Source organism: Rhopalosiphum padi, chromosome 2 (assembly GCF_020882245.1).
Source record: "Rhopalosiphum padi isolate XX-2018 chromosome 2, ASM2088224v1, whole genome shotgun sequence".
Lineage (NCBI taxonomy): Eukaryota > Metazoa > Arthropoda > Insecta > Hemiptera > Aphididae > Rhopalosiphum > Rhopalosiphum padi.
This window is the reverse complement of record NC_083598.1, coordinates 44,564,320-44,805,816: the sequence shown is the minus strand read 5'-3', so window position 1 is coordinate 44,805,816 and position 241,497 is coordinate 44,564,320. Positions and strand designations below refer to the sequence as shown.

General features: G+C 28.0%; 12 protein-coding genes across 24 annotated transcripts; 2 read left to right on the top strand and 10 right to left on the bottom strand.

Moving 5' to 3' along the window:
* Positions 1-940: 940 nt before the first annotated feature.
* On the bottom strand, positions 941-6,320 carry LOC132921959 (microspherule protein 1). Its single transcript, XM_060985231.1, has 10 exons — positions 6,094-6,320; positions 5,894-6,027; positions 4,993-5,270; positions 4,696-4,914; positions 4,496-4,634; positions 3,508-3,591; positions 3,285-3,408; positions 2,310-2,466; positions 2,031-2,246; positions 941-1,498 (listed from the first exon to the last, which is right to left on the bottom strand). The coding sequence occupies exons 1-10, from the start codon at positions 6,159-6,161 to the stop codon at positions 1,118-1,120; spliced, it is 1,800 nt and encodes a 599-aa protein (XP_060841214.1). The 5' UTR covers positions 6,162-6,320; the 3' UTR covers positions 941-1,117.
* A 25,829-nt stretch (positions 6,321-32,149) lies between these two features.
* Positions 32,150-49,397, bottom strand: LOC132922991 (putative uncharacterized protein DDB_G0282133). The gene is given in 3 exon segments (XM_060986758.1): positions 32,150-39,112; positions 39,114-41,576; positions 48,892-49,397. Coding segments are annotated over 2 exon segments (9,321 nt in total). The 5' UTR covers positions 41,550-41,576; positions 48,892-49,397; the 3' UTR covers positions 32,150-32,227.
* A 2,218-nt stretch (positions 49,398-51,615) lies between these two features.
* On the bottom strand, positions 51,616-54,557 carry LOC132922699 (DNA-directed RNA polymerase II subunit RPB11). Its single transcript, XM_060986348.1, has 4 exons — positions 54,323-54,557; positions 54,128-54,217; positions 53,871-54,045; positions 51,616-51,813 (listed from the first exon to the last, which is right to left on the bottom strand). The coding sequence occupies exons 1-4, from the start codon at positions 54,373-54,375 to the stop codon at positions 51,778-51,780; spliced, it is 354 nt and encodes a 117-aa protein (XP_060842331.1). The 5' UTR covers positions 54,376-54,557; the 3' UTR covers positions 51,616-51,777.
* A 4,448-nt stretch (positions 54,558-59,005) lies between these two features.
* Positions 59,006-83,006, bottom strand: LOC132921012 (G1/S-specific cyclin-E). 3 transcript variants are annotated; one of them, XM_060983808.1, is made up of 10 exons: positions 82,643-83,006; positions 63,074-63,156; positions 62,229-62,560; positions 61,967-62,164; positions 61,683-61,896; positions 61,480-61,591; positions 61,269-61,399; positions 60,941-61,196; positions 60,694-60,857; positions 59,006-60,464 (listed from the first exon to the last, which is right to left on the bottom strand). In XM_060983808.1, the coding sequence occupies exons 2-10, from the start codon at positions 63,125-63,127 to the stop codon at positions 60,318-60,320; spliced, it is 1,608 nt and encodes a 535-aa protein (XP_060839791.1). In that variant the 5' UTR covers positions 63,128-63,156; positions 82,643-83,006; the 3' UTR covers positions 59,006-60,317. The 3 variants fall into 3 exon arrangements, with proteins under 3 accessions (XP_060839791.1, XP_060839792.1, XP_060839793.1); XM_060983809.1 differs by lacking the exon at positions 82,643-83,006 and adding an exon at positions 64,648-64,958; XM_060983810.1 differs by lacking the exon at positions 82,643-83,006 and adding an exon at positions 63,804-64,224.
* An 8,212-nt stretch (positions 83,007-91,218) lies between these two features.
* LOC132920005 (uncharacterized) lies at positions 91,219-149,914 on the bottom strand. Of its 6 annotated transcripts, none has more exons than XM_060981995.1 (17): positions 149,600-149,914; positions 134,004-134,098; positions 129,385-129,446; positions 112,806-112,857; positions 100,569-100,946; positions 97,899-98,147; positions 97,296-97,517; positions 95,275-95,603; positions 95,038-95,203; positions 94,436-94,687; positions 94,182-94,370; positions 93,784-94,112; positions 93,506-93,720; positions 93,225-93,441; positions 92,871-93,155; positions 91,901-92,003; positions 91,219-91,828 (listed from the first exon to the last, which is right to left on the bottom strand). In XM_060981995.1, exons 5-17 carry the CDS (start codon positions 100,827-100,829, stop codon positions 91,676-91,678), a joined length of 2,970 nt encoding a protein of 989 aa, XP_060837978.1. In that variant the 5' UTR covers positions 100,830-100,946; positions 112,806-112,857; positions 129,385-129,446; positions 134,004-134,098; positions 149,600-149,914; the 3' UTR covers positions 91,219-91,675. The 6 variants fall into 6 exon arrangements, 5 of the variants coding, with proteins under 5 accessions (XP_060837978.1, XP_060837979.1, XP_060837976.1 ...); XR_009660684.1 differs by lacking the exon at positions 134,004-134,098 and adding an exon at positions 92,074-92,149 and having other exon boundaries at positions 91,794-91,828; positions 149,600-149,913; XM_060981996.1 differs by lacking the exons at positions 129,385-129,446; positions 134,004-134,098 and adding an exon at positions 137,852-138,017.
* A 12,523-nt stretch (positions 149,915-162,437) lies between these two features.
* On the bottom strand, positions 162,438-164,651 carry LOC132921557 (UDP-N-acetylglucosamine transporter). Its single transcript, XM_060984634.1, has one exon. It carries the CDS (start codon positions 164,204-164,206, stop codon positions 163,160-163,162), a length of 1,047 nt encoding a protein of 348 aa, XP_060840617.1. The 5' UTR covers positions 164,207-164,651; the 3' UTR covers positions 162,438-163,159.
* A 120-nt stretch (positions 164,652-164,771) lies between these two features.
* Positions 164,772-167,787, top strand: LOC132921558 (uncharacterized). Its single transcript, XM_060984635.1, has 5 exons — positions 164,772-164,923; positions 165,032-165,118; positions 166,103-166,157; positions 167,300-167,424; positions 167,595-167,787. Exons 2-5 carry the CDS (start codon positions 165,086-165,088, stop codon positions 167,610-167,612), a joined length of 231 nt encoding a protein of 76 aa, XP_060840618.1. The 5' UTR covers positions 164,772-164,923; positions 165,032-165,085; the 3' UTR covers positions 167,613-167,787.
* Positions 167,788-168,959: 1,172 nt separating this feature from the next.
* LOC132920501 (spermatogenesis-associated protein 6) lies at positions 168,960-179,181 on the bottom strand. The gene is made up of 11 exons (XM_060982939.1): positions 179,066-179,181; positions 178,804-178,941; positions 178,520-178,729; positions 177,378-177,562; positions 177,233-177,308; positions 174,203-174,257; positions 174,086-174,134; positions 173,106-173,272; positions 172,998-173,028; positions 172,739-172,903; positions 168,960-169,800 (listed from the first exon to the last, which is right to left on the bottom strand). The coding sequence occupies exons 1-11, from the start codon at positions 179,111-179,113 to the stop codon at positions 169,662-169,664; spliced, it is 1,263 nt and encodes a 420-aa protein (XP_060838922.1). The 5' UTR covers positions 179,114-179,181; the 3' UTR covers positions 168,960-169,661.
* Positions 179,182-181,569: 2,388 nt separating this feature from the next.
* LOC132920499 (protein borderless) lies at positions 181,570-207,252 on the top strand. 2 transcript variants are annotated; one of them, XM_060982934.1, is made up of 9 exons: positions 181,570-182,047; positions 184,053-184,374; positions 188,325-188,603; positions 189,397-189,587; positions 190,019-190,234; positions 191,145-191,398; positions 192,158-192,333; positions 194,265-194,502; positions 206,261-207,252. In XM_060982934.1, the coding sequence occupies exons 1-9, from the start codon at positions 181,841-181,843 to the stop codon at positions 206,481-206,483; spliced, it is 2,106 nt and encodes a 701-aa protein (XP_060838917.1). In that variant the 5' UTR covers positions 181,570-181,840; the 3' UTR covers positions 206,484-207,252. The 2 variants fall into 2 exon arrangements, with proteins under 2 accessions (XP_060838917.1, XP_060838916.1); XM_060982933.1 differs by having other exon boundaries at positions 181,571-182,047; positions 194,265-194,498.
* LOC132920500 (double-stranded RNA-specific editase Adar-like) lies at positions 197,025-202,908 on the bottom strand. Of its 3 annotated transcripts, none has more exons than XM_060982936.1 (5): positions 202,743-202,908; positions 200,492-200,544; positions 198,809-199,687; positions 198,110-198,735; positions 197,025-198,048 (listed from the first exon to the last, which is right to left on the bottom strand). In XM_060982936.1, exons 3-5 carry the CDS (start codon positions 199,628-199,630, stop codon positions 197,625-197,627), a joined length of 1,872 nt encoding a protein of 623 aa, XP_060838919.1. In that variant the 5' UTR covers positions 199,631-199,687; positions 200,492-200,544; positions 202,743-202,908; the 3' UTR covers positions 197,025-197,624. The 3 variants fall into 3 exon arrangements, with proteins under 3 accessions (XP_060838919.1, XP_060838921.1, XP_060838920.1); XM_060982938.1 differs by having other exon boundaries at positions 200,525-200,544; XM_060982937.1 differs by lacking the exon at positions 200,492-200,544.
* A 99-nt stretch (positions 207,253-207,351) lies between the features above and the next one.
* On the bottom strand, positions 207,352-230,076 carry LOC132920497 (protein PFC0760c-like). 2 transcript variants are annotated; one of them, XM_060982931.1, is made up of 11 exons: positions 229,889-230,076; positions 228,751-228,774; positions 226,641-226,664; positions 225,378-225,433; positions 225,291-225,310; positions 225,167-225,201; positions 224,371-224,646; positions 224,083-224,196; positions 209,940-223,190; positions 209,668-209,832; positions 207,352-207,902 (listed from the first exon to the last, which is right to left on the bottom strand). In XM_060982931.1, exons 1-10 carry the CDS (start codon positions 229,937-229,939, stop codon positions 209,758-209,760), a joined length of 13,926 nt encoding a protein of 4,641 aa, XP_060838914.1. In that variant the 5' UTR covers positions 229,940-230,076; the 3' UTR covers positions 207,352-207,902; positions 209,668-209,757. The 2 variants fall into 2 exon arrangements, with proteins under 2 accessions (XP_060838914.1, XP_060838915.1); XM_060982932.1 differs by having other exon boundaries at positions 225,167-225,199; positions 225,290-225,310; positions 225,383-225,433.
* Positions 230,077-236,670: 6,594 nt separating this feature from the next.
* LOC132921625 (serine/arginine-rich splicing factor 7-like) lies at positions 236,671-240,648 on the bottom strand. Of its 2 annotated transcripts, none has more exons than XM_060984753.1 (5): positions 240,278-240,646; positions 239,078-239,312; positions 238,800-238,979; positions 236,941-237,097; positions 236,671-236,858 (listed from the first exon to the last, which is right to left on the bottom strand). In XM_060984753.1, the coding sequence occupies exons 2-4, from the start codon at positions 239,296-239,298 to the stop codon at positions 236,953-236,955; spliced, it is 546 nt and encodes a 181-aa protein (XP_060840736.1). In that variant the 5' UTR covers positions 239,299-239,312; positions 240,278-240,646; the 3' UTR covers positions 236,671-236,858; positions 236,941-236,952. The 2 variants fall into 2 exon arrangements, 1 of the variants encoding a protein (XP_060840736.1); XR_009660919.1 differs by lacking the exon at positions 236,671-236,858 and adding an exon at positions 238,280-238,622 and having other exon boundaries at positions 236,958-237,097; positions 240,278-240,648.
* Positions 240,649-241,497: the final 849 nt, after the last annotated feature.

Genomic DNA, 241,497 nt, shown 5'->3' with positions numbered 1-241,497 from the left:
AAGTTTTATTCAAAATATTATTCGCAAAAAAATAATAATTATTATTTGTTTATCATCTTTTAAATTCTATTATTCAAAAAAAAAAATACAGTCGTTATCGAAAAGACATAACTATATGCTCTCTCTCATAAACACGCACAACACAATTTATATATAGACATATAAAACTACATAGTTTATTAAACTTAACATTTTAACATTACTGGATTACTGTTAATTGACCTATTAATTATTATCAAGCATAAAGGTAAAAACATTATGTGTTTTTTCGTTGGTTTTGTACAATATTATAATGTTTAACAACTTACACGTTCATTCTTGCTTAGAAATTAAAATATCGTAAAAAACCAACGATAGAACACAAATATTGTTTTTTACTTTACAGTTTGATAGTGAGTAAAATATTTACTCTAATATTTAATTGATTTCAATTTTTTTTATTTAAAACAAAATTGGAACTACTAAATGTATGTTTTGATAGGAGACACCAACCATATGCAATGACTGTTTCATAACAGTAAAAATCTATTGAGTATAAACTGTCTCGCGAAAAACGAAAGAAAAGTACCGTCTCTTGATAAAAAACGGATATTCTTGCACACCCCCACACTATACTCGGTGCCCAATTACCCATAATTCATTCGCTCGTTACCGGTTTATAGCTCAGTCAACATGGGTAATACAATAACTTTCTTTCATGAGAGAAACTATATAAACAAGTTTGTTCAGAAACTCAATAGACATAAGTACTAAGAGTTTTCATTCCTGAAAATCCAATTTGATTTACTACAAGATCAGAAAAAAAATCAACTACAGGGTTTGTAAAATTAATATGATTCATCAACTGATAACAATAATTTAAAGAATGATTTGTTGGTATCTAATACTAATTAGAATAAATGAGAAAGAATACCTATCTAATACAAAAATTTGTTTCAAGTATATCAAATGTTGTTTAATCAACTAGTTTAACATAAAATCAAAATATAAAAAAGTAAATATTGTCCCATGTACAGTAATATACGTCACAGAAGTTGCATATCTAATATTAAATTATACAAAAAAATATTCTACTTAATAAATATAAAATATATAAATATTAACTTAATCAAAAAATTTACAACAAATTTTGTTGACGTTGATTGTGCTCTTCTTCTTCTGCTTCCAACAATTTCAGTTGTTGTTCTAATTCATCTTGTTGCTGCTGCATAATTTTTTGTCTCTGCTCTTCTAACAACATTTTTTCATGATCTTCCAATTTCTGTTTTTGCTGTTCTTCAAATAGTTTTTTCTGTTGCTGTTGCTGTTCAATGGTCTGCACAGGTTTTTCAGCTTTTGTAACAGTAGTTTTCTGAGACTTTTGATTGGTATTCTGTTTCTGCGGTGTTTGATTAACTATTTGTACTGGTAACTGGACCTGATTTTGTGTGCAGGCTTCTTGTTTAAATGTGTTGATCAATTGATGATTTATAAGGAAAAGAAATCTCAATCCGGCAATCTAATAGACAGATATATCAAATACAAATTTGTTACTATTACTATTATAAGAGGATATAATATACATTTTTAAATTCATATTCTTTAACAAAATATAATGAAATGTTTCAATACACAAAATTGAAATTTTGACAAGTAGTTTGTGAATTAAAGGTATTTAAAGTTTAGGTGAACAAAGTGGAGAGGTACAAGAATACCCCACAAAATATTGGTCGACCACTTTGCTTACCATTTAATTAAAATACTTATTTCATAAATAACTTGTCCAAATTTCGATTTTAATATATCGAAATACTGCAGAAAATATTTTGCTTTGGAATATGAAATTAAAAATGTATGTTGACATTCAAAAAAGTAAAAAATTATAACATAAACATTTTTTTTTCTTCAAAAAATGTTGTTTTATTACAACTGGAAATTATATAAAAAATGTATTCAAAAACATTAAAGATTTTGAAATACTAAGTGTTCTTTAATAAAATTAGATCTTAAAAAATAAATATCCATTCATTATTTTCAAATTGTTTACAAACCTCCAAGACAGAATTATGATTGAGACGGCAGCGACTTCCAGCTGCCAAAGGTTTCCCATCAACATATAAACACTTTTTACCTTCACATGCAATTAAAAAGTCCCCAGTATTACGCAAACGTATTGTTGCTTGTCGTCTAGATATTTTCCAAGCAGGTCCTTCAAGCTTTAGGTCTACATCAACTTGTTGATATTTTGATGAACGACCAATGGTTATCTGAAAACATGTAAAACTTTGGTCAACTCATGCTCCTATCAAACATTTATGAAATTAACTTACCTCCCTCGACCTCATCAAATATCTGACCAATCTGCCACGTAACACAGCTAATGTTTGAGGTTCAAACTCCACGGGATTGATACCAGTCATTGGAAATACTAGTACTTGTGCTCTAGGTAATTCGTCTTCTAAAACTTTTATTTCCTTTTTTATTTTTCTGTAAAAATAACCAAATAAATTAAAATTCATACAAATAAGTATAAAGTAATATTTATTGGTATTTTGACAATAAGAAAACTTAAAAGGTTTCACAAGTTTAGATATTTGAATTGATTTAATATCAAAAACTGAAATTTATTGTATGCTTGATATAAAACAATAAACTAAAATTACACACCATAAACTATGAGTTTTGAATCATAAAAATGAAAGAAATTAAATTTAAATTGTGTTTGCAAATAAATAAATTTAAATAACAAAATTGTTAGTAATCCTCCATAGAAAGGAATTTACCAGAAACTATATTCTGCATTTTATATAAGGATTATAAAAGTTACTTTAATTAGTTTTTCGAAACATAATTTGATTACTGTAATAAAACATATATATTTATTTTGTTTCTATTGCAGAACAATAGGCAAAGAAGTATTGAATATGTAAATGTAGTATAAATTATCATGTTTTAAGTAAAGAATATTCAAATAATTTATATACATATATATATTAATGGAACTTCATCCCTACTACAAAAGTAACAACAGTGAAGTTTTGAAATATTGTTCTCTAGAAAAAATAAATGATCAAGTTATTAAAGAAACAAACAGAATTATACTGTTTTAATTTCAGTAGTATTGTTTTAGATTATTTTGTTGATTTGTTTTGAAACAAAACTGAATATGAATTATTTTAAATTAGTATTATATAACCAAAGAATAATTCATAATTTTTGTGATTGTGGATAATATTGTATACATAAAAATTTTAAGCTGCAGTAGCAATTTCACATAATATTTTTACTAAGATTTAGTTTATTACTTGTTTGTTAGTGCGAGATGTCTCTCAAGTACAGGATCTGGCCTTTCCATCAATAAATGTTGATCATTTAATAAGTCTTCACATTCAGCAAATGTAGGAATATGTTCTGAAGTTAATGTGGTTACTTAAAAATAAAATAATTGTACAATTATTAACAAATTGTAATATTATATACAATTATTGTATTTATAATAATAAATTATACATTAGGTATATATTATACCTTCTTGTTCATTGTTAAGAATATGAATATTTCTATCTTCAAGTGCACTCATCAATGGTATGGGTATAGGATTTTCTAAAGCACCTATAATATAACAATTCAATTTTCTCCATTTATTAGTAGTTAATGATAAAAAAAATTAAATTCTATACAACATAAAACAAAATTAGATTTTACAATTCATCTCTCAATGCATCACAATGCATTTCTGCAGAACTCAAACATTACATTAAAATGTCTGATGTATTACTTATTGCTAGATTGGATTTTTATGATTTTACATATTTGTTTCTAATGTTTCTATACTCTATTCAAAATGTGATCATTACTCATTGGCAACTAGTTTTTGTAGAGCGGGGGTCAGACAACACCCGTTTGTCGACCCCACCTAGTCAACTATGTGCACGACTGCTGTGTAATAAAGCCATGCCCATGCACACAAGTTGGCCACCAAGTCACAATCTCATTTTGAATAGAGTATAGTGTATGCAGTTAAATAATAGTACGATATATTAATGATTTGTGTAACATAGAATTTATAGAAAAATGTTATTTTGTTTAAAAAGCATATTTTATGGCTTAGACTGTGTAGAGAATATTCAATATGTTAAAATAAATAACAATATTTTTATTTTTGCAAATATTTATCAAAAAAAAAAATAATTTAATAATTAAATTACTTATTATTTTTATGCACCAATTAATAGTTATTGTCAACAAAATAAAATAAATTTAAACTGAATAATTTTAATAATTTTTTTCTCCCAAAAGTTGTATTTCTAAAGTTTTTAATAATATAAACTATTATTTTTAAGACTAATTTAGACACATACACCAAAATAAATTTTAAATTCATTTTTTACTCTATTTTTAAATATAAATAAAAATGAATATTTTCCATCAATTTTAAACATCATGTTGAGTAATAATGTGTATTTGATACAGCAAATTCAAAATAAATAAATATATTTTTTTAATGATTACTTACTACACTGATCTGATAACAAAGAATATCGTTTCATCTGTTGCCAATGACACATAAGAATTTTAGCTGTGCGTCTTCGATGGAATATATTTGGATTTTCGGTAAGCAAGTCTTGAAATGTTTCAATAGTGGGTTGTGAGTTCTATAATATGATTTATTATAAATCATTAAACTATTTATTAAAAAAAAAATACTGAACATACTGATTGTATAGTAGCCAAAAGTTCTTCTTCAGCAACAGAAAATAGAGCTTTAGATTCTATATTAGCAACACTTTCTGGATGTAAATTACGCATTGCTGATACGGCAAGTCTAGAAATTGTTGGATCATACAACAAGGCATACCATCTCTGTGCAATTTCTTTAAGTGTAAATCTACAACTAAATTTAACACCTCTATGGACAATTGGTAAATTATTGGTCTATAAAGTGATACAAAATAATATATGTTAACGTTGGAAATGACAGAATAATTTATTTATCCATTAAATTAATGTTACCTGCAAAACACTTTGTATTAACATTAAATCATCTGTTGGTTTCCAACGTCCCAAATCTTTATTCAAATTCTTCTGTTTTCTTGATCTATTTCGATTTGATGATGATGAAACTGTTGAAGTAGATGGTACATTAGCAAAAGTATTTAATGTAGTGGTACTTGTAGGAGTTCTGTTTGATGGAACTTTCCGTGGCTGAGTAGTAGATGTAGATGGGGTAGTATTTGCAATAATCACTGCATCAGGAATACTATGAACTGGTGACATGGCGTTATCCATTTCTATTAAAAAAGAAACATAGGTATTTAATGTTAGTTAATAGTATTTTGTATAATTTATAATTTTTACTTATAATACATAATAAATGTAAAACAACAGGTATAGTCTGCTTGAGATATAATCTAGACCAGTGTTTCTCAACCGGTGTTCCGTGGCACATAAGTATGCCGCGAGTCGCGGCCATGTTACACGTGTATAGTATTATTAGGTGTTAAAAATAGAAATTTTCCAGTACTTAATCTTAGTGCTCCATCAAAATGTATTGTTATAAAAAATGTGCCGTAAGCATAAAAAGGTTGAGAACTACTGATCTAGACTTTAAAGTACTTATGTATTATATAAATTATTAGTTAAATATCTAAGAAAGTAAAATAATAAAATTAAAAGAGCAATGAACATGGAAACCACCTTTAATTAGACCAGTTACATTAACACTGTATTATGTCATGTATTTAGATTTATAAGTGTATAACACAAAACCGTGATATATTACCTATAAGCTGAATACATCTCAATTTGAATGATACAATTAAGTGTAGAGGCATAAAAATACAATTAATTCAACAGTACAAAACAATTTATGTTGATTTATAATAAATGATGTAAATATCAAAGGTTAACATACCTAAACTCGTAGATGTCATGTTTAATGACTGAGTTCGAGTGCGCTGCGTTTTCGGTAAAGGTGATCCGAATCCTGCGCCTAAACTCGATTCAACTAGTTCATCATCAAACTTTCTTCTCTTTATAGAACGTGAGCTAGAAAAAAATACATTATTTTAATTACATTGAATACAGGACAAAATCATATCGCCATGAACTTACCTCCGCCGCTTAGAGCTGTCATCCATAGCCGCAGCGATACTGTCGTTCATATTTAGATTCGAAGCCATTCTTCCGTACGTGTACAATAGTAAAATATGAAAGAACAACCAGTTGATCACTTGACCTATAGGAAATCTCGCATAAAACCAATTATTTAAATACTGAAACAATTAATTTCAGTCGGCGGTCGGTACTCGGTTTGTCCAAACAACAATAACAGAACACAATAATGATTATAGCTCCGTTAACAATCGCTTGGACAACATTGTGATACCAGCCGTTGATAACATCGCAGTGTGTCCAATAAACACATATTTACCGTGCAGCTAGCACAGTAATTTATACAGGCACATATTTTGTCTGGCCGATATTATGCACATAATTTTGACATAATTATTATTGTGTATCGTGTATGATTTATGAATCGTGATTTCAAATAATATTTTATTTAATATTATAATTTATAAATCCTGGTGGTGAACCGACGAATTTATTGGCACAGAATAAATTAATGGTAATTAATGGTTTTTCGTGTCCGTCATCGCCTTTTAAAGCAATAAAAATGCTTTTTTTGTACAATCTTTAGCGTGGTTTATGGTACCAATAATTTAGATAATAAATTGGATCTTTAGTACTGAGTAATTTTTAGTGCTGACTACTAGTTATTTAGTTAGTAATAATAAATAATAATATAGATAATTTTTTTTTTACTAATTGATATTATTATGTATTTATGGACGATGGACCTATACTGTCTATTATATATTATACATAAAACATTTATAATACGACAATATTTATTGAAGTACAGTAACAGTTTTATCGGCTGTCAGTACCTAGAAAACCATCAGATAACTTATAACAATCTACAGGTAAGATATAAAATTAACATACTATTTTACATATTATATACATAATAATAAAAATCGTATCTATCATTTAATTCGTTCATATTCATGGACCTATTTGTGATTTATTAATTACCACTCTACAATTTATTTATATATATTTAAAATATTTATTATTAACCAAACGTATTATAAGTACCTTATATCTGTCTACTTTAAACTTTTGATCTCGTAAAAGTGTATAAGTTTAAATAATATAATATAATATTGAAAGTTATACATCTTGACCGTAAACATGGATTGTTCTCGCCGATATATTTAAATTTAAATGTACAAGTAAAAAATACATACTAATATAATAATAGTCAATAAGTGAAAATTATTTTTATAAATCATACTCGTAGGCCGTAGCCATAACTATTAATTATTTCCAAAATGTCTACCTATTATGATCGTATCGTGAGCATTTTTTAATAATAAATAATTATATTATATTGTATAAGTTGTAATCTTCACAATAGTACATATATTATTATTAGTTAAAAACAAAAAGCGTATCCGAATGAAACCATTATGTGGTAGAATATATACTGCAATATACGTTTCTTTTATTCTTCACAAAATAGTTTGAATTAAAAATATTTTCATTTTTATTTTCATACTACACTTTTAACAACTGTATCTAACATATTACACGTAACGTGTATTGTAAATGTACATATTGTACGTGTACGATGTGTTTTTAATCTTCCTACATAAATGTGGATCTAGGTATATGCGGCCATGCCTGAGTGAGTTCGTATAATAAAATATAATATTATTACTTTTCAGGAAGTTGTCGGTTCGTTTTTAAATCAATACGCCAATAATACGGCATGCAAAAATTAAATTTAGACTAAAAACCCGATGGGAAAAAATGAATATTCAAATTTAATAATAATGACTTGATTATCAATACCGGAATTCACTTCATATTTTTTATTCTAAATTGAAGAGTGTATGTTTTATTTTCAAACTGATGTCGATTAATAATAAAAAAAAAAAAATGATTTTGATGGCTAACATAATAGCACAACATAATAGCGAACTACTGCTACCACATATATGCACATATACATATAACAATGTATATATTATATACTGATGCCACTACAGGTACACAAGTAGGTCGCAAACCGGCGTGTTAATATATAATATATAGTAGGTATATTACAATACGCCTACATTATAAATTATAATAGTAAAATAATACCTATACACGCAACTATTTACGATTGTGTATGGGCACCGAAAATCGGGTGTATCTATATATTGAGTTGAACACACTGCAAGCCGAGTATCTATAATAATATATATTATAAGTTATAACATATACCTACATAATATATCAAACGAAATAAAATCGCACTCGTAAGCAAAAATTGCGATTTTGCTAAATAGCACAGTTTATAATTATTCGTTATAGAAATGTAATCATAGTCCATATTACCTATTATATTATAATACCATCATGGTATAATTCCAAAATGTTTCAAAAACTCATCTACGGTAGTTACATACAATTTTTCAGTAAATATTCATTATTTTTTTTTTCGTATTATTATAATTACTGAATAATATATATTATAGATTTACAATGTACTACTGTACTATGATATAAGACATAAGTACAATTACAATAGGTGCATATATAATGTATTATTGTTAAAAATATATAAAAAGATTGTTCTTATAGTATTATATTATTAAAAAAAAAAGCTTATATCAAACCTGCTCATTCATATGTAATTTAGATTAACTGTTTTTGCTCGATTAACTATTATTTCAAAATGTTAAACATTTTTTTTTTTATATAATAATATAATCTGTTATAAAGTATAATACCGCGGTAAAAGATCAAAATTCAATATTTTTCAGGAAATCAAAAAAAATATCTCATTTCTGTACTGATTTTTCATTCAGGCTTCACATTTAATTTAAGACAAGAAATAATATATTAATAATTTATGATTATCTCATAAAACTGATATTGTAAGAACTTATATTCTAATTATAATTTTAATAATTTTGAGCATTTAATAATCAAAATATCGCCTAAATTGACTTATTTGTTTTTATCAGAATTACCGTATTCTGAGTATTATATATTTATATATATCACTATATCAGTAACTATACATTCACATTAAACCTGATATAATATAAGGGTTTTAAATAAAATTAAGAAGAAGAAAGTAGTAAGCGAAGTGAGTATGTATATATTTATATTTATGTATCTAATAATATATTAACCAACCCTGTTCCTCCAAAAAAAACCGATTACCTGATTTACAAATATAGCTATTTTCCACGAAAAATATACGATTACAGTTTCCTCCAAAATGTATTTTTTTGAAAAAGCATTTCCGTCAAATATATTAGCGAACGGGAATATTTGTATCTAAGTTAGATTTTAAACTAAGTGGTCATACTTTATTTTTAATATATATTATGTAAGGGGCTAGTATAATATGAGTATAGTATTCGAGAACAACAAATCTAACCTAAATCTTAACATTTTTTAAATATATACTTTTTAACATTGTAGTCAATTGTCGTGATTTAATATTTATTGTAAAGATTTTAAATTTCTTGCTTAAGATTGTTCAACCAAACAAACATTTGAATAATAACTTAATTTTACATATTTTGGGTTTACTGGAACTGTGACACTTTGGTCTTTTTGTCAACGCCTCTAGTCTCCACACTGATTATGACAAATGTTAGACATTCAGACAACTGAGCATTTAGTGTCGCCACTGAAACCGTTGTAAATCTAGATAACACCATATAAGCCTAATAATAGAGTCAGAATATTGTTGTACCTGCATGTTATAGTTTCAACCAATAGAATAATTACGTTAGAAAATTGAAATATAGCGCAGTGGATTAACTGTATTTTTAAAAAAAAAAGTAAAGACTAACTGCATGAAGGCACTATATAATTATAATAAACACAAATAAAAATAATAATAATGATCTCATTACGTCTACACTAATATACTTGTAAAATCATCATTCCTAAATTGGCTAAATTGAATATCACACATTTAAGTTAACGTCCTTAATTTTTGAGCTGCATATTTCTTATTGCTTATAATATGATATCGATCATGGTTCATTATTTATCAAAGAAAACCATGAATATTAAACATTTAATTAACAATCAAGTACGAGAATTATAAGGACATATTTTGTAGATTAAACACGGTATCGAGTATTTTATACTAAGTATTATACAAATACAATTAGTAAATGGGTAATGGGTATATACTATATATATGTAATACAATATTTATGTACAGGTTGTCAAGTTAAGTAGATTATACACATACTAAATGCCGATGTCATAACATAAGAACACTAACAATAGGTAGTATGATTTTAATTGCAAACTATGTGGTTGCTGCGGAAACGTAAAGTATATACTATTATAGTACCTATACTAAGTGATTCTTTTATCAAATAATACTCATTATTTCAAAATCTATTAAACTTTTTGAAAAAAATTGTTTACATGAATTATAGTCAAAATAAAACAACAGTTTTTTTTATGTTTTTTGTCGTTTTTTTTTTTTTACATTTTACATTTTAAATGACAACATACATTTTAAATTTCATATTATAAAGAAGAATATTTTTCAGGATATTTCGATACATACAAATTTAAATTCGGACGAGTAGTTTATTAGTTATTATAACTAATGTCTAATAACTTAAAATACTTATAGCTTATAAACTACTCGTTCAAATTTTGTAATTAAATGAATGCAATTAAAAATTATGTTGTCATTCAAAATAGTAAAAAGTTACAAAAATCTAAAACGATAAAAAAAATATTGTTTTATTTCAACTGGAAATTATATAAATAAATATTTTCAAAAACTTTAACAGATTTCGAATTATTGAGTGTTATTTGATAAAAGAACCACCCTGTATACATAAATACATAATCAGTAATCTTTATACTTTATTATTACTAATACACTAAGTTATTACTATACTGTTATAAACGTACATCATCTATAAGCCTATAGCACTTTCATAATATTATTATGTATGACATACAAATTGATGAATTTCAGTGTGTTTTTGGTTTCTACCTAATAGTCTAAAAATGGTTAAATCAGCGATAAATATTTGAATTGTAGAACATTATATTGCATATAATTATTATATTATATTATTATGTACAACACAATACGTTTCTATACAATAATTTTCACAAACACGAACGCATTATTTCGGTATAGATACCTAATTTTTAGCGTACGAACTTCTGGGCCCTAATTTATATTCATAACACCGAGTATATTATAATATAGAGGTAAGTGTCGATACAAAATCCAACGTTGATAGTTATTTATTATTATTGCATTATGTGATTTCGCGACAATAAAACATTGGTGATTGTATCTTTAGACATTCTCTCACCGGAAGCAATCCTCTTGGAACACAACATACATAAATATACAATGATCCTCCTATAACAATAATAATAGAATTGGTGTTTATACAGATTATAGATATGATTCGAACAAAACGCCGCAGAAAACAGAAGGCATATTGTTTCTGATAGTAATAATATCACGGGTATTAGGTATTAACATATTTCCACCAAATGAGTGTACCTTTGAACTTTTCTGTTTTCCACTAAATGAGATATTGACCAATACTCGTTTCCACACAAAACATTTCTACACCACTAACCATATTGTTATACTTTTTTTTTATCTACCAATATGAATATACTAATCCGTGTGTTATGAACTATTTGTAGATTTTGAGAAAATTTGAACTTCAGTCAATAAAAAAAATGATAGTTAACTATTTTTTTTTAAATACTTACAGCATATAATTACAATGTTAAAAGTATTCGATAAAAAAAATAATACTAAAAAAAGTCGTTTGGGCAAATGTGTGCCGTTCTGCGATACGTTAATTGTCCAGTGGGTCACTGATTGTAATGGATGTATGACAGGATATTTAATGATATTTTTTTCTTAATTTGTTTTTTTTTCCCCACTATTAAGAAAAGTAATTGTTACTTATAACCTACCCTCCTCTCAAGGTAGCAAATAGATCTAATTTACTACCATAAACCACCCCAAAGTTGAAAATTGAAGCATTAATTATACTACCTCAAAAGGTGACGACACGCGAAAAAACACACTATAATTATAAAATCAATACATTCATTATTTCGTTCAATATCTAAAATATAGGTGCATAATAGATATTATACTATACCCAATATTAGAAAAATTATTAATATTGTGATGATTGGATATCTTAGAGAAGTGTACTAATCAATGATTTCGCACAATTCTATTTTTTTAATAACAAAAAAATATAAATTGACCTTTTAACTTGGCAACCCTAAGAGATTTTTTGCCTCTCGTAGCAGTAGTTTTTATGGTAATTAATACTATTGTGCATTTTTATATGTAATATATATAAATAGGTATATTTATTTTTAATAGATAATATTAAAATTTAATTAAATAGTCCATTTCCGACAAAAACAAATATATCATCAAATTTAATAAATAAATAATTAATTACGGTCTGTCGCTGTAAAGCTCTTTGTGAAGCAATTGCCGATACAGTCCAAAGTGCCCAATCGCCCCAATCTGACTCTAATTATACATTTATACTTATCTATCGAAAGGAATACATTATATTTGTATAGATAATAAATAATAATATAATATGTCATACCTGCATATCATATAGTAATATCATTGATTTTATAAAATCAATGGTAATATATATATATATATGCTGCACGAGCGCTTATGATTAGACCTGTTCTGCTCAGAGGTGGATTTTATTATTTGAACATCGCGACATGAGTGGCGATTACAGCACTGCAACAGGCAATGCAGTAATACCTTAATTTTATTATTTATTTTTTTAATATACCTACATATATATATTTTTTGTATAATAATATACGATATAGCTACAACGAAAACATCAGTAACATCAATTGTACGATTAATACAATACTGTCTAATAATATTAATTAATCGTAACAAATAACGATGATAGCGTTATAATGTATCCATATAAATTATCGTGCATATGACTGGTTATATTATATCGCTTGCGCAAATATATAATAAAACTTTTGTCGCTTATTATATTACGTAACTATATAATATGATATTCGACGCAGATAATAATTTTTATAACGTTATGGTTTACTTTGATGCGTTCGTATACGCATTATTGGCAATCGATACAACAACGTTGTTCGGATATAATATGTTATATACATATCTACCACTGTCGCCTGTCAGCGATCAAAGAGGTTGTACAGATAGGTAGTTATAAATGTTATAATATTATGTAATATATTATGGTGTATACCGTATATAGATGTAAGGTACATATGCGCGTGTTCGTAACTTTGTCGTTTCTCATAATTGTTATAATAATAGAAACACTGTCAGAAAGATGCTTTTTAAAAAAAAAAGAACGTAAGCGCACGTGAGTTTTCTACGAGTTACGACACGCACACTCATGCTTACATGGATATATTAAAATATATTTTAAATCAATGCTTTAGGTATTATGTACATTGTACATCTGTTGCGATCGCATCGAAGGATTCGTTTGTTCTCTCGAAAAAAAACAGTACAAAAATATAACCACAAGTTGCATATAATGTATGTACTTACGCGAAGATAATAATATCTAGAATAGCAGCAACCAGTATAAATGATAATAGCTAGGTATGTTATTATATTGCACTTTTATACTTTTCCTATTATATTATATACTTGTATGCCGTCAGTCGTCTGCAGTGTGCCGTATGTATATATTATATATGTATATATTACTTGTGACTCGGTGCAGCAGGTATCTATACAATTATTATTACTATGCATACATTTAGCTGCACTATTAGCGGCGTTCGGGTGCATAATATATTTATGTGCATAAGCGTCACATTGTACCTACCGTTATATTATTATGTAGATTCAACGGCGGCGAACTTACATAATAGAATATCGTATATTATAATAAATTAAATCCTGTATATAATGTACGTTGTTTGATGTGTGATAAAACAAACAATATAATAATATATAGTTAGGTGTGAATTCTATTTCGAGATAGAATACTAGATGATGTGCTCACAGATGATGACAATAACGTGTGGCGCCGACTGGGCCGAGAGATTTATTATATTATTTTATGTATACTGTATACGCGCTGCCCTCATCCGTCTACCAAGTACCAACCCGTTCGATTTAACCAGTGAATGATTTATTTTTTATTGACATTTTTACACATTTCCCGTATTGATCTTTTGGGTATTCAAATACTCTTCTGCAAATCTGCAGTATACGTTGTGTTGACAATTATTGTAAATCTGTCGATATGATAATCAATATTATTATTAAAATAATAAATACCGTATAATTTATTACCATTTTGCTACAACCGAAAAACAGCGTGGATATTGCATAACAGACTATTTCGTTTTAAATAAATACAAGTGACAACCCATACTTATATTTCGACAAATCACAACTATATGAAAATGATTTATTAGGGTGGATAATTATTAATTTATAAACACTTTATTGTAAGTAAACAATAATATAATATATGCATTAATGAATGATACTGGGTGATAGACGTTTCCGGTTTCCGCCAATTATGTCCTTACTCTTTTCCACTAAAACGGTTATTTCTATACCACTAATACATACATGACATTATGAATATTAGTCTTAAAATATAATAACATATTGGTTCTCGATAAAAATAACTCATCATCATAAGGTACCACTGTACCAATAGGAATTTCCTATGGAACAAACATGTAATAACTAATAAAGCTAAGATTTGTCTGTTATTTGATGACTGTAATTTTTTATTAAAAATATGGGCAGGATTTATATAGAATTATTTTTCAACCATAATTGAAATTGATTAAGTTAATTAAAACATATAATTTTATTAATGAAATAAAAGTGTTCATCGGAACCAATTCGTGTGTTAGGTACTTGTAACAGTTGTAACTGCATGTAAGCCACTCGGGAACGAAATAACCAATTCATATGTATATTACACTCGAGAACCAACTATTCGTCCATGTAAACCATATAACAACCCGATATCAATTTGCAGAACGGTCTATGCGATTACATATCAAAAAAATATTATAATAATATTATGTGTATCAGAAGTATCTATTTTTATATTATGTATATGACTATATATACCGATAAGAAGTGTAATATATAGCTTAACTTTGTTATTCATGTATATATATATATATATATATATATATATATATATATTTAATGGATATGATAATAATGTAAATATATATATAATATTATTTGCCATACTTATTATATTATATTATTCATATCGTAAACAAATTAAACTATATTATATTAAATGGTGTACATAATATGTAAAACTACCATACTGGAAATGAAATAATAAAATGGCGGTGCATAAAATTCGTTTATGATGGATATTAATATTTTATCAATTTATGAAACGCTCCACTTGTTTTACGACGGTTGACTCGATAATATATTAGGTAAACCTAATATAGGTGGTATATACCTACGTGTAATATATAATGTAACATACTAACGTCCATTATATAGTTCATTAATCTCCCTAATAACTCTTTGACAAACAACGAAAATTCAAAATCGTGAATATAGATAGAAATAATGAAAACGACTTCACTATGACTATACACAATATATATATACATATATATGATATAACATGAATACATTATCAAGATGTACACAACAAATGAATCGCGAATAATTTAGGTACTAATAATCGATTTTACTCATTTTTGACCGAGCAAACGAACTCGTTGAATATTGAAGTATAACAATATTATCGTGACCCTATAATAGGTATATAAATATAAATATATTATTATGATTATACTTAATACGAGGAACATTCTCAAAAGTGGTCAAGTGGAAGACATTATAATTAATATATAATGCCTATTTTGTACATAACAACTGAAAATGTCGTGAAAATGCCGCACAATGATATGTTTATATAATAATACAATTATGTATATTATTATTAATTATTATAATATTAGGTACACTGTAGATTTCGATGGAAACGTATTATATTTATAATAGGTGATGATTGGATTGGATGAGGTACCTATTGCTATAATGAGGGGACGAGAAGAAGGTTAACAATTTTATTAATTCCCTTTTAGGATTATTTTAATGGGCGAATGTAAGTTCCTACACGAGACCTAGCAGGTAAACAAGATACATATGTTAGTTCCTACACGATAAAATAAGGTACATGTGTAAGTTCCTACACAGTAAAAAGCAGGTACATGTGTAAGTTCCTACACGGTAAAAAAAGGTACGCGTGCAAGTTCCTACACAAAGTATGTTATAAGTTATCAATCTAATATTAGTTATATCATATTCTAATACTGTCATACATTTTAACCCTTTATTCTATATAATATATAATTCTTTATAATATTTAATAATTTACCTTATAAATATTATCAATTTAATAATTTTAAAAATAATAATTGTAATAATATAATAATAATTCGTCATTTATTGTAAAAAAAAATATACAAATAAGGCATTCTATATAATATTTAATAATTTTAAGTATTTTATAGACGTAGACTGATAACTTATAATATTTCTAGTGTAGGAACTTACACATGTACCTTTTTTTATCGTGTAGGAACTTACACAAGTACCTGTCTTCCGCCGTGTAGGAACTAACATACGTACCTTTTTTTTTTCGTGTAGGAACTTACACATCACATATGTAGGAATTAACGTATGTAATTGTCTACCTGTTACTCTTGTGTAGGAACTTACGATTCCCCATTTTAATACAATAATAATATTATTATATATGTATATATCCACACATATTTTTTTAAGGGCCTTTAAAATTCTGTGCAATAAAATTTGTATTCAATGTACACAAAAACTTTTTTTTATTACCACTATTTTTATCATAATTCTAAAGACTCTACTGTAGTGTTATATAAGTAGGTATATATAATGTTAAGTTAACAAATACGAGTTATTATAGGTGAGATTTTGAAAAGTCTATGGTATTTATTTTATTTTCCCATACATATAAAACAACAGATCAAACTTCAAACATACATAACAATCATAACATATTACGTAATATAAGTCTTTCACAGTTTAGTACAGAAAAAATATTTACTAAATTATTTTATTTCTAGATACATTTATCATGTTATTAAAGTTATCAATTGATTAATATTATTGTCATTTATTTATATATCAACTATAATTAATAATAATAGTACGACGTTTGCAATACTTATACGCTGTATTATAAAATGAGATAAAATGTTTAAAAAAAAACTTAATAAAAATCTATTAAAAAGTGTAGATGACGCTTAAACTTAAATTGTACTATAGTATTGCAAATTTTTACCCCGCTTATAAATTATTTTGTGTTTTAAGCTGAGCGATGAATGTATTGGTTTGTTATAGACTTCTACACTAGATGTTCTACACTCCTACTAGATATTTATATTAGTATTTTCTAGACAAAATAAAATTGTTTAGATACTTGAACCTTATTGATTCTATTTACAGATATTTTAAATTTTCTTTAGTCCAGAAAAACAAAAAATATAGTTAGAAATATTAGAATAGGCTTTTATTTTTGTAATAAAGCGTTCGCACAGTTTGGCAGCTATACTTCGCTTCAACATAAAACTGCCACATTTAAAATTTTTAGTGGAGGTTGAGCCGATGCATCAATATAGGGTTCGGCATTAGTGCACTACTGTCTACACTCATATATAAATACGACAATAACAATATAACATACATTTGTATTCTTATTTACTAATATAACACGTGCAATAATACCTTTGGTATTTTTGTCAGGCCTATAACGACGGCTTTCGCACAGCCCTGGAGCGTTTTAATGTCAAACAATGAACAAATTGTTTTATTTCGAATCACTTATTATAACGCATATATATATTATATAATATAAGTAAGAATATAATTTAAAATTCGAAACGTAGGTAAATACATTACCCTACCAAACCTGAATGTCTTTCGGTTTTCAAATCAACCTTTATTGTAGATACCTATTACCTATATTGGTTTTATGTAGTACTAGTACCTATAAATATATGTTATGTCGTAGGTAGTCATCGTATATTGAAAAACAAAATCGAAAACCACTCTCCGCGACAGAAACGTCTTATCAGTGAGTTGTACACACGGGTCGAAAGGAGGGAGGGTCTTTTGTGTGTTCAACCCTTCTCGTCCCATCGCTGGAAATAAATTGCCGTGTTGGCCACTGCGTCTCATATATAATAATAATAATAATAATACTGTGCACACGACAATCGTTTCATACGCGGCGCGCAAAATATACGGTTATTATTCTTTTGATGTTTGCGATTCACCGGTACCTATTATATGCATAATATAATATAACATATTAATCATATTATATTGTAAAATGTCTGGCCTAGAATACTACAACGATATAGTACAATCTTTGAATATAATGTATGTTTACAAAACGCGCAAATATATACTACGGTATAATATGTAGAGCACTGCTGTACCTACTCGTGTGTGTTTATGACAATAATATGAGTTTGGCACGCAACTGGCAGACTACACACGCGTCGTATACTGCGTGCCTATTATATATTGTATTGTATCGATTGGCCGTTGGATCGATAAGTTCCGCAAGTTTTTAGGTGGAATATTGGGAAAGTGAAAACAGCGAAAATTCGCCACATTATCAACGGGTACGGCCTATAAAATAAGTATATAAGTAATTGTATAGGTATATGCATTGTATTGTACATGCATATTAATTGTATACTAATTGTAAATTCATTATGACATAATAAACAGAAATAATTATATAATTTATTTATAAACACCATGATCGGATGGACGATCCTCGTGTCCTGATTATTCCGGATCCCTCTGACCAACTCCTAGAGCTGTATCAAATAATTTATGTATATTCATTTAATCAATAATATAATATGGATATAACTATATAAGTAATCATCTAATGACGATACGATAGTTTCACAGTACGATAACATAACTATGGAGAACATTTCGTAACGTTTACCACATCAAACTAAGTATGGACCGCTCCCTTCCCTTGAAATTCATCTGCTGGTTGCGCCCATAGATTTTATAATTGGTTACACCACTGATCAACATTCAACATGTTATTCGGTCAATAGCTTTTGTACGCGAAAAAGGTATAGGTATATAGAATGTATACGTTGTATCATTGACTCCATAAAAATAACTGCAGTTAGTTAGTTTTTTTTGGAGGGGGGAGGGCAAAATTGTTCCTGTTATTATATTCATATCATATAATTTTGTAAACACAATACTTAGGTCTTAGGATTTGATTTTAGGCTTTACATACATAATATTACTATTAAGGCGAGAGGCCAGGTCCCTCGCTTCCCGCCTCCTTGAATCCGCCACTAGTAGTATAAATTGATGACGTAAGCCTTTTGGTTTTTAAATAATAATATTGAATCACGACATTATAGACAGCATGTAACAAAAAAATTTGCAGATGAATAATATATAATAACAAATACCAATTAGTATATATTACAGAGAACCTATAGTGGTAAAGGTACATAGGAGAAAGACAATCGAGACGTTTAGAACGATAAAATTAAAAACTGAAAGAAACCGCGTAGTTGAACTACGAAAGGACAACTGTATAATACACAACTATAAGTATATGCCGCGGGTATCATTGACAGGGATGTCGTTAAAATCGAAGAACAAGAAGTGTTCAGGAAATTATAGGAAGATAAGGGCGGTTGAAAAGTATACTTGGTGGTCGCAAATAATGATGATGACATTGTCACGATATTCAAATAGTACCTACACGAAGCCAACACGAACGAGACACGTATAGGTACATTATTGGTATATCGTTTATTATAATACATTAATACCTATTAAGTATTAATACATAACGGTAACGAGTTACGACATTATAATATACGTATAGAGATATTAGATAGCAATATAATATACACATAAATAGCATTTCGATAATAGTTACCTCAATTATTACCGTTATTGTCTGCGAAAAAATTAAGAAAATCAATCTAATCGGAAAAGGGTCGTTTTGACCGGAAATGAGCTATCCGACCGTTATTATGCAGATATCTATATAATGCTATATATAATGTTTATTATATTATATTTATATAGTATATACTTACCAACCCACCGCCAACAGTTTATATACTGTACACTGGAGACCTGTTGATTGCACTATAAAACGACGTAATTAGGATATTTGCCGTGAATGACGGCATTGACCGCAATTTATTTAGCTAAGTACCTAGACATATACCATACAAATACAATAGTTTATTATATATAGGTATAGCTACAACCTACAACCCCTGTGCATTACATGTTGGACAACGGAGGGTATTTATTTAATTTAATTAATTAATATTATATTGTGTATTTAATTTAATATGAACTATACGTCTGTACAACGCTATGCAAAAAGAATGATGGTTTCTGAACATGAAACTTGGTCTGATCATAATATTATTGTTGTTATCATATTATGCACTTGGATCTAAATCTAAAACGTGTCACGGAACAATACGAGTGTGAAAAATATTTGAAACCGCCCATATTCACCTATACAGAATACACCTCATGAATTTAAATTGTTGATAGTAAAAGTAAGTTTCTACTGATACGGAATGACGAAAATCTGTACAGGGATTCGTCTATATGTACGGTAACCTGATCGGTCGCCTGACCATCACTCTTTTAACCGTTGGTCTGTTATCCGTCATGGTAAAAAAAAAGGTGATTACGGAATATTTTCGATCAAACGAGCCTCGAAAAAATAGAAGATGATAACGGATTATTAAGTATAGTTGGTATGTATTAATATATATTTGTACGAGTATGTAAACAAAATACATACGTTTATTTTAGCCTACTTTTGTGACTATCATATAGTATTATATACATATTATACTTTGTAAAATATATGCCTACGTTTATTGTGAAATTTCTGTACAAGTATCCAGGATCCTACTTATTCTTCTTGTCGTACTGTAACGATAAATTAACGGTTTGCATAGTTTTTCACTACTAAGACAACATACCTATTATGATTATAGAATTCCAGTGAAATAACAAAATAATAATATTGTTTTCGATTTTATGGTTGTTGGTTAGATAGTATAACCATATAGGTAGAAGCTATATTATGTATAGTTATGTATGCTATATTATATTATGTAGTGCAGCATTGCCACTATAGACCGACTATGGTGTATAATATCAAACAATTTTTCCTAAGTTTTCGTCACGAATATTTGTAGACTTGTAGTTATATTATTTCTTTACTATACATAATTTTTAATATTTATATGCATTTGTCTACTCATTTTAAGTCGATACAATGTATAGCACAGCTGTTAATATCGAATTTTATATGAGTAAATAAATTTTTATTTTTTAGAAACCTTCGTTTACACAAGGAGAATCGAACAATTATTGTTATGATAAAATTAAATTTTTTAATATAAATATCATGTAAGATAAAACAAAATTGATGTTTCGTAATCGTAAGTAACCTATATTGTTATTTATATTATACCTAAAGCTCGATGTATGTATGAAATTATATGCAAACATAAACATGTATTTGAAACCGATTATTATTAAATATATGAGATCATCAATGTAACCCACTTTAAATGTCAGGAGACCAATTGAAATAGAGAGTTAAAGAAACAACGCCGAATGATAAAATTATTACATTTTTACCGATTTTGAACAGTTCAGATAAATTAATCAGCGCAGGTTAGAGATATGTTGTTAAAAAAAGATTAAATAGTTCGTTCTATCATTTTCTACAAATAGTCATATAGAAATTCATATAACTACATATACTATTAATATATTACTCAATTAATGATATCAGGACAATATCAATAAAAATTAGTATAAATAAATTGAATGGATAAAAAAATCTTAACTATAAGGCAACAGTGTAATACCAGAGTAAAATTATTATTATTATAGGTATATATAGAAAGAAAACCACCAAATACATAAAAATAACTTAATTGAGTTTATTTTTTTTTAATTACTTTTTAAACAAAATATAAATACAAATTTATAATATAGTCATTAAACGACAACTATTAATTACCATTAAATGGGCGCTTGTTACTTTTATTATAATTTAATAACCTATATAAACTTAACAGCACATTTAAATTCACACCATATTATATAATTTTTAATCAACTTTAATACATGGCTATTAAATAGTCAATTTGTTTTGCATAAAACCAATATAATTTTATTTTGACGTGTATATTAGAGAATGAGAGATATTGTTAATAAAACACGTGTATAACAAAATCTCTCTTTAGCGGTCTTTATAAGCACATTAAAATCTATCGGCTATAAGAAGGGTTATTTTCCCACGTTTATATAATAAATATAAATATAATTTATGCCAAGGAATTTAGAAGTATTTTGAGAGTTTGTCCAGTATTTAATTAAAGGGTGTTTGTGAATAGAGGTATCTCTGGGTGCATGACGCATGTCCATACGATATATATTATATAATACAATCCATATTTTTTCGTGCAGTAACAAATGACAAATAGACGAAATAAAGTTTGCTTACCAGTTACAACCCTTAAAAGTGGTTTGTCTAGATATATGCTAAGAAAAAAAAATGGTAAAGTGTGTAGTAAACTAGTAACAAAATTTACAAAAATAGGGACTGATGTAATATCATAAAAATAATATAACACATCACACAAAAGTTAAACATTACCTAATAAATTATACAATGACTCATTTAAGTAGTATAAAATTAATTTAATATAAATGATTCAATAACAAAAAATAGACTTTACGTTCGAGAATGATGGAATATTACGGTGATATTGAATTGGGTCCTTGCTACTTTTATGTGTTTGAATTGAGTCCCGCTTATTATCTTAATATCTTTAAATTGAGTCCGTATAGATAAAATGTCATTTTTTTTTTAGTAAAATTCACTCAAAATTAAATGCTTTTTTTCTTTCGGGACAGAAAAGTAAAAAGACCATGTAAAGAAACATTAGAAAAAGGAAAACTTTTACGGGAGCAGATACAAATAAATATATACATAAACAAATTTGGAGAATTGACTTTTTAAAATCTGTATCATTTGAATTTTTACCAGCTACTATTTAATTATTAACACTAATAACATTATTATATTACACATAATCATTATTATTATTATTATTAAAAACAATGTAAGCAATCAATATATATATATCAATAATAGGCTCGAACAACCTAACAATATTGGTCGGACTCAACTCCGATAACCCAAAGTGTTTGCGAGACGACTCAATTCAATGTCAGCCGAATATTATAGGAAAAATTAGGTACATGATATTAAACATTACCTTTATAGTGATATCAATATATTTATACGCATATAAGTACGATCATATGGCTATACACACAATATAGATACCCCTAACCAACCTGCAGGTCACTGCAGTCAACAATAATAATATTCGACACTTATATTTCGTTAACAGTGCATATATATATATAGGTTGTTACCTATCCAGTATCCAATATTATATGCACACGCGATATTATAATAATATTATAATATATACCAACGTACAACCTACTTACACGTGGGCATGGATGGGGATTTCGATTTCCAAGTGCCTCGAACGCCGCACCACCGCCGCGCGCCGTTCACTGGTCACAGACGATTTGCATTTTTTCTCGGCGCGCGCGATATAGACAAGCAGGCACGTATTATACATTGTTGTATTTATCGTAATTAAAAAACACCGGCGGTGAATCAAAACGCCATTGTGTTCAAAAACGTATGGGTATATGTAAGCAGGAAGGTACTAATAAGGCACTTGTTTACTTCAGGTTGGTATACCATACTACCACAATATTATATATTAATACGACGAATCGGTGACCGTACCTATTGTGTATGTTCGAAACACATACCGCCGCGTGTATAGATGAGGTTATAATAAATTATATAGTACATAATAGCTAATATTATTTATGGCAAATTCGAAATCTTTAAACGGAATATTATACGAGATACGAGTATCGAGTATGTAACATTGTTGTTATTACTATTTTTTACTAGCCCCAGTGCATTTTGTTGTAAGTGTACTTCGTTTTGTCCGGAATACCTACCATTGGTCGGGATTACACCTGAGCCAGAACTTCTAGACGACATGTATGTGAAAATGTCCTGTTTTCCCGACGGAGTATGGTAAACTCCTACAGGCCATATAATGGTAGGTAATCTACCACATTGACAATGTTAGCTTTTACACAAAATATAGAGTTAACCCATATAATATACAAGCGCTTATTAAATGAAAGAAAATATAAAAAATTATCGTTTCCTTAAGACAAACAAAACACATTCTTTTTTTAAATATCAGTCTTTTAATATTATTATAATACAAAATTATACACCTATTCTAAAACTAATAAATTAAAGTCAACGTTGAATGAAATAAATTGACTCACGAAGTCGCACGAAAAACTATCATTTTTTTTTTATTTGTATATTATTGCCATTGGTAACGGAAAATTAAATAATTATCGTGATTAGATATAATGTTATAGACCTGTATTTTATATTCGGTAAAAACACCTCCCAATAACTGTGCAGTTAAAAATATGAGCAGTTTATAATAATAGAGGTAAATCCACGTATACACCGTGCTATAGATCATAAAATATACTTAGTAGGTAACATAACGAATATTCGATTTTCGTGTGCGTTGATTTTTCATATTGGATTAAAATATAACACGTTCATTACAGTAATTTACTCAATCGCATAATATACACTTAACATCTACTGCATACAGCAGAGCGATTATGTACTTTTTTATACAATATATTTATTTTATTTGTTATATTATTATCTTAGATATGTAGGACATTTTTTTGATTTGTAACCTTATATGTTTAATATCAATAGTATATAGATACCTAATTATAAAATTTACGATAATTTTTATATGGTTATCTGCACGTCAATCATTCACACCACAAAATTGTTGTACAATTTTATTTTTTGTTTAATTTAATTTAGTTTTATCATTCGTTGTGTTCGTTTTATCATGTATGTATTATGAAATTCGAAATTATTTTATTATCTACTTCGGCTCTCTCTAATGTATCATATTATAGGTGTGGTACGTTATACAACGGTAAATTAGTTTTTAACTTTATTTTTAATGCTTATTTGATTATTCGCATCCCTCGGTCCCAATTTGTTGCGGATAATCGACGCTCTACTGAGTCTACTGTATATTTTTATTCTAAGTTATTAATTATTTTAGTTCTAATAATATAATTAAAAGTACCTAATTAATATTTTATCACAATGATTTTTACATTTAATTTATTTTATATTTTATACTGTTACATAAAAATATTCAAAACAATTTTCTAATCAAATATTATATATTTATATTAATAAGGAGTTGACAATTTTTCATTTTTATAAAAAAAGAAAATAGTCTAAAGGAGAGGGGAGAAAGAGAGCCATTGCACTCTTTCCGTTTTTTTTTTTTTTTTTGTTACTTACTATATTGCAGTATGTCTGTAATTTATATCACGCGTATAGTATACCATATGCCCATCATATATAGTAAATAGTTTATAACATATCACTGAAATAAAACATTTTTAAGCTTATCAGTTATCACTTTGTCAGTACCTATACGATAAAAAATATTTTGACATTGTCCCGAGTTGAATTTTATTCTGCGGGCTTGTTTGTTGGTATACATATTATTATGATAATTTTATGTTCTACTCAAGTCTAAACACTCGATAATGCATTTGCATTTGATAAAATATAGTGTTGTGGTGCCTACCACGTTCATCCATAGATAACACATTCTTCATTAGGGTCCGGAAGTACAGAATACGATATGTTACGCACAAATAGATAAATAGAACATATTATATTTTATACATAATACTATTATATGCTTGTTGCCAGACTTCCAGAGATGATTTTACGCAGAAATGTAGAAGCTGTTGACTGTAGTGTTTATTAGCCACTAATTGTGATTGTTGTGAACATATTTTTTATCACATCGCCAACGCGTATAAACCATACAATTAGGACTTTTTGTACATTGCACAAAGTAAGTAATTTAACATTTAACATAATGTTTATTTAAAAAACCGATAAATTATTATCTTGACAGTTTACAAACATATTTTTATTAGATGTTATCAGGTAACAAATCAGAGTATTTGGCATCCATCGACTACGCGTCACAATAATTATAAATATCCAATTAAAAAAATATGATATAAGACATTAATGCCTCCTACATCATATTATTTTTTTTATTATACACTCAATAATTTATATTTATAACTTAAATTCATGTAAATAATTATTATTTTATGGGACAACATAATATTGTACTCTTACACGACTACAGACATAAATAAAAGTAAAATAACTATATGTTGATGTTTCTAAGTGTTAAATTACTGAACAGCATATTAAATAATAATTTGACGAAAAAAAATTTACAATAAGTCCAAATCGTACACGATTAACGCGTGGCCGAGTGATAACATTTAAAACGGTTCGATAATAGATTAATGCCGATTTGTGTAAATAGTTTTGTATTTATGTAGTTTGACGCGACATTTGACAGATGACATTTTACCAGTCCCGGATACGAGAATGATGCGCATAAATTAATATTATGATTTATGACGAACAATATTTTTGATTCGTGATCGAATAAACAATGACATAATATAAGCCAAATGTCTAATATATTATTTACAACGGTAGCGCAGTGCTTTTAAAAATCGGCAATCGTATGCAATTTTTTGTTTTACTAATAACACCTCGAAACGCTGCGATGTACACATTTTATAGGTTGCCGTCGGAATAACTGACAATTTCTCGTCTAGACCAACATGTTGACTACGGTGTTTGGTAGTTATATAACCACACAATTGTCAAAATCAATTTGGTTTTGTCTATGTGTGGTTATGCCAATTGCCAATACAATCCAACGTTTTTTCCGCTTTCCTCGAAATTCGAAAAATGTTATGCAAACCTGAATATCATAAAATTAATGTATCATCATTCATCATCATTATGTATCACAGCGTCTCATATTATATAAACACTTTACTTTCTTACCTTTTTTTATGTATCAAGCTGAGAGTAGCGTAAATTTATTTTAAGATTTGAATATTGAATACTTTACACGTACCTATAGTTGGTTTAAACCATAATTCGATGTACCTAGGTAAATGAAATTTTTTTTTTTGAAACGATGTTTTTTTTATTATTTTTCAATTTTAGATACTACAGGCGTTGGTCTGTATAATAATATATTATGTTATAATATATCGTGCTACAGTCGTTTAACACCGGCGCAATGACGGAGTGTCAAAACAGGCACGCACAAACTACCGCCTCCAGGTTTATACTCTTATTAATTGTTCACATCTATACAGTCTATCTCATGAAAAAAAAAAACTTTAATCCCTCCTCCGGTCCGGACGATTGTCGTGTTACACCACTGACCAACACTTGTGCGAAAGTATAATTATTAACGATATACAAATAAATATATATTATATACATAGTACCCACATAATACCCGTGGTATTGGTGTTCGCAAAATCTGCATATAGGTATACGGTATACCCGAGAAGTGGCGGCGGCGGAATGTGTAATATTAGTAGTGATAGTACATACGAGCATATTACACAATACACGCTGCATTTCGGTCGTCGTGTTCGGCCATTGCTCATTATAATATATTAATTATCATCGTCATTATTGTTACGTCAAATAAGTCAATCGAAGTGCGCATCGATTTAACAACCAGCGATGTACGCATAATAATAATAATATAATATCGTGTGTCATAGATATATTTACAACACGCGCTGTGGTCGCTCGTTAATATATTCAAATGTAATTCCCGATTCGGTGGTTGACCGGGACTATCCAAGGGTCACGGACGATATTTCTTTTCCATTCCGTATAATATACGATAAAGGTGTCCGGCGTTATAAAGTTACCACCCGGTTGACTCTTCGACGCGGCAGAGACAATAGCACGCGGTGTTTAAAAACGCGTACATTATGTTTTGTCGCAAACCGCTTAGGTAGATATCAACCATCGTTACACTACGCAACGGCGTGCGTTCAACGTGCCTATTCCGTAGATATAGGAACGATTTTTATTCGACATGGAAAATCCGTTGAAAAACAAGGAAAACAAAAAAATTACACACAACAAATTATACACATACCCTGTATATTTCACAACACTTTGCAAATCAAAACAATAGTGTATTCATATAAATACCAACGAAAAAAAAAACATAATAATATATAGGTAGGTACCAAAACTAAATAACAGTGTAAGCTACTCGTCTGTGATTTAAAAAACACCAATATCGATATACAATTATATAATAATATAATATTATACAAAACAACTCAAAATTTAAAATTTAAAAACAAAAAAAAACAATAAAATATTTTAGTGGGTTGTTTTTTGCAAGTTTTGTTTCTTTTCCCTTAAAGTACGATAGTTATACATATATATCTATTATACATATATATATAAAATCTTTTCGTGTAAAATACTAAGCAATACAATAATGCATTTTATATAAATATATTAAAAAAAAAAATACAATGACATTATAATGAGGTGTTTGTATAATATAAAATCCAAGTCCGTACCTACGAATAATTATAATAATACGATTACGACGATATAATATAGGTAATATGTATATGCAATATGCATATAACTAAACCACATGTTTTTGTGTGCGTTTAAATTCGATCTCACGCGGAATAGTGTACAAAACGGTGAAAATCAACCAGTGTTGAAATCATAATCGCATAATACTACATCGCTAGCAATAATTACATTGCTATTAATATTCTTTTAAACGCTTAAAATCGGAACTACCCATACATAACGACGACATAATGACGTTTCGTGTTCTAAATTATAATGATAAGTACAGGAATCGCGCTTTTTTAATTACTTGACACGATCAAATGCGGTTCTCAGCCCACGGTAGTATAATACAGGCTACATATTATATTATAATATGGCCATATTGGTGTAGATATACATATAGAGGCGCGTGTTTATTATTTATCAAAGCCAGTTTTTTATTGATTTTTTTTTTTGTTTATAAGCAATGATGAAATTTATCAATATACTTTATATAAAATTAGAAATTAGAAGTATGCATACCAAATTTTGGCAGTATATACGCCAACTAAAATTTCGATGAACAAGAGGCGAGCTAGTCAGACAAAAATTCATCTGTAAGGGAAAATGTTGGCATACATAACGCGATAAATTAAAGTGATGAATTCCAGGGTTATCGTCGTTTCAAGACACTTGGTTTTCACGCTACGCTTTAAACAAACAGTTGGTTTAGTTATATTAAACATTAAAATATCCATATACCTATAATATTATATTATATTCTATAATATTATGTATTTTATTTTACTTCCATATTTTTATACAATTCATTATTACTGAGATCTCAATGAGTTTATATAACATAATATAATTTTAATGTGATCAGTCTTAAAAACAATATAATAGTTGACCTGCTTCAATTAACACCTACAGTTGAATTAATTTTTTTTTCGTCGACTTAAATTCAAACTCTTAAACTAAGTAGGTACGTAACTTAACAATAAATTGTGATTGAGATAATTTGTTTTCAATTCAAAATTTATACAATTATGGTTCCTTAAAATCTAAGTGAATACAATATATTTGGTCCGTTATTATTTAAAAATAAGTAAATAATATATTTTATGTACCAATGTTTAGATAAATACAAAAAATATAGTAATTCTGATAAAGGCGTGTTTATTAAAATAAAAATATTTAGTGACAAATACACCAAATAGACAAACATAATAAATTGTTTACCTAACAATTTATTAGAGATTTTTATATCACACGAATATGCAGTGCAAAATAATCGAAATTCACTAAAATAGAATGAATAAATATTGTACAATAATTTTGATAGTTATACATTTAGTTTAACAAAACAATCATATGCACGCGTTAAAAATCGAATCAAGCAAGAATAATTTAAATTTTTTTAATATTTTTTCTCTTCAACATTTTAAGCAAACACGTTTTTAAAATATACTTGACTAGGCATTTAAATTTGAAATTTAAAAAAAATGATCAGTTCAATATAAATTTAAAAAAAATCATTGAATAGATATTTAATTGAATTTAAAAATAATAATAATGTTTACTAACATTTAACCCTTAGTGTCCTTTAACTATGTAAAATAAACCACCAAACCGTTAAATTAAACGTGAAAAGTGTGTATCAACCATAACAAATATTATTTTAAATAAAACATAAATATATTCCATTTTAGAATATTTTCAGAAAATAATGTTTAAATTTACTATGATCAAAAATCACGTTGCGATAATTTAGAATATTAATCATTTACAAAAATTTAAAGCTCGAGATAAGTTATTTTATAAATAAATTAGAAATATTATAATCATTTTTCGTCAAAAATACCTTTGGGATTTAGCTCATTAAATCACAGCCAGTTAAATCAAAACCGAAATCATTTGGGTTTATTTTTTGTTATGTTTTGTGTTAATATAGTATTTAAAATGGTAATTAACTTTTAATATTATCAAAGAAAGTAAAGAAAGATTAAATAAAACCGATTAATGATTTTTTTTTGTTTTTTAAGTAAAAAACAAATAAAATATACTGACTAGGAACACACTAAAATAATTAGCAGTAAACAGACTCGGGTAATATTGGTGATTGAGAAATATTTTTGTGTCTAAATTACCGTTAGAGGCCGAACGAAAGTTATTAGTAGTCACGGACGAAACGAATTAAACAATTTGCGAATTTAATCGTTCTTAATTACCATTGAGTATTGCTTTAAAGCAAACAATTCATTTTAATAGACATTTTCATATAATTATATTTGTACTAGTTAGTAATTATATGTTATAAATTGTATAGAAAGCAAGTGCATAAAACAATATTTGACTTGATAGTTTTATTTTCATTATTATTGAATAGCAAACGTATCACCCGACAGAAAAATAGCGGCGAAAAAATTTGTTATTTTTAAAAGAAAACCCTTAACAAATTGAGAGGTAATTAAAATTTGAATAAAAGCTCATGTGGTTTATTAAAGCAAAAGCAAAATGAATAGATAAACATGTTAATTATAAAATATAGTACGCTAAATAGTAATTTTGATTACTGTTGGACCAACATTAGGTATGTATTGTTCCAAAAAGACATCAAGAAACAAGATATAATGATCTTGAGTGTAAGGAGAGTTAACTTATTCCTATCACAGTGATAAAATATAAATTTTTAACAAGACAAATTATAAAATGATTCTAGTTTAAAATAAAAGGGTTATAATTTACAGTCAATTGTTTCTATTAAAATACGAATTAATCTAACAATGTTTTAATCTTTGGTTTTTAACAATTCTTTTTTTCCGACAGTCAAAAATAATAAAAATCAACAATTTAAATTAAAATAAAACAACTAAAGTACAACCTCACACAAATAACAATATAACTTATGATCACCAACAAAAAAATTATACCTATTTCAAATAAAATATTAAAAATCAACAAAAAAAATAAAAATAAAAATATAATATAATAACTACAATAGGATCATCCATATTTTCTAGTATAGTACACAATGTAGATTATTGATAAAACAATAACATCATTTTATCGAAAACCAAAATCGTAAAAATATAATTTAAATTAAAAACAACAACTGAAGAGAAAAATCGTGATAAAGTTTTCAAGGTTGTAATAATTATTATTGGTAACATAATATTCAACTGTCCAGTTTATATAAAAAATGCATGTTTTTTATTTAATCTTCCTGAAATAAAAAGTTATGATTAATATAACCATGTAGCGAATATTACAGGAAAATGATTATGCCTATATTAAAAACTTAAAACTCACCTATTAGTTGGTGGTGGTAACATAAGGTGGTGTTGACTGATGATAGTGGTAATAGTTATGGTGGTATTAACTGAAATCTACGAGTATCGAACCCTTTTAGCACAGTGCATGTCCACCTCCACTGATGCTTCTATTTCAGATTCGGATATAGGAACAAGATGTTTAAGGTGTAGAGTAGTGACTCCTTCGACGGCCATTGCATCCAGCTTTCGGTCTCTGACCAACCGAACCATCAACTGAGGAACGCCGCCACCGCTGTCATTTTTGTCGCCGCTGCCATCGTCTTCGTCGCCTCCGCCACTCTCGAACCCACTACTGCTCACGTAACTGGTATAGTTATTGTCTTGACCGTTTCTTCGGATAACAATTTTTGGCAATTTCCTGGAGAGTTCGTGCGAACGATTATCGTATGTATCATGACCGTCATCCTCATGGCGGTGGTTGTGGAAGTGGTCATCAACGTCGCTATTGTTTGTGACAGGACTAGTTGCCCTCTGCAGTACTAACCGTCTGACGATCACCACCGATTTGGGAGAAGTCATTGGCTGACAAGCTGCCACCTGCCATTCACCCGGCGTTCGGCTTAATCGCACTTCTACTTTAGCAGGGCCCAGCTCGATTTTGGTATCCTTGGTCTTATTCCGGTTTCCTTTCGGCCCGTTCATGTTAAATATCCGACCCCAGGGCAACTGAACCTTGATCTTGTACATCGGATTTGTCGATACTTTGGAGGCCACGACAACAGGCTTGACAGGGTCTTCGACGCGGCCAACGATTACTACCGCCGCCTTATCGGCCAATAATAGCTGTCGCTGTCGCTGTCGCCACTCCCGTTTTTTCCGTTTCGTTTTGTTCACCCGACGAGCAAGTAGTCGACTGTTAAACTTATCTCTGACGTTAACCCGAAATTTCGCAAATTTTGATATCGTCTTATGCAGTACGCTTTTGTACTCATCTTCCAGTGACTTGTCCCAATACACTTCGCCACTGCAGTGTTCTGGTGTTGGGTTTTCCGATTGAAAGTCGTCAAATGGCGATGGGATTGGGGTGTTGAAAGGCCCGTTATATTCATCATCAATCACATCATTTTTGATCCCAACAAAGGTATTTAAAACTTCATTATTTCGTTCACCATCATGATCGTACATCCGATCTAGTAACTTATTATCACATTTTTCTCCTTCGTCCGGGGTTTGAACGACTTGTGCAATATTATCCGGACGAATAATTGGTGGGATATCCGTCTTTTCGATCGACTCTTTTAGATTATTATCATTCGGTTCAAAGTTCAATTCTTTTTTATACATATTTTGCCACGATGTACACTGTTTATAGGAATTATTTCGTTTTTTGAAAATATGACGAGTCATAAGGTTTTCATCTTTCACTACTTTCATTTTTTTGTACGGCACATCCGGTTCTTCATCAAATATATTTGTTTTTAACATATTTCTACTATGACGTTTTAATATAAATTTAACTTTTGGTAATTTTATGTCATCGACAACGCTTTTCGAATCTGTACATGCATCACAATTCGTTTTATGAATATTCTGTTCAAATATCACAGATTTTTTTAAACTGGGTGGCTCTACAAACATATCTTGGCTTATCAATTCATTGTGTTTCAATAAACTTCCAACAGAACCAATTAAATCTTTATCTTCAACGATTTTATTCAAATTGTGTTCACTTCTATATTCTTCGTGGTTTATTGAACTATGTCTTGATATGGTCAAATCTACAGCCTCATCAGTTTCATTTGAATTATAATGAAATTCTAATTCATCTTGATTTAATGATCTACGTTCAGATCTTATCAAATTTTCAGAATCATAAATTGCATATGAATTTTGTTGAAATTCTAATTCGACCTGATTTAACGAACTATGGGTAGATGTACTCAAGTCTTCAGCCTTGTCGGTTTCATTTAAATTCTGTTGAAATTCTAATTCATATTGATTTATTGAACTAGGCCTAGAACTAGTTGAATCTTCAGAATCGTATATTTCATTTGCATTTTGTTGAAAGTATAATTTATCTTGATTTATTAAACCAGATTCCGAACTTATCAAATCTTCCGACTCGTCAATTACATTTGAATTCTTAGTTAATTCTAATTCATCTTGATTTATTAAACTAGGCCTAGAACTAGTCGATTCTCCATTCCCATTAATTTCATTTAAATGTTGATGGTATTTTAATTCATTTTGTTTTATTGAACTACGTATACATTTAGTCAAATCTTCAGCCTTATATATTTCATTCGCATTTTGTTGAAAGACTAATTTTTCTTGAATTACTGGATAAGATTCAGAATTTATCAAATCTTTGGGCTCGTTGATAGTATTTGAATTCTTTAATAGTTCTAATTCATCTTGACTTATTGAACTAGGCCTAGAACTAGTTGAATCTTCAGAACCATTAATTTCATTTGAATTATGTTGTAATTTTAGTTCATCTTGATTTATTGAACTAGACTCAGAACTAGCTAAATCTTCAGAATCGCTTATTGAATTTAAATTATGTTGTAATTTTAGTTCATCTTGATTTATTGAACTAGAACTAGAACTTGCTGAATCTTCAGAATCATTTATTGCATTTAAATTATGTTGTAATTCTAGTTCATCTTGATTTATTGAACAAGATTCAGAACTTATCAAATCTTCGGGCTTGTCGATTAAATTTGAATTTTTTAGTAATTCTAATTCATCTTGACTTATTGAACTAAGCCTAGAACTAGTTGAATCTTCAGAATCGTTACACGCGTTTGAATTATGTTGTAATTCTGATTCATCTTGATTAATTGAACAAGATTCAGAACTTTTCAAATCTTCGGACTCATCAATTACATTTGAATTCTTTAGTAATTCTAATTCATCTTGATTTATTGAACTAGGTCCAGAACTAGTTGAATCTTCATTCTCACTAATTTCGTTTAAATTATGATGGCATTTTAATTCATTCTGTATTATTGAAATAGGTCTATTTCTAGTCAAATCTTCAGCATTGTACATTTTATTTGCATTTTGTTGAGAGTCTAATTGATCTTGATTTATTGAACAAACTTCAGAACTTTTAAAATTTTCAGACTTGTAAACTGCATTTGGATTCTTTAGTAATTCTAATTCATCTTGATTTATTGAACTAGGTCCAGAACTAGCTGAATCTTCATTCTCACTAATTTCATTTAAATTATGATGGTATTTTAATTTATTCTGTTTTATTGAACCAGGTTTATTTCTAGTCAAATCTTCAGCCTGATATATAACATTTGCACCTTGTTGAAATTCTAATTTATCTTGATTTATGGAATAAGATCCAGAACTAATCGAATCTTTGAGCTCGTAAATGACGTTTGAATTATTTTGTAATTCTAATTCATCTTGATTTATTGAACAAGGCTCTGAATTAGTTGAATCTTTATTCTTATTAATTTGATTTAAATGTTGGTGGTATTGCAATATATTGTTTTTTAATGAATTATTTGAGTTTTCAACCTCGACCACCATTTTATTGCAATATTGTTGACATTTTAATTCGTTATGGTTTAATAAGCTACATTCGCAATTAACTGAATCGTCTACTCCGTCAATTGTATTTGTATTTTGTTTATTTATTAATTCAGTATTACTTAATGAACTAAGTCCAGTACTAATAGAATCTTTGATCTCACCAATTTCATCTGGATACTGTTGGGATGTTGATTCATCATGGTTTAATGAAAGAAGTTTAGGACTTGTTGAATTTTCAACAATAAACATCTTTATCGGTTTTTGCATCATTAGTTCCTGGTGATTTAATGAACTAGGTCCAGAACTAGTTAGATCAACGGCTTCAATAGTTTCCACTGAACGTTGTTGGGATATTGATTCATCGTGGTTTAATAAACTCGGTTCATAATTCATTTCATCTTTATTCTCAATTATTCGATTAGAATTAGTCATTTCAACATGACTTAATAAACAAGGTCCAGAATTAGTAGAATCTTCAACTTCGTATATTTTATTGGGATTCTGTTGTGATTTTAATTCAAAAGCATGATGTTTTTCTTCAGCATTTAATAAATCAGATTTTAAGTTTTCAAATATTGCTAATGTAGCATCACCTTTAACTATATTGACCGTCAAGTTTTTTATAGGTTGCCTATTTGTTTCAATATTTGATTCAGTTCCACCTTCTTTAATGCTTTCGGTAAATTCTTCTACAGATATAGCTTGATTTTCATTTGTACTATATTCTAAAATCGTTGGTTTGCTTTCAACATCGTTTATCGATTCATTGTGTGGCACTGAAACAGTCATCAGACGACCAGCAGAATTATTTACAAGTTCTTGTAGTAAAACATTATTAGTTTCTTCAGATGCATTATGGAACACATCCATATTTGGTTCGTCACAAATTTCATCAACATCCTCTGAGTTTTTATTTTTTAAATTTAGATTTTTAGTAATATCTAAACATTTAGAAGCGTCACATTTTGTATCTTCTTGACAGAAATTTTCCAAAATGTTAGTATCATTTTTGACAGAGTTCAAAGTCGATAAATTATCATATATATTTTCAAAAATATTCTCAACTTCCAAGTTATTACCTCTTTTAGAATTTCTACTAGTATTACAGTTATTTAAATTACATTTTTCTGTATTTTGATTTTGAATATCAAAATCAGTTTGTGTTTCAGGGTTTTCGAGGTTTAGTTTTTCTTGGATATTGTTAACAATACAGCCAATTTCAAAAATACGGTCCACTTTATTTTCACGATTAATATTTTCAGTTTCAATTACATTATGACATTGAGTATCATTATTATAATTTAAGTTAGACGTTTCTTCAATTTGTAGCTTTTCTTGAATACCTAGAGTGTTTTTGTAATTTGTTTCTAATTTTACTTTGTTTTTATCATCGTTTATTTCAAATCCACAATCAGTTTTTATTTGACTTTTATTTGTAAATATTTCGTTTGAACTTGTTGATTTTTCAATATTAACAGAAGAACATTCAATTTCTAAATTTTGAATAATTCTTGTATTAAAATCAAATTCATCCATTTTTTCTAAATGATGTATATCAATGTTATTATTATCCACTTCAAAAATATTTTTTTTATTAATATTGCGTTCAATTTGTTCTATATTATTAGAATTATACTTTGATTCAAAACTATTCGTGTGGTTACCTATTTTATTGTTTTTATTAGCTTCATTTGGACTTACAATACTTGTAGATTTTGGATTTGATCCAAAAATAGTTGATTCAATATTATTCAGCTCAAAATCAACATTTGAATTTTTTCGAACATGAAATAATTTGTTAGTGTTTAAATCATTCTGTTTTACTTTGCTAATAATATTAGCTTCAATAGAACTATTAATTTCACATTTTCCCTTAGAAATTATGGATTCAAGAATACTTTTTTTATTATTATCAAACTTTAAATTGCGATCTTCAATATTTAAATAATCAAAACTATTTTTTTTTATACTTGATATTTTACTAATATTATTTGTGTTTTCGTGTTTACTCTCGCGGGATTCGACTTCATTAATAAAATTTGAATTATTGTTTTCATTAACATTTTGAATTTTTCCAACATCGCTATTCATGTTAAACTTAGAATTTTTTTCAGAATTTATGACTGTATGAATATTTTCATTGTTTTGCAATTCGTATTCTTGTACATTTTGGCCGTGATATTTAAAAACTGTTGTATCTGATTTATCATGGTAACTGGTTTGTTGATCTAAGACAACTGTTTTATTTTTGTTTTCATCAAAATAATTTTTAATTAAATAACTTGATTGAAAATCACACTGGAAAGGCAACTGAGTATTGTTTGATGATGTTGTATTACTGTTTGAAGTATTAGTTGATTCAACTGTATTTATGTTCCTATCTCCAATTTGATCTTTAATCCTTTCTTCGAGACATTTATCGACAATATCTTCATGGAAAGATTTGTTAGATTCAGTATTACAATGTATATCAAATCCAAATGACGTTTCAAATTCATCAAAAGTATCTCGATATTTCTGGTCATCTGTTTTTGTGCTCTCCAAACAGTTAAGAAAATCATTCGAGTTAATTTTATCAGCAGTTAAATTGCAATTTGTATTATCTGGCAATATCATAGTTTTGTCCTGATAATTTTCACTCGTATTTGATTTCGATAATGAATTGCGATTTTCGGGGTTACTCTTAAATTGTGTAATTTCTACATCACATTGAACAACTGCGCTAGACGGACTATTTGAGTTTCCTTTTAATACAAACTTTTCAGACCAAACATCAAATTGATTTAATTGCACACAATTATACTTAGATTTTAAGTCCGTTACGTTAAATGAGTTTATTAGATGTTCTTTTGAATTGTTTTCAGTTTTATTAGTTAGTACACTATCATTTTCAACACATGGATTATCATATTTTAACTTCTGTTTTATGACTGTATACATTTGACTAGGGTCTCGTAAAGTAGGTTTAACAATATTAAGTTTTGAAGGTGCAGATACAGGTGCTAATGGCTCTTTTTCTTTAAAACTCGGGAGACCAATAAAATCTAGTTTATTTTGATCATTCTTATAATTTAATGTTTCATTTAGAGTTGTAATGCACTTAGGTTCATTTAGATGTTCAAAAATCGATCCATCCGCCCGATGTTCATTATCATCCTTTTTAAATTGCAAATAATCGTGTGATTCATTTATAACTGGTAATTCAAACCCATCACTGAAGTCAGGTATCCTATTATTTAAATTAAAAACGTCTCGCGATTGTCGATTAGTAGGTGATAAATCATTCGATTTTGAAAATGGCGGCATATCTTTTACTGCAACCAATGTATCATCAGTATTTTCACTAGAATTATTATTATTTTTTGTCGATTCTTCTAAAGAAGTTATTTGGTTCGGAAACAACGAGTGGTGGGAATTATCATTAGAAGACATATTCATAATTTTTTTTATTAGAATGATTTTCATAGTTTTCAATAAAGCTCCAGCCATCAAAAAATGAATCGTGATGAAGATTAGTTTTACAATTAACTGTCAAGTCTACACACGGTACATTATCCTTCCACCGAGTAGAAACATTTTTATCTGAGTTTATACTATCTAAAATATTGTAATTATTTCTGTCATATAAACAAGATGGTTCCATAACTATGTTCGTGTTTTTCATAATCTTATCGAGATCATTTGATAAGTTCCAATTTATGCTTTCAAAATCAGTTTGTGATGATACTTTATCGTGTTTATTTTTATCGCAACCAGTCCTCTGTATGACACTTTCATGAAATCCGTTATATTCTTGTCTATGTGGCGAGACTATAACCGGAAAATGTCTATTACTCGTATCTATTTGTTGTATTGAATGTTGGTTATTAGAAACTGTAGAGTTATAACTATTATTTTCATTGAATACTTTATTGCATTGATTATTGATGCTGTCATTTGGTTTGATATCATTTGACGTAATTTTTTCGAACACAAAAGGATTACCTTTAGTTTCATCGGTAAGTGAAGAAAAGTCAAGAGGTTTCATAATAACACTGTGGTCATACAAAGACGTATTTAAATGTTGTTCTTGAACACTTTGGTCTAAATGCCATGGTGTAGTATCTTCATTGGTAACATTTAAACATCTTTTAGTTATATTTTCCACGATACACGATGAATTCGCGTTATTTGATTTAATAGTTGATGATTTGTTACTTTCATTTAAAACAAAAGAATTAACTCTAGGAATTGAATCCTTGTTACAACTAATTTTATTCATTAAAGGAGGTTCAATACATTTATCTACATGATGTTGTAAATCAAACATTTGTGGATTTTGAATATATTTTGTAGTATTTTTGTCGGTACTTTCAATGGATCGATTAGTTTGAGTTATTTGTCCTGTATAGGCTGCTGTTCCAAATGATACGCCTTCATTTTCTTGTGATTTACTTAGGTTAAAAATCCTGTCAGCTAATCTTTCAATGAGATCTGTAGATGAAATGTCTGTATTTTTTTTACCGTACCAAGCAACCATTCCATCAAAATTAACGCTATAACTTTTTTCAGGCTGGGTAGTTAATTCGGATGATGTTTTCTTTTCAGTGATAAACGGTTTAATGATACCAGTTTCCCGTTTAGTGTAATCTAGGGGTTCAAAATTAGATTTTGAATGTAATTTGGGTTTATTGTTAAAAGAATTGATTTCATTTGGTTCTGTAGTTATAACTAATGGGTTTTGATTTTCCTTAAGTACTTTTTCCAAATTTTCATAGGAAACTACATTTAGTTTTTCTTGAATTTTAGTCAATGCATCTCCATCAAGTGTCATGCAATCGAGTACCACTATGGGCTCTGTTGTTTCAGAAGATTTTTCACCGATTTCTTCTTCTCCTTCGTCCCAATTAGCTAAAAACTCACGTACGTTTAAATTACTCTTTGAGTTATTTTTTGGCTCGATTTGAGGTGGTTTAAATGATTCACTATTTGGTATTTGTACATCTGAATAAGGCACTGGTTGAGTGTTATAGTACTGTTGTAATGAAGGTGGATTTTGAATATTTTGAGATGAAATCGGCAATCTAGAACTGTGATCGTGCGATACATACTCAGTCGTATTGTTTTTTAATGTATTATGATAGATTGAAGGTCGATAGTCGTGTACATCAGGTATAGGTGGAATGTAATTATAAGGTATATGATGTGTAGCACTTGTAGGTTTTAAATAAGGGTTACTTTGATAGTTTGGTAATCTTTGATAATTTTTTTCCCTACTAAAATCATGCGACACCACACCGGTATGACGGCCAATTGGACGTAACCTATCGGTAGACCAGTTAGGATTGGCCGCTGGTGGAATCCACAAGTTATTAGCTGGAGGGCAATAATTTGTGTTGTTTAAATATGAACTATTATATTTTTGTTGATAACAATTTTGGGTATCGTATTTAACTGGTAAATCATTTGGAATGTATGGTAGGAACTGTTCGGAGCACGGAGTTTTCAAAGTCTTTTTTGATTTATAAGATCGATTCAATTGTTGCACTGGTCTTGGGTTATATAACACTTGTGGTGGAGATGCTTTTGGTATGTTTTGAGACCTGAGCCGACAACACGGTTGACAGCATTGCGGCAAATTCTGTCCGTACACATTTGCAGGTACATATTGATTAGTAGCTGGCGGGTATGGAGTAGGAAAGTCGAGATTATAATATCTGGAATGAAAGCCATATAAATGTTCAAGCCGATGGTTTGCATTCCACTGATAGACAGGTGTAGTGGGTTCGGTCGATATAAGAGAATTTTGATGTATTGGGGCGACGACATTATGAGGTGGAACATGGGCAGATTGGCAATTTGTAGTTCCATAATTTATTTGACCATCTCTCAGGCTGTTTAACATAACTCCTCAAAAAATCTACATAAGCTGCTAAAAAAAATAAATAAAATGAAACATAATATTAATATAATATATTTAAGTAATACTGAATATCTGAATTATACTGAAATGTAATAAATTTAAAGGTAATATGTACTCAGGTAGATTAATATGTACATAATTATCCTAAAAATGTTCGGTGAATAAACCCTTATTGTATTCTTGGTATTCTTAAAATTATTATAGCCATGAGAGGTCTGCTTGGAAAAATATGATCATTGATACCCTATAACCATTGATTATAAATAATTATAATACCTTACTATAACTATAAGCTGTAAGTCTGTAAGTGTATATTTTAAATATAACAAATAGTTTACAATAAATTTATTATAATTATATGAAACAATAACTGTTTTCTTCAGTTTAAAATTTAATTGTTTTCTATACAAAATCAAGTTAAAATAATTTATTGTTTTTTTTTTTAATTAACTATGCATTACTATTTAATTATATACTCGTAAACCTATGTTCAATTATAATTGTTAACTTTTTTTAAAACATTCTTAAGTTTAAACATTTGTACATAAACTATATTACAAAATTACACAATTCTCTTTATTTTATGTATAGTTATTGGACATTTACATGAAAAATATAAATAAACATGTATATAGAATATTTTTATGTTGTACATTTTTTGCAATAGGCACATTGGTTATTACGACGAAAATATTTTCAATAAATTATCTACGTTTCCGTTTCTATGGAATAATCGATAAACATAATAACATAACCCCTCGAACTCTTCAGAATACGAATTTAATGACAAATCCAATTTATTATTGTTATTAATTAAATAAGAAAATGTAATATTATTTTACCAACGCATAATTAGTATTATTATTTAATGAATATGATTGAATGCATATAAAATAATTACGGATATCGAATATAAATTAAAAATGTATTATTTTATTACATACCTATGTGTGTTGTAACTATTTGCATAGTTCGAAAAACAACAAACTATTACCCCAAACTTTATACAAGCCTAGTATTCGATACATAATTATTTATAAATTAGCATACCTAATCGTCATTTACCTACCTACTTCAACATCGTAATAAATATTTAGCAAAAGTTTAGTATAATATGTAGGTACATATATGGAATTTAATACACTACCTATGTGTTTTCATCTGTTAAATAAACCAGATCAATACGCCTATATTCACAGTTAAGCAAACAGTATAAATGTAAATGTTTACTGCCAACTGTGGCTATATAATTGCTAGCGTGAATAAAATTTTAAAATTCAGATGTGTATAAAATATGTTTTGCGTAGAATATAATAACTACATATTATAACGTATTATAGTGCTGTATGGGTGTAAATTATTTTAAATTTCCAACAATTTTTAAATAACCGTCGTTGTTTAGTTTTTTTTAAAACGTGTATTCGTAATGGTAAAGTATATTAATAATATAGGATACTATATATATTAATATATAATATAAAATAGCGTCAACAAATTATATTTTAAACTATTTAGTATATATATATTAATTATGATACATTTTAATTTAACGCGTTTTAAAAATTATTTATTTTTATATAAATATGAAAAATCAGTCACTCACAATATCATTTCTTGAACAAATATTATAATATTCAAGTTATCTGAAGAGCATACAAATGGAATATTTACAAGACCTAGAAAAATTACAAAGAACTAAATATCTTTTTATCTTTTTTTATATATATATGTAATATAGTTAATAGAATTGGTTAAAAATATTTCCTTTATAGCTCTTTCAGAATGTTTGTTAATACTTGTTTTCATTCAAATTTCGATCAGAATTATACCTAAAAAATGTAAGTAATTAATCAATGTATTGCAATTATGTAAGGGATTATATACATTAAAATTGTATTTCATTCAAAGGTACGACCTACTAAAAACCTAATCTATTTCACGATAAATCATTATAAAAACAAACGAAAAAATATACAGATGCCTATTATATATTAATTACACATACATTTTATATTTTATACACATAAGTTAACTTACGTACAACTAATAATGTTAGTTATAAAATACCAATAATAAACTTATGATTATTGTGTAATTATGTAGGTACACACAATTATTTGATCAAGTCATCAGCCATCCTCAAAATGAATTATTAATATATTTTTATTATTATTAAATTAAAAAACAATAATGTAATGATTATTGTACTATTTTTATATAAATAGGTGTTACGTAATACGATTGCCGTCGCGCATTGATACGTATTGATTTAGATAGCTGCATTATCTCTAACGTACAGTTATAGGTATACGCTATAATATTATTATTATATAATATTATACACCCACCTATTAGTATATTATCCGAACATGATCATCATTTTTTCGTTGAAACAACTGCCAAATATATACAAATACAACTAGGTTTAGAAACCGAGATAAAGCTCGTTTTCTATAACGTATAAACATAATAATACCGTCATTATACGATACGTATTTTGTGAATGTTAGTTGGCTTCATTAGTATAGTATATTATACCCAGTATACACATATTATAACATACCTACTAATAAGTTATAACTATATTAGAGCAAAGAAAAACAACAGAGCCTTTACGAAAAGAAAAAAATATTGATTTTTTGAGAAGGCTATTTAAGTTGAATTACACATTTTACAAACCTATTATAACTAGAAAAATACCTAACTATAACGTTGATTAATTTGGAAAATGTTTTTAACGTGGTTCTGTATAGTTTACAAATGACTATTCGATCATTATTTAATGAGTTATTTGCTGCTATAATATTTTGATAAGTATCAATTGAAATTATTTTTAAGTTGTTTTTGTTGTTCTAGAAATCATCAAATGGCAAAAACACAATTTTCAATTTTTAATTTACGGTTTCTTAAAACAAAACAAATATAAAATAATAATGATATTAATTAGTGATTTCAAACATTTTTCACTTTTAAAATAAACAAATTAATTTAAATGAGTGAACAATAAATATATATCAATAATTTGTAAATGAAAACGAAATAAGTATTTAAATTTTACATTATTCAAATCATAAATAAAATATAAACACGTTTAGTTTAAGCTACTTGTGCTGTATTGCGTTACCACAAGTAAAAATGTTTAGTAAAAACTATTCAAATCTCGATTAAAAAAAAAAAGATGGGTGACCCTTTTAGTCATTTTATTTTTTCAATCTCGACTAGTAAAATATATAAACTAGATACATTTTACTTGCTATATATTTATTATAGTATAAAATATTATGTATTACGTGTTTAATATTGCATAACCTTTTTTTTCCCTACTCATCGTGTACCTATTATATAACATAGGCGCATGTATTTTTTTTCAATATATATATTCCAAAGCAAATTTAAAGTATTAAAAATTAACAGTAGTAGATAAAGAAAACATGACCTGATAAAGTATTTCTAAAATGGTCGAAGACACTTTATAATAATACATTAATTGAACAGTAAGATGACATGTTTTTTCCAAATTTCTGATTAATAAATAGTGAAGTCAACAATATTTTTAGTTGTAAAACTCTTTAAAAAAAGTGTAAAAGTGCTCAAAACGGAAATTTAGTAGCGAAAATAGTAGTGTATAATAATTTAATGGATTAATAAAATTTTTAGTATTAATACGATGTACTAGCAGAAAATATCACAAGTGAACAGCAAAATAAATCGCAGCGATATTGATATTAGATTCAGCTTGACAAGCGAAAATGTATTGGATTGCAATAATTGTATAATAAGTTTATGATGTTTTTATGATTTTTCTCAAACAGAAGAACTACACATATTTTGGGTAGTAGAAATCGAAAAACTATAATTAATAATTTATGTAGAAGAGCGGCTGCAGAAAATAAATTCAATGAATGTTGTACTTACAAGAAACAAATTCAGTTTGGTACCCATAATCATTATTCAATTATTTTCCTTCATAAGTGTGTACTAAATTTTAAAAAATGTTCACTATTTTTTACATTGAATATTAAACTTAAATAAAATGTTTTCAAAAACCGTGTTAGTCACAATTCATTTTTAAAAAACTGAATAGTGAACATTTTCACTATGGTGAAATAATAAAATATTGATCATCGTACTTAGTATGTTAACTAAAAAAAAGGAGGTCGATTAATTTTTCAATTGTTAAAATTATATTCAATGTAAAAAACGTACTTACTAATTACAAAAAATAAAATAAAAAAAATTAAGTTTTGAAACTTTTAACAAGAATACTACAATTTTTGAAGAAAATCACTAATTTTGATTATTTTTTTTTATATATCAATAATAAGATAAACATATGTAATATATTTTAGACTTTTAGAGAACACCAACTTTTGGGAAGTAAAAGCTTTCAAGAACACTTTAATTTTCTATACTGAAATTTGAACGCAAATATAGTACCTAAGTGGTGTCATTCATCAAACCATTCGTTTTCTAATGAAAATACTACGATGAAGAAAAATGTAAACAAGCACCTCAGCGATTTATAGATAAATCAAACTTCACAAACATAATAAATTGCCTTAATACTTTGCCCTCGTATTTGTCAGTTTATAGTTAGTAAGTTAGGTACTTACTAATTAATATTGTAAACAATGAATCAATCATTTTCCAAGCCCAATAAACCCGATAAATGGTCGACGACATTATGTACACTTTTAATCCACTATCTAGTTAATAATATAAAAACAAAAAGTTTTTGTCTATCTACCATGAACATTGCGCGATTTCACAGGAAGCTGCATATTTCTCGACCTCAGTTAGTAGCGCTTGATTAACATATGGGCTCCCAGAATAAGAGTTTTGAACTGTTGACTAAACATCTTTTTTTTCATATCAATTAAAAGCAAGCGCATTCAACTCGAAGTCATGAGTCGATAATGTTATTTTTCACCACGTTACTATAAAATGTATTTTGTAAAATCGTTGGCACACGACGATGTAATATGCATCAGCTGTTTTAGACGACAGTTGATCATTTTATTCTTCCGCAGTTCCACGGGGGTAAACTATAAAATGTTTAACGAGCAATCGTTTTATTTAAATGCCACGTATAATGTAGTTAAAATAGTTATGTCTTATATGTATACTTCTTCAATTTATTGGCCAACCATCGTTATATTACTAATATTTTATTATATTTTTATGCACAAGGCGCAAGGCTATCAGCTAAAGATGTACACGTAAAAGCTAATTAATCATAACTCGAACAAATATTTAACTTTAAATATTTTATAGGATTACATTAAGGTACCTATTGAAGTATCAACATTAAAATTTATATTTTGTTAAAACCTATATTAGTGTATCTAATTAAATATTCTCAAATTCACTTATCAACAAAATATATGCATTTTGTGTTATCCACCTAATAGATCAATCAAAGTAGTCATTTAATTTATCATTTATACTTACAAGTTACCAGTTATAAAAATATTAAACAAAAAAATTATGTGAATTAATTTTATTCCTAAAAAAAAAAGAAACTAACATATTCAAGTATAACATTTTATTCTGAAAACAAAAAATTATTTGTTTACAAGACTGAGTTGTTTTTATTTGTTTAGTTCCATAAGTTTCTATATTAGAAATGTTTCAACAGTTTAATAATAGTATAACCCCTAGTAAAAGTAGAAAACAATTAAAAGTTTTTTTTTTATTAAATTAATTTTTGTTTTATTGAATATATTAAAAGACTATTAATAGTTATGTTACTATTTAAACAAATACTTTAACAAATACCTATATCATTTTAACAGTTGCTGTGGTTCACTGATAGTTAGTGGCTACGTTCTACCCGCACTATACACAATGGATATTGAAAATATATTTTAATGTTGACATTTTTATAAATATTATTGCATCTTATCATCTAAGTATTACATTAAATTAATGAATTATCACGTTGTTTTTATGTTTTTAGATAAAAATTATTTTTTAGTTAACTACAGACAGAACTATTGACAAAATTAATTTTTGATAAATAGGTAAACTATGACGTTGAACATAAAAAAAAAAATAATTTGAAGATTTCTTCGATAAGTACATATTACACACAGGTTCTATGCAATAAATTATTTACCTAATAGCTAATACTAATTCAGCATATTATACATTTTTTATTTATCAGGGTATTTATCTTATGTAATTATCTACTCAAAACAGTTATTTAAATTCGTCTCAAGAGTCAGATTCTATTTAGCTAAAAATTAATGTTGTTCATAAAATTGTATGATAAATTAAATCATATAAAAATAAACATAGTTAAATCATCACTAAAATATGTTGTGAAGAATGGGATGGTAGAATTAAGCAAACACAATAGATACCTATATGGAGATTCAGAATTTTTTGATTTTTATGTGCATAAATAATTGGGTTACTAAACATGTAGATTAACTTTATGAATCCTCCATTAAAATATAAGGTATGATTTTAATTCAGAAATACTTCGAACAATATGTTTTAAAAAATTGTCATTAAAAGGTCAATGTTAGAAAAATATTTTAACAAAGTACCAATATCACAATATATATAATTTAGTAATGTGTCCTATCGTTCAATAATGAATAATATTATTGACTTGTAACATAATAAATTGTGCATAACTCACTGCATTGTAAAACAATAAAGAAAATTAATATAATCTGGTAAGTACAACAATTGACTTTAAGTTTTTACACAACTTTTACATAATAATATAATTTTAGAACCACCAACTGATTTTTACCAGTTTTTTTTAATCTCTATGTACGTAACAGTTTAAAGAAAATGTAAGCTACATTATGTTGTTTATGCAATGATAAAATAATAACAGTTGTTGACAGTAATTATAACTTGGCATTGAAGTGCAAATGTATACAACTGAAACTAACGTTGTGCACTTGTATAGTAGGTAGTTATAGCATAATATTGTTAGAATCGATAAATATTATAATACAGATTAAGGAATAGGTACAAAATAAAAATTAGATAAAACATATTATCTGTACAGACTTCAATTCTATACTAAATGAGATGAGTGCCTATATTAATTATTGAAAGGTAATCACATAACAGTATGGTAATAGATTATATTATCCAAGCAGAACTCAACATTACAAAACTAACAAAAAGTAGGCATTGCAGTGGGCCTGAGTGAAAGACCTTGTCATTAAAACAAACATATGGCAGTGATCATAAACAGTTACTGAGGTGGACTTGGAGGAGCTAAGTATCCAGTACAGAATTGACTGAAAGAATATCGAGTATTTGGGCCTATTGGGTAAGAAACACTGACATGACTTACCTTCAGCTTCTATGTGGTCATTCCGAGATTGGCGGTGGCGAGTCCTGATGGCGTGGAAAAAAAACACCAAGCGGACAGCGATGACAAATTTATTGTCGACGAGGAGGGCTGGTGAACCGGCGGGCAAACGACGACAACGATACCATATTTCGTGCAGCGCTAATTTCTCGAAAGACAGGAAGAGTGGAAAAAAAGATTTGCGTAACAAACACCAATAGGTACCTAGTACGGTCTATGTAAAACGATGGACGACCACTGCGGTGGCGGTGTGCGACGTGTCTCTGTAAATTCGGCGGCGGTCGTATTATTTTCGTTATTATAATATTATTATTATCGTCGTTTTTATTTTTCTCTCCGCTCGCACGAAATATTTTGTCACACGCACACGCACACACACACACGGGCGTGCACACACACTACACTGCGGGGCCGCCAATGATAAGAAACGGTTGAGGCCATGACGGTTCATTGACGAGAGAGACAGACCGATAGTGCCGAAAAAATTATAAAAAAATAACAACAAACAATAACAACACGTACGGAAGAATTCCCCCACCGACAAACTATCGCCACAGCAGCACCATCTGGCGGACGATAAGGGCGATTAACCGTTTGCCGTAGTGCATATTTAAAATTTAAATATATTTTATTATTTTTACAATATTGTAGTACGATTGAAGTTGAAGATAATATTAAATTAAATTTTGATTTGATTGTAATAAAAATAAAATGATACATATTATTACCATTTACCTTGAGTGTTGAATAGAGTAGAAAACTATTATACTATTGTTCATGGTACTATAATACTATATAATGGTATACTACTATAAAGTACTATGTAGTATATAGTATACCACACTACCATAGTAGCCTATAGGCGATCAATTCATGCAAAAAATCTATAAAAAATGTTTGCAAAAAGCTAAAAGTTACTACCAAATCCCTAAAACTCAGCGTTCGATAGGCCAAACATTCGAGAAAATCTCGAAGGGCCAGTAATAAGTGTTTGATCGTAATTATAGTCTTATAGGTGTAACTAGTCCTTTAAGTTAAGAGGGGCTAAATTCCTAAAAATGTTTTATAACAAATTTTTTTTAATTTGATTATTATATTTTATTGTTTCTATTGAACATTGGTGTTTACAATTGATTTGAATGATTATTCGTTTATATGGAACATTATATTTGTTTATATTGTAGACAAAAATAAAGTAAATATTGATATGTTTATAAGCACATAAATTTTACCCAAAAATTCTGGGGAGGGGCTGATTCATTTCAAAAATTTGCAAATTATTTCGTAGATAAAAATGTTCAATTTTTAAAACTAATTAAACTAAGGGTTTAAAATTGAATACCTAGGTTTCTCTAAAATAATTTTTACTGAAACCAAAAAAATGTAACAAATAAAATTAATTGAATTCCAAATTTTTATGAGATTAAATTGAAAGAACTGTAATTAGCAATTTTACTATATTCAACAATATTTTCAAAATATTTAGATTATTTTTAAAGTATAATTTATGCTGCTGACTCTGCTTGACATTGATGGGACAATTTTACCTGTCTTAAATTCTATTGAATGTAATAGGTAAACTACTCAAATTTTTAACATGATGATAATATATATAATACTGGTCAAAAAAATGAAATCCAGTCCATAATGATTATTATCTAATTAAAGGTGTAGTGGGCACTGCACCTCTACTATACACGATAGCTGCCACTGACAATAGTCTACTTGATGACAAGATACATGCGCTTAGTACATACACTTAACTCTTAATAGATTTTTTTTTTCCATAAGGTTTAGCGATAAAAATAGTAGTAAAATAAAATTCCAATACCCTTTAATTATTCAAAATAACATAAAAAAAATTTTAAATGAGTAGGGAAATTAGTTACCACACATGTTGAAGGTTAATTCAATTTTATAATAATTTTTCAATAGCTATAAACTCTTATTATACTTGCTATTTATATATTAATGAGAATAAAAATATATGATTCTAAATTTCTAAATTATATAAAATATTTTAGTAGTATTTATTATTTATTTTATAATACTTCATAATAATTTTTAAATTAGTGAAAATTAATTTTATACTGTAGCATTAGTATATTATACTTTTTAGTCTATATATAAGTTATATTTACTGGCTTAAATAAATACCTTCAAAAATATATCAACAAAAGCATATTAATATTATTACACAACCAACGTTCCTCATGTTTTACAAATTAATTTTATATCCCTTAATATTGAATCTAATAAATATTTAAAACATTTGCACCTATACGTCCTATACCTAAAGTTTATGTTTAATATTTGCACAGTTATAACTTATAAGTTTATAACCTAAAAATCTATATTATAAATTATAATACACTAACCAAACATTTTACTGTAATAAATTGTCAATTGATTAATGAATTATTATTGAAAACAAATAAAATATCTATGCTATTAGACTAATCTTAGATAAATAAAGTATGATAAATATATTCTTAAATTCTAAGTTATATATTGTATAAAATATTATTAAAAATAAAAAATTTATAAATCAATCAAAACTTTTAATTTTATATTGTTTAATTTTACAATAATAATTATTTAATAATACCTTTTTTTATATAGTACCTTTCTAAGCATCATTACCAAATACCATTGAAATAAAATTTTTACAAATATTCAATATTAATGAGTAAGATAAAATCAATATACAACCAAAAGTGATATATTTAATTTTACAAAGCAATTTATGATTCACTTATTAGTTTAAATTAATTAATATTCATGAATTACAACATAAAACATACAATATTACCTTAAAAACACATAAAAATATTACTTATTATTACTTCATTAAATCATGCAATCATATTAATCAAGTCCTTCTTTTTTCTCTCTTAGAGCTTCCTAAAAAATAAAAATACAATATTTATGTTAGTTGTACTAAATTATTATATAATACCTAAAAATGTATGTTCAATATAATATACAAGGTGATTCTTTTATCATAAAACACTCATTAGTCATTATATCAAAAAGTATTCATGTTTTTGAAAACATTTTTTTTACATAGTTTCAAGTTGTTAAAAAAATCACGTGTTTATTAAAAAATTATATTTTTAAATATTTTTTATGCTTATATTTTTATTAAGTTTTTTACTTTTTTGAATGACAACATATAGTTATAATTTCATATTCTAAAGCAGAATAATTTTCTGAGTATTTTGATACATAAAAATCGAATTTAGGGCGAGTAGTTTATGAGTTACACGTATTTAAAGTTTAGACAAGCGGAGTAGTGGGCAAACATTTTGCAGGGTTACCTCATACCACTCTGCTGCGCACTTCTAAACTTTAAATACTTATAAGTTATAACTCAAAAACTACTAGCCCTAAATTCGATTTTTATGTACCAAAATACTCAAAAAATTATTCTGCTTTGGAATATGAAATTAAAACTCTATGTTGTCATTCAAAAAAGTAAAAAACTTAAAAATATATAAGAATAAAAAATATTTAAAAATATAATTTTTTAATAAAAACATTGTATTTTTAACAACTTGAAACTATGTAAAAAAATGTTTTCAAAAACATGAATACTTTTTGAATTAATGTGTGTACAATGATAAAAAAATCACCTTGTATAATTTATATTTAGGAAGATAATTGGATATTTGAAATTATATCTGAAAAATAATGTAATGTAATTTGTCAAAATATTGTAAATGGTGTGATCTTCAATTTAACATATTGTTCTGTGAAGATTTAGATTTCCAACTAAGGCATGATATTTTAGAACTGTATTTATTATATATACTTATTGAGATAACTATTTATTAATACCCATAAAATAGCTACCAAAGCTAAGTCAAGAGAAAAATACAATTATTTTAAACTGTTAAAATGTTGTTGAGTACAACTAATACAAGGCACCTAATATTCTATTTATGAACAAAATATAATAATATAATAGGATAGGTAATAAGAAAAAGTAGAAAAAATTCAATAAAAGAAAAATATCTTGTCGTTTTAAAATCGTAATTGGGGCCCTAAAATTGAAGTCCTATAGCTTATATATGGGTCCATATTTTAACTAATGTTACTAGAATAAAAATGGTATATTCTAAAATATGTGGTAAAAAAAATTATGTTTCGGGATAAAAAAATAATACATTGTAAAATATTTTAAATTTGCATGGTAAAACTTATTATGATTATAACAGCTAGATGTTGGTACGCGGACAATTGATCCCCGTCATAATTTTATACTCAGACAACTAGTCCCCAGTGTAAAAGTAAAATGGTAAATACAAAGTATTTTTTTACCAATCAATAAACGTTCTTAAAGATGTTTTTTCAATAATATAATACTTTTAAAATATAATAGTTATTTGTTTAAAAAATAAATAAAAATGAACATAATAAATAATAGATATCGTTGAAACCTGTAAGCAATAGTTTTTATAATAACTTTTCAAAAGACGATCTTTTAAATTATTTGTTTAGGCTTTCCAGATTTACATAATTTTTAATTAAATTTTGAATTTAACTTTTTACTTTTACGCCGGGGACTAATTGTTCGAATATAAAATTATGACGGGAACCAATTGTCCGCATACGAAATTTTTTTGCGGGGACCAATTGTCCTAGATCCCTAGATGTTATTGACTACAAAAGTAAAAATAATAAATAAATATTGCAATTATCTTGAAAATAGATTTTAGATCCAACTATCTAATGAAAGATTATATAATTTGGTTCTAGTAATACCGCTGATTAATATGTGATATAATGTAAGTAATGTTTATTCGTGCATTATATAATTTATTAAAATATGTACATGTATTGTTAAAGAGGGCCTGAATTGAGAAAAGGGCTCGAAAAAAATTACAGGCACCCCCTGAAATTCAGGTCTGCGCACGCCTATAATATGATTTATGGAAAAAATTATGTTAATATAGTACCTTGAAACGTTCTTCAAACAAAGAAAGTTCAGCCAAGAGATCAGTTATAGAATTAGTTAGTGCATCTTGAGGTGTATAATCAGATGTTGTTTGTATGCGAAGTTCAAATTTATGTTCCAGTGGATGAGGTTGTTTATAACCAGCAAAAAGTACATTGGGATCTTTAAGTAATTGGCTAAATTAATAAAACAATAAATATTATAACCAAAACAATGATAATCATTAATCAGTAACTATGATAATTATTAAGTATTCACTTCCTGATCATGTTTCCCAAAGTATGATCTTCTTTATTGACTGTAAAAATTGCTGCATTTGTCACTTTAGTATCTACTTCTTTGACTATTCTAAAATTATAAAAAGTAATTTTAGTTGATTGGAAATCACCAATACAAATACGACAAATACTAAATAGGTACATAATTAATACAATAATACATAATACAACTCACTTTTTTTCTCCGTCGTACAGTAAAAACGATTCGAATGTTGGAGGAGCATTCATTTTGAAGTGTCGTTAAAACACTCAACAGTTAGTAATAACTAATAATCTAGAAACAGAATATAAATGTAAGTAATGTGACACATAAAGTTTAACACTAGTAAATCATAACAAATCAAAGAAGTCTATAGACTTATAGACTATTAGACTGATGCCGCGCGAAGTTCGATAATTGTTAAGCCAAAACATAAGCAAACAAGCCTTATCAAACATTTTATCACTTATGTATAGTCTTTATAATACTCTTTGGAATCTACTAAAATAAACTTTTGTCTGGTAATATTACCATTTACCACATAATGAATGAAATGGCTGAAGTATCCACAGATACAGGGCCCGATCTAGCGTATTTTTACCCGTAGCAAAGCATAAAATTAATCTAATATCCACTAGTTATACTTGATAATTTGGCGCCCCAAATATACTCGTATATTAAAACAATGTTTTATTATGTACTCTGTATTCCATGGAGTTATCCTAGTTCCTGGTCCGTTTGTTATGCAATCATTTCCGTTCTCTTAAATTGTTTCCTTTTTATATCTAAGATTTTAAAATATAATACGAAATTCCTCATTAGTTTTTTTACCTGTAATACCTATAAAAATAAATAATTTACAGAAAAGTAAATATACTAGTAAGTATACTTAACAACGATTTTTATTTTATGTGATCATTCAAAAACCAATAACTCAAATTGACATTTTCACCAAATATTTTAATAATTTTTATAGGTAAGATAAGTTTTAGACTTTTTCCTATAAATATCAATAAAAAATATTCGTTCGATAAAAATTCTTGAAAATGTTATAAAATATCCCACATAATGTGTTCTTATATCAATACAAAATTATTAAAAATATATATCTACGACCTACGTAAAATTTTTTATTGATATGTATTTAAACTTTAAAGTTCAACTTTTTACAAAATTTGTCATAATCGACATAATCTCAAAAATTACAAACCACAAGTAATATCTGTAAAATATCGATTAATTGTTTAGTTAAGGTTTGATAACTTATTACAATGTATATTTCTTTCTTGAATAATTCATAGGTACTTACTGAAACTAAAAAAATCTGAATAAATATACTTATAAAATCATAATTATTTTTTATAAATAATTTAGATTTAAATTTTTACAATATTTCATATTTTATAAAGATGAATAACGTGAATTATGTGTTAATAAATTTATTATAATTCAAAAGCATTATTTTTTGGAACTTTAACTTTTTCGGATAGGTATTATGTATTTGACTACTATTTGCATATGATATTTTCAAAATATGTAAATTAATTTTAAATATTATCTATATATTTTATGTTTATGAACACATTGTTTTACAGCAGCAATATATATAATTAATTCAATAGTTAATATGGTATGCTAATATGCATACGCGTGTCCAGAACTTTTTCGCAGGGGGTGCAATATTAACCATTAGAGTTCATACCCTGACCCCCCTCTCGTGGATACGCCTATGTTAATATGACAATATGGTATAAATATATATTATTATAATACATGTATAATAAATGCAATATTTTCAGAAAAAATAAAAGTAAAAAATTAACTAATATATACACCAAAAAAACATAATTATCATAAAATATACTTATATACTAACTAAAATTTAACATATCCATTACAGTGACCCATACAATAGTTTTTGAACAACAGCTAGGTACCTATCACTCGCACACATTTTTTTTGTAGTATAATATATTTATAAAAACATGTACCCAACGTAAGATTTCACTTGGACAGTGGCATCGAACACGTACTTCGCGTCAATTTTGATCAATGTGCAAATCTGCACAAAACAGTTTCTTAAGTTTTAAAAAATGTGATCATTAAAAAAACTAAATTTATTATTTTCTATATTACTTGGTAAACTGTTCTACACTTCTACTTCAAATGATATATTCATCTATAGAAATTATGCTTGAAAAAATTGTAGGGTATTAGTAGGGATGGGTGAGTCAATCTAATTATTTGAACTGCCAGTTTCAATTTCATTCGATGCCACTGCACTTGGGTAGGTCACTAACAAAAACATGCTTTACAACCCGTAAGATATAATATACATTTTTATCGTTTAGAAATTTTGGTTTGACTATTGTTTTAACACTGTTTTGAAATATGCCATGGTCCATCTACATTCTCCAGTATTAATAATAGAATTATGAAATCAATTATAATCAGAGCTAGCTCTAATATTGTCTACGTACAAGGTTTTTACGTGGCTACCAGTTTTTGTCCTGGCCTAAACCTAAAATACCTATTGTACAGGCGTACATCTATAAAAAAAATATATAATATAATTATAATATCAATATATATTTAGTTTCAATATTTATATTGTAATGATATATACATTATGATATATTTTTATATATTATTAATATTTAGAGTACTTTCCCATACAATAACTTTACTTCTTATTTTTAACTCGATACATATTTCAATATTTGGGTACAATCGTATAGAATTTAATTGAGTTGCAATAGTCTCATAGTAATTTTATAAAAATGTTGACTACTTGATTATAGTTAAGTCAGGACTCGGCAACTCGCGTGCATTTTCTGTAGGTATATTTAAATTGACGCCAGAGATAAGACATTCGAATGTTTGTAAATTGTAACACATGTAAGTTGTACCAAAGTGGCAAAGTATCGAAAACCTAACTAACCTAAGTAATAAGTATATTGATTGCAAATTGGTAATGGCCTTGAACACAACGTGAAATACACGCCGCGATAAGATATTTTCATCGTTATGATAACGCTAGCCTTGCAACGGAGTAGAGCCGGTAGAAGTGGATAACAGTCAATAGGTAAAAAATTAAACACTGCAGTGGCGTGTATTTGCTGTTGTGTAATGTATAATTATTAATTTGTATTCTTGTTGATACTCTTCTAGGGATAATCAGAATAGTGAATACATATATAAAAATAAGTGGACAGTCCAACAGCTGTAATATAACAAAATTATAGTGCTCCTCCCTTCAACTCCATGTCATTGAGTAGCCAGGCTCTGTGATAGGTGCATTATGCATAGGCGCCAGGCGGCACTACACATTTTTATTAGACTGGATCACTCATTTAATTTTGCACCTACCATAGGGCCATAGAAAAGGGTGGAGGGCGATAGGGAATACCTATGTTTTTTATTACAATACAAATGTATAACATAAGTAATTATTAATGTTATAAATCTAAAACTGTATCACTTTTAATTTAAACTTAAATTTTACATTTGAAATACAGATACTAAATATAATTTTAAGCATTTAAACTATTCTATTTATTGCGTACAATTAATTTCTCAATTTTTTTTTCGCATTTATACCTAATTTATTTTATTACATTTAAAATACTAATACTATGTTCTTAGAAAATGTATACATAAAACGGAGCAGATTAGCCTGGGCCATGACCCATGGCCCAGTTTGCCCAAGCTGTAGTTTCGCCCATGGATGTGTTATACAAGATGATCCTTTTATCGAACACTATTTCAAAATATATTAATTTATAATTTTTCCATAATTTCAAGTAGAAATAAAACAAATGATTTTTAAAATTATATTTTTTATCGTGATAATTTTTTTTTTTTTTTTAATAAAGGTAACATACGTGTTTAATTAAATTATTCTAAAACAGAATATTTTTCTAAGTATATTGATATATAAAAAACAAAATTTGAAGGAATAGTTTATAAGTTTTGGAGAATATAGATACCGACGAGTACTCGCAAAATGTTCGTATATTACTCTGCTTACTTAAACTTTGAATATTTATAATTATAACTAATAAAACTCATAAGTCATAACTATACTCGTCTGTATTTCGATTTTTATGTACCTATCGAACGTTTACATATCAAATTTTGAATTTAAGATATCTATTAAATAAAAAATGTGCATAATATATTATATTCTTGAAATTTTTATATTTTTTTAAAAACAGCTTGTGAGGAAACTTGTATTAAATTGTCTAGCCTTAGATATATATATAAATTAAAATTGAAAATATTTTACCATTTTTAATTAAACAGTAATTTACTCAGTTTAAAAAAAATACTAATATATATTTTGTGAAATTTTCAAATGAGTATAATTATTTTTGTTTTTTCCTGATGATTTTACGAGAATTTATTCTTTTACTTTTACCCCTTCATGAAAATTATCAACTAGATACAATTTTCTCCCAGAAACAATCCTTAAAATTGAAGAACCAAGCTTTTTTTCTTTTATAAATAGTGACTATACAAAACACTTTTTTTTTTTAAAAAACACACATCATGATAAAACTAATAAAATGGAAAAAATAATTTTTACAGTAGCAAATTATCAAGTATAAAAATTTGAATTTATAAACTCTATGTCTTATATTCCTACTCACAATTTCATTATAACATCTGTTATAAGACTATAGTTCTAATCCATAAGAAAAAAATATTAATTCAAAATAACAAACAAATAACGAAATATGTATGTGTGGATGTGGTTCAATATTTTTCAAAAGAAACATACTAGTCACAAACAATAATCAACAACTATAGTTTATGATTCAAAAACTATAACAAGGAAACAGAACACTTAAAATTATACAATAAGACAACAAAAGATTTTAATAATAATTATAATCATAATTTATTATAAGCCAGTTTAAGTTACATTATACACATGTACATAAAAAATATATATATATTTATATATTATGTTTATAGAGATTTATAACTGTGAATAAAATAATTTTAACTATAAAACAAAAATGTTTAACTGCTAATAATATAACAAAGAATTTTTATTATCCCAATAAAATATATATTCCCATTGATAAGAATTAAATTTAAATGCATACCAACTAAAGAAATATACAAATTCTTCTCCCCAACCTGATTATTTCTAATTTATTAATGGCCTAGTTATAATTTTTTTTTATGTAAGTAATGATTACTATAACGAGAATAAAAATATGTTAAAGTTAGATAATGAAATTCACATAATTATTGTAAAAAAATTGGAAACATTTTTTATATATATTTCTATGTTCTATAATATATTTTAATACAAATTCAATGTTGAATGGAGATCACTTTATACAAATTTTTCAAAAATTCTGGTCATTGCATTACATAAAAAGAAACTGGCACATTAGAAAATCGTTGATTTCAATATTACACATATACAAATATATAACTAGCGCATGGAGTTAGTACAAAACCATGAATATGCGCATCTTAACATAAGGAAATAATAATTTAAAGTTTCAAAAAAAAAAAAAAAATTGTACATAATAAAACATGCTATGAGACTACACAAAATAATTTTATCATTATCAGCTAAATAAGACTAGAATACAAAAGGATAATGTAATTTGATATAAAAAGTCAAAATTATAAGATTGTGTAATATGAAGGAATGGCTTGTAAAAAAATTTATAATAATAACCCTAATATAATTACTCGTGAGTCTATTAAGTATTTAGTATAATCATATAATAATATACAAAGTAATTGTTACATAAAATTATAATCGACATGAGGGCCAAATATATTTTTTTGGTTTTTTTTCATTGTTTAGCAATTTGACATAACTTTAAATGAGGAACCACCAGTTCAATCAACAATGTTGACCTTAATTTTACACTTTTAAGGAGAGAAATCAGCTATTAACTTGAAAGAAAAAAATTTTCAGTATGATTACTGATTTCCAAATTGTATGTATAATTATAATTAACTACCAACAGTACTAATTTAAAAAAATAGATTATTATTGCACATTTAAATAATCTAGGTCGTCAAGACAGAATCTATCAATTAAAATAAAATATTATTTAACACAAAGAAAACTAGAATACAATAACCTATTGCAAGGGTAAAATGTACATGTTTTAATAAAAAAATCTTACTGTTGGTGTTGTCAGTATTTAATTTATTATTTGTAGCTACATGAGGGTTTGCACTCTTCAGCTGTTACAGGATATTTTTTACCACTCCATGGCGGTGTTAATAAGTTTGAAGGAGTTACTGGGCCTTTGACTCGGGATAATTGAATTAGTTCAAATCTACTCTGTGCTAAATCCTAAAATTACAAATAAATTTAGTAAAGGCAATTGAATTTACTACACAAGGCTATTAACATTAATAATTTATATATTTTTATAAAATACAATTCTACTACACATAAAAATATATTAAAAAGACATGTACCTTTTTTACATCTGAGTGCAAAATTAACAGATAAATAGGAATGAGAAAATATTTAAAATGAGTTGATGATACCATAATAAAAATATATAAATGATACTTACATACATATCCATACTGACTAAGTGTTGTTGTTTAACATGGGTGCCATCTACTTGTTCTGAATCATTTTCAAAATCAATTTCTTCATACTGGTATTCTTCAAGAATTACACTCCAATATACAGACATCCATTCAACACAATTACATACATTTCCTTCTGATAATCCTAAATAATAATAATAATAATTTAAAATATTGTTTAGTTACAACTCAAATATAAACTTGGTTTTTTTTTTTATAATAACTTACCGGAAATGGTTAAAGCAATTTTTTTATTTAGCACTATAGTCAGAGCGGATGCTGCTAATTCACTATACGAGTAACGTAAACTAGTTGAATCTAGACTGGCTAAATCTAAAAGATGAGCCACCTGATTGAATAAATTTTGAGGAAATTGTGGAGTAATCAAACTGTCTTCAGCTGTACTATCATCCACACAAATGAATTGCAACATCAGTTCTACCCAGTAGTTTATAGAAACAGGTGTTAAACGGAAACGCAAATGCTAAAATACACATGAAAAATTAGTTAATTCTTTGTAGTCAGTTTAATTATTATTATATTTATGTTTAATTACCATCAATAATATTTTCTCCATATCTAACAGATCTTCATCAGTACATGCACCATCAGTGACATAAGCAAATTCAGTTAGTTTAGGAGGGTAAATCTCTTCCATTTTGGCAGCCATAAACAGACAAGTAATTCCTATGTACAAAAAATAAGTTAACCCTAAATTAACTTGTCTTTGTATGGCTTAAAAATTAAGGCTGGAAAAGTTTAATTACCAATGAGTTGTAATTTTTGTTTAGGAATAGAATCACTGTTTGATAAATATCTGTCTAAATAATCCATGGCTAAATAATAAGTTTCTCGATGTAACTTATAAACAGAAGACACCTAAAATCAAAAGTATACATTATAATTCATAATATGTATATATAAATAATTTTAAATATGATAACATGAATAATTTATCATTAAATAATACCTCAATTAGCCAATCTAAAAGAATAGCTCTCATTCGAGGTGTTATATGTTCATGGCAATCTTGGTAATCAGGATTCCTGTAAGTTAATGTTGCAGAATCTCTATTACATATCATCTGCCAAAAAGCTGCACGTTTACCCCAAGGAATTTCAGGTAATGGACATGGTCTTTCATTTAATGCAATTGGCTTATGGTTAATGGCCATGTCACGAAATCTAAAACAATAATAAAATAACAAATTTAATTATGTTGTTTATTTTATTATTTAAATAATTTATAACTTACTTGCTCCAAGTAGTAACTACAGTACTTCCAACATTATCTTGAATGTTTGAATAACGTGGAGTTGGCACATATGTAGGTGGATCATTTTCAATATTTTTCTTTGGTTCAGAACTATCAATACAATCTGGGCTTAGTTCATTGTCAGATAATAATGGGGCAGGTTCACTGAGAGCAGGACTACTAGCTTCCGATTCCGACCTAAATATAGCAAATAAATAAGTAACATTTTCACAGTTATAGGTTTTTTTTATGTACCACATACCTATCATCTGAATAAATTGAATGAGAGTCAGGCGACAGAACTTGTAACTCAGATAATGGTCGCCGCTCTACACTTCCATTATTACCAACAGTTAATTGTTGGAAGGAATCATTGTTCTCAGAATTAATTTGAAATGGATCAGAGTCAGCTCTTACTCTGGAGTTTCTTTGTAAATTTGTAAAATATTGATGCTCACTATCATCTGATAGTGATGACTGTGATGAACCATGTAATTTAGATCTAGATAAAATACTTGGGAGATCAATAGGACTGTGGTCAATTTTCATCCGCTTGCCTGACACAGTACCATTATGTAAATAGCCTTCAGAGTTCTAAAAGATAACAATAATTTACATAGTCAATTAAAACAAATTGTAAAACTGGATTATATAAAATAAATATTTTTATTATATGACTATTATTAAGTAACTTTTATCATTTTAATTTTGATACCTTTAAAAATATTTAAATTACTATGAGCAATACATGTAGTACTATATTTGTATTCAAGCTATCTACAGAATAAAAGGTATGTATATAAATTTAATAATAAATGCTAGATTATAAGTAACATGTTTTTTAAATATAAAAAGCAAGTAATTTCTATGAATATGAAAAAATATTTCTCTTAGTATCCTTAGTACTAGTAGTACTTTCAAAAATTATCATTACTATAATATGACTATCAAAAAAAAAAAAATTAATATCTTAATTGTATAGATACCAAACGGTAACAGTTAAGATTATTGTCCAATCATTTCATATTTTATTTTTCTAGTTAAAATTATTTGGGAAAAAAAAAGAAAATAACATTTAAAACAGCACAACAATAAAAATAGCCTTACATGTCTTTTCCTTTTCAAAACACCATCAATGTTAGATGAACTAGCGTCATTCATTGTAGTTGACTTTGAGGAATGTATATTGCCTGAAACATAAAAATAAAAATCAAGAATTATATTTATGATTTGTCCTTTTTTACAAAATATAATTATGTAAAAATAAAAACTTTAAAATATTTGTATGGCAGTACACAAATAACATATAACAGGTAAAAATAGTATATACTTATAAAATGGAAAATACGTGTATGTAATTTGTATTATATAAACTCTATAAGATCTTAAAAATAAACAGGTTAATATATTATATTTATAACTATGATATATAAAGAAGTTATCTAGCCATTATGATAAAATTATATTTGAAGATCAAATGTATGCATATAATAGATATTTGACATTTATAATAAATAATTGAATTAAAAGTAATTTTACACCATCGGTAGTAGATATTAATATATACATGTAAATGTTAGGGTAAGAAACCAGTCACCCTAACAATTAGGATAGAAATTATTAATGAATTAAATGAACATCAGATAAAAAAAAATAATAATATCATATGATGGCTGAATTAAAATACAATACCTACATATAATACAATTTACCTAATTGAACTAAAATTGAATATTTTTAACTGAACGAATTTTTATGCTTTAATGGTAACCGTATAAATAAAGCTTATAACATTATTTTTAATGAATTAAAGAACTAATATAATAAGTATAGGTACCTAATATAAAATAAATACGTATTCAGCAGTCTTCATGAGGACTTTTAATTGTAATAAATTCAAAAAAAATAATAATAAAAACTGGTAATTGCACGTGTATTATTACGCATTGGACTACTTTAAGGAAAAATAATATAATACACCAAGATAATAAAAACTATTTTTTCATAACTATGCGAGTATACAAATCGAAAACCACTCGGTAATCGGCGTGTGCGTCATAATATTTTTTTAGTAGAATACAATTGAAAATTATTTCAGGCGATGAGTCGTTAATAACGTACGATAAACAGACACGATGGGTAAAAATAAAAATCGAAATGTTTCATCCGTGGAAAACAAATGGAAAACTATACAAAAAAAAAAAAACTAAAGGTGACGCGTGGACCGAACAACGACATTGGGCGGGCTTTTGGCTTCGGGCGGTGACGCTGTGGTGGCGGGAAACGCGCGCGCCGCAAGAGTACGTGGATGACGCGAGGAAACGGGCGCCAAAAGCGTTTTCCCTATTGTCCGCCTATTGCGCGCGAGTTCCACGCTCCTCAACCAGGGGGTCCGCCGCCGCCGACCGGCAGAGGTCACCGGAATCGCAATCGTTTTCCGCGCGCGCAAAAACCGATGCCAATCGTCCGCCGTGGTGAGATCACTAATTTTCGAGTGTGACCAAAAAAAAGTGGCATCGAATTTGCCAACAAAAACAGCCGCGCAGACATTATTATGTCGTGTGTACCATCGACGGAAAAATTTTCAAATTTACAAAATGTAGCGTATGCGACGAAACACCAATTATTAAAACGTCCAACATAAGACTTCGCGACGATAAAAATATGCAATGTAAACTTACGAGTGTATTGGTCGTCGAATCGTCCCTTCCGGTCGGAGAGACCGCACGGGGGAGGGACGCGGATATTACGCGAATCGGCACGTTGCACCTCGGGCCCAGCGTAGTTGAACGAACAGACAGATGTAGATCGTAAATTTAATCAATACCGTTGTTACGAAATTTGGTCGAAACAACGAGCGGGAAAAATCGGTTTTATAAAAAAATAAAATTATTCGACGAGAGAGGAAGCGAGTACTTCGGCGGCAACGGTAGCAGGCAGAGCGCACAACACGTTTCAGGGTTCACGGTTAACGAGCGACTGGTCGACGGTAACGAAGAGACAATGATCCCGACTGTGGCCGCCTACGGCAGACGGAACCGGTTTAGGGGCGGAGGGGCGCGCAGCTCACAGGAATGCAGGCCCCCTTTGCGCGCGCGCGGGCGCTTTGTTGACAATACGGATCAGCTGATCGGGCCGGCAACAGCTGACCGTCTGGCGCCGACGTCTGCCGAGCGATAGATCCCGCCTAAAAACAACATAGAACACAAACTCGCGCGAGCGGTCCGCCTCCGTGGCCGCACGTTTGCCGCCAAAACAAAGTTGTCCGCGGCGATAACGCCGGTGGCACGTCGTACGCTGCCTGCAGTTCACGATGCGATTACGTAATACTATTATTGTAACAATAATAATTAATTATTATTATTATTGTTGTTTTTATTTACCTTTCACGCCGTCCGACGTTTGGAAAAAACAATTTGTTTTTTTATAATTATTGATCCGCGATATTATTGTTTTCGTCAAATATGTATAATATTATATCACTGGAGCGACAACGAAAATAAATTAAAACCTATTATTTATTATTATGCTATATGCTTCATTCTTCCAACAAATTTATATTTTTCTTTTATAATAATATCGATGGTAGTGGTACGCCGATAACGTGATTGTAAGGTCGTTCGATTAGTTTCCCTTAATGGGACGTTGAGACGCAAAATAATATTTAACGATGAGAATAAATTAAAAATTTAATCTACAACCGATAAACCGATGTAACAGATAATATATTTCATTAGTAGAAAAGTCTGTGATCTGACAAAAATGTATAACGATCTTTAACAATATAGTCAACTTGTATTGTATAATATAATGAATTGATTTTTTAAATTAAAATTTTCTTCACTCGAGAGTACCTACAGCTGTACCGCATAATATGTAAGCACGAAAATGCTTACTAAAGTAGGTACAGTACTCAATAGAATACACGATTAATGGTACAAGTATAAATGTATAACGAACAAATTTTACCTTAAAACTAACTGCTTTTTTATCGTTATGCTCGGATAAAAAGAAACACTAGGCATAATGTATAAGCATTATTAAGCACTACTATGTTCTCGTATTATCTTAGTTTATAAATAATAAGAAGTCGTTTACTGTCAACAATGAATTATAGTCGTAACTACTTGTGTATCAAATAAATAAGAACCCACGTTCTACACAATTATTGAAACACGGAAAGAAATGTTCTTCTGGGTTTCTTATTATTACAAAAAAAAAAAATAGTTTTTGGAGGGATTCTTTATTATAATATTATGAAGTTTACATAAACGTTCATTTCAAACCAAAACGAAAAATGTTTACCAACAAATTATTAGTTTGGCTACCCAGATATTTCTTGTGAAAGGTTATCGTGAAATCGAATACATAAAAAACATTATTTCTGAAAGATACTCCATTCCGGTCAGAAATATGTCTATTTAAATATCTAAATATAGTAACATGTGTTTTATGCAATTAGAAGTAACAGACTTCATTACCAAATTAATACCATTATTTCTACGCACTATATAAATACCCTCACTTATTTTATGATTATGAGCATAAACTATTATACAATGCTTAAAATTAAATAATACCAATTATTTATTACGTTAAATAATATATTATTAATAAATAAATAAAACTTACTAGTTTTTATGAATTGATAATGACCAATAAGTACTACAATTAGTTATTGCGGTAGAAATAATAATTTACTTATACGTTATAAATGTAATATGTTTTTATTTGACAAATTTCAACTCGGCAGATACAATCACATACATTAAAAGCATATGGGGCAAGGCACAATGTATTTTTAATTCAATTGTTGGTTGTTACATTCATACTATGAAATATCGTTATTGTATGATAATATGCTGCCTATCCTATTATAATGCACGATACATTAAATATTATACTATCGATAAAATTATCATCTGGCAACTTCGATTCGAAACGGGCTGTTATCAACAATATTCACGGTTGTATTTTGAAAGGAGTTATACATCGACACTTTACTCTAGAGTTTTGTACAAAAATTTTTCCCAATGCATGTCATCGTATAACGACAGAACGAGAACCCCCGGAGTGCAATCATAAATAAATTCGGAGTATTATACATGTACACTTGCCTACGTCCACCATAAAAAAAGTAATAATAATAATAATAATAATAATGCCCACCGCGATGATCAATGAGTATCAAATTTGGATTCACCTGCAGCAGTAGTTGTAGGACGATATTATTTTGTTTCCTCTGCCGCGCAAAAGAGGACCAACCAAAACGTACAAAACCCCGATGGTCCGTAGTTGTGGGTAGTGTTCGAAATCTATATAAGTATAGTATTATTTTATACAATAAATAAGACTGCCACCAGCAGCATTCCATTTACGTTGTTTTGGTTGGCGCCAATTGGTCTTTGTGGGTACAAAAGGGATTATATATCATTACAAGGCCGACGCGGTTCAGGAACCATATAGGTATAACATACGTATAGGTCGTCCTCGGACAGTGGCGGCTAAACGGAGTACCCCTTTTGTCCTTAATGGCAGCATAAGAAACTCAGTGTATTATTACGATAATGCCGTCCGGTCCTGCGGGATATATTGACGCAAACTCACTGTTATATTATTATTATTATATCATACGTGTTTTAATGTAGTGTAATATCATCACTGTCTGACTAAAAATATATATAATATTATACTGTAATCGTAACTAATCATTACTTTACATATATATATACAAATATACATGAAAAACCAAAAGGACGTCCGTTCGGCAGTTACTGTACCATGACGTTTACTATTATAATATTAGGATATTATAATGTAATATAATGTCGTCTCAGAATCAGTAAAATTAAAAATAATTACGCCACAGTGGCCTGTATAGTGACAGGTGTTGAAATAACTTGACCGTGGAACTAAATCGCGATTCTAAAAACATGATGAAGTGTGGACCCGTAGAAGGCTATTATATTATTAAACCGCTATATATTTTTGGTCATTTTTTTCTGAATTTTCAATATAACAATTTAATTTTTATATTCACTATAATTACTGTTGTAAGTATCTACTGAACAACACATTACATACTGCATATAGACCTTAACAAATTTGATACGATCTGTATGATAACAATAATTAGAAAATTGGTTATGAGTTTATGACTTATGACAAAATAATAATCACAATAAGTCATGTTATGATTTAGTTCAATTATCGTTTACTAAGATTAAATAGATATTGGGTTTTCAATCGATAAAATAATAAAGAATTAGCAATAAACAGCCAAGGAATTTTTTTCTTATTAATAAATAATTATTTTAATTTATTTTTAATTGAATTGATAAATACACAATGAATATTATTACTAGTTTTATTAATTCCAAAGTAAATTTATTTGCAATATGACTAAAGCATCGATATATTGGAGCTGTTTTCGAACGATTTTTAAAAGGATAATACCACAATAATACTTTAATGCATCGTCAACACGAATTTGTTTACAATGGAAACGAAATATCTTTGCAACAAAAATATGAAAAACTACATACATTTATTATTCATTTGGACACGGTTTGTAGGTGTATTAAAAATAAAAAATAAAATACAATATGATGTAGACTAGCTATAGTCACTGTTGAATGATTTCTAGTTCTCTCACGTGGTCTTTAGAGGTAAATATATAGAATACTCTAAACGAACACATGTTACATCCAAAAACGAGTAAAGATTCGCGTGACTTAGCAACGTGGGAGATGTAAGTTTAGAGCGGGTAGGCCCCTGCTTAGGAAAATATATATTAGTAATTGATATAGCTTAAATTAATCAATAGTAAGTATTATACATTTTGATAAATTTAAGTAAATTAGGTATAAAGCAAACATGTATTTCAGTAAAATATTAAGCAATCAAGCAACATCTACGCTGTGTAATTAACGAAACAAGTAGTAAATCATAAACGAATACAATTGAGAATTTTAATTTCTTAAAACATGAAAAGATTTTAATAATATCAACAATGTTGTACACCCAAATTTATAAAATCCAAAATGCAGCATACATTATTTTTATGTATTAAATTTATTTAGTTACGTTATTACACTACCTAATTTACAACATAATAGCATTAAATTAATTATAAATTCGATTTACTTAAATCTAAAAATCGAATAATAAAGTGATATAAGAATATTAATTTCCCGTTTATATACGTGATAAATTTAAATAAATCATTTTCTAGTAAGACGCGAACAGTATTATGGAGGGAAAACGACCTCACGTCAGAATGCAAATCTGCTAAATCACCTACGCATTATCCAAGTATTACCACCAGCATAACAGTCTCGTATTACACATTTTCGGTATAATATGATATTACACGTGACACGTCCCTTGTCGGGGATATAAAAGAACCAACAATTAAAAGGAAAATATGTATGATATACGATAACTGCGTTGATAGTGCAAGTAATAATCGATGAGTGCTAAATATTTATTCATACATCGATACATCAAAGTATAATGTTTGCTAAAAACTCATCAAACGAACACGGTGGCGATGGCAGATAACTTTTTTTTACTGTCACGTCATCTATATAAATTATAAATGGAAGGTCAGGAAATATTAAGGTCAAACTTATAAAATGGGGCCCCACAAGATTTTTTTAGTATTATAATTTTTTTTTTTTGTTAAACAAATGACACAGGCAAGACATTAAACGTGTTAACTATGTGTGTCACACAGATAAGGCGTTGGTTTACGTGAAATTCCGATAAAATATACTCAAAGAAAACTTATAATATGGATTATTAAGATTAATCGTTTTTGTCAAAGTACTACACTATTTAACTAGCTTATTATATATATTTTGAGTTTACATTTAAAATTAAATTAATGTAGATAATACATAATTTACAAAAGCAATTAAGTGAGTCAAAACATATAATTTAATAGTGAAACACTAATGAAAATAAAACGAATAATACCTATTACTTTAATTATAAACTACTATTGAAAACCTACACATTATCTCACTTTAAACAAAGTAAAAAAGAAATATTTATTAGTAATTTCTTTTAGTCTAACTGAGGACTAAACACATTAATAAAGTACATAGTTTCTACAATATTTTATATCAAAGTAAAATACACTTTACGTTAAGTTAATATTCAAAATTTAAAAATTAATTTTCGATATGTAATATAACTGATTGTATTCAAAGAAAAATTCAGACTAAAAATGTACTGATGATCATAAGTTATACAAGGTTGCAATGATATTATATCATTTATCAGTACCACATACGTATTACATTAAATATTTCATATTTTTATATCACAAAAGTATATAACAGTTCATAGAGTAAATTTATATTTTGTTATATCAATACATTTTACACGTTTACTTTTAATACTTTAAGAATAATATGCAGGACAAATAAAATTGTTTGTGTTATTATTACTTAGAATTGCGCACGAATGACGGATATTTTGCATGTTCTCTATATAACATATTATAATAATAAATATATATGCACATTACATACAACGCATATGTAATACACTATAGGAATATATAAACCATAGCAGAATATTTGCTTTGAACACTATACTGTTAATTAAATTTAAATAGATACTTTCTAGTTTCTATATACCTATATATTTATATACATTAAATAATACACCCAACAGCCAACTAGATAAAAGTCAAGAACGTTTTAAGTTATAGAGAACGTTCATGGTCCTATAGTATACGTTTTAAAGAATTGGCCAATGATCGGATCCTCGATCGATCCGTGTACCTTACACTCGTCATTGGAGCATAATATACAAAATACATAATATACATCACATAGACCAGATGTCCGTGACACTAAACAATGTGTTTTTGATACGTTTCCTGCATAAGAAATCGAACAACATAATAGCTCGAAGATTGCGCGCATACTGCACATAACATGTATTTGTATTCATATATATATATATATATATATAGAATACTCTCAGCTCCCAAAAATAACATAAAATGACGCTTTTGACCCTCCCTAAACATCAAGTATAAACTCAGAGTAGGATTTTTCGTTCGCGTCTAAAAATACTATATTGCAATTTACCACCTGCGGGAGTCAACGCAATGTCTTTGGTGGGCAGCTTAATTGTCAGGGGTCGCGTGCCCCAATCGTCATTATACGCGCTCAACGTGAAGTGTTTCCCCGCGCGAATTCACGCTTTCGGGCGCATGCAGCTGTCCATGAGTACATATTATACATACACAAACCGGTGTACATACGCAGTAGTATATATATATATACCAATAGCGAATAATAGTGAATAATATATTATATAGTAATAATAATAATAATAAAAAAATACCTCAACCAAAACGAGCACTAGGCGAACTACTCGCGGTGGCATGCACATTGTACTGCAGAGTAACTCAATAGTATTTATAATAACTATACATGACGTTTTTTTTTTGAAACGAAAGGGGTAAGTGGATAAAATATTAAATGTTGATATATATATGTATACATTATAAATAGAATTCAAAAAGCCGCACGGAGGAGGACATTCAACTTGGTTTGAAAACTATAGACCGGTTTAAATACAACTCGTAAAAAGAGATGAAAATATTATGTCGAATAAATGTTCAGGTGTTATCTTTAAAAATACATAGATAGCATAGAAGTAAACAAAAGTGTTTGTAAACATAATAACAAATTAATACCACCCGTTTATATTTTATTTATTTGGAAATTAACTATAATCTATAAATAATTACTTACATAATAAGATCAAAATGATTTTATTTAATGTTAATAGGCATCTATACAATATTATAGATATATAATATATATACACACATCATGAAAAATAACCTTTAGTACGATCATTGAGTTAATAATGTATAACCGTTTACCGTTTACTAAATCGATTTCATTCAATTATGTAATAATATTGTCACTGAATCATTGAAAATATTGTTTAATTTAACTTACCAACTTTCATCATATAAAATCATACTTTAAAACTTCTAATTAAATAATGTTTCGACTGTTTCGAGTAGGAATGGGTACACGATATAAATATCAAAATATACTGAATAAAACTAGTCATGCCTTTAAAAAAATATATTCAGGGGTCATTTAATTTATACGCCGTAGGTACATAACTATATGTATATAATGCTTGATCAAAATCTTCCAGGTGTAACGTAGGATAATAATAAAAAAGGGGTTGTACATATTGTGGCAGAGCCGACAGATGGATGCTTTCAATTCCGGTTCGACTTTTATCGGAACCACGACAAAAGACGGTCTACGACACTAGCCACATGTGGATGTGTCTAACTATACACAGTGCTAAATAGCCACTAGCTCTTTTTATTGTTTAGTTTGTACACCGCCTTTCATGGTTCACCGTTTGAATTTGCATAAATTAAATAAAAGTTAGGTACTGGCACGTGTCAAATTTAAAATGCTTAGCAGTTTTTGCTATAAGAATACTTTGTACTACTATTTATTCATTATTCATTACTACACGTGTATAACTGTTGTTTACTTGTTTGAAAGTATTCGTATAAAATATAAAAATGTGAAAAACAAGAATGTTAAATGATTTTATTATATTTTATATATTTTGTATATTTGTATAAATTTTATCAAATTTATAAAAAAGTTCATATGAATAACCATGTCACGTTTGAGAATACAAGATTGTAGGGTATATAATCAAAAATAATTTAGTGTACCTAATAGTTTTAACTTAGTAATAATAAGCAGCAGACATGTCAATTTATATAATACATTGTTAATAACTATTACGATTCAAATAATATATCCTATCGCCAATTTCTATATAATATAATTTATATTGATTAGCATAATATAGTATAATTATTATTTATATTACTAATTTATAGTCAGTCTAAACTCTAAAGCAGTTAATTAAAATATTAAATTTAAAGAAAACAAAATGAATAACGGAAATGTTAATGAGATCCTTATTTATGAATACAAACTGGTTTAGTTATTTGTAAATTGGATACAGTCCCTTCGGTAATCAAGAAATGTTTCAATGGAAATCACATGTGTTAGAACTAGTAAAATCGGTTCCGTTGATATGTACGATTTTAAGAATCAAAAATTCTTTAAACAAGTACTTAAACAACATATAAAATAAAAATCATTGTATTTGTAATTTTAGGCAACCAAACATCAACCTTTTTATGTATTTTTAGCGTAAATGAATAAGTAAAAGCTGAAACTAACACAACCGGTTTAATACACTAATAAGGTTTACTATGTTATGGCAGATTATGCATAAAGAGATTATAAAAAAATGTACGTACACGTACATTTTAGAGGGTTATCGATCGAGGGTTTTGGTCAGCCAAAGCGAGATATAGGTCTTTACACCTGGTTCATATACCCTGGGTTTAAACGCGAAGGGGATAATTTGGCGCGCTTTTCATTTTAAAATTATTTATAATAAACAATTTTATTAAAATCATGTATACTTTTCTAAAATAACCTTTTATATGTAATTAGTACTTATCAAAAAATATGTAAGTAATCTTTATTTTATACAGAATCATATTTTCTATACACATAAATTAATTTCAATGCAAAAAAGAAAAATAATAAAATATGTTGGATTTATCATAGAAAAAAATTATGATATACCTATTACAAGTATATGCTACTGATATATATGCTTATTTTTTTAGAATTTATTTTCAACACGCTTTACTATAAAATTGGTTGAACAAATTTAATAATATTTTAAAGTTCATTAAAGTATACAGTATATAATATTATATACTATATAACATAGTAACAGTTATTAGATAATCAATAAACTAATTATTATTTTGTGATTTCAAACACATAATATTACTATTACGATTGTGTTAAAAGGCCGTCTATACTTTATGTGTTGCTTTTATCTTAAACATGATAAATTTACATTCAGCAAAATCCATTTTGTGTTGTTATCTTTAAAATAAAAATGAATAAACCTATTATTAAACTTAAAGTTTAGAACATTATCTGTATAAAACTTAAGTTTTTATTATACACTCAAAACTCGTTTAAAAATAGAAGTATTATAAAAAGCCAACGTACAAACTACAAATATAAATACTGTTATTACATGAAAGTTTGATAAAAGGTTAATTAAGTTAAAATTTACAGTTTTAAAATACTCAACATTTGCTTCAAAACTAAAATAAAAAAACAAACAGAGCTTTAAATTTAATACAGCGAATTTACTCTAATATTCAAAATTACGGAGTAAAATGGATTCTATTGAATGTAAAACTTTCCTTGTTTATGCATTAGTACAGGGATCACCAATTAATATTTTTAAAGGGCCACATTAGGAATCTGAAAATTTTTTGTGGGCTATCAAAATTCTAGGTACATATTTACATTATTTAAAAACCAATAATATTTAACAAAAATAATAATTTACAACAATAACATATATATATATATATAATGTTGTTGTAATATGTGTTATTAATTCTTTGTCTGCCATTTGGTGACCCATGCATTAGTATACAGAGGCAACATTTGTATGCAGAACATCCTCTAAAAAAAATTGAAAATATTGTGGTTTCTCATTAATTTTTCGGTATTTTTATTTAAAAATGAGATGAATAAACCTACTTATAAGTTATAACTAATAAAAATATTTCAATTATTGTATATGTATTAATATATAAATGAGTCTTACAAAAGAACATAATATAGTATTTATATCTTAAAATTTAATCATTTGTTAATTAACTTAAAATTAAAATTAAACTATTTTTCAATATGTAATATATAAGAAATACGTTATTCCGTTCTTAGATTAGGTTAGGCAAGACAAATTCATTAATATTTCGTCGTATTAAAAATAAGTAAAATACTCAAATTAGATTGAAAGTTGAAAACAAATTCGTTTTTTCAATACTAGGTGATTATATAGATGATTAGTATTTCAAAAGATATCCTGAGGTAAATGTTTCTACCTCCTTTCATGGGTCAGAAAGGTACGACCGAAGATTTACACCCGTCGTGACCGTTATTTTTCAAATGAGTTTCCTTTTGTATTCTGGGGGAGACTAAAACCGATACCGACTGGCTTTACCGGAACAAAAGGGGGAAGACGAACGTTTCCTTCCCGTCGGTTTAGGAGACCCTCGTAGACACGAATAAGACCCTACGTACCGCCAATATTTTCCCCATTTTTCTGTTCAATGCAATGGTGAGTTCAAAACATTTTTACATACGTATATGTTATATATATGATAACTTAATTTTACAACGCAAACGATTTATAACCGATTTTTATATGATATAAATAGCAAAGTTTTTAATTATCACTGCGAAATACTTGATTAGCTGTCAATAAATAACTTCAAATTTGTAATGTTTTATAAAATACCAAACTTAATATAATTACCTACGTAAAATTGTATTACTATAGTCGCCTACAATAATAATACAAATAAGTAAATAAAAAATAATTACTTATAGGTGTTTATACTATTGCATACCTTATAGTATTATATTATTAATTTATAAATTTGTTCATAATTGTAAAGACTTTTAACGATATATAAGACCTGTCTTACCATCGAGTTCAGTGCTTTTTACTTCACAATAAAATCACTAACCAATAACCATCAATATTATACTTGCGAGTGCAATTTTTATTGTGAATGGGGCAGCGAGGGCGTTTTATACATAGTATGGCAAATAATTGAAACGAATACAAGGAAACAGACAGGTATAGAAAGAGCCTACATAAAGAGTTGATATAATATAATAAATATATATACAGGGCGCTTAAGTAACAACAATGTAGCGGATCGATCGATTTTTCATTCTACAAGTGCGACGGAATGTCCGCTGAGCACGTCCAAAAAAAAAAAACCACCGCACCAATTGTGGCCCTAATAAAATCGTTGGGTCACCGCATGAACGAAACTGTAAAATTCAAGGTATAATATGTAACCTGTACGAGTGTAGATTTTGTTGTTTTCTTTCTCTCTCTCGTTTTCTCTAAGGCTGAATCCCACGAGTGTTGTAATACCTGATTTGTCCATCGAACCGGCTTCGATACCTTCGTTTTCTTGGTAGAGGTGAATAACACACACATAAATGAATATATACACACACTAATACATGTCAGTATATGTATATGTGAGTATTGAGAGGGACAGGAAGCTGGACCACGTAGGTCTCACACGAAGAACATAACAGCTGTGCACAAGGTTATATATTATATTATATTTTTTTTTGTGACGCTTAAAACACGCGCGAATCTACCGGACGGGGATCTGCCTAGTATATGATCTTTACCAAGGTCGAGAGGTACATACAGTAGTATTAAAACTATTATATACAAACCGCGTGAATGCAAAAGTGATAATTATTCTTTTATAATATATTTAAATAAGACCAAGCGGGACCAGAAATTTTAATAATCACCATTAAATCGATGATATCTCTCTATTTTGTTTTTTTAATATGCATTGGATTCATTTTAATAATAAACAATGAATGAAAATAATATGTTTATACTTGATAATGTATGTATCGTAAGAAAATATAATATGATTCATAAGATGAAAACATTTAAGTTAAAGACTATAAACATTACATTGTAGAATATATGTACTCATACATTATACTATATACAACTCACTTATGTATTTTATTGTACCTATATTAATTTAACGCTCACAAATATTAATGATATTGATACATTATACTTAGTAAAGTAAATTTAATCCGAGCTAATTATTGAAAAGTTGTACATCTTTAGACAAACTCAAATTAAATTAATCTGGTTCTTATAATATTTTGAAGAATATAGTTATGAATACATGTTTTTAAGAATAAAATTACTAAGAAATGAATCGACTTTTTGGCAATGTACATTTTTAAATATAATTTTTAGAAAAAATAGAAATAGGTATGTAAAATACTATATAGGTTTTTAATTAAAATTTTAAATTATAATAAGTTTTGCCATTTTGGGAGACCGACCCAAACTACTAAAAGAAAATGCCATTCACCCTAAACGAAGAGTTATCATTTATTAATTATTATATTTGATTCTGTGGATCTATTCTCCCGCTCCCACCACCAACATCAAACATAGCTGGAACCGGGACTACCTCTTGATTAATACAGATAAAAAAATGGTAACTTAAGAATGCCGCTTTACGGATCTTTTCATTCCTATATTGAAGGTTGACAACGAGAGAGGTGAAGAGACGTATATACACAATGAAAAAAAATTAATAAATATAAATGGCCAAGAGGGGTCTAATAGAGAACAAAGAAATGCGAGGAAGAAAAAAGAGAGAAAACCAAACCAGACCACCAGACACAGTTTATCACCATTGTCAGCTGATGTCCTATGCGTCTTATTGTGCGTTTATGTCTATGTGTCTGACGTCACTACAGCTGTGACAGTATACACTATATAATAGAAAATTAAGTGAAATTGGCAAAAATGAAATAGATAGTTTCCCAATAATGACAAAAAAAAAAAAAAAAATTGATTATTTAAAAAAAAAATGTACTAATGTACTATGTACAAATGTAAAAAAATATGTACGTTATACATAATTAAACAATAATATACAAGGTAATAAGTAATAAGTAATACTTTAAACAGTAAGAAGTTATTGTTGTGTAAAAACTTTAAAACACTTCTCAGTTCAAGAAATAATGAATTTTCACTGTCACTAGAGAAAAAATTAACACAGGCGGTATAAACTAAGGCGTTTACCAAAAAACATGTAAAGTACTGGGTACAAATGTTACCGCCTCCTATATATTGTATAGAAACCAGGTGAAATAATCTAGGTAAATTAAAATATTCCATTAATAACTATAGAAATGTAATTTCCATGAGAACAAACTAAACCGGAAACTTTTTACAGTATCGGTGACATACCAAATTTCGAAGGCGTGTGAACACGGATGCTGTATATAATCAGGAGACCTTGGATTATTTCTGTGCTCGAAGCATTTTGATAAAAATTATACAATACCCACGATAATAATAATTATACCTGCATTCTAACAGGGTAGTAAAATGCACTGTTCTCTATTATTCTATACTGCTTAGACGAAATAAACAGAAGGGTGCATATTATAATTCTAAATGTCAATCAATGTTTAGTGTTAATTCATAATTGACGAATGCTGTCAATAAAAAATATTTTATTCAATATTATTTTATTTTTTCTAATAAATATTATACTTGTAGATCGCAGTTATTTAACTAAAAATGTAATGATGGCTGTGATACTCATTATTAGGCATGGAGATGGCATAAATACACAATAATACAATATTAATTGACAATTAAAGTAATAGATTGAATAATTTTAGAAATATAAATAAAAATTTAGAATACAGAGCAAGAAAGGGGTAAATACTCGTCCCGTTTCGATCATCTCGATTCTCGATGGGATATAAATTAAATTTAAAAAAAAAAACATTTGTCAGAATTGTTAAAAAAAAATATTTTAGGTTAATAAGTTTACCCTTTATAATTTAAAGTCATGAATTAGATTTTCGAAGTTAAGTAATAAATTGTTATTTATGTGGCATTTAAGCATTTTTCATAACTTGTAATCATATATTACAATCTAACAATAAATAATAAAAACACATGGTAAATTAACCTATATTGGCTATTTGATACTGATGTTATCACTTATCAACTTTTTTATGCAATTACTTCATAGAGTAATGAATACTCTATGAATTACTTCTATAGTTCCATAATAATTATTTATAAACAATATAATTAATTTTTAGATATTTAAATTATAAATAAATCAATAAGATAAACAAGTGATAATTGAATACTAAAAATTACATGTCCCGTTGACACTTACTTTTTAGTGGTTTATACTAGGACATAAAATTGACAATAAACTTGTACACTATTATATGTTTAGTGTACAGTATTAGTTAGCATATTCTTACATTAGTTATAAATTTAATATTTCTTTAAGAAATATTGCGTTACTATAACACCTAGTCACTATAACATCTTACCTATCATGTAGAGTACTAGGGTAATGGCTTTTAACCCTTATTCATAATACAATTTCATCAAGAAATTGAAGAAGTAGATTAATGATAAGTTGGTTTTCACAAATTAAAATTTTTATACACTTTGTAGGTATCAATAAAAAAAAAATAGTAAAAGAATATACTGAAAAATAAGCAAGGAATGTGTAATTTTTATTATCATAACTTTATGTGAATATAGAATTATTTTTAAGTTTTAACAAAATAAAATATTTAAATGTTGGATATTATACAAATAAAATAATTTTTACTTTTCAGATGTAATATTTTTTTTATTGCCCAATCATATTATAAAATTAAAATTAATTTTTTTGTGTTTCATATACATTCTTTTTTAATTGTATGTTGGAACAATTTTAATTTTGGGAATATTTAACTATCAAATGTTAGTTGCTATATAGCTTTATATAAATGTTACACATATTTAAATGAGAGACAATCTACATAAATAATACACAACTATACTATTATCATAATTTACTTTGTTTAACAAACTATATACTAATTATTTAACATTTTTAAATCATTTAATAATTTCTATCATAATATTGAGGGTGATTTATTTATTTAACTATAGTCATAATATTAGTACCCTAGGACCTAAGCCATGTACATATACATAATATAATTATATAAATAACATATTTTATGTATAATTAAATACAATAAAAGTACCAAATAATTATTTAATTAATTTGAATTTAGCATTAAGAAAGTATTATTCACAATGTTTTAAAAAAAGTATTAAGAAATTAATCTAAAATTAAGTTATTATAAGATATTACGGATTATTAAGCTAAAATTATTATAATTATTACATGTATTACCAGCAAATTTAAGGTAAGAAAAGTGTAATAAGTCATTAATAAAAATAAAAAATATTTTATAATATTTGTTTCTTTTTTTGATAGGAGGGATCTATACATTACTACTTAGATTTTAATAATTTATTCGCAACACCTTCATAACATAGCCTCTGATACAAACACTGTAGTCAGTGCGACAATAATGGTAAGCACATTACCACCATGTTTAAAATTATGTCCATTTAGTTTTTATAAGCTACAAATAGGTATTAAACAATTTAAATAGCAATTACTTTTTATTTTTATTCAAATATATACTATTCAAACATGTTTTTATAATAATTTTTTTTTTTTTTTTTATTTATTAATATTTTTGTTTCAACAAATGCTTTGTTTTTACAAGGTTTTAACAATAAATAATAATTTTGAAATTTTGTTTTATTTTCAATTCCTACCTTTAAGTTTTTTCATTACTTTGTTAAAACTTGATATTTAATAGTTTATTTTCTATTTAATAAACTCTATTATAATTCAAAATTTAAGCTATTATATAATAAATACCTAATAACAAATTGTTATAATTATATTATAATTTCACAAAAATAATTAAATTTTTTAGTTTATTATAAATTAAGTCCATTTAATGATATTATTTATCTGATAGTCTTTACACATTTTATGGATAAATATTATGAATGAATTAATGCATAATTTGATTTATTATAGTTATTTTGTCAATTATATATTGTAGTAATGTACCTAAATGTTGTATAAATGAATATATAAAAGATATTTAACAATAATAATAATTATTATTAAGTTGTGTACTAATACAATTGCTTAGCCCTAGAAGTTTATTTTGAATTTAAAAATTAAAATTTGTGTGGATAAATATATAATTAATTATCATAATATTTTTTTATATATACTAAATTATTGATGACCTGTATTCTATAACAAAAATTCTAAATCAACACATAGTTTTAAATTTATATATTATCTAGTATGAGGGGGTAGTGGATAAATCATTGTTTGAATACTTTGCTTAGAGTTTAAATATGCTTGCCACACCACTGACTACATTGTGCTATGTGCTTTAGGAATTACATTAGTGAAATTGTATTTGTAATTAAAAGCAAATAAATATTATTTATATTTAATTATTTAAAATTAGAGGTATTTAAAAATACTAGGTACATAGAGTTACTAATACATTCATTATTCAATCACACACATAACAATTTTAAATTTAATTTTACTTTTTAAAATAGAATAATTAAAACATAAAGATAACTTAAATAAAATAAATAGAGCTTCAAAGTAAATTACTTAATACATAATCGCTAAACCTTAAGCACTTATCGTTCTCTACTTTTAACATTCTAATATCACCTAGTAAGTATTTTAAAGTATAAAGCATTAAACAAGACTTGGATGAGGCATAAAGAAAACTAAAATTGATATTAAAGCTTAAATATTAAAATATACCACCCTATGAATAAACATATACAATTCAAGAAAAAACTAATAGCATAAAATTCTAGACTTCTTTAAACTTCAATTTGTCCCCAATGCTATATATTTTATGTTTTTTTTAACTGTGACTTCTCAAAAAGTTTATACTGCTCGGGAGTTTGAAGCAAAATAAAAAAAACATTTCTGAAATTAGAAGTTTATAAATTTCATTAATTCTCAGGGGGTACTAATTTAGAGTTTAGTAATATTAACCATTAGACTCCCCTAATTGATATAATGTATATTAAGTTAAAAAGAAGTCAAATAGTGAAAAGAACTTCTCATTTTTAATTAAAAATTCATCTATGCAAATATATTTTTTATATAAATTTAACCTAAATATCATCTATCTAAAAATCTATTTAAATACAATAAATGTAAGACATTTATTTTGTATATATTTTATTATATTATAAATACAGGGACTATATCTATAATTTATCAATAGAATATATTAAATGAGATGTTAAATTAATTGGACACATAATAAATTGAGATAACTATATACATAAATAATAATGATATATATACCTATTGTACCTATACAATATATAGGTAGTGAATAATACTATTGTCACTTAATTATCGTGTCAAATGTTTTTAATTATAAATCACTAAAAATCTAATAAAAAATATACATACAACATTATCCATATATAGGTACTTGAATTACATGCAGTAACACAAGTCTTACTAAAAAGACAGAACAATTTTTATCAAACAATACAAATGAGAAATGAAATGAAAAACCATTATTAAGAATATAATATATAATATATATATTTTAGTCATTAGGTATGGAAATTCTTAACAATATTTCCATCTGTACCTACTTAAAATGTATATCTCAGATCCCATAGCTAAGAAGGTTGATTTGGTACTTACGGCTTATTGTACTAGTAACAAATAAAAAATGGTTTTTAACGGCTATAAGCAAAACAGCCCCCAAAAAGCACTGATCAATGACATAGGTCGATAACCTTTAGTTATAGGAGTTAAGAACATGTTATACTTGTAAAATGTTCGACGATTATTACAATAGGTAGGAATCACGCTACCCCACGTGCGAAATCAACCCTAAAACAAACCTTCCCCTAACTTGGTGACGACTACGCGACTATTACTAATAAGTAATAACAACATATTATTATAATAATATAAAATCAAATATGTAACCAACAACCACGTTTACAATTAATGCTTTTTCACTACACAAAATAATATTAAAATATTGTGTATATACTCACAGCAGACTTGACAGACGGCACAGGGACTCGTGCTAAAATAATGGCGTTGATCGAGACGTGGCCGTTGTCAAAGGTCTTTTATTTTAGCACGCGCCAATGAAGATATTATGACCTGTTAGTCGTGCCTGCGTCACAATCGGAAAATACCGCCGCCGTTGCCGACCTCCAGCTCGCAGAACGAATCGTGCTTGTTGTCGTTTCGGTGGTCTTTTTCTTTTTTTTCTCTCTCGCTCTCTCTCCCTTTTCCTTTCTATACCAAAACGGTTGTCGCACTCGTCTGCGCGGCAAATCAGCTGTGTCTGTGTGCCGCCGTCCAAAATATATATATACAATAATATATTAATATCACGATATTACGTGATACGCGCCAGCCGAAAACGCGGGAACCAGACACTAGTTGTGCGCGGCTAGAGAGGCGCCGACGTTCAGCGATGATAACATTGCTTGTTATTATTATTATCCATTTGTGCCACAGAACCGCGTAATGTACCGCGTTTGCGTTGGACGCGCATGGAGAGGAGAATATTATCGCACGGGAGAACACTGTTGTTTGGTCGGCGTTGTCGTTGAGCGCGGGAAAACCCATAGACTGTACCCTCCAAAAACCGCGGTATCCGGACCGGGCCGTATGCACCCTCGTCAGGGAACGGGGACTGTCGCCGGTCTCCTCGATCTGCAGATGGCAATGCACCCCCATATTCGATATACTGTACAATACATGTATAATGTAATACATTATATATATATATATATAGTTGGCACATAATTACTTACAACCTACATGTATACATGTATATATACGCCATCAATCGTCATAATAGTGTATTATAATAGTATGTAGAGAGTGTTTCTGTGATGCGAACACGATCCCTCCGCGTTGTTAAAATTCAAAAGAATATCCTGTCCCGCGCAAACTGGCACATTAAATTGCAGGCGTTCCGTAAAGGTAATTACAGACCACAGTAGACATAGCTACGCAGGCGTGTTTACGCCACTTTCATAGCAAAGGCCAACCCTGAACGCTTAACAAACTGATTTTTAGAACTTCTATTTTATGCAGTAGGTAGGTTTATTGATTTCATACATTTCAATAAATTTTTTACTTTCTAAAATATTACTCCTGGCCAAATTACTCTAAATCAGCTCCTATTTTTTAGTGAACCCCCGACACGGTTTGTAGTCCGAAATTGTTATAGTGTGCAGTGTGCACTATGCCTATGCACTACGGATCGAGAAGTAAACCTATACTAAACACTAATAAATAAGACTACTGGGCACTGGCTAGATAGTGATATCCAATGTATAGGCTGTAATAGGTTATATGAAAATCTATGAGATTAATATTAATTATTAATTCGAATAATATATTTTGTCCCACAAATGTTGATAACTTTTTTTTAAACACCCAAAATATAATATATACTGACTACTGTGTTAGTCGTTATAATACTATCAAACTACACGCCTTTTTATTGGTATATATTAAAATACAGAATAACAAATTTGTTATTGCTCACAAATTTTAATTTTTAGTATCTACTACACTACAATGTGTACCGTGTACCTACGCTTCAACATAGAAAAGTTAAAATAAGTACATTATCCTATTGTACCTGCGCAATATATTTTATCGGGTGTAGATCAATTTTTTTTTCGAAATATTCTAGTTATGACATCCCGTCCCAAGGGTACAAATACGATAAGCGTCTTTAAATGTAAATTTACATTACGAATAACCTGTAGTCTGATATGCATAGGTATATTGATAGACATAAATGATGATGTATAATAACTAATAAGTAATACGTATTATACTAATGCATAATGCATTTATACTGTTGTAATGGCCGATTTACTGAAGAATACGATGATAGATGTATTATAATTTATAACAATTCGCCGATGAAAATATATTCATATACCTATCTAACACATATATATAAGTAAATGGTAATGAAATTGTATAAGCATTGCAGAATGCTGATCGAGGAATATCATATTTTACGAGTGATAAATAAAGTGATATTCAATAAGAGTATGTCAATAACAGATTGTTTAGTATTTTAGATGTGTATTGTAATTTTTCAGTATTTATTCTTTTGACATTTGTGTAACTGCTGCAGACGAAATATGGGGCCGTAGAGGTGCTAAAATTATATAAATATCAGATAGACGTTTTCTATTTCAAATACCTATCATATGTATTATAAGTACTTCATAGTAATTAATGTAGGAAATAGTTAAATAGATTAAAAGAAAAATATAATAAGAAAATATATCAAAATAGGAAAGTCGCTCTACTAATACAGTTGGTGTATTTTCAAGTGTACTGTGTACTCTGTGCATACTTCATCATTAAGAAGGTTACTGTAATCTGTAATGGATGTGTTAAAACTTTAATTTGAATTTTATATCATCTTTGTACAAGAACTGCAATGATTCTGAGCTGAGATGGGTATTTTATTATTTATTTATATTTGTATTATTAATTTATTTTTGTAATAGTAATGTAGTAATTCAGTGACGGTCAAACGGTGGATGGGGAATAGATCTTCCCCATGATTTTTCTTCTTTAATACTTATAACAATTGAATTTTGTTTAAAACATTTTACGCTACTTCGACAAAATCATTTGACCACCACTGTAGTAGGTTGAAATATGTTTTGCCAATAACAAAATTTTATATAAATCATATAATATTACTATAGTATAGCTATGTAATTATTATAGTATTAATATTAGCTTATTCCTTGTATTACCTATATTAATCAATACAAACCACATCATACGCATACCTACCGTACGTCCGTATAACTGTGTGTTGGTAAGAATAGATTGTGATTTGCGGTAATGTGGTATAGCCATAAACCTATAAATAGGTAGGTTAAAAATTAAAATATTTTGAAAATGTTATTGTGTATGTTTATAGTAAACAAGGAATACTTGGGTTAGTTGGCTACAAGTGCTACAACCTACAGAAGTAAGTTGACACCAGACACATACCATCATTGATGATTTAAGTTATAAAATGTATATATATAGCATAATGAAACACCACTTAGCCACTTAGGTATGCGTTAATCGCGATTATCCATCATTCGGAATAAAACCTGAATTACCTATGAAATTTAAAAATTTCCTTAACTTGTTATTGAAGTAATACATTTATTTGTATGTTTAAAGTAATTTTTCAGGTGATTAAAACAAATCTATTTTCTTATACAGTATTACGACTCTTATAACAAATTTAGCTTCCTGTTCCTATACTCTTATAGTATAGGCTATAAACCTATGTATTATTGTAAGTATTTATATCTAGATATATTTAATATTAGAAATTATCAGATCTAAACAATGATAACAGACAACCCAATATAATAATATAATAATAATTTTACAATTATTCGTTAATAACAATTAACAATATATGATAGAATATGTGATGTAATATAGGCTGACTGACGGTCTCCGCTCAAAATCGTTTTTCTTATGCAATTATTTATCATTAAATTAAAATTTAACTCATAAGTGACTTAATCTATAACGTGGTACACCCGACACCTACTAATTACTATAGAGTATAGGTACTAAAGATTTTTAATTTTGATGTAGGTACTGGGCTTTTATAATGATGTTAGTCCAATATGATAGTACTCCTAACACTGCAACATTAATTAAAGGATGCAATTTTGGATTAATAATATTAATGTAAATTATTTCAAATTGATTTGAATAAAAATTTTTGTTTTGTGATGTTGAGCTGATAGAGCTATTATTGTGATACAGATTAGTGTTCCAGATTATTTTATCAATTGAACTATAAAACTATTGTACATTTGTACAATAGAAACAAAATTAATCCATATTTTTTAAATCTATCATAATAAATTCTGTTATATTTTTGGTCTTTTTTTTTGATTTTGACCTCCCAAGAGTACTATCTAGATTTACTTTCCTACTAGAAAAGATATTGAAATTGAAGATTATCTCAACTACTATTGTAGATTAGCTATTTAGCAATATTTAGTTAGTAATGTATTACATATATAAATATAATAATATATTATTGTATACATGTATAATGATTAATGGATTTAATAATGATAATAAAAAATTTAAATGTAAAAAATGATAGTATAATTATTATACTATAATACCATAATATAATATTATAGTACCGTCTACTGTAAAACTCGTAAGACTAAGAACGTGGCAATAATTTATCAATACCCGATAAGCGAATATAGGCAATATACCTACTTCGATGCAACACTACGTGGTATACATAATACATGTGTTGGGAATAATCGCGGAAAACAAATTGTTTGGGAATTACTCATGTCTCATGTGTATGTATCTATAGACTATAATACTGTGTTAATACAACTTATTGGCTTAAATTTAGATGGAAGATGTTAAAATATATTATACACGAATGTTATGGTAATATGGTCCATATTTTTAACAAAACAACTGCAATAACTATAGGTGAATAACCTATAGATATTGCAGTTGTTTTGAATGTTTTTGCCACAATTTTAGTATTCAATTTAGATTATACAATATAATATTATATAGGTATTAGGTATAATGTTATCAGTGATCATTAGCGCAACGAATGACATTTCAAAGAAAAAGAACTATAATATTATTGAAACCAAATCCACGACATCAAAATGCGAATAACAACATTATAATTTATAATAAGTAATAACAATATTTTGATGGACATTATGGCTTGATATAATATAGTCTCCGTTTAAAATCATTGACATTTTATCGTATAAACGTCCAACTATAAAATTTATCAAAATCTTTAGTTTACCTATATTACGATTTTATAGACAGAAAAATACAAAATAGCATTTTAGAAAAAGTCTAGGATAACTTGTACACAAGCACAATATTTTATAATATTAAATACAAATTAAGGAAAATAGTACGATATCCCGATACCTAAAGGTATACTGTTTAATATGGTTTATAGTCATAGTTTTGTACGCGTCAGTAAGTAGGCACCTAGTTTAGTATACACACTTGTACCAATATGGCAATATACATATTATACAACAATCTACATAGTATTACTATTTACTGCAGTAATAGACGTATATGTCGCCTTTAGATTGCGCGTTTGTGTAATTTCATTTTTGGCCTTCATGCATACAATTATGTGCATAAAATAGTTGGTAGGTACTATTTTTTTTTCTATCTACGCATCAGCTTATAAGATATGTACCAACTACATATTATAATATTATCTAATATACCTAATTGACATCTGCATTTTGATAGTTCCAATAATATTTAAGGTTAGACTACGCGAAGAAGCGCGAAACGAAAGTGTATACACTAAGGTTATGAAATACGCCTATATAAATATAATACAATATATTCCATGAAAAAAATTAAAACCGCGGGATTGTTTTGATCAATATAATTTCTTTGAAAGTTTAGTAAATAACTATGCGTAATATACGTAGACTTATTAAATTTACGCATATATAATCGAATAATACATAATATGTATATGATTAAGTGGAGTAGGTATACACCATCATATCGGTACCTACCTGAAGATTACAAGGCTGTAGTGTAGTCGTAAGCAATTTTTACATATACTTACTTTTAAGATGTAAATATGTAATCCTAGGTGCTCTACACTTTTAATGGTTTTAGATGAATTATTAGAAGGTTAGTTTATGAACTTATCAATGTCCGATTACTGTTTTGGGCGTATGTTTGGATTTATTAGCTTCTTTTAGTTTTAAGTTATGCATGAAAAATATACTTGACTAATTTCATTTAACAAGTTTTTTAAGTCAATTTTTTTGTTTTTAAAATAATTTAAAATACGAAATTATTATTTTCTATTCTATATTTATATATTAAGTTGTAAAGATTAATGAAGACAAATCTTTTGATAAAATTTAAATCGGACCACTGGTAGTATCAACAATTGTTCTCTTTTAATAGTTTCCACTAGTACCTAAGTTAATTAATGTCCATAAATATTCCATACATAATAAATTGCCATTATTACAAATTGTCTGCTCTAACAGCTTTAAAATATACATATTATCAAATATATGTGAGGCTAGCATGTTAATAATGTAATAATTTAAGAAAATGTATTTATATTTTATACCCATATAATGCTAATAGTCTAGTTGTCAAAGCTGGAATTTAGTATTCAAAAATCAATAAAAAAAATAAACATATTTTCTTACTTTATTTACATTTATTATATTCCTATATACATGTTTGAGTTTTCACTAAGTTGAAGGTCGAAGTCTGTCAATTATGTAATACTGTAATGTCTATAATAGTTAAAAATATCAGATACATACGTGTTTGACCTAATATCAGTAATATCACTAATATCCATTAATTATTATGCTACCTACGTTATGGTATCATATTATACCTATGTAATAATAAATGTCGATAATTCGGTTTGACTAGATTTAATACAACTGCAAATTGCAATACCTAAACGTGTCGATAAACAAACACACCAACAATATATAGGTACATACTTTTAAAATTTGTATTGCTTTTGCAGCATATAATATAGGTACCTAACCTATGAATATTATACAAAATCGTCTGATCGATATTTCTTATTTGTACCATTTATTTAATTTGTAAATATAAATAAATATTAATTAAATAACATGGTAATGATTGGTAACGTAATAACGTATGTACGAAACTTGCTATAGTCAATAATGTACTAATTTTTAATGAAACACCGAAGTTTCAAATTATAATTAATTATTAATAGGACTGTTCCCAAAACTCAAGAGTTCAGCAATAATGAAAAACGAAGTGTTTTTAATGCTAATAGGTACCATAATAATAATAATTATTACAAAATAGTAATAATAGTATTATGATAATAGCTATTCATAACCAGGACTAGCAAATATGCGTTCGTATAATAAGACTTTGTAGAAATAAATAAGTTAAGTCAAAATTTGTTTAATATTACGATTAAGTATAACACTTATTATACTTAAATTATTTTCGAATATTAGAGTTTTTCTACTTGTAAGTGTATTTTTTTTTCAAATATTCGTATTAAAGCAATAAGCATATTTTTTCTATTTTAATAAGTAATAATTTAGATTTATTTTATACAATTTATCAGTTATGAATGTTATGATTACTGATAAAGTGATAAATAGGCATTAGGCACATACGTATATAGTACAAATACAAATTAATTTTATTATTTGCGACTGTTGGCTGTCAAGTGTTGACTCCAATACAAATTTAATTTATATTAAATAAGACAAATTATTTTTATATTACTAATGCCAATGAATAAAATTAATTCCAATTCAAAATTTTGCACACTGAATACTGATGTTTAATATTGATTATAATTTTGCACTACTACATAATGTAAAAAAAAATTACGAATTTTTTACCAAAAGGGCCAAAAGATTGAAAATAATTTTACAATTTTTAAGTTTTAGGACTAATTTTGAAAACAATTTTAAATTCTCATATACTAATCAAATTTTTATTAATTTAAAGATCATTTTTTTAGAAAAATTTGTTAAACATTTAAATATTTTTTTAGTATTTAATGGTAAAAATTCCGAAGTAGAATTTCTCAAAAAGCTAATTAATATTTAAACTATAAATATCAATTTAATGATAATGAATGAAAGACCTAACCTATTTTATACACTTAAAAAAAATAGTACTTCTCTGTTAAATGAGATTAATTTGTTTTTTTGAAATACCTAATATATGATATCTAAGACTACCAATATTTGCCTACTTTTTCTATTTTGACAGACTACCTTATTTTTATTCATATTAACCAATCATAATTAAATTCTTTGTGCATTTACTCGTATTTATGTATTTAGAAATCAGATTTTGATTGTTTTAAAAATTTTGGTAAATTTACATTCCCTTACGTTCTGTTGTCACGCGAATTCAGCTAAATATGATTTTAAATGATAACGCAATGTTTTTTGTTCTACCATCTTGTTGATCCCCAGAGCCTTTCTATATTTCGAGTATGTGCTCTACTTAGAGGATCTACAAAGTTTTTGCTGTGGTTTACACTGTTTACAGTCAAGTGCTTAAAACCTGCTTTTTCAAGTTCCCTAAAGTTATATGCCCTCCAATAATCTGTTGTTCTCTTTTTTATACTTAACAATATTGCATTGAGGAGAGTAGACATGGTCCAATCAAGGACCTCGGCTAAAAAAACATTCTTTAGTTTCACAACATAGTCCTCCAAAAATCTATTGTTTTCAAAGTATTCAGCTTGCATTATTTTTGGGCTTAGAAACAAGGTTTTCTTCTCTCTCAACATACTCACAGCATATAATATAATATTCTAAATGTAAATAATTCTTTAATATTTAAATGATTCTGTTCTATAGACCACATATAAGTAATAAGTGACTAATAACTCAGGTATTGTTTACTTACATACTTTATACTTTATGAATTGTCTCATGTAAGCAAGGGTAAAGTATAATACAAGTAGGTAATTATAGTCTAAATACATTATTCAACAATAATTAATTATAAATATAAAATACAATTATTAGGTAAAGTATTTAAACAATTTTATTATGGCAATCAACATGGAGTAGGTATTTTAATTTTATAACATCTAAATTGAATAAAAAGTGATAATTTTAACAATAATAACACGTGTGAATCATTTATATATGTTGTACATTTTCATTATTAACTTAATAAAATAAGATAACAATTATTGAAATATATATGTTAACTTGAAATAATATAAATAACACTTAAAGTGAAAAACAAAATATTTGGATTAACTAAACTATATAATTTATTTGACATACAAAATATAACTACTAAATATTATTATTTACATGATTAACTAGGTTAATCATAAATTCAAAACTAGGTTTATATTTATATAAAAATTAGCTAATTACTTCTAGTAAAATTAGTCAAGTAAATGACTTATTTTAAATAAAATAACAATACATTACAAATTAAGTAAATAATAATATTATAAAAATCTACATCAATGGTTGAGCAAATTTGTTCTTGTTTATCGGATTGAAAACAATAGGTTTGTACATTGAATTTTTATTTTTCATAAATGGTTGTAGAGAATTTACACCGACTATAGAACTAGCCGGAATCTTTTCATTGGTAACTTCATTTAATTCCTGAAAAAAATAAAAATTCACTAATTATATTTAATACCTACGCATAAAAAGGTTTTTTCTAAAGATATTTACTGTTTCATTATTTTGTTTTTGCTTTAAGTTTTTTATAATATGTATATAATCAAGATTTATTCCAATGTCGTTGTTTTCTCGATCAGATATTGGACTGGCTGATCTAAATGGTGCAAAATAAAAACACAATTATCCTACAATTTAGAATGAACCAAGCAACATTTACTACCAACCTATATTGGTGAAATGGTGACTTGAATATTTGTTGACTAGAATACACTTAATCCCGAGCTCCATACTTGCTAAAACCTATGTTAGAATTGTTAACCAAAGCATGATAGTAGTTAGTATTTTCATTTATAATGTATTTATTGTTAAATTTATTGAAACTCTGTGAGAAGTTGTTGAATTTGTTAGGTTTTTTGTTTGTCAGAAGTAGGTAGTTAATAAAGTATGTAAACACTAAACATTTTAAAAAATAAAGAATAATCACTGAAATTTGTTTTTAATTTGAAAAGTAGTGTTTATAATTTTTTTTTTTTAATTTATAACGGATTATTATAGTATGATTGTTTTGTTTATATGTAATAGCTAATATTCTTTATTTAAAAAAAATCTATTATGTCTAATCTCTACCCCAAAATCCAATATTTTTAACACTTATCCTAATGGTCATAAATTAAATAATTTTAAATTATAAGTTATACAAGTTATATCTAATATGCGTTGGTTAAAGTAAACTAATTTGTTAAAACATGTTCAAAACTTAATGTTGTCATAAAAATTAAAATGTTCAACATTTTTAAGTCAATACCTATTAGTTTGGTTAATATTTTGTATTATTATTGTGTTTTAATTAAGTATTAAATATAGGTATTTGAATTAAATAGTCATGCGTTTCAAATTCACTAAGTAGTAATATGTTTTTTTTATTAGGTAAAATATACGTAATATAATTGTTAACTTTAGTCATTTATTAACTATGGTTTATGGTAATGGTATAACTGGTATAAGTTAATGATTTATCTACCTGCTTCTGTGCTTTGAACGTGAAGTTGGTCGAGTAATCGACACAGATACTTCTGAGTCCGAACTTGCCACAGAATGTGGGAGGGCCCCTTGAGCAAAGTCTCTTCTGTAATTTCCGGATGTTGGTGTTGATGATCCCTTTTCAGTTCCATTACATTGTTTACGAACAGTATTTGGTGTCACATATACTGGAGTACTTTTAGGCATTTGGTATACAACTTTTGGATGCACAGTTGTAGATTTTTTCACTGGAGTTTCTGAACGATTAATAGGTTCGTGTTCAACTCTAAAATGGACAGTTTAGTTAAATATAATTATTTGTTGGTAAATATTTTTAGTATAAAATAATTTTTACCTGGAAGAGTTAAAATCTTTATAGTCACGTCTTGACTCTCTGAATTCAGAGAGTACTTGAGTACCAGATGGAAGAGGTTGTGCTGGTTCTCTATCACCTTGTGTTAACGTATACAGTCTCAACTGTTGTCGAATATCTGCCTTTTCTCTTTCTCGTTTTCGCTGAAATTCTTCTTCCACTCGACGCATTGCCTCCATTTCACTAAGTCTCTGACGTTCTGAAATCAATCATATAAAATAAGAATCATTTTTTTAAATACATGAAAGTGCATCTTTTACTACCTTTGTACTCTGCTTCTTTTGATAATTTTTCAGCAATTTTCTTTCGTTCAATTTGTCGTATTGTACTTTGAAATGCAAACTTTTTATTTGATGATTTTTGTTGCTTTGTTCTTTCATTCATGACTGGTAACTCATCATCCTCCAGATCGTCTCTTGTGAGGTCCTCACATGACTTTGATACAATGGCTTTATTTTGAGGCACGTTTGTTATATCCCTATGAATTAGATTATTATTTAAAAATAGTTTTATCAACAGTTATTTAGATATTTAAATTTACTTTTGATATAAATAATTTAATGATTTATATTCTGGTAAATACATAGCTCGCCTGCCTGCAGCTAAATATGAAAATTTTGGTAAAGATGACATAGCTAATTCTTCATCAGAAGGTTCTTCTCCATTTTGACATTCTAGTTGATTCCAATTTTGCGATGGAAAATTGCCAACTAAACCTGATTGATGCAATGAATCTGGCACGCTTCTACTTAACACCCAGTTTTCATCCAATTGTGATTTGTTTTTATCTGTGGATGCTTTTCCTCTGTTTAACTTAGATTTGAAGTAACCATGAGATTTGGGTGGATTCATCGGTGAAAAATCTTCATTCTTTACAGAACAAAATACATTTTATTGTTTTAATAAATACGAAATATTACTTTTATTAATACAACTCACTAATTGTCCATATCTTTTATCAATTCCTGCACTTTCATCTCTAGGTAGGGATAGACAGAAACTTGGTTTAGCAATTGTACGAGTTCTTGAAAATTGTGTGGTATCCAAACTTTGAGGTGAAACTGGTGCCGAATCCAATCCACCATCTGAACTTGTTTCTTCCAAGTCTTGCTGTGGAGTCCAAGCAACCTAAAAGTTATAATATAATAATTTATGATAAATTAATATTTTTTAACATGTTTTTTATGTATTACCTGTGAATTATGGGCTGAATTAGGACTAGCATCTCCAGAAATACCACTATCTCCGGATTTATCACCAGAAATATGAGGTTGATCTATAATTGGTATTAAGTCTTCCTCTCCGCCACTACAGTTGGGACTAACTGGTGAAGGACTTTCTAAAGCAGTGAGTAAGCGCCAAGCAGCTGTTGGACTAAATCTAGGGATGTCAAACTGTTTTCTTGGTAATGTAGGTCTTAGTTGAAGAGATATGTCACCACCGCTCTAAAATATATATTTAAAATAAATAAATAATATACTTTTAAGTTTTAGTTATAGTATCATAGTGAAATAAATATAAAATATTATTCTTAACCTATACCCAAAATTTAAATATGCAAGGGAAACATTTAATTGCTTTTATTATATATAAATAAACAGATATACATATTAACAAAAATATTATATTATACTAATCAAATTTAATTAAAATAAAAAAAAACCCGGTTTAATAAAAAAATTAGTTAATAAAATGTTGAGCTCATATAATGTATGAAATTGAATTTTGCGAAAATTAAAAGTATATTTCATGTTTCAATAATGATTATTCAAAACAGATAGTCTTTGATTTATACCTCGTCTGTGGGGTCACTGCTAGTAATACTATCAGAAGGGGAAGCGTTCGTTTTATTAAAGCTCTCAGCGAATCGATCAACGTCTTCTGAAGTTCTACTAATCTTTGTTGTATCGTTGAATTCGTTCATACCGAAATAGAAAGTTTTCGGTTTAATATCTGGCGCGCTAAACAACGAAAAATACATTAAATGCTTGTATTATTGTAATAATCGATTGCTATCTTTTATAGGACATACCTCGTTTTTGGCTTGTCTTTCTTGTCGTGGCTCTTGTTCTCGTCGTTGGAACCTGTGGCTGACGAACCCTCGCCCGTGCATCGGATATCGTCGTCTTCTGGTAATTTTGTAGCAAGATTCGGTATCGACCTGGACATCCGTTTAGCTCGATCGGCCATTAACCGTTGTCTGTTTGAGTTCACTGGGCTCTCGCGATGTTTGTCACTGTCAGTGACCACAACCGTACGTTCTTCGGAAGCAGGATTGGACGAGCTCTCCGAAGCGCGACCTACGGGCGGATGACGGAATTCCTTTTCTCTCAGCCTTTCAGTCACACGTTTCAATTCAGCCTGAAAAATTAAAATTAGTAAAGTTAGTATTTAAAGTTATCATTAAAAACCCCTTTGGATTTAGTAGAGTAAAAACTTTTCAGAGAAAAATATTTAAAAAAAAAATGAATTTCATTTTATTTAAATGGTAGAGCAGCGTATTATATAATAATGAATAGTGGTTATACCTATTTAATTTTTTTTATAATTTCATAGACGAATGCGATTTTTTTTGCTGCGTAAAAAATCCAATAGGGTGATAATTCCAAAGACTATTAATAATGCTTGCCTAGATATCTAACCGGTATGGTCAATTTGACGCGTGCCAGAAGATTTCCTATTATACTTACATCCAAGCTAGCTGCTCTATTGCGTAAATACTAAATACTAACTGGTCCACACAACAAAGGATGCCCCCGTCGAAAATCAGCAGCTGCGACATTGTTATACATATGGAACAGTGGTTCGTTGTTATAGGAATAATGTATAATTTATGCGAAGGGGTCAAATTAATATGCTGGACGCTAACATTTTGTTTAGGGGCAGAGAAGATTTAATGGTGTTAAAAAATATGTGAGCCGTGAGGAATGTTTTTGTTAAAGCGAAAAACCTTACCTTATTATTATAGTACGCGCCAGTTAGATTGATTTATATTTACATACAATATTTTTAAGTTTAAATTTTAATATTATATTATGGAGTGAACTTTTAATTAAATACTTCGCAGTTGGAAATTAATAAAAAAAATTTCTTTTTATATGCAAGTCTTAAAATTTTAACAAAAGATTATTTATACTGAAACCATAAAATCTAATAAATGTATAAAAGCAATTTTTTTTATAGACATTTTAAGTAAAGTGTGAATGAAATTACTATTTTAAACAATAAATAACGATGTTAATTATTTTGTTATAATTTAAAAACTTTATTCGTGGAACCCTAATGCAATATTTTCGGAAAAAAAATTATAACCTACTTGACATATTAAAAGAAAAATAATAGCTATTATATTAAAAAACATATCACGAAATACAGTTGGTAATATAAGTTGTCAGACCGTCTCTGCTCAGTCATTTTTCGTACATTGAATTCAAATTTAATACACCCATAATAGTGACCATCTCGACACCTAATGTGGAGCAAAGTAGGTACTTCTTGCCTACCTTTTATTTATTTATTAAATATACAGCTGCAGCAGCAATAACCACTTGAGAACTATATATATTTATATTTTATATACCTAAGTATATATTTAAGGATAATATTTCATAAATTCATAGTCAATAATATCACTATATGTTTATTATAAATTAAAAATTACAATATATGTATTTTTTAATAAAGAATACTTTTTTTCTTAACTCTAGTATAAGTGTACAAAGAAATATAATTTAACCTTTTTGTTTATTATTATACCAGAAAGCTAAATATGACGCTATATAATATTACCGATTTAATATCGTAAATCGTAATCGTATAGAATTATTTTTATAATACCTACCCTAACTACCTACCCTAATTTACGTTGTAAATATTTTATATATTTTATATTATTTTAATTTCAGTACCTACATACTAGTATCATAATTCATACTATATAATTATAACAAATTTTTCTTATACATTAAATTAAATACGATATGAACTAGTAATTAAATAGAATCTTTTAAAAACTACACCATTCGTTAAAAATTCAATATAAGTCAAACTCACTTGAAATTGTGGGGAAGACATGCTTCGATGTAGATTGCTAGGTTGTGGTTTAACTTCAGGCTGAAACTCTGCATTTTTTAATTCGTCTCTGCTGATCTTACGTTTTGTTTCAGCTCTAGTCTTAAATAACCTCAATCTCGGCATACCATTATTTTGACTAGATCTACTATTATCCCTATGATTTTCCCAATGTTGATACGAGTCCGGCGAAGAGCTGTCCATCTATGAAATGTAAAAAACATATAATTTATGTAAAGACACCAATTTTTTGTCTAATATAATATAAATAGGTAAACTAAGACATATAGTCATTTAATGACACGGAGGAAATCTCATTTAGGTGATGCGTATAACGTATTTTAATATAGGCAGTATGCTAAATATTTAAATCCTCTAATCACTTATATATATAATACATAATAATATACAATTCATTTATATATATTTCAAGTAATATTTTAGTTGTGGTAAAATTAAAAAAAAAATACAAATACATTATATTTAACGTAATTACATTATAATCATAATAACTGGTTTCATTATATAAACGTCTTAAAATATGTATAATATTTTCTAAAATCAAAACATAATATATGTACTCACTCCGTTATGATGCGACGAAGATGGTGGTACTTGAGGAGCTCTGTATTTTTTTTTAGATCGGGACATTCTGCCTTTGACAGCACCATTGTCTCCGTGATTGTGATGATGTTGGTAACTCATTGGTGGCAGTTGACGGGAGTCTGAAAATCGTAAGTCTGGTTCGCTGGTATACATATTGTACCCCATACGATCTCGTCTTCCATCTCTAGGAACGTGTCTTTGAATCTCATATCCATATCCATGTTGAATCTAAAGAAAATTTTATTTAAATATTTAAATGAAATTTAAAAAAAAATTTTTAATTCTCTTATTAATATACCTACCTATAATACTATAATAATGTGAGCTGAGTGTATAAATATATTTTTGTGTAAACATTTTTAAATTTAAAATAATTAAATTTTTAATATATTAGTTTTTTCAGTGTGAAATATTTCATTTCATATTATTAATTTCTTAAATTTCAGCAACATTTTATTTTAATTAATTTTTGTTAACAATTTTTATAATTAAGATAGAGGAATACTTCAAATTATTAGTCAAATTGTGAAGTACATTTTAGATTATTATTGTAGCAGTTGTCGGCTATAACAATTTAATTAAATGGTTATGAATAGTTATAATGTTTAACAAACATAAACAATTTTGTTTTACATAACTTTTAAAAAGTGGTTTTGTATTTCAATGAATGGTTTGAAAAACAACTTAATATATACTATATATAATAATATATATAACCAATTATTGTATTTTGCATCAGTTATTTATAAAAGGGAGTTTTAGATAGGCAAACGTGGTACACGTATGTTTAGGTACAGTGTGGAAAGTATCAAAACTCTATTTTTTAGTTATCATTATAATATACCATATTTTAAATTTTATTATAACATGGTATATATATATTCCCTAGTATATTTCAAGGATTTATATTATTTTTACGGTTTTATTTTTAATTAACGGGTTCATGGTCAGAATTATTTATGGAATTATTATAAGTGAAAGATTGATAGATATTATTTTTTTCTTCAGCATGACATACATTTTATTTTATTTTACTGTTAGGTAAAAATAAATAATAAAATATACAATTAAATAAAATTATTTTTGTATTGATATACTTTTCATAAAAAAAGAAGAGGGTAAACTGTATAGGAATTATAATATTTTTCAATAATCCCGTAATAACAATGGGGAAAATATTGTACCATACTTAAAGGCAATAATTTATAACATAGGTCATTGATATTCAATAAAATACTCATATTAATTGCAATGCATTTATTATTTCAAAAAAGTAAATACCATTAAGTGACTTGTTTCAATGGATAAGTAAAGTACTTCTAATTTAGCTTTTTCTAAGACCACCGTATATATTTTAAGCTTTAAAGCTAAACACGGTTCTAAATCGGTAATTATTCTAAAATAAAACGTAAGTAAGTATAAAGATCAATGTAATGAATTGTAAATATTTATTTATTTACTAGAGTAACCACGAACCGGCAATAACAATTTTAATAAAATGTTTAAAATAGATACGCCAGCACATAGTGTGATATTATTACGCACTACATGGGATGAGATTAGTTTTGAGCGTACATTTTTGTCAGTAATATGAAAATTGTAAAAGTTTTAGTCAATTACAATTTTTTTTCTGTATTTTCTGCACATTTAATGTTAGTTATACCTGTACATAACTATATTTATGGATATTTCGACAAAATTTGATAGTTAAGAGGACGTCACATCCGAATATGTTGTCTTACTAATAACGTACATTATAACAAATTTGCGTTCAGAAAAACATATTTTGTGTAGAGTAAATTTAGCTATTATCAAATTTACTCTAATATTAAAAATAATATCACAAAATGTGTTTTTTTGAACGTAAATTGGTTATGATTTACGTTAGTAAGACAGAGACAACACATGCGAGTATGGCATCGTCTTGAGCTAAATTAAATTGTATAGCAAGGGTGGCGAACCTTTTTGGGGTCAAGTGACAAATTTTCCCAGTCAAGGTTTTCGAGATTTTATCACGATCCCAAAGGAAATTATATTTTCTAAGGATAAAAATAAATTTACTAGATTTATTATGTATTATTTTATTAAGTAAATATATAATTAAAATTATAATTTGTAAAATGTATATAATTTGTTTCTTTGAATTTCTTATAACAGTTATAATCAAAACTTTATAAATAGCATAATTTTTAATAATTTCATTTTTTTCTCGTGCCATTGAAATTTGATCAACGTGCCACCTTTGGCACGCGTGCCATAGGTTTGCCACCCCTGTTATATACCTACTACTTTTAAGACCTAATAAAGGTGTAAAATAATATTTCATCATCATTGTGTAGGATTTAGGTTAGTGGTTGAAAATTGTTTACAAATCAATCGTTTTCGGTTGACACATTAATATCAATTTTAATATAATCAATTTTTTTTAATAGGAGTGAAATTTATTGTTTTTAATATATTGTTCGGTAATTTCATCAAAAAATAATTTATTTTGTATAGAATATCGAATTAAGTTATTACATTTAGTCTTCCATATTTTCAATTTTTCACTGCATATTATAATATATGGCCAAACGTGATATGTTTAGATAACAAACACGATGATATTTGGAAAAAAGATAATAGCGTACATGCAAACATTATACTCACGTCGTCCCGGTGCAGATATTCGTATGGCCGTTTACCGTTTATGGTGCCGGCCGTATGCAGCATGGACCCGTTTTCGGTGGGCCTAAGCCGTGCTCGTTGTTGGCCGGGCGCGTGCGCTGGCAGAACTTTGGGCCCGGAGGTCGGCGGCCTGAAATACTGCGATCGCGGGAACGAGTAGGCCCACGAGTGTGGTGGTATCGAACGCGCGTCGCCGCCGGTCGCGTACGACGTGCTGCTGCCGTGACTGTTCGAGTTGCCCATCGCTGCAGCGCGTGGCTGTCGGTCTGTGTGGCAGCGTTGTGATGGAACAGAGCACGACGACGCGTATTAGCCTCGCTATTTGTGCGCAGCGAGTTACACCGACGATTGGGTCTTCATCTATGGGAAACAAACGACGAAATAAAATTAAGTAATAGTCGACGGTATGGGGTGTAGTCGATCCATATAAAGGTACCTATTATTGAGCATTTAAATCAACATAATTATTATTGTGTATTTTGTATAGGTATTTTTGTTCTTCAGATTTTTTGGTGATGAGGGTACGTTTAAAATGTATATAAATACATTCAATACATGCGTTTGAGATGGTTTTTTTAAAAAATCAATATTAATTTAGTAATATGAGATTTATTATCCTATTATTACCATTGTATAGATGAATTATGCTATATTATTTTATAATTTGATGTGTGATGTACATTGTAGGTATATAATATGTATGTAAGAATTCGAATGGAAAAATCTGCCAGAATTCTACACCTTTGTTTTTAAAAATGATTTTTATCGCATCCCCTTTTTTCGTAGTTTCAGTTTTTAAAAATATCAACCACGCATTTATTGTAAAATTGGCAACGTAGGTACTAAAACTACTAAACATAGTCCTTTATCTAATCGTACATTCTATCTGGAGTTCAATCACAGTTCTTAAACTGTACTCTACTATTCTCCCCTACTAAAAAGTGGCGAGACTGCATTAGACTTCATCAATTAATAATATTAAGAAGACTTTAAGAGAACAGTCTCCATCACTAGAATAAGTTTAAAACACCTTTTTCTTCTCTCGGTCTAAATTTTTCAAATCTTAATGCTCTCTATAATAATGCTATCGCCTATCCATTTATTATAATAAAAGCTATCCTTAATTATATTCTCCACATTGGTTTCAACATTTAAAATATGCAATCTTTGCGTTTATCTGTTTTATTATTTTTACTATTATTATAGTCATGTTTTAATGGTCGAAGTATAATAATTTACGCTTAAATTTCATTAAAAAAATTTCATACAGGAATACGTGTTGAATTTAATGAAACTGGTGATTAAAATAGTTTTTATGTACAGGTAATGTGGACCTCTAACTTTACGAATTTATAATTTCAAATTTACAGTTGAACGCTATTCATGATAATTATAATTGATCAATAATAGTTATTATTATATTATCGGTGAAATTAAAATTTGCTTCGAGTAAATAGAAATTAAAAACAAATATGATTAATATGAAACATACTTAATTAGGTAATGGGAAATAAAATCGCATTCGTCGAGTTCCGGTAATACTTACGACACGTGTATAATAACATTATAATTATTGTTACGTTGTGTATAATTTAACTAGTAAATTATATTACTATCGTACGATGATGAATGGTGTATTTTAAGCCGGATGGTAATTACGATATTAATGTATTTGTCGCAATCAAAATATATATTGGCTCGATAACAAATAATGTAGATAATGTAGATAATATCGAATATATAGAAATATAGTCCGCATAATTTATTGTGGAGTGTGTCTGATTGAGACATTGTATACATAAGGTTTGAAAGAAGATCAATATTTAATAGCCTTGTATAAGTCTATATAATATTTATTATAAAATAAGTATAAGGAATTATTTTAAATGTAGAATAATAACCGTGTTATACAAAATTTGATCAGTAAGGAACGTGTTAAAAATATCCCGCCAATTGTGTTTCTATAACACTAATAACATAATAATGATTATATTCATCTTTATATTATATTATGATGTGCATATTAGTATCGATTTCACTACATGGAGTATTATAATTATTAATTAATATATAATACATACCGTTATTAACATGGTTTATAAAAGTAAGTTTCTATATAGTATTGATGATTTAGTATTTTAGACATTTGTATATATATTTTATGAATGGAATACTGCATATTTTGTAACAATATATTACCTATGTATGGCAATAAATCTGTCTGATTTGAAGGAATCTTTTAATTCAAAATATAAAGTACATTTCACTTAAAATACTAATTAATTGAAATTAAATTAAAGTATTTATACATTTTAGTTTATACTATTGCTTAAACACTCTTTTTGTACGTAAGTTTTATCTGCACGTAATCGAACCTGCGTTGTATATTGTTGCTATGTGTATTATAAATGAAAAATATTTTTTGATTTTACTTCAATGTTTGAAAGTACAATACGAGTAGATAGGTTATGCCTAATCCTAATGCACATCGTGTATTTTAAATGACGAACATTTATAAACTTTGCCTATAACATAATATTAAGTTATTTTCATTCAGTCTTTCAGGTATACGATTGGAGTAAACCTCAATATTATTGCCAGTATTTTGGACAAAAGTATCTAATATTATTAATTGGGTCTAAAAACGATATTAAAAAGTAATATATAATAATTAATTTTATTTATTATTTCAATAATATTATGGTTCAATTTTTCTGATATTTGGTACATTTGTATTTTTAGTTATTAAAGAAAATCACGGTAAAAACCAATAGGTTTTTCATAAATATAAATATAAAAAGAGTTCCGACCCTAATGATTTGAAGAATATTCAATGTTTATAACTCGTGCACTCGAAAAATTATTGATCATAAATACTATTAATAGTATATACTATATTATATTGGCATAGTTTTCGAATCGATTTAATGGACTCGGTGCTCGGTTATGTCCACGGACGTAATATACCGTAAATTAATCGTCGAAAAACAAATAATACAAGAATACCTCGACATTTTCCGATGTATCCTCCTGAAATCCATCGTCTTAAAAGCAATAATCAATAATGGTTCTCTCGCCACCGTCGTAAAAAAGCGCTTTCAAGACCAACCGACGAAACACGTTCACGGAACACACTTCGAGTATATCACACGAACGGCGTTCGGGTATTTTCTCAGCGCGGCACTCGGGACGGTTTTCGCAGACAAAATCCGAGGGAGCGGAAAAAGAAAATCTCGATTTCCAGACAAACACGCGCCCAGCCGCACACGAACTTTGCGCGATGTACGGGTGATATCGCACACGCGCTCGCGAATAAGGAACAACACGACCGCGGCGGAAACGAGACACGTGATGACCGCCGATAGCGCGGCGCAGTCGTTGTTTGTTTCGGAAGGAACGCCGCGAGTACTGTACAACACACGGCGAGACGCGTGTTGCGTGTGTGTTCCGTTACCGGGTCGGTTCCGGCGAGAGACCGTTATTGTACGACTGAGAATAAGTGAGAGACCGAGAGAGTGATCGACTAAGAGAGAGAGAGAGAGTAAGTGAGAGCGATAGCGATGGAGTGCGAGAGACGCGCGCTATTGCACCGTCGAGCCGCGCTCCCCGCCATACACACTAGCGGTGACGGAAATGAACGTCGCCGCCGTTGCAATCGCTCGACTCGCCAGCGTTAGCCGCCGTCGCGTCTCGGCTCACCGCGCGATCGCAATAAATAACGACAAGTATTCGAAACACATAATATTATATTATAATAAATAATAAAATTGTCGTTGGCGGGTATTTCAATTTTTTTTTTTTTAATTCTTTCTCTTTTCCACCGCGACTTGTCCGCAAGCCCACACACGAAAAAATTTCACTCGTTCTTCCTGTGCCTGTGTAGTGTCTTTTAAACGACGTTCCACACACCCTATCCGTAAGACTGTTGTTATGATTATTTTCACAACGACTTTTGTTGCAAATTTGGCTACACTTGACGAAATACATGATACGCCAATAATTATACCAATTACATTATTACGTATTATACCTATCTATGGATAGATAATATATATATTATTGAAATTCATTAAATACTGCAACGTTCTACCTTTTTTTTGGGTTGGCTGGTCGATACATTTATAGTATACTTAAACCTTAGTGCAGTAAAAAAGGCGAAAGTTGTATATTTTCTCGATTTCGTACGTTTAGGTCGTATGTAAAATATATAAGTATATAACGCATCATGTGTGTCGTATATCGAAACAAGGAATTTTTCAAAATAAATAAGATGACATATAGGTAAAGTACATTTTACCTTTACGAGGCACCCAGCGCAAAATCCCGGAAAAACTGACACAGAAAGCTTAACTGGGCGGTTAAGACTGATAAATATATTTGATAATATTAGACGAAAATACGCAGTTATGCATGGCTTGTCGCAAATATATTGTTTACAATTATATTATGGTATGATGGTCACCTATAAATCGAGTTTACAAGTTGCCTGCATAATAAAAAGAATCTTGGCTTACGAACTTCATTATACATATATAATTGTTATTTGTCACTCGAGATCAAGTGAGATTTTAAACTTGCCTGGCCAAAATGTGATAAGTACACAGATCATCTATATCGACGTTTGCTCACATCTTCGACCGTTATTTAGGAATTTATTGTATTTACCAAGATAATATAAACTTTCAAAAACATAGCCTCTTTAAGTATACTTAAAAATTCTAAAAATCAAAATCTCAATAAATGCATGGGTAGTTAAAGCATAAAATGTAGGTAAGCATGTTAGGCAAATCACTCTGTATATATATATTTTTGTGAGCAGAAGGTACACGATTAGCAATTATACAGTCAGCTTCCGCTCTATGCAAATTATATTCTCCTGCTGCTACCTTTATAATATAGCTACTTAAAACTGTTCTCGTTGGAAACACTGTTCGTGCGCGTTTTTCCGGAACCACGAAAAATACAACCATCTAGGTTGCTGAAGATAGCGGTGCGTGTGTCTTAACCTCTGCGCAAATTCGTCAGAAAATTCAATGCTCGTCGCACGGACAAGGAGACGACGACCTAAACATACTGCTGCGAAATAATAACAATTATAATAGGTATTCCGTCTTTTATGCATCAGCCTTAATAAAAAATATATTTATGGACCGTGGCTACTGGTTAGACATAATACATTAATAATGATATACATACTATTATTATGAACGCTGTATTATATAGGTAGTCACTTTATTTTATAAGTACGCAATAATTATAGTATAATAATTTCATTTTGAAAGATTACAAAATTATTTTTTGTTTGTATAATTGTATAGTATATATTATAGGTACTATGTACCTATAGGCACACTAAGGGAACACTTAAACACCATGTTTTATGCGACGATCGGCCGGGACGAAACATGCGTTTTGGTTTTGTGCTTATTCAATAAAACATCGAATGACTAATACACACACACTTTCTTAAATTATTTTCGCGGTGGTATATGACGTACACTTATAAGCAATGTAAATTTGTCCTAATATGCTAATATTTATTTCGTTAAGTACGAGGGCGCGTGTTCTGTATTAATTTTCACTACTTGGTTTGTGTAATAAAAAAAAAATGGGTTGTAAAGAAACCGTATACTGTCATACAATAATTACTGTGGTAGAAGCACTGCCTTAACTGAGGTAAATAATAGTAACTCAAAACGTTTTATCAGACAAGCTGAGATGTTAAATAATTGCCATAGATATTATAAGTTACGTTACTTATTACTACAGCCGGCTCTGCCCTCATATATTTTGTGTAATACTGCAATCTGACCGGTATCACGGACAATTTCCTTATCTAACCCGTATCAATGCGATAAAACAGTTCGAACAGAATTTTTCACGATAAATGCACAGAATGTGGTTTATGTGTAACATCGTCATTAACGAGGAGGTTGGTTTTGAGAAAATGTATACACACAACAATAAGTGTACACTGACATAATAGTATTACGTATTGTTTAAAAAATATTGTTTAATCATAAATACGCGATATCTCAGTATCCGGTATACTATTAATATTTTTAATTTATTAAAAATTACATTAAATTAAAATATTATATAGGTACTCAACATTCAGATCAATACAATAAACTTATCACCTAGTTGAGTAAAACTTGATAAAATAATTTTTATAAAAGAGTTTATATTGTGCCATTGCGCTTATACAAAAATGAAATTTTTCTTACTTAATTGACATTGTTCATATTATTACATATTCATAACTTTATATTTATTTTAAAAACATAAATTATTGGTTTAATTTTAATTATTATTTTCTATCGGCATAGGTTATTTTTCATAAGAAAATTTATTTTATATACCTACAATTAAGTAGAGGTACCTACTTAAAGTTAAAACTATATAGATTAATAAAGATTAACGAGGAAAATTATGCGATACATATTCTTCTTAGTAGCTGGAATCGCTATACAGAGCATACTTTTAGACACATAATAATATATCTATAGATCGTTATAAGTAATAGTTGACAGTTTTATTATACTAGCTTGAATAATTCATAAAATATTTGTCAATTTTAGTATAGACACTATAATATAATGTTTGTTTGATAGTTAGATTTTTTTTATTAACATTTATTCATTCTGTAATAGGTTATTTTTCTTATAAAAATTGCTGACAATAATTTCACCGTGGCATATTTTTGCAGTTAAATTGCAATGTATACTATTGGCAGCAATTTAGTCATGTGACTCATGTGACCAACATTTCTACGTACCTACACTGATTTATGGATGAGCACAGTAAACTGGTTATTTTCTTACGGCAATTTTATATATTGTACTAGCACTACTAGTCATTCAAATGTATATTATTTTAATTTTTCAACTATTACCTAGTAAGTAAATATAATAGTAAAGCTAACATTTTATATTTTTTGGAATCGTGTTTAATATAATGTTTTAATTTTAACTATGTGAATTTAAACTAATCCCATATAATAAAAAGTTGGAATAACGTTCGTCGACATTCATAGCAAGTTATATTGTCAACTATGGGAAGGAAGACCAACTATATTTATTATAATAGGTATATAAATCGAAATAAAACAAATTTTCAAATGATAAAAAGCCGCGATTTGTATACACTATATAGTTACCACTGATATGTCGTTTACTCTACAACAGGTAGTCTACGGTTATAAAATGCCAAAAACAGGATCGCTACAAGCGATCAACAATTTTTTTTATTTTAAAGTGTTTCTTTACAAAATATATAAAAAATACAAATTAAAATTAACTCTTGATATGCCAAGTATTATATATTTTATTATGGAAAATTAATTTGTAATGTTTAGTATTATAACCTAATCGAGTGCGCTATATGTGATGCGTCACCATCGTTTCGCGATTATCCGCCGCCGTCGATATAACACGCTGCACGTTATCGTCTTATCCGTGGTGCTGAGGAAGATGGGAGCGAGAGAAAGTAATACGTAATAATTAATAATATAAATGACAATCGTTGCGGATAATCATAACTTGTACACTAATTTGATCGACGTTCAGGTGAAATGTGAAGGTTGATGGCCCGTGCGCGATTCGTCAGCGGACCAGTCATGGGCATTTCAGGTGATGGAAAAAAAAAAACAAAAAACAACGAGTATGTATATACGAAATGAAAAATATTTCGATACGTCGTTCGTAAACAGGAAGAGAGTGAAAGGGGTGCCGCTGCTGCGGGCACCGATCGCGTAATTTAACGGTAATTTCACCGACGGTCCACTCCGGCCTGGGGTCCTACGCACTATTACTACATTAAACGCGCTGAGCTCTCATGTGCACACACACACGATAATAATATGCAATATATGTAATGTACCTGACGATCGGCCCCGAGGTGTACGCATATCATTTCCGACGAAAGCCTCATGTCGAATGGAAATCGAGATAGCCTCGGGCATATATAGGTACTTTGCGCCGCAATAGAAACCCATATATACGCCTCGGGATCTATTATATTATATCGTATTCCGATATATTATAAATAATATAATCCGGCCCTATGTGGTGTGCATAACACACGTAACTCGTTGGCAAAAGTGAAAACCCATCACGTCGTAAAATATTATTGGGTATTATATTGTGTTATTACGATGTATCGTCGTTGTCAACCCCTTTCTCCGCGTGCCATGAGTCTGCTGCAGGGGCGTCGTTTCAAACTTTCGTTACATTGCTAGACGATGACAAACGTCTGCCCGAATTCCGATTAGAATTTGCAGTACGGTTATGCATGCAGGTTTACGCCACGACTTAATAATATTGTAAAAGTAATAATATTGTAAAGTATTATAATTATTATGTAAATAACGGTGTGTATAAAATAATATACAAACAATTACATATTATAATATAAAAAAATGCATATAGTTAAAATAAATGTAATATTGGCATAACTGCTTCTCTGGCATACCAAAACCAGACGGATTTATAATTTGATCTGAGTGTTATTCAAAATGTTATGTGTACGAATAAATAATAATGATCAATCATAATAACAAGTAAAAGATATATCCATTGTAGCCATGTATTCCATTTACACACACATATTAATGCATGATGATAATCATGAATGAATTAAATGATTGGAATGATGACGAGTTGACAACTTTTTTTTGTGAGAGAGATGATGAGGCGTGTGTTATATTTAACATTTACCTACTTTTTATATCGAAGGTATTTGATGTAAATTGTAGAAACCTGGCGACTATATGCCATTTATTAAACGCATTCATGCTAAAATATTATAGCGTAGGTACACGAAAGTTTTGTTGGTCATTTCGTTTGCCATTTAATTCGCTAAATCTTTCAGCTCACATATCAGTATACCACGATAAATCGAGTCTATTTCAATATTATAGTACCTACTATATTATTTAGAATCCGCAGCTGCGGGGTGTGTATAATACAGTGCAGTATTACCGAAAGAAATTCCCACTCCAAGGAAAATTTTAAACTCACGTGCGAGAAAAAAAGTTTTTACACGATGATAATATGATCAATATAATATTATACGTGTACAATATACATAATACATATTACACCGAGTATTGACACATCGGCAAACATTTGGTTGTTTACGCATATATTGCAGTCTCTAGCCGTATATACTACTACGTATAGACACATTATAACGGTTGTAGAACACTGTGGTGCATATATAATTCAAAACATTGTCGTGAAAATATATTATATATTAGTTATTATATCGTTCAGCAATGAGAATCGTGATAACCAGCGGTAATATTGTTTTGATAGACACGGAAACCTAATACTCCTGCCAGTTTCTAATATTATGTGTATAGGTACATTACATTCTTGAAACAATCACGTTTCTTATTATTGTGGAGAAAAATATGAAATAATAGGTAACAAAACAAAATATAGTAAATGTTATTATTTTTTATACTATGTCGTGAAAAACGTTAGGGTTTCATATTGAAGTCGCGGAGCTTATGTCATTATAAAGACAATATTATTAATATTCTATTGTCCGTTATATTAAAAAATCAATGCCGTAGCAGGTTGCGGAGCAAAAACTTATTAATATAATTATATAGCCTAGACTAACCCTAGGTGTAAACAGATATTATGAATTTATGTTATGCAGGTGATTGCTGCAGGGGAGTGAAGAGGAGCTTAGCCATCTTGTTTTATTTTTTACTGTTCCATCTTATATAATTATATGGATAGATATATTCATAATAGATCGTCAGATTATTATAAGTTATTTTTAAATAGACTATTTTAAAATAAAATAATTATGATATAGACATTTTTACACAAAACTTGAAATACTATTAAATAATAATATTATGTTTATTATTATTTTTTTTATTTATTATATTATAATAAAATATTTAAATACCAAGTGTTATCACTTTTTCTTCTATTTTTTTTTTAATTTTAAAAACTTTTATAATAATTAATGGTTATTATTTTACGTTAATTTATAATTAATTTAAAATGTTGCAAATATGCATTGTTTATACTTTATTTTTAACAACTTAGAAAGCTATCTAGTTTAAATTGTATTATAATTTTTATGAAAAAAATGGATTTGTTTTAATTTGATTCTCACACACAGAAAAACCTATTAAAATAACAAAAATTGTCTGTTGTTACATTAAAATACGTAATATTTTTGTAATAGGTATGAACAACAACAATTATATGTGAAATCTCTAAAGAGTTTTCAAATTTATTAAAATAATTTGATAATTATTAATAGTAGTTTTTACGTAATGTAAAAAATATATGATAGGTATGTGTAATGTGCTTATAATATAATGTATACATAATAATATTTACAAGAATACATGTTATGTTTATATTATGGTATTTAGTGTGGGAGTAGTAATTTTTCAATGGTAATTTATAATAAGCATGTATTGATAAATAGAAGCTGTCAAGGACGACAAACGCAGTATTTTTTCAAACGTTTGATTTTCACCTTTTACCCTCAACAAGTATTGCCGCCAGGTCATAATCGGTAGATCTTAAATTGCAAAAACCAAAAACAGTTTATAAAAAATTATAGAGAAAATCGTGACCTAATGTTATTACAATTAACATTATAACGTGCTATATTGTGTTTTCATGAGCCTGAGGTTCAAGTATCCTGAGGCCGACCAATAGAACCACATAAAACATTACCACAAACCTCGCTCTGCAATAGTTTTATCAACAATGGTTTTATGGATTTTTTTCATAAATCTTAAAAAGTTATTATAATTTAGTATAAATTCAATAGAAATTAAATTATTATTTATTTATTTACTCTAGAAATATATTGTAGCAATGTAGCTAAAATATACTATGAAGAATAAGAACGTTTAAAAATATTTTACTCATTTGATGTGAACGTTCGTTTAAAAACTCTTCGTATTAAATCTAAATATTCAATTTCACAAAAAAAAAATTCATCACTAAAATTATATAAATGAAAACTATATAGATAATATTAATTTTTTTATGTAAATGCTTATTTGTCGAAAACACGATATCGAATATTTCGATAAAATACATATATTTAATCTTAAAAATATTAATTATAGTTTTATTTTACTTTTTTATTGAAAAAAAATAAATGATTCTATAAAATTAAATTAAAATATGTAATTTTACATGAAATAGTTCAAGATATTCACAATACATTTTAATTTTTATAAAAGTATTATTTAGTTAAAATTACTAATAACATTTTTTTCAATCTAAACAATTATTTCGACATTAAGTCACCTATATAACTTCAGCTACAATAGTAGTTTAATACTGTAATAGTATAATGTAATATAAAATGTTGAAATATATATATATACAGTGTACAGTGTGTATGATCTGAATTTAAGTATAAAATTGTCATATTTTTACGATACACCATGTATAATGTACATATATATATATATAAAATTATATTTTAATAAGTTTACTCCTATGTGCATACTGTCGTAATATTTTGGTAGTGGAAAACGTTTAATTTTACAACTATTACTTCATTGGAATTGGCCAATAGCATATCATATTATCACGATCATTAAAAACAAGACACTTTTTTGTTTTGTTATCGATCATTTATATTATTATTTTTTTTTTATCAACCAGCATAAATCAGTTTTCGTGAAGGCCCGCGGGGGGTTAAAAATATAAAAACTGGCAGTTTGTTTTAAAAAAATATTTATTAAAGCATTAATTAGATATACCAAGTTGTTTGTGCTAACTATACGACCTAGCATAATTTAGTTTTTTGTTATTTAATTTTATATTTTATTGATTACATTATATTATTCTAAAATATATTATGTACCTACTTTATAACCTATACGCGTCATATAATATGTCGAATTTCTGCATATATATATATATTTTATAAATTGTTTATATTAGTTTTTTGCAGAGTATGAAGACTGCGAGGAGTCAATATGTATAGCCTGCATAGGTACTGAAATAAGTGAATTAGTGAATACGAAAGTTTTTTGAACATTTTACATACATTACTTACTTAAGTATTACATACTTTATTCAGGTATACAATAATATACAATACAAATATCAATAACATCAAACGGTCAATATACCGTTTGGTCAATAAAACATCAATGAACGTGTACCTATCATACAACGATGTCTATATGGTTTTTATCCTTATTGAGTTACTTACCCTATGTGATGATGCGTTTGTATTTTATTAAATTCGTATCTTTAAAATTGTTCTGTAAAAAAAAAAAAATACATCATTGATTAGTTAAGTAATGCAACATAAATAATAAATATGTTATAAATACATTACAGATATATGTGTGAATGGCAAAAATACATTTCGAATAAAAAACGATTAAGTGATTAAAGAAGTAAAAACAATGAGTTTCTGTTAAATTAAACATTTTTATCCACTTTCTCTCGATTCCTTATCGAGTGACACGAGCTAATCTTAAATACGGATGACACAGTATATATAGAAAAAATCCTGTTGAAGGTAAACGACCCCGCTTGAGTTGGTTAGCCTACATTTAAACTTTTGCGGAAAATGTTTTCATTATAAATATCCACGGGTGATGTATAAATACAACACAACGCTACAGGTACAGGTTTATTAGACTATATTTTATTATATGTTATATTTATTTTTATGTTTTGATAAAAATCGCAATGTACCATAAGAAGCATTTTCAAACAAAATAAATGATATTATTTCAATATTCAAGATAACTACATTATAACTCATATTACATATATATATATATAGACACCACAATTTATCTGCGAAATCATTATACTCTGCATAGAAAGAGGGAAAAAAATAATTATCTTTTGTCATTCAATACTTTCAAACCTTTTGTTTTATCGTTTGCCACATAGAATATAAACCAATATAATATACGTATTTAACAGCCGGTTATTATAATCAGTAATCACTGATCAGCAATCAGCATTCACAATTAAATTATTATCTAAATGAGTATTTTTATTAATTCATTTGACGAGACATCAATGCTCATTACAAAAGAGTAAATTAATTTCCGATTTCTATTATACGATTAAAATCAATTTTCAAATAGAAGAATTTCGTTTTTCTCTCGTCTTGCATCTATAGGATTGCTGATACCTCTCTCTCATTCTTTCTCTTACAAACACTGCACTCTTACAAATTTCATGGAATTGCTTATTTCTCACGCGGATTTCAATCATCGTTATTATCATACATCTAAAACCACACACGGTACTAATGCAATCCAAACCGTTAATGCACTTATATGTATATAGGTAAATACAACATATAAATGTAATACTTGACTCTGCGTGTACTTGATAGATATGAAGTAATATTGACAATGAGAAAAAGTGAATCTTTCCAGTGACGTTTCAACTATGTATATACAATATGCATATGCACGTTCAATTGAATTAAAATCATTGCCAAATGTAGTTCGACCATTTTTTTTTTTTTTATTATAAACCATTCACTTTCACTCGATATTACTAAGTATGTATCTCAAATAAAATTATATACAACAAATTCGATATATACGAGTACTAACTAGTAACTACGAGTATATAAGTACAATAATAGTACTTTATAGCGGTAGATTTAGTTATATAGATATACCACATTACCACCTAATCATTTCACAAACGAAAAATTGTCGAATTGCAAACATTGAAGAACACGCGAACCGTTTGATATTATGGTCTAGTTTATGAATAGTCAGCAACGGTTTCTCGTCAATTTTCTCATTGTATACGTCCTTTGGGTTAATTTTCTTCTTTTTTTCAATACTGTACGAATTTAGTATACGATTCTCATGATTTATCGAACATTTATTGTATAAACAATTCGCTGAAGTTGTTATACAACATCGTTGTTGACCGATAAAAAACCAACAGTAAGTATATCGTTGTAAGCATTTTTTTCTCATCGCTAGTAGCCCGTAGGCCGATACGGATCGCCGGACAACACAGTTCTCCTCCAGTCGACAGGAAAAAAAACTTCTTGTAATGATTATCGTTTTTCCATTGCTGTCTTTATGCACCGGAAGAGTAAATTAACAAGGTCAATGGTTCGGAGACGAAGCAATTTAAACCCAAATGACTGCAGTAGCAGTAGTGTAATATATATTTCTTACGTATTGATGCGGTTTAAAATCAGTTGGGAGATGATTTTTGATGGGCAAACAACAAGTAGTTTTTAAAATAAAACTATTTGGTTCCGTGTAAAATGTGATACTTGACATCTGTCAAAAAAACTTAAGTATAAAGCGAATGATATAATTCGCAAAAGTATTGTATTTTTTTACTAGGAAAAAGGAGTTAGAAAAAAAACACAAATATTATATTATATTCACATTTATCTACTATTCTTTTGAATTTGATAAGTTGATTGTATTTTTTTTATGTCACAATAAAAGTGTCTTCAGAGAAAATGCATTGAAACAATAATACTTTAAATCAATAATATTAATTTAACACCGTTATACACATTTTTATTGTACAATAATTTCAATTACTCCATTTTTTCATATATCAGGAAACAATAATTCTATTCTATTGTATTGGTTGTATGTGTTGACAATACACATTATGTATACCTATACTTTATAGAATAAATAGTAATTATTAATTTTAGTTTTAGAAAGTCAATTAGTTTTTCAAACCTTAGTTAACTTCACATTAGTCATTACCACACAAATAAAAAATCTAAAATAAGAATATTTATGCACTTAAAAGTCATATTTTAATATCTTTTAATTTGACACTTACACTTCAATTTTGTATATTATATAAGTCATAATTTATAACCTTAAACTTATGCCGATACAAACAATTGTTATAACACTTATAACTATTATAAATGAAAAAATACAATCAGACTTTTTCTTTATGCTTATAAGACGCTTTCTTCGACCGTATATATTTAAATTTAGTTTCTAGTTTTTTATATTGAACAATTTTAATGCGTCATGTGCAATCATAGAAACGTGGTCGCAAACATAAAAATGACTACATAAAAAAATGCATACGAAAATAATGTCAATAGATAATACGTTTAGCTTTACGAATATTTTATGTTTACACGAAAACAACTGTGAGCCAAAATTAAATTCTCATCAACGTCTGTCCTTGGAAGGTCGTACAGCATAATGGTGCGTGTACCAAAAACTCGTGTGCTTATATAGGTACCGCTGTAAACTGTATACGTACGAATATTTAATACACCTCTATTATACTACTACTAATGTGTTGTGTACAATATGGTTTTCATAAGTATGCAAAACTACGATCTCCGATTTATAGAATTTTACATAAAACAACACGCGCGATGATCGTACCTGTATAATATAAGCTGAGGGGTCCCCCATTGTTCGCGTACAGTTCACGACGGTCAATTAAACAACGGCGTCAATTTCACAACACCCGAAACAATACGCCATGTAATATTTCAATACCGAAATAATACTGGGTCGGTCTATTGTTTTCCTGGACCACGATGGTATCGTGTACCACGAGTCCACGACCCGACCGGGAATGAACGTTGAGAAATTTTAATTGTTATGAGTTATGCTATAAACTGCCAACAACGACGACGACGCGTAAATACGATGAAATACATTTCAATTGTTTGAGGATATCATATTATTTGTAAAAAAAAATAAAAATGACAAAACGAAATCTTTAACACGATTAGGCAGCAACTACGACTTTAATAGGCCAACCGAAAACGATAACTAGTCTCAAATCTACAACGGTGTTTACACTAGAAAGACTGGTTTGAAATTAGAAAATAAACATTGGCGATCAATAATAATAATTATTGTAATCTCACGTGAGAAATATATGTAATTTTAGGCACATATATAGATATAAACTTATTATACTCGCTTCATCAAAACATTGCCTAAATATAATGCTTTTAATATTCATATGCGATATTTGAAACTCTTATTTATTTTTAATTTGACTTGTAATTTTTTAACATGTTATTTAGGTGATGGAAAAATAGTTTTGAAAATATTTTCTGTTCGGTTAATAATAAATTAACCAAAACATAAAATAGCTGCAGCTATGCGCTGAAAAGCCTCTTCTAAACGCGAATGATATAGCATAGCGTAGATTATAGCAATATAGTGTGTAATCCACTACGTATTATCACATAATTATTATTTTGGACTAAAATAAATATAAGTCATAAGTAAACAACAGTAGTTGTAATCGTGTATTATAATGACGCCAATATTGGTTATGTAAATTGCGTAGATTGAATAAATCCGTTATGGTGGAAAGTTTGATTAAAAACGAAAGTTTAAAATGGATTATCTATTTCCATAAGAAATTTGAGAATGTTAAGGCGCTAGTGTATAAGTTACATGAACCGTAAGTTGTGTTATTTTTCACTTATATACGTACGGTGTAAAACAAATGGTTCCCACGGTATCCTGGTTAGTTTTGCAACTGCGTATAAAATCTTGCAGAACAAGGTTCGCTACGATGGCGTTTGCCTCGTAATACATCAATAGCCGTGTGTGTGTGTGTGGGTCATTATGCGATCTCGAGACGATTAATCATTCGACCCGGGGTCCTATATACATATCCGTAGTATGAATGCGTATCTATATTATCTATACATGTACACGCGTCGTAAATATACGATCTAGAAATTGGCGGCAAAGGCTTCTTTAGATTTCCGATCTAACTAGAGCGTGACAAAGACATATGATTGCATTGGTTATTACGTTTTTAAAAAAAATTATAATTTACAATGGCATGTGAAATAAATTAATAATAATAAAATGGAAAAATAGTTATTAAATTGATTCGCTTCAACGTGACAGCCGCGTTTAAAATGGCTTAAGATAATGTCACAGCGAGGTACAAAAATCACAATATATTATATTACATTTCTCACATTAAATAAATTTTCATTCATATATTGTCATGAATTCATGATATACTATTTTTTTTAAACTTTCACAATAAATATAGGTATAGGTACAGTTTAATATGTTGGAATGTAACATGTATAAATAACAACGTATTGGGATAAAGTTGTTTGCATAATTGTATTATTATTCTATTATTCAAAAACCATGCATAATATTAACTCGACGTTAAATAATGAATCATATTGTAAAACACGTACAATTTATATTTTTGTAGCTTAGCTAGATTTAGAATTCAGTTGAAAACACGTCGTAACAACAAGCGTATCTATATATATATATATACATTATTCCTGCACAAAAAACGAATTCAAAATAAATGTTGAAATGCCATGGTGATTGAGATGTACGAAGCTTCGTTACACATTGCACACAATTCGTAAATTCGAGATTTAACAATACGTACACATTTCAAACGTTCTTCTTCGGGTGTAGCAATATAACATAGACTGACTAGACTACCAAAAAAAAACCAAAACTAATAACATATTACAGTGGATATTATTATACATCATGTGCCATCAGGGTTCACGATGACGTGCTATACAATATAATATATAATATCAAACGACGAGATGTAAAAAGCGGTCGGCTCGACGATGACCCAAATGCACTCGCACATAAACACAATATACACACGCAGAAATACACAATAACAACACACCTAACGACGGATGAGATTAAATTCTATTATAATAAATATAATATAAACTCGTCGAGAGGCGTTCCTAACAACAGGCGCTTTTGTCCCTCGCTGCTCGCTTCCATAAGCCCTCTTGCGGGTTTGTCGTCGTCAGCTATAGGATACCTGGCTAGCATGTGACCTTGAACGGAACACTCCAGTGGCAACAACGACAACAACAATAAATGGGTTCGCAGCTGCAGCAAATCTACCTCCACCTATACAATAAATGTTAATAATATACAGGGTGTCTTGCCGTGTTTTTTCTTTCATAATATATATTATGTTCGTTCGCATAATATTATAAATAGCACATAGGTGGTAAACATTCCCTATCTAACCTCCATCCAGCTAAAATGTAATAATCACAATATTTATATTTGAATTTTGAATACTTATATTGGTCATACGAGTAATATTGTACTTTTGAAATATTTAATAAGATATACGTCTCATACTATTTAATACCTATAAAACGCCATCAATTCATCAATTCGCTGAGTTCGTTGAAGTGAATCAAGTACTGTGCTGTGGATTATATAAAGTATAATAAAACTGTGGCTTCCCAATTCAATTTAATGATGACCAAAGTGTATAAACTGGTAAACAGTTATCGATTTTAACGAGGCAGCCCAGTTGCGTAATCGGGGTGTTATACCATTGGGGTCCTACGTTGTATTTATTTAAGAAAAATATTAGTAAATAAACAAAAAAATCGATTATCAAAATCGACAAAATCAAATTTTAAACACGATGATAGTAAGTTATCACCGCGAACCGTAATTGTTATAACAATATTACTATATGCAAAATATGTATAACCGTAATTAGGTTGTGACATTTTGTCAATATTCTGTTGAAAATATTTAAAACAAAAATCGTGTCAGCCCTTGTATACACATTTTCATATCAGAGGAATGAGGCCGCTGAGGACAGCAGAAGAGCGGATTGAATATCCGTTATAAGAAAAAAAATTGTTAACCAAATTACACTACTGAGACATCCTATACAAACACATGTGCTCGCATAACACAGGTATCACGGGTGTGGGTATAGACAACATATCATTGTGTCCGCACGCAAAGACGCATAATATTACGACCCGCGAAATGAGTCGGAATGCTTCCAAGGCAAACGGGTTGCGATCCTCGACGACGACGCTGCAGCAGTACCGCTCGCTCTATAGTGATTTACCCCGCCGCCTCGTTATCACCCTGTAGTGTTCGTATTTGTTTTGTTTATTTTCCAGCCCCCCTCCACAACTCAAACGTAGGACGCGAGAGCTGTATAATAATATGCTAATGTTTATAAACTAAACAGTAAATATATTACAATATTATCGTAAAACGTAAATACCGCAAGTACGCACGACTTATTTGTAACAACTTTAATAATAATATTTCTTAAGAGGACGCCATACCCGCATGTGTTGTCTGTCTTACTAACGTACATCATAACAAATTTTCGTTCAGTAGAATACATTTTGTGACGTTAGCTTTAATATTAGGGTAAATTTACCTATTATAAAATTCAAAGGTAAAAATATTATCTAGAAAATGATATATGCTTTTAATGATATTATTTTAATGTGAGTTAAAGCTATGTAAAATATAGCAACTTTAAAATGTTCATAACTCACTTTAAAATGATAATATCATTAAAAGCATATTTCATTGTCTATATAATATTCTTACCTTTAAATTTTGTAATAGGTAAATTTACTCTAATATTAAAGCTAACGTCACAAAATGTATTCCACTGAACGAAAATTTGTTATGATGTAAGTTTACTACATAATTGTCTTACTAGACAGAGACAACACATGCGGGTATGGCGTCCTCTTAAAAGGACACAACACAGCAAATTATTTTCGGTGGATAGTAAAAACATTTTTAAACAAGTGATTTTTTTCATGTATTCGACGTATTACCTAATCGAAAACACTGCGAAGTAAATATACCGTGTTTTAATATATATTATGTTAATTAAAAGAACGAATTAAAAAAAATAAGACAATTTAATTCTTCCAACAGAACTATTGTGTTGTTGTTATTATTAAAAACAACGTTGCCATTCGTTGCATAATATTTTGCACTACCTATCGATTCGATTTTATCATAAGTATAAAACGCATTATAAAATAATAATTACATTGAATTATTGTATATAAACATTTCAAAACCACTAAAAGTGTCTTTTTACGCGCAGTTTGCACTTGATTTTCGGCAGTCGTTTCCTGGTTGTACACGCCTATACGGAGGCAAAAATGATATTTTTTCACTTACACATATTGTTATGACTAATTAGTAATCACACAAACGCGATTTGAAACGCTGCGTAGGTCATAATCATATATATATATATATATATATTGTGTCATAAATATTTAGTATTCAAAAAACGATTGTAACTGTAGTGACTGACGGTAATTTTCACGGTAATTCCTATAGAAGTGCCATTTTTTTTTATTAACGAAAACGATAACCGCGCAAACACACATGGCGATAATATTTGCACTGTTACACTATGCGTGCTGCAGTGCCCTGGGTCCTACCATTAGTAGTATTCAATATTTCATTAACCTACTCTGTCATCACATTATTCACATTCAATAGATGTTCGAATAAAAAGTGCAAATAGTGCAATACAAATAAAAAAAAAAAAATTCTTTGACCTCATAAACTGACTTTTAAAGGCTATAATTGTTGATAGGACTAATAGGCACATGTACATTATTATGCTATCAATTAAACGTACTCTACACAAATAATGTATATTGTATCATACAATATATTATAAACCCGTTAAATTAATTTAATATCATAATTACTCATTTGACCATAGGTAAATTATATACAAATATATAATTCAATAAGTCTGAAAACGGACATTAAACTAATAGGAATTGATAAAAAATAATATGATATATAATTAATGAGGCCATTAAATATTTTGCATTATAAAAATGTATAGCAGTGTTATCTGTCATTGATCCATGTAGCTATTAAAATATGCTCACAGTAATTATGAGATTACAAACTTATTGAACACCTGTTATATTTATATATATAATTATATTCTAATATTTTATCGTATTTTATTTATAAGATTATACAATATGAAAAAAATCAGAAATATCTTTGACCTGCAACATTGTTCGATTTTGATGCCAAAAAACCAGATGTACACTGAATTTTTAAAATTGATACATCAATACATGGATGTTTTTTTAAAAATATTCAGACGGCATATATAATAAGATGTGTATACCTAAAATATATATTATGATATACGACGATTTCGATTTATGGAATATAAATCGTGGTTGGCTAATCTCGCGGAGCACGTAGGCATTCAGGTCACGAACATTATGAGCGAACATAATTTCCTTCTTTTGTATAAGGCGAAAAAATAATCTTTAGAGCACGTTTGAGTTTGTTTTTGCATATTCGATATGAATTAAAAACAACGACAACCTTTTGTAGTGTCGTGGGCGTTTGACTACAGTGATGCCTCAGCAAGGATGAATGATTTTTGAAATCGTCGTCGAATACCATTGTGTTGAGTATGCGAATTTATTATTTAAATTTATTCGTCAATGTAATATTAATTCATTGTACGAATAAAAACGAAAATCGTGTATATAAACAGGTGGGAATCTATAATACGTGCGCCATACACATACGTGGTTTCGGATAAGCCAATTTAATTGGTTAAAATCGTTACTGATTATAAAAACAATAATAAAATAAAAAATATTTCAAAATATTTTGTTTTATTAAATATAACAACTTCATTTCATTAAAAAACTTTTCAATTTCTTATATGGTATTAGTTAAGATGGTAGTTAGTAAATTATTTACAATTATTTCATATTTCTATCTTCTATCATACTAGGTACTTTAGTTTGAACTAGAGAAACTATATTATTACATTTTACAATTAAACAGCATTAGGAACTCTCAAAAGGTTAGAAATTACATTTAACGGTATGTCTATATATCAGGTAATGTAATCAAAAATAATGATAGTTTCATTAAATATTTTTTAGCGAACACAAAATGTTTCTCATAGTGCTTACTTATGTTAAGCATATGCGTTCTTATTTTTATACACTATTAATTTATGACACATTTATTGCATTTGTAATTCATGTGTATACTATAAATTCTTATATTAAAGACGGTATTAGTGGACAAACATAACATATTTTATTACTACACAAACTTAAACAAACGGAGGTACAGATGGTAAGCTTATATGCTTACAAGTTAGAATTGGCCATAATAAAAAGTGAAAGGAATAAATGAAAAACTATAATGGGTGCATATACACTATATATATATAACTATTATGTATTACATTCGTGTAAGTATATCTCATGTGATTACACCACTTTGTAGTTCGTATACCTAGTAGATCGTATTACAGCGGTGTCTTGAAACGAAATCTAGAAAATTGAAATTATATTCTAAGAGAGATCTATTATTTTGAAATCGTAGGTATTAGCGCAATTTAGATTATTATTAATTATTAGTAATATGATTATTGTTATTATTATTATTACTAGGTTGGTGAAACGAAATCGACTATCAAAAGTATAGATTAGGTATAAATTTAAATTTTATATTATGTAAGATTTCTCTTTGCCAAATGATAGTATTATGTTTCATTGAAAACGAAAATCCGTAACGTTTAATTAAAAGGTTCTATATAATTAAAATTTAAAATACATCTAACCATAACTGGTGCGGTCCGTAGCGTGAAATTTCATCCTGCAAACATCGACATCATACGATAATAATATGAATAATAATGACCCATTACACAAGACGTATTATTTCTTCTATCTACACCGTGGATATAATGTTCTTATCACCACACATGTGTTTCGTGTAAGGTTTCAGTACCGTGCCAGCTGCTAAGTTTGTAAAAATATCAATAAAAATTTGAGAATTAAAGAAGTTTCAACTTTTTTAAATGAAAATAATTTATAAAATGTAAACAAAAATTAAAAACAATTGTCGAATTTAAAAATACCTTACTGAATATAGAAATTGATAACGATTTAAGTTAAAATCATTTTGTGGTTAATAATTTTGTATAACCATGATATGAAAACCATAAAAAAAATACAAAGTGAATTTATGTAATATAATAATATATTGTCGTTGTCGTAGCTCGTAGATGCCTAATTTTTTCGACCTCTCTCGCATTCGCGCACACGTACAATAATTCTATTTCCATAATTTATATTTTATAAAATCAAATTACAAATTGTCGAAAACGTTTTCAATTCATGAATTAACTAATGAATTAGTCACACTACATAGATGCATAAGCTATAATAGTGGTGTTCGTAATGCATTGTGGAAATATAATTTACTATATATACGTGTAAACATTATATAGCCGTGAACTTGACGATGAAATGTGTGACGCAGTTTAGTCTGCGGAAGAGTCGAAAATAAGCAGTCGGGTACCGCACCGACGCCCCTGGTTTCTGGCAAATCGTTGTGGTAAGAGGGGATGAGGAGGAGCATACCGAATCATTCCGCTCGAGTTGTCCGTCGTCGCTGGTGAACCTTATCGCGTGCGCGAGCAGGTGTCACTGCCGATAACGCCATGTCCAACTGTAGGCAACGGCGACGTCCGTCTTCGGTATCTTTGAAATTTTTTTTTATCATTCTATTAAAGTCCACCCCATGCACATACACACACACACGATGGCAAGTATGATGATAGTTAAACATAACGTTTTCAATTTTTTTTTATGTTAGATATGTTCTATAAGATGCCCATCAGCAGGATGTCGACAAAAATCTAAGTATACGAGTAAAAATCCGAATTTTGGCCGATGAATATTATTATATACTATATGTTGGTATACACATAATATTATAATATAATGATTAGGTACGCTGAAGACATTGTCTAGAAAAAAAATGCAATCTCTATTATAATGCGATATTTTGTTTTTCTTTTAAACTGTTTTACTAATAATGACCAACAATTTCTTCTTAAAATTATAACATAATGACATTATTACTAATAATACGCAAACATGATGTTATTCCGGTATCTATAGCATTATTATAAAGTGTAAAGGTATACCTAAACCGCAACACTAAAATAATGGAAACCGGAAACTATAAATATCAAAATCTTATCCTCAATCAGCTGAAAATATATATTATATTATTTATCGTGTGAAATTCAATTTTTTTCGTTTGTTCCGTTTTGAAGACGCGCGCTAGACCGGGGCTCATCGGAACGAGCGGATATTAAAACACTTCCGAACTATTATAATACATTCATTGTTGTTATAGACGATGAGAGTGAAAGTAAATGTTTACAATTAATAATAATGAAAAACAGTTAATATTCTTGTTGGAGAACGTTCATTAAAACGCTGATGAGCTCGGAAGAAGAACGCATGACGTTACTCATCGAAAATTTACAGAAACAATGATATACAAAAATATATGCGTAGTGTACAAATATATCGTATTACTTACGTAATTTAAAAGAAACTATTTGAATTGCATGCAAGTTATATTTGTTTAAAATAATCACTATTTTTAGCTATAACACTGTACAAGTTAATCTTGATTTTTTTTTTTTTGGAGGTTTGTAACAGTTAAGTGTGATCGACATCTTGAATCGGCCACTGCTGGTTAGTAGACTATATATTGAAAATAAAATTGTTTTCTGGATAGTATTGAAATTTGATTTCGTGGAGACTTTGATAGTCGCACACAAATTGATATTATGTAGTTTTGTTAATTTTCTTCGAGATCTCTACAGTAGTATTTGTTTTTTATATGTTTAATAACTTATGAAAATGAGCTTAATATGTTTATGTCTTATGTAGGTATAATATAATATAAATATGGAGTTTAAATGATTAACATTGTTTACTGTTAAGCACACTTAAGATGATCAAGATAATACGCGTGATGATGCCGTGGTAACTGTATATACGCGACATCGCTGCTGCGGACGTTCAACTCTCCGTAAATTGCGAAAAAAACTTGTGTCAATAAAATACGAGAAGACAATTGTTTTGTTTGCTCGGAATAATAAATAAAACAAAATTATCAAATTTCAAGAGTATAGTTTCCCAATGTTACAACTTGTAATTAATATATCATATTATTTTACGGTAGCCGGGTGTTACTGTACGTGTCTGTACGTAAATAAGTATACAACTAATATGACGTGTGTAGTTTATAGTTTAGGCGTAGATAGGTAGGTGCATTTGAATTCCTATTGACGTTTTTAAAATTTAAAAAATTTAATATAATCATTTTTTTATTAACCTTCTGTTGACCAGTAAATTTTGAAACACACAAATAATATAGGTAGTCATATAATACCCACGTAAATCAAGGAAACAGAATTTGTACATCGTAGAACTAGTCACGCGATTAAAATAATATATTGACGTCTCCAAAAATGTAGTTGGCACATTTTAATTTTAATGATTTCTAAAACTTTTGTTTTCCTGACCTCACACGAATTTACTATAATATAGGCTATGAATCATATATATATAACATTAAAATATTTTTCCATACGCCCATTATCATAATTTATTATCTCGTTTTGAAACGAAATCAATTGTTTTTTAGTTCTTGCAGAAGAAATTGTTCATCATATTTTCGCGACACATTATAATATATCAGGTCAGTCATCCACCGGTGTATTATATATATATACACTAGGTATATACACTTCAAAATTGAATAGACGACACATTCCAACGCGTGTCAGGGAGAGGGGGTAACCTTACTATAAACTGTGATGGGCGTGCAGATAGCATAATAATGTTAATAATAATAACAAACAATAACAACCACGACGACAATAACAATGATAATAATTTATAACGTTGAACACACGACAGAGTGTACATTATACACACGACCGACCGACGTCGGTTTCGATTCTCCGACCTAATTACGCGCGCAAAATATAAGTATAACGTGTAAAGGTACCTCTTCCATACATAATATTTTAATATAGAGATATAACATATATGTATAGCATTATAGCTCGCACGGCCGATCGCGTGTGACAGTGACCGCCGCGAGACAGTGTTATAATATTATATAGTCGCATATTCGCCACCGTTGTGGTCGATCTCGAAAACTCCATGCAAGTATACAATAGATGGACGCCATCGCATAGGTATACGCCGTTTACGAGCTCGATGAGCGTGTAGTACTTATACTATTATTATCATTAGGTATTTTTTTTTATTTTATTATAAACGTTGCGCGGTGCACACGTAAGTGCCCATTAATCTAAGTATATATGCGAACAAAATCCCGATAGAAAGCACACTTTTTTGATAACCACAAATCACAATATACATCAGCTAATATAGGTTCACACAAATTTGTACCGAATCGCGGTTTTCATTTTTTTTTCTTTTTTTTGGGGTAAAATTATAATGTCTGTGCACGTGAAAACCATGACCTACTACCTGTACGTGGCCATAAGAGTTGTCACTCTTTTTTTTCCCGTTTTTCTTTTATTGTACGGCGTGAAAATAAATAGTCTTGATTTTAGATCCATAAAATTCTATAACTATCGCATATATATATTGTAATATTAATTGTAACGTATAGTAAAATAATTATCAAGCTGGTAAAAATATATGTTGATGACATAGGTATACGTTCGACGATTTTCAAAAAATGTACACATAGTATAACTAGTACAGGTAAAAAAACACGATAGACAATTATTTTAATGCCACCTTTATATCTAGGTGCGTAATAAATCTTGTGTTTTGGCATGTGTAAATCATATAGTATCTTTCAATAGGCATTACTAAAAATCTTTTAATATTATAGATATATGTGTTAACTGATTCAATTATTTAAGTGTTTATATAAGGTGTTTCATCGTCCATGCTCATTCTAATTTTTGTATTAATATAATTACCTAATTTATTAAAATTAAATTTTTGGAATTTTCAAGTTTACTTAGATTATATTATCAATTATTCAGATTTTTTATACCATTTTAGTGGTGTCTCGTGACGATACAAAATTATTTTTTTTTCAAACGAGCGAACTTCTTTAGCAATAAGGTATTTAGCAGATGGTTTATTTGAAAATGCTAAAGTATCTGAATCAAAATGTTACTGAATAGTTTCTGGGTTATTAAAATATATAGACCCACTAAGAATGATAGTCTTTAAAAGTTACAAAAATATAAAATATAATATGTAATGTTAGATTTAGTATTTACTATTTTCGGCAAATGTTTACATATTACAAAATGTTGATAGGTTAATAATTAATATATTACTAAAAATGTTCAAATCATCATAGTCCCTATACATTTTCCAACCACATTACCCAGAACCTTTTATCCTTAGTACACAGTTATATAACTCAATAACTACTCGTTTAAATTTCGTTTGGATAAATACAATTTTTTTGAAAGTCATCTGGTTAAAAATATATGAGGGAAAATGGTGATTCTCATTTAAACAAAAGGTAATTTCCTTAAATTATGTAAAAATCTAATTATTTAGAAATATAGTTTTTAATTATATTTAAAAGTTTCAAAAGAAAAAAATGAGAAATTCTTGGTGAATAATTCAATCACTCTGTATACCGACACGTACATTTCGATAAATCTTTATAGTCTTTATAATATATACAAATACAGTATAAAGATTTAAAAGCAGGTGTCCATTTATATGTGGTACACTGCGGGGTGCAATTTTGATATACGTCCCTCATATCCCCGACAACAGCAAAGCACTAACCATTCCTATAAATGCCTCACCCGGTTAAAAGTAATAATCGTTTTATTTATCACAAATTCCAAAATATGTGTAAATACGATGTGGTGTCGTATAGTTGTCTAAACGTTAAATATATATTTATGTTGTCGAGAAAAACTATTTCAGCCTTAAACCAATTTATAATTATCATAAAAATAAAAATAATATAGTATAAGGCTGATAATAACATAAAAAATGTTTTTAACTTTTTTTGTAATTTATTCCTGGAATTGTTGAAAACGATATAAAGACAAACTATATGACGTTAGTGACTAGTGTTAAAAGTAATAAAATAATACTTAAGTTATAAGTAACAACTAATAATTTATTGAGCGAATCACACGGGTGATGTATACTATATTTATTATTTATTGTAAACCGCAATGTAAACATTATTACTTAATACATGATACTATAATATTATCTGTTGCAGAACCTCACGTCCAAACATTATACAAGGCATGATGTATTTTTAACTGTTAATTTTGAAATCAATTAGACATACTTTAGTTTGTTAATCATTTTATAAACGGCGTCAACAATAACGTCCATGATGCGAATAAAATATATCCTTGAGTTATATAATATGAGGCTTACTGCCGCTTACTCATAAATCTCGTTAAACCAACTTCCGCATGGCTTCATCGATAATCAACAGCACTTAAAAGTAATCGTTATAAAATGACGAATTTACAAAGGTTGGTTAGGAATTAATATTGTATGTTCGTAGTGTTCGTACAAATGTTTATTTGATTAACTGATTGTGAACTATACATTTGACGTGAACCAACAATTTTCTTGATACTTAGCTGGAGATAAAAATATGATTTCTTATCGAATACTTATTCTGCTTATTCTTAAAGACTATTGACATAAAAACTAAATTCTAATGGGAACAATAATCGACAAGTCGACAATCGACATTTTTTATTTTGAATTATAAAAATGAGGCAAGTAAGTCAACGATTTCGCGTATGTAAAATCAGTTTCCGGCTATGACTAATTTGTAAAACTACAACGTACTATTAATGTATATTTTGGACTGATTGAAATTATAGATACAGATTTCTAATCGTCTTTGAAAATACTAATATTTAATCATAAAAATAGGCTTTATTGCGGTTCGAAATAGTAAATCATATTTTCAGGTGAAAAAAATGACGGAACAAACATCACTAAACAAGTTAAAAAAAAGTATTTCCAATTTCCATAAAATTAGTGTAGTTTTTTCGCCTGCATATAGTTCCATGGCCTTATTAGATATTAATATTTAAACACGATCACTGTATTATAGATAGGCACATTGCATTCTTACTATCTGTTATCTGCACGCATAGTATTATTGCTCTCCCGTTGATTCGAGGACTGGTCCTGTACCTGCAAACACAGCGAAAGGACTATGTTACTATACATAAACATATACGCGCTGCGCCTCTTTGCATTTTAAAAAGTCAATAGAAGTCCGCCGCGACAAAGGTGCGGCTCCTATAAACGAGTCGTGTTTTCTAGCAGGACATTTTCTCTTTGTTCAATTTCAACCATGAACAAACGTATATTTTAATGGCCCATCAGATGCTGTAGCAATCGGCATAAAAGCGTGTAACATACTATTATAGATATAGGCTCGTATTATTATATATTATGAGTTGTACCACCTATAACTATTGCCTACCTATAATATATTTACATTTTACCGATGATATTTTAAAATAGAATAATGAAACGAGTTTAATGCACAACGTACCATGATAATGCACATTCTTATTGATGTAAATTTACATGATGGTTCGATCAATATAATGCACGCATATAACATATGTATATATATAAACATATAAATCTATTTAATATTGTACACTGTATATATGTAATGTATTTTGGTTAAAAGGTTTTGAAAGCACGTTATAATGAGTTCGCTCACATGGTCATTACTCAAAAAATAACTTACCATTACGTGTTACCGATTTTAGTTAATTTTCGAAAGTTACATACGGCAATCTAACAGTTTGAAAATGAAACGGTTTAAGATTACGAATTAAATAATGTGTATTATCTCACAGAGACGAATAAGGAACATAATTATCACGACAAACGTTAACTAGGTATTCGTTTATGAATTAGGACGAATCCCGTTCCATATTATCATATATATATATACATTTTAAAACGGTTGATGAAAGGTTGACAACAAATTATTATTTTCTCGTTTATATATCAATTAGGTAGTAATTTATGATTTAACATATCACAATAACGACTGTCTATATATAGACCACTTTTATATCGGTTTGTTTTAAAAAATTTTCTTTCTATACATTTTGAAAACATATCATAATAATGTGTTTTAAAATAATATACGAGTATAACACTCGTGCGGAAATATAATTATGTAATAATAATATAATATTATTTTTATTTATCAGCATAATATTAGCAAATTAAACGGCTTTGGCGGCACGTATGTGAACGTCATACTATACTGTAAACATTAAATTTTCGATTTTCGTTAATTAATCACACGCTGCAGGTATTTAAATGTGTATCGGTGGCGGTGTTTTCACTTTCTCACGAATTCCTCTTGTTGTAACTGCAAGTGCGTACCTATAATACAACCCTCAGGGCGAACCAGATCGTGTGGGTCGCCGAACCACTTTCGCATTCATCCGGTCATCGTACCATTATTATTACGGTATTATCGCGTATATATAATATGTATCGCTGTATGAATAATATTATGTATACCGAGCAAGAAATATTATGATATTATCTAAATGAGCCGGTTATCGTAATTTTTTTATTATACACGAAGATCGATTAACGGTAGTTGTCCGAGAAGTTCAAAATCATACAGTAGTGGCACGAAAAGATATAAATTAGTGAAAATAATTCGATTTGACGTATTCGTATATAGTGTAAACTAGTATAAGTTTCTATACTAAATACTAATTGATTTTTTTTTCTTTATGTAACACTTTACTAACAGGTCTTATGAAGAAAAATTGAAATTTTAAATTTTAAATAAATTTTAACATAACAAGATAGAAGACAAATATACTTATTTAAATTATATAAGTTAATAAATAGAAAACAAAAATAAAAAATATAGCATGGAATTTAATAATCTGGTTTTTAAATGTATTAATTTATCATTTGATATTATTGATCAATGTATTGTACTTAGAATAAGAATTAGTATCTTTAGTATTAATTGTAACATCTGTAATATTTATTATTGTTTGTCACTAAAATTGCGTTTATTATTTAAAATAGATAAGATTAATATATTAATTCTCGTCGAACTACATCAATGAATACGTAAAATCATCGGTGCGTATTCAGTTTTGTCAGCTAGGACGTTCAAATTGAAATATTTTTGTTTAATATTGTGCTCAATTTTTATTTTTTATTTTATTACTAAAATAGATATATGTGTTAAGGGTAATCAAATCATATTATTTTCCTATCATGTATATTATCAATTATTAGTGTACAATGTAACAAATAAATTTTGAGCTTACATTTTTGTGACGGTTTTTAATATAATGTATATGTATATGTACGAAAGTAATTACAAATCAAGCAAACCGATAATGTTGAGTCAAATTTGTAAATTTACTTCACATTTGATGTTTATCTATACATAAAAATATTAGCACAATATTTTAAAACATAGTGTTAGGAAAATAGGAACCTATTTGAATTTTAAATTAATAAAAGAGTGACAATTTTTTTCAAAAAGTAAATAAAAATAAAATACTATTTATTAATTAGTAATTCGATATGTTCATAATGTAACTAATAATTTTTATCACACCTAAATAAACTGTATTTTGCATGTTTAATCAAATATCCACTTTATAATTCCGCGAATTTATCGCTATATTACTATCGTGCTTTATCTCTCTCTAGTCTCTCATAGTATTTATTAAAAAAAACAGTTTCCAATAAATTTTAAAATCAATAAATTCCTCCACTGTGTAAATATCAAAATATTCTGATATGGTATACATGTTTGTTTAGTTGCAAACATACATTCTGTCTGAAACAGTGAAAGTTCTGTGCCAGGACCTACCGATTGTTTCGTGTCTTCGACCGGTAATGAACTCGACGTAGGTTTCGAATGCCCTTGTTTAGAACGGAAACATCGAGAAAGCTGGGTACTACCATCGTTCGATTATCCTCCCAAAATCACCCAAAAAGCAAAAGTATGATATCACTATGATCATAGATAAATTTAATTTTACAATAATATCGCACTCGCCGTCAGTTTATTGCACTGCTTTATTCAAACGGCAATTAAATTAAAAGTCGAAAACAATAAAACGTTATGATAAATAAATGATATTATTGAACTTGAAATAGCTATAGTAGTTAATATAACAATAACAGATGCACAATTTTTTAATAATTTGTTAGATAATATTATATTAATATCGTTTTTTTCCGATAATATTTCCTATGTATTCCGTTTAAAAAAAATAATTCGTTCAAAGTAATAATAAAATTACAATCGGAAAGTAGATAATATAAGGTATACTTAAGTTGACATAAATGACAAACTGCCTGCAGAAAAATTTTTGAAGAAAAAAAGAAAGAAAATAATACCACGCGTAGAAAATTAATCACAATGATAATTGATAAGTATAAAATGCTATCTATATAATGAAATCATTAAACATGACTACAATATATTTTATATACATACATATTGGTTTCAAGGTTAGAAAATGATTTCTTTTTTTACCCCGCCGGTGTCCATATATGTGTCGTCTGTAAATACGACATATTTTGAAGCAATAATGCATACAGCAATAAGTACCCATTAAATCGTCTTACCTACTCGTAACTATTATCGTGTGTTTTAATAAATTAAGTCGTACGCAGACGTTTACGATCGGATGTAGCGATAATGATTATAATATGACACCGCACGAGCCGTGGGATGTACATATTGTAATATGTGTATACAATAATAAATCGATAAACGATATCATAATAATAAAAAAGCGAGCGAATAACTATATTTTATTCTGTACGATATACATAATATTTAGGCTTTAGTAATATATATAATATTATATGAATTTGACGATTTCGAACGAGCATAGAAATACGATTTTCAGCGTTTTATCGAAACCATATAATAATATATGTATATGTAGCCACACTATATGATTTCTCGGAGGAAATGCGTTTTCTAAACAATTTAATGAACGGTTGCAGACACACGCGTAACTGCGTAAGTGCAATATATGAAACATTATAATAACAATATATATTATATTCACGTAAATAACAATAATAATAATGCGTTATCGGACGAAAAAGATAACGATGTGAACTCGTATTGTATTGTACCGCGGAGCACGGAGAAAATCAATTTACGCGCAAAAACGTTATATTTTCTCTACCCGCAGTACCCCCTTAAACCCCCTCCACTGGTCTCGCTAAACGAACAATATTTTTGTATCTTCATAAATTCATAATATTTAAATTATTATCACGTGCGGTTCAAGTAATCATCTACTACATTGTCGCAGACGAATAATTTTTAACGTTACCCCTTCGAGGGCGGTATAGAACTATCGAACTTGTAATATTATACAATATGATATGATATGAGTTACACTATTGCGTTTTCCGATATCAATACCTATGTATATGGAATACACGATCTTCAAAGTTGTTGCTTTTGCTCGGTCTGAATTATTATATTATCTTAGTAAATCGTTTCGTTCGATGTTTTTTTCTTACAATGTACGTATTATACAGTCGCTGTAGACCTTGTCTTAATTATTGGCATAAATATCATTATCGCATTAATCTTATGAAACGGCTAACATTGTTGACTGAATCGATTTATAAGATTGTAGTGTTTAAAAAAATCGACCTTGGCGATTAACCACATTGGAAAACGACAATATCCGTGCTTACGTGTAATGTAATGACATTCATTCGACTTCCATTGAGATCTCACTGCCGGTGGAAATATTGTTTTTCACTGATTAGAGGTGCGGCTCGAGAAATACCTATAAAATAATATATTCACGACGGTTATGCATACACAAATGCGGAGTATACATGTAATACGCGTACCCGCGATTTTCGAACATTTTATCTAGTGCACAGCTGGGCAAATAGACAGAATTATTGGGAAAGGAGGTGTTTGCTCTCCTAATATATTGTAATAGTTTTTAAGTTATAAGTTACAACTTATAACTATATCAGAAGAACACAACACTGAAGGAGAACGTCAAGAAGTGATATGCATGCGTATCAACTATAATTACAAAAAAAAAAATATCCCCTAGCCTATTGCAGGTGTCCATATATACGTATATTAAACCGAACGAAATCGTTCCCGCCAAAAAGTTCAAAATCGTTTTGATTAAATCATATTCAATTGGTTACGTATATAATTTACCAACACATAACGCACACACGTCTATTGACCCATCGGATGTATTTCGCCGAAACGATTCGTACACGCGTAGTATATTATATATTTGTGTGGCTTTAAAAATCCGTAATGCACATGAATTTAAAACGGTACCTATAATATATGATTGTGATAAGTCGTATTATCGTGTTGTTTTTGCGAGCAACTATAATATAAAATATTGTAATTTATACAATCCAAGCTGAAGGTTTATAAGTACTTACAAAGTAATATTCGTATCATCGTTATTATTATAATTTATAATGTACCTACTACCTATGTATATTTACAGACGTATATAATATAGGTCACGAATTACCCAGAGCCCCGGCGCACCACGTGATACATCTCGCAGTCGAGATGTGTGCAGTTTTATATAGTAGTCTATTATATTATATTGTACCTAAATACATGTATATATATTATTATTTATTACATACACAGTACACACGTCTTGTAATATAATATACGTTTTACTCGCCGGTCGATGCCGACGATCGTCGTTTCCGATTTGCGTCGATCGGAAGGACGCGAAACCCGTTACGTCCGTTGCGGTGTATTATTATCGTTATTCATATTATATATTGTTATTGCACTAATAATGGCGTGGTATTATCATATTATGCGTTATTACGCGTTTGGCCTGCAACCGTTTTCGTTCGGCAGTTTTTAAGCGGTTCGAAAACGGAGGATTATACTGATCGCCACTTTAATAACAAGCACAGTCACCGACGTAGACTATACATTATAATCGTACACACTTACATCGATATTACACTAATACAAATACGTAAATACCTATACACTTAGTACTTGTGCGAAAATACTCGGCGATGAGATTATAGGTTACTGGACTAACCAGTTTGTCGCATGGGCGTGCCGTCCATATAGGTACAGTATAGGAACACGCGTTTTGCAGTTGTACGACCATCAAAATACTCGCATCATGAAAATTAACGCAGATTTTAGACTTGATAACATGGTGTAGGGGAGGAACCATTATTCGTGAGGAAAAGACACCAAGCGCAATATATAATAATATGCACGTTTATAAATATACTGGTTTCTTAGTTTTCTAGTTAAAACATCATATTATATTTTAAGTCTCGAAAATAATAATTTAAATTATGATGATGCGTACCTATACCTACTTGCAAATTATACTCTTATACTTAGGATATACTCGTATATTAGATTTTATAGTATTTAAAAACGCAATAGGTACCTGTGTAATTTCATCTAGTTCAAATGTAATACATATATATGTTTAAAATTTTAAATCCGTAAAAGCAGGAGCGACTTAGGCGGCAGTCGTTTAGATATTGATTATTCATTTATTGCAGTATTTGAGTATAAAACATTATTTGTTGGATGTTAATTCATCCTCTCCCTCTCTACTCGCCACATTACCGATTGACAAAAATCAATCACAGCTAAAAAGTACATCAATGTAATACTTGGTCTGAAGATTATTATACTATAGTAGTAAGGTTAATCCGAGCTGATCCTTCAATAGCCTGTTTCCAATCATCTACGCAGCTTGAAAAGTGTCTGAAGACCTTTTTATTACCATTCGTATAGAAGAATGCATAAAAACCAACGCACGGGGTATTTTCTGGGGTGCGGGCGGCCTTTATACAATAGCCGCCTTCATTTCGGTGCCTCTATAATACAGACCGTATTCACTGTGCGTGATTTGCAAAAAAATACATAATAATCTGGACACGCCTATATAATATTGGGCAGCGTTCGAATGTGTATTACTGTCGATTCTCATAAAATTGATCATCTTGACGGCAAGTACCTATATATAATATCAGACCTACCTATTATAACTATAATATACGCGGGTAAACGTCTCCGTCGAGCTGCTCGCGCATTTCAATATTTTACTTATTTTTCCATTTTTTTTCATGTATAATACCTGTATAATATAATATATATGTAACGTATCATTTTCGAATGACTTTCACGTTTTATATCTCGACGATGATTGCGATTGGAAATTCGGACGTGAAATGTGCCGCGACTGACGTCCGCTGTTTTTTTTTCTTTACACTTACATATAAAGGAAATATACTTATTAAATGTGCTACATAGTATGCTGGTAATGTATAATATATACGCCGACATGACGCGTGGCGTTTTAAAACAAGCTCGGCATTGTGGTTTTTATCGTTTTAGAAACATTGGGCAGTTTAACAACGCGTATACATAATAACATATCGTAACTACAGCCACCTTGAAATATAAACAAATATATGCGTATATTTATCACATTAGATGAAAGTGCGTGTGAGGAGGAGGTTGCTACTCTTTCCGAAAACGTATAGACACAAAATTATTGCCGTTAATGCGGTGGCAATGCGATATGAAAGTGATAATCCAATTAAACAACACAAACAACAAGAGGCCGCAAGTTCTGCCGTGTAAAAGATATTGCCCGCGGTTTTTGTGCGCGATAAATCAAAACGTTGCTCAAGATTTTATATATATATATACTTTTATCTTAATTTACACCAGACAGTTCAGTCATACGAAAACGAACCTGATCGTCTCGACTGAAAACGTTTTTACGACACTTCACAAACTCGTTACAAATTCTTTTAAATGTCACTAGAACGACGTATCATAAAAATACACGAAAGCGGGGGTAATTTTTTTTATATCTTCAATGGCATTAGATTATCGGTTCAAATGGTTTTTAATATAGCTGTACAACAAATTACATTTTAATTTATACCTAAAGTCATTACAGCAATTTAATTTTTCTTCTCAACTATAAACTTGCACATTATACGCATGCACTTACATTTTATTTTTTGTATAGAATATAATATATTTTTAATATTTTATTAACTTTATAATAGATTTAACGAAACTGTTGTTCAAAATCCAATTAAATATATAAAATATATAATGACTGTCAAATATAACTATAATATATTAAGATTCAAATTGTTCCTATCAAGAACGTAAATTTATGACTAAAAATATTATATTCAATACATAGATTGCACGTTTAACTGTTAAAGTTACTTACTAAGTTGATAAAGTATGTATCATACAAATAAATTGCGCATGGACTCACAAAACCAATTCCCAAAATCAATTTTATTTTTATTTAGAAATATTATTTAATTTTCTAAACGACATTAAATATTTTTAAACCATGTATACTATACAGTTCAAAGATGTAGGTATATATCTATATAATATATTGGTGTTGATGTAATAGTTTGTGAACATTTATGTGCTATTACGCTGTTATCAGCAGAAGAATTCCAATCGGTCACGGCCGTGTCCGAGAAACATAGTAAACATCTAAAAAATGAGTATATACCAAACAAAAGATCACTCCATGCAGTCTCATCATCTGCTCTTGGAAAAGAGGGGATTGATATAGTTTCCTCCGATCGACATTCTTCTACGGATTTTGACCCAAAAAACAAATAGTTCACGATTCTTGTTTATAGATACATCAAATTATTGCGTTTTGCGGCAGATTACTGAAATATTATTACATTACCCAAATTATAGTAATTGGTTAAAAATAAAATAAATCGACTAAAACGTCTTATTGTTATGGGTTAAAATAAATAAATTACAGTGATTAAGGTTAAACATTCATAAACTATGTTTAACTGCATGAGCATCGAATGTTAATCCAATAAACTATAAATTGATAAATTGTTATGTTTCAAATACCTGTACGCTGTACACAATTTTATAAATTTTGATACGGGCTATACATTATATTCACGAATTATAATAGAAATTTCAATGTTTTCTATTATAGTCTATTAATTTTACATTCATAGAATCGTTGTTCAGATTATTTTTTGGGTACTTATATATATACAACAAGACTTCTAGTTTTTTCCCATTTTGTTCCTCGCGATTTTTCACATTATACTATGACTCTCGACGCGAACAAACCAAAAATCCCACGTATACATAATACTGCAGTAGTGTAAAAAAAATGTAACCGTTACAACTCTTTTACACCGGAAATAGGATTAACAAAAAAAAATCAACCCATTTCCAGTGAAAGCCCTCAGGTGAGTTCATTTTAAGCAATTATTTCTCAAGTTAGTTCACATAGGTCCACTCATTTATATAAAGTGCACATATTTTAAGAGTTCTATATTATGTGTAATACACATACATACATTTATTTGTATTCAGTGCTTAAATTATGTTTTCTTCAAAGTTCGTCTTATTAATAAAATGATTATTAAATAATTTTACGTAACAATTAAAAAAGAAGAATACATTTTATAATAATAATTAATTTCAAGTTGATGTAAATCATGCTTTCACCAGGTCACGTAATGTCGTCGCTCTGATTACGACACGCACTACCTGTACTACCACTGCTGTGTTTTGTCTCATCACAATAATCCTTTTTTGTGTTATAATTTTTATCCGTTTACGTATTTTTATTACAATATAATATTATACAACTAATACAGGTATCGTTGGCACATTCAAATAGAACAATAAATTTATTTTATTCAACTTGAAAATAATAATTTACGTGTTCTCGCAATATCCCATTTATTTTAATGCCCTCCTTGTATAATGTAGAGAATCTCTACTTGGAGATTGTATTACCTATAAAATTATTTATTTTATGTCAAGAAAAAAATGTGTCACCGCTGGATGGATTCTTTTAATCAGTTAATTCATTTAAAAAAAAAAATACTATCCACTTATATGATTATTTAAAAAAAAAGATAATTTACATTTATATATTTCTTATTAAAAAATATTTTTAATGTTGTTTTATATAATATGCACTTTATTTAATATAGTACAATATTAAACAGACACCGATATATGCATACGATGAGTACACTATATGAAGTGAAATATATTTATACATATATACAGCGGCGGAAACTTGGAGTACATTTATGATGGAACAAGACATTATAAATGTTTTTATCAATTCCGTCCAAAAACATAGTGATGAGTGATGATAATGATGATATGACACCCTTCTATCCCTCAAATAATTTACCAATAATAATTACATATTTATTTATAATATGTAAACACTGCAGTAAATAGCAGTCTTTAAATTTTTATAGAATTATAAAGTAAGTAAAAATATATCAAGTTTGTATCATGTTATTATACATAATATAATGTTTAGAGTAAAACGAAATCTATAGGTACCCCCCTATATAGTTACGGGAGCGGCAACTGCCCCTTGACCCTCCTCTTGATTACGCCCATATACATATTATATTATTATAATTTATAATGTATGTGTCAACGCTGAATACAGAATAATATCAACATTTTAAGTACAGCACATTTAGATCTACGATAAAATAAATTGGTTTGTATAGGTATATTTTGTAATTATCTTTAGAAAATCCAATAAAATATTTACAACTATTATAGTAATATGTATGTTTAGACTTTAAAACGTATAACGTGTACCTACTAATCACTGTAAATTGTAATCGTTTAGGATTAAAAAAACAAGTGTGGATACAGTGAATTAAGATAATATCTTAGTTCATGGATATATCTACTAGGTTTGCCCTATAAAAATAAGTATAGGTACTTATGGGTCACCACGACACCACGTATAGTTTCTATGTATAATAATATACTATGTATATAGTATTTACGTAATTTCTTAATACCGTGCGTTTATTTTACACTATAAATATAATATTTGTTATGAGAAAAAATGTTTATGAACAGTTGGATATTAAAACTAAAACGCGTAAATGAGTTCATGAGTTCTATACTAGATACAAAAGTGTTATTATATGAGTTATTGTTAAAATATTGTTCGAAACAATAATAAATGAATTATCATAGAGGACATTATAAATTATAATGCACGCAAATATTATAATATGCTATATTGCAGTAAATGTAAATTCCAAGGCTTTTCGTGTAAGATATCCGTGAAATATGACGGAATCGTCTATATTTCTCATATACCTTTACTCACGATTACACGCTCAGGTGTGCACGGACGGACTAATTTAACCTTCCCGTTTTGTTGAAGTCAAACACAACAAGACTTACATTTTTCTACGCCAGTATTATACATGCACGCACGTCTGTATCGTTCGAATTCTGGAAATGTAAAAAATAACACTATTTTTTAATATACGTAGTTTTACGACATTATATCATCGTTATACAATAAATAGTTAGGTGACGTTACCAGATACATTCAAAACAGTGCAGAGAACATCTCGCACTTTGATGACCGATAAAATATTCAGTTTTATTAGTATAGATACCTATAATCCATTCCATACACATAATATATCTATACTGCCTCGCAGCCGGGTAAACGTGCCTAGAGTCTTTAACATATTAAATTATTGGACGGAAGTATAAAAATATTGAAAATAAAAAAAATAGTTAAAAAATGTACGAACGATGTATACAATATACCGGTAAACATATTATTATTTCACGTACTACATAGATTTATATACATTATTGAACTATATATTGTACTTGCCATTTCAAATATTGCAGTTTTTATATAATAGTATTGCAGTGGATGACGTTGTACGAACTTAATAATACATTATTATCCTTATCGTCGTTCGACTCGAGATCTTTTAGAGTTATTTAATATACCTCAATGTTTAATCGAACACATGCAAGTATACTGAAATTATTATAATACTGCAGCGAATTTTACTGTCGATGTTATCGTTTGAATGTGTAATAAGACCACTGCAACACTTTAGGCATAGGTATACACGGTGCACACGGCCAACCGTTAAGAGATACTCACAATGTAATAATTATGCTTTCGTTTGCGACGTTATTATTATTATTATTATAATACAATACTTATACACATAATATATATATATATATAATATATATAATATGTTACAAAACAACGAAACTGTTCTCATGGTAAACTATATAATATATATGCTGTGCAAATGTGCAATAGACGCTGTAATCTGACCAGACCAATACGCTGTAATATTGCGATAATATATATATATTATATATATAGTAGCGTGTGTATTAAAAATGTTTATTAAACAGTCGATCAAACTGTACTAATAAAACGCACGAGTTTCTGTAGGTATACGTACACACTATATACACACGCATAATATTTATAATAAATATATATTATATAGCGTGGTGCATTAGTATACTGTGATGGTTTTATATTATGAAGTAAAAAGACATACGAGAACCCGTTCAAAATAATATGATACAATATATAATAATTTGTTTCATGTACAAGCGCGAGTTATTGTCAGAGATACTTCTTATTTTGGACAATTCGTGCCGACGGGTATTTTTTCCTGTCCGTGGAGAAATACCTGCATAGGTACATCTAAATACTTAATACAATGATATTACATACATAATATATACATGTTGGCAACTAGCTACTCTTGCGTTTTAAAAAAATCGATGTAAGTTGGGAATAATGTTGTTATTATGAAATGGCAAAGCGATCACGTCTACAACAGGATTTCAGAGCGATATCCGATGGAATCGCAATCAACAGAAAGACATAATGATGATAATTAAATAAATCGGGGTAATAAACTAATAACATTCTACAGCTACCTTCTTGTTGTTAGTCACACACATCGCAATACCAATAATACCATCTCATACGAAGCAGTTGAGTCATTGTTAAATCGTTAAATGTCAAAAGAATAATTTCATACTTTAAAATAAAAATCGCCACATTTACCCCTTCCATAAAACCACCCCTGAAATAATGATATTTTTACAACAAAATCACTGATCTTTTAAAATTAAAATTAAGATTGTGATATATCTAGCCTTATTCACCAATTTAATTTAAAAATATTATTAAACGTACATTTTTCTGTCTTTGTTGTTAAAAATACATTATACTAAAAATGTACAAAATAAAAAAAATAAATTATTTGTATCGATATGCGGCGATTTGTGAACATTACTAATCAAATTTCTAGAGGACGGTGCAAAAAAAAAACATTCCAACACATATAAATCCTAGCCCTAATGATAAATAATAATAATAATAATAATAATAACAGTCTCTACCGCCGTCGGACCCGTGGGATCCGATGCCGGAGGCGCGATAAAATTTAATATTATATGTGAAGCGTTTCTGCCGGGCCGGCAGTCCGACGGAGTACATATACCTATATATATATATATGTATATAGGCAGGTATACGCATTATCATTTTATGGCCAAGGAGCAAATGGCATCGGTTCGTAAGGTTCGTTTATATATAAATGTTATTATTATATTATATATAGCGGGCGGGTCAGGAGAAGAAACACTAAAAAAAAACAACTACGCCGCTGCTGCACCCGTCGTCATAGTCGACATGACCTTGAACGCCAATCGCGGTGTGTAGGTACACTTCGTACGTACCTCGGGTGTTGTCTGGGCTGGGCTCCGGGGTAAGAAGACGTGCCTGAGTAACAACGAAAACGCGCTCCTATGGCGGACTTTTTCGTTTTTATTTCTGATGATTGATGTGCGTCAGCCCCCACAACGCACCCGCCCGTCCGGCAATAGTGTTGATTGATGACTTTTCCCCTATGGGCAGAAGTAAATCGAATAAAACGAGGGGTCAACGGCGGCGGCGGTGGTGGCGAAGATCCGAGACGCAGATACGGGTATAGAGATAGTAGACCTCGCGATAGATAATAAATGTTACATAGAGACATATACGCCTCGTATTTTACGAAATAGTTGGTAAGTACACCCAAGTCGTTCCGAACACAACAATTTGTAATTATACCAACGACGGACTCCGCCGCGTTAGATGTCGGGCGATTTTTAATTGTTTTTTTATCCGAAGGTCACGTGTCGTTGTTGTGATTTATAATAATAATAATATGGTTATAAATTAAAATAACTTATGTAATATAATATACATAGTGAACGGAAAGCATACACGTATTACACGCCTCGTTGATATCAGCCAAAAGAGCTCTTTTGAGAACGCGACATCCTTTTAATTCGATTTCAATATTGGTCCAAGCAATGTGTGATATTTGTTTATATACTTCCGTTATGGGCTTTAATCCATACTTTAACCACGATTGTTTGTGGTTGAAACTCCCGAGAGATCTATATATCAGAGATGCAGTACTTGAAATTGTGCTATATATCAAAGGGTATTTTTCTGCGATACTCTGACTTCTGAGTGTCTGCTATAATGGCGAATGTTTAGTAAATATCTCTCAATTATACAACATAGCTAGTCGGAATATCTTATTAAAGAATAAAATAAAACTGATAATATAAACGCGCACAACAATCCAATAGCTAGGTAATTAAACTGTCATGGACTGTAAATACAATTTTGTATATCGAATGTATACCACTTACAACGATGGCTTCTAAAATATTATGTTAGTTTTTATAAACGTACTGTTTTACCTATAGAACATCGCTCAGAGCACTTTGTGTTTCAATAATTGTTATTCAGTAGGTAATAAATCGCATTAACTTTAAAATGATATGCTTAAACGGTATATCATTAGCCATTAGATGCAAGATGAACGTTTTGTTAAAATGCAAACCATATCCTGAATGGCTGAATAAAATAAATCATACACATAGATAATTAGTTAAAATATATCTTCATTTTTAATGGCAAACGAGTATATGCATTATTGTAATTGATTACAATTAACATTTCGTTAAAATCCGGTTTTCATAAAATATCTTAAAACCATTTAAATATACACCATATTACCATAATATAAAATATGTAACTAACCTAACCTACCAATGTTTTTTTTTTAAATTATTGAATAATTTATAGGAATTGTTTTGTTTTCTTATTCATAATTCATTACTATACTAATAATAGTCGAAAAAAATATATTTTATAACAAATAATAATCTACTATTAGTATTGTCCTAAATTCTTATAAAATTATCATTTATCGCTCTATACGGTACTGGTTTGATTTTTTACTGGATACAAATATTTTTTTTTTACTATTACTATTCAGTATAATAATTACTTTCTAAGGCCAACTTGTAGTTAATACGTACCTATATAAGCTATAACATATTTCCTAAACCTCCGCATCACACCTGAGACACACCAACAGAGCTATATAAAGATCTGCTGTCGTCTCTCGTCAAAGTTCAAAGTAACCACTAACCTGCATAATATAATGGTATGTCAATTTATAATAACATGTTTAAGATGTATATGAGTATATGTAACTATGTATAATATATATATGATAAATAATTATTATACTATGGGTACAATTTCGTTAATTCATTGAATGTTTATTGAAACCTGAAATTATATTAAAGAGTCCAACATTATTTATATAACACAACCGCAGTAACGAAAAATGAACTTGAGATATTAAAAAATATATCAAACGTAAAAAATCGTGATGCTTAGAACTAGTTGTCATAAGACAGAAATAATAGTCCAAGGTGAACAGGTATCAAAATAATTAACATTAATCAACTTCGAATAAATTATATTAAAGAGCAAAATATAGTAGGTATATGATGTGCACATTGTATTAATCATATAATTTTAATGGTTTATGGATGGGTTATTCTCCCTGTCAAGTTTAAAAGTTTTGTAAGACTATAATGTCAGGCAATTACGATTGGATATATCATCAATTTATAATATCATGTATACTTCTTTATTTTTTTTTTTATAATTTTATTTTATCAAAAGCTTTAACGACAGTGGTCATTAGCTATTATATACAATCATTGATCTATTATTTCATCTTAATGTCTCTATGTATTCAATAAGTTCTGTTTGTAGTGGACAATTTTCTATTTGGTCTGTCGATTCAATTTGAATCCCGAGATTTAATATAATAATCGGTAGGGTTTATTGTATTTTCATTTCCTGAAAATATCGAATAACGACAATACATATTTACAAATTATTCTAGGTAAATATGTTCGTGTATAGATTATAAATTTTAATAATATATGTATATTATGGCATTATTAAATTTAAATAAAAACCTTATTAAAATCGTTAATTTGAATTATTCAGTTATTTTTAATCTTTGAAAACATGTTTTATAAAAATCAAAGAAAATTTAGTAATGGTAGTTTTTACTTATTAATGAAATCTTCGATAAATTAATAAATATCACGTATATTATATATGTATTTAAATTATTGTGTTTTTTTTACTACTTAAAGAGTGTCTGTTATTTAAATGAAAGCCCCCCTCCTCTAACTGTAAACTATTTAGTGAAAATTATTTTAAAATATGTTATGTAGATCTTAATTCAACATTTGAACGAGTATAGTTTCACAATTACTAAGAATATTAGTCCTTAAAAATGGTTTTACAAAATTATAAAATATATTATTTGATTCAATCTTCATTATGCGTGGGTCATTGTTACAAATCATAAATATTGATAGGTTAATATCAATACTAAATTTTTCAAATAACTATTATCTTCATATTTCTTCCACATAACAAAATCTCAAGAATTTCAAAATATTGAGGAAAATATGATATTTAAGTATATTTAAAATTTCCAAAAATCTAATTTTGAATAACTGTATTATTGAAGAAAAAATGGGTGAGCATGCTTGGCAAATCAAGCTGTATATAGCAATGTTATTTTTTATTTAAAATGTAAAATACACTAATTTATTCTTTGTATTGAAGTTACGAGCGTTTTCATTGTATTGTAAAAGAAAATCCAGGAGTACCTATCGAAAAAAAATCACGATTTATAATTGATCGAAGTAAACCATTGTTATTGCTTAGTTTATTCATATAGACCCACATTTTAATTTTTACTCATGAACAAATACAAATTACAATTAAAGTTAACAGAACGGATCACAAAATGTTATTTCCCAAAGTCATTTAGTATTTACTATTTAGTTGTTTTAAAGATTTTTTTTAATTTTTTATTCAAACATTACAATATTAAAAATAACATAATATAGCCAATAGTAAAGTTCCAATGGAAAACGAATAAGAAATGACCAAATTCGGTATAGACCAAAATAGGAAATGTAGGATTGGCTCGCGTTATGGAATAATGACTCCGTTGTATTACTATTATTCCGTTTTCCCGAGGCGCTTAATGTGAATGGATGAAAATAATATATTATGTATATATGATGGGCTAACTACTGCAAACAATACATGGGACCTGTATATGTGGGTCGTTTTCAATCAGCTTCATTCATGCGTTCAATAGTTTTAACAATACATCTTTGGTTTCATATGTTAAAAAATAATCCAACATTAAAAAAAAAAAAAAAAAAAAAACAAATAGTAGACAGCAGCTGAAAACCACCAAAAAGTGACCCACCCGTGAGTACACACACCTAATATTTAACTATATGCATCAAATTGTATTTGGAATGTTGTTTTTATTTTCACCGTTAATGTTTTCGATATAATTAGCTATGGTAATAAATAATAATTGTATAAATTAAGACTTTTCAGTTTTATTAATGGCCAACAAATTATCTAAGTATCTAATTATCTTAATATGGCATTAGAACCCGTACAATTTGATTTCAAATCCATTTCAATTATTGTAATGCATTCGCGGGCGATCACACACTCTTTTAAAAAACACCATTTTTTTCATTTTTTGAAATAAAATTACCGACAGCGCACTTATGTTTTAATGGAGAGTATGATGGGTGGTTCTAAGAGCACGGCGATGCTGCTAACATGTCCTATGGGCGAGTCAAGTCACGCGTTCAATATGTACTTACGTGTTATACATATATTTTTTTCATAACGAAAATATGGGAGTAAAATATTAATTTATTTTCATATTTGTGATTTTAAAATTATATGTTTGTCAAATAATAATCATAGTAATTCAAAAATACAAGAAATAACAATGCATTTCCAGACATTTGTAGCATAAAATAAGCCTTTAATCATTAGTATGTTAGGTACATTATAATTTAAAATCTTACTAGTATGAGTCGCAGGCCATAGAATAAGCTAGTGAAGAATATTTTCCTATGTCAAATGTGTTATTTAAACAATAAATAATAATAGGATGTCATCTAAATATTAAAAAAATAGATAAAATTCATCGTAGTTATCATCTGTGGCCTTATGGGTATAGTTTATTCGTTATAGTAAACATAATAAGTCTTTATTCATTTTCATTCGATTTAAAAACGTTCAAAATAGGTATTATTGAATTAAATTGAATAGATACACTATTTAAAGAATAAAATATAGGTATTGAATCCCAAAATACAATATGAAATATGAATGATGTAAAGGATTAAAATTATTTTATATGTTGGCATAAATTTACAACAATAATACCTATGTATGGATAGGTCATTAATACTCATTACTCAGTAGAGTGATCAAGATTTCACTTTCTGCAGACGATTTTTCCATTGTCTTTTTTTAATTCATTTTTGCATTAAATATGTAGATACTATGTGCATTATTGTATTCAATGAATTTGGTTTGTGTTAATTTATGATGTTTTTTTTTTAAATAAATACATCAGCCATGCGAGCGTGTATTAAATAAACTGATATAGGCATTGAAAAACTGATAGGTAGAAAACTAAAACATCCAAAATGTTTAACATTTTCTACAATATTATCAAATCTTGATTTATGTATTATAATTTATGATTATTGTGTTTAAATAATAGATTTAATAGATAATTAGATAATAAGTATTATATTATAAGCATTATTATCGGTTATTGCAATGATTATAAATTATTTAATTAATGGTTTAAGAGACAATTTTAGACAATTTTAAAAGATAATAAAACTATATAATATTAAACTGTGTATTATGTAAAATTTAAAATAAAATGCAACCGACATTCAAAAACAAAGTACTACAAATAATAGTTATTTTCGGTTTATTGAATGAAAACAAAAAATGGTTTCTGAGAACTGCTACGTAATTATAACAAAAAATATCGAATAAAAATGATTACTAATTACATAATTATACGATAAAAAAATAAGATTTGTTTATTTAACTGACTCGTTGCATTCGTATGTTTACATTGATGTACATGATCAAATCAATCAAATACGTTTTTTTGTTAAGCTGTATAAAAAATATTTTTAAATGGATTGGATACACCTACCTAGGGCCCAACGTTATGCATATCTATTTCCTTTATTCAATCATTTGTTTAATCGACAAAACGTAAAAACTAAACAGTAAATATTGACGATAATGATATACAAATGTATATAAACTGCTCCCAACGTGTACACAACAAGCGTATCTCTAATAATTATATAAATAAATATAGGATTATAGGAATGCTAAATTACGTCAATACCTACCTACTACCTAATTATTACAACGTACGTTTGTCGACAAAATATACCTATTCCATAAAGAATACTGAAATGGGTAGGGTTTACTGATAAATCCATATTTTTAGTTTTGAACAAAAGCAATTGGACATAATTACTTGAAATGATAAATGTCAACACATATTTTCGCCGTAAGGACATAATTGTACGCATGCGCAGTTTTTTTCAATTTACCGGCTAACCTAAATATTACTTGGAATATAAATATTTCGATATTCATAACGTTAATATCAGTTAAACGCGGATAACGCACAAAAACGACGATGGTATTTGGTTGCGTTTAATGTTTATAAAACATAATAAACAATAATACAAACTTGCAATAACCGCCATAATACACTCTACATGTAGGTAGTAGGTGAGGCGCGGACAAAATATTTGATCGCGATGGCGTCGTCGCCGGTCAACAGAGTTGTTTTCGGGAATGTTTGCGGCGTAATAGTACAACATTATATAGAAATAACCGGGAGTTCTCCCTGGAGATCGTAAGACAGCTGCGGCCTGCAGGGGTGACGCGTCTGCACGTAGTCAATAATTTTAAAGCTAATTCTCGGTAACCACCTAAACCTTGATAGGTAATACTTCGAAATCCACGAAGAAAAAATCATCATCTAAACGCCATTGTTATGCTTAAATATTGATTTTTTTATATCTCAAATTTTGTTTGGCCTATCAAACTTGCGGAATTATCGTAATTCAACAGTATTATTATTCATGTTATTGATAACTAATAATATTTACTTACGTTCAGCGGCTATTCAGCCAGTGGACAGTTCTTGATGGACGCCGTGCGGAGTACAGGTACACAGCAGATTCGTCGCAATATCGTCCGACGGAGTCGGTGATAACAAGACCATAAGCCGTAGGCCCAAAATGGAGAAAAATCACAACGATTCGCGTACTCGGATCGCCGCCAAGACGCGGGTTACCAGTAGTAAACACAACAACGCACGTACACACACGAGCACGACCGTAGTACCGCTAACCGGTGCCGCGAAATGACTGACGACGATATAATATGCGTGCCACGAGGTCTTCGTCGGAGACTGAACCTGAGCGAGTAGGAATCCGAGCGAACAGGTGTCTTCTCATAACCGTAAAAACCTTCCTTGCCTCCTCGCCGCCACCTCACCGAACAAGCGGCCAGGTATACGCAGACGCGATTGCTCCTCCTCTCAGCCATCCCCACCCGAGAGCCATTCCGTAGCGTAATCGTAGTCGTCTCGTCGTGTGTTCAATTTGCGCATTAAATTATATTATTATTTATTATTATTATTATTATTACGACGGTTTTCGTGTGTAGTTTACAAGTATATTCTTATTATTGTGTATATTAAAATATTACAATAAAAAAATAAAATACCCGAAATACTCGGATAAGATATAGTCGCTTACAAAGATTTTTTTGTTTTCGAACATGGATTGGCGCGAAAATTATCTCATAACGGTTACGATGACTGATGAAGAATATTCTCCGACTCTCCGAGTACATAAACACACATTGCACATTTTATATTATACTTTTTTTAGACAATAATAATTAATAGCGAATAGTGATGATAATTGATAATATATATTTTGTGCATAAAATCAAAAATAATATATGTCAACATAAATATAAAACAAATCAACGACAACTACAACATTAATATTGGTTACCTGTCCTAATATTATAGGTTTTATATAATTATAAAATATTTCGTTTATATCTACGATTCCGTGGGGACCGGTTGTCCGGTTATAGATAAACTTTGACTCGTTCATTCATATGATCGACGATGTCGCCGTTGTAGAATGCATTGCACATGAAACTGACCTACTGACGATAACATACGTATTACATCATCAATTCTTTTTTTTCTATATTAAATCTTTCGTCTTTCGTACTGTAACTATAATCTTACATTTTGGATTGCTAAATTGTTTTGATTTCAGTATTTAAATTGTTGACTCCCGTCTCCCATACCCACTATCATTAGCAAAGCTAAATAATATGCTTATATAAAAAAATAATAAAGTCAATTATTTGGCTATAAACTCCTATAACTAAACAAAAAAAAAAAAAAACTAAAATATTATCTTTATAATATGGTTTTACTATCAATTGATTCGATTCTGATCCCATAAACTACAATGATCGCTGCCTAATAATATATTTATTGAACAGACAAATTAATATTATAAGAACCTATTATATTATAATTTATATGGTAATGACGCCAGACGATATAGACATATAGTAATTAGTGTTATCACTGTTATCATAATAATTCAGTAACTATTACAGTCACGCGGGCTAAGGTCTAAAATACTGTGTCCCCTCAAAATCAAAGTGAGTCTCCTGAATAACAAATGTGTGTCCCATTTTTTGAGCCCAGGGATCATACGTCATGACTTTTGCTATTTTGTAGTCATAATATTATTACAAATTAATAATGGTAAAATTAATTTTTATAACGATCGACTTGTTGGCGACCCCTATTATGTACGATATCAAGCATGATGTAAAATATTCCATATTAAAAGCCGAATATCATAAAACGTATGTTTAAACAATTATTTTTGTTTAGTGTTTTAAAATTATAACATAATAAAATTATTAACATCGTCATCCGACGTTAAAATACATAATTTTATATTATCCTTACTTATATTTAAATAATTAATTTTGTCCAAATTTATGTTTATAAAAAAAATGATTTTCTTTTTACATTTATTTTATTTTATGGTTTCAGTTTAACTGCTTATTATGAATTTTATATAGGATTTTCAAAACTTAAACAAATAAAAAAAAATTGTTATGAATTTCTATCTACAAAATAGTTTGCAGTTGTTTATAATTCTGACGAATTTCATCACAATATCGATAATATTATAAATTATAATATTATTATCGATATTATATTTTATAATACTATAATTGTTGAATGTATATAGCCATTAGGTATAGGATAAACCCTTATGTTTAATTCTTATTGATAGGCAAAGTTTTCAGTAAAATTTTGTATTTCTAAAGTTATAGGTCAAATATCAGTATTTACTATATTTATATAATTTCACTTCGAACAAAACGCGTTTAATTGAAAATAATAGTAGTTTATATATTTCTTAGAATAGTTCTAATTAAATAAAAAACATGTTTTTATTAACTTATAATACAGAAGAAATAGATTTCACTTATGTATTGAAATCCTTTTATAATTTCTTTAATCTAATCTTAAATATATATAAATAATATATTAGTATACATTAATTTTGTATGCTCTAAAATCAATGTACAATTATTGTAAACCAATTAATACAAGTAATATTTTTTTTTTATAAAAATATATAAATAAATATAAATTATACGTATAATGTATATTGTAGTATTGTACTTATTAATATTGAAATTATACATTATTAAACCATAAAGTTAAAACATTATCTGTTATGTAAATTGGTTTTTTACGATAGTTCAATTTGTATGAGTATAGAAAGTAGTAAAATTATTTCAAAATATTCATAACTGATTAAACAATTTAAATAAAAAATAAAAACAACATTTAAACATTTCAAACACAGATAATACCATTCAATTTGATAATATTGTTGGTAAATTTTACTCTAATAGGTATAGCTAATCACTTAACATTTGAACTGCATTTAAATTGTTTTAGGTATATTCAAGAATTTTGGACAAAGCTTTGAATTTTAAAATTATGTGTATTTTTTCTGTTTATCATCAGTTTTTGGGACAATAAAAATGCCTTGATTTTTGGCGATGTTTCTGGTAGTAAATTGGATCTATAATAGTTGTAAGTATTTTAGAGATCTAAGCTAAAAACTGTCCAATACATTTATTAATCATCAAGAGCTTGACGGTTCATCGAGGATCTACGCTACCACTAATAGTACTCTACGTTTTATTTATTCAAAGTAAATTCTAGTTTTGCATTTGCATTTACCAATTTCATATCATTTTCTACAGTATTTATCCAACTGACTCTTAGTTTACCAATAAACTAATTTTTTTTGTTTATTTTTCCTAATATGACATGGTTTAATACATCCCTCATTTGCCCTGCATACTTTTCTAATTATCAGGGGAAAAATGGAAATGGCGTAAAGGGATTATCGGTCTAAATGGTATAACTCGAAAACGAATAACCACTTAAAGACTTGACATTTTCACCAATTGTTTATAATAGCATTTTTTATGCATGATAACATTTTCTAAATATTTTGACTCCTTTTGAGACATGTATAAACATTTGACATTTTCTATTTTTAAAATGTTTTTTTTCTATTCACGTATAGCTATATAATTCTATAGGTACCTCTGAAGTATATAGTTTATAATATGATATACTATAACCCAAAAGTCTAAAAATATATAAGCACAACAATATTTTCTAATGCAGTTCGGCATAAATTATTTTAAACTACTGTATAACAAATAGTAAAATTAATTACTTTTAATAAGAATATAAATACATTATATAATACTGTATAATAGACTTAGTATAATAATAATATAGACTGATAGACCATCTTCACTCAGAATCGTTTTTCGTTTGCAATTTTTTATCATGAACTCAAATTTAACACATCTGTTTTAGTAACCTAATCATTCAATGTACACTCGGCACCTATCTACTGTATATCAGAAAAGCTACCCATTTTCTTTTTTTTTTTTTGTTATATATTGTGAGATTGAGACAGCTTACACATGAGCGTATATATAATAATTATGTCGTTATTTTAATAGTGATATAAACGGCAATTTCCATAATTATCACTTACATTCTTATGAAATCTAACCATTCTAAAAATAAATTCAGAATATACAAGTATTACGTTGACTTTTAAATAATATACATTAAGATTCGTTAAGTATGATAATAATTTACAGTAATGAAGCGGGAAAAGATAGATTAATAAATTACAAAACGATGTAATGGACCATTCGTGTCATTACACAGCTAATGGTGGTTATAAAATTATGATACCTAAGGAAACTCGGTAACTCAATCTTGATAGTGAAAAATAGGAAATACTAAAAATAAAAAACTAGCAGTAACTAATCAAATTATAAAATGTAGACAAGAATCATCAATATTTACTGTTTGGTAAGAAACTGTAGAATATTTGACACCTAATTACATTTACCACAAGTGGCAAGTAGATATTTATTAACAACAATATTATAATATAATTAATATATTTATGTTATATCATATTTATACGTATTACGTTTACATGTTTATACATACGTGTATTGCAAACAGTGGAATAACGATTTTAACAAATATTAAAGTAAAAAATGTAAAGTAGGTAAATTTTTACATGACTATATAAAATAGGTATAAATACTATGAATATTAATTCAATAATAATAGGTTATTTGTTTATTCATAAATATTTACTAAAAAAGAGAAAAGGAGCTAACCAATGAGCTGTACAATAGGATTTGAGAGTAACTCGTCATCGAATAGACACTATAGGTACTGCAAAACAATTATTTTAGTGATAATATTAAAAATTTTACCGATTAATTTTTTTCCTAATTATATTTTAAAAAGTAATACGTTTTTTTTTAAATTTTGACCTCCCAAAAGTATAAAATTATAATAATGGAACATAAAAATATTAATTAGTAATTATCTACTATTAATATTATTTTTTATGGACCTATTATTTATTAGTATAATGTTTCTGTTCCTTTTTTTGTGCTACTAATAAAGTACCGACATTTATTCTATTGTATAGTACAGATTATTCTTTACTGATATTATTTTTGTTCATACACCGTGTATGCAATATAAAATCTTAATTTTTATTGCAGACTGCAGTCATTATTGTATCGTAACTATATAACTAGTTAGTAAATAATAGGTACTACCTTACTAGTATTATTTAGTAAATAATAAATTCTATGGAATGATATTATTGTAATAATGTACTAATATTAATTATTAAAACCAAAATATATAACAAATAATTTAGTGCAAAACTCAAAAGTTTAATGCTAATTAATAAATACCATCGGGAACAAATGTTCAATATTTATTCAAATTAAATTTTTCGTTTGGTAATAATAATGATTTTTTTTTTTTGGTGGGAGGTCTAAAATATAAGTAAGCTTATAATTATAATATTATAAAAAATACAACATATGAGTTATGAATTAATAATTTTATTATTTCATGATTATTAAGTATACAAATTAAGAGTTATTTATAGTAAAAAAGGTAAACGTCTTTTTTTTGTCAGTTTATCAATAATTTCCTTCAGGTAGGTATTTAAGAAATTTTTTTTCTTCTGTGGGGGTTACAGTGTTACACCCCCTCCCGAAAATACACCATTGTGCAATAGGAACAATAACATAGCATCACCCGATCAGGCCACTGATGCTACCACAAATTTGCTAATAGTGCTAACTAGTAACTGCTAATACTGACCTAGCACAAACACACTGTCGTCAAATTATATTATAACGTCAATTATCTAAATTATATAAATGGCATTTCAAAACGTTTACTGCGCATTCAATAGGTTTACGTTGTTCATCTGTTTAAATAGAAAATAAGTATCCATAGTTAAAATTATATTACTATTTATAATATTTATATTATATAATTCGATATTTATTTGCCATTTAAGTATAACGTATAACTACCTACGTAACTACCTCACGTCCTTGTACGTATTTATTCAATTTTATAATTTTAACTATGGTTATTGAACGCGCATCTTGTGATATTAAATCTATAGACATTATATTATAATATATAATTACCTACGGATACAAATATATAAATAGGACTAAGAAGAAATGTACACAAATGCCTACTTATTTTAATTAATTTAAACATGAAATATTATTAGTATTTTTTTAATATTGATTAAAAATAGTTCTTTATAATTCTTATGTATAACGTTATATACTTGTTAAAAAAATGTGTTATGACTCAAGCTAAGGGATGTGTGAAGTAACTTTACACATAATAGATACTATTTATTGTATAGTATACCTACTTCCTATGGTCTGCACATGTTAATTAGTCACCATGTATGATCACAATTAAAAGCTTCTCTAAACTGACTAAACTATATTATTGTAAGTTCTAGTAGTTCTATAAAAGAAACACGTTATTTAGTTAACCGACCTCACGTTCACATAAAACAACAATTTCGTTCATAATTATACTTCTACACACGATCACACCTGATTACCTGAACTGTATTTTAGGTTAAGACGAGCTAGGTTTATAGAAGTATTACGAACAAATATTTATGTATGAAATGAATGACTTTAGTATTGTATAATTCTTTAAAAATCGTTCATAATAAAAAGTAAATAAAACGAATCGAGAGGAACGTGTCGCTTTCGTAGTCAACCGGGTAACTGCCGTTCTACTCCCGCGCGTACCCGTCCCGCGCAGATGTATGGCTATCTATAATTTATGAATAGCGTTTGTTGAAAGTCCATAAAACAAAATTACCACACTATTTACTACTATATTACTATAATTACTATTATCATTATTATTTTTATAATTAGATATATAAATATTTTGTTATTAATTTAATTAATGCAGTTAACTATTATTATCTAATATACTGAGTAATTTTTTTATCAAACAACACTCATTATTTTAACATTAATTTAACTATAAACGTTTTTGAAAATATTTTTTTTATATAGTATAACACCATTAAACAACGTTTTTCTAAAAATTTAAAGTTTCGATGGACGGTGCGGAGTGGCAGAGGAGTACGGGTACCCCACAAAATATTGATCCACTACACCACTCATTTAAACTTTAAATGTCTATAACTCAAAAACTACTCGTCCAAATTTCAATTTGTATGCATCGGAGTACATTGAAAAATAGTTTGCTTAGGAATACGCTATACGCTATTAAAAGTTTGTGTTGTCATTAAAAAAGTAAAAAAGTAAAAATTATAAAAATAAAAAATAGTAAAATGTATAAATAATTTTAGAAATACGTTGTTTTTGTATTGATTTCAAACCATGTAAGAAAAATTATAGTTTTTGAAATTATAACTGTTGTTTGATAAAAGAATCTTACAGTATATATATATTATCCATAATCTAGACTAAATTAGTCATTCCCAGAAAGTTCAGCGTCAACTCCTCTCTACTTTTGCTTATAATTTACTACAAGTAAAACGCGTGTTGTATCACTAGTGAAGCCGTGTAGCAACTAGCATTGGCGTATTTCGAACATTATACTGGTTGGTGTACTTTTGGTTATCTGCCTGACGCCGTTTTCTTTAGTGTCAGTAAGGCTCAATCAGATGTTTCGTCCTTCCAATTCAAGGAACTAAAAAGTGAAATTAAACGTTTGGCATTGCAACTTGCAAGTTATCGAACTGAAGACTGAAAATTTCAAATTGCGTAATGAAGTTGACACCTCAAATATAATATTGCAAATATTCTATTCCTCTAGACCTTCATCTTCAGAATTTATATCTCAAGTTCTACTAAAAACTTTTCTGAGGGAAAAGTGTTGTTTAAACGTTTTGGCTTGTGATCTATACCTGAATCTTTATTAGTTATTAATATCTACCATTCAGCATATTTCTGATAATTTGTAGAAATGTTTATATTATTGCGTGTTACACCACCTAACTACCTAAGTGTTAAAAGTTTCTCCGACTGCTCCGACTAAGTAAAACGAAGCTCAACGCCTCTCGTTCGCTGAAAATTATATTCAGCAATAAAAAGGAAACTTCTAGTCTATTTAGCATTTACAATGACTTAAAACAGAATGGTAGCACCTTACCTAATGGGTTTCATATAGTCAAAGACAAAACGGTGGCAATGAAATTAGTGAAAAAGACTTGTGTATCCGATTTGTCAATGGTCATCCCAAGTTATCTCAGTCTAATCAAGAAACGACGATTCCCGTCGAAATAGTATTGTACAAGGATTTATCATAACAGCCAATTGTATTCATTACCTATAAATGTATAAATATGGTAAATTAGAATATAAATATATATTAAGTATTTGTGATGTTTAGTTAGGTATAATCATCAATCGGTATCAGTTTTACTAAACTATAATTTATTCACATATACTTACTAAAAATTTATTTTCTTTAAACTGATTTGTTTTTATTTCTTCACCTACTCATTTAATTAGAAATATGATTATAGGTATAAAATATATTTATTACAAACTACAGTTTGCTACAGCAAATACCTACAGCTGACCTAACTCACCAAACATTGTGTAATGGTTGGTACTTTAAAAATAAATATAATACATAAAAAAAATGATATTCGTTTATAATAATATTAAATTTAACATTTTAATGCAATCATAAAATAAACTAAAACATGTAGTTACCAAGTTAGAATATTTTTTTTAGGTGCTTAGTGGGTAGGTAACAAAATATTTGATGAATTATGAAAAACAAAATCAATACAACAAAATACCAAAATTATGTGATAGATCAAAGAAAAGTACAATTTATTATAAAAATAAAGATAGTATACCCTCTTAAAATATCGATTATTATTGTTACGCAGTTTTAATTAAAAACAAAAGTCTTGTCATTACTCATTTGAGTCTACTGTATAAGAAATAATTTACAATGGTTATATAATAATCTGTTTATGTATATATATATAATATATTACTATATAAAAATTATTTGTATAGTAAATAAACAATCGTGCGTCTTACTTACAAATTTAGAACATGACAAACTCTCAAAAGTTAACCGAACGATAAAAAAGTACCTATGTATTATATGGAAATATACTGAAACAGATCTATTCATTATCGGCAACAAAAAACGACAAATCTAGGCCGATTATATTCGGTACGTTTAGAAATTTAGAATATCTATTGACGTTGAAAACTTAAAACCGTTGATATTTTCATGACTGGTTTTATTTAATGTTTATAATATAGTATAGTATAGTATTATACATATTATATTATGTTCTTTTTATTTCGGGAAAAAAAACTAAAGAATAAACCAATAACGGTGATTCGGTGACTGCTCTGACTGTATTATAAATTATTATAATACGTACTGAATATGGCATGTGAGTTGTGACTCTATGAAGCTTAAGTATTATACTGGATTTTTATATAGGTAGACTACCATTTTATCCTTTATTCTTTAATGTTGTACATTTAAAATCATCATAACACCTATATATTTTAAGCCTGTTACCATGAACATAATATTTTTAGAGTACTGTAGAGTTTAAAAACTATAATTCTAATTACTATTTTGAATTTCAAATTTATTATTGATACGTATAACAAAATGTTCAAGAAAATCATCTGTTGAAAAAGATAAGAACACATACCAGTAAAAAAGACACGTATGAAAAAAAATTAATATCGTATCGCTGCATAGAATATACTTACTCCATATAAGTGGTTTAAATTTATAAATATAATTTACAAATCTTAAAAATTAAAATTCGTACAAATGTATAATTAAAGTAAAAAAAAAGTGGCGAGCGTGCTTTAGAAATACTCGTATTGTGATTTGTGATTAAATTTAATTTTGAAAGAATAAACCTACATTGTTATATTTTTTTTTACAAAATCATAAATTAATACGAGTTTTGAATTTCTTTTTTCATTTGATCTATAGTTTGTGAGTGAAAATTGCATATTATTTACTAATTTTAAATACAACCACACAAGTAGTTAAGTAAAGTATAAATTATTAAATTTTAATATGAAAATCAAAAGTATCAATTTTTGACGAAAAAATTACAAATATTCATTAATCGCTATTGATGGTTTAAGTTGAATTATATTCAAGAAGATTGAAGAAAACGTTGATCCACATGACAAAATAAATAATTTATCACTTACAGTGTATAAATTAAAAGTTTAACTCAAATCAGAAACGATTTAGCCTCAGGGCATCTTTAGGATAAATTATTTATTTAATTTTAATATCACAATTTACAATATAATAATCTAATATTAATAAAGAATAGTAGTTATTAACATTTTATAAGCGCTTTATGTATTATTATAATTTAATTTCGATCGATCTTTAAAACTTTCTTCGTCAATGGAAATAACATAAATTAGAATTAGAGAATATAAATGTGCCGTGCGGTTGCGGTATTTTACGTACTTTATGTACCTATAGTCTATAGAGTATAGGCACTCAATACACCATCAACGTATATACAATATACATCCAAAAATTGCATAATGTGTACAAATGTAAATTATTATGTAGTATTTTATATACAATATACGTCATAATTAAGGCTAGGATTTCTATGCATTTGCATGTTTTTTCCTTAAGTACAAATTAATTGGTTGTCAGATATGTCCACAATTTGGCTTATTCTTGATAAAATTTTTTTTTGCATATATTTGCATATTTTGAACATAATGCATATAATTGCATATATATAAATTATTGAGAATCTTGTTAATTTTAAATAGTATTTATCTGATAAACGTCTATAATTATTGGTTTATTTGTTGAATTACCGTAAATATACTACATATTTTAACTAAAATTAACTTAATACTAAAGAAGAATAAGGGATTCAAAACATTTCTAAAAATGTTTAACATTGTATAAACTGTGATTATAAAACGGAAAAAAAGATGTTAATATTACTTTAAATCCGGGACAAATCACGTCATTTAAATATGCTCCAACAACATCGTGTGATGTGGTAAGCACTAAGCAGTTTCAGCCAATATAAATCTTTGATTTAATCACCTCGTTCACATTTGAAAATTTAAAAAACATAATTTAATAATAAAATGTAATAATAGTAATACTTAAAAAAATTGGTTTTTGCACATTTTTGTAAATAAAATGCATATTTTACAATTTTTTACTGCATAGAAATCCTAGCTCTAGTGACTAGTCATAATACATTAATACAGTCGAGTCGTGATAACTAGAAAAACTTGACAATATTTTTTTTATTCCCCTTGAAATATATATTATATATTATTTAATATAAATTCGAGTTAGATATCTCTAAGCGAATGTTTATTTCCCTTCAACTTCATGTTATCGCGACACGACTATAATATTATAATATACTATTTAGTATTTGTAAAGCCGTACAGGTAAAACGTAGTCTATTCAACACTATTATTATTTAACTTAATTTAAATTTATAATAATTTTTGATTTGTATACGATGCTAATATTGTGTCATTAGTGTTTGATAATACGTACTTGACAGAGTTCAATCAACAAAGTATTGGAAATTATATTATTTTAACACGATTACAAAATATCGTCGTTCATATAAAATGTTTAACCGTCGTGTGTTTTTATTGCAATGGAGTTTGATAGAAAGATAATTCTTGTATTTAAACCTATAATAACACTATATGCGCCTTGATTGCCAGAAATAAGTGAAATCGTCGTCATAAAATACTAAATAGATAGCTGATTAAATAATTATCGATAGCCGAAATATTGTCGAAGTGACCGTAAGTCCGCAATATTACAGTTACATTCACGAATCTAAGACCGTGGTCACGACTATCTTTTGGAAAGGAAAAACATTTTGTGTCGCGCTATCTAGCGGTTAAATTCACCGACAGATGAGGTGAATTCATCGTGCGTAAGTGGTAAACGCGACGGTAGATTGTGCTACTGTTATCGCCTAGAGATTTGATCGAGCGCAATAATTATTATTTGTGAAAAAACGTTTCAAATATTTCTATGATTTTTCATGCATATACAGCAGTCAGCAGAATTGACAATGACATCAACTCCTAAGAAATCTACCTAATTTCAATTTTTTACGGTTTTTAGTCCATTCGACTTTGTAAGTCAACTAATTATTAAGAAAATTCGAAACGGGCTGTTTTTCGTGATTAAAATATTAACATATCCATTTCGATTCCAACGTACCTAATACGAATATCTACTGATCATAGTTGCGTTACTTAAATTTTGAAAACAGATTTTTCGTCTTCTTTAAATCGTATTGATAACATTTTAACAATTGTATAGACTTTTGAGATATATTAAAAATATTAAAAAGTTAGTACCTACGCCCATAGATTATTACTAGTATATTTATTATTTAATTGATGTCCTTAGTGGCTTAGTATTCAATGTAAACACAATAATACAATATCGAGGCGAGGTGTACAAATGTTAAAATGTACAATAGAGCCATCACAATGATATGAAGGAATGACAATTGTACATTTTAGCAGTGAAATAATTTTCGATTATAGTTTATAAGCGACATGCTAAATTAATGACTTAATGATGTTCACGTGCGTAATTTTCATTCCGCAATAATTCTACGAACACTAATGAATCATTGTTAACGTTCATATTTAATTCCACGAATTCGAATTATGTATTCATTTTTTTTTATTGCCAGAATTCTTTACGACACACCGTTTAAAATCCTAAAAGCCACTGTTTTAAAAATTGTTCTATTACTCAAACCTATCATATTTTAAGTAAAATAAATTTGCAAATTATTCAACTGGTGCAGTTAGATTCATTGTGTTTTGCTTTTATAAAAGAATTAAAATATTTAACCGTTAAGAGGTTATTCAATTAACATATACAACATACAAATATAATAATATTTAGTTATATTATGAAGTTGATGATCATAAATTTAATGTTGACATTTCCAAAAAAAGTATGAAAGATTAAAACATTCCGAAGAAAATAAACAGTTATACATATTTGATGTAAAGATTACATTCATAAATCATAACATAACAATAACTTAAGTAGATGAGTTTATTATTTACTTATATGTCTATAATATAATATAATAATCTTATTATTATCAGTAGGTTGTCAATTATTAATATTAAAAGTTTAGTAAATATAGGTAAAAATATATGAAAACTAATATTTGAAAATAATACAATATACAAACATTACAAACATAAGATTATTGCGCCATTAATTGTAGATAAATAAATAAAAAATATTATATAAACATATATTTTTCAAAAATTGTATAAGATTTTTATTTGATATTATTATAGTTTCTTAGTTAAAGTAACATTAGATATATATATAAACAAAAATATAAATAAATAAATATAATATAATTTTTAAGTTAAATTATTTTTTGACTAAAGTAAAAAAAAAACAATTTATAATAATACAACTATATCATTTTAAACAAAATATTTCAAGTAAAAACTTTATTAAATTTAATAAAAAAACCGTTGATGTTTATTTTATAATATACACAAACACATTATTATAAAAAATTAATTTTTTCACATTTTTAAGTTACTTGCACAAAAAACACACTATCATAATTTTAATATATAGCTTTATGCTCTTTGCGTGGTATTTAGATTTGGTGATTTTTTTTGCTTGGTATAACTATATAAAAATATTGAACACATTACAAGCATTGTACCTACAACAAACTGAATACTAATTGTGAAATCAAAGAAGTACATTGAGAAAACACACGCTACAACAATTGCTAAAGAAGTAGCAAATCCTTTTAATATATTATCAGCATATTTTACAACCATAGCTACAATAAGTCCTCCAGCTGCTTGTAAGCTTATCAAATAGGCTATGTAAAGGTCATAACCGAAAAAAAAGCCTTTGTCATTGATGTTGTTCCAGTCTGTAATAAAGCACATTACAAAACCCAATGGAATAGAAACAAAACTCAATTGGATATTTCGCATCCATATTGATATTTCAGCTCCTTTTAGTATTTTTTCAAAATAAACTCCGGCAAATCCAGATAAGCAACATGCGATGAGCGCTGCAACTAATCCAACTATTCGATTTTGATTAGGGTAAGTTTTTTGAGATTTGTCGGTTGAATTATTCAATTGAACAAGAACAACACCTAGAATCAAAATTATTAACGCAATCCATTGGTGTCTTAATAGTTTACGTTTCAAAATCAACACTGAAAAAACGGCTGTTGTAAATATTTTAAGTTGATATGTGACTTGATAAGTAGCTGCGTCCAAGTTTGAAGTGGAAACATACAGTAAATTGTTTTGTATCAGATATACTAAAGATGGTATACAAACTTTCAGTGTGTCCATTGGTTGTTTAATAATTGTATTGTTTAGTAACGATATAAAATGTTTCCAGGAGATAGACTCTGTGTGATATACTAGTACCAAACAAACAGAGAGCTTGAACACCTCAGCCATGACGACAGCCGTCGACGATATGAACATATCTCCAGGCCGAGTTCGCGCATAGCGCATGCTGAGTGCAACCATGGCATTTTGAAGGGTGAGCGTCACCAAAGTGATCACTTTCAGGCTAGATTTGCGACTGTGACTGGTCTGCATAGTCTCTACTTGTATTTCTAGATCAACTTCTTCTTTTTGTTCGGTCATTAAATATGTACTTGACTCACAGTATTTTTAGGTTACTGAAGTCCGACTATAGATCTCTCTTGGACCATTCGTCGAAACTCGAAATACCGACAATTCTGTGGAGGAGACATCGTCCGGCACAAGGGGAAAGTCAGACGAAAAAATTCAAAATACAAACGTTATCTCTTTAAATTTCACGAACTGATCGGTAAAAACGAATATAAAACCGTATATTGTGTATGTAAACGCCGGCACAGCTCGTAATTCGTAAAAAACTCACAAAAGTGAATGTGGCAATTGGCAATGGTCGGTATTCGGTACTCGGTTGGCACTTAAGAGTTGGCGGTTGCCGACTACGCGAATGTTTACGTTGATAAACGATAATGCGTATCTCTGTGGCCACCACGTAATTTTTCTATAAGATAAAAGTTCTATCTACAACCGTGGTTGTTAGTTTACTACCATGATTTAAAATATTATTCATATACATATATGTGACATCCGCGGAGTTTTAGCAGCTGATTAGCGACGGAACATGTGTGTCTGTTATCAAAATATATCAACAGAGATTTAGTATTTAATATTTATTATTTATTTAGTATTCTGATTTCTGAGTTTTTATTGTTTCTAACATTCTGAATATTCTGATATTCTGCATTAGACATTTAGACGTTACTACGTCAGTACGTAGACTGTGGAGTGTAGACTGTAGTTGTGTAGTTGGCAGTGTCAAGTATAGTAAGTTATAGATTACTGCTTTTTGACATTTTTTTAAAATTCTTTTCATCGCACAAATTGTTGTTTTAATTTTGTCTTGTTAGTGATATTTTTTATACATTTTTGAAGGTACAGAACGCGTTTTGATTCCAAACTCCTGCTGATACATAAACTTGGTCAGTCATGAACACTAAAATAATTGTACGATTTTATCAAGTAAGTTTCAATAAACTTTTTTAAAATTTTTGATGAGAATGTTCAGTACAATGTTATTGGCAGGGATAGGAACAATTCATTGAAATTTGTAAAACATACTTATGTAGTTATGATCCCATTATTAAGTGACCGAAATATAAAAACATGAACTACCTAAACTGATTTTTATTCTGTTATCTTTTTTGGTACCTTTAGTTAAATTTTCAAGTAGGTACCTGTAAATAAGTTTAAAAAAATTATAATCAAATCACGTTAGTCGAAACAATGTTGTTAGATTGGTAAATGCTCAATTTTTCACTGTTACTGTTTTTGGTTTTGTATTACATGTTCCCTACAAATAAGTTTTTTGATGTGTACATTCCCCCTATTTTTTTATTATTTAATATGAAATAATTTTTTTTGGCGTGTCTAATTTTTTCTAGACAGAAATCCAAATATTTCCTTAAATATAATGAATTATAGATGTATATTTTTGGTCATTGTTTATTTTTATTATTTTTTTTTAATAAAATATATATTTACAATCTATCATTTATACAATGAGCAAATGTGATAAGTAGCAGAGGCTAACATAATTTAAATATGACATGATTTACATGAGGAGGGAGACTATCCATTGACAGAACCCTTTGAATTTGTTTATTTAAAATAATAAAAAGTTAATATATGTATATGGTATATCAACTATATAATTAAATATTTATTTAAATGTGGGTATTTTAAAAAATTTTTGATTTGATTTATCATACAATTTTGGGGCTTACATAACTATTTTAAAACAAATTTATTTCTAACAGGATTTTGTTGCCTTAGTAATATTATAATATAAAAGCATTATATTACATACTTATATAATGTGTCACTTGTTGTTTTTTGCAAATAAAATAAAAAAAAAAAATTATTATTATTATTATATATCCAGTCATGTTATAGCTAGATATTATTAGATTCTAATATTAAAACTGTCTTTTATATTTTTTTTAGACAGTAAAACCTCACCAGCCATTAATACAGTTTCGACATGGTGTCCCAGAGATAAGTATGTACAGTTTTTTTATGACATAATAATAATTGTGATTGGTAAGCAATTTAAAAGTATCTACATCAATTTGATGTATTACTATTGGCCCATTGAGTATTGGGGTTGTTTTGGATTAACTTGGGTGAAAACACTTTTAGCCTTTTTTTCTTTTACCACCAAATCGTGATGTTTTATAATATTACATTAATACATTAATCAAATAAATATTTTTCTGGAAATTAAAAGTGTACAGTAATATAAGTCAATTTTAATTGTGACAATATAAACTTTCAGTTACCTAATTATTATTCTATACGCAATTAGGTATATTTTAATTTATATTGTTTTTATATTTTTAATTGTTAATATTCTGTGATATTTAAACTAGCACTATTAAATATAACATAGATTGATTGAGTGACAATTTAATTTAATTGGCGACACTATTTTAGTGATTGAATCTTTGTCTGTAAATTTAGATTTCAAAACAATGCTGATGTGAGTGTTTAATCAATATACATTAACTATCAATGATAGTATCTATTTTAACCTATTATAATAATATTATATAGTTATATTTTAATGTGTATTATATGTGTTGTGTTTTATTTATTAATATATAGTGATAATTGTAAAATAAATAAAACCAAAAATCATTACATATTTTGCCAAAAAATGCTCAACTTACTTTTAATTGTTTAGTTGTTGTGTATTAATGTTCAGCTCTTTAATTTCCAAGACAATGCAAATGTGATTATTATTTTTTTAATTTTCTTTTAGAATATTCTTGACTATATTTTAGTTTTCATTTGGCAAATCTTCAATGATTGTTGGCTTTAATTCAACTGTATCTATTACTAGTATTACTTATTAGTTATATTGGCCCGATTAAAATTTCACTACAAAATCCAATCTGAAACTATTTTCTCTTTATGATAATATTGGTCATTGAAATATAAACTGGTTTTGAATTTTTTATGTTATTCACAGTTATGGCGTTAGGAAATAAAAAATTTATGTTTGTAATAAAAGTAATTGATAGTATTCAGCCTATTGTAATTTTGGTTTAATTTCATCTAATCCAGAATTATAACATATAATTGGCATATTGATAGAAGATCATTGAATTATGAAATGTTTATCTAATCTTTATGTTGCAGATAAATCCAAGTCAACTCCGTCATCTTTTGAAACTGCAGGTGCAGTTCAAACAATGGAAGACTATCAACTACCTACAAAATTTAAAAGAGTAATGATGGAGGATGCTGAAATAAATGCTATTAACGTATGTAAATTAAAACAAATTATAATATAGTAGAAATCAGTTAATCATAAATCAGATAAATATTTTCATTTCAGTTTTTAGTTTTTAGTCATCATAAAATATGATTTATACTGTATGTTATTTTAAATAAAAATTGTAATCCTAAGTTATAATAATTTTTTTATTTTCAGAGTGGTGGAGCTGAATGAAGTTTTAACTCATATTTAGATTAAATATTTAGTAATAAAATTTATAAAAGCATAAAGATTCAATATATTTACACAGTATTAAGGTGCCTATTTATTTATTAATAATTATAATGTTTGTATAATATATAAATAATTGTTTATTTTGACTTAATATTAATAAAATTATTGATTTGAATTATTTTTTTGTTTTTAATAATATCCCATCATTAACCTTACTCATATTTGATGTGCATTCCTATTTTGAACAATTATTTATTATTATATTTTTTTTCACTTCCTTAGCTTTAGTTATATTTATCTCATATTATTAAAAAATCCTAGACTTCTTTTCAAAGAGTAGTTTACTTTGAATATTTCTAAACTTTATGTATTTTATTGTCTAAGAATAAAAATTGTACAAATATTTATTTTTAGAATTATTTTTATTTTGAATTGATCGATGTAAAAAGTATCAATTACCCAGGTTATGACTAAACAAATAAGGTAATAAATATTTCATTATATTATTAGAATTAAATACTTTACTTAGCATTTCATACTTTTACTCTTTTTTATGAGCTTAATATGTACTTAACAGCAATTTATTAATTTACAAAGAATTATACAGGTAATAAGTAATAACTAAAGTACAAATTTCTGTGCAATTGCATATATTTTTCTTTTCAAATTTTTGTTTTTTGTTAAAAATAATTATTCATTTTAATAATTAAAATACAACTTTAAAAATATATTAATTTATTCAAAAAATTCTCTAAAAAAATTAGTTTTTTTTTCATTAAGGATAATAGTACCTTATTAATTATTATAAGTTGTTAAATTTACAAATTGTATAAAAATTGTGCATTTTTTTAACCATAATTTATTTTTTAAAAATGTTCTTGTATATTTTCATGACTGACTGTTTATTATATAATATATGTCATATTTTAATACCTATTTTTAGCATAGAAATCTGTGCTTTAGTAATAATTAATTGATTCTTATAGGTACCTCGTACCTGTTAAAATAAATAAACTATTTTAGATTTAATTAATTATTAATAAATATGAAAATGGGTTGTTTATTTCAAACATATTTTAGTAAGAATTATGATTAAATCTGTTGTGAAGTAATGATTTCATAGATACATGCATTATGAAATAGATATGGGTACTAATTTAAAATGAGCACTAAGATAAACTTATCTTGATTCATGGTTATAAAGTAATTTTATTATGATACATATTACATAAAAGATCAATATAACAATACAAAGGTAATATTACATAAAAGATCAATATAACAATACAAAGGTAATATTACATAAAAGATCAATATAACAATACAAAGGTAATATTACATAAAAGATCAATAAAACAATACAAAGGTAATGTCTTCTTAATCACTTTATATTTGGAGTAAGGTTTTATACACATTATATGTTTTTACTATTTTGATTAAAAAACTAGGTAGCTTATTTAGTACTTAATTAGTTTTAAACTTAAACTTAAATTAGGTATTTTATTTTTTTCTATCATAACCAACTGTTACTGAAAAAAATCTTTAGTTACTGATTTATTTGATGTTACCCTCAAAAATATCCTCCATCACAAATGCATCATATTTTCAATTCTCTAATCATTTATTATAAAATTAACAGTAGAAAGGTACCTATTATACAAAGTATGTAGTTGATACGTTTCAGATTATAATTATTTATATCTTAAAATTGTTGTGTTATAATACAAAAAAGAAAATATGAAAAATTATAAACTACCTACCTATGTGTCTAGTCTATATTGTATAGGTATTGTATAATTATAAAGTAAATTGATGTATTAAATATACAGTATCATATTATGATGTACTACACAATGTTTGGTCATATGTATGCCAAATAAAAATATAGAACTTATGATTTCAAGAACATCAATAGTATCTATATAAGTAATTTTTTTCAGAACTATTATTAATTATTTTAGTATTCTTTACCCAATAAAACATTACAATATTACATATTAAATTCATAAAATAATTTTTTTAAGTTAAAAATTATGGAGAATTAGAGAATCAGAGTAGTTGGAGATTTCTGCCAAGTTGATTTGTGGTCTCTTCGTAAAGCCTCTTATAGTAATTTCTCAAAGATATTTGATATTTAATTGCATCTCCTACTGTGTCTTTCTTGTTTACTTCATTGCATATATTCCTCCTATGTTTACCAAAAGTTATACACAGATTTATTTTTAATATTACTCGTACTTACTAATTAGTTATGTCATTTAAGCATATTATGACTATTTCATATATTTTTATCATATTAACCATAAATACTTGGCTAGAATTGGTGCAATTATGAGAGGGTGCATTATAATAAAATTAGAATCTGTAATAATAATAACAGTAAATAGATTGCATATATATTGTATAGAATATAGATATAGATGATAATTAATGGTGTATTGGTGTAGCCGTATCGTATAGAACTATAGATCATGACGTAAAAAATAAAGGGATAAAGAGGAGAGTATGGGTTTTATTCTTTGATTATAGCATAATGATAACGGAACTAACAAGATAAAGGAGCGTAAAAGACTCTATTTTGTCTGAAGTGAGATTTAAGAGGACAGATTGATTTTGATTTCCAAATCTCTGGAATTTTAATTGACAGCGACCATTCCAGTATTCCAACAGGTGCAGCGATTGTACTGGAGGATAGCCGTTTTCTTATGCTACGTCATTTATGGTACTACCTATGTTAATAAATGTAGGCAGTGATAGCGATTAGGTAGTGACTCATTAGGTAGTTGTTGGTCGCGATTATTGGCGCTCGTCAGCATCCTTAGTACAACTCGCGTCTACTTTCGATGGACTTTTATATATCAGTAGGGGTAATATGGGTCGATTTCGTGGACAATTCCACGGTGGTTTCAATGTCTGTAGTTTGTTTATCTCTGCAATCTTGTGTCAATCTTGTGGTATAACAATCTCCAACGAATCGGACGCGGTTGATGTTGATGTTATTGCAGTAATTCTCGTTCGCTTGTATTTATTTTGTTTTGCGGACATTTTTACAGGCATAGGTACAGCAGACTGTTTCAACGATTGTGATGTCTAACAAATGGATTGTTTTTATTGGTGTTATTAAGTAAGTACCTACTAAGTAGTTGGTTTTCAGGTCTCTAGACATTTACACCCGTGGTCGGAATTATAATGGCTTTTTAATTTATCATTCATATTCGACATTCATTATGAAGATTTGACGTCATGATTACATCTGAATTGACTAAACTAATTTCATTTAATGTTTGACGTAGTCTCCAATAAGTTCTCCGAGGCGTTATAACATAATACTAGCCTGCTAGTATCGATCAAATACATAAGGTTTTAGAGCCCAATTTTTTTCTAAACAGCATTGATTAGTTATTATAATATATTTTAACAAGAATTTATTTCATTTTTAGATTTGTATAGTAGTTTAGTAATACTTGGATTTTAATTGCGTTATAAATAGTATTTATTTGTTTTTTATCTTTGAGGAACATATTTGTTTAAACTATAATATTTTACTTAAGTATTTAAATAACTGTTGGCATATTTTAACATAACAAAGTTTTTTCTAACATACGTACCAACGAGCTAATAACATACATATTATTATGTTAGATATTATATATTTTGCGCGCGGCTATACATTTTTCATACAGTTTTTATAACTGTTATTTGTTTATTATTATTTTTATATAGATTATCGTAGAACCATTTTTTTAAATTTAAACTAATAGTTTATATTTATAACTTTATAGTTTATATCATTGGCAAGTGATAGTGAAATTTCAAATTTGTAACGTTAACCCTTTTTAAATATACTGCCATATTGTGTTAATAAATGGAATTTCGATATATTATTATTTATTATCAAATACCGCTATTATAAATTAAGTTATTATATTTAAATAGATTATCATTTAAAATATCCATAATATCCCGCGGAATAGTTCAAATATTTCACACGAAAAAAATGGAATGTTTAAGATTTTTAAAAAAACTTAAACCTGTTATTTTGTGTTCTACTATTCTTAATATACGTATTATACTATATAGTATAAATTATTGGTAATGCACTTATGTTCTGTCTGTTGGTATTTTGTTGTAACTGGAAAAAAAACAGTAGGATTCTCAACAATACATCTTGCAGTAAAAATTCAGTTTTTATACGAGAAATGTATAAGCTCGGTTTATTCATAATATTTTTACTATCTGAAAAAAAAACTTTATTTTCCTTCCATTTTACACAGACTTCAATAGCAAATTATGACTATCAGTAGATTAAAAATATTGATTTTTGTCGTTATTATGCAATTAGAAATAAGTAAAGTGAAAATGTGTAGGTTTAAATAATAGGAGTGTGCAATATAATAATTAAAATAAAAAATAATAAAGAAGTTATAAATATAAAATTAAAAAATTAAAAAAACTTCGAAGAAACTTGAATGTATGGAAAACCTAATCTTTTTTTTGTATTCTTGACTCTAAACGCGTTTGAATTTTCCTCCATCAACTTTGATCTACATGAAATCTAGTATCTACATCCTTTCATTTGAAATTTTGAACTGATGGCCACACGATTAATTATGATGAGTGAATTGTTTTTTAAATATCGGAAAATATTATTTTAAGTGAAAAATTGATATTATTTTTTAGAAATTCAGATTTAAGATGTGTGTATCTTTTAGTATTATAAGTATCTACATTTTTACCAGTAAATAAAAAAAAATACTATTGGTATGTAATTATTATTTTTCAAAACAATTTTGGGAAACATTTAAAAGTTCCACAAATATTGAATCAACTTCACTTAAAAATTTAAAAACCCAGACGCAATTCGTGTACTCACTTGTCAAATTTTTTATTTCGGGACGCAATTCGTGTGTAGCTTAATTTTAGCACCCCTCTTTATAAGCATACAAATAATATCATTAAACATTAAGTAAGGTAATATATTATGTTTATATGTCTTAAAAGTATCCATTTAAAATTAATTTTCGACGAGAATAATTCTGTTTAATGTTTTTTAATTTTTATTAGGTAGTAGATATATTAACTATTAATATTGATAAACGCAAAATATTGAAATATTATGATTTTACCAGCTAGGGCTTAACATACAGCCAGGCATTCCGCATTTGCAGCTATACACATCCAAATGTAAGCGAGCTTTAATCTTTGGGTTTATTTTCTTTGGTTCTTCGCCTGATTTCTCAAGTATTATAGGGATTTTTATGTTTTTTTCTTCATATGTAGAATCTTCATCACTAATAAATATTTATATCAACAATTAAAAATATGAATAAATGCAGATAGCTCTGATAGCTTAAACATTTATCTATGAAAATACCTTATAATTACCTTGTTTTTATTGATTCATTTGTACTGCTGCCTTTTAGATAAACAATTTTTTAAATGTCTAAAAGGATTAAAATTATAATGTTAAACTAAAAATTAAATTTTACATACTATTATTTAACTTTGATTTACAGCACTTATAGTGATGTGCTCCAACGTTGAATGTCGCTTTTATATTTTTACGAAATTTATTCGATGTAATTCCCGTATTTTTGCATTCATCATTATCCAAAGATTGATGTTTCAAATTTAAAGACTCCTTAATGATTTTACGATCACTAAAATAGGTAGACGCACGTGAGTTTTAATAGTTTTGTTTTATTTATATTTTTTCTAGATAAAACAACAGATAAGACTCCAGTTCAACTACCTAAAAAAACTATAAACCTAGGTAAGTAGCCCTAGATATAAGATACTATACATAATATAGACACAGCTGGGCAATTTAATAATTTATTTTAGTTAAATTTAAAGTTATTGTAAAAAATAAATTAATTTTAATGGGTAACTAATTTAGAATAAAATAAATAATTATTATAAATGTGAAGTTATTTTTTTTAACTACAAGAATCATCGATTACATTTTAATAATAAAGTTTATTCAAAGTTTAGTCAGTTATTAGATCCTTTTCTTGTGTTTATTAATTGAGAACTTTTAATATACAATCTCAAACTATACGTGAGCACTTTATACCTAAGTACCGTGGATACCTATTGTACATAAATGTTTTTTAAGCTGATTATATAATAGATTTCTGATTTCATATATTTAATGAAAATAATATTAATATTTTAATAGATTTTCACAATTAATTTCAGTTATAGAAAATAACTAAGTAAAGTTAAAAATTGTTTAACCAAAAGCCACTAAGTTGATAGTTTACCTACCTTGATATTTTTTTAAACAATGTAAACTTTTTTAAATAGTAAGTTAAAAGTTATTGAAAAAAGTAATTTTATTTTTAACTTTTTAACTAGTTAGTAGGTAGGTACATTATAGCTTTATAGTTTTATACATTGGTAGTATATACTTACCTAAATAGGTATATACCTATAATTATTTTAATAAAAATTATGTTTTATTGTTATACCTGGTTTCTTTTATATGCTCGTTTATTTTGGCTCCATTCACATCTTCGCCTATATTGTTAAAGTATATAATGTTATAAATATGACAAAACGTTAAATAAATATACATTTTAACTTACAGTGTTTGCAAGATTTTTTTGAACGACTCTCCCAATCCGTTATGTTATTATTAGTCTAATAAATAATAGGTAATTATTATATAGGTTAGGAATGTAAGTATATAAAATATTATGAATGAACAGGGGTCGAAATAATTTTTAAAAGAAGTGTGATGGATGCATTGTATTTTGTATACTTTTTAAACTAATGTTGTTCAACAGAGTAGGTACCTACATCAAGTAAAATTGATATTTTGATATTTTTCAGTAAAAAGTTTAATATTCATAAATAATAAATTAGTAATTTGATAAATGGTTGTAAACAGTGTAACCTGAAGTATCTCTTTATTTTGAAGTATATTTCTATTATGGTATAAGAATTATTGGATATGGGAACATATAGGTAATATATAAAAGTATAATGCTTGAATTTTACTTAACCCATAAGCATAACAACATGTTGTGTTCATAGATCATATAATTAATATTTGTAGTAAATAGATAATTACTATATTATTATAAATCACGTAATGTACTAGCATTTTATTAAGAAAATAATTTAAAATTAGTAATTATATAATAAAGCATATTACATATCATTCTAAAATTAGATAATATTCAGATCATTAGTCTTAAAGTACAATGGTCAAATGTTCAAACATCACGGTCTAATTATTGACATATTTTCTGTCATAAATATTGTACTGGGTGATTCTTTTATGAAACAGTAATTTTTTTCGAGAATTATAAATGTTTTTGAAAATATGTTTCTTTTATAGTTAGAGTCAATAAAAAACGACTATTTTTTACTATTTTTTATCATTATTATTTTTTTAAGTTTTTTACTTTTTTAATTACAATATGCATTTTTAATAGCATATTCCTAAGCAGAATATTTTTCAGGGTACTTTGATGCATACAATTTAAATTTGGACGAGTAGATTTTAAGTTATAGGTATTTAACGTTTTGATGAGTGGTGTAGAGTGGCAGAGGGGTATCTACCCCGCAAAATGTTGGTCCACTTCTCCGCTTATAAATATGGCAATATAGGTAAATTAAATTTTTTTATAATAATTAATGAAGTATAGTATTTTGATTTTTGAAACAAAATAGGATACATATACCTAGTATAAATTAAATATGTCTATGAAAAATGATAATATGATATTATATCGTTTATACGTATCCATCCTACTTCGACCACTGTTAGATTTATTAGTATATTAGTATATTATATATATGCTTATTAGTAAGGCTGGGATTAATATGTTATAAAAAACCATAAATATTTACATATATATGTAGTTAAAATGGCCAAAATGTGTAGTCTAAAAAAACAATATGTAACAAGAAAAATTTTAAATTATGTTAACGTGTAAAATTAAAATAAAATTCTAAATATTTTTTGAATAATATACAATTAATTGTTTTTAATTTCTAATCAATTTAATTGAAAATATATAAAATATAAAGATATTTTCACAACCACGCGAACGCAAGTACTGACACTGTTTAAAATTCGTAAATATATTTTGTCTAATAATTGTTGAATATAAAGTATAATATAAGATCGAACAGAAACAAATAAGATAAACTATAATCAAGTTATTAATATTTAACTAATACTTTCATATACTTATTTCCTATATGCATTATACACTTATAATTTTTACGAGTATTATTATCGAAGTATAAATGTATATAATACTACTAAACCGCCGAAATTATCAAAATTTACGAAATATGTAAACAAAAAGCAGAAATTTTACAAATAATGTTAAAATATCTATTTATGACGAAATATGTAAAAACATGTAAAATAAAATATGTTTTATTTTATTGCAAATCACGTGAAGTGAATTGAATTTCCAATACTTAATTTATCATGTTTTAGTAAAAATATGTATTTACATACAAATCCCAGCCCTACTTATTAGTATATACGTATACTTACCATTGTAGGTACTATTAAACTATATATACAAGAAACATCGATTATAGGTTTAAATAAAAGTACAATATACATTAAGTACTCCGTAATTGTTAATGTCCTTTAATATAATATAACTAACATTACCAAAATAGACTAAAAAGTCAATTTTTAATCAGTTTGAGGATTATGATGATATAAAATATTAACTTTTCTTTTAAAGTTTTGAAATATTAAGGCTATGAACCAATTACAAATAAATCAAATGAAGTACATTAGAATCATTAGATATATTTTTTAAGTTTTTATAAAATTGAAAATCTTTCCGAAATTGTTATACCTATACAAAAATAATATCAAGATTTATTTTGAAGCACTATGACTATGTATTATCTTTAAAATTAAAGGTAATCCACTATCTACCATTAAGTATTAAAACAATAATTATTCTTTAATATATTATAATTTATATGTTATAAATCCAGCCAATTCAGGGACTGGAACTGGTTCATAATGAAATATTTTAAAATAATTAACAGGAACCCATATTTTTTAATGAAAAATATCGGTTTTAAAATGATTAATAAATAATTTTGTATTTACTTCTGTTATTATTTTTTCGGGTGTATCTAAGGATAATTAAGCTTTGATAAGCTAATATTATTGTTGTCTATAGTCGTTTATTGCTTATAAAGTCTTGAAATTTAAATGGATATTTTATTTTTATAAAAAATATAATATACATCATATATTACTTAATTATTACTTTATGTAAGTACTTATATAGACAATTAAACCGATTTTAAAGAATATATTTAAAATAAATATTTGGAACTATTGAATAATAGCAACTATAATATAACCTTACTTTAATCCTTAAAATTATTTTTCAAAAAGTGAAATAAGAACCAGAACTTTTTACAAAAAAAAAATTAGCTAGGTAAATACTGGAACCAGAACCAGAGTCGAAATCAAAAAAACATAATGTACCTATAGGTACCAGTTCATGCAGTTTAATTGTCAACTTTGCTGGTAGTTTAATTTAAGTGAATAAATTAATACATTTTATTAAGAATAAACTAATACTTAACTAAGTAATATAAATTTAAATTGATGTTACCTTTATTGTTCTTAAGCAATATAGTTGACTGTCTGTGTCTGTATCTGAATTATTATTTCCATCGTCGTTAGTTGTCCTATATTGAAATAATATCGATAAGAAATTAAATAAAAGAGTATTGGTATATTTGCGTATGTTATACAACCTATTTTCTGTTTTTTGTGAGCACGGTGAATTTATGAATTTAGAGTGATGAACTCTTTTCATTCTGTTTGGCTGATTTTGCATTTCTAAATATTGTGGTAAGGAATGATTTGCACATGAAATTACGTTTATTTGTTCTGTCACACAGGTCTTGGTGACCAGAGTAATTTTTGGTGAAATGGTTCCCTATGATTAACCATTGTTATTATTATTACTATAGTTGAATATCATCATGTATTATGCACGTTGTTCATTATACCAATTATGATGTAAACAATGGTTTCAACTTTTTAATTATTTAAAAATCAGTAGATATATATTATAATAATTAATATAGTTAAAAATAACTAATTTTTAAGCTAAACAAAAAGAACGAACAATTTAAATTATGCAAATTTCATAGACAATGGTTTTCATAGAAATTTGATGCTTTTTTTATTTGGTAAGTAATATATATTACACTACGAATTTGTCCAATAGATTCGATAAATATTCAAAAATTGACTTAAAAAATGTTGATTTGCAAATTCTTAAACTAACTTGCAAAATAATGGCATATTTGTCGAATTAATCAAACAGTTTTGGGGGTGGGGGTGAACTTCATAGGTTAGACCGCGTATGTAGTTTCCTTCTTATAAACGCATAATAACACATTAACTATTAAGTCTAATGTTAAAAGTAATAATTATTTATTTTACTTTGTATTTTTGAGTGCATTTGCTAGTGACAGTGACCAATGTTCAATTTAAAGGTAAAAATCAACTCGTAGTTTTCTTTTAAATTTTAAAACAAGTTAAGAGCATTTTAAAATTATAAATTTATTAAATATTAAATATATTATTCAATATACAACGTTTGTTATCATACGCACTACATTTTAACGGGATATTTTTTTTTGACGTTGATCATTCAATAGGTAATTTTCATTGTACATACGTTAATTTTGAAAGTATTTCAATTTACTAGATTACAAGAGAAATTAATTAAATATACATTGTTTACATTAGGCAATGATCATAAATCATAATAATATAATATGAATGTTTTTTACTTTAAACAATACTTATTTACATTTATCTTTACAATTATTTAAATATTATTAATATTTATTATATTCATTATAGTCATTATACCTATACTAACCGGAAATAAAGGTTCATTTTTCATGAGCAATGCCAATTCTCCATTTTTACTCAATCGGCTACGTTCAGGGTATAATACTTCATCGACATAGGAGCTGTATGTGGCTAAAGTGACTTGTTTCTTTTTGTAGGCTTGCACTAATGCTATTTTCATGCATTTTTCTTCTAAAACTTTCTGAATGTCTCTCAAGTTTGAGAGTTCTGCAAAGGTCTATAACATTAAATAAACAAATAAAAAAAAAATTAGATAAAAATAATTGAAGTATAGAATTAGTCATATTTTACTTTGTGGAAGTTAAATTTTTCGTTGAAAGCTAAAGGAAATTTGGGTTCTACATATGATGTACTATTGTTACACCCAAATAACCAAATATCGAGATATATCATTCCTTTGGGACATATCCAAACACCAGGACACGTGACCTATAGTTAAATATAAGTATTTGATATTATTGATTAACTTTATTGAATTTCTCATCAAAGCCATTATAAAATAGTAAATAATAATATCAGTGTTTTAGTGTTATAACTGATTAATGATACTCACGTCTAAAATATCTAAAACTACACTTATACTAAACGATTTACACGACATGATCGGCAACAATTTACGTATGAGTATTTTAGTGTGCCAGTACGCGAGAATGTGAACGAATAACAGTCGAACATTCCTACATAGCACTGAATACAGGACGTTATACTTGCGTGTTAAGAGCTTTTACCGGTGTATCCAGGGCAACGTGCTTTTAGGTAGATACAACACTAAGACTTTAAACGTAAGAATCGTAAGATGGTTCAATAATAACTCTATATTATTTTACTTGTATAGTTATTTCGGAATAAAACACTGTAAACGTGAGTTCGTCGTCCTATCAAATCTCGTCCGAGGACTTCTGGTCGCAATTTATTTTTGTTGATCATATAACAAAATTGATGTATATAATATACAAGGAAATAGATATCTACTATGGAAACGGCATCGAAAAAATAAAACTTACATTTCTCTAACGGAAAAAAAATACCTATAGTTTAATAATAAATTATCTGTAATATTTACGTCAGTTATCTATTTTTCGTAATTATTTTGTGAATAGTGGATACTAGGCATAGGCGTATAGCCACATAGGTATAAGGTACCTACTGGACTGCGATAATGTATCGACGACAATGAATAAAAATTTTAATTTCTAGTCATAGTCATATATTTTTAAGTAAATAAAATGTTATTAAGGACATTGAATATACTATATAGTAATAATAATAACGTAACGACGATCGATCAACTAAATTTTTACAACTACACAACAGGATTATAATTAATAAAATTTTTAAAAATTCAATAAAAAATATGTAATATTATTGATCTATAAAAGATAACTTAAGTTTATAATACATAAATATTACACACCCACTATGTATTTACTTATTCATCAATGATAACATTCTTCACTAAAGAAAATTAATTCAAGATTTTTATTTTCATGAAATCGTTTTTTGGGAATACTGATCCTGCATGCAGGAAAATGTCCACCATGTATCAAAAGTGTCTTATAAAAACGTTTTGATTTCATCATAATAAAATATTATATGCGTATTACCTAAAGATATAACTAAAATGCATATTCAATCAATTCATTATATTTTTTAATGTTCAATGTCAAACGCAATTGGAAAAGAATACATCCAATATAAACTAAATAATAATATACATTATAAATTATCAGTTATTACGAAGTGGAATTTTATTATAATAGTTACATTTATGATGATAGAACTATATGTAATAACTATAATGATAGTAACGTGCACCCGGCTATTGCGGTGTATTATAGACATGAATATTATAATAATATATTATCGAGTATAATTCTCTAATTCTCGTAAGAGTATTTTGAACAATTGAAAAAAATTAACATATATATAGGTACGATGAGGCAAATATAATTAATCGATTGCTCAATACACGCGACGGATGTTCGTATGCAGTCTTTGTTTTCAGTTGGCATAACCTCGGTAGATTACGATCGCGTGTTTGTTACCGCGGAGGGCAGGAAAGTTGCATCCTGCACGAAAGCGTGTGTTTCACATCTTAATCGTTGTAAAAATGTAGAAAAAAAAATCGCTCGATTAGAATATTCTGCCGCTCCGTATTCGTCATTATCACTATCACAGTATCAACATGTTTGGAAATTAGGGTACGGTTAATTTAGTAGTTATTACTATTTTTGGTATGAAAATATTCTATGGACGTTTAGGATAACATTGTAGGTAATATAAGAAATTTGTATAATAATACATTCACCAATCGCGTTTGCACGCACTTAAATTGGACGTCAAAAACAAAAAATCGTACTTGAATATTACATACGTTGGACATAATTATAATTATTACATTATTATAAAATTTATATTACCGTATCTATTTAGGATTTCTAAAAAAAATCAAACTCTTAATCGTTTTTCCCGTACACGTGCATCAAAACATTTAAAACCGTCATTTTTGAGTTAAATTTTAATTACATTTTTTTTAAGCAAATGAATTATAAAGTATTTTCTTATTTTAAAAATTGACTGATTGAAACTAAATTAAAGTTTTAATTAATTATATTCGCATGTGGGCACAAATAAATTTATGCCATTGTATTGCAGGAATTTGTAAAATAGCAGGTAGACTATTAAAAAGTGCAATATAAGTTTTTAAGATCGAAAAAATTAGGTTAAAGTTAATGAAATTAATTTAATTCAAATTTAAACTTAAAGAAAGAAGTGTAATTCGATTTTTCTGTGCGTGTTTGAAAAAACAATTGGGTAAACATTTGAATTTTTTAGAAATTGTGTTGTAACTAACTACTCATAAATACAAATTTGTTACCCCGTTGAATTTTCAAAAATGTTCTACTAAAGACAACGGGTTCCCGCCAACGGACGCATTGTCCCTACTTAAAAACGTAACTGTACAGCTGTTTAATAGTATTGAGTACTGACTGCACACTGATGTATTGTGTTGAGTATATCATGTTAAGTATTAAAGTATAATAATATAATATTATACATTTAGTGTCGCGTGGTCCGACCGCAAGTCCGCAACCGACGCGTTATTTGTAAATATTTTCCTACGTCACGTGCGTTATATTATTATTGTTATTAAAGCGAGCGGACGACGACGACGATATATTATTATTATAATTTGTCGTGTCCGCGAAATAATATACGAGTTCGTCCTCCCGCGCGGACGCTGTCGCGACAATATCCGCACTGTACCACTTACCCTGCGAACTGTCGGTCTACTAAAACCGCGGTCGCCGTATCGAAAACGCACGGTATGATCGGTATACTGATCCTGTACTTGTCGACGGCGGCGTTTCTGTTTGGCCACTATGGTTGTAACGGTCAGACAACTACTGATGTCGGCTCGCTGACGTCCCAAATCGGCGGTTACGCGGTATTCAAATGCCCGGCAGTACCACAACCACGGTTCGACCACGATGGTGGTCTTCGCCGTCTTGTGGCTGTACGTTGGATAAAAGACGTGAGTAGATACTCACTTATTATCGCGATATTTGCAGCCGTTAATACATTTTAATCATAACTTTCTGTAAATCCGTTATAATAACTAAAATGTAATCTTGCTCATTGGAAGTCCCAGATGGAATAAATTCGGTAACCTAATCTACTAAATTGTTGTGCACTTTTGCTCCCAGATGTACCTACCTATTATATTATGTTCTGTATACCTTATATATAAATACAATTATGTTAGCGAAAATTATATAAATTCAGATATTGTCAACAATTACTATAGGTATAATATTACTAGACTTATTATAGAGACAAGATATTTTAGGAATCAATATGATAATTCACCAATATTATTATTATTATTTTAATTAAGCCTCGGCTGCTTGGCCTTCGGCTGACATTTGATTTATATTTTACTTACATGTAATGTTATAAAAATTATTTCCTTCTTAAATGCTACTAAAATTGTTTTACAAAATATGTTATCAGTATTAATTTCTTTTGTAAATCAAGGTGTGTTTTTGACGGATGTCTCGTCTTAGCGGCCTAAGGGCTAGCGGAGGAACTCGATGATGTTACGCATTTTTCTGGCTCTTTCTGTTATCTTCATTCTACGAGTATGTATAGTAGTTCATGTTTACTAGGTATAAGCGGAACTTCACAGATTGTGCAAATGATTTGTTCATCTTTGCTCATTAAGTATCCATGATTGAGTGGGATGTGTCCTATTCTAAGGCGTATTAAATTTACTTATTATTTTCTGAAAAATTTGTTTGTATTTTTTCAGCGCTCAATTGTTAGTTTAATTTCATTTAATTTGGTTTTTTGTTTTTTCCATTTATTTGACCATTTTGTTTCAATTGATATGTTTATTGATCAAAGAGTGTCTTCATAGGTACTGTATTTTAAATTTGTTTCTATTAATTAATTATTTGCTGTACATTTTGTCAATTTGTTAACTTGTTTTCTTCAATATCACTGTGTTCAGGTACCTAGGCTATGATGGTGAATTTTTTTTTAAAGAATCTATGAAAATAATATAATTAGATGACTGTTGATAATTCTTTATGTATTTTATTGCAAAGTGTATTGCTAACATTTCAGCGATACATATGATGAAAATGTTTACTTTTTGTGTTAATTGAGAATTAGATGTGATGATTGCTAAACGCTTCCTTTTTTAGTTTTTGAGGCATCGGTCATCGGTGTATACGTATGTTTGTATTTGGGAGTTATCTGATCATTTCATAAAATAGTTGTTTATACATGGCTTTTGGTAATAATATTATTCTTAGATAGATAATAAAATATAAATTATGTATTTTTTTTTAAACGTCAAAAATGTTTATTTTTATTGATATTTGATAACAAATATGTAGCATAATATTGGTTTCATATATTGTAATAATAGCTATTAACTTTAATTATTATTTTTATATTTGTTAGAATGTTTAAATTCTTTAGCTTGGACGTTACACACAATATTATTAATATGTAAAGTATTTTGTACTATACTTTTTAAAATTGTAACTTGTAATACAATATTATTAGTAGTCGTGTACCTATATAAATTTATTAGAAGATATTAATCAATAATAATATTTTAATACATAGACGACAAGTACTTAAAAACGAGTACAATACGAACAGGATACATGGTGTGCGTACCTACTTGACAATGTGTTAAACGCACAAAACTCTTGTCTGCCGAGACTATATTTTAAAAAGAAAGATTTTTTTACTAGGCTTGTTTCATTAATTAGGGGAAGCGGTAAAAGTGAAGAATTGTAAATAACATTTTTCAGAAAGGTATATTGGGTTTTCTTTTTTAATAAATTATAAAAAGTAGTGTTTTTCTTTTAAAAATGATTATATAATAATCTAAATTTCAGAATAGTATGCATTTTTAGTAATTTATAACTAATAATTATAAATTATAATATATTATATGAGAAGTTGATATAATCGTTGCAGCGGTTTGTGATGATGTTGAATTTATTATATTCATTTTACAGGGGCAGACGGTATTTACGTGTTCAGAGGGTACGTTAACCACCGACGAGCGATACGACGGACGAACTGCCGTGGTAGAACCCCCCGAGTTCAGTGATGTAGTCTCCATTGCTATTAACGTTTCCAGTCTTCGCGAATCAGACACAGGTGACTACGAGTGCCATGTAACTTACAGTGGTGATGCAGGTCCGCTGCAGCATTCATCGTCACAGCCACCTTTACCCACACTGTCATCACCCCAGTCGAGCACAGATTCAACGTTGAATACTGTTGACAACGACATGGGTCTTACAGCAGGTGTACGGTTCAGGCTTGATGTCGAAGGTGAGGACTAACAGTTCGTGTATAATAAATAATATAATTGATTACAATAAGAATTTTTCGATATTATAATCGTCAAACCTGAAAGAGAATAGATTAATTTGATTTAATTAAAGTATAATATTATATTATAATGCTCATGCCTTATTGGTTATTATTTTAATAAAGTTGGGAGTATTTTATTGTTCTTAACGTAGCATCAAAATTGCAGCATAGTAATATGCTTGTACTCTGTAGCTATACCATATTAATATACTATAACTTTATGTCCGTTAAATAATTTTATTTACATCATAACATTTTTAATATTAATGTATCATGTATAGTATATTTATATATACATTAAGATAAATTATAAAAATTAAGATGTGTAATCATCGTGATATTCGTGAATTGAATCAATTTCTCAATATTAAATAGACATTTTAAAATGTATACTTGATTAGATAATAAAAATAGTTTTAAAAAGATAAATTTGCTAATCTTAAAAACATAAGTCACTATACCGAAGTTACTATAATATCTGTGTGGCTATGATGTACCTATTACCACACTGTAATGTTTTTTCTTTATTAAAGAATCATCAGAAAAATATTGTTTGAATTAAATAAAGCAAGAGAACTATAAGCTAATAGGCACATACCTAAAATAACAATAAATGAATAAACAATTTAATAATAAAATTAATTAATTAACTAATAAATAAGTAAAAATAAAATATTTATGTAAGGTACTTTTATAAAAGGTGACACATAAAGACATGAGTTATGACAAATTTATTTGTAAATAATAATTATTGTACATTTGTTTAATAAAGAATTAAAGGTTTATAATTATTAGTTGAAGCTTGAAGCAAACATTCTGTTCTAACAAATAATTAGTTATAATATTAAAAATTATTAAAAGCATTAATTTTAACTTAAATGTCAAGACTATTTTAAACTGGTTGTTCAAGTTGATATAATAAAACTCTATTAGGTTATTAATTATTTATATTATATAATATTAGGTAGCATTATCTATTATAGAAATTATATTTATATTTATCAATTATTATTAGTACCTATTACTAAAAAATAAAAGAATACAGAATACAAATACGACAAAGTTTTAGTGATTGTATATATACAAAATTTCTGTGATGTTGTATATCAGTGGTTTTCAAACTTTTTTTATACACGGCACACCGTAAACTTCAAAAAATTTTCACGGCACACTGACCTTTTTTTTAGATGAACAAATTTGTTTATAATTATATATACATTTAATAAGAAATATGTGATTGATGGGCTAACAAATATTTTTAATTCTTGGACGAATAGTTGACACATACCCGCATTTTCTTATATCATAATTCAGTGCAATCGATAATTTATGGAAAAACCGCGGCACACTTAGTGGATACTCGCGGGACACTGGTGTGCCGCGGCACCCAGTTTGAAAACCACTGTTGTATATAGATAACTGATATAGTAAATAGTAATATGAACGGATCCGTCTCTGTTGTGGCTTAAAGTTATTTACAAAATTGTTTAGTCAACTTCAACCATCAAATTTGTCCATAAAATAATAATTTAGATGTTTTAATAAAAGAATAATAATAAAAAAAAAATAATTATTCTAATCGTTGTTCGTGAGTGAAATATCATTTATATGTATAGGTTTACAGCACATTTAAATATACCTATCTAATAAGAGTTTTTTGAATTTTAAATGATTTATTTCATTAGGTTAATTTCTAAATAATGTGTTTTTAAGCATTCATTGACTAGCTTAGATGATTTAGTCATATATGACCTTGACTTACTGATAAAATTGAACATTGTTAGAGATTACGAGGTCAGCCGAAGAGATTACGAGTAAATATTATTCAGGGTCCTTTTATTAATTATTTATTGGAGGTATTGTTGACAGGATGGGCTATATGAAGAAGTGAGTCGAAGGGCTTGTATATGTACCAATCAAAAATATCCCACAAAAGTCTGCCAATAAAACTAACATATTATTTACCGTGATACTATTTTATATTTGTTTATAGTATAAATTATATTTTCATTAAACCCTTCCCTTCCATAATATATACTTAGGTTAGGTTTGCATAATTTATATATTAGGCATGGTCCTTAGACATTATAAATTGACTGTACACTTACTTATAATTTCTATGGCAATTGTATAATCTTTGTTATAGTTTCTCAACACATTAAAATATTGTCTAGGGTTTTATTATGTATCATTTAAAAAAAAATGCTGCATCAGTATTTATATTAATTATAAGTTTATAGTGTGAAATGTGAATAATAATATAATAATAACGACAATAACCTTTTCCATACTAAAATTAAATTAATACTTCCTTGTACTACGTTGGTTATATTATATCTACCTACATGGCTGCATGATAGCAAAACAAGAATTAATTTATTAAAAAATATATTTTTTAGTACATAATAAGTTGTAAATATTTTTTTTCGAATGGTTTAATAATAAAAGAAGGAGGGACGGAGTACTTGTTCTAGGTAACTGCTCTCCTGTACAGTAGCCAGTTATAGTAGGTGTCGCAACTATAGCTCGCCATTGAAGAGTAACTATTAGTACTTACTGTAAGGTATATGTGTTAAAATTTAATTCAATGAATCTTAACCTATATTTTGAAGTATATTTTATGGTTTATTTATATTTATAAAAGAAATAATACCAAACCGTATTACGGTAAGTATAATTAATTTTTGCCAACAACATTGCATATTAAAATATCATTATTGTGTATTTCATGGGCGTAGGTAAGGGGGGTTGGGTGTTCAACCCCCCCCCCCCCGAAATTAAATAAAATAATTGTATTATTTAATACATACGAATAAATTATTCATAATTTTGTAATATTAATATAGATTTAGACAAAAACCCCCTCCAAAAATATTTCCTACCTACGCATATGGTGTATTTGTATGTATAAACTATAAATATAACAATAAACTTTAAAAGTTTCAAGTATCCACAAATATTATTCAATTACAAACAAAATAAATTAAATTCTTCGTTTAAATATCTAATATTGTCCAAATGTGAAGATTAAATGTCTATAAAAAATTGTATATTATGATTTAAAAGTTGAATACTTTATAGGTACATTTTTAATGACAGCATCGTTATTTTAAGTTTAATTTCATTATAATTAAAATTTCAGACGCTCGTACAAAACATTTGCAGATTTATACTTAACTTCTTATTTTAATTTTTTATAAGGATAAGGAATCTTGTATAGTTGTATTACATTTTTAAAAATTATGTATGACTGTTATCAATTTTATGAATTTAGATATTTAAACGAAAAATAACATCAGAAATATTATTAGAGAAAAATAATATATAATCGTTTCATACCCCATGTATTCCTGCTTTAAATTACATCATATTTTTCTTCCGTAAATTCCCGCACAGTATTGGTCTCCCTCTTTTATCTGATGTTCAAATGCATATTTTTTCTCTATATATGCTTTATCTATATATTGATAGAAAATATAACTACAATTAGCTTATGTTTAATACATTTTTGATTTTTCTAACACGAAGTGACCATGCATGACTTGATGACTTTCATCCATTGGTCAAATGTTTGTAATTAATGACTGCTGTAATTATTTTCATCGGGTTACTTGTTCAATACGGTTAATTTAAAAGCTTGATTAAATTTTAGTTTTACTGTACTTAAATTAAACATTTTTTAAAAATTTTGCCTACGATTCAATCTATAAATACACTTATATTTTTTCAGTAATAATTTGCAATAATTCTGTGTACAAAATAAAAGTAAAATAAATATAAGTATACAATAAGACTATTCAATTTCAAAAATAGATTGATTCCAGTGTAGTTGCTGTAAAATGTAAATTGTTAAATATAATGTAATTGTTGTATTATTTACTATAATATAATATCATATTGGGTTATAGGTGGAGACGTATTGAGTATACCGCCGATTAACCAAACCCGAATGGAACACGAGTCTGTTCATTTCAGTTGCGTCAAAGAAGATCCCGAGTTCGTAGTCCAATGGTATAAAGACGGCGTGCCGCTAGACGATTTACCATTTTTGAATGGTAGATTTCTTGTAACTCCAGAAGGTTCCTTAGACATCTATGATGCAGCATTAAATGATAACGGTTTCTATTCGTGCCGCATAGTATCGGAAAAAGGAACACTGACTGCCGGTGCTTTTCTCAATGTTCAGTGTAAGCGTTTAATGAATATTGATCAAATCAATAATTGATGTCATACAAACTCCTTAAATAATATTCAAGCCTCAAAAAATGTTTACATGATATGGTGAATATTATTGTTTTTTAGCATATAATATTGGAATGGTTTTTATTATTTCAATAGACTTTTACTTATTTTTTTAAACTTAATATACTTAACTATTGTTATATAAATATATTAATAATTATTCAAATTATTGTGTAATATGTAATATTTAAAATATTTTTGGGGCTTATTGTGTGTGTGAGAAGGGGGTATTATGTACCCATTGGTAAATGTAAATTATTTGCTTTAAAAAAAGTTAGGCAAATGGATACCGCTCTGGCTCTGCTGTACATTAGGTGTCGAGTAGGTCATTATTATAGCTGTGTTAATAAATTTGAATTCAATGATATATATCATTGAATCATTTACGAAAAACGATTCTGAGTGGTAACGGCCCATCAGCCTATATCACCAAGTAATAATATGTTTATTTGATATAGCTATTAAATTCATATATTTTATTTTAAGTATTTAAATAAGTTGTTACATTTGTTATTTTTTCCAAAAATATTGCATTTATTATATTATTAGTATTTAATTGTTATAAAAAAAGTATATAAGCCCCATTAAGTATCACATAAAAAACACACATTATTGTAAAATCAATACATTCATCGCTCCGCTCAGAATTTAAAATGTGAGCTCACCCACCCTAAATTTCAATTAAATCCTCGGCAATGTAATATATGGTTTAATCATATAATATTGCGCTTTTTACAGACAAGGCGAAAGTTGTTTATTCACCTGCTGAAGTTTTTCTTGCTTACGGGAAGCCTGGTACTTTGGATTGTCACTTCCATTCTAACCCGCCACTGACAAAAATAAGATGGGAAAAAGACGGGTTTTTGTTCGATACATACAACGTGCCCGGAGTTTACCACAGGCTAAACGGGTCTCTTTACTTTGATCGGGTACGAGTTAATGCTTTATATTATACTTAAACAGTAAATTACCCTAAAATGTCGTATCATCTTATATAAGCATCTCTGTGGTCGTGGCAGTGTGGCACATTAATGTAATTAAAATTTAAATGCAGTTTTTTCGATAGTATAATCTATGATAATTTTAATTTAAGAGCACATATTTTACATAATAGATTATAGTTAGAAAATAGTATTTAGATATATTGATTGATTATACACATAGATAATTAGGATGGTATAGAACTTTGGGGACAAACTAGGTGTGTATATATTTTTATATATATTATGATTATATGATAAGTGTAGACAGTGTAGTGTATACTATTTTTGATATTACGTATAATAACATGTAATAGCGGTTATTGTAAATATATAGATGATTTTGTCTATTATATTATGCGTATTGAATGTGCATGTAGGTAGAAAAAGAACACGGTGGCAAATACACGTGCACGCCATTCAATGATTTGGGAACCGAAGGGCCGTCTACGCCAATGGACGTTATAGTCCAGCACCCACCGAAACTAATTGTTGTACCGAAAGTGTTATACTTCCGTAAACTCGGCGATAACATCACAATGCCATGTGAAGCAGAAAATTTCGACAATAGAGGTCCGGCAATTGTTTGGCAAAAGGTATTATAATATAATATATAGTCATATAGAATATGGTTTTTGTCTTTATTTTATTGTCATAAATTAGGGATTGCGCAAATTCAAGAGACACAAATGGTTAAACCTACTGCCCTCCTTAAATTGTTCATCCAAATGCTATTTTTTATAGATCCAATTATCGCATTAGTTCATAGACTCATGGTCTTATCCTAAAAAACGCATACAGCCATCTACAGGCGGTGTGCAAAATATTATTTAACATAATATCATTGTACGGTATAATATGTTACTAATGATCTATTGCGGTGTACAACTATTAATTATTATAATATGATCTCTAAGGGAGACATATTTGATTTATTGTTTATACAATAACCAGCATAATTTTTTATTTTTAACGTTTATTCGTAAATCGTAAATACGAGTACTAACAACAAAATATTCTTTTCCTAGTTTTAACATGCATTTCTCGACTAAGCGAGTGGTTTGCATTAATTGCAGTAATTGCACTACTTCAGTACACAGTAAACATATGCTTATGCAGTTGTGCTAAGTTATAATATGCAACATAATTTTATAATAAGAAGAAAATATTGTTATTGTGCAACAAAAACCATACAGATACAATTATATTATTCCTGTATAGAGCAGTGGTCGGCAACCGGCGGCTATTATATACGGCCCCTTTAATTCTAGAACGACAAATTTTTTATTTTTATACATTTTATTATTTTAAAGTTTAACAGTATTTTTTTCATAGTAATATAAAAAAATAGTAAACATTTTTATTTTTGTCTGGCGCACGAACTCTTTTTAATTTGTGAATGTGGCTTGAAAATCCAAAACCGTTTCCGACCACTGGTATACAAATTAAGGCTATTTAAATGGTAATCATAATTTATATTTATATTATTTTTATACATATTTATAGGCAGACGGTAAAAGTTTATTTTATCCACGAGTGACAGTCACTGGAGGTAATCTTACTTTAACTGGCGTGAGGAGTGAAGATAGAGGCGTCTATAGATGTGTGGCGTCCAATATCGCAGCAACTATATCGGTGGAAACAGAATTGATAGTCGAGGAAAACTTATTTCATCGTAAACATTTCGATTTGCACGTTAATTCAACTAACAAAAATATTGTGGCTTATTGGAAACGACCATATTCATTCTGCACTGTTTGGTTAGTGATACTTATTTTTATAATAGATCAGACTTGAGACTATAGATTATAATCTACTCGGAAACTCAGGACTCAATCTTGCGAGATTACCCACGGGTAGAAAATTTTATTGATAGGTTATGATACAATATATTTAGTGAAATTAAATTATGAAATCATAACTTATAACTTATAAGCATACTCGTATATAAAAATTATAAGGAAGAAGCATTAGGGGAAGCCAACGTTGATGCCAGTTTTAATTTTTATAGATCTATTAATCTTATAAACCTATTGTAATCCAATATCCCAAGTGTAAATACTTATATATATATACTTTTAAAATTTAAAAACCTTATGTACCTATTATGCATCTTATGTAATCTTATCTATTATATGTATATCTGTATAATTCTAAGTTAATGTAATACTGTATAGACTAATGACCACAGATGTCGAAGCCTTTATTCTTAATAAAAAAAAAAATATTTACCTATTTTACCTAGCCACTGTCTATTTTTCTATACATGACATATGATGTCAACATGTGAATTGTAAATTAATTTTGTTATAAAACATAAAAATTTTTATGTCAGAAAAAATGTATTTATTTTGGTGTATATGCATATTATGTAGTATATGGTATTTGTTTAACTTTTTAAGTACTCGTATATACGTGACAACTTTCAATTTTGTATCACAATATATTATAACAAATCAAATAGGTAGCGACGAAGACACAGCGTGGCTTTTAATGTCTTATACAATACGTCGTTGCAGGAGTAGAGACACAAGCTCAGCGTCGTCAAATTGGAATGCAACGGCTTCTTCCAGCGATGGGAAAGCAATTCTATGGAATTTAAAAACCAGTGGGGATTACGAGATAATGGTATCGTGCCGGGACGAGATGAGCGGTGAATCTATGTTCAGCAGATCCATTCTGACAAAATCGAGAGGTAAGAGCGTTTTCACAAATTATGGTATCAAACGAAATATAATAATTAATAACTAATAGTACACTTTTTCAAACTGGAAGATATCTTTTATTTTTTTCGGTTCCAAGATGTTCAAATAGGTACTCAATTGCTTAAAAGGTTATGTTCCGGTTCCGGTTTTTGAAAAATATAAATTAATTGTTCAGGTAAAACTAGTTTAGATTTCCGGTAATTAGTTTGGTAATTACCAAGAAAGGAGAGTTTTATGTTGTAAATGAAAAGTATATTAAACAACTTATTAAAGCTTAAGGCAGAGGTTCCCAACCTTTTTTGACTCACGGCACTCTTAGTCTTTTCTAAAATCCTGAGGCACCCTAGGCCCTATACTCTAATACTCTATAGTCTATAGACTACGTCGGTTTTATTAATCAGTGCATAAGTATAAACAAAAGAAACAAAAGTAGTAAGGTACTAAGGTGTATACAGCGATATACTATAATACTATATACACATATCTTTAAGAGTATATAACTTACTACATGATGTTAAATGTTAATATATTTTAATTTGGTACTTGCATACTTGAATTAATTTGATTTTAAGCGTGAAAATATGTCTGATAAGTATGATAATTTTTCTAACCATTTTTCGTCCGTCAATAACTCACAAAATTCGGGTACATTTTCAAGAGTAAAAAACACGATACGTTCATTTTTTAACTCATGTACTCTGGACAAAATTTTACCACGAGATAGCCATCGTACTTCTGTATGTAAAATAAGCTTAGGAAATTGTGATTCCATTGCTTCACATAATAAAGAAAAAAGTCGTGATTTTAATGGTCTCATTTTAATAAAATTTACCATTTTTACCACATCATCAAGAACATTTTTTAACTGAGGACCGATAGTTTTTGCTACTAAAGCTTCTCTATGAAGAAAACAGTGAGTTGTAAGTATATTTTTATTGCACTTTTTTTGCCAATGAAACAAAACCTTTTATAGAACCAATCATACTAGGAGCACCATCAGTGCATATATACCCAAACAATTTTCCCAAGATAAATTTAATAATTATTTTGTAGTTAAAAATATATATTATAATATATCAAGGCTGACTCTCCGTCTTCGATAAGATTCGTTTTTCTTATACAATGATATTATATCATTGAATTCAAATTTAACACAATAATCCAGTAAGTATATAGTGACTCACTTGTAACCTACTGTAAAGCAGATCGACACCCACTTGCCTACCTTTTTTTACTTATACAGTTATACTAATTTAAATTTAAAAAATTTCGTCTTGAATGTCAATACGCTAATTTTATAGAACAATTGTCTATAATTGAAAAAAAAATTGTTTAAATCGTACGTTTTCTAGCTGATTTGTGAACATTTTACGAATAGTATTATGTCGTAGTTCCATTTTGCGTAAAATACGATAGTAAATAAAATTACGAATTATAACATCGAAAAATAAAATAATATTATTTATTGACAAAATTATTATTTTCGTATTGACGTACTTGGCTATTTATAACCAGTGCGCGGCTGCGATAAATAACCAGTTTAGTCACCGCACCATAGGTCTAAACAGTTTAGACCTATGGTGTGGTACGGCTGCATATGCAAGCGGGGTGGTGGAAGAAGTACTATTTCTCGTGATTATTTTGATACCAAAATCATGTTTCTACGATCAGCGAGGCCTGACTGCCTGAGTACTATTGGAAGTACGAAAGCATGTTTTTCGGTCGATTTTTTTCTACTGGGACGGCCTCTTAATTGTATTATATTCATTATAAATATAAAACATTAAATTATATTTAATTTTTCATTTAAAAATACAGGTTTTAGCCTCTTCTACCTGTATGGTTATATAATGTAATTTTTAATATTTAGTAATTTCCGTTTTTATGCAAAATAATCATTAATATTATATTATCGTCGTAGAAACCGTCGACCGGTCGACCGAAGAGTTGCAAGAAAAGCCTCCGAGTCTTGTCGACGACAACCACCAGTTTGACATTCGAGTCGAACGTTCCGGTACTGGTTACAATGTATCGTGGACAATGGATAAGTCCAGCATCGAACATCGCATTAAGCGGTACGTGGTAAAATGGTACGACGCGCACGATGGTTCAGAACTCGGGTCAGCGTCAACGGCAGCCAACAAAAGATACATAGGTAGGTAAGGTTCAACATACGAGTGGAGCTAGGTAAATTGGGTCCACGATAATTTTTGTCCATTTTAAAAGCAGTAAGTTGAGTCCCGGATATAAAAAGGTAGTAGCAAACCATTGGTGCAACTAGGTCTAAAATATTAAAAACTTAAAACTTTAATACTTTTTAATAATTCTGTTACAATAATACGCCATATTGCATATTATAATGGTACACCACCCAGACACCAATTAATTCTCGTTATATAATTACTCGTTTAGAATTTGTTAAATTTGTATAATTTAAGTTTTTACCTAAATATTAACATTTTTTCACAGGACACAATATTTTGATTATTTATACCACATATTGTACAATTTAACATACTATATTATTATTTAGCTTACTCATATATTAACATTATTAACATTTTTTACCAGCACACATTTTTTTGATTATTTATACCATTATTATTTATTTAGAACATGATATTATAAAAACCACGTGCATATGCTTTAATTTATATTTTTTTTTCTGGGACTCGACTTACCTATTACCTTTTTTTTCCCCAGAACCCAATTTACCAATCCTGACGAAATTATACCTATTGGCTATCCAATCTCCTGATAAAATAAAATAACCAATAGAAATCCTTTAACATATTTATTTCTGTATTTCATGTCTTTTTGTGATTTTTTTTTAACAATATTTTTGTAACTTTATAATTATCACTCTTATTATTATAGAATTAGCATAATGGCCATTGGTCATTACTTTTTATTTTTAGCTTCTAAGGCTTGTTGGACAATTTTTCATATGAAATATAATTTATTATTTAAATTATGTTCGAAAATATTTTTCTGGTACACGGACCCCTCCAAAAATTGATTCTGAAAACGTGCTTGATATAGCCATGGACCACAATTAAAGATATACTTATTTAAGGTATATCTTAAATCAAGCTTTGGACAAATATCCCCTCCAATTTAAATACAATTTGGGAACAATGTAAAAAATAAAGAATCTGAACTCTCAGAGATACATGATAGCGATTTGAATTAAAAAGTGTATTGCCCTTTGTATTACAAATGCCAGTGTAGGTACACAGATTTGGATTACATTTTTAATTAATATCTTGGTGTGCCGTTTATTTTGATTTTAATTTAATTATTTTAAGTAGGTAGTATCAATAGTGTTGAAGTTTACAAAAAAATTATTCTATGCGTATCTATTTTCTGCTATTAAATGTAAAGTGTAGATGAAAAATATATAAGTAATTGAAAAAAACAAAATTTTTTTTATTAAAAATGGGAATTTTTAAGCAAAAATCTTGCTATACCTATCCAATATAATGTGTTAGAGCTAATATGCTAGTAGGTACGAATGGTACAATAGCTTAAAGAACTTTTTTCCATGTAAGAATCGTCTAATAATTTATCAAAATGTCCTTTAATTTAAGGGATTTGATACTGACTGTTTCTGTTTTTGTCTAACACACGTAAAACATAGAATTTTAAATATGTTATTTGCCAAAACGTACCGACTGATCTAGTGAAGCGATAAGAAATCTGAAAATTAATTTCAATTTTTTGTTAAGTCTACTTGATATCGGGTTTTCCACATTTTTGTTTTTTTGATTATAACTTCTTCAAATAGGTATTGAAATATGACAATTTTGTAATTTAATTGTTTTTAGATTTAAGGCGATAAAATCAAAAATATTGGAAAATCAATCTTAAGTAGACTTAACAAAAAATCAAATCAGTTTTCAGATTTCTTATCGCTTCACTAGATTAATTGGTACAAGTTCTATGTTCTACATGTATTAGACAATGACAGAAATGGTTGGTATCGAATTCCTCTAATAAATTAACGATCTGTTAGGTATTCAAGTTAATTAATTAATTTTTGATGACATTTATTAAGTCAAGTTGCTATACCCTGAATTTTGATTAATGGTTAATATATAATATACTAGTACAGCGTTTCTCAAAGTGTGGGTCGCATCAATTTTTAGCGTGTTGCGAATATTTTTTAGAATTATGATGTCAATGCTGTTATTAACCATAACAGAAAACAAGCACACATTTCGCATACACCTCTTTATTAAAAGTACATTTATAAAAATATATTGATTATAAACCTATAATTTATAAAATACTAAATATATACTACAAATTTATACATATTTATATAATACAAATTTTATTTTTTATAACTATTTTTTGAAAAGTGAAGCAATGCGGGTCTTGAAAGATTTTTCGGAGTAAATTTGGGCTGCGGTACTAAAAAGATTGAGAACCACTGTACTAGTATATTTATGTGAAAATACATATTTATAAAAAGTATTCAAAATGTATTTGCATAGTGTATAAATTTTAAATACTAATTTTAACCTTAAAAATTTACATTAATAGTACATTGTATTTAAAATAAATAACAAATTAATTTAAATCCGTGATAATTTAGTAAATTAACTTACAGTGTAAGTCTTACACACACTTGATATATTTTTTGTATTAGGATTTTTTTTTAAAAAAAAAGCTAGTATTCAATAATATTAATGATTTTATTTGAAAAAGTACTTAAACATTTTACATAAATTTATAAATAATTTTAAGTATCAATATACAATATAAAATTTCATAATTTAATTTATTGTAACATAATACAAATTAGAATGATTAATATGTATTTAATGTCTAATAATTGACTTTTATTGGACATACAAATTATTCAATAGTGATGCCACGCCCACACCCCTTACCAACTTATCTGCCTATATTCACTTGATTTGTCTTATCCTACAACTTTTATTTGTTTCCTAGACTAAAAACTACAGTCAAAACTTAAAAGTCAGATTTGTGAATGTTATTGAGATGATAAAAAAAGAGTGCTTAAAGATAACTTGAGAGGAATAAGATAGTCTGTGGCTTTAATATATTTTGAATGTTTATTTTTTGTACAGACCTCGTATGCTATAAAAAAGGTGAACAAATTTTAAAACCATATATATTACTGAGAAAGGCAGAAAATAAAAAAAATATGTAAATAATACATGTAGTTAATAATTTATTTAGCCAAATGTTCATATTTGTATATATATAATATATATATAAAACAACAAAGTGCATACGTGTTTAACACTTTTTAACAGCCCTGATTGTTATAATTATATATAATATTATTACTTGCATTAACAACATGTAATTCAAAACTTTTAAGTTCTTCGGGTTTGTGTACCCAAGTTCCAAAATTTAATGACTTAAATGTTGATATTAATTCATTTTTAGCAGCTACATAATTTTTATTTTTATTTTTCAATGAATCATAAAATATATTTGTTTCATTTTCAATAAGAGTTGATAAATTATTTGTAGCAATACACAGTTTAATATATTCATTAGCCAATGAGGTTTTACATACTCTGGATAACTTGTTTTCAATTGTTCTACCTAAACTTCCTTTAATAATTTCAATTCCTTCGTTTATAATCCAATTTATGCAGTGAGGTGATTGTGTAGTAGATCTACGGGGAAGTATACTATAACCACGGAGTTGAGGTTTTTGTACTCTGCAAGTAAAAAATAATTAGATAATAGAGATTTAAAATAAGAAAATGGTTAAGTACTTACTTATAATCTTGTGGTAATTTATTAATGCTGTTTTCAACACGACCATAAATTGTTCGCTTCATATGATTTATATTGAACATACTTCCAATTGATATTGATTCTAAATAAATAGGTTCAACAAAATTTGATAATAAATTTCCTTGAAGTCCAAGTACAGTCCAACGTGTTAGTTTGTCTGAACATGACATAGTAACAAGACGTTCACCCTGAGCAACTCCATCATATGTTTGAAATTCTCGACCAAATACAGATACAGTGCCAGCACCATTTTCTATTTTTGATCGCAGCAAACCACGATTTAATCGATTTAACTGGTGTTCTGTGTCAGAGAAGCTATAAACTCTAGCTTCACCACAAGGAGCAGTGTTTATGTATAAATGAAATGTAATATCTTTTGCTAATTTGAACTTAGATTTGTTATCATCTGAGATAAATATAGAAGGATGGCCTTTCACCGATTCCATGAGTTCTTTATAAAAGAATTTCATTAGGCATCTACGAGTCAATATTTCTGCATGGCAGTCATGTAAAGATTCACCACTTAGGCTCAAATAGCTACCAGATAAACATTTTGTACCAGTAGCCAAACAAATTACTTGTGCCGAGTTCAAATCTTCTTTGGTCATCTATATAAACAAACAATAAGTACATCAATATATGTAAAACAATTCATTATTAACTAGGTAATAATTTATTTACTTTGATAATACTTGCTATAACTGAGTATTCTTTAAATTTATTTTCAGTAAATTCTAATTTTTGATATACTTTGTCTGTGATTCCAGCAAAATGATCAATAATTTTAGAATCATCATAATCAGTGCGCAACATTTCTATTTGGTTTTTGTACTTAATATTGTCTATTGGCTGTGCCTCGTACAAAGATTTTAAAGCATTACGACATGCAATTTCTTTTGCTTCTTTTTTATTTTTCCCATAACCTACATATTTATTACCAGAAACAATGACACTAATTGTTTCCAATAGCCCGTGGGACTGTTCATGTTCATATGTTAAGGTTTGTCCTGGAAATATTTCATGTAGGATACATACTGCTGACGTTTGATGTACAGCAACTTGGGATTCAATTGCAAGTTTTTTTGAAAGTGAGTTTTCAATAAAATCATCTGTATGTTGTCTCTTAAATACTGGTATTGCTGATGTTTGATGTACATTATCTTGAGATTCTATTGTCAATTTTTTTGAGGGCGGGTTTTCTATCAAATTGTCTGTATGTTTTCTTTTGAGAACCGCTTTATCACTTTCTATAGTATTATTGATCTTAGTATTAGTGTTATAATTCATGAAGGATGATTTGTAATTCATTATTGCATTTATTTTTGCTCTTTTCTTTGAAGAGCCACAACCATCAAACAGAGAACCATTTAAATGTAACGAAACTTTGAATGTAGGCAAATGTGAAGGTCCATAGCGTATAAAAGGAGACCACTCATGATTAGGTTGAGTTTCATTGAAATCTCTTAATAAAGTTGTATTATCAATACTGGTTGACTCGTCCATTTTTGTAAATAGTTTTAACTTAACATACTAACGTCAGAAACCACAATTTTTGGTAGTCTATAAAAAAATAAAATAAAAATATAATGATAAATATTCTTAGTTGCTTAACTTTTAAGTAGATAATATATTTGATTAGGTGCATACATAATTAAACTAATAAGCAAATAAATAACACAATATAAATCTATAGTAATGAACATGGTTCATAAGTTCATGCACTAAAAAATGCATAAATTAGCATGCATTCATGCTCTAAACATTGGAAAAATATGCATTAAAATATGCACTATGTAAAAAAATCATAGGCAAATTTTGAAATAATAAGATGAAACATGAATTCATTTTAAATGCATAATTCCTTTTAATTTTTATACACTTTAAAATAGTAAAATTAATAAAATAAAAACAAAAAAGAACTAAAATATTTAAATAAATAAATATAATATTTTTTTATGTAATAATATGTGCTAATAACCCTAAAAAATATACTTTATAACAAATATGACTTTACACCCAAAATATGCAAAACATGCACTATTAAACTTTATATAATTATTATTATTGTTATGAAATGGATTTGCATCTCAGTTAGCATGTTTTCCTATGTAGCAAAAAATACATGCAAATGCATGAACTTATGAGCCCTGGTAATGAATAAACAACTCTTTGAGTAATGAACTCATTCAATTAAATTATATTTTTAACTTTAATAAAAAAAATGCATAAAATATAACAAAATTATGAAAAAGGTAGTTCAATTTTCTTATCATATAAATATTGTTGTTATATATTATATCAATATAAACATAAATATAAATATAAATTAAATTTTTTTTATAAGTTTTTTTTTATCTAACTGACCATGTTCAAGAGTACTGTTGAATTAAATCATACTTTTTTTCCTAGGTAAGAACCTGTAAAAGAAAATAATACTAATTAAATAGTACATTTCATTAAATCATTTTTTGGTACTATTAATACTATGTTAAAATAATATTTTTTTTCGTCAAATTAAATTATATACAAATTAATCTTACATTATTACATTTTAATTTTAATTTTAAAAGATTAATATACAATCTGTATCAGTTGACACAACAAGTATATTAAAAGTTAAGAGTTAAAAAATATACATGATTATAATTTTATAAAAGAAGCCACCCAGTAGTGACACTTTCAATTTGAGGAGCATGAAATACTCATGTTAATTACATAAAAGATCTTAACACCACTTACATTTCAGTGGAGAATGGAGCGATTCTCCTCCTAGGAGAATTTCTGGTTATAGTAGCAGACACTAAGTTTTTAGTTAGAGGATATGTATAAGAAGTTAGTTTTTTGTGAAACATTTTATAATAATGCTTGACTTCTCTTAATTTAATGTTTTTAGATTTAGATCTGCGCGGAGTGTATAATTTGATACATAAGAAATTTTATATTGAAAGCAGAGTACCTATTTATTATAACATAAAACATTTTTTAGCATTTTTAGTTAATTGTTTAAAGTCAACTTTTTGGATTTAATGAGAAGGGCCTAAGTTAGTCAAAGTATAGGCATTGTTGGGTTGGTCTGAGGCATAATCGTATAAAGAATAGGCAAGAGAATACCTCCTCGAGGAACATTAGCATTCATAGCAGCTGTTATAGAAGACAAAACTGGTAAAAATTTTAAAATGTTGGTTTGAGAGGTAGAATTTGATAAGAAGGGTGTATACTAGAGGAAGTTTTTAAGTTTAAATAGCAAACCATCATGCCAAACACGATCGAAGGCTTGTGATATACCAAGAAATGCATATGTGCAGTATAATTTTTTTTACAAGGAGTAGGAAATTACATTAACCACTATGTAGTTGAATGTGGTTATGTGAGGTATGAAAACCAAATTGAGGGGGGGGGGTCAAGCAGTAATAATTGTTGGTAATGATGGGGAAAATGCGTTTGAGAATTAACCTTTCTAAAATTTTAGTAAAAAAAATATAAGAGGTTGATGGAGGAAGTTAGCAGGTTTGGAGGTTTATAGAGCTTAAAAAATATAATATTTATTAAAAAAATTTATAATAATATAATAACATAATTGTAGAGAATTTCCAGATTAGAACAAAATAGGAGTTTTAAAATTGTGTTGTTACATTAATAATTTAACAATATAAAATGTACTTAAATACCTCAATACTTATACAATTAAAATATTTTGTGATGAATCCAGTTCAAAGATCACAAAATATATCATATATTAGATTTATTCATTCGAATTTTACTAAAAAGGGTACTGGCAAGCATGCAATTCAAATATCTGTCACTGTCATTTTTTTTATACCTAACCATTAAATTGTTTAGATTGTTTAAGATATAACAATGTAAAAGCAATAAATAAAATATTCATTCTCCATGTATAAATAAATCTGTTAGCTTGTATAAAATATGAATTATGTACAAAAAAAACGTTAAATCGCTAACATTATTTAATATCCCAGCATTTTTACAAGCAATATCGACAATATTGTATAATAATTGATATTTATTTATACTATTATTGACGTTATTCGATTTCGTATTATTAATTAATAATAGACAATATGACATGTGTCATGTGACCAACACCAGCCTCTATCACCTAAGTCTTAAACAATATAATATTGATTATAGCATGATAAAGTAAATAGTCTATTCTATACTTTGACCATATAACTAATTTAGTTTATATGGTTGAAGATTCTATAATAATCAATGCTTATACCAAGCAGTTATCTATGAGTTAAGATTAGTACATATTATTATATATTTATTATTATTAATATTATGTCTGATATGGCTTATAGAGTGGGAGAAGGATATGATATTCAAAATAACGACGGGAACGGGAATATTTTAGTTAAATTTAAAATTAACTAACTTATCACTGATTCACAGTCCATTAGTCATTGGCTCATTGCCCATATGTAAAGCGCTAGTCATACTACTATTAGTATTGTACCATAACGATATATATGGATAAGTAATAAAATGTATGTACGTAGGTATAATGAATACTTGAAAACTGTAAATAATTATAGATACAATGTGCGCCACCATAACACAACACTAGCCATAAATATTAGTGCTTAGTACTTACTCTGAACGAATGGCGTATTAGTTATAACATAACTTGTAGTTGAAATACAGTGTAGTAAGGTTAGGTTATGAAGTTTGGTTTTGAGATCTATTAAAATCTAAATTTTATAGGTATTCTAATATTTATATGACATTGTAGTTACTAGTTTTCTATATTATCTTTATATATTGTTATCAATTAACCGAGGTATCGACCGTGGTTGTACCATAGAATAACCTAACTTAACCGCCTTGTCTTGCCACCCGTCAAACGTGTTACCACTTACCACATCGCTCGTTTATTTTAATGCTATCTTTTTCGTATCATTTGTACAGGGTGATTAAAATATACTATATAGTATTTCCTATACCTACTGGCTACTTAATGGGTTTTTTATTATTGCTAATTTGCAATTATATATTTTTTTTGTATTTAATTTATTTTTAAATGTTTTATTTGATTAGTGATTACACTTACACATTAAGACAAAAATACATTTTTTAAAGAAAAATGCAAGGAAAAACGCCTCAAAAATAGCCTAGTAATACATTTTTAATTTAGTTAAATAAATAATTTATCATACACAAACATGTATTCAATTATCATACAGCAAAGATTATAAATTCTTAAAACAGTTTCATTTGATAAACGTTTCTCTGTTTATTATTGACTTTTTCTTATATTTATTTGAAAGTACAAATGTAGTGAAGCCAGAGGTATAACTGCGTAAGTAATAAGTATAGATTATGAATGGAATGAGTTAAAAAGTTCAAATAGTTTTAAACTTTAAATAAATGCTAATACGTCAGATTCTCATTATCTCTTGTGATGTATAATTTATATAGTATAAAGTACCTTGGTACTTTATTTAATATTTGGTAGTCGTTTTATAGGTTATCCAAAGCGTATGTACATAGTCCTAAGATAAATTAGGGATGACCGAAAATATCGAATATACTGATAATACCAATAATATTGAACATATCAACAATATTAAAATTAGTTATTTAATATTTTATTCTATTTTAAAATTGTACAAAATGTCCAATGGGAAATTACCACAGTACCGCTATACAGGGTGATTTTTTTATCATGAACCACTCATTATTTCAAAAAGTATTCATGTTTTTGAAAATATTTTTTTACATAATTTCGAGTTGTTAAAGAAACGACGTTTTTATTAAAAAATTATATATTTTTTAAGTTTTTTACTTTTTTGAATGACAACATAGTTTTAATTTCATATTCCAAATCAAAATATTTTTCTGAGTATTTTGATACATAAAAATCGAATTTAGGTTGAGTATTTTATAAGTTATACGTATTTAAAGTTTAGACAAGCAGAGTAGTGGACAAACATTTTGTGGGGTTACCCCGTACCACACCACTCCGCGCATACGAGTACCTATAGTACCTAAAGATACAAAATATTTTGAAAATTTTATGATGTATAGAAAATGAAAATACAAACATTTTGTAAAAATTTCAAGTATTATAGTTTTTCGGTTTTGAATTATAATTTATAACAAATAACAAAAATCTCCTGTCGTAAAAATTTAAACTTCAAATGGCCATTAACTCATAAACATTAAATTACACTTTCCGATAGAAATGTTTTTGAATAAAGGTTAACTTGAAGAATGTATTAAATTTTTAAATCTTTTTAGGATCAGGATAGTATTGGAATTTTTTTACTTTTGTCTTTCCTAACTAACTACCAATTAGTTCCTATTTTCTACCAGAAACCATTCTTAAAGTTGAAAATCAAAGCCTTTTTACTGCCACAAATGGTGATGATAGACACAATAATAATTATATATTTTTGTAAAATCAATATAATTATCCAATTCACATGAAATATATATTTTTTCTTCTTAATTATTTAAATAGTATAGTTTGTAGTGTTTGTATTTTAAGTAGGTTGTTTTTTATATTTTTCGAAATAATAATACTGTATAACCATTACTTTTTAGTTTTTGCAGATAATGTAAATTATTTTGTTCAATTCAATCATTTTTAGATTCTGAGTTACTACAAAATCAATTATACCTATGCATTTTACACTTTGAACATAAAAATTCGTTGGAATTAAACATTGATAAATGCAAAATTATTTCGTTCACGATTCATTCGATCTAATATAATGCAAATATATTCAATTATAAACTAATAAATAATAATAATGATCTGATTAGAGTATCAACAATTAAATGTATATATTTTGAATCTGATCTATCGTCAAGTTCCGCCATAATAGAATGTTAGGCTATATATACGTACTCAACATTCTAAACAGACCTTAAGCTTGAAATCTTTATATTGTTCGCTTGTGCTATTAACCTTGGATTTCGAATCCATAATTTGGTTTCAAAATTTATCTTTCTATATCTTTAGACCAGCGGTTCCCAACCGAGGGGAGTTTAGCCTTTCGGGTCTGCTCGGGGGGGGGGGATATAGTGATAACGGAATTACGAAAATAATTATGTTATTTTACAATGTTTATATACTCAATAATTTTTTCTTATACTTAATATTATTACTTCGTAAATTGATTTATAATTTATTTTTAAAATGATGAAAACAATAAAAGTAAATATTTTATATTGTATAATATATAGTTATTTTGTATGATTTATTTGTATCGCTCACAAAAAAAAAATTCACCTAAATTATAATTTAAGGAGGGAGATGAGATTATGGTAAATTTATAAGGGAGCATAGAATGAAAAAGGTTAGGAACTACTGATTTATACGATCTAGAATTAGACCATTAAACATTTTTTTAAATAATTGTTTATGTCACAAATACACTTAGTTATATACAATTGGAATATCTAGTACGAGTATATCCTATACAATAATTCAGTTATCAGTTGGTGTGAATTCGTTAAATTTCAGAAGACAATATTTTCTGAAATTTTATTTATATATATGATTTATTAAATTGTCACATTGATTGTACACATTTACTGGCTTTTAAAGGATTCAAGAATCTTTCATAATTTTCCAGAACCAAAGATGTGTGGTGCAGATTTTTTTCCGCGGGTTCTAATGTTAGCTAATATAACATCCTTAATAATAGACCATTTTGATTTTAACTGTGATACATTTAAGTTTAACGTTTTATTGATGTTAAGAGGAATATTAAATGTATAAATATTAATGAAAATCTATTTTTTCATATTAAATTATTCTTTTCTATTAATCCTAAATCTAATTTTCAGTAGTAACTAGTAGTGCTTTGTTATAACTTATAAGCTAACTTAATCGTTTTTAAGTTATGTTTCTCTGTAATTACCTATTGTTTGTTTTATTTAATTAATAATTATTGTATATCCAAAGGGTTTCCATTCGTTAAATATGTATTAATGAATTAATATTAGTTACAAGTTATAATAAGAATAATATCGTGTGAAACTTAAAACATTTTCGGGTGTATATGTATTGTAATTAATTTACGATACCATGTTTAATTCGCATCATCATATGCGCATGTAACATAATACAATATATTATAATATTCATTTATCGTTTCCTAGTGGTAGAGCTAGCTGGTGGCAAGACCTACGGGATTCTGGTCACGGCCACCTCAGCGGATGGCCGACAGACGTCCGTCGGCAGCCGTTCGTTCCATTCCCCGGCGGCAGCGTTGGCAGTAACTACCACGTCGTCGACGGCTTTTACAAAATACTATTACATGGTGCTTTTCGGTCTGCTCATTGCCGGTTTCGTCGTATTGTGTTGCAATTGCTGTGGCGGTAAGGGTAGATGATATTGTATGAACGACAAACATTAGGCATATTGTATATGTATCCATTAATAATAGTATCCGTGGTAAGGCCGATTTCTACAAATATTTATTACCCATATATCTAATATTGTATATTATGTGTTTATGTGACAATATTTAAAAAAAATTATCACCCCAACTCAAAAATCTACGTTATCTACGCCTGTTATAAGTAACACTATGTTTCCATATTGTCGATATATTTTTATTATTACGTTTTACATACCTATCACGTCCATCCGTACATCCATTCACCATTAATAATATAAGTAAATAAGTAATCGACTGTGACATGTTTCATATTATTATAACGATAATTAAAGAGTTCGGTATAACTACCTATTATAATATACTGTGCATATTACATATTTATCGTCATTAATTATTATTATTTATTACTATTATTATTTATTATTGTAATTAATACACTATTGACACGTTCTCTGCTGTGCCTAATCGAAGTCACATTATTATTATTATTAAAGTTTTGTCAACTTCTCATATGTACGTCATCCACAGCGTATATCCACTATCCAGGATTTTAGTATTATATAGGAACACGAGCCAGCCAGATCACAAGAGGCCACTCGTGTATCATCATGAACCAATAAATATAATTATATGTATAATTATCTACTTAATTTCTTTCATATTTTAATACGTGACAAAATGAATAATTTTATATACTTAAAAAAATTACATAGAAACAGTTATTATAAAGACTATAATTTTAAATTGTAATATTTTGTTGTTGTTATTTTATACTGATATTAATTATAAATACAATTTAATAAGGTAATATTTGTTTTAAAGGATTATTCTAATTATAATAAATAATAATTAATTGAGTACTTGGGTATATATTATTAAAGTAAATTAATGTAAAAAAAAATTACATCTAACTTCTTAAGAGAATGTTATAAACACTTGCACATACACACGACAATAAATGTAGGTACGTTCATCAGAACTATACATTTATGCTACATTAACTTTTATGTTATAGTTTATAGTATAGACTATTCTTAAGGGAATTTTTAGTATTTTAAATTGTAATATTTTACATATTTGTAACTTGCTCAAACTTTTTTTATCTAAATTAGTAAACAATATAATAATATTTTTTAAATGAATTATACAAGTTTTAATAATATAGCAAGAATATATTGAGAAATAATCTAGTACAAGTTAATTAATTAAATATAAATCTTAAACGATAAAATAATTGGACGAAATTATTTATAAGATAATAATATCTTTCTATTTATGTATTATATTATTTATAATTTAGGTATTAATTATATGTCTTTGGAGTCCAGATGTGAATACATGTTCATTGATAATAATATAATCACAGCTTATAAATTTGGTCAGTATTGAAAAAAAGGTACCTAGAAAAAATAATTAAAAACATTTTTTAAATATAGGTAGTTTTGCAATTAAATATTTGTCATCTACCTCTAACATATAATTAAAAAGTTACATATTTTCTTTATTTTAATATTTAATAGAGATAAATTCTACTAGGAAAACATACATTATACATATATATATTTTTAGAACAAATAAATCTTATATTTACTTCTTTCAAGTAGGGTTTGTGTGTTGGAAGTAGAAACATAGAGTTACATATTACATATTATAGTTATTAAGGTTTACGCTATACAAAAATGCAAAGAAAAAGAGAATAACAATAATAACATTTACAAACAACTGAAATTAATATTAACAAAATAGGTAATTATGACTAAAGTGGATAAATATTTAGAAAAATTATGTACAGACAATTTTGTCTCAACAGCTAAATTTTATGTAGAAATTCGTGTAAAAACTTATTGAGGAAAATTATTTTTAATTAATTTATGATTAGGTCTTTCATATATATTTAAATAATATAGCATGAACAAGTTGAATAGTGAAGACTAAAATAGTCAATGCATTTTTGGCTAATATTTTTATTATCGTTGCTTAATAAAATATAATAATGTTCTATATTCTGTTATACGTTTTGGATAGGCATCCTATTATTATTGTTATTGATCGATAATTGTTTAACTGTTAACATAATAGTAAATTTATAGGAAGTACACCACATTTTTTGTAATATAATTTCATAGATCTATCTAGAATATTATTATCAAGTTATAAATTAATGGTTTTTTCATTGGATATTTAATGGCTTGATTGAATTTTTATAGGTACCTCCCTAAACTATTGTCATAATGATATAAAGCTTGATAGAAAGAGAAATACAATAAATTAGTTTTATAAATTAATTATCTCGCTCTTTCAACAAGAAAAATGTTTTAATTTTAATATTATAAAGCGTAATTACCAGCTGGGTCACTTCATTTCTCACGTAATTCATATTATTATATTTTAGCGTGTATTATTATTACAAATACAATTTTACAGATTGTATTTTTGTACTATCTTTATAAACAAAAAAGAAAAAAAATTAAAGATTAACTAAACTAAAAAAATCTTAAAATTAAAATTTATCCTTAATTTAGATTAATAATTTTAAAAAATATTAATAATTAGAAAAAGTTATTGATGTCGATAAAAAACAAAAACATATCACGTAAATTGTATAATTACAGTATTCTGATCGGATTTTTCATATAATTTGAAAATACCATTTTAAAGATAGTCTTGAAATTCCGTTGTAACACTACAAAGAGCAATGAAGTCTTAAATTATAATTGTTTTTTGGTTTTAAATGCTTGCTGAGAAATCGTCTGTAAAATTGTCTGTTAAAACTATAGTTTCCAAGAATTTAGATCCTAGTTACATCAAGGATATAGGCGTGTCCAGATCTTGTTCGCAAATCGTACACAACATTATCGTATCCGGAGGAGAGGCGGAGGGGGTTACAAACTCTTCCTAAAAATAATTAGGTTAGAGTTTGGGGCATATGACCCCCAAATTTTGAAATAAGCTATATTATCTAATAATAATTAAATAAATTTGTATTTGTATTTAGTGTTTTAAATTTCGCAGGTCGTGCCTGTGCATGACAGACATGACCCATAGACACGTCCATGAATTCTAGGACGTTATAAGAAATTAGTTAATATTTATTATAATATTCAAAAATTTTTGTATAACGTAAACCATATAATATAACTAATAAGCATGTTAAAAATTATTTACCTGTGTTAAAACAGTTTTCACACGGAACTATTATAACAAGTTATTTTTACAAGTCTTTACCAAACAATATTATCGTACGTATAATATGAGTTAGTAAAAAAGTCTTGAAAATGGATTTGTATATCGATATTGAGGATAAAATGTGTAAAATTTATATCCATTATTCTGAAAAAAAAACCATGGTTAATTTTTCTTCTTATATTTCATCAGAAAGTTTTAAATAGGTATACAAAGGAAATTCAGTCCCATCGAAATTAAAAAACGAATCTCACCGTATTATTATCGTTATTAAGAACTTGAGTGTCAGTGTCTTTTACAATATTAATATCGATATTCTTCTGTTTTTTAATTTTTTTATGTCTAAGCTTTTTCTGTTTCAGCGCATCATCATCACTAGTAATGTTTATATTATAGGTTTCTTCTAAATTAACATTATTTTCATCAGAACTTTTATCTTCGTTATCTACGGGTATTTCTTTATAGTTGTAAGTTTTACTAGTTTTTAAATATTTATTATGCTTCTTATTTTTATGCTTTTTATCTTTTAGTACATTGTTTTGATTATATTTTACGTAGGTTTCTTCTGAATTATAATTATTTTCATTTGTATCTTCATCACTGACATCTACAGGAATCTTTTTATTTTTATATTTTATAGTTTTGGAATGTTTTAGATATTTTGACTTCTCTTTAGGTAACAATTTTTTGCTATTATTTGAATTTGTTTTTTTGGAAATTTTTGATTTATTATTTTTGATTTTTAATCTTTTTAGAGAATCATTATCGTCACTGTTAATTTGAATGCTGGAACCATTAACTTCATTATTTTCCTCAGATGAATAAATATTTTTTTTAATTATTTTTTTCTTTCTATTATCAGTGTTTTTACTTCGGAATATTTCGACATCTTCATCATTTAAATCATTTTTATTATGACTTTTATTTTTTTTATGTCTACCAACATCATCATTATCATCGTCCTTAAAATGTTTTTTTTTATGATTTTTTTTTTTATGCCCACCACCATCATCATCATTATTATCATCAATTCTTATATTTTTTTTACGACCTTTATTCTTTAGATGTTCGCCATCATCATTTTCATTTATATCTTTGTTCTTACGACGTTTATTTTTTTTATGCTTACCTTTATTCTTTATATGTTCGCCATTATCATCGTCATTTATATCTTTATTCTTACGACGTTTATTTTTTTTATGCTTACCTTTGTCATCATTAATTAAGTCTTTACTTTTATGATGTTTATTCTTTTTATGATTGCTATCATCATCATTATTTATATTTTTATTTTTATGACGTTTTTTCTTTTTATGCTTGCCATCATCATCATTTGTATCTTTGATCTTATCCAGTTTACTTTTTTCATGCGTTCCATCATCATCACTATTATTATCAACATCATCATCATTATCATCATCATCACTATAATCATCATCGTCACCATCATCATCATCATCATCATCATTACTTATATTATTTTTCTTATGATCTTTTTTTTTGTTATGTTTTCCATGTTTTTTATTTTTATGTTTCTTTGCTTTTGTAGAATCCTTGGTTTCATTTCCATCAACACTTTTATTACTTATCTTTATCTCAAGACTTTCTATTGGTTTATTTGTATTTGAATCAGACTCTTCGATATTCATCAATTTTTCTGGTTTAGTAATAGGAATATCATTTATTAGTACAACTTTGTTGATACTTGAATCGTGAGATCCTATGTTGTCATTTTCTCTCATACAAGAACAATTCTTAGATAATTTATCTAGTTTAGAAAGTTTATCATCAATATTATCGATTTTATTAAGTAATTGCTCAGACATTTTTTTAATAAAATCATCGTACAATTTATCATGACTATCATGATTATCGGTATTTACTATATCATTATAATTGTTTTTGACCGTTTCAGTTTCCGTTACAATATTTTTCTCGTTATTAATATGACTTGGAATTTTGTTATTGTTAAGAGGATAACCAGTAGATTGATTTAAATCATTAATATAATTATCATATCCGTTATGTATATTAATGTCATAATTTCTTTTGGGCGGAATTGTTTCCCATAAATTATAATTTGAATCACCGCCATCAATATACTTTGTGCTAAACTTAGGTATCATATAACCATATGGATTATCACCTTCTAATGAAAATGCATCATTGGAATTATAATCAATCATAGGGTTAGTTACATAACCATGATTAACATTAATAGCATCACCGTTATCCAATTTATTATAATTATAATTATGCATTAAATTTAAGCCCGAAGAATGCCTGTCAATTCCATTTAAAGAAATCTCCGACAAAGGTGTTTTATTGTCATTCTTTAATTTATCAGATACAGGACGAAGAGTCGATGTGTCTTCTTTGGAATTGTGTAACTTGTTATCTATTTCTGATTTCGGAATTATGTTTGTATCATCAATAGCTGAATTAGATGATTCATCTAATCCTATTGGGCTACCTAATAAATCGTCAATAATATTCGAATCTGATGTTTCGTAAAGGTTTATTTTATCTTGTCGTTCAGGTATTTTCTTAGGATTTTCTTTAATACCCGTTGGAGTACTGGGAGAGGGTGAATTAATATTATTATTATCGCCCACAGCGTTTACAGGATTAAATTTTCCAGTATTTGAATTGAATGACGTAGGTTGATTTATTTTTTGGGGACTATCATTGTGGTCTTTGTTTTTAATGTTATTTAATTTCGGAGAAAGTGAATTATCTTTTATTTTATTCTTATCAATATCCTCCATTATCAAACCTAAATTATTATACTCTTCACCAATATCGGATGTATCATAATTATGAGGGATTTCTGCCAAAAATTTCTTTAAATCGTCCGTTTCTAATGGAACAGTACTGACTGTAATCTCGGGTGATTTTAAATCTGTGTCTTCTAAAAGACTTATAATTTCAGTCGATTTATCTTTTAGTAACGGAACAGTATTGATATCAGCATCTGGGGAAGTCGTTGTCAATGTGTTATCGTTAGAATTATGTAATATGTCATCTATTTCTGATATTGGAATAATATCTGTATCATCGATTACTGGTCTCGGCGATTCGACTCCATCTAATCCTTCGGGGCTTCCCAATAAATCATTAAGTGTATTCGAGTCCGAAGTATCTTCTAGGTTTATTTTATCTTGAATAACAGAAAGGTTCTTAGGATTTTCTTTAATATCTGCTGGAGTACTGGGGGAAGGTGAATTAATATTTTTGTCATCACCCACATTATTGTCTGGATTAGATTTTACATCAGAATCCTCCATTGTAAAACCTCCTAAATTATTATACTCTCCCGAAATATCAGTTATAACGTCTTCATCATAAGGAATTTCTGCCAAAAACTCCTTCAATTCGTCCGCTTCTGTTGGAACAATACCGTCTGTAATCTCGGGTGATTTTAAATCTGTGTCTTCTAAAAGACTTATAATTTCAGTCGATTTATCTTTTAGTAACGGAACAGTATTGATATCATCATCTGGGGAAGTCGTTGTCAATGTGTTATCGTTAGAATTATGTAATATGTCATCTATTTCTGATATTGGAATAATATCTGTATCATCGATTACTGGTTTCGGCGATTCGACTCCATCTAATCCTTCGGGGCTTCCCAATAAATCATTAAGTGTATTCGAGTCCGAAGTATCTTCTAGGTTTATTTTATCTTGAATAACAGAAAGATTCTTAGGATCATCTTTAATATCTGCTGGAGTACTGGGGGAAGGTGAATTAATATTTTTGTCATCACCCACATTATTGTCTGGATTAGATTTTACATCAGAATCCTCCATTGTAAAACCTCCTAAATTATTATACTCTCCCGAAATATCAGTTATAACGTCGTCATCATAAGGAATTTCTGCCAAAAATTCCTTCAATTCGTCCGCTTCTGTTGGAACAATACCGTCTGTAATCTCGGGTGTTTTTAAATCTGTGTCTTCTAAAAGACTTATAATTTCAGTCGATTTATCTTTTAGTAACGGAACAGTATTGATATCATCATCTGGGGAAGTCGTTGTCAATGTGTTATCGTTAGAATTATGTAATATGTCATCTATTTCTGATATTGGAATAATATCTGTATCATCGATTACTGGTTTCGGCGATTCGACTCCATCTAATCCTTCGGGGCTTCCCAATAAATCATTAAGTGTATTCGAGTCCGAAGTATCTTCTAGGTTTATTTTATCTTGAATAACAGAAAGATTCTTAGGATCATCTTTAATATCTGCTGGAGTACTGGGGGAAGGTGAATTAATATTTTTGTCATCACCCACATTATTGTCTGGATTAGATTTTACATCAGAATCCTCCATTGTAAAACCTCCTAAATTATTATACTCTCCCGAAATATCAGTTATAACGTCGTCATCATAAGGAATTTCTGCCAAAAATTCCTTCAATTCGTCCGCTTCTGTTGGAACAATACCGTCTGTAATCTCGGGTGTTTTTAAATCTGTGTTTTCTAAAAGACTTATAATTTCAGTCGATTTATCTTTTAGTAACGGAACAGTATTGATATCAGCATCTGGGGAAGTCGTTGTCAATGTGTTATCGTTAGAATTATGTAATATGTCATCTATTTCTGGTATTGGAATAATATCTGTATCATCGATTACTAGTTTCGGCGATTCGACTCCATCTAATCCTTCGGGGCTTCCCAATAAATCATTAAGTGTATTCGAGTCCGAAGTATCTTCTAGGTTTATTTTATCTTGAATATCAGAAAGGTTCTTAGGATTTTCTTTAATATCTGCTGGAGTACTGGGGGAAGGTGAATTAATATTTTTGTCATCACCCACATTATTGTCTGGATTAGATTTTACATCAGAATCCTCCATTGTAAAACCTCCTAAATTATTATACTCTCCCGAAATATCAGTTATAACGTCGTCATCATAAGGAATTTCTGCCAAAAATTCCTTCAATTCGTCCGCTTCTGTTGGAACAATACCGTCTGTAATCTCGGGTGTTTTTAAATCTGTGTTTTCTAAAAGACTTATAATTTCAGTCGATTTATCTTTTAGTAACGGAACAGTATTGATATCAGCATCTGGGGAAGTCGTTGTCAATGTGTTATCGTTAGAATTATGTAATATGTCATCTATTTCTGGTATTGGAATAATATCTGTATCATCGATTACTAGTTTCGGCGATTCGACTCCATCTAATCCTTCGGGGCTTCCCAATAAATCATTAAGTGTATTCGAGTCCGAAGTATCTTCTAGGTTTATTTTATCTTGAATATCAGAAAGGTTCTTAGGATTTTCTTTAATATCTGCTGGAGTACTGGGGGAAGGTGAATTAATATTTTTGTCATCACCCACATTATTGTCTGGATTAGATTTTACATCAGAATCCTCCATTGTAAAACCTCCTAAATTATTATACTCTCCCGAAATATCAGTTATAACGTCGTCATCATAAGGAATTTCTGCCAAAAATTCCTTCAATTCGTCCGCTTCTGTTGGAACAATACCGTCTGTAATCTCGGGTGTTTTTAAATCTGTGTCTTCTAAAAGACTTATAATTTCAGTCGATTTATCTTTTAGTAACGGAACAGTATTGATATTAGCATCTGGGGAAGTCGTTGTCAATGTGTTATCGTTAGAATTATGTAATATGTCATCTATTTCTGGTATTGGAATAATATCTGTATCATCGATTACTAGTTTCGGCGATTCGACTCCATCTAATCCTTCGGGGCTTCCCAATAAATCATTAAGTGTATTCGAGTCCGAAGTATCTTCTAGGTTTATTTTATCTTGAATATCAGAAGGACTCTCAGGATTTTGTTTAATACCTGTTGGAGTACTGGGGGAAGGTGAATTAATTTTGTTATTATCACCAACATTGCTTTCAGGGATTGATTTTCCAGTATTTGAATTCAATGACGTAGGTTGATTTGTTTTTTGAGGATTTTTATCGTGGTCTTTGTTTTTATTGTTATTTAATTTTGAGGAAGGTAAACTGTCTTTGTTTTTATTTTTATCAATATCCTCCATCGTCGTACCTCCAAAATTATTATCTTCCAAAGTATTCGACTCGTCAATGTCGTCATAAGGTATTTCGTCCAAAAAGTCCTTTAATTCTTCAGATTCTGTTGGAAAAATATCATCTGCCGATTCAGGAGTTTTCAAACTTGTTTTGTCTAGAGGATTCATTTTTTTAAACGGTTTGTTTTTTTGCAACGGATTAGGTTGGATGTCATTTTCTGCTGGAGACTTTGTCAATGTATCATCATTAGCATTTTGTAACTTGTTATCTATTTTTGAGTCCGGAATATTGTTCGTATCAGCAATTAATTTTTTAGGTGAATATTTTCCGTCTAATCCTATCGGGCTATCTAATAAATCGTCAATTATATCCGCATCAGATCTATCGTCTAGGTTCATTTTTTCTTGAATATCAGAAGGACTCTCAGGATTTTGTTTAATACCTGTTGGAGTACTGGGGGAAGGTGAATTAATTTTGTTATTATCACCAACATTGCTTTCAGGGATTGATTTTCCAGTATTTGAATTCAATGACGTAGGTTGATTTGTTTTTTGAGGATTTTTATCGTGGTCTTTGTTTTTATTGTTATTTAATTTTGAGGAAGGTAAACTGTCTTTGTTTTTATTTTTATCAATATCCTCCATCGTCGTACCTCCAAAATTATTGATATCTTCCAAAGTATTCGACTCGTCAATGTCGTCATAAGGTATTTCGTCCAAAAAGTCCTTTAATTCTTCAGATTCTGTTGGAAAAATATCATCTGCCGATTCAGGAGTTTTCAAACCTGTTTTGTCTAGAGGATTCATTTTTTTAAACGGTTTGTTTTTTTGCAACGGATTAGGTTGGATGTCATTTTCTGCTGGAGACTTTGTCAATGTATCATCATTAGCATTTTGTAACTTGTTATCTATTTTTGAGTCCGGAATATTGTTCGTATCAGCAATTAATTTTTTAGGTGAATATTTTCCGTCTAATCCTATCGGGCTATCTAATAAATCGTCAATTATATCCGCATCAGATGTATCGTCTAGGTTTATTTTTTCTTGAATATCAGAAGGACTCTCAGGATTTTGTTTAATACCTGTTGGAGTACTGGGGGAAGGTGAATTAATTTTGTTATTATCACCAACATTGCTTTCAGGGATTGATTTTCCAGTATTTGAATTCAATGAAGAAGGTTGATTTGTTTTTTGAGGATTTTTATCGTGGTCTTTGTTTTTATTGTTATTTAATTTTGAGGAAGGTAAACTGTCTTTGTTTTTATTTTTATCAATATCCTCCATCGTCGTACCTCCAAGATTATTAATATCTTCCAAAGTATTCGACTCGTCAATGTCGTCATAAGGTATTTCGTCCAAAAAGTCCTTTAATTCTTCAGATTCTGTTGGAAAAATATCATCTGCCGATTCAGGAGTTTTCAAACCTGTTTTGTCTAGAGGATTCAATTTTTTAAACGGTTTGTTTTTTTGCAACGGATTAGGTTGGATGTCATTTTCTGCTGGAGACTTTGTCAATGTATAATCATTAGCATTTTGTAACTTGTTATCTATTTTTGAGTCCGGAATATTGTTCGTATCAGCAATTAATTTTTTAGGTGAATATTTTCCGTCTAATCCTAACGGGCTATCTAATAAATCGTCAATTATATCCGCATCAGATCTATCGTCTAGGTTTTTTTTATCTTGAATATCAGAAGGACTCTCAGGATTTTGTTTAATACCTGTTGGAGTACTGGGGGAAGGTGAATTAATTTTGTTATTATCACCAACATTGCTTTCAGGGATTGATTTTCCAGTATTTGAATTCAATGACGTAGGTTGATTTGTTTTTTGAGGATTTTTATCGTGGTCTTTGTTTTTATTGTTATTTAATTTTGAGGAAGGTAAACTGTCTTTGTTTTTATTTTTATCAATATCCTTCATCGTCGTACCTCCAAAATTATTGATATCTTCCAAAGTATTCGACTCGTCAATGTCGTCATAAGGTATTTCGTCCAAAAAGTCCTTTAATTCTTCAGATTCTGTTGGAAAAATATCATCTGCCGATTCAGGAGTTTTCAAACCTGTTTTGTCTAGAGGATTCATTTTTTTAAACGGTTTGTTTTTTTGCAACGGATTAGGTTGGATGTCATCTTCTGCTGGAGACTTTGTCAATGTATCATCATTAGCATTTTGTAACTTGTTATCTATTTTTGAGTCCGGAATATTGTTCGTATCAGCAATTAATTTTTTAGGTGAATATTTTCCGTCTAATCCTATCGGGCTATCTAATAAATCGTCAATTATATCCGCATCAGATCTATCGTCTAGGTTCATTTTTTCTTGAATATCAGAAGGACTCTCAGGATTTTGTTTAATACCTGTTGGAGTACTGGGGGAAGGTGAATTAATTTTGTTATTATCACCAACATTGCTTTCAGGGATTGATTTTCCAGTATTTGAATTCAATGACGTAGGTTGATTTGTTTTTTGAGGATTTTTATCGTGGTCTTTGTTTTTATTGTTATTTAATTTTGAGGAAGGTAAACTGTCTTTGTTTTTATTTTTATCAATATCCTCCATCGTCGTACCTCCAAAATTATTGATATCTTCCAAAGTATTCGACTCGTCAATGTCGTCATAAGGTATTTCGTCCAAAAAGTCCTTTAATTCTTCAGATTCTGTTGGAAAAATATCATCTGCCGATTCAGGAGTTTTCAAACCTGTTTTGTCTAGAGGATTCAATTTTTTAAACGGTTTGTTTTTTTGCAACGGATTAGGTTGGATGTCATTTTCTGCTGGAGACTTTGTCAATGTATAATCATTAGCATTTTGTAACTTGTTATCTATTTTTGAGTCCGGAATATTGTTCGTATCAGCAATTAATTTTTTAGGTGAATATTTTCCGTCTAATCCTAACGGGCTATCTAATAAATCGTCAATTATATCCGCATCAGATCTATCGTCTAGGTTTTTTTTATCTTGAATATCAGAAGGACTCTCAGGATTTTGTTTAATACCTGTTGGAGTACTGGGGGAAGGTGAATTAATTTTGTTATTATCACCAACATTGCTTTCAGGGATTGATTTTCCAGTATTTGAATTCAATGACGTAGGTTGATTTGTTTTTTGAGGATTTTTATCGTGGTCTTTGTTTTTATTGTTATTTAATTTTGAGGAAGGTAAACTGTCTTTGTTTTTATTTTTATCAATATCCTCCATCGTCGTACCTCCAAAATTATTGATATCTTCCAAAGTATTCGACTCGTCAATGTCGTCATAAGGTATTTCGTCCAAAAAGTCCTTTAATTCTTCAGATTCTGTTGGAAAAATATCATCTGCCGATTCAGGAGTTTTCAAACCTGTTTTGTCTAGAGGATTCATTTTTTTAAACGGTTTGTTTTTTTGCAACGGATTAGGTTGGATGTCATTTTCTGCTGGAGACTTTGTCAATGTATAATCATTAGCATTTTGTAACTTGTTATCTATTTTTGAGTCCGGAATATTGTTCGTATCAGCAATTAATTTTTTAGGTGAATATTTTCCGTCTAATCCTAACGGGCTATCTAATAAATCGTCAATTATATCCGCATCAGATCTATCGTCTAGGTTTTTTTTATCTTGAATATCAGAAGGACTCTCAGAATTTTGTTTAATACCTGTTGGAGTACTGGGGGAAGGTGAATTAATTTTGTTATTATCACCAACATTGCTTTCAGGGATTGATTTTCCAGTATTTGAATTCAATGACGTAGGTTGATTTGTTTTTTGAGGATTTTTATCGTGGTCTTTGTTTTTATTGTTATTTAATTTTGAGGAAGGTAAACTGTCTTTGTTTTTATTTTTATCAATATCCTCCATCGTCGTACCTCCAAAATTATTGATATCTTCCAAAGTATTCGACTCGTCAATGTCGTCATAAGGTATTTCGTCCAAAAAGTCCTTTAATTCTTCAGATTCTGTTGGAAAAATATCATCTGCCGATTCAGGAGTTTTCAAACCTGTTTTGTCTAGAGGATTCATTTTTTTAAACGGTTTGTTTTTTTGCAACGGATTAGGTTGGATGTCATTTTCTGCTGGAGACTTTGTCAATGTATCATCATTAGCATTTTGTAACTTGTTATCTATTTTTGAGTCCGGAATATTGTTCGTATCAGCAATTAATTTTTTAGGTGAATATTTTCCGTCTAATCCTATCGGGCTATCTAATAAATCGTCAATTATATCCGCATCAGATCTATCGTCTAGGTTTTTTTTATCTTGAATATCAGAAGGACTCTCAGGATTTTGTTTAATACCTGTTGGAGTACTGGGGGAAGGTGAATTAATTTTGTTATTATCACCAACATTGCTTTCAGGGATTGATTTTCCAGTATTTGAATTCAATGACGTAGGTTGATTTGTTTTTTGAGGATTTTTATCGTGGTCTTTGTTTTTATTGTTATTTAATTTTGAGGAAGGTAAACTGTCTTTGTTTTTATTTTTATCAATATCCTCCATCGTCGTACCTCCAAAATTATTGATATCTTCCAAAGTATTCGACTCGTCAATGTCGTCATAAGGTATTTCGTCCAAAAAGTCCTTTAATTCTTCAGATTCTGTTGGAAAAATATCATCTGCCGATTCAGGAGTTTTCAAACCTGTTTTGTCTAGAGGATTCAATTTTTTAAACGGTTTGTTTTTTTGCAACGGATTAGGTTTGGCCTTGTTTGTGTCTGGCAATTTTTTGTCTTTGTTAGGCCCAATTTCCCCTTGCTTTTTCGATTTAGGGCTTACTGGATGTTTTATATTCTTTACAATATCACGTTCCTTTCTATCTCCAAGATCGTCCTCATCCGGAATGTCTTGTTTTATTTCGAACGATGATGGATTGGATTCTGAATTTTTATCAGCTGAATCTTCATCTTCACCTGAATTCATCGCATTCATTAATGCATCAATTTCATCATTTCCTGGAATGCCTTGTAGATCGTCAGCGTTTTCTGCTTTTGCAGTTTTTGGAATAGCGATTGATGGGGTTTGTTGATTGCTTTTACTTGGAGATTTCGGTGTAGCACTTTTGGGTTGTAAACCTTCTACGTCATTGTTTTTTACTCCTGATGGAGAATTTAGATTTTGTTTGTTGGTCTGTGGCAATTCTTTGTCTTTGTTAGGCCCAATTTTCCCTTGCTTTTTCGATTTAGGGCTTACTGGATGTTTTATATTCTTTACAATATCACGTTCCTTTCTATCTCCAAGATCGTCCTCATCCGGAATGTCTTGTTTTATTTCGAACGATGATGGATTGGATTCTGAATTTTTATCAGCTGAATCTTCATCATCTGAATTCATCGCATTCATTAATGCATCAATTTCATCATTTCCTGGAATGCCTTGTAGATCGTCAGCGTTTTCTGCTTTTGCAGTTTTTGGAAAAGCGATTGATGGGGTTTGTTGATTGCTTTTACTTGGAGATTTCGGTGTAGCACTTTTGGGTTGTAAACCTTCTACGTCATTGTTTTTTACTCCTGATGGAGAATTTAGATTTTGTTTGTTGGTCTGTGGCAATTCTTTGTCTTTGTTAGGCCCAATTTTCCCTTGCTTTTTCGATTTAGGGCTTACTGGATGTTTTATATTCTTTACAATATCACGTTCCTTTCTATCTCCAAGATCGTCCTCATCCGGAATGTCTTGTTTTATTTCGAACGATGATGGATTGGATTCTGAATTTTTATCAGCTGAATCTTCATCATCTGAATTCATCGCATTCATTAATGCATCAATTTCATCATTTCCTGGAATGCCTTGTAGATCGTCAGCGTTTTCTGCTTTTGCAGTTTTTGGAAAAGCGATTGATGGGGTTTGTTGATTGCTTTTACTTGGAGATTCCAGTGTAGCACTTTTGGGTTGTAAACCTTCTACGTCATTGTTTTTTACTCCTGATGGAGAATTTAGATTTTGTTTGTTGGTCTGTGGCAATTTTTTGTCTTTGTTAGGCCCAATTTTCCCTTGCTTTTTCGATTTAGGGCTTACTGGATGTTTTATATTCTTTACAATATCACGTTCCTTTCTATCTCCAAGATCGTCCTCATCCGGAATGTCTTGTTTTATTTCGAACGATGATGGATTGGATTCTGAATTTTTATCAGCTGAATCTTCATCTTCACCTGAATTCATCGCATTCATTAATGCATCAATTTCATCATTTCCTGGAATGCCTTGTAGATCGTCAGCGTTTCCTGCTTTTGCAGTTTTTGGAAAAGCGATTGATGGGGTTTGTTGATTGCTTTTACTTGGAGATTTCGGTGTAGCACTTTTGGGTTGTGATCCTTTTTCGTTTTTTTTTGACCGATTTTTTCCTAATTTTCTTGATTTGGGTTTAAATTTATTATGTTTTATATTTTTAATAATGTTATGTCCTTTATTATCTTCGATGTCACTATAATTTGGAATATCTAGTTGTCTTTCTGATAATGATGTATTTGATCCAGAATTTCGACTTTCTGAATCTTCTTCTGAATTAGAATTCATCACATTCATTAATGCATCAATTTCGTTATTTACTGGATTGTCTTGTGTTTTGTCAGTGATTCCTGTATCGGTAGTTTTCGGATTATCGATTGATGGCTTAGTTTGATCATTTTTACTTGGAGTTATTGGTGTATTATTTTTTGGTTGTAGACCTTTTTTGTTGATTGTGCTTAGTCTTGATGGGTTACTTATTTTTTTTTTTTTTATTTCTGGTAGTTTTTCGTTTTCTTTTATTTGCCTTTTCCCTAATTTTCTTGATTTAGGCTTAAATTTATTATGTTTTATATTTTTTAGAATATTATGTTGTTTATTATCTTCGATGACGCTGTAATTTGGAATTTCGTTTGGCGTTTTTAATGATGATGAATGTGATGTAGAATTTTTTTCATCAGAATCTTCTTCTGAATTAGAATTCATTGTGTTCATTAATGTTTCAATTTCATCATTTACTGGGGTTTTTTTGGCAATGTTACCATTTGTTTCTGTGGGAAGTTCCGGTTCATCATATGATATTACTAATATATCTCTTGAATTTGGCAAGTTGGACGTAATAATTTCCTGATTTGATACATTTTCATTAATATTATTTGGTTTTTTACCCTGGTTCGGTTGCCTTTTTTTGTTTCTTAATGTATTTGTTGGTTGTTTTCTATTTTTTAACATATCCTTAAATTTATTATCATTTGGCTTTTTAAAATTTAAAAACTTTTTGTTTTCGTTAATATTATCACTACTATTACTGTTCATACTATTTTCATCTTCGTCTAGATTGTCAATTAAACTTAGTTTCTCTTCAAAACTGTTTTGGCCTTTAGATTGGTTTGTATTAATATTTTTCTGTTCAAAATTTTCTTTATTTTCTATTTTTAATTTATCTTCTTTATTTTCATTTTCCTCCAAGTCGTATTGATTATCAATTTTGGTTTGTAATCTATTATCTTGAAGTTCTAATTTATTATTATAATCTCTTTTTTGGCGAATAAATTGATTATCGTTTAACTGAAACATAGTTTAAATAATCTTTGATATAATATTTCTAAAAGTCTAATTTCTAATTTTCATGTAATTGTGTTGTGTTTATGTTTTTTCCATATGATATACTGTGTTAAATTTTTAATATGTTTTAATTAAGAATTAAAATACCATTATATACCTAATTGGTGCACTGATATATGCATTCAATAAATTCAAATCAATGATTTCGAATTTTGTGTGTGTGTGTGTTTTTTTTGACAGAACTGACTTGCTTGAAATAATAAGAGTAATATATATTTTAATATTCAGAATCCAAATAATATTAAATTTTAAAAATACGATTAGAAACTATAATAATTTTATGTTGTTTTATATTTGATAAATAAATATAGTTCTGTTTGTAAAAATTAAAAAATAAATATTAAAATCTTGGATTAAAATTTTTTTGAATTAAAATATGTATAATTTGATACACAAATAATTGTGTATCAATTTTTCATATGTCGTTAAAACTATCTGGTTACCAACTTTTATATATTATGTTTATACGTTATTGTACTTATCAAATTATAATTATGTTTAATCACTAATATAAAGTATTCTAATCCAATTATCGAAAAAACTCAATACTGATATAACAATAAATCAAGTAATTTTCACTACAAAAGTACAAAACAGATATTTAGTTTGGTAAAAGCTAGTAGTTTGTTCAAGCTTTTACGCATGCAATAAAATAAATATGCTTATGCAACTCAGCTCTGTCGCAAAAAAAACCACAATTTGATTTTCAACCAAAATTGCTCTTTTTGTATACGAAATTCTTATGCAGCCATAAAAATAATATGCTATCTACAATATAAATATGTATTTTGATGATATTAATTTTTATATTTAATAAATTTAAAATAAATCTTACATTGTTCATTGAAAATGTGCCAAAATGCTCGTCCAATACAATTTTTTGTTCTTCGTCCCATGTCAAAACAATCTTTTGTTCATCTTCATGATTTATATATTCTGGTAAATTACCCTTACCAAAATGTCTAATTATTTATTAACTAATGTTATACTATAGTCTAAGTAGAAATGCTGGCTTATAAAATATTTAAATGTAAAAAAAACGCAATTTTTTGTATTTTTTTATGTATTTTATTAAAATAAAAATTGTCCATTTTCCTACGTAAAATAACATATGTTTACTTACTAGTAAATCTTCCACTGTAACCATTTTGTACCATGTGTGTCCTCTCTGATTTCTGTTAGATTTTCCATTAGGCTTATTATTTTTTTTTTTATTATTTTTTTTTCTTTTTTTATTATGATTGGGTTTTTTGTCGTTAAGAGAATCATCATTATCACTATTTGTTATACTTGGATCGTTTGTATCATCATTTGATGGATTTGGATCATTTGTATCATCATTTGATGGATTTGGATCGTTTGTATCATCATTTGATGGATTTGGATTGTTTTCATCATTCTAAAACAATACAATAATTAATAAAACATTTATTGATAAAACTCTACTTTAGGTTATTAAAACCAAAACAATTTGTTTTATATTTATAATTTGGACAGTACCTATCTAAGTATACTCTAATAAAAGAGTTATTTCCAAAATGCAAATCTTAAGTTCCTAACTTTCTTTTCTTATGATAAATATAAAATTAACACATTTTTTAATTTTTCCAAAAAGCAATATAGATACATAATACATAAACATTTAAAACAAAAACTTTATGATTTAGAATATTGGTCATGGTATTATTAATTGATAATACAAGCTGCTCTCTAAAGTAGGCTTGGTGTCTGGTGATATTTTATAAGATGTTGATTATGCTTATGTGCGGTTTTCATAAGTTGTGAATTTCAATTACTACGAGCGAAAATCGAGTTAAAAATATTAACGATGAAGAAAATACTATACTTATCAATAATCATCATACCTATTATGACAATTACAAAATAATGTTTTATTGAAATATTTGAAATCATCTTACTTGTTTGTTAGAATCTGTATCGTTATTCTTGTCCTGCATTAAATTTAAAAATAAAAATATTAATTATTTTATATAATAATAAAAATAATGATTTTATAAAATGTTCTAGTGAAATCACTTTACCTTTTTTTTTGAATCTGGTTCCTAAATAACATAATATTAAAGTTACAAATTACAAAAAAATATTCATTAATAAAATTAAAATATTTACTTTACATTTAATGTCCATTTCGGGTTAATAATTGCATCTGCAATATTACCAAATTTCTGAAAAAGTGATTAAATTTTTAAATTTTTATTTACTTCATGTCTTATGATAACTTGTTGAGTAATGGATTATAAACTATTTATACACTTTATAACGTATGACATTTTCTTATTTTCTTATTTTGGGCATCACTCATTTGCGTGAAATATATATATATATATACGTATAATAATTAATAAGTCCAAACTAAGGTAAGAATCTTTTCACAAGTTCTTCATATTTTTTTTGTGAATTAAAAAATATGGTTAAATATCGAAAATCTAATTCTATTTGTATTCTTTATCAGTTGTATTTATGTATTTATCTAAATGTGTTTTTTAAATCACTGAATATTCATAGAAATTATTTTAATTTTTTTTATTAATTATTTCGAACTATTCAAAATGATATAACATATCTATACTATTATATAAAATTGTAAGGGTTTTTCTACGACCGCGCTAACCGAGAAAACTACTGAACCGATTTGGCTGAAATTTTTTACTGTTATACCCGACACTCTGCTGAAGGTTTTAGTACCATTTTTGTCAATAAAAAAAAAGTATAAAGTTCATAAAAAAATAAAAACAATTGTACCTATATTATATACATATATTGTGCGACATGGAGGCCCGCAGGTTTACAGCTACCTGCAACCTGACCTTTTTGTTCGTCAAATTGTATTATGTTTGATATGAATAATATTGTTCCGAGAATTTTATCGCACGTACACCGACAACATGTATACCCAATATTCGTATTAATCTATAGAAATATATAGTCAAACATTCAAGTACGTTGGCGTAGATCTTCGTACAGTGTTTTTCACATGAACAATTATACGTGGGATTTTCTCGAACTGGGGACCCGAATCATCTTATTATTTGAATTTCAACAGGAGATAAAACAAAAAACTTCATATACTCAGGAGTCTTATAAAATTTTTTATCAAACATAAATTACTCAGCATTTTTTTTTTATCTGTATTTATTTTTAGTAAAAATATATTTATCATTTATACCGCTAGAAAAATTTCAATCCGTTTTCATTAACCGTTTTTTATATTTACTTGCCGATCACATTAAACAATAATATTTGAATAAAAAATTCTACATATCATGGTCCGAAGGCAAAATAAACAACCAATCACGGGCGCAGTCGTGACGGGTCGGCTAGTAAAACATATAACAATTAAGAAAAAATGTAATATCATGTGATATATATTACCGATGTCAAACCGCTTCCTTTCCCCTAAAAATAAATTAAAAACAATATTATATTTTATATAATCATATAGTAGATAAACAAAATAATTATCATAGTTTCAAAATAACAACGCAATACATATCATGAGTGGTATAATATTTTGTAAATACAAAATTAGTTTCAGTCAATAATTCACAAATAAATTACTTTATTTCATAAGACTTTGTAATACCTATAATACCTACTTACTATAATAGAAGCCAGTCACTGGGCAGTCAGTAAGCTAAATAGTAGGTACCAAATTCGTATTTCTTTAATATTTTACCAGTGTTTAAAATGTATTTTTAATACCAACATAAATATTTTTATAGTCATAAATGACTAAAACTCCAGTTAAATTGAATATTGACTGTATTATTGTATCATAATAATATGAAAATATTATTGTAAACTCTAAGAATAGATTGTTATTGCACAACGACCGTCTACAACAATTGGTGCCGATCACTGGTCGGCAACAATTAACAATATTAAATTCGTCTAAAACAAAAATATTATTTTAATAATATACCGTCGTCCGTCAGAGTCAAACTGTCGCATTCACGTAAAATATTTTTTGTTTTATTGTTTTTTATGTTTTATTTATTCAGTATTAATTACAATTATCATATACATGTTTTGAATCCCTTCTCTCCTAAAAACAATTTCTGGATACAGTCTTAACTAGCACCTAGTTATACTAGTTATAGGCGTAACTAGTCTTTTAAGTTAGGAGGGGCTAGATTCCTAAAAATGTTTTATAGCAATTTTTTTTTTTTAATTAGATGATCATTTGTTGTTTTTATTGGTGTTTAAAACTGAATTGAATGACTATTCGTTTATATGAAAGATCATATTTGTTAATATTGTAGGCCAAAATAAAATTAATACTAATATATTTATAAGCACATGCATCTACCCAAAAATTCTAATCTATCCAAGCCACCCCTAGTTACGCCTATGGCACTTACCCTTAAGACATGAGGTTTTCGTCCTTCTTTATAGATCGTAAGCATATTTCGTTAATTACATTACCAAAATACCAAAGAACTTATTATGTATATACACATTATCTTTTTTCCATAACATATAGGTATAGTATCTATATAGTACCTACCGTAAAAGTGGTTGAATAGTAACAATGTTGAGAATAGCTAAAACCATACGCCCATCTTAATCAAGTTCAACTCGTATTTATAATCAATGACATAATTTTACAGTTTTAAATCTTTTGAATTTAATAACTATATACAAAAGGTGATTCTATAAACATTGTACACTTATTATTTCAAAAAGTATTCATATTTTTGAAAACATTTTTTTACATAGTTTCAAGTTGTTAAAAAAATAACGTTTTTATTAAAAAATTATATTTTTAAATATTTTTTATTCTTATATTTTTTTAAGATTTTTACTTTTTTGAATGACAACATAGAGTTTTAATTTCATATTCCAAAGCCTAATAATTTTCTGAGTATTTTTATACATAAAAATCGAATTTAGAGCGTGTAGTTTATGAGTAATAAGTATTTAAAGTTTAGATGTGCCGAGTGGAGTGGTAAGGGGTTACCCCGCAAAATGTTTGTCCACTAGTCCGCTTGTCTAAACTTTAAATATATGTATAAAAATACTCAGAAAATTATTAGGCTTTGGAATATGAAATTAAAACTCTATGTTGTCATTCAAAAAAGTAAAAAACTTAAAATAATATAAGGATAAAAATATTTAAAAATATAATTTTTTAATAAAAACGTTGGCTTTTTAACAACTTGAAACTATGTAAAAAAATGTTTATATATATATATATATATATATATATACATAATAACCATAGTTATAAATTATAACTTATAACTATAACTATGTCCATTTGGCACCAACTAATGTTAATAATAAAAAAAAGTTGAATTTATTCTGAAGTTTTATAGCTCTGCATCTCATAATCTAAGATAGGCGTTCCCATTGATTAATTACGGTTGTGATATTAATCAATATGGTATGTATATGAAGATTATGTAGTTGATATATTATATATAATATTATTGTCTATAAATATTGAAAATATATTTTATGTAATATTGTAGGTACTCACTTTATTCACCGGGGCTGTGGACACCTGCAGAATAAAACATACACATTATACATATGTATATAGGTAGGTAATAGCTAATTATGAAAGACTGACATTTCCCCCGTTGAAATTTCCATTGTCTAGACATTTTCAACCTTGTACAATGAAAAAAAATCTCCAAATGTATAGGATTATTCCGATTAAAAATTACGTGTTAGAAAATATGACGCATACTACTCGTACAAACTCCGCCGTAAACGAAGATATTATTAATGGCGTTAAAAATTTAAAAATATCGATAACTTACTCAAACCAAATATTTGGCAGCTAATGAAAGTCTTTAAAAGAGGAACCCTATTGCTACAATACAATTACGTATGCATTGGCGCCACTAGGAGGTCTTAGGGAGCTCAGCCCCTCCCCCAATTTATTTTGTTGAATATTTAAGATATAATAATAATTTTAGCATAAGATAGTGAGAATAGTGAGATACATCCTATGCAATACGACGTAAAGAATTATTGTAACAGAATTATTCAAAAGTAAATTGTTTTAATATATAATATCAATGTTTATTTTGCAATAATATATTCTAATTTAATAATAATATTTAATCTAATAAATATTATATGAGTATGTAGCATTGGCCAGCGGCATTGCGGCGATCACCGTCCAATATTTTAGTTTTATTTTGGTGATTAAAAATGGACAAAAAAAGTATCCAGTCGTACCTACTCGTACAGTTGTTACTATTGAAAATGAAAATAACCTCCTAGTTTTTTTGGAAAGCATAAAAGTATGTGAATTAAATTAGGTATTTATTTGTGGGTATGTAGCCTCCTTAATATTTTTGATAAAACGTCAGGCAAGACAAAACGAATTACTGTTTGTTGTTAATATACCTAAATATGTATGCGATGACTTTGAAGCGAAAAATATATTAAATTGTTTCAAAACAATTTATTGAAATTAGTTAGTTTGGTTATGAATAATATAAATATAGATTTTAAATAATGATTTTGTGTTAAAGTTTTTAATTTTTTATGTTTGTTTTAATTTTTTCTGAGCGGAAAATGTTCTACGCAAGGAGATAAATGTCCGTTAGCAGTAGGACAAATATTTCTGGGAGGTAGGAACGTCCTGATAATTTAATACTTACGTGAGTCAGATATATTATATTTATCAATATAAAGGTGGTCCATATCCGCATTTTTTCGTTTATCGTTGGTTATATTTAAAAATTAAAACCATATTACAGTTCGTTCGTAGTAATAAAACTTACAGCATACCGAAACGCGACGACGGTAGCTCGTTGTTTGAACAATTGGTTGCATCAAGACTTGACAGTGATTTGATGTCACAGTATATGCATTACCTACGCGGTATCTACTCCGCATGAACTTTAAACGTCAACATTGAAAATATGTTTAAAAAACCAACACTAATGTATTTAATAGGTATAACGTCTATATAATCTAAAATGGTTACCTACATGTATATTATTGTAACACATTTTGGTAACGATAGGATACTATTATAGTGTGTAAATATAAACGTTATATAGGATGATTATAATAAGATTCGCGGTAAACAGCTATGTTTTATATGGTATTATATGGGTATTGTTATTTTTGAGTAAAATTTAAAATGCACTCAATTCTAACAATTTTATGTTGCCCTCTTAAATTTTTGGCAAAAACATTATCAACTCTATTACCTGTTTTTTTTTAACAGTATACCTACCTAATAATTTTATTTTATAACCATAATAATTAGAATTAGATTAATTTTCTAAAAATGTTGATGTGCTTTTATTATATTACAGTTAGTAGTATAAATTGTAGTAGATATTTGGGTAAGTATAGTGAGTATATGGAATAGTTACTAATGGTGCTGTAATATTGATTTTGAATATTGAACAAAGTTTTTTTTTAATTTAATTATTTATAGTTTGGATTATTATAATGAGTACCTACTACTTAGCACCTATCACAAATTTAGTTATTTTGAAAAGTATGTAACGTACAAAGGGTACTCCACTCATTTTATATACAATAATAATTATCTTAAGAAAAAATAAAATAAAAATGTACCTATGCACTGCTCTGATATTTGAAAATATAAATAAATACATTAATAATGGATATATTACGTGTAAAATGTAAATGATTATAAAAATCTTTATACGCAATAGATTATACAAGACTATTAATTATTAACACTATTTTAATCAAAATTATATAGGTACGATATATTTTTATAAGGACTGCCAATAGTAGGATTATAGGGACGTACGTTATAAAGATCAAAGAAATTATAAGAATATATGAATTTATCGGTGTTAATCAAATCATCCTGTATTATATGTATATATATCTATGTATGCAATATTAATATTACAAAGGTATAAGTATAACAGTTTGTAATCGGAAACATGAACAGATAAAAAATGCATCTCGTCAAACGATAGGTACTGAACAATTGTCAATAACAAAAATCAAATTTTTTAATAACATACGTAAGCGTAATTACTTACTTACTCATGTTGCACAATATGATGATTATATCATCAAATAAGAGTAAATAATATTATAGGTAGGTGAACTATATACATAAATCTATGATAGGTACTCGAACGTAACGCAGGTAATATAGGTTAATGTTATGACGTAGGTCAGCGGTTCCCAACCGAGGGGGGGGATATCAATATAATAGTGATGATGGAATTACGAAAATAATTATGTTATTTTACAATGTTTTTATATTCAATATTTTTTTCTTATACTTAATATTATTACTTAGTAAGTTGACTTATAATTATAATACATTTTTAAATGATGAAAATAATAAAAGTAAATATTGTATATTGTATAATATATAGTTATTTTGTATGATTTATTTGTACCGCTCACAAAAAAAAAATCACTCTAATTTAATGAGGGGGAATGAGATTTTAGTAAATTTACAAGGGGTTCATAGAATAAAAAGGTTGGGAACCACTGACGTAGGTCCTTGAATTATAAATCAATTTTCTATCAATATACATCTGTTATCTATGCGTAACTGCATGTCATCTAATATCAAAATTACGTTAGGACGCTTAGATTATAATAGGCTACAAGTATATTGTATGATATATATTTTAAACATCGATTTATAGTATGTATAGGTACCAAAGTTGGGATGTTAACCAATATTTTTAACTAGCTAATTGTTATCAAAAAATAAATAAACAACAAAGCTAAGTTAAAGTTAATTTTTGAAAATAAATTAATTTGAGAGTAATTAAGTTACGCTACGCATTTTTAGAAAAATAAGAACTTTTATAAGTTAAAAGTTAAGTTAATTTCTTTTTGAATTTCTCTAACTATCAAATGATGAATAGCAAAATTAAACGTATAAAGTTATTTGATTCTTGAGTTGTGACACAATTTTTGCGGGAAATACAAATAGATACCTCATACCTATGCGAATTATGCGATTATTATATTATTATTGCACGTCGATGATACTACGATGGGTAGACCTGATAAACAACGACTTGCTATTGCGATCTATTTAATAATATTAAACACTAAACATGTAGCTCTCAACTTTTTTGCGGTCGTGGACCGACAAATTACTTTTTATGTAGAACTACAGTCTACAGATAATTTAGGGTACAATAATATACTAAAAATATAATTTTTTTCCAGTACAATGTGGACCGGTACCCTCGCGGACCGGCAGTTGAGAATCAATGCACTAAATCAGCGGTTCCCAAACTTTTACGACCACGGAACCCTTGATAAATAGTTTGTGTTTCATGGAACCCACTTTTATTTAAATAATATAAAATAATAATTTTTAACAATATAAATAATTCAAATACTTATAATATAAAATAATTTTCTCAATAATCGGTAATCACTAAATTTAGGATGTTGATGACCTAAGAAACACACAAAAATGCCCTAAAAAAAGTGCAAAAATGACCTAAAAACTTCAAAAAATGACCTTAAAAATTATCTAAAAAACTAATTAAATAAGTGAAAAAAATGTATTAATACATTTATAATTTTAAGCATTATATAAAATTATTAAAAATAAATAAAAAAAAATTATATTAAGTAAAAATATTCTTATTAATAATATTTATATTGTATTGTTGCACTGCACAATTAAAATGTGTTTAATGTTTTCAAACAAAAGACGACGACGTCTATCGGTGAAAAAATGACTTAAAAATGTTGAAAAATGACATTAAAAAAAATAATGGATTTATAGCTAAAAATACCGAAAAATGCAAAAAAATGCAAAATAAAATTAGAATATTTTGCATCTGCAAGATAGCATGAATTAAATTTTTAGCTAGGATAGCATTGTATAGAATCAAAGGAAAAAAAATGCAAAAGTCATCAGCATCCTAACTCTAGTACACATACTTCTGGCGGAATCCTTGAGATTGTCGCGCGGAACCCTAAGGTTCAGCGGAACATACTTTGGGAAACGCTGCACTAAAGTTTAATAACTTTTTGACTAAGCAACAAAACGTTAAACTTAAGTATTAAATAATTAACTGTTATTATTTTATTGTATACAGAGTACAGACTACAATATAGATTGTAGGTACAAATCACTAACGCTTGGGGTTTAGGAATTTTGACGTTTAACATCGTGCAAGAGGTAGGCGATATAAGTAGGTACCTATCGCCTTATCGGGATATATTTCCATTTGTCCATTACTTATACTAAAAATTTGCAATTCACATATAGATTATACCAAACACTTTTTATCGAAGAAGGAAATTTAGATTAGTGGCGTAGGTAAGTACTATAATATGTATTATACCTCCTATCTAAGTGATGTTCTTATTGCCTTTTACTCTAGAGTATCTAATCGCTTTTGACATTTTTGGTCGATGACTATTATTTTTTTCATTCCTCAGACCTAAATCGACTAGATACCGAGAAGTCGCCATGAGTGCATAACTCGACTGCCCCAATAGGGCATAAGCGCAGTTTGAAAGGGGCTTGGGTGTGCTTATCACCCTGAAATAGTTTCATGTTAATTTAGATTTTTACAGTAATAGGTATCCATAACCACGAGAAAACGTCATAAAAATAAATATAGGTGTTCGAGTACCGCTAGTTTTTTTTATTGAAATTGCACACCCCTGTAAAAGGGATGTATTTTAGATCGAACAGTCTATGGACACTATGAGACTATAAATATAGTCAATTACAGAATTATTTCATGCTCACCCAGTCTTTATAAAATATTTTCATCGTAGGTGACATTAGGTACCTACCTATTTGACATTATTGTGTCGCACCTAATTAACTAGTTTAAAAAATGCACTGTTACCATATGTGCCGATGTGCCATATGTTTTAATTATACCTACTTCATGATACCTATGAACAGTAGGTAGTATAAAAAACAACCAGTGATTTTTGTTCGAATTTAAAATAAACACGTAACACACAATATGATGTGTTGGCGTGCATAAACAATTCTGTTTAAATACTATTTATTATGGTTTGTCCAATGCCTACTCATTTAAGAGTTTAAAATTATTTGAATAAGTGCCTATACCCAATATGCGTACCCAACACGTTTGGGCGCAGTCCATGGAAATTTTACCCAAGAATTGATACCTAACAAATTTGGGCACAAAACCGTAACTGGTAGGTGATTTAAATTCTTGTGTAATCTAATCTAATTTAAGTGTTATAATATCGACGGCTATAAAATATGTAACTATAGTAAAAGCAGGTAGGGCGATGAAAAATCAGAATATTTATTTTAAATGTATATGTAGGTATCTACCTAGTGCTTACTGATTACGGTTGTAAATCAAACGTAGACCGTAGTACTTTGTAAAAATATTAAGCACTAATAATTTCGGTTAATAATGAGCAGTGAGCACAATCATTCACCTATTTCTAACACAATATTATTATTAATCGCCGAAAAATAACATTTTCATTAAAAAGAAAAACTATTTCACATATTACTATGTTACTATAGATGACCTAATCAAATTATTCGTCAAACGTTACAAACGACTGCATGCTTTCGATACGCATTATTCAGATATTTATCTCTTTAAAAAAAAAAAAATCTACAAATCTGTAATATGTAAACAAAATTTTTTTTTTAAACTCTTCTAAAAATTTTTGCGGAAGCAAAATTAAGATTAATCGTAATAGAGAACCGTTTTGTTAGGTACTGTTAGCATTCCAATGTTTACATGTATTTCTGATTTAAAATTACTTATTTACCGAATCGAATCATGTATTTGAGGACAGTGCATTTTCGTACGCGTCAACATTTTTCTTACACATTGTACACTGTGCGCGCGTTTGATGAAAAAATAAATTTTATGTAGATACCGGTAATCGTTACTTTTTTAAATTCAAAACCACTGAAATATAATCAACATTATGGACAACAATAACAACTTGTCTAGAACTTCATCTTGGTCAAAGCCTATAAATTAAAATTTTCCACTTGTTTTGAAAAATGTATTGATGGATATTTAAATGGAAACCAAAAATAAAACAATAAACAACAGAATTGCAAGAAGAATAGGTAACAAGTAAATTAAGAAAAAATTAAAATTTGTATAAAAATGCTGGGAAATTTATCTAAAAAAAAAATAAGTTAAATTATTTCCAAAAAAATTAATTAATCATATACAAATAAGTAGAATTAGAAATTTAAATATAAATATAAAAATAAAATTAGGATGTTTAAAAAGAAAATCTAAATATTTTTGAAAGATTATGGCCAACCTCATTGTGGTGTCTTTTGGGTAACGCCAATAGGTTTAGGATTACATAATATAATATTATGCAAATACACAGAAAGAAATAAATGTGCCCAAAAATGCTATTAAAAAGGAAAATATTACGCTTAAACGTGTTATTTAACTGAGTACCTGATGATTGTTATATTATATTAGTAATATTCTGTTCATAGAAATCATAGAATTATTAATCACAGTATTATAATGTATAAAGATTAACTACAATTGATAATTATTTATTTTATGGTATCAATAATATGGTTAATAATTTATGGAAATTACTTTTCAAACAAATGGCGTATCACAATTAATATCTCAAAATTGACTGCATCAAGTTATATGGAATAGTGGAAATTGATTTGTCTATTGTGTAAAACCAATTGTTTTAAAATTTCCATAATTAAATCATTATTATTATTTTTTTTTTAGCAGATTAGGGCCACAAAAAATATCATAAATATTAAGCTGAATAATTTTTTACTATTAATGCTTAACAAATAAAAGATGTGTGAATTTATTTTTTATAAAAGTACATTTGTCAAAATTACTTGCATAGGTGAATCATGTACATACACATTTCTGCGTAAGCATCAATAAATATTGTTTAGTAGAGTAAATATTTAACATTGCAGAGCATCAATGAAAATTAATAAAAAAAAGTATTTTAATAATAATAAAAGAAATATTTACTTATTTGTCTATATATTACACAATTTTATTGCAATGATGAGTAAAGAATATAAAGCATTTTTATCTGTATTAAGCACTAAAACAATCTTAAATATCAATAAAATTAATTTCAGTTTTAAATACAATTCAAGCCTTTATACCCAATAGCAAAAAAGTTTGCTCTTAATAAAATATTTGTTCAAATGGACTTTAGGATGTTCTAGAATTTCATCTTAATACATCTATGTGAAAATTATCAAAAATTAAGTAGATTAAGTGATTCAAGATTATTTGAAAACGATTAAATTAATTATATGAAAATTATTTTAATCTTAACGAAATTATTTATCTACTATTATTATTTATTTATTTATTTTTTTTATTTCATTAATTATCCATTAATTTACATATTTCATACATTTAGTGCAATGATAAAAACACAACTAATTGAAAAAAATAATAATAAATTGCAAACAATATTTTCATATAGAGAAATTTTAATATTTACTATTATACAGTTCTAAACTAAAAAAATAAAGTAAAATACATTCATAAGATAATTAAAATCTTAAATCAAAAATATTATAGTAGATAGGTATTTGATCCATGCAAATATAGCATAATGTCCACAATGGTTGCTTAAGAAGCTTTGATACATTTTTACTGACTGTAAAAATTAAAAAAAAATATTGTTTTTCAAATATTGAACATAACTTATAAGTAATAACCATTAACAATGTTATACTCACATTATATTCTTCTTATCGACTGCGAGATCTTGACTTTGAAATTGAACGACCAGTTAATACAGACCTTGAACGGGAACGTGAAGGAGATCTCGAACCTGAACGAGAACGACGACCACGGCTATATGATCGTGAACGAGATCGAGAAGGAGTGTATGACCTTTTTACATAATACAAAATGATTAGCTACATAATAAACAATTATGTTAATGCATGTTTAAGTTCCCCAAAGTATTTATACTCAATATTCAAAACATATGAAGAATATTATAGGAAATAGAACATTTTTATAACCAGAAAAAAATAAAATAAAAAGTTTTGATTTTATTAATTAGTTTATATTATATTTAATAGTATTAAATAAATGGTTTTCTAGAATTTTGGTATGTTAAGTTCAGATATAAAATAACAGTATTTCTTGCCTTCAAGCATTTTACAAAATATTTGTTAATTTTAATAAATTATGTTTTATTTAGTTGGTTATTTAAATAATCCAATGTATTATTTTATAAAATGTTTAGTAAAATTATAAAAAGTTTAAATTATAACTCTTGTGGTTGATAAATGGTAATTATGATTTAATATTAATTATATAATTTATAACTGTTTACACCAAATGCATTTAATAAATATTCTTTTTTTGAATCTGAAAACCATTTTTAGGTATTATGCAAATACAATCATTTTTTATACGTGCTATCAATTGAAATATTATACTCTACAATTCCAAAACAATTCTTTAAATCAATAGGATGATGTATGTGTAAACTAATAGTTAATCATTAATATTTATTGATGTTAAATTGAATGTACTACTTAAAATAAAAACATGTATTTAATTGTAATATACAATATACTTTTTTGAAATACTATGATATATTGTTATTAAATAAGTGAAAAGTCTTGGTATGGTTACATTAATTGTATTTATAAGTATTAAAATTTAAGAATAACAATAGTAAATTACTTATACTTTCTTTTTAAATTTACACAATTTTATTTTTACAAATTTATTGATAATAAATACATTTATGATAATATAAGTATAAGGTTTATACAAATTTAATTAGTTTTTTTATGATATTATTGCACAAATTAATTAATTTATTGTCATTTTTATTATAGCGTATATATACGCTAGTATGTATTCTTTTAAAGTATAAATGCAATAGTTTATGACAAAAATATTAAATGTTTTCATATAAGATTAATATTAGAAGTATTGTATTTATTATTATTTAAGGATTTTAAAGAATGTAATATTTAAATAAACAAAGTAAATATAATATTTATCCCATTGATCAATATAATCCAACCTGCTCTTGTGATTTAATTAACTCACATAAAAAAACGAAGTTCAACATTCTCCTAAAATGACATTGTGGTAATGCTATGTAGACAGCCAGTGGCGTTATGCAGATCTAAATTATAATTCTTTCTGTCTCTGAATGTCTGTGTACGTTCACCGATAGCTAATTAGAGCATCAGAATAAAAATCATTAGGTCGGTTGGGCTCGATGGGGTTCTAGTGTAGCTGAGTACATCGATAAACGCAGACAGACAGATAGTTGCGCCGTAGTCCGACGACTAACACACATTGCTCGAAGTAGATCAAAATATATTATTTTGGTTGAGAGCTCTACGACGATCGACACTACGAGACGAGACGCTCTCAGCCGAACATCCTACAAAAATGGCCAATTATAGTCATTTTTACAATTCCATTATTTAAATGGTTGTGTCAATAATCTACATTAAATAATTTATCTTAATGTTCACAAGCAGTTGAAGACTTCACCAAAAAAAAAAAATTAAATAGGTGAAGCCATTTGTAAAATAATTTGAATGAAAAATAAATTTACCTGCGTCGCCCTCCTTTAAAACGTCTACAATCACGAGCATAATGTCCTCTATCACCACATTCATAACATTTGTCTTCAGGATGGAATGGACGTCCTCGACGAGGTGGGCCTCCTCTATAAGCACCTTTACGTGATCCAGCATTAGATAATTCTACTCTGACTCGTCTACCACAAATGCTTCTAAAATAACAATAAGAGTACAAGAAATAGTTAAATTTCTTAAATGGTGTTAAATGTGTCAGACAAAAATTATTCAAGTTAAATTGTTTTTTAATTACCTGCCATCTAGACCTCTAACTGCATCTTCTGCATCTCTTGGATCCTCAAATTCAACAAAAGCAAAACCAGGAGGATTACGGGCAACCCATACATTACGAATTGAACCATAATATGAAAAGGCATCTTCTAAATCTTGCTTGGATGCAGATGATCCTAAATCACCGACATATATTTTGCAATCTGGATTACCAGAATCCCTGTATCTTGATGACGATGACATACTTGAAATAATATCTGTAACATAAGACATAATTAATTTAAAAAATTTATAACGAGACAAAAAAATATGGTAAATACAGCTAATGACCCATAAAATGCTAAAAAGAAGCTTAACATTTAACATAACTACCTAATATGCCTACAGTTCTGAATAAAACTGTAATAGATATAATTATTAGTTACATCTCTTATTTAATAAAATCTCATAAAAAAAATGTATGATGATAAGTTTCTGTGTAAGAAGAATAAGATAAGTAACTTGAAAATTAAAATATTTTCTATATAAAAAAAAGAGATAAAATGAGTTTTTATCAACTTTTTATCAGTATGGGATTAGGTACCTAATAAAAAGCCTACAGCTGAACAATTATTACACTGGTACTATTATCCTAATTTAGATATAAAATGTCTACTTCAAAACTAATAAATATATATACATATATTATACCTACATACAAGAATAATACAGATTAATAGTGAGCAATATTTAACTATGAGAATGGATAATAAGGGGTATAGTTATCAATATATTTCAATTAATTTTCTTTTGGTTTAAAGTATATTATCTTTTTTTCTTATCTACATTTTACTTTTATCTGCGTATATTAATTATAATGAGAAAGTGATATTTGTAAAAGGTTCATACTGTACAAACAGAAGTCACTTACGTTAAAATAAGATAAAATGACATAACGATGTAAAATGTAGTCGGAATTGACAACAAATATTACTCATTTAATGTCTCAGTGCTCTTGTATTATGATCTAATATGATCGGTAAAATGGACTTGCTCATACAGAAAATATATGTCTGATGGGTGCCTAAAGTAAGTGGTGGTAAAAAATTGATAAAAACTTTGAGGAGTCAACTCTATAAAAAAAAACCCTTGACAACGGGTGATCATAAAACGAGTGAAAATCGTCGGTGCCATCCGTTTAGCAATCGAGTCCGGTCCCGCCGACCCGATTAGAAGGACTTACCTTATGCGATTGACTTGTCGTAGTTATGTATTAGTTATGTATTAGTTGTTGATAGCCGTCCTCGAAAAACTGAACGACGACGCGATGATGGCTGTCCGTTTCAGATATTTCCTTTCGGCGTTGTTGTGGAAGAGAGTTGCGGTTGGGCCAGATGGTGTGTTGACTTCTTGAGGGAGTGTCTGTGTGTACTATAGATGATATTATCGTCGGTTACCGGCCCGTGTCAGCACTCGGCATAGATAAGGCACTCGAACGCTGCCGCTTCTGTTTTGTGGTTCGGTTTTGACGTTCTGAATGGAAGTGCCGGCCGCCGGGAGTGTGCTCGTGCAGCTCACTGGTGGGTGGGCGGGTGTGCGGGCGGTCTGCGGTGAGCCATTCGCCATTTTACCGAATAATAATGCAATAATTATTGTGTCCGAATCGCGGGCCCAGTGTGACCACCGAGCCGTGGTTTATTGTCCGTGGGTTGGCTATTCGGCTTTGCCCGAGGTGTACCCATATACTATAAGTCTATGCTTACACTCCTAGACCGCGGGTCCTGAGTTTTCAAATAGGATCCACAAGATATAAGCTAGAGGGCGCTGCCGTTTTGGTGAAAGTTAAAACTACGGCTACGTAGATAAACACAAAATACAGAATATAAAACGGATCACGGATGGGTATTTACTATTTTACTATGTATTATTGGGGCTAACTGCTAAGAATGCCTAGCTAGTGTCCTACCATAATTGTGTTTACTTACTGAAAACTATAAAATAAGATAGAAATGGGATAGAAAAATACCCTGAAAAATAATATGTTTCTTAGTAAATGTGTATTCGATATAATATGTACAATTTTTATACTTATTTATTACCTATTTATTATCATAATGTTGTGGTTTAATTTATTTTGATGCTATTTTTTACATAGTTAAAAACCTATGTAATCATAAATAATCTACTTTAATATTATTAAAAGTTGTAATCTACATATTATAATGATATTAAATTTATTTAGCTCTTTGTACATTGTACATGCTTATAACCAGGGGAGCAATTTCGAGGAAAAATATGTTTCAGCATCCATCGTTGCAGAATATAATAATAATATGTTCAGTTAGTATTATGTGATCATGGATTACACAATAAGCTACCTATTTCCCCTAACCTGCCATTCAATAAGTAATTTTATATAATAATAACTTTGTAATTTGTACTGTCGATATTCATTTATAATTA

Excerpts from the sequence above, each read along its gene's own strand:
- LOC132921959 (XM_060985231.1), bottom strand. The coding sequence starts at position 6,161 with ATGGCTTCGAATCTAAATATGAACGACAGTATCGCTGCGGCTATGGAT. Across the intron at positions 5,271-5,893 it reads CATGACATCTACGAGTTTAG|AAATGGATAACGCCATGTCA; the intron begins GTATGTTAACCT and ends CTTTTTTAATAG. Across the intron at positions 1,499-2,030 it reads ATCATAATTCTGTCTTGGAG|ATTGCCGGATTGAGATTTCT; the intron begins GTTTGTAAACAA and ends TCTGTCTATTAG.
- LOC132922699 (XM_060986348.1), bottom strand. The coding sequence starts at position 54,375 with ATGAATGCTCCTCCAACATTCGAATCGTTTTTACTGTACGACGGAGAA. Across the intron at positions 54,218-54,322 it reads CTGTACGACGGAGAAAAAAA|AATAGTCAAAGAAGTAGATA; the intron begins GTGAGTTGTATT and ends TTATAATTTTAG. Across the intron at positions 51,814-53,870 it reads TGTTTGAAGAACGTTTCAAG|GAAGCTCTAAGAGAGAAAAA; the intron begins GTACTATATTAA and ends TTTATTTTTTAG.
- LOC132921012 (XM_060983808.1), bottom strand. The coding sequence starts at position 63,127 with ATGAATGACGCTAGTTCATCTAACATTGATGGTGTTTTGAAAAGGAAA. Across the intron at positions 61,197-61,268 it reads TGGAGAAAATATTATTGATG|CATTTGCGTTTCCGTTTAAC; the intron begins GTAATTAAACAT and ends TGTGTATTTTAG. Across the intron at positions 60,465-60,693 it reads TAGTCAGTATGGATATGTAT|GATTTAGCACAGAGTAGATT; the intron begins GTAAGTATCATT and ends TTGTAATTTTAG.
- LOC132920005 (XM_060981996.1), bottom strand. The coding sequence starts at position 100,829 with ATGGGCAACTCGAACAGTCACGGCAGCAGCACGTCGTACGCGACCGGC. Across the intron at positions 95,204-95,274 it reads AAAGACAAGCCAAAAACGAG|CGCGCCAGATATTAAACCGA; the intron begins GTATGTCCTATA and ends TTCGTTGTTTAG. Across the intron at positions 94,113-94,181 it reads ATAAAAGATATGGACAATTA|AATGAAGATTTTTCACCGAT; the intron begins GTGAGTTGTATT and ends TGTTCTGTAAAG.
- LOC132921557 (XM_060984634.1), bottom strand. The coding sequence starts at position 164,206 with ATGACCGAACAAAAAGAAGAAGTTGATCTAGAAATACAAGTAGAGACT.
- LOC132921558 (XM_060984635.1), top strand. The coding sequence starts at position 165,086 with ATGAACACTAAAATAATTGTACGATTTTATCAA. Across the intron at positions 165,119-166,102 it reads TAATTGTACGATTTTATCAA|ACAGTAAAACCTCACCAGCC; the intron begins GTAAGTTTCAAT and ends TATTTTTTTTAG. Across the intron at positions 166,158-167,299 it reads ACATGGTGTCCCAGAGATAA|ATAAATCCAAGTCAACTCCG; the intron begins GTATGTACAGTT and ends TTTATGTTGCAG.
- LOC132920501 (XM_060982939.1), bottom strand. The coding sequence starts at position 179,113 with ATGTCGTGTAAATCGTTTAGTATAAGTGTAGTTTTAGATATTTTAGAC. Across the intron at positions 178,942-179,065 it reads TAGTTTTAGATATTTTAGAC|GTCACGTGTCCTGGTGTTTG; the intron begins GTGAGTATCATT and ends ATTTAACTATAG. Across the intron at positions 174,135-174,202 it reads AAAAAAATCTTGCAAACACT|GCGAAGATGTGAATGGAGCC; the intron begins GTAAGTTAAAAT and ends TTAACAATATAG.
- LOC132920499 (XM_060982933.1), top strand. The coding sequence starts at position 181,841 with ATGATCGGTATACTGATCCTGTACTTGTCGACGGCGGCGTTTCTGTTT. Across the intron at positions 190,235-191,144 it reads CGGCAATTGTTTGGCAAAAG|GCAGACGGTAAAAGTTTATT; the intron begins GTATTATAATAT and ends ACATATTTATAG. Across the intron at positions 192,334-194,264 it reads CATTCTGACAAAATCGAGAG|AAACCGTCGACCGGTCGACC; the intron begins GTAAGAGCGTTT and ends TTATCGTCGTAG.
- LOC132920500 (XM_060982936.1), bottom strand. The coding sequence starts at position 199,630 with ATGGACGAGTCAACCAGTATTGATAATACAACTTTATTAAGAGATTTC. Across the intron at positions 198,736-198,808 it reads TTATAGCAAGTATTATCAAA|ATGACCAAAGAAGATTTGAA; the intron begins GTAAATAAATTA and ends TTGTTTATATAG. Across the intron at positions 198,049-198,109 it reads AAATTACCACAAGATTATAA|AGTACAAAAACCTCAACTCC; the intron begins GTAAGTACTTAA and ends TTTTACTTGCAG.
- LOC132920497 (XM_060982931.1), bottom strand. The coding sequence starts at position 229,939 with ATGCGGATATGGACCACCTTTATATTGATAAATATAATATATCTGACT. Across the intron at positions 226,665-228,750 it reads CCACAGCCCCGGTGAATAAA|GGGAAAGGAAGCGGTTTGAC; the intron begins GTGAGTACCTAC and ends ATTTATTTTTAG. Across the intron at positions 209,833-209,939 it reads TTAATAACGATAATAATACG|AATAATGGATATAAATTTTA; the intron begins GTGAGATTCGTT and ends TTTTTTTTTCAG.
- LOC132921625 (XM_060984753.1), bottom strand. The coding sequence starts at position 239,298 with ATGTCATCGTCATCAAGATACAGGGATTCTGGTAATCCAGATTGCAAA. Across the intron at positions 238,980-239,077 it reads GTTAGAGGTCTAGATGGCAG|AAGCATTTGTGGTAGACGAG; the intron begins GTAATTAAAAAA and ends TTGTTATTTTAG. Across the intron at positions 237,098-238,799 it reads TTTAAAGGAGGGCGACGCAG|GTCATACACTCCTTCTCGAT; the intron begins GTAAATTTATTT and ends TTATGTAAAAAG.